Source organism: Dendrobates tinctorius, unplaced genomic scaffold (assembly GCF_039654945.1).
Source record: "Dendrobates tinctorius isolate UK_male_01 unplaced genomic scaffold, ASM3965494v1 ptg000049l, whole genome shotgun sequence".
NCBI lineage: Eukaryota > Metazoa > Chordata > Amphibia > Anura > Dendrobatidae > Dendrobates > Dendrobates tinctorius.
The window spans coordinates 26,903,938-27,192,295 of record NW_027361717.1 but is presented as its reverse complement, the minus strand read 5'-3'; the positions used below and the strand labels follow the sequence as shown (position 1 = coordinate 27,192,295).

General features: G+C 44.5%; 2 protein-coding genes and 1 pseudogene across 3 annotated transcripts in view; all 3 read left to right on the top strand.

Moving 5' to 3' along the window:
- LOC141091173 (galactose-3-O-sulfotransferase 2-like) overlaps positions 1-83,410 on the top strand; it is a 129,954-nt gene extending 46,544 nt beyond the window's left edge. The window contains exons 2-3 of the mRNA XM_073576590.1: positions 49,456-49,963; positions 80,434-83,410. Coding sequence (XP_073432691.1) covers positions 49,456-49,963; positions 80,434-81,195 — 1,270 coding nt within the window. The 3' untranslated portion in view covers positions 81,196-83,410. The remainder of the gene's footprint in view (positions 1-49,455; positions 49,964-80,433) is intronic.
- On the top strand, positions 36,622-43,224 carry LOC141091172 (uncharacterized). 2 transcript variants are annotated; one of them, XM_073576589.1, is made up of 2 exons: positions 36,622-36,929; positions 37,658-43,224. In XM_073576589.1, the coding sequence occupies exon 2, from the start codon at positions 37,670-37,672 to the stop codon at positions 38,741-38,743; it is 1,074 nt and encodes a 357-aa protein (XP_073432690.1). In that variant the 5' UTR covers positions 36,622-36,929; positions 37,658-37,669; the 3' UTR covers positions 38,744-43,224. The 2 variants fall into 2 exon arrangements, with proteins under 2 accessions (XP_073432690.1, XP_073432689.1); XM_073576588.1 differs by having other exon boundaries at positions 36,622-37,164.
- Positions 83,411-131,351: 47,941 nt separating the features above from the next.
- Positions 131,352-264,294, top strand: LOC141091171 (galactose-3-O-sulfotransferase 2-like; annotated as a pseudogene).
- Positions 264,295-288,358: the final 24,064 nt, after the last annotated feature.

The window sequence follows — 288,358 nt, the reverse complement described above, 5'->3', positions numbered from 1 at the left end:
AAAATATATGTCTCAGGAGGCAGGCTCAGACGGTGTTAGGCCCAGTATGGATTTGACGGCCCAGATTACACAGCGGAGGAGCAGGGAGAGGTAAAGATTGCAAATGCTGGGGCCCTGCCCAAGCAAGGGGGGCCCACTCGTGGGCGTCGGTACTGGCACTGGGCCCCTCATAGTACAGCGGTGTGTCTGACGGCGGGTGTGCACCACCACCGTCAGAGACACTTGATTGCACTATGAGGGACCCTGTGCCAGTGCCCGCGCCCAAGAGTCGGCCTACCCACCTGTCCAGGGCAACGGCACTCGCACGGTGTCGTGCGCTAGGTGTTGACCCCGGCCATGGGAGGGGAGGCAGCACAGTTAGGGAGTTTTAGAAAGTGGCATATGTTGACGTTTGACATTCAGCTGATGCAAAAGGCGAAATAAGTGAAGTACCAGGAAGAGGTGGACCAAAGCAAGCCATTTTTCTGTCACCCTATGTGTCATCAGGGGAAGGTGGGACAAAATCCTTGGAAACCCATGCGTGGTTCATTTTAATGAAGGTTAGATCATCCACATTTTGGGTTGACAGACGGGTCCTTTTTTCTGTCAGGATTGATCCAGCTGCACTGAAGACTCTTTCCGATAGCACACTTGCAGCTGGGCAAGCGAGCTCCTGTAAGGCATATTGGGCCAATTCAGGCCAGGTGTCCAGTTTAGCGGCCCAATAGTCAAAGGGGAATGACCTGTGTGGGAGAACATCGATATGGGAGGAAAAATAGTTTGTAACCATAGTTGACAACTGCTGTCTCCTGTCACTTTCCATCGATGCAGTATTACCAGTTGTGTGAGCGGTATTTGAAAAATCAGTCCACAACATTGTCATGAAACCCCTGTCTCCAACGCCACTTCTGCTGTGTGCACCACGAACACCTCTGCCAAGCTGCCCCCGGCCCGTACGGCTCGTGTGAGAACCATCACCGCTGCTGTGTGCTGGGAATGCCTCAAGCAACCGATTTACCAGAGTTGCTTGTTTATTAGCCAATATTAGGTCAAGGTTCTCCTGTGGCATGATGTTTTGTAATTTGCCTTTATAGCGTGGATCCAGGATGCTGGCCAACCAGTAGTCGTCATCGTTCATCATTTTGGCAATGCGGGGGTCCCTTTTTAGGATCTGCAAGGCATAATCTGACATGTGGGCCAATGTTCCCGGTGTCAATGATGCACTGCGAGTGCTGGGTGGAGGAGCACTTTCTGGCAAATCCACATCCCTCCAGTCACGCACAAACCCTGTACCAGACCTTGCCACGCCAACATTTTCACTTGCCCCACGAGATGCATCCTCCTCCCCTAAGTAATCATCCCCATCATCATCCTCCTCCTCCTCTTCTTCCTCCACCTCGTCCAGGAGAGGTCCCTGAGCAGACAATGGCTGAATGTCATCAAGGGTTCCCTCCTCCTCTTCCTCATCAACATTGGCTGCAGACGCCTGCTCCTTAAGGTGCGTCAAAGTTTGCATGAGCAGACGCATAAGTGGGATGCTCATGCTCAGGATGGCGTCGTCTGCGCTTACCAGCCGTGTGCATTCCTCAAAACACTGAAGGACTTTACAAAGGTCTTTCAGCTTCGACCACTGCACACCTGTCAACTCCATGTCTGCTCTCAAAGTGCCTGGCCGTGTATCCTCCCACAAATGCATTATGGCCTGCCTCTGCTCGCACAGCCGCTCCACCATGTGCAGGGTGGAGTTCCACCTTGTTGCAATGTCGATAATGAGGCGGTGGTTGGGAAGGTGGAGCAATCGCTGCAGCTTCTGCATACGAACGGAGTGTACAGGCGACCGGCGGATGTGCGCGCACAGTCTTCGCACCTTCTGGAGCAGGGCTGTTAACTCCGGATAATTTTTGAGGAAGCACTGCACCACCAGGTTCAAGGTGTGAGCCAAGCAAGGTATGTGGCTGAGTTTTGAAAGGGCTATGGCTGCCACAAAATTACGGCCGTTATCACTAACTACCTTGCCTGCCTCAAGATGTACACTGCCCAGCCATGACTCAGTTTGTCGCTTCAAGTACTCGGCCAGCACCTCGGCGGTGTGTCTGTCGCCCAAACACATCATCTGCAACACAGCCTGCTGACGCTTTCCACTAGCTGCTCGATAGGGGGACACATCGTGTGCAACAGTGGCAGCTGCAGATGGAGTGCTCGTACGACTGCGCTCTGTGGACGAGCTTTACTTTCTGGAGGAGGAGGAGGAGGAGGAGGAGGAGGGTCGAACGCCTACAGCCAACTGTTTCCTATACCGTGGGCTAGGCAGCACTGTCCCACCACTGCTGTCCCCTGTGGACCCTGCATCCACCACATTAACCCAGTGCGCAGTGATGGACACGTAACGGCCCTGGCCATGCCGACTGGACCATGCATCAGTTGTGAGGTGCACCTTTCCGCTCACTGACTGCTTGAGTGCATGGACAATGCGGTCTTTCACATGATGGTGGAGGGCTGGGATGGCTTTGCGAGAGAAGAAGTGACGACTGGGTAGGTCATAGCGTGGTACTACATAGGCCATGAGTTCGCGGAAAGCTGTGCTTTCCACCAACCGAACGGGCATCATCTCAAACGAGATTAGTTTGGCAATGTGGGCGTTCAAACCCAGTGTACGCGGATGAGAGACTGAGTACTTTCTTGACCTACTCATAGTGTCTGGGAGGGTGAGCTGGACTTGAGAGCTGCATATGGTGGAAGTAGCGGTGGACAGGGCGGACTGAGAGAGGGTTGATGATGGTGATGGAGTTGGTGTTCTTTCTGATGGCCTAGAATCAGTCTTTCGTTGATATAACAGTGGGATTCCCTGACTGCTGTGGTCTTGCAACGACACCTCAACATTTGCTGCTGTGCTAACCGGTGGGCTTACAGTGGGGGAAACAATGTAGCGTTGCTGACTACCTTCGTTGTGATCAGTTGCACATGTGGCACTTGAGGTTTGGTGTTGTGTCCATGCTTGCAAGTGCATGCTGGTTAAATGTCTAAGCATGCAACTGTTATTCAAATTTTTCAGATTTTTCCCTCGGCTAAAGGTCTTTGCGCACTTCTTACAGATAACCTTGGCCTGATCATGAGGATTTTGGTCAAAAAAGTGCCACACTGCACTCTTCCTACTTTGGCAGACATTTTGCGGCCTAGCACGCTGTGATCTTTTGACCCTCTGGACAAGCTGTCCAGCAACTCTTTTGATGTTTGGAACCTGTCTTTGGAGTGCTCCGGGCCTGCCAGATAACAGCTGTTGCGATGTCGATGTCTGCTGTGGATGCTCCTCATCTGAGCTATTGGAAGCAGCACCCTCTTCCCCCAATGGATGCCAATCTGGGTCAACAACTGGGTCATCCATCACCTCCTCTTCTATGTCATGTGCACCTTCCTCTGTGTCACCGTGTATGGTGGTATAGTGTGCGGGAAGGGGCACCTGAGTCTCATCAGGGTCAGAATCTGGCTCTGTACACTGTGAGGACAATGTAGTGCTCTGAGTGAATGTACCAGCAGAATCATCCATCAGCGGCTGTGCATCAGTGCACTCCATGTCAGATTCATCTTGGCCTGGGTAATTCACCATTTGACTTGATAATCCAGGCATGGTATGTGAAAACAGCTCCATGGAGTAATCAGTAGTATGGCCTGCGTCATCCTTCAATCTTGGTTGGGGTGAAGGACACAAGGAAAGGTGTGGTTCATGAACATGAGCCTCCAATGACGACTCAGTGCTTTTACTTTTTACAACTGAAGAAGAGGAGGCGATAGAGCTAGAGGCTGAGTCAGCAATGTAAGACAAAACTTTTTCCTGATGCTCTGGCTTTAAAAGCGGTTTGCCAACTCCTAGAAAACTAAGCGTTCGAGGCCTTATGTACACAGACGATGACGCAGGGTCAGCACCTCCTGCATTCGGTCCTATTTTGCTCTTGCCACTACCATCAGATCCACCACCAACACCATCATTACCAGCTGCCAACCCCCGCCCAATTCCACGGCCTCTTCCACCAGCCTTCCTCATTTTTGGTAGAAATGTAGACAAAATCCAACAAACTATATAGTAATGTAAAACAAGGTACAAGGAGTCTATAGGACAGGGGAGATTTAGAATTTCCTCACACACTTGTGGACAGTGGACACTTTTGGATTGTGTGAGGCCCACTGATATCTGAGCGCTATGTGACAGGCTCGATGGCACAGCTGTGACCAAAGTGATGAGAGGATAAGGGAGATTTTGAATCTCTGCGCACACTTTTGGACACTGGACACGTGTGGATTGTGTGAGGCCCACTGATATCTGAGCGCTATGTGGCAGGCTCGATGGCACAGCTGCCTGTGACAAAAGTGACGAGAGGATAATGGAGATTTTGAATCTCTGCGCACACTTTTGGACACTGGACACTTGTGGATTGTGTGAGGCCCACTGATATCTGAGCGCTATGTGACAGGCTCGATGGCACAGCTGCCTGTGACAAAAGTGACGAGAGGATAATGGAGATTTTGAATCTCTGCGCACACTTTTGGACACTGGACACTTGTGGATTGTGTGAGGCCCACTGATATCTGAGCGCTATGTGACAGGCTCGATGGCACAGCTGCCTGTGACAAAAGTGACGAGAGGATAATGGAGATTTTGAATCTCTGCGCACACTTTTGGACACTGGACACTTGTGGATTGTGTGAGGCCCACTGATATCTGAGCGCTATGTGGCAGGCTCGATGGCACAGCTGCCTGTGACAAAAGTGACGAGAGGATAATGGAGATTTTGAATCTCTGCGCACACTTTTGGACACTGGACACTTGTGGATTGTGTGAGGCCCACTGATATCTGAGCGCTATGTGACAGGCTCGATGGTACAGCTGCCTGTGACAAAAGTGACGAGAGGATAATGGAGATTTTGAATCTCTGCGCACACTTTTGGACACTGGACACTTGTGGATTGTGTGAGGCCCACTGATATCTGAGCGCTATGTGACAGGCTCGATGGCACAGCTGCCTGTGACAAAAGTGACGAGAGGATAATGGAGATTTTGAATCTCTGCGCACACTTTTGGACACTGGACACTTGTGGATTGTGTGAGGCCCACTGATATCTGAGCGCTATGTGACAGGCTCGATGGCACAGCTGCCTGTGACAAAAGTGACGAGAGGATAATGGAGATTTTGAATCTCTGCGCACACTTTTGGACACTGGACACCTGTGGATTGTGTGAGGCCCACTGATATCTGAGCGCTATGTGACAGGCTCGATGGCACAGCTGCCTGTGACAAAAGTGACAAGAGGATAATGGAGATTTTGAATCTCTGTGCACACTTTTGGACACTGGACACTTGTGGATTGTGTGAGGCCCACTGATATCTGAGCGCTATGTGACAGGCTCGATGGCACAGCTGCCTGTGACAAAAGTGACGAGAGGATAATGGAGATTTTGAATCTCTGCGCACACTTTTGGACACTGGACACTTGTGGATTGTGTGAGGCCCACTGATATCTGAGCGCTATGTGACAGGCTCGATGGCACAGCTGCCTGTGACAAAAGTGACGAGAGGATAATGGAGATTTTGAATCTCTGCGCACACTTTTGGACACTGGACACTTGTGGATTGTGTGAGGCCCACTGATATCTGAGCGCTATGTGACAGGTTCGATGGCACAGCTGCCTGTGACAAAAGTGACGAGAGGATAATGGAGATTTTGAATCTCTGCGCACACTTTTGGACACTGGACACTTGTGGATTGTGTGACCACTGATATCTGAGCGCTATGTGACAGGCTCGATGGCACAGCTGTGACAAAAGTGACTAGAGGATAAGGGAGATTGGATTGCTTTTAAAAAAGCAGTTTGCGGAGCAGTGGGTAAACAGCAATGCCAGCGTGTCAGGAAGCCTTAAAAGGCAGCCCAACAACCAACACCACTGATACACCACTATATAGCCTCCCCTTGCACTGCACACACAGTGACTTGTGTGTTGTGCAGGCCAAATCGCTAGCAGCAGAAGCAGTTTTTTTGTCTTCTTCCCTGCCTAACGCTCTCCCTACAGAATCAGCAGCAACCTCTCCCTATACTAAGATCGGCAGAAGTAAGATGGCGGTCGGCGTGCACGCCCTTTTATACCCCCTGTGACGCCCACCAAAGCAAGCCAATCACTTGCATGCCCTTCTGAAAGATGGTTGTGACCCGTGCCTAGGTCATCACGTTGCCCACAGTGTCTGTGGATCCTGATTGGCTGAAAAAGAGCGCAAAACAAACTTTTGAAACGCGACTTTGGCGCGTAAGTCGCCGACCTCGTGGCCGACCTCATCCTAGGGTCGGGTTTCGTTTCATGAAACCCGACTTTGCCAAAAGTCGGCGACTTTTGAATTTTTTCGACCCGTTTCGCTCAACTCTATTCTTGGATAATGAATCTTGCACACTTACCCTGAAACTCTTTCAAGTTTATCTTGAGACCTTCAGAAATGAACAACTCTCAGCATTCTGGATGTCATACTTGGACATGGTCAAGACCATGCTGACCCTGGTTCGAGCTTCAAGAGAATGCAACTGGATGCTTCACCTAGGAGCAATCCGACAGATGATACCGTGGTGTTTTGCCTATGACAAGGTCAACTATGCCCGATACCTAACCTATTACTATGCTACGATATCTCGGCTGCCCATAGACCACCCAGAGGTCCATGAATACTTCATGAAAGGTGGCTTTTCGGTCCAGATCGGTAGCAAGAATCCTTTTGGACGGATTCCTGTGGACCAGACCATCGAAGAAACAATCAACAAAGACACCCAGACACCAGGGGGCACAAAAGACTTCAGCCTCAAAGTTGGAGCTGTCGCCAGATTCTACCTGACATCGGAGTACCGCAGCATGTACTTGAGGCAGCTGAGGGCCCTAGTAGGCCAACAATATACTGACTTCAGTCATTCAGACCTACAGGTGTCCAGGATTAGAAGAGATGAAGCCGATGTCCGATCTTTTGTTGAACTGCTGGAGACTGGTTGGTTGAACCCCTTCAACAAAGAGCATAATGGTGAACTTATCAGTTTATCAACAGCGACTGCAGCACCACCAGATGTAGCCAAAGACCTTCTAGGGGCATACAGTAAAGGAGAGGATGCATATCACATATTCAAGGATGAGCGTTTGGGTACCGATACGCCAACTACACTGTTTCATGACAAAATGACGAAGAACAATCTTAAAACGTTCTCTAACATCAGAATGAAGACACACAGACAAGGCCTTGGCAAGGAGGTAATTTTGAAGTCTGACAGGAACCTATTTGGCCAGATGACACTTGTAGCTGAGAACAGAAAGCTACAAATGAGTGATGTCTTGACTCATCCCCTGGGGCCATTGCCATGGGCACTTGCCAACGGTGATGGGTCTATCCGCAAGACCAACAAGGCTGTCCTAGCAAGGGAGTTGGAGAGGAATGCTCCTCCTGCAGAGGTGATCCCTGAGCCCTCTGCAACCATCATTGATGGGATGAGCCTGGTTCAGAAACTGAAGGGAAACGATGCAACATTTGCCCAGCTAGCAGGCACAGCAATGAGTCGCGCTATCCATGAGGGTGCTAAGAGCAAGCGCATTGATATTGTCTTTGACGTCTACAAGGAGACATCCATCAAAGATACAGAAAGAGTCAACAGATATGAAGGCACAGGGATCCATTTCAAGAACATTCAACATGGGCACAACATCCAGCAGTGGAGAAAGCTACTAAGTAATTCCTCCAACAAGGCAAGTCTCATAAAGTTTCTGGTAGAAGAATGGAAGGCAAAACACCACAGGGAGAAGCTTGAGGAGAAGGAGATGTATGTCACATGTGAGCAGCTCTGCTTTAAGATCACCAAAGAACAGTGGGAAGAGGCTGCTGACCTTAAGAACAAGTCAAGAAGAAGCAGACACACGCCTCCTTCTCCATGCTCTTCATGCAGCAGAATCTGGTTACAAGTCTGTCATCATCACTTCAGAGGATACTGATGTCATGGTCCTGTGTCTGGGCATGTGCCACAAAATCCCATCCCACCTGTTCCAGAAATGCGGTACACAGAACCGGACAAGATTCCTGGATATCACCACTCTGAGCAGAACATTGGGAGGCAGCGTGTGTGATTCATTGATTGGTATGCATGCATTTACAGGCTGTGACACAGTCAGTGCATTCCCTGGCCGTGGAAAGATGACGACACTCAAGCAGTTGAAGATGAACAAGACATACCAGGATGCCTTTCAGGAAGTTGGTCGTTCATGGGAAGTGTCTCCCGAACTCTTTGAGAAGTTACAGGAAATCACCTGCCACATGTACCTGCCAACTACCCAAACAACTGAGGTAAACAGGTTCCGGTATCAGCTGTTCTGTGCCAGACGTGGAGTGGTAGAGTCAAGTCAACTGCCTCCTTGCCAAGACTGCCTTTTCATGCATGCACTGCGTGCAAACTACCAGGCTGCGATCTGGAGGAGAAGTCTGCAGAGCCAGCCATTTGTTGCAAACCCAACAGACTGCGGTTGGATGATAGATAATGACGGAAAGCTTGTTGTCAAGTGGATGCGAGGGGCACCAGCACCAGAAGCTATTATCCAGCTACTGTCCTGCAAGTGTGTGCGGTCATGCGAACTTCCTCAGTGTACTTGCCTCAGCAATGGCCTGAAGTGCACGGACATGTGCAGGTTACAGACATGCCAGAACAAGGGTATTGAAGACGAGCCAGTAGAACAACAGTCAGATTCAGAGTCTGATGTTGAAGATATTATGGAGTAACGTTATATAATTATACATACACACACAATATATATATATATATATATATATGTATACACACACACACACCTATACACACACACACACATTAGTATGGACAAGCCCATGACATGTTCAGTGTGTATTTACATAACTTGGATTAAATTTTGTTACAAATACTACATGCGTTGTATTGACATTTTGGCATTTCCCCTAAATCGACCTTTAATCATTATTTTTTGGAAATATAGGTAGGATCTATTCAAAAGGTGAAAAATACCATTAACCCCTTCGCGCCGGCCGCCGTAGCGGTACGGCGAATCGTACCCGGATCATATGCCGGGCGATCGCCGCGGGTCGGGAGCCGGTTCCCGGTGCAAAGTGGTTACTGTACCTCCTAAAACATTCCTTAGTGGGGTTTAGTTTCAAAAATGGGGTCACTTTTTTGAGGTTTCCACTGTGCGGGACCTCAGGGTGTCTCCAAATGTGACATGGCCCCATAGATTTCTTACAGTGAATTTTGCCGCAGCTTCGCTTACGAAGCCTGCCGTGCGCCAATACTGTGGTTTTAGACAACACTTGTGGTATTGCCGTGTTCGGGAGACAATGGGGAATAAAAAGTGGGGTGTACTTTTTCCTGGTCCCCCTTTTCAAAATGAAAAATGTGGGCCAAAGCGACATTTTTCGGTAAAAAACGTACTTTTCAATTTCCTCAACCAAGTGCATGAAACTCCAATGGAGCGCTTGTTGGGTCAAATTGGTTACTATACCCCCTAAAACATTCCTTAAGGGGTGTAGTTTCCAAAATGCGGTAACCTTTTGGGGGTTTCCACTCTGGGGGTACCTCAGGGTCTCTCCAATACGACATGGCCCACTGGATTTCTTCCAGTGTAATCTATTATCCCAAAAACCGCCTAGCTCTCCTTCTGTGCTGAGCCCTCTTGCGCACCCATAATTTAGTTTACGTGTACATGTGGGGTGTTTCTATAAACTGCGGAATTGGGGTAACCAATTTTGGGTTTGGGTTTGCTGTTAACCCTTGCTGGGTTGCAGATAAAATTGGATTACAATGGAATATCTGCCAAAAAATTGAAATTTTGATATTTCACTGTCATTTTGCTTGAATTCCTGTGCAACACCTAAGGGGTTAACAAAGTTTTTAAAATCCGTTTTGGACACCTTGAGGGGTGTAGTTTGCAAAATGGGGTAATGTATGGGTGGGTTCTGTTATACAAGACCCATAAAGTGACGTCCGAACTAACTTGGTCCTTGGAAAAATGGGTTTTGGAAATTTAGTCGTAAACTTTAAAAATTGCGTATAAAACTATGAGCCTTATCACATCCGAAAAATATAAAATTTCATTTCCAAAATGATGCCAATGTGAAGTAGACATGTGGAGAATGTAAACTAATAACTGTTATGGGAGGTATCAGCATTTTTGTAAAAAGTAGAGAATTTCAAAGTTCAAAAATAGCGAATTTTTCCCAAATTTTCGTGTATTTTGTAATTTTTTATGCAGAAAGGTAAAATCTATTGACTCACAATTAGCATTACCATGAAGTACAATATGTCGCGAGAAAACAATCTCAGAATGGCGTGGGTAGGTGATAGCATCCCAAGGTTATTACCGCATGAAGTGACAGGTCAGATTTACAAAAAATGGCCTACGCATTTGGGTACAAATAGGCCTGAAGGGGTTAAGCTACTGATGTGCAATGGCTATCATATCAAAACATAAACTACAGACATGCATCTACCTAAAAACACCAAAGAGAATTAGTCACTCCGGGTGGTACCGATATCGTCAAAATTGGCTCTTGGCTCATGGACTACATGATCTACTTTATATCTGGAGAGGGAAACATGTGGCACGGTGCCTCTAAAAAGCAAAACAACAATTTAATTTGTTCTGACAGTTTACAACTGACGGCACAGTTCCCTTTATAATTCCAGTATATGGTGTGCAAAGAACAATCTAGAGCATGGAAATTCTCATATTTTACATCAGGACCCCTGAAATACCTACAATACATGGTGCTGTGTAGTTCTTCTGGTGTGTGAACATCTACATTTGTATACCTTTATCTATTGCTTCCATGATGAAGGACTCAGTAACTGAGGATGGTCCTGCAGTTATTAGATCTAGACTGTAATAATATCTAGATTCCCCATACCCCTGGAGCACCATTGTCTCAGCCATGGATTTCACCTATAGTCCTGCAGCAGTAGGAATTATTCCCAGGCTCAGGGCTTGCATCATATCCCTCCCACACAGTTGATATTATAATTTGTGCAACTGCACTTTTACCTGTGCTGAGGGGCCGGTGTCTCCACAGGCATAGACAATGGTTCTCTGTGTCTTACCACTTGCTCCTTTTACCATTATGCAGGCAGCAGACAGTCCAATAGTCGGTATCTCTTCTGGATGGACTAAGGTTCTAGTGGCTCCTGAATCAACAAGAAAAGTGACCTCATGGCTTCCCACAAGGAGGTTACTTTTGGAAATATAGTGTTATATAAATGTATTTCTACTTTAGCCAAATTAAATATTTCCTCTCATTACACCTTTCTTGTACCAAATTTTCACATTTTATGAAACTAAGTTTATCATAAAATACAACCCATCTGTCAAAAGACACATTCAGAGTCTCCTAGTGGCCCCTTCTTATCTCAAAACCACAAACACATTCCACAACAATCCTCCTGCTCACAGCTTATCTCCCCACCTCAGGACTGTGTGCTCTGGGTGGTGCCTACTCCTAGTTTTTTCAAGACTAAAAAGACAATGTCAGCGATCTACAATTTTTACTTTCCATTTGTTATAATATATAAGAGTTAGGCCTATAAGTTACCAATAAGGACACATTGAAAAAAATGGAGGAACTGAACTTACTTTGTAACATGAGATCTGATATGGCCAATTCAGCTACTCTTTGTTTTACTGAGACCTGGTTGAATGACACCATCCCTGATTGTAGTCTGGATCTACCTGGTTTTGTTACCTACAGAGCTGACCGTGATTGTGTAGCTTCAGGTAAACAAAGGGGGGGTGGGGTATGTCTCTACATCAACACTAGCTGGTGCTGTGATGTTAACATACTGGGAAAAGGTTGCTCTCCAGATCTAGAGTACCTTGCACTCAATTGTAGACCATTTTACGCTCCAAGAGAGTTTTCATCTATGGTTCTGGTTGCAGTATATATTCCCCCTCAAGCATCTGTTAAAGCTGCTATTGGTGAATTAGCTTGCAAAATATCAGAATGGGAGAAAGGATCTCCTGAAGCATTTGTGATCGTAATGGGGGACTTTAACAAAGGAAAACTCAACCTGGATCTCCCCAAATTTACTCAACATATAAACTGCTTCACGAGAGAGAACAATACGCTTGATCACTGCTATACTTTCTTAAAAGGGGCCTACAGGGCAGTGAGGAGAGCAGCAGTGGGCTTTTCAGATCATTGTCTAATTCATTTAATTCCAGCCTACAGGCAAAGGTTGAAAACATCCAAACCTACAGTTTATACAAAGAAGACATGGTCTGAGGAGGCAAAATTGCAACTGCAAGCATGCTTTGAATGCACGGACTGGGAGGTATTCCAGGAAACATGCTCGGGTCTGGATGAATGGGTTGATGCAGTGTCCTCATATATCCGTTTTTGTGAAGACACGTTTATTCCATCCAAATCTGTCCACTTTCGGGGAAACAAAAAGCCGTGGTTTACAAATAAAGTCAGGTTGATCCGTAAGAGAAAAGAGGAGGCTTATAAAGCAGGCGATATTACTGAATTCAAGAAACTTAGGAACTCGCTATCTAAAGAGATCAAGTTAGCCAAACACGAGTATGCAAAGATTCTGGAGGAAAGGTTCTCATCAAAAGATACTAGATCTGCATGGAGAGGATTAAGAGAGGTCACCAATTATAAAAGCCACCCCACTATAGTGAACCCCAGCAGAAGTCTGGCAGCAGAGTTAAATGAATTCTACTGCAGATTTGAGGCAAGCTCTACACACAGTGGCTATTCATCTCTAAGCTCCTCAGTCTGTTCATATAAAGATCATTCATTGTGCAACACCCAAGTAGTGATCTCCGAGGCAGAGGTGATACGCATCCTGAAGGGACTTAAGGTCAAAAAGGCACCTGGCCCTGATGGTGTATCTCCAATGTGTCTGAAAGTATGTGCTACCCAGCTTGCCCCTATACTGACAAATATATACAATGTGTCACTGAAAGAGTGCGTTGTACCTCAGTGTTGGAAAAATTCCACAATTATCCCTGTCCCCAAGAAAGTGGGATCCTCTGAGTTGAACGACTATAGACCAGTAGCACTCACATCTGTAGCTATGAAAGTCTTCGAAAGAATTATGATGTCCCACCTGATAAAATTCACGCAGAAGCTATGGGACCCGCTTCAGTTTGCCTATAAGGAGAATCGTTCAGCAAACGACACTGTCAATCTGGCACTGAAGTACATTTTGGATCATACAGATGAACGGCACTCATATGTCCGGATTCTTTTCATGGACTTTAGCTCAGCGTTCAATACCATTGATCCGAATTTACTTCATAAGAAAATGGTAGCTCTTGGAGTCCCTCTCAACTTATGCTTGTGGATTTATAACTTCCTGACAGCCAGGATACAGAGTGTAAAAGTTGGACCATTCACTTCGGACACCTTGGTCACAAACATCGGGGCACCTCAGGGGTGTGTTTTGTCCCCGTTACTGTTTTCTCTCTATACGAATGATTGCATCTCTTCAGCAGACTCAGTAAAAATCTTGAAATTTGCCGATGATATGACACTGATTGGTCTCATCAGGGGAAATGCTGAAGACTTGTATCGGAGTGAGGTGGAAAGAATATGTGACTGGTGTAAAGCCAATAATCTTGTACTCAACACTAAAAAAACTGCTGAGATGGTTGTGGATTTTAGGAAAGATCAACATGAGATACTTCCAATCTACATCCATGACGAAGTGGTTCTTTGGGTCACAGAGACCAAATTCCTTGGTGTTATCATCTCTCATGATCTTAAATGGGGGAAAAACGTGGATGCTGTTATAAGAAAAGCACAACAGAGGATGTTCTTCCTGCGTCAGCTGAAAAGATATGGTTTGTCTAAGAATCTGCTGATCTTATTCTTTAATGCTGTCATCAGATCTGTGATTTGTTCCTCTCTGATAGTCTGGTATGGGGGAGCCACTGCGCATGACAAACTCCGCTTACAAAGGACTTTCAGAACAGCAGAGAGAATTATAGGCTCCCCCCTGCCTAAAATCCAGGATCTTTATGATAAGAGTATTCGATCCCACGCATTGAAAATTTCATCCGATCCCTCTCACCCGGGACACTCCTCATTCCAACTACTCCCTTCAGGACGTCGCTTCAGAGTCCCCAAATGCAGCACCAACCGCCATATGAACAGCTTCTATCCACTCTCTGTTCAACAATTAAATCGTCATGTGTAGACTATATACTGTATCTGTCTTGTTAGATGTTACTTGTTGTATCTGTTGTTATATATTATGTTGCCTCTTTGCCACAAAGAATTCCTTGTATATATGTAATATGTACTTGGCGATAATAAATTTGATTGATTTGATTGATTGATTGATTGATTGCACATCTGATCTGAAGACTGTTATCTCTGGGTACCTGATGAAAAAGGACCATATCCAGTCTCATTCCAGGGATACCCTCTTGGTACAATCTTAATAACTTTCCAGCCATCAGATGAAATGGTCAATAACAATTCTGCCTTACAATGAGGACAAGATCTTAAAATATATATATCTGTATCTATGGGATAAAGTCCCATAATGATGTTACATAAAATTCTTAAACACAAAAAGACAAACAAGATGAGAACTATACACAATATAAACCCTGGAGCACAATGGATTTCTTCCCACTTGCAAGAAATCTTGACAAATATCAGTGAAATTCATAAGTCAACAAGAAGACACCAATAGCAACAATTCAATTACTGTTACTAATATCCAGGATCTAAATAATCCTCACTGATTACACCATGTCCTAGGTATTTACCAGATTGTATCTCTATATCTTGCCACCTCCGTCCAATGAAGGCCTGTAAGTGGCGAGTGTGACAACACAGTGTAACAATGAATCCAAAGGGAGTTTGTAGCTATATTCCGCGCTGCCGCTTTGTCCAAAGCGGCAGCGCGGAATATAGCTACAAACTCCCTTTGGATTCATCATTTCTTTGGTCACTGAAGACCTGTGGATCTGCAGCAGCCGCTACCTACACGCTCTTATCTCATCCTAACCAGGTGAGCATATTTCATGATATACTGTCTTTTGTAACGTGGATAAGACCCTATTGCGCTTTTTTGTCTCCCCCTTTTTTTGCAATAACACAGTGTAACAGACATGAAAGTCCCCAAGGGCTATGGTCACTGATATGACAGATAAATATACTCACAAGGACTTTTGACAACGTACAACAGCTTCCACAGTTAGGAACTGGACATACACAGAGACAAATAAGACAAGAGATTATTAAAGTTCCCTCGTACTCCTATTCCTGAAGTGCTGAGATAAAGTCCAATGACACCGCCTCTTTATATACAGAGACGTTCCCATTCTTAATATCAGGTATTCAGAGCACCACAGGTGCAGACTCTCCTCAGTGATCATTATAAGATCTTAATCTGACTTTGTGCACTTTTTAAACGAGGAGGGTTCAGTCACTCTGTGTTATCAAAAGAAAAACACATAACAAAACAACATAGAATATTTTCTATGGGGATCAGCTGACGTGTACCTAGGTGATTTATACCACTATAATAACCTATGATTTGTCTCCAGTCCACAGATGACTGTTGACCACGCCTACTGGACTCCCTCATTTACATTCACTCAAGATAACATTCAAGGAGTCTTATGTGTAACATAAAACATATATTTATGGCGTTTTAGTTCTATGTAATTTTAAAAGACAGACAAAACAGCACACTTAACAGAAAACAACATTCAACAAAGTACAGAAGACAAAACAGAATACCGGCAAAAATTCATCTTATACTGGGTTCTATTTTAGGTTAATCCAGCGGATTCCTTAATCCGACGAGAATCTCCCTCGATTCTCCCATCTAGATCAATTTAACGTGCACACGGAGTTTTTTAATCCACAGTAGCCTTCTCACACTGGCTTTGTACCCATTTAAAAATAAAAATAAAATAAATAAAGATTATTGTTATTCAGAGGAATATCTTAAAAGAACAAACAAACCCCAAATCTATGGAGCTTCGCAACTTACAGGAGTTATTATAACTCCAATTGCATGTAAACCTCCAACTTACAGGAGCCTCTCACAAACCCCAATTGGAAAAGTCTACCAGTTCCCTATTCAATTCCTAAAATAACATTCATCCCATTCAAAAATAAAAATAAAAAAATAAAGATTACTATTACTCTTCGGAATATTTTACAAGAACAACAAACCCCATTCCTATGGAGCTTAGCAACTTACAGGAGTTCTTATAACTCCAATTGCATGTAAACTTCCAACTTACAGGAGCCTCTCACAAACTCCAATTGGAAAAGTCTACCATCACAGTTCCCATTCAATTCCAAGAATAATATTCATACTGGATTAACAAGGTTACCGAATATAATGAAAATTATTAAATGTTCTTACCTGTATTCAGATACAGACAATTCCCAGAGATCCTTAAACTATACGAAATCCGTCACTTTCCCTCAGACCGGGATAACTGATAATGCCCCTGGTGACGCCTAATGTCAAGGCAGAGGACTTACTTAAGGAGTTCCAGACTCCCCCGTGCATGGTTTACAGTACTCACCGGTGAGGGAAAGGTGTTGGATTCCCGGCCAGCGCACCAAAATGTCAGGGATTTTTGTCTTCCAATTAGAAATCGTCCAGACCTGAATAAGTAAGATGTTTCTTTATTTGGTCATGCCGGCATGGAGAGAGAATGATGGCCACACCAGGTGTGGGCCGTCCTCTGTCTAACTCAATACATATTCTTAAGAGTTTAAATAGTAGAGCCGAAAGGGTGTTGAAACATATTGCGTTTGCAGAAATGGCACATACAATTTGCTTAGCTGTTAGCTATCCTTATCTACGCTACCATAGAAGTCACGCAAGACAAGGAAAACCAGCTAACGTTCACAAAAAGTAACACCCAAAGGTAACACCCATATGTTACACAATACGTAAGCTAAAAAGAGTTTCAAAGTCTAGGCAAAATAAATGGCATATGCAATCCTGTGTGTATACCATATATATATACTCACACACATACACATATGTATGTAGATATATATATACACATATATATATGCACATAAAAGGAATTTATTACAATTATTATAACAGAGACTCATGCAGAGGACTTACAGACATGTACAGAGTACACCTACAGGCTTTTTGGCAAGGTACTCCCACAGAGACTCATGCAGAGTAGACACAGAGGTTTTTTGGCACAGTACTCCCACAAACATGGGTGCAGAGTACACATGTAGGATAGGGGAAAGTTTAACCAACAGGGATTGGGGGGACCCGCTTCTTGCCGCAGACAGACACGAGACTGAGACAGAGTTTGTATTCAACAGGTCCGTTTTTATTGGCCATCCTTCTGACGACCACAGGAACACACCATAGCAGCTTCATATCTCTCCATATACAGGCCCTGGTACCTTCACTTCCTTTGTTACTATAATCGTGGCATCCTCTGGCTCTTTTCACTGTGGCTGCCCTAGGCCCATCCACCACAGCGCTTCACCAGTCTGTGTACACCGTCTGTTCAATACCCACAGGCCATCTTTGTCTGCGGCTACTGTCCTCTGGGCCACCCCCCCGTGACCGCCTCAACTGACTGTCCTCCTCTCGAGCCTTTCTACTGTCTCTATCTCCGCAGCAGAACTTCTTCTATAGTGTACTTCCCTCGCTGACTGAACCTTCCAGAACCTTCCCTCAGCCTTTAATACTCCCAGTCCTGGTAACTCCGCCCACTATCACCTGACAGTTTCTCTAACCAATGGCAGTTATACAGTCCCACTCTTACACTCCCCACTGCCCTCTAATGGTCAAACTATAATACGGCACCCTTTCTCTTTATCTCAGCGCTTTCACACCTACACTGCGCTACCCCTCGCCTCTCACTACAGGCAGGTCTGTCCGTCAGTCCAACTTCCTTACACACACATAGGCTTTTTGGCACAGTCTTCACACAGAGATGCGTGCAGAACACACACACAGAGGTTTTCTTGCAGAGTGCACACACAGAACCTAACACTGTCCCTCACTCAAACTGCTTTCTGTCCCTATGCTAATCAGAGCAGAATGGTGATGACAACCATGATCCAAAAATTCTTGACATGGCTGTGATGGCTCTGGAAGTGACCACAGCCCAAAAGATTGTTGATTGGCTGTGCTGCAAGCTTTCAACAAACTTTATTCAGCACCAAACCTGGACAGTAAAACGGATTTCCGGTAAAAAGTCTATGTTCGGAGTTCAGTACTGGACACTAGGTGTTCGGTACGAACCCCTAACTTTATAGTTTGGGTTCACTCATCCTTAGTTACTATGCCTATATAAGAAAAGATCTAAGTTATGTGAAAATGATGTAGAAAAAGTATATACTCTCGAAAATTCACTTTTATACTTTGAATCACACCCAAATTTCAAGAAAATTAATTCTATGGTGACCCCCTCTACTTTAAAACTAATGCATGACACAACTATTAGAAAGTCCAAAAAACTATACCATGGTCACATTGAACACCAAAACAATTGTGGTAAATGATCAACCCAAAACAATAACCTTACTGGTAATACAAATGATCTATCAAACTAATTCCATACAAAAAAAAAAAAATAATTATGTTCAGGCCAACAACAGTGAGAAGAGTTTTTTTCTATAGATAAACCTCCCATGGTCCCATGTCCTGGAAATCCCCCTATTACACCTAAATTCACCTCCTTTTTTGGATGTCAAAAAGCACATTGAGGCTATTACAAAATAAATTGATAAGATCAATAAGGAAAGGAGAAAATCCCAGATCTCTATAAACTCCCTTTCGCCACCTCTCGATACAGGCACTATTTTACAGCATCCAATCTCCCATATCTATTGATTTACTTGATCTCCCTGTTCATGATACCTCTCCTTAGGATACATTCCCCTCACAGGAAAACATTATAACCATTAACAATACTGGAAATGACAATACCACTTCAGTTCCTTTTTTACCCTAAGTACTGTCCCCCAAAAAAGGATTAATATCCAACTTTTATTCACCGAAATCAAGAAAAAGAAAAAGTCTTATAGAGGCTCCAGAGCTGTTAAAAAAGCAACAAAAAGGGACAGACTCCAATACCTATCATTCTGAACTAATAAATCATTCCACCATTACCTGCATTTTTAATTTGTCTGACAACCAGCTCACAGAAAATGAAACTTTAATTCGGTCAAAATGATTATGTTCTTGATCCACCTATAAAACCAAAGATTTTGATGTATTTTGGACTTCCAATCCTTTATTTGGAAACTGACACTTAACGCCATTTCCTTATTAATAAGAATAAAAATCTTGCACCTGCTCAATTATTTAACAATTATCTGAATCTCCATGCAGAACTAGACCACAAATCCTCCTTCTGTGTCATTGAAGGTAAAGGTCAATATATCAACACTTTTAGTAATTTAGTACAAAACAAATTCAAATCCTCACTACCTTCACACAATCTTCCTACAAAAAATCTAACTACTTACAATACAAGAGCAATGCCCCAAAATCCCTCCATAACACTGACATTGTAATCAGATCTGCTGACAAGGGGGGGATGTGGGATAGTGAGCCAAAATGTTTCAAGTTACTGCAAGGAAGCTGATAAGATTCTGTATGATTCTGAATATTCTGAATATTATCAGAAAATTTATTCCAATCATTTTCCACATATCATTTGCCAATATAATGCTTTAATTGATAAAGCAGCAGCTAAAAATAATCTAAATAAAAAAGAAAAGAATTGTCTAATTAATAGATTCCCTACAATTCCTTTTGATTATCATTTACCAAAAATCCACAAAAGCCTTACAAATCCCTCCAGGCCGACCCATCATTTTGGGCATAGGGTCCCTCACCAGTAACCTGTCCTTTTACATTGACTAGGTGATGAAGTTTGAAGTCCTACAGCTACCTAGCTATATTAAAATCTCAACACATCTCATTAACATCGTTCATTATATTGAGTGGCATAACTCTTATATATTTATGGCAATGGATGTATCTGCCTTATATTCAAATACTGAACACAACTTTTGATTACTGTGTTTTCAGGAATTTTTATCAAGAGATTCAAGACTTTCAGCCTATCAAAATAGAATTTATTGTGTCAGGGTTGTCCTTCATTCTAAAAAATAATTGCTTCCCTTTTCTGAGAAAATTATTTCATCAAATGTGTGGGACAGCGATGGGCTAAAGGGTAGCACCGACATATGCAAATCACTTTAAGGAATTGTTTGAATAAGCCTTTATTTCTAATAACCCATTAGCCAAAAATATAGTTCTGTATAAACTGTTTATTCACGACATGTTCTTTATATGAGACAATGTTGTGAACTCATTTTCTGGTCTGCCTTTGGTTCCTGGTGAGGGAGCTGGTTGTGCTGACAGAGGAGTTGTGAGTTCTCTTTCTGGGCTCCCTCTGGTGGTGGCAGGAGGTAATGAAGCTGATCTAATTAAGAGAGACCTGCCACCTGATAATGAGTAACTGGAGGAAATAGACTGAGGAAGAGGATTGGACATCTGGAGTCTCAGACTGAATTTAAGACAGCCGACTCCCTATTCCCATGCTGGTGATTTTTTCCTGCCTCCTGAGGTCTTAGTTTCCAGCTCAGTTCCTGCCTTCTCAAGCTAAGTTGTCTTTGCTAATGTTCACATTTGTTTTGGTTTGGTCTATTCAGTTTTTTGCTGGGGCTGGGGCTGTGCTGAATTTCCATTCTTATGTCACTATATGTGCCAGTTTGATTTTTGTCCCTTATTAGATTGGCCTCTTTTTGCTCTGTTCTCAGAATATGCCAGAGTGCTGATATAGTGGGAGAAGTCTAGTGACTTCAGGAGTTTTTTGCTATCAGAAGTGTTGGACATTTTTGCAGGGTTTTTTGGCGTGATTGCAGACAGTATCTTTCCTTTCCTGTCCTTCCTAGTTAGTGTGGGCCCCATCATTTGCTCAGCCTATTTTCCTACCTGTGTTTGTGTTTACATCTTGTCTCACCGTCAATACATGTGTGGGTGGCTGTCTATTCCTTTTGGGTCTGCTCTGGGGCAGTTTAGATTTCCCCTTTTCTTGCTTTAGGCTTATTTAGTCCTCCGGCTGTGACGAGATGTCTAGAATCATCGTAGGTGCGCTCCACGGCTGCTGTTAGTTTTGTAGTTAGGATCAGTGGTCTGTAATCCGCGTAGTTATCAACCTCTCCGGTTTTCTGTGACTTAGCTTGGTCTTGTTTTCCTCCTCGGTGACCCAATCATAACAGGACAACTCCCAGGATAGTATAGAGTCCATCATTGATAGCCTCAATAACAAGAGCTGGGGCACTTCTTTCTCTTCCAGCCATAATACATATTCCATAGATTTTCTGGATATCGCCATTTTTTACTTGAATCAATCTATTTATACTAAAAAACATTTTTAAAAATGTAGATCTTAATATCTATATTCACTATAATGTTAGACATTACCATAAATGTCTAAGAAATATACCTGTGAATCAATTCAAGAGAATCTGAAAAAAATTGTACGTTACATTTGGATTTTTTGGCGCAAGCTGACATTTTACGCAGACGATTCCCTAAACAGAACTATTCTGACTAGCCTTCAAAGATACAAAGAACATTAGTTGATAAATGCTTTTTTGTAAAACAATAATACTCACATTCAATAGGTATAAATTCAATGTAATTGCTATTTTTAGTGCAGCCAACAAAAGGATACGTGATTTTTTTTCTATAGAATTCCTTCTTACCTGCAAAACTAGTGATGTTACTTATGTGATACAACGTCCTTGCACAAAATAGTATGTGTACAACAATGCAAACTAAGCACCCACAGATCAAACATCGTAAAAAGTTTTTTACTGCATGGCTTATGATGTTCCTGGTTCATAAAAAAAATTATAAAATGTTGCATATTATCCCAAATGAGTGTATACTGTACTTATCAGCATTAATAACCACATATAACAATTAAATAGACAATATTTTTTTGTCTTTATTAATAAAATACCCTCAAGCCATTTGGTTTTAACGAAATCACTGACATTTTTAATATGCAAATTGTCTCTTCAGAGAGGAAGAAGGACTTGAAATGTGAATTAGGATAAAAGATTTGACTTTTATCCTAAGTCACATTTCAAAGCCCGTTAAAGGGTCGATAGTGACTTTTAGGATTGCTGCTTCCAACAGGTGGCGCTATACAGTTCAAGTCCTCTTCCTCTCTGAAGAGGCAATTTGCATATTTTCAATTTGCATATTAAATTTCTCCAAGGAGCTTGCACAGTCAATAATCCTCCTTACCTTGGCATGCCAGAGCTGGTATATTACTCTCCGAAAGGAGAAACGTTACCCCTTAGTCCTCTGACATTTTTAATTAGTTCTCCCTCTACCACCATAAACTATTGTGAACCTGTGGGGTTAGGTTTTTATTACACTGCATTTTATATTAATAACAATATTTTTTAATGTAAATATTTGATATGTAATTTGTGGAGACACGGGGGGTTGGCGGGCGTCCAGGTCCGCTAGCCGAAACCGCATGGACCAGGGATCGTCATGCCGAACGCCTGCTCTCCCTTTAACGTGGGCATAATGCTACTCAGACATCACCGGGTGCAGGTAAAACAGTGTGGCAATACTTTATTGAACCACAAAACAGGCAGATAACACATAGAACAGTCCCAGCAAAATACCCCCAAGATGGTGCACATTACAGAGTCTCACCCATCCGCTGACCTGCTGGGATAATGGCAGACGTTATGTCAGAGCTCCCAGGGTCGGCTACCCCACCTGTGGTATGCACACAGAGAGGAGATGACGGCAAGCATAGGAAGATCACAGTCCATTGAGTCTATACAAGGCACAAGGCCATTTGATCAGAGGATCACAACTTGGCTTCTCCAAATGTATCCATGGTTCAGCGATGGTCGATGGAGCAGATCTGTATTCTTCCAACTGGGGCCAAAAATCCCTAGGTTGTGTCCCTTGTGATGGAGCCATGATGTAAAATGGCTGCTGTCTTGTCTCTGGTCCTTTGAATGTATGGATGTCTTGGCAGATTGGCAGAATCTCTCTCTCCGTCTCTGAGTCTCTTTATGCCGAGGCATGTAAACTATTTTTAGATTTAACAAGTGTCCTTCAGTCCAGCATCAAGATAAGTGGAACAATGGTGATGAGATCAAGTAGCATTACTTGATTATTTAATCTATTTGCATAGTTTTTCCAATTTGCTTTCCAAGTCAACAAACTGGCTCCATTATACAATGCATAATTAGCATATCAGCAAACATCACTAGTCAAAGATAATAATAATAATCTTTATTTTTTATATAGCGCTAACATATTCCGCAGTGCTTTACAGTTTGTACACATTATCATCTCTGTCCCCGATGGGACTCACAATCTAAATTCCCTATCACTATGTCTTTAGAGTGTGGGAGGAACAGGAGTGCCCGGAGGAAACCCACGCAAACACGGGGAGAACATACAAACTCCTTGCAGATGTTGTTCTAGGTGGGATTCGAACCCAGGACTCCAAGATAAGTGCACACCATGTTATATCAAATATCAGCTTACAAGTCACTATTACAGACTTAAGGTCCCGTTTCACTTAGCGACGCACCAGCGATCCTGACAAGGATACGACCTGGTAGGGATTGCTGGTGCGTCGCTAAATGATCGCTAGTAAGCTGCCAAACAGGCAGATCTCTTCAGCGACGCAACGATCCAGCGATCAAACACAGCGATGCATGCTGGCCAGCGGGACGCCGACAACGAAAAAACAACCCAGGACATTCCTGCACGACCAGTGATATCCAGCGGGGGGGGGGGGGGGCGGTTGCTTCTGCATATCACATGTAGCGAGATCGCAGGCAAAATCAGTGACGCATTAGCGATCTCGCTAGTGATCTCACTATGTGACATGGGGCCTTTTCACCAGCAAAAGTATAGATAATAGACTATTCTTCTTGGTTTGCCATAAATAGTCATCTGAGTAATTAAGATATAATCCGGTTTTTTCACATAATTATTCTTAATATTGGCATGTTTGTATCTACACCAAGCTTTCAAATCTTATTATTATTAATTAGATACCAATCTTCTCAATTGTTTTAGCACAATTGGGCATAGTAATATTGTCCTCTATTCTTAGTGAGAACCATAAATAAAACACATTAAATGAAGATGTTCTTTTTTATATGTTCTTCCATATGTTTTTAAAGGCAACCTGTCAGCAGGATAGTAACCTGAGTGCTGAGTAACCTACAGTCACTGTCCGGTTCGCACTGTTATACTAATTAAAATGATACCTGAGGTGAAGAAATCCATCTAGTGGTTGTTGTTTAATCTTTATTTGCAGTTTTCAGTTAATGAGATTCTCATGCTTTGGGGCGGGGCTGTGGGCGTGGTTTTATGTGGTGCTGTGCTTACATATTCATCCTCATGGCTATTGACAGGTCACTGATCCCTCAGTGACTTGCCCCCTATGTGACATACTGCATTTCTTATTGTTTGAAAAAAAAAAAAACATTTATCAAGCAGGCGGCAGTGGCGGCACCTGCGCTGTAGCATGATACGATTGATAATATCCATATTTTCACTTGATTTTGTCATATAAATTTCTTAAGGGAAAAAAATAGATATTTAAATCAAGATGGCGGCACCTGCGCGGTAGCATAATTCTGAACTAGATAGATGCTACTGCCCAGGTGCCGCTGCTGCCATTTTGTTAGAGAAGAAAAAAAATTTGGCTCCATCAAAATGGCGCAGTAGCATCTAGCGCATTCTGAATTAAGCTACTGCGCCATTTTGATTAAAATAATTTTTTTTTTCTCAAGAAATTTATATCATAAAATCAACTGACAATATGGATATTATAGATCTACCATGCTACTGCGCTAGCGTCTGCATGATGAAGGTCATTTTTTTAAATAGATATACAGTATGTAAAATAAGGGGTAGGTCACTGAGGGATCAGTGTCCTGTCATAAGCCCAATCAGATGAATATGTAAGCAGAGCAAGCACTACATAAAGAACCCAACAGCCCCGAAGCGCAAGAATCTCTTTAGCTGCAAACTACAAGTAAAGATTAAACAACAACCACAAGACAGATTTCATCACCCAAGGAATTATTGTAATCAGTATAATGGCGCCAACCTGACACTGTCTGTAGTTTACTGAGCACAATCCTGCTGACAGGTTCCCTTTAACTTACCACATTCTTATTTTAAAATCTTGTAAATTGAACAGTAAGTAGTTCTCTGTTTCAATCTTTCTCCCCTATGTTTCAATCTTTCTACTTCCTATATGTTTGGCTATTCCTCATGCTGAGTGCACACAAGTATGCTCTCACTTCCTACACTGCGTTCCGCTCATTAACATAGTAACATAGTTAGTAAGGCCGAAAAAAGACTAATTAGGCCTCTTTCACACTTCAGTTTTTTGTGTCAGTTACAATCCACCAAAAAGGTGGAGAAGCGGATCCGTTCTTAACTGATGTGAATGGATGCCACAGGATCCGCTTTTTGACGGATCTGCAAAATGAGGAAATTTAAAGGAACGCTGGCCGGGAGAGGAGAGAAGAGGAGAGAAGAGAAGAGAAGAGAAGAGGAGAGAAGAGGAAAGAAGAGGAGAGAAGAGAAGAGAAGAGGAGAGAAGAGAAGAGGAGAGAAGAGAAGAGGAGAGAAGAGAAGAGGAGAGAAGAGGAGAGGAGAGAAGAGGAGAGGAGAGAAGAGGAGAGAAGAGGAGAGAAGAGGAGAGGAGAGGGAGAGAATTTTTTTTTGTCCGGCACCCAGACAGAATTTCGGGTTATATCAGTGTCTGGAGGATCCGCCGGCCAAAAAAACGTTGCAAGCTCCGTTTGGAAATCTTTGAGGATGTTAACGGACAGCAACATTATGGCGGATCCTCACAAAAATGGATGCAACGGACGGCAATCTGTCAAAATCCGCCGATAATGGAAGTCAATGGGGAAAAAAACGGATCCGCAAAAAAAAAATTGCGGATCCGTTTTTTTCAAAACCTGGCAGATTTTGACTGATTGTAAAAAACGGAAGTGTGAAAGAGGCCTTAATCCATCCAGTTCAGCCTATAAAATTCTGTCAGAATAAATCCCAAGATCTACGTCCTTCTAAAGAACCTAACAATAACTGTAGGATACAATATTGTTACGCTCCAGGAAGACATCCAGGCCTCTCTTGAACTCTTCGACTGAGTTCGCCATCACCACCTCCTCAGGCAGGGAATTCCAGATTCTCACTGCCCTAACAGTAAAGAATCCTCTTCTATGTTGGTGGAAAAACCTTTTCTCCTCCAGACGCAGAGAATGCCCCCCTTGTGACCGTCACCTTCTTTGGTATAAACAGATCCTCGGTGAGATATTTGTATTGTCCCCTTATATACATGGCTATTAGATCGCCCCTCAGTCGTCTTTTTTCTAGACTAAATACCGTATATACTCGAATATTAGAGACTGTATAAATTTAGTAGTTACAGACTACACCACACGGGGTATAATTGACATGAAAACACATGACTTTTTGATTAAAACTGATCCCATCACTCCAGTATTCTATACTCTTCCCAAGATTCACAAGAGATTAGACTGTCCCCCTGGCCGACCAATAGTAGCCTCAACTGACTCCATCCTATTGCCACTATCCATTCTATTGGAAAAAATTCTGACCCCTCTTACGAGACAAGCACCTTCTTTTTTATTAGATACAGGTGATTTCCTCAAAGTCCTACGTGATTTAGGTCCAGTCCCCGGGGACTCTTTTCTTGTGTCCTTCGATGTTAAAGATCTGTACACATCAATTCCACATGAATTGGGTATTGATTGCGTCAAGAGACGCTTGTCTAAATCCGAGATGGATAGTAATATGATAGAATTTTGCATTGAATTACTAACCCTTGTACTTACTAAAAATTACTTTCTTTTTGGGGACACATTCTATCTACAGACCAAAGGGACCGCGATGGGGTATAATGTCGCGCCCCCCTATGCGAACACGTTTATGGCAACATTCAAAGAAGATATTGTTTACCCAGACCCCTCCTTCAAAACCCACTGTAAATTGTGGAAGAGATTCATTGATGACATTTTTTGCATCTGGATGGGGCCGGCTGACACATTAGACACATTTTTCAAAAAATTGAATATGGCCTGGCCAGGCCTAACTTTTACTATGACCAGAGACGAACACACAGTCAGTTTTTTGGATACGAGGATCACTAAGAGCACGGAGGGATATTTGAGCACTGACTTATATGTTAAAACCACAGACCGTAACAGTCTGTTACACTACAAGAGCCTACATCCCCCTCCACCAAAAGATCCATACCTGTATCACAATTCAAGAGGGTCGAACGGATTGTCTCTGATCCGACAACCAGCAATATCAGACTGAATGAGATGCATAATAAGTTTCGCACAAGGGGCTACCCTTCAGATCTACTTGATCAAGCACGACAACCCCCGATCCGGCACTGTAGTGGGGTCTCAGGACGTCTACCCTTTGTCCACACATATCATCCATACGTGCAGATCTTACATCACTCCATACGTAGACATTGGGGCATTCTAAAGGAAGCTCATCCGGAGGTTACAGAATTCCAACAGAATTTTTTACCGTGCTACAAACGCCCCAAAAACATTAGGGACACCTTAATCAAAGCAGACATAGGCTCAGGAGTAAGATTAACTACACAAAGATTCCTTTCCACAGCCAAAACAGGTACTTACCCGTGTTTACATTGTAATCAATGTAATAATGTACTCAAGGGAGATTATTTCCATCATCCCCACTCTGGGAAACGTTACCAAATTAAGGACTTCTCCACTTGCGACACATCAAATGTGGTCTACCTGATCAAATGCCCTTGCGGTCTACTATACATTGGTGAAACTACCCAGTCCATCAGGGACCGCGTAAGTAAACATAAATCTACCATCAGGTGTGGAAATACACTATTACCGGTACCACATCACTTTATTACGGCAGGCCATACCATTCCTCAATTAAAATTTTGTGTTATAGAACATGTGCCCTCTCCACGGAGAGGTGGCAACCGTATCCAACTCCTTAAGAGAAGAGAGGCCTTTTAGATACATGAATTACATACTTTAGCACCTAAGGGCCTCAATAGGGACTATGATCTACTGTCCTTCATATAAGATATTTGTGAACATATAGTCATATAGTCTTGGGATTTAATAAACACATATATGGCAATGTGTTTTGTAATCAAGTCATGTCATTCTTGCCTCACTCTAACGCATTATTTTGATCTTGCAGAGTCGTCAATACTGAACTACATGCAAATGTCACCGATTGTCTTTGTTACTCCCTAGGACTTCCCCCTCCTGCCTCCTTCAAGCTAAATTTTTTTACACATTATAGTTTTTAAGCTATTTTCTATTTTTCATCCATTAGAATCTCTCTTGTTTTGGAACACCAATTGAGATATTTTGCACTCACTCTTATGTAGGATATTACAGAACAAAAAATTTTTTTCCTGCATTGGTCTAAATAGCTAAAGATAGATTGCCCAATCTACATACTGTTCACATTCACATAATCATTTGCTTTGCCCGTCTTTTTTAGATATAACCGCATTCATATGTAATACCACATGCACATTCAATTAATCTCTACTTTTTACAAACATCCGCCCTGCGCTACAACATAGGAAGCACAATCGCTTGTGTACATTCAGTGGAATGACGAGCATCTCAGCGCCACCTCCCACAACACGCCCCTTCATCTCACTAAGCCTATCAGCGCATTCAAATGGACGCCAACGTCACTTCCGGTGACGCGGTCCAGTCAATCTAATGATGTCCCGCCCACCGTCTATTTAAAATCCACGGTGCACGCTATGGGCACCCTGGCTACAAGCGGTGGATACCACGTTCCTCTTGGCACATCACGCCGCCACCCACCAACGGTAAGCCCACTTCTGACTGGACATCTATATATAGACATTTTTCTGTAGCGGTACTTAACCCCTCATACACTATACATTTCTGTTTAACAGCTACATCACACAGCGTGGTGAGGGTTCTCTATGGAGTAGAAACTTACAGGCGATTCCTAATCTGACACTAAGTGAGTAAATCTATTGGTGGCTTATTGTCAATTTTAACTCTCCAATACATTGAGTGAAAGTTCTTTGTTTTTTGTGATCTACAGACCCCTCATATAGGATTCTTTATGGTATCTTTACAGATTACTCCAGTTACAAATCTTTATCGGTTGGTATCTATAATACTTCATTGGCATTTATCATAAAAACATGGTACATTTACATGTTAGTCTTCCGTTATAGTCACAACCCTCTTTCTTTTAAGATGAACGAGAATCATTCTTAACACGGATCAGACCATTCACACCATTATCATAGTGGTATCTTATTATTGAGTGAGTAGTGACGGATCATTGATTCCTTTTACTAATTTAGTACAATCATTGTATTACATATACTATATACGTACTCTCTTCTCTGTCACTCTAGATACATTGCAGATCTATTCAAGAGAGCAGTCTGGGTAGGTTATATACCTTCCCCCCTTTTTTCCTTCCCTTCATTTTTTCTCCTAAAAAATTTCTTTTCCCCTTTTCCCCTATACCTCAACCCGTCCCATCCATCACTAGTGCACTACTATGAATACATTGTGTTATCCACTGTATGTTATCTTAATTAATTGTACACTATGTAGCCTTTGACTTGTACTGTACATTTGTATCTGGTTTGCAGCTTACTGATGAAGGCTTGTTTGTGAAAGCCGAAACGTCCAATTATTGAGACTGCAAATAAAAATCTTCACTTTGCAACAAGTTGAGTGCCAAAAATTTATCATATTATTTATACTGGTGTGGGAACCTTCTTTTGTGCACCAACGCAGTAGTGCCACGATATATTTGTTGTCATACTTACCCGTCCTGACGCTGTCTCTTGAGCCCCCAGCTTCTCCGCGCTCTCTCTTCCTGCCTTCAGAGGTCACGTGGTACCGCTCATTAAAACTCATGAATATGCGCATATTCATGAGGTTTAATTAGCGGTATCACGTGACCGCTGAAGGCAGGAAGAGAGAGGAACACAATTATGCTCATACCTGCCAAAAAGTGATGTTATTCAAAACATCAAAATTAATGGGTAACTCCCCATAACATGGAAGCCTACATAGAATATCGGAGTCAAATAAACCCAGCAAAAACTACTTTTCAAAGTCAAATCGATAAAAAATTCATTTTTATTACACATTTCTTGCAAAAAATAGATTAAACAAAATGAGTCAATATCAAGGTGGAGACGTATTTAGAGAGACAAATCAGGTGCAAGGTAAAAACACCAATCAATATAAAACCCCTAAAAGAAGGGGAAAAGATTGTCACACCCTAATTAGGACACAGGCGAGGGTGAAATGGGGGTAGATTATCATATATAAACATTTATGTATGGTACACCTTCACTTGTCTGGGAACAACACCTACCAAAGTCGCTAATAGTTCAAAAAGTAAAGGCAAAATTATAACCCTAAGTTGTTCACTCACAAGGAAGGTGAAAAGAGTGATAGTCTTGTACCTATACTCCCATTATGGTAACCACTCACCTACTGACCATAATCAGGGAACCGCTAAAGTGCTATTGATAGTGCAGTATTGTAACGTCACCTTACCCATATAGGGTCCTGAGGAGCCTCTCTGCTGCCCGACGCGTTTCGCCCTACTGGGCTTCCTCGGGGGGCTGTGTGGATGTACTATTAAGCCACCTGTATGCTTTTATAGGGGAGTAGGAAATTTGCAAATGGCGCGCGCCATCTTTGAAAAGCCGCGCATGCGCAGAAGCTCTCCCGAGTCCCGTCACGTCACTACCGGTCCTCCCGGAAACCGGCGTGCGTCATCGCAGTGGCTGTTGCCATGACTGCGTGTACACACAACGGGACCGTATGGAAGACTGCAGCGGCGCGACAGGACACTCATGCGCATGCGTGGAACACCAAACCGGACTCCTCTGCACAATAATAGAACAGGTATAAACATCTATTGACCATTCAAAACAGTTTTTCAAATCAGATAATGTAAAAAAATATATATAAATACATTCCAACATGAATGGTGCATAGCTATCTATTTTGACACATAATGGAGAGCACTATATTCACAATTATTATTAATCATCCATTTAAAGTACAAAAAGTAGATATGCCAAAAAGACAAAAAACTCTCATAAATAATTATTGCAATAAGGATCAGTTATCTCCAGAGTTATGCGCACGTCCTCCTTCACTTTCTTGCAAATCTTCACTCCCTGATGTAAATATTCGTGAAGCAATTTTAAAGCATGTAGAAGGATAAAGACCTCGTAAAAAGACAAATAAAACAAAAAGATTAAAATATGAACATACAAAAAAATACAGGTAAAATAGAATAAAAACGAGAAAAAAAGAGAATCATTTAGAGGAAAGGCGTAAATGACAGCTGCTCATTAAGACCTGCTGGGGACATTGTGCCTAGGGTCACAATCCACCGGCACTCAAGCTGTGCCAATACCTTTTTGTAATTGCCCCCTCTGGCTCCACAATGAATGCGGTCTATGCCGCGAACCGAGAAGCCAGTTGGGTTTGAATTATGGCACAGCCTGAAGTGCCTAGGGATTGTTTTTAAAACAGAAACATCTTGTACTTCCTTTGCTGCCACTATGTCCCTCACATGTTCGCGTGTGCGAACACGGAGTTCGCGAGATGTTAAGCCCACATAGATTAGCTTACACGGGCATAGTGCATAATACACCACATATCTTGTACTGCACGATATATATGATAGGATTTGATATTCATTCAAACCATCTGCTGAAGAAAATGCGGTTGCTCGGCAAATGTTTGCACAGGCTCGACATGAGCCACAAGGAAAACAACCCCATTTTTTCTTTGGTTGCTGTGACCCAAACAAGCCCGATGAAGGGGTTGCCACATAGTGACTCCGTACCAACAGGTCTTTAAGGTTTTTACCCCTTCTAGCTGTCATTAGTGGATTAGAAGGTAAAACCTCATTCAAACACGGATCGGTCTGGAGAACAGACCAGTGCCTCTGCAAAATCTGGCGCATATTATCCCACTGGTTATTAAAAGTGGAAATATATCTTAGGACAAAGTCCTTTTTACCATATATTTTAGTACGGCCAGACCCCACAAGCAATTGGTCACGGGGCGTAGCCCGAGCTCGGCGATACCCTTTTTTAATACACCGATTACTGTATCCACGCTCGCTGAATCTGGAGCTCAGGTCACGAGCCTGGTCCCTGAAAGCCCCATCGGTAGAACATACCCTTTTCATTCTTAAAAATTGCCCAATGGGCACTGCTTGAATGGTGGATGATGTATGGGCAGATGTAGCGTGTAACAATGAATTGACCGATGTCTCCTTACGGAAGACATCGGTCTGTATTCTGCCCTCATCATCCACCATTATTTTAATGTCCAAAAAATCTATTACTTTAGGGTTGATCTTATATGTTAATTTAATATTTAAATTATTTTTATTCAGTTCACCGATGAAGTTCAGGAAACCAGACTCGCTCCCTTGCCAAATAATAAAAATGTCATCAATAAATCGAAACCAGCACTGCGCATGGGTCGCGGCCTGCACCCCGCCCCCAAAAATGCCCCTCTCCCAGTGGCCCAGGAAGAGGTTAGCATAGGACGGGGCACAAGCCGCGCCCATCGCAGTGCTGCGCTGCTGCAAAAAAACCCGGTCTTTAAAAATAAAAAAGTTGTGAGTCAAAATAAATTCAAGGAGCTCCAGAATCAGCGAGCATAATGTGGATTCATAATTACTTGTACTCAGAAAGAAACTGGTTGCTTCCAGATTCAGCGAGTGTGGATACAGTAATCGGTGTATTAAAAAAGGGTATCGCCGAGCTCGGGCTACGCCCCGTGACCAATTGCTTGTGGGGTCTGGCCGTACTAAAATATATGGTAAAAAGGACTTTGTCCTAAGATATATTTCCACTTTTAATAACCAGTGGGATAATATGCGCCAGATTTTGCAGAGGCACTGGTCTGTTCTCCAGACCGATCCGTGTTTGAATGAGGTTTTACCTTCTAATCCACTAATGACAGCTAGAAGGGGTAAAAACCTTAAAGACCTGTTGGTACGGAGTCACTATGTGGCAACCCCTTCATCGGGCTTGTTTGGGTCACAGCAACCAAAGAAAAAATGGGGTTGTTTTCCTTGTGGCTCATGTCGAGCCTGTGCAAACATTTGCCGAGCAACCGCATTTTCTTCAGCAGATGGTTTGAATGAATATCAAATCCTATCATATATATCGTGCAGTACAAGATATGTGGTGTATTATGCACTATGCCCGTGTAAGCTAATCTATGTGGGCTTAACATCTCGCGAACTCCGTGTTCGCACACGCGAACATGTGAGGGACATAGTGGCGGCAAAGGAAGTACAAGATGTTTCTGTTTTAAAAACAATCCCTAGGCACTTCAGGCTGTGCCATAATTCAAACCCAACTGGCTTCTCGGTTCGCGGCATAGACCGCATTCATTGTGGAGCCAGAGGGGGCAATTACAAAAAGGTATTGGCACAGCTTGAGTGCCGGTGGATTGTGACCCTAGGCACAATGTCCCCAGCAGGTCTTAATGAGCAGCTGTCATTTACGCCTTTCCTCTAAATGATTCTCTTTTTTTCTCATTTTTATTCTATTTTACCTGTATTTTTTTGTATGTTCATATTTTAATCTTTTTGTTTTATTTGTCTTTTTACGAGGTCTTTATCCTTCTACATGCTTTAAAATTGCTTCACGAATATTTACATCAGGGAGTGAAGATTTGCAAGAAAGTGAAGGAGGACGTGCGCATAACTCTGGAGATAACTGATCCTTATTGCAATAATTATTTATGAGAGTTTTTTGTCTTTTTGGCATATCTACTTTTTGTACTTTAAATGGATGATTAATAATAATTGTGAATATAGTGCTCTCCATTATGTGTCAAAATAGATAGCTATGCACCATTCATGTTGGAATGTATTTATATATATTTTTTTACATTATGTGATTTGAAAAACTGTTTTGAATGGTCAATAGATGTTTATACCTGTTCTATTATTGTGCAGAGGAGTCCGGTTTGGTGTTCCACGCATGCGCATGAGTGTCCTGTCGCGCCGCTGCAGTCTTCCATACGGTCCCGTTGTGTGTACACGCAGTCATGGCAACAGCCACTGCGATGACGCACGCCGGTTTCCAGGAGGACCGGTAGTGACGTGACGGGACTCGGGAGAGCTTCTGCGCATGCGCGGCTTTTCAAAGATGGCGCGCGCCATTTGCAAATTTCCTACTCCCCTATAAAAGCATACAGGTGGCTTAATAGTACATCCACACAGCCCCCCGAGGAAGCCCAGTAGGGCGAAACGCGCCGGGCAGCAGAGAGGCTCCTCAGGACCCTATATGGGTAAGGTGACGTTACAATACTGCACTATCAATAGCACTTTAGCGGTTCCCTGATTATGGTCAGTAGGTGAGTGGTTACCATAATGGGAGTATAGGTACAAGACTATCACTCTTTTCACCTTCCTTGTGAGTGAACAACTTAGGGTTATAATTTTGCCTTTACTTTTTGAACTATTAGCGACTTTGGTAGGTGTTGTTCCCAGACAAGTGAAGGTGTACCATACATAAATGTTTATATATGATAATCTACCCCCATTTCACCCTCTCCTGTGTCCTAATTAGGGTGTGACAATCTTTTCCCCTTCTTTTAGGGGTTTTATATTGATTGGTGTTTTTACCTTGCACCTGATTTGTCTCTCTAAATACGTCTCCCCCTTGATATTGACTCATTTTGTTTAATCTATTTTTTGCAAGAAATGTGTAATAAAAATGAATTTTTTATCGATTTGACTTTGAAAAGTAGTTTTTGCTGGGTTTGTTTGACTCCGATATTCTATGTAGGCTTCCAGGCAGGAAGAGAGAGCACGGAGAAGCTGGGGGCTCAAGAGACAGCGTCAGGACGGGTAAGTATAGCGATACTCACCTGTCCTGCGTCCATGGCTGCTTGCTGCTGTCTGTCATCGGTCAGTACTTCAGACAGCAGAGGGCGTGGTGACGTGACTAGTGCGCGCCGTGCCCCCTGAAGTCTGAACGTCACTGACCAGTGACGTGCCAGACAGCAGCAAGCAGCCATGGACGTAGGACAGGTGAGTATCTGACACCCAGCGACGGAGAGGTATGTCATTTTTTTTATTTTTACATGCAGCAGCAGCACATGGGGGAATAATCTAAGGAGCTTCTTATGGGGTCAGCATATGGGGGAATAATCTAAGGAGCTTCTTATGGGGTCAACATATGGGGGAATAATCTAAGGAGCTTCTTATGGGGTCAGCATATGGGGGAATAATCTAAGGAGCTTCTTATGGGGTCAGCATATGGGGGAATAATCTATGGAGCTTCTTCTGGGGACACCATATGGGGGAATAATCTATGGAGCATTTCCCACCTTTGGCTTGTACACGAGTCAATAAGTTTTCCCAGTTTTTTGTGGCAAAATTAGAGGGGTCGGCTTATACTCGAGTATATATGGCAATCCTAATTTTGCTAATCTCTCTGGGTATTGTAGTTCCCCCATCCCCCTTATTAATTTTGTTGCCCTCCTTTGTACCCACTCTAGTTCCATTATATCCTTCAAAGAAGCCTATCACATCAACTACTCAGCAAGCTAACTTTGCCCTGTTCCCTCCTTCCAAATATTATTCTGAATCTGCACCCTACTATTCATCTGTCTCCACACCCTTCATGCACATGATAACTGCACTTGATACTTGTCTATTGCACTTAAACACACGGGCTGATGACCGGATCATGCAGCTTTATATGAAAATCCCTATTATAATTGCCAGACCTGAATTAACAAGCATTTCTCACCTACTGTGTCCCCCCATTTCCTTGTAGATTGTAAGCTTGCGAGCAGGGACCTCACTCCTAATGTCATTGTTTGAATTGTCTTAACTTGTATTGAATTTATTGTCTGTACATGTCCCCGCTTAATTGTAAAGTGCTGCGGAATATGTTGGCGCTATATAAATAAAAATTATTATTATTATCCTTCCTGAGCACCAGTGCCCAAAACTGTACACAGTACTCTATGTGCGGTCTAACCAGAGATTTGTACAGAGAAAGTATAATGCTCTCATCATGTGTATCCAGACCTCTTTTAATGCACCGCATGATCCTGTTTGCCTTGGCAGCCGCTGCCTGGCACTGGCTGCTCCAGGTAAGTTTGCTGGGGTTGGCACTGGCTGCTCCAGGTAAGTTTGCTGGGGTTCTAATCTTTTCTTTTCCCATTTTTATTTTGGATCACTATAACTCACATTGTGATGTAGTCATATTATTATTATAGGTTTATGACCTTAATCTTTATATACTGTATATATACATTTTTTTTTTCTTTAAAGGAAACCTGTCACCAGAAAAAAACACTATTAACCTGCACATATAGGGTTATCACTTAAGCCGAGCTCCCCGCGGGTATCATGCAGGCACAGCTCCTGTGTCCCGCACAAACGCCATGACACACCCATATGTCAAAGAACACAAACAGCAAGAAGCAGGAAACCTGAGCTCCCGGACAAATGCACCAAAAGGGGCTCTAATATCATCAGAGCCTTCTTTTTATACCATCCCCGCATTACAACCCAAACCAGGACCCCACTGGATCGCATAGACCCTGGGTGGCAAGTCACGTTCGGGATAAAGAAGGGATTCATATAACTGTGGCCCTGCAGGCGGGAGATTGCCGGAGTGGCGGAAGGATATACTGCTAACAGCACCATCGCCTCGGGTAGAGGACTTCACCCCTGACCTAAGGCTGTCAGATAAGAGAGACCCCGGAGCTAACCCTCCCCTGCAAATAAGGTACCATTGCGAAACCCCCTGACCAGGACACATAAAATCGCTACTATTCTCATAGCTGGGGGACGGCTACAGAGAGTGTGTATCACGCCGCAGCATTGAAAATAGTCCCGTCGGGCTTGCAGAAGACACGCGGCCCGGGACCTAGAATAGACGTGCAGCGGCACGCTTCAGCCTCCTCCCCTCTCTGCAATCAGTGAGAGAGATCTGAGGAATTCAAGCGTCTCCTGGAGCTGAGGTAACATTGAAATAACAGAAGCAAGGTGACGGAGTGTCTTAAGCAGAGGGGTCTGATTCAGGGGACAGAGGACCAGGAGAGCATGGTCATTCTCCCTAACTCCGTAGCAATAAAGGAGATAATCAATTAATCAAGTGGGGGCCTGAGACTGTCTGACCCGAGGGGTGCGAGGAGAGAAGGGAGTAATATAAGGAGCCTTAGATCTGTATTAAGCGCTCCCCCCCCACCAGTGCTGTCCCTACATCTTTCATCCCCCCCTTATTTGCTTTCTAATTAACCCATGTTATACCTAGCTGTACGAATATAAGAGAGGATTTTCTGGAAAACCAGCAGAAAGAGGTTATAGACTGCCATCTAGTGACCAGAGCCAGAACGACATCTCTTTCCATTGTTTATCACTTATAAGATTGGGCATAAAATGGAACATTAGCTAAATTCATAGCCAGCGAGAGGAATTCTAATCTTCAAACTGCTCTATTCTTCTCTGCTTTAGATAACTGCAAAGATGGGGAGATCCAGCGTAAAAACGCAAAAGAGCATGCCCAAACCTACAAGGTCCACTACGCAAACAGACATGGATGACTTTCTTACAAAACAAACGGTTCCGTCAGATTCTCTTAAACCATCCAAGCTTCGTGATTTGACCTCATTAGGAGATTCAGATTCTGAACCGGAGAGTGACTCTGACACGGGCAGCACAGCGAGAGAGGCCTTAGTCACTCGTTCGTTCATCAAACGTATATTGTCTAAAGCTCTTGAGCCAATAGGACAAGAACTTGCAGAGATAAAACACGACCTAAAACTTCAAGGCCACAGACTTGAGACATTGGAAAATTCGCAAGTTGCCATGACGCAAAGTTCGAACGCTGTACTAGACTCTTTAAAAGTCCATGAAATCCAACTACATACAATTCACACGGTGCTAGAAGATCATGAGAACAGAGAACGTCGTAACAACATAAGAGTTAAAGGCCTTTCTGAAACGGTGGCCTTTGAGGCGTTATGGAAAGCAACACAAGAGATATTCAAAGAACTACTTAATGAATCAGATCCGCAGGAAATCGAACTGGTGAGAGTACACAGAGCATTGCGTCCGAGGCCTTCTCAAGGGGAAACTCCACGAGATGTGATCTGTCGCTTCCTCGATTATCGAGCAAAAGACTTAGTTCTTCGCAGAGCGCGGGAGGCGCAGGAGATCTCGTATGAAGGCTCACAAATTAAACTTTTCCAGGATTTATCGGCCAGCACTCTCAGGAAGCGGAGGATCTTGAAACCGTTCACTGAAGCATTGATAAAAAAGGGCGTCCGTTTTAGATGGTTGTTCCCGTTTGGAGTACATATCACAAATGGAGACAAAGGTATCTCAGCAAGAACATCACAAGACATCAAAGAGGCATGTGAGTCCTTGGGGATTGAGCTGGAGGCCTACCCGGACCTGGAGTCCTTCCATTCGGCGACCCTATTGCATCCGCTGCCAGATGACTCGGCGTGGCAGATAGCCCTGACGCCAAAATCACAAAGGCTGAAAAGGAAGCTGACAAAGACCTCGCTTCCTAAGGACTCCAGAGACAATACTTGATCTTTGGGTTAGACCCAGATTTTGCAGTTAAGTTTTCTTAGTGTCTACCCCAGTTGGGGTATTGAATGTGGTTGAAGCAAATCTGATGGGGTTGGCGTGCTTTTCCAAATATGGGTAAGCACTGCTGCCACATCTATCCAATAATTCGTTGTAAGGTTTCAACCTAGATTTAGTTACAGCCCAAACTGGGCATTCTCCTAGAATGGAGCATTTCATATTTCATATTTAGTTTATAAGGTTGATTGGAATTTTCCTCAAGCTGGCATTCTATGAAACAATGTCAGTAGGTAACTATGGTACGTTGGCATATTGGTCAATGATATTGTGCAACTTAATAACATGGATAATGTTAATATTGTGTTCTCCCCCTCTTTACCTTTCTGTTTTCTCTACCCTTTTCTTTCTTTCGTCTGGTCTACTTGTCCTAGACCCCCTCCCCACACCTATAGGCACAAGGATTCGTCTCCGTCGTGAGCTGCAAGGATGCTGCTGTGTACAGAAACATGATGGATTCGGATAAGGTACACACATTCATCTCTTTTAACGCACATGGGCTGAATTCTCCAAACACTAGACGCCACACATTACAACTATTCAAAAAACAGCAGGCAGCAGTATTGCTTATTCAGGAAACGCACTTCAAACCGGATAAATTGCCCTCCTTTGAAAGCTCGATTTATGATAAATGGTTTCATGCGACAACCACCCAGTCCGGTTCCAGAGGAGTGTCAATAGCAGTGGCAAGGGGAGTGCCCTTCCAGCTAAGAGAAACTATGGCGGACCCTCAGGGTCGTTACATCTTTGTCAAAGGTCTACTAAACGGTGCCCTGGTAACATTGTGCAGTTTATACGCACCAAATAAAAAACTATTGAGATGGGTACTCTCAACACTGAAAAAAATTGATGGCTTTAGAGAGGGTGCATTGATAGTGGGTGGGGACTTGAATGTTGCATTAGAGCCTTTGCTAGACACGACTAAACAGAAAAGTTCGCTCTCACCTAAAGATCTTTACAGAATAAAGTCGCAACTGGGATCTCTACAATTGATTGACACATGGAGATATCTAAACCCCTCTGACCGAGACTACACCTTCTACTCCCACCCTCATAAATCTTACCACCGTTTAGACTATATTTTTATATCCAGTAAAATGCTTGCCAATATACAACAGGCGAAAATAATTCCGAATATTTATTCCGATCACTCTTCGGTTTTGTTAAAATTCTCATTATCTAAAGCCTTTCCCCGACATAGAGTATGGCGGCTCAATGAGTCAGTACTTGGAAGTACCGAGGTACAGACACGTATAAACAAAGTGCTCTCCCAATATTTTGAGCAAAATGCTTCACCAGAAATTTCCTCACAGATACTATGGGAAGCACATAAGTCAGTTGTCAGAGGGGAGTTGATATCTATCACTTCCTTTCTAAATAAACTGCAACAAAAAGAAATCCAGGATCTTTATGATAGTATATCACAGCTGGAGCTTACACATAAACATAAAATAGATCAACATAGCTTAGAGAAGCTGCAACAAAAAAGACAGCAACTTAAAGACATATTAAACTCGAGATCTGCTAAGCTATATGCAACATGGAAAAACAGAATGTACGTCCATGGAGACAAAGCATCCAAATTAATGTTATCGCAACTAAGGAAGCGGCAGTCACGTACGCTGATTAACTCAATTAAGAATGAACAAGGGTTCAGCTCGCAAGCTCCTGAGCACATGGAGCGGGCATTCCTTGACTACTATAAGAAATTATATAATCTCCGTCCGGAAGATAACGCCGATTCCGCACTTAAAAGAAGCATGGACACTAGGTCCTTCCTAAGCACTTTAGATCTGCCTGTCTTGTCTGATTCCCAAAAACAATATCTTACTAGACCTTTTTCACTGGGGGAGTTGCAGTCCGCCCTGTCAAAGTGCCCGAAGGGGAAAGCGCCCGGTCCAGATGGATTCTCAGCACTTTACTATAAATCCTTCTCTGGCCTCCTACTCCCACATTTATTGAACGTTTGCAACGCAGTTTTACAAGGCCACCCATTGCCAAACCAAATGCTTACAGCCAGAATATCCCTAATACACAAAGAGGGGAAGGATCCTGAACAATGTAGTAGCTATAGACCAATCTCTCTCCTTAATGTGGACCTAAAAATCCTAGCAGGGCTGATGGCAAAAAGAATGGCCAAGTCATTGCCAAATTTGATTTCCTTAAATCAGACCGGGTTTGTGGGTGGAAGGGAGGGAAGGGATAATGTCCATAAAGTATTGCACCTTCTTCAATACGCAAAAAATCGTAAACTACCATTGATGCTTCTTGGAACAGATGCAGAGAAGGCCTTTGACAGGGTGGACTGGGTATACCTACGGGAAGTGCTGATCAAGTTTGAGATACCCGAAGCGTTTATAGCAGCCGTAATGGCAATGTACGATAAGCCCACAGCACATATTAGGATTAACGATTTTACAACAGATGCATTTACTATAAAGAACGGAACAAGACAGGGCTGTCCCCTATCCCCGTTGTTATTTGTGCTAGCAATGGAACCTCTCTTAAAGGCCATACAAGTACATGAGGGAATAGAGGGTATTCGCATCAATAAGACACACTATAAAATAGCGGCATTTGCTGACGATCTCTTAGTCTTGATGACTAATCCTTTGCTGGGACTCCCAACATTGATGGCTCTTATAGATCAATATAGCAAAATTTCCAATTTTAAAGTAAATATGTCTAAGTCGGAAGCGCTAGACATACATATATCCCCGAATACCTTAGCTAAACTAAAAAGTACATACCCATTCACCTGGCCAAAACAATATATCAAATATTTAGGTGTAAAGATAGGAAGATCGGATAGAGACCTTTTTCAACAGAATATTCCCCCCCTAATTGCCTCAGTAGAAACCATCATGAAATCATGGAGGGACTCGTATGTGTCGTGGATGGGAAGGAAAAATTTACTGAAGAGCCTAATCTTACCCAAGTTCATATATATTTTCCAAATGCTCCCTATAACCATCCCCAAATCGTATCTTTTTAAAATTAATACATTATTCCGCAGATATGTTTGGAAAAAGCAAAAGCCCCGATTAGCATACAGGACATTAACATTAAACAAATCGAGGGGTGGGATGGGTGCACCAGACATAATGAGGTACTACCAAGCGACAATGCTTACCAGAGTGGTAGACCTGTTGCGGTCTCCTAACAATAAGCAGTGGATTGAGGTGGAGGAAGCCCTAGCACCTTATCCCCTGAGATCCATCCTTTTGGCATATCCTTGTAAAAACATAAACAAAAATCTACCTAATATACACACCAAAGCTACCTTAAAATTATGGAAGGGATTGGTGAAAACTCTAGTTCCCCCTTTGTCCCCCTTACTCAAGTTGGCAGATATAATGCCACATGCATCTTATTCCCGAGACAATGATGTAATCAAACCCGGTTCCCTGGCAAATGTAGCGGTTGATGACCTCTTGGCGGACGGGGCACTCCCCTCCTTTCAGGAACTGAAGAAGCAATCAGGGCTTTCCAACTTGACCTTTATACAATTCGGCTCTATAAGAGACTCCTTGGCACGGTATCTTTTAGGAGCGGACGTTACCCGCCCACTGACTGCATTTGAGACTCTCTGTGCAACAAAGGATAAACCCAAAAAGATAATGTCGTCTATTTACCAGATTTTAAATATAACTGACTGTTGTCTCAAAAGAGCTTATATAACACATTGGGAAAAGGATTTGGGATTCAAGTTTACCCCAAATCAAATATCACACATTTATAATTCATCTCATGGCCCATCACAATGTGTTAGAGCACAAGAGAATTCCTTTAAAATAGTCGCCAGATGGTATATTACACCACAGCAGAACACTTATTGGCGGACGGGGTCTTCTGCTAGATGCTGGAGATGCTGTGATTCGGAGGGAACATACTTACATATGTGGTGGTCCTGTCCACCCCTGCTGCAGTTCTGGCGACTAGTAGAGGATTATATCGGGGAAATTGTGGGCAAAAAGCTTACATTGACACCGGAGATAGTGCTTTTAAATTTTCTGTCACCGACTGGACATAAAAATACTGCTCTGTTGACTCAACACATTCTTTCAGCAGCGAAACTTTTGATACCTATGAACTGGAAGTCAACTACCATTCCATCTATATCCCAATTGCAAGAGAAGGTAGATATGCTATATCAAGTAGCCAAACTGGCTGCCTTGGTGAATGGCTCACTTTCAGCTTTTGAAAGAGTATGGCACCCATGGACCCGATTCAGATCCATTAGTAGAAGTTGATAAGGCTATGGTGGCCTCCTTGCTTGGCTTTATCAGAGTGGACGAAATCCTTGTTGCCTAGTGTTCCCCCCCCCCTCCCCTTATCTCCCTTATATTCCGCCCCTATATCCCAACTTCTTCCTCTAATTACTTGACCTCCTGTCCCTTTACTCCCTATACTGTTTTTTTTTTTTTTTTTTTTTTTTTTTTTGTTTTTTTTTTTCTCTTCTCTTTTCTTCTTTTTTGTTCTTCTTCATCTTTGTTTGAAATCATGGCATATGTGATGTAGCAGGGGCGTGTGGATGGGAAGAACCCAGATTTGAACCCAGATAATCCTGCTGCTGGAAGTTCCTTTAAGGCTGTTGGTGTCCTTAAACCTCTATATATCAATAGTTTTTGCCATGAATTGATATTTCAAACTATCTGTTTAACTCCCGAAAAGTGGAATTTGTAGGTTATATAATAATTTTGTAAGCTACCCTGTTGATTGCTTTCTTTCGGATGTAACTTGCAGATTTCAATAAATAAAACATTAAAACAAACAAAACAAAACAAACAAAGAACACAAACAGCTTCCCAACCATGAAATGTGGGTACGTCAAAGATCGTGAAGGGGTTAGATCAAACGGCTTTAATTTTTATCTTTCCTGGTATTTTGCTTTAACAAAACTTTATTGATATACTTAGGTTTTGGATTACATGCGATTTTGATGCATTTCACCAAGTGAGTTTCTTACCTGCAGAAAACCCTGAGTCTCTAGTGACACCCATTAAAGGAAGCTACTACGAGGGGCGATCCAAAAGTAATGATAATCAATAATAAACACAATAAATATAGTCAAACATTTTTTTTATTTTTCTACATAGTCTCCTAACAAGTCTATACATTTAGGCCTCTTTCACACATCAGGTTTTCGCCGTCAGGCGCGATCCGGCGCTTTTGACAGAAACCGGATCCGGCGAAATGCAATGCCGGATCCGGTTTCACCCCCATTGACTTGCATTTGCGCCGGATCGCGCCGGATGGCCATGCGTTTCATCCGGTTTTCGCCGGATCCGGCAATGTGTCGCAATGTGTCGCGATCCGGCGTCTGGAAAAAACGTCTACTGTAACGTTTTTTGTCTCCGGCGAAAAAGCCGGACACGCCGGATCCGGCGTGTCCGGCTTTTTCACACAATGAAAGCCTATGAGCGCCGCAATGCGCCGGATCCGGTTTTTTGGTCTGAGCATGCTCAGTAGCTCTGCCCACAAGACATATATAAAAGCAAGACAGTGGGACCCACAGCCACACCCAACATGCCACCCAAGAAAGCAACCAAGCGAAGCAGGAGAAGGCAGGAGACCACTGCAGCACCATCAGCACCACCACCACCCCAAATGGAGCAGCAAATAGAACATGCTGAGGAGGGGAGGCCAGCAGCAGATGAGAGACGGTAATTATCAAATCCCCCATTCCTCCAAACTAGGGCCATGGAATATCAAGATATTCATTGGCCCTTTGTTTCTCTTTATTCAACAGCCGCCAAAGAGATGCAGCAGCAGCACCATCAGCACCACCCCAAATGGAGCAGCATGCTGAACGGGAGGGGAGTCCAGAAGCAGATGAGAGACGGTAATTATCAAATCCCCCATTCCTCCAAACTAGGGCCATGGAATATCAAGATATTCATTGGCCCTTTGTTTCTCTTTATTCAACAGCCGCCAAAGAGATGCAGCAGCAGCAGCAGCAGAAATGGCATCACTGGCAGCAGCAATACCCACAGCCATGGAGTCTGGCCATCAACAGGACAGCACATCTTCTTCTGGGAGCCCTCCCTCGCATCGTCAGCGTTTGACGGTAAGTTTTTATTTCCAAAATCCATCATCTCTGTAATATATGTCTATTCATTGCCTTTTATTTCAAAACAGGAATCACAAGATGAAGAGGAGCTCCCAGAAGAAGAAGGAAGGGGTGGACAGACGCTTGGAGTGGGCTCACAATTCGTAAGTTTTTTGCATCAAACGCAGAAACACAACATCACACTACACACAACACATAGAAAACAATGTTCTGCAGACCACACACAGCAAACAAATGCCTACATCCAAACTCATAACATTTTTTGTTTTCTTCTCTAGTCTTCCCAATCTGGTGCTCGGCCAAGAGGTCCTCGCAGTGCCTCCCAGGGTCGTCGGCGACAGCAACGCGGCGGTCACCAGCGTGTAAGTATAAATATTTTTGCTTTGTTTTTTTGCACTTTTTATTTCATTTCTTTTGTGGAGGCTAATTATGTTATTTTTGTCTTTTTCTTTAACAGCCTTCACAGCGTGCTCCCGACTCTGACGGTGAGGATGGAGGGATTGATGTGGACCGCCTCATCGATCTCGTCAGAGAAAGGGAGCCGCTCTGGAATATGGCTGACCGCCGCCACGCTGACCTGATCATTACCCGACGACTCTGGGAGGAAATCTGTTCTCTCCTTGTGGGCCGCTGGGAGGACCTCGAAGCTCGGGACCAGATTAAAGAGCGTAAGTATATACAGTACCGGTTGCTTGATGTAAACCAGTGTTTCCCGAACTCCAGTCCTCGTGGTCCCCACGGATCATGTGTTCAGGATTTCTATTTACTATTGAAATCCTGAAAACATGACCCCTGGGGACCATGAGGACTGGAGTTTGTGAAACACTGATGTTGTATACTAACCACTCCTTTCTCGTTTCAGGGAACAGAATTGTGAATCGGTGGCGGTCTGTGAGGGATCGTTTCAAGAAGGAGTTCAATAAAGAGATGCGGGCCCCGAGTGGATCTGGAGGACGCAGGAGCAAGTACAAGTACGCACAAGCCCTGTCGTTCCTCCGGGAAACAATGCTCACCAGAAGGTAAATATTACACACCACATGTGAAAAAAATGTTAGATGTAACTTTTTTTTTTCAGCCAGGGCCATACCATGTCAGTATTTTAATTGTTTTTTTTTCTCTTTATTCCACAGCACGGTGAGCAGCACTCGGGAGCCTGCACGATTGGACCCTTCTGAGGCGATCCCTGAGGAGACCGGCACCGAGGGACACTTCGACTGCCCCGTTACATCTGCACCTTCCCTGCCTTCCCACACATTCGACCCATCTGTCCCATCCACCAGCACAGGAGCATCGTGGCCGCCTACATTACATGAAGCTGCTGGTGAGGAGATCGCTTTCCCTTTACCCCACCCTTCTGCCCCTGCCGCCTCTAGTACACCTGCGGGTACTGGGCGACAGCGGCAGAGGGGTCAGGAAAAGAGTTATGCGCAAGAGTTATTGCATCTGAATGCATCTTTCCAGAACTGTCTCAAAGTCTTGTCAGAGCAAATCTCCGCAGGCTTTCAGCAGATCAACTCCAGCATTCTGGAGGTGAAGACACTTCTGCAAACCATGCATTCAGAAGCAAGATCTTCGCCAAACCACACCTTTTTCAGGTCTGTTGTGGAGCGCATGGAAACGCTCTCTCCTGCCCAGCAGATGCATGTAATGCATTCGTGCCACGGTGCTCTACAGCAGGTTACCTCCCAACCTCCACCTCCCACCACTGTAGTTCCTCCACCTGCACCCCCTCCAGCCACTTTCCATCCTCCCCCTCCTATTACATCTGCACCCCCTCCAGCCACTTTTCATCCTCCCCCTCCTACTACATACCAGCAACCTGCCCAGTACCAGCAACCTCCCCAGTACCAGCAACCTCCCCAGTACCAGTCATCTCCCCACTTCCAGCAACCTGCCCCGTACCAAACTCCTTCCCCGTACCAAACTCCTTCCCCGTACCAAACTCCTTCCCCATACAACTTTCCATCAACATCATCTGCTCCTACAGTCCCTGCCCAACCCTCCACTCCACCACCCACCACCTCTTCTGCTTCCCACATGTCCACCCATTCTGTAGTTTTTTCCACACCTTCACCTCTAACTGTTCCTTCCCCACCAAGATCCCAGTCCTCTCTCCACACACCCAGTGTCGAAGTGTCCCGCAGCCCCTCCAGCAGTATTTCCACCCCACAGTACACAGAATTGTAATGTGTGTTTTTTGTAATAAAAATGCCCATTGGGTTTAAAACCTTTCTAAAAAAGTTTTTTTGCACTTTAAAAACATTTTACAAAAAAAAAAAAAATTTAAATAAAAGTTAAATTATTGTTTCACAATGGTTGTCTGTCATTTCTTTCTGCGGCGAACTATGTTTTAAAAAAAGGTTAAATACAAGGTATTTCAAAGGTAAAGAGGTATTCAAAACCAGGTATAACTGTGGGTAAATTTTAGCTTTTTGCCACAGTTGTGTTCCTGGTTGTGTTTGAAGCAAAGTATTTCACTTAAAAAGTTGTGTTTATTGTTGGTGATTTCCTACCAATGTACACAACTTTTGTTAAAAGGTGAAATACTTTGCATAAAACACAACCAGGTACACACCTGTGGCCTAAAGGTAAAAATAGTAAGACCATGACAAGATAGCCAACTTTGGTTGGCAAAGGTATATACTGTTGGTCCAGAAGGTACACAAGTTTAGGGCAAAAATCTCTCACACTCTGTCATCCCAGTGTACTCTGCCTTGAGGTGACATAAAGTATAGTGGAAAATTGTCCCTGAAACCGTCACAGAACTTCTAGTGGTAATATTTCCAATGACAACATCCATCTTCGCCAGTAACTTGCTCTTCTCTCCAACCTGCACTTTCTTCTCTACAACCTGTCAAAGAAGGGCTGTAGGAACATGCTATATCTAGTTTTCCAGTAGCCAATCCCGTTCGGAAGGCCACAAGGGTCAATTTTAAAAACCGGATCCGGCGTAATCCGTCGAAAAACGGATAGAAAAACGGATGAACCGGATGAGACGGATCCGGTTTTGTCTGTCAAGAAAAAGACGGATCCGGCAGAAAACCGGATCCGTCACATCCGGTTTTACTAAACATTTGCCGGATCCGGCGTTCCGGCACGACGCCGGATCGCGCCTGACGCCGAAAACCTGATGTGTGAAAGTAGCCTTAGTCCATCTCTTTTTTAAACTTAGAATTCCCTTCGAAAAAAATTCTTGATCTTGACCCTCAAAAAACTCCCCAACAGCAGTTATCACGTCGCTATTGTCGTGAAATTTCTTGCCCCGGAGGTGTTCCTTGAGCCGAGGAAAGAGAAAGAAGTCACTGGGGGCTAGATCTGGCGAATAGGGGGGGTGTTCCACCAGTTCAAAGCCCGCTTCTTGAATGGTAGCCATGGCAACTGCAGCTTTGTGAGCCGGTGCGTTATCTTGGTGAAACAGCACTCCAGCCCGCAGTTTGCCGCGCCTTTTCTCCTTGTTAGCCACCCGCAATCTTCTTATTTGTTCTGCGCAGTAGGAGCCCGTAATAGTGGCTCCCTTCTCCAAATAGTCTACCATAATAATTCCTTCAGCGTCCCAAAAAACGGACGCCATAACCTTCCCTGCTGAGCTTGACACTTTGAATTTCTTCGGCGTCGGTTTGTCGGCTCGTTTCCATGTAATCGATTGTTGTTTAGTTTCGGGATCAAAGTGGTGGATCCAGGTCTCATCCATGGTCAAAAAACGTGACAAAAAATTCTCCTTGTCTGCTTGGAACTTTTCGAGATTTGCTATTGAAATGTCAACTCGTTTCTTCTTTTGCTCGTCGGTTAACATTTTTGGCACCCAACGCGCGGAGACCTTTCTCATATGCAATTCTTTTGCAAGGATTCTTTGAATACTGCCATATGAGATCCCTGTGACCTCAGCTACATGCCTGATAGTCACTCTTCGATCTGCCAACACAACTTCTTCAACTTTTTTCACGTTTTCTTCATTGAGGGACGTGGATGGGCGTCCTTCACGATGTTCATCTTCCGTCGATGTTCTTCCCAGCTTAAATTCCTTGGCCCAGCGTGCAACTGTGGAATATGGAGGAGAAGAGTCCCCCAATGTTTCCACCAAGTCGCTGTGTATGTCTTTGGTAGACATTTTTTTCAAGCAGAGGTATTTGATGACAGCTCTGAGCTTGTTTTTTTCCATTTTGATGTTCACTCCTTGACAGTTCATATTCAAATGAATGTAGCTCCCGGGATCGTGGCCTATTTAAGTGATTTTTTTTCTTCCTGGACTAGGGGGTACCTAAGAGAGAAGAAAGCATTTTATTTTAATTTCTGTGTGCAATAGAAATAACCGATTATCATTACTTTTGGATCGCCCCTCGTATATAAGTCAAAGTCCAACCCTTTAACAAATCTTGCCACATAGTTAAGGATAATAGGCCAAGCCAGACTGTTTTCTTGAATGTTAAGAAACCATCAGTATCTGATATTCTAAAGATCTAGAAGCTAAGAAGTGTAGATAAAAATATTGTGTTGTATTCAATGTGTACATTTATCTGACATATTGCTCTAACTTACTGTTATTGTTTTAATAATTAGCCTCAAAAGTTATTTTATTCTCATGCAGGTATACTATACATGAGATTCCTTTCATCTCAAATCTATTACCTTTCAGTAATGGAGATGGAGTTACTTATGGACTCGAAAGGTGTGACAATAATTATGTCAGAGAACAAGATATTGCATCTGAAATTTTGCTCTATTTGCAAAAAGATCAATTGTCTGAGAGATTAAAAGCTCCGAGGTGGAAGGATGTGCTAATGACTTTAAAATCAAGAATAAGAAGCGAAACAGTCTTAACTGAGGAATCAGATGCCAGGAGCGAACAAAACACAAAATCTTGTCAACCCAAGAGCAACGTCTTCTTCCTAAAAACTCACAAGACAGCCAGCAGCTCAATTATGAACATTCTGTTCCGCTATGGAGAATTTCACAACTTAACTTTTGCCTTCCCTGCTCATTCTCAATACTCGTATCCCAGTTTTTTCAGAGCCTCTTATGTGAATGGATTCTCAGAAACAACAAAACAGATTTTTAATATTATGTGTCATCACATGCGCTTCAAGTTTACAGAGGTGAGTAATGAATGATTCAATAGTAATTTAGAGGAATAGAAATTAGTAGACTTCATGTAACAATTAAACTTTGGGCTTTGGTTGATGGTTGACTAACAGAGGAAATTTCATTAAAGGGATTCTGTCACCAGCTTCTTGCTGCCCTATCTGAGTTATGATAACCCCAATGTATTATTTTGATAACATTTCTTTAATGCTGATCCTGTTGTCAGTCAGTGCTTGGGGCGTGGTTAAAGCCTCTGCTCACTATGCACAGAGCGGTGACTGAAACTGTTCCAGCTCCACCCCTATGACTGGATGTCGAATGCTGCAGGGGGAATACAGTTCATTTCCTCCTGGCAGTGGGGCTCTCAATGCTAGCATCACCCATTGTTAGAATGCTTTAACCTGCAGATCAGGGGCAGGCTGGGTGGCAGAGAGGCATTTGCCCCCCGGGCTGGTTAATTAGCGTCAGACAAGGCCGGCCGCGCTGCTCACCCGCCCCACAGCCACAGCGTGTGCATTACATAGAAAACATGGCCGCGGCCACGCAGGCACGGCCCGCAGTAGTAAGTTAAGAGGAGAGTGTGAGCGGTGGCCACACACAGAGGACAGAGCAGACAGACACAGCGCGAGGCCGGTGGGCGGGACTCAGCCACTGGACTGACTGCAGGATGAGACCGCATTTCCCTGGCAGACGGCTGTTCGCTGGGATTGCTGCAGTGGGTAGCTGGGGGGGTGGTGTACGCTACTGTTACATTTTGTGCCCGCCGGCCACTTCGTTCTAATCTCTCCTGTGTGCCGTGCACAGGACCTGTGATGAGGTCACAGGAGGGGAGGAGTCAGGGGGTCACATGATCAGGGCCCTCATAATGTAGGACACTGCTGTGCTGCTTGTCAGCGTTCTGGATGAGGGCAAGTGTATGAGTGAGGTCAGGAGAGGTTTACAGGGTGGATGTAGCAGAGCTCTGTGTGTACAGAGCGGAGCCGTGTGTGTACGAGGTGTACAGAGCGGAGCCATATGTGTACGAGGTGTACAGAGCGGAGCCGCGTGTGTATGAGGTGTACGGAGCGGAGCCGCGTGTGTATGAGGTGTACAGAGCGGAGCCATATGTGTACGAGGTGTACGGAGCGGAGCCGCGTGTGAATGAGGTGTACGGAGCGGAGCCGCGTGTGTATGAGGTGTATGGAGCGGAGCCGCGTGTGTATGAGGTGTACAGAGCGGAGCCATATGTGTACGTACACACGCGGCTCCGCTCTGTACACCTCGTACACATATGGCTCCGCTCTGTACACCTCATACACACGCGGCTCCGCTCCGTACACCTCATACACACGCGGCTCCGCTCCGTACACCTCATTCACACGCGGCTCCGCTCCGTACACCTCGTACACATATGGCTCCGCTCTGTACACCTCATACACACGCGGCTCCGCTCCGTACACCTCATACACACGCGGCTCCGCTCTGTACACCTCGTACACATATGGCTCCGCTCTGTACACCTCGTACACACGCGGCTCCGCTCTGTACACCTCGAAGTGTATTGAGCAGGAGCCGTGTGTGTATAAAGTGTAAGGAGTGGAGCCATATATATATACAAGGTGTACGGAGCTGAGCCACGTGTGTACGAGGTGTACGGGGCTGAGCCGCATGTATACGAGGTGTACAGAGCGAAGCTGCGTGTGGTACGAGGTGTATGGAGCGGAGCTACGTGTGTACAAGGTGTATGGAGCAGAGCCACATGTGTACAAGGTGTACGAAGCGGAGCCGTGTGTATGAGGTGTTTGGAGCAGAGATGAATTGAAGCACCATCAGGGATAGCACCCAGTTGTCAAATAGGGATATATTGGACGTGGGCACCACTTACCGCAGGGCGCAGGCACTGGGCAGCAGGGACTGAAGTAGGAGTGGGACTTAGACTGGCCTGTGGGCTGTGGCACACTGTAACCTAGAGGGTCACATCCACATTATAGAGGGTCACCTATATATGTAAGCAGTTCTTCTTTGTTTGATGGCTTGTGACTATCCATCATCCTCCTGATTACATTCCAGAGGTTTTCAATGGGGTTCAGCTCTGGAGATTGGGCTGCCCATGACAGGGATTTGATGTGGTGGTCTCTTAATTTTTTTTAAAAATATATATATATATATGTATATCACTGCGCTGAAAATATGAGGCTGAGATATCGGCTGGTTGTATAGGCACTACTACAACCACTACCAATAATTTAGTAAAATTACGGTAGTATTGACGGTGGTGGTATAGCGTGCTGAGGGTTCAGAGAGCTGGACCTGCAGCATGGCAGGATTTGTGCTGATATCAATTTATGGTATGCTGTGGACCCCTGGCTGACACGCTGATATGAAGCAAATGAGAGACATAAATTTAATTATGCACTTACTTATGTTTTCGGTGGTGATACACTAACAGAGCCTTTTTTCTATTGATAAGTATTTAGGCTCTGTGCTCACGTTGCTGATTCTGCTGCGGATCCGCAGCGGATTTGGCCCTGCGGATCCGCAGCAGTTTCTGCTGCATTGTACAGTACCATTTTAGTCAATGTAAAAAGAAAAATGCAGTGCACACGTTGCTGATTTTTCTGCTGTTTCAAAACCTCAGCATGTCAATCCTTTGTGCGAATTTCATGACATGTGTCAAACCGCAGGGGAAAACCGCAGGCTAAACCGCACTAAATCCGCAGATAAACCTCAGATCTTTTGACCTGTGAATTTACCTGCGGATTTAGACAAATCTGCGCGGAAAAATCCACAGCAGAATACGCAACGTGTGCACACACCCTTATTGTTCCTCAACCATTTTTATGAAATGGGTTGTTAGAAGGTGTACCTCTGTCGCATATGTGCTATACTCAAGTGCTACTACAGGAGACCCAAGCCTTAATGGGCCACGGCCCGCGTCACAGTGGGCCACTGCATTGTGCTTGCCCCCCAGGCTAAAATTTGCCAGCCAGCCCCTGCTGCAGATCATCCCCATTTTTACAGGTTAATAGCATTATTTTACATGACAGGTTCACTTTAAATGAAAATTTACTTTCTGTGCTGTATAATATGATACTCTCTTAGACCATCTATTATCCGTTTGTATTCTCTTATACTCCCTTGGGAAGAAGAATGACATGCATTTTTTCCAAGCTGCTCTCTAGATATCAGATAAATAGCTTTGATGACTAACACGTGTGTGACATTATGTTGCGAAAGTTGTGTTACCTATGGACATTCTTCATAACTTTAATATTTTATTTAATGTTATAACACAATATTGTGCAGTTTGGCTGATATCTACTACTAAAACTACTGTCACAAGTTAAACCGCAAATTTGGAGGTAGAAGAAGTTACTTGTTCTCCCTTGCTGAAACAAAAGCAGAGGACTCAGCCTGAGCCTTGCTCATTCTGAGGCTTGATCAATAAAGGGGTTTTCCCACTAACAAAATACATTTAATCAATAGATCTTGGAATAATAATAAATTCCACATTTAAATGTTTTAAAATAAAATGTACCTGTGTTGAAAATCTTATGAACGTGCCCACTGCTATGTACTGTGTAGCTGTGTCCGACCATACAGAGCTGCTCCAGTTCATGGTTGACACACCACAGCTTCTTGCCATGGGGAAAAGCAAAAGTCAGTTATGAGTGAGTATGCAGACAAAACAGCAGGGGATCACAGCTGCTGTTTTCTGAGGTGAAACATTTCCCTGGTTGTTTTATCACAGGAGCGAGTATCTGTGTTGCACCAGCAGTCCTGTGAGCTCATCAGAAATTAATTGGATGACATATAGGCTCAGTGGCCACTGAAGCTCCTATGTCACTGACTTGATTTATGTTGAGTTCTGAGGGCTGAAGACTCGGCAGAAACACACACTTTTGTCTTAAAACATGCAGAGAATATGCTATCCCACGTTGTGAAATGTATCTCCTTAGAAATCAGCAGCTGTAAGCCGCTGGTGTTATGTCCACATACTCACTTATCATAAGTGAGTAATTCTTCCTTCCCTGGCCTGGTGCTGTTTTATGTGACAAATATGAACTAGAGTTCATTACATAGCAGTGGAAGGTTTACAAGATTATACACTTTCACCCCTTAGTGCCTTTTATGTGACATTAATGGGTGTTTTTAGCCTTGTTTAGCATAATAAATAAATTTAAAAAACAACATGGGATCCCCCTGTTTATGATAACCAGCCAAGGTAAAGCATACAGCTGCGAGCTGATATCAGGCTGGGAAGGTCCATGGTTATTGGGTCCTTCCCAGCCTAAAAATACAAGGCCACAGCTGCCACAGAAGTGGCGCATCGCAATAGATGTGCCAATTCTGGCACTTTGCCCAGCTCTTCCAGATTGCCCTGGAGTGGTGGCAACCACTGTAATTGTAGTTGGGATTGATGACAGTTGTGATTTGTCAAAAATCACAGCTGCCATCAATCCCTGGGGTTACTAATGGAGAGATATCTATCAGACACAACCATTGCTAACTCACTAATCAAAAATAAAAACACACGCACAGAAAATATAAATTATTTAAATAAAGACTCCCCCCACAATATCCCTCATTCACTAATTTATTTAAAATAAAAAAATTCCCATACTGGTCCGTCGTAATCCACTGAATCTGATGTATTCCATAAATGGATGCCTGAAAAACCTAAAACAAGAGAAATAGAAGCGAGACTGTCCATTGTTTACCATTTTATTTGTAAAAATGTTCCCACGAGGCTCCGATGCTCCACGTTCCCTGAATCTGGCTCCAGCGACTGTGAATAGCAGTAACCTGAACAGGTAGAGACATTGTGGGAACGTGAAAAGGCTATCGTCGTGCTCCTTCTGGCACACCCCCTGCAAAATGAATGAATATTAACCCCTTTGCGCCGGAGCCCATTTTCATTTTTGCGTTTCTGTTTTTTGCTTCCCTTCTTCCCAGAGCCATAACTTTTTTAATCTTCAGTCAATATGGCCATGTGAGGGCTTGTTTTTTGCGGGACGAGTTGTACTTTTGAATGACAAAATTGATTTTACCATATTGTGTACTCAAAAATGAGAAATGGGTGAAATTGCAAAAAAAAAAAGTGCAATCCCACACTTTTTTAAATTTTTTTTCCACCATGTTCACTAAATGCTAAAACTGACCTGCCATTATGATTTTCCCGGTCATTATGAGTTCATAGACACCAAACATGTCTAGGTTCATTTTTATCTAAGTGGTGAAAAAAATTCAAAACTTTCTTAAAAAAAAATTGTGCCTTATTCCGATACCCGTAGCGCCTCCATTTTTCGTAATCTCGGGTTGGGTGAGGGCTTATTTTTTGTGTGACGAGTTGACATTTTTAATAACACCATTTTGGTGCAGATGCGTTCTTTTGATCGCCTGTTATTGCATTGTAACGCAATGTCGAGGCGACTAAAAAAACTTAATTTTGGCGGTTTGAATTTTTTTCTCACTACGCCGTTTAGCGATCAGGTTAATCCTTTTTTTATTGATAGATCGGGCGATTCTGAATGCAGCGATACCAAATATGTGTATGTGTGATTTTTTTAATTGTTTTATTTGGAATGGGGCAAAGGGGTGGTGATTTGAACTTTTTTATTTTTTCATTTTTTTAATATATTTAAACACTTTTTTTTACTTTTGGCATGCTTCAATAGCCTCCATGGGAGGCAAAAAGATGCCATAGCCTGATCAGCTCTGCTACATAGAGGCGATGCTCAGATCACCTCTATTTACCGGAATGACAGCATTGATATGAGCACCGACCACAGGGTGACGCTCATAGCAATCTGGCATCAACAACCATAGAGGTCTCAAGGATTCCTCTGGTTGTTATGCTGAGGCACCGATGACCCCTGATCAAGTGATGGGGATCAGCGGTGCGCGTATTTCCGGCTCGACGGCCGGAAGCGCTTGTTAAATGCTGCTGTCAGAGTTTGAGTCAGAGCAGTAATGATTATAAGGCCAGCGTCACACTAGAGAGGAATACGGACGAGTGAGAGGCGTTAAAAAAACGCATTGAACACAGACCAATGATTCTCTATGGGGTAGCTCCCATCAGCCGTATTTTTATCGCATATTTTCTACGGTCCGTGACAATTGCAGCATGCTGCGATTGTCAGCGTAGTACGACCGTAGTACGCCAATGCAAGTCTATGGGTGCGCAAAAAAAAAAAGCATTACACGCGGACCACCCGTGTGACTTGTGAGAAATACGCAAGACTTCTTCTGGTGAAAGGAAATGGGCCAATCCATCATCAGGAAACTTAGACATGCAAATTAGCACAAAAAGCGCTCCTGACATCCAGGAAGTACACCTCCACAGAGTACAGCATCATGGCACCCTACCAGAATCTGAATGTGGAGCTGCTAATTGTTCTTGTGCAGGATCGCCTGGAATTATGGGACCAACGGGATGCACATTATGCCTACCGGGCAAGAAAGGAGGCTGCATGGAGGCGCATATGTCGCAAAATGTTTCCTGATTTTGGTGATCGGCCACGTGAGGAGCAGCAGCACATAAGTACGTGCACATAAATTATGTATGTCAAATTACCTGCCATCAAAAAATTATTTTACAAGTAGGCCCCCCCACATCCTATGCTTCTGATATTGGGCTCTTGTGGCTTGTAAATTATTTTTGGACCCACTGTTTGACCCTGAGAGAATGTTACCCTGTCCCCAAGCTCCTCATAATGCCTAGAAAAACAGTTTCAAGAGTTGCTAATTGTCATATGAGCTACTGTGACCCTGTGCATCTGGCCTGGTTGCACCAATGCTATATGCCACCCTGGGTAGAACTCACACCCTAGTAGGCCACATGACTTTGATACTAGTTCAAAAAATTGTCTTAGGCAAATTGTAAATTTTCATTCTTTTATGTCACATTGCAGTCGAAGATGTGATGAGACGCTGGCGCAGCATCCGTGACCAGTATCGCCTTGAGCGCCAGCAGCGGGCAAGAAGTGGTTCTACGGCCCACACAATGCGGAAATATGTTTATTTCGACCGCCTCTCGTTCCTCGCTCCAATTATGGATTTCAGACCGTAAGTATACCAAAAACACCACATGACACAAATGCTTTATAGGGCCCGATCAAAAATGTCCTTTTTCTACATTTTATAATTAATCAAAGAACTCAGTCTAACATCACTGAAAGGGAGACAGGGTCTGATTCAGAGGCCATCATCGATCCTGTAGGTGGAGGGGTTGAGGTGTCTGCCCATCTTGTGACCTTCCAAGGAGCCAGGCCCAAGTGACTTCTCCTACTCGACCTGATCCTGCCCTAGAACTTGGCACGCCACCAGAAACACCACCACCAGGAACAGAGCCACTACAAGGACCGTCAGCTGCATCACCACCCGACATCCAGGATGAATATGGCAACAGCAGCAGCCCAACTGTTCGGCTAGAGGGCTCCCCCCAGCCTGCTGTGCCATCCAGGCGACGTAGACGAAGGTGCCATATCCCTGCCACTGATACCAGGACCAATGTGGATACAGGGGACCAAAATTCTGTTACCAGAGTTGCCACTGATGATGGGGAGGAGGAGTACTCACGCAGCCTTGCCCATTATCTTCGTTTCCTTCCCCGTGAGGTGCGGCTACGTGTGCGAGGATCCATTCAGATCCTAATTGACGCAAGCACACCCCCCAATACCCCTTATGAGGTGTTTGAGTTTCTGGAGAGGTGGCAGCTGTCACCCAGGAATCTCATGCGTCTTAACCCACACCCCCAAGTGCTTGCTCAATCAGGTTCTGAGGATCCTCCTACACGTGGGCCTACACCTCACACCCTCCCCCCCTACCCAACATTGGCAACATCATTCTCAAATGTCAGGTTATAACCCAGCACACCAATATGGCCACTTGTTCCCAGCCAATGTTGGAGGCTGGTCCCAATCTGGTTGGGGACGACATGGCCATTTTGGTGGTTTAGACTCACGGCCATACCAGCCCCAACAGGAGAGTCGTCTCCAATATCATAGTGCCCAGTATCCACCTCAAGCCCATGAGCCGGCCCACTACCTCCATCATGGGCAAGAGTATGCCCCCACACAGGCCGAGGGCCAAGTTGGCCAAACTAGTCATCAGGCAACACAGGCTGGGCTGCCGCATTCTCCCCCCCTACATACTACAATTTATAAGTTTGTGTGTTTTTTAGTGGTTAATGCTGTATTGTAACATTATAACAATTTTTTTGGTTCTAAGGCCAATTATGGCCATTTTGCTAAATAACATATGGCTTCACAAGGCCTTTAAAAAAAGGATACATAAAAAGTTTTATCTTTCAATTGTTGTTGTCTTTATCAATGATGCACTTACATCACGACATGCTGCCATATGCTTACACATTGATTTAGAAACAGAGAAAAGACATAAGGGGTTGTAATATATATAGTTTCCCAAAGGCCAAAAAGAAAAATTTACAACATAGACTTATGCCTGCTGCCGCTAATAACAGTGAGAGCAGGCGGCAGCTAATGGGAGTATTCATTAGCTATAGCCTGAACTCTAAATTAATAACTAAAAAAGGAAACCTGCATGGGTTTCCCTGCATTTTTAATAACCAGCCAGGCAAAATTGACAGCTGGGGGCTGCAACCCTAAGCTATCAGTGAAAGCACGGTTGGTTATCAAGAATAGAGGGGTCCACACACTGTTTTCTAAAATTATTTAAATACTTTAAAAAAATGTGTGGGTTTCCCCCATGTTTGACAATCACCAGACAGCTGGGGCTGATATTCTCAGGCTGGTAGGGGGCCATGGAATTGGCCCCGAGCCTAAAAATAGCAGCCCCAAGCCACCCAGAAAAGGCGCATCTATTAGATGCGTCAATTCTGGAACTTTGCCCTGCTCTTCCCACTTGCCATGTAGCGCTGGCAAGTGAGTTTCATATTTGTGGGGTTGACTGCTAGACAGCCTGAATACATGTGTGGATTTCCTAACAAACAGGCAATCCCCACATGTATTCAGGCTGGCTAGCAGCCTCAAATCATGCAGCTACGGCAACAGAAACTAAACCTCTGAGCACATTCAGATACTTGGAGATCACCCGAGCATGCTCGGGAAATCTCGAGTAATGAGTTTACTCGCTCATCACTACTCGTGTCCTGTAATAAAACTAAAATAAAAAACGACCATATTCCTCACCTGTAAGATGTTCTGTCCCATGCCGTAATCCAAGGGATAAACAGTTTTCTTTTCAAATAATATTTTATTAATTCTTAATTCATAAGGGAAAGAAGGGGTAACAAGGGGTAAGGGAAAGGAAATGAAATAAAAAATAGAGAACTCCACATTGATACAGAAATAGATACAATATACAGTCCAGACTTAATGCATAAAATAATACTTTTTCCAGAGTGAGAACAAGTTTACATAAAGATAGAATTCCAGACAGCCCATTTGAGATGATATTTAGACAAGCCATTGTTATTGAGAGCAATTCTTTCCTCCATCTGGCTATGCAATCGTAAATTGTCAACAACGGTGGAAAAAGGTGGTGCATCAGATTTCCTCCACCAAAGAGCTATTATGTTTTTAACCGTAATAAACAAGTGTAACAACACATACTTTATTGAAGCATCCACCTGTTCCATGTCCATTGATAACAGTACCATCTGGGGCGAAACAATAATGTTAACTGGTGATAGCTTTGCCACATGAGCTTTAACCTCTAACCATAACAATTTTAGCTTAGGACAAGTCCAAAAAATATGATAAAGGTTCCCTGGTAAATGGCAATCCCTCCAACATAAAGAAGAAGCATCCTGACTTATATGGGCTAATCTCGCTGGGGTATAGTACCATCTGACTAATACCTTGTAATAAGTTTCCATCAAGGCCATGGATGCAGTAGATCTATATGAGTGATCTATAGCATATTCCCATTGCTCTAGACAAATCATCTTTTCATACGCCTCCCTTTTCTTAATCCTGTTACTGTACTCTGCGCACTTTATCTTCCAAAGACAAGGAAGAGATCGATACAGCTCGATCATCTCCCGAATGAACTCCTCGCTGTTGTAAGACATCTGCAAAGAGGAAAATACGGTTTACAAACCATGAACACCTATGGAACATTAAGGTATTTCACAAAAAAAATAACAAAAAAAATACAGGGTCTTGGGAGTGTTCACTTCATATAGCCTAAAATGGCAACCCAGATATGGCTCTTTGTTCGCACAAGGAAAATAAACAAAAAAAACAACAAAATAAAATAAACCCCCCAAAACATATATATATATAAAAAAAAAGATAATATATATGTGGAATCGCTGTTGAGACCCCCAAAAATACCTACCGTTAACTGTAGAGATAACTGTAGAGAAGCTACGAAGATGGCAAAGCAGATGATCTAAAATGGAGTCGCAGCCGTCGGACAAAAAACAGGATCTCAACTGGGACACACCCGGGTCAGGAACAAAGAAGTGAAGCGCTACTTTGTTTAGCTTCTTTTAAAGGAAGCTCTCCAATCAGGACGCTGTAGTGACCACCAATCGGAGCTGAGGTAGGCGTGGAAATGGGAACGCTAATCCCGTCCCCCTTTTCTTGATTGTGAGTCGCTAACGAGGTCGTTAGGCTGGTGTCAAACGTGACAATACAAGCGACTCAGCGGGATATGAGCAACCAAAGAAATGTCCAGACATTTCGGGCACGATCAGCGATTCCCGGCAGGGGGCCTGGTCGCTGGTCTCTGTCACACACAGCGATCTCCCTGATAAGATCGCTATAACGTCACTGTTCTAGTGACTCAGCAGTGATCTCGCTAGCGATCTCGCTTAGTGTGACGGGGCCTTAAAAGTCATTCTTAAGTCCGCCTCCCACCGTTCCATATAGGTATGTTTGGAGAAAGTAATGTCTCCATTGAGTCGAGAGTAAATGTTTCTAAGAGACCATTTAGTACTAGAGTTAATGTTACCAAGCAAAGAGACTACGACATCTAGATTCAAAGACTTTTTGCGTAATAATTTATGGAGAATATCTTTTAAAATCTGATAAGACATAAACTCGTCAGAGGGTATATGAAACTTTTCCTTTATCTCGGAAAATGAAATGACCTGAGAACCATCCCATATATCCCCTATTTTTGTTACTTTCCGATCAGACCAGACACTGGGCAGAGAGAATTGGCATATATCAGCTAGCAATTTAAAAGGAAAATTTTTGAAGGAGGAAGTTCTATCTTCTTTTCTTTTTAATTTAGAGAATTTCAACCATATTCCTAAGATAGCATCCAGAATCGGGTGCGTATGATTTCTGTTCTTAGTCTCTAAAAGAAAACTAAAGAAAGTATCCTGCAGAGGCTTATAATTATTACCTGCAAGCTCCAGATCTAACCACATAGGAGAAACCCCTTTTGTGAACCAATGCACACTATTTTTAACAAGAGTCGCCTGATAGTAAGCCTCAATGTTTGGCAACGCCAAACCTCCATGCTTCTTACCCCTATACAATATGTTATGAGAAACCCTAGGTTTCTTGTTTTTCCAAACAAACAATTTCACCAAAGTCTGTATTTTATGCAAGAGCTTCGCATTAAATTTCAAAGGAATAGACCTGAATATGTAGAGAATTTTGGGCAATATAATCGATTTTACAACTAGAACTCTGCCCATAAGTGTAAGATCTATGAGATCAAAATGAAGAAAATCCCTAGATAAGGTATTTATAAGATTTTCAAAGTTAGCAGGGACAATGTGACTCAAAGTTTTGGTGATTTCAATGCCAAGATATTTTAAACTTTTTGTTTCCAATTGGAACTTAGTCTGATCTAAAACCAGCTTGATATCACTTTTTGATAAATTGAAAGGGAAAACTTTAGATTTTTGCGTATTTATCTTGAAAAAGGAAATATTTTAGAAATGCCCCAAATCTTCCATTAAATTTACCCCAGAATTGACAGGATTAGTTACTGAAACAAATAAATCATCAGCGAAAAGGCTCAATTTGTGTGAACGATTTTTAGTATGGAAACCCCATATTGAAGGATTTGTTCTTATTTTTTCGGCTAATGGCTCTATAGCCAATGCAAAAAGAAGGGGAGACAGGGGACATCCCTGCCTAGTACCATTAGTAATGTTAAAGGATTTGGATAAATGATTGTTTATATAAATTTTGGCATTGGGATTAGAATATAATGAAAGGGTGGAAGAGACAAATTTGTCGTCAAAGCCAAATTTAAACAGGACATTCTTGAGATACAACCAATTGATTCTATCGAATGCTTTCTCCGCATCTAATGTTAAAAAGAGAGAGGGAACATTAGTGGATTGGGCCAAATGAAGTAGATTAAGAACACGTCTGGTACCGTCAGTCGCTTGCCTCCCAGTAATAAAACCCACCTGATCCTCTCTGATCAGGTGAGGCAAAATATGCTTAAGTCTTTCCGCTAAGATCTTTGAGTATATTTTTATGTCTCCATTGATCAGAGAAATAGGCCTATAATCCTTTACACACTCTGATTCTCCCTTCTCTTTAGGAATTAGTATTATAGTAGCCTCCAACATGTCTGCCGGAAATGAACCTAGATTCGCTACGTGATCGAATAAAATTTTTAACTGAGGAGAGAGAGTATTAGCAAATATTTGATAGTATTCGTTAGCAAACCCGTCGGGACCAGGAGACTTCAACGATTTAAGTTTGTGAATGATATTATTGATTTCTTCTATGGAAATGGGTTTATTTAATTGTTCCAAATCTAATTTATCTATTTGAGGAAGATTTAGGCCCGCTAAAAAGGAGTTGATTGCATTTTGATCTGGAGACTGAATCGTGGGATCTTGTTGTAAGTTGTACAATGTTTCAAAAAATGTAGCAAAGACATTCGCAATGTCGTGTGGATGCGAATGGAGACATCCTGTCGAACTTTTAATCCTATTTATTCTCCTGGTAAGTCTATCTCTTTTTAATTTTTTTCATCATATAATGGGTAGGCTTATTTGCAGACGCATAATAATTAAATTTAGACGCTCGTATGGCAGCATCATAGTCGGACATTAGTTGTGTTTTTAATTGTTGCCGTAATTCTAGAATTTCCATGTGAATATCATGCGATGGGATAGGTAACCTATTTTGCTGATCCTCCTTTGAGTTAATTAGGGATTGTAGATTCCTTATTTTGTCCCTTTTTTCTCGCTTAAACCGAGAGGACAACTGTATAATACAACCCCTAATGACCGCCTTGTGTGCTTTCCACAATATAAATGGGTCTACATTTTCTGTAGCATTTTCTTTAAAATAATTATTCAATGACTCTTCTGTGATGCCCCTATACTTTTGTGTTCTAAGAATCGTTAAATTGGTCTTCCATAAGAAAGTATTGTTGGACGGAGGGCCTAATGCAAACTTTGCCCTGATTGGCGAATGGTCTGAGAACGATTTATTCAAAATTTCAATGGATTTAAATTTAGACAATGAAAAAATATTAGCAAGAAATAGGTCTATTCTTGAAGAAGATTTGTGAACCGTAGAGTAATAAGAGTACTCTCTAGAAGAGGTATTGTGACACCGAAAAACATCATACAGTTCATTGGCAGAAATCCAGTTATCTAGGGATGGACATTTCAAACGAGCCTTGGATGATCAGTCCATACTAGTACTAGGCACTATATTAAAATCCCCCACCAGCAGCAACTCGCCCCGTTTAATCTTCTCAATTTTTTTGATCAATTTATTGAAAAAGGGAAATTGTCGTGTATTCGGGGCATAAATATTAACAATCGTGAAAGGTTTGCCTTTAAGATTACAGATTAATATATGGAATCTTCCTTCTGGGTCTATCTCTTCCTCAATCAATTGAAATGGGATTTTATTGCTAATAATAGTAATTACTCCCGCTTTCTTGTTCAATTTTAGTGACTTAAACATATTAGAGTAATTTTTATGTTGAAAGGGAGGTTGGTTATTTTTGGCCAGCTTCACTTCTTGCAAGCAAATTATGTCTGCATGGTACATCATGATCTCCTTCCATGTAATATACCTCTTATAGGGACTGTTAAGACCTCTAACGTTATATGAAAGGATGTTAATATCCATTAATACTCACTCCAGAAAGCAACTCTCAAAAAAGTCTGGAAATGTAAAGAAAGAACTAAACTAAACAGAAGAAACAAAAGAAAAAAGTAAATGCAACTAAACAGAGATCCCCTGGAGGAAACCACCTGTAGTGGCTATCTCCTGAAGTCGGGGGTAAAAAAAATGGCTAAGGTCCCACATGACCAACCACTGTTGAACCATGAAAATCAATAGCGCAGTAACAATAAGAGATAAAATGTCGAAAGAAGCCTCAATTGAACTGCAAAGAATCAGGTCAACCCTTATTTTTTATGTCTCTTTGTAGAAAGGCGAGAAATTCCCTCCCTTCCTCCACAGATAACAATGGAACATTATTACCCTTGTGCCAGACTATGAGTTTGGTGGGAAACCCCCACCTGTAGACAATTTCCATGTCCCTCAACTTAGAGGTGATTTCCCTGAACGATTTTCTGGTGTCTATTGTGTTTTTTGAAAAATCAGAATAGACTTTGATTCTGTCAAAAGGTGCTGGGAAAGTATGCCTTTCTCTTAAGTATTTTAGAATTTTTTCTTTTGTTTCAAAAAATAACAATCGTAAAATGGTGTCCCTAGGTTTGTCTGGTGAGATACCTTTCGGACGAGGAAGCCTGTGAATTCTATCTATTGTCAGTTGAGTGTCCGATAAAGAGGGGATAGCCTTTTTAAAGAGAGATTTAGCATAATCCGAAAGACCATCTTGTGAAACGTCCTCCGGGACTCCTCTAAGTTTAAGATTGTTTCGACGGCTTCTATCTTCCAGGTCCGTCACTTTAGTTTTCAAATACTTAACTTCATCCCTCAAGTCTAAGTTCTGTTTAGTGAGAATCTCTGATTACAGGGTACAATTCAAAGTACTTGTTCTCACCCACAAAGCTCTCCACAGTGCGGCACCCCCTTACATCTCCTCCCTCATTTCTGTCTATCGGCCTAACCGACCGCTGCGCTCTGCAAATGACTTTCGACTAACCTCTGCCCTAATCCGTACCTCCCACTCCCGACTCCAAGACTTCTCCCGTGCTGCGCCAATCCTCTGGAATGCTCTACCCCAAAATATTAGGACCATCCACAATTTGCATAGTTTTAGGCGCTCGCTCAAAACACATTTGTTCAGAGCGGCCTATCACATTCAGTAATCAAAGTCATGTTTGTGTGTGTGTAGCCCATTCACTATCTCCATCTAACCCCCACCCCCTGAAGATGGCTGGACCGTCATTGTAAATACATCATTGTAAATACAAACCTGTGCTTTGTATCCCCCCCACCTCATTGTAGATTGTAAGCTCCACGAGCAGGGTCGTCTTATTTCGCTTTAATTATTGTATTGTTAACGTTGTTACTTATGACTGTTGTGTTTGAAACTGTTCAACTGTAAAGCGCTGCGGAATATGTTGGCGCTATATAAATAAAGATTATTATTATTATTATTATTGTTTTCCAACTCTGAAATTTTACTTTCATTAACCTCGAACCTGTGAGTGAAATTGTCACTAACCTCCTGCAGAAGGGCTTTTTGTAATTCGAAACCCTGCACTATTGAGTCCTTTAATGCTTTACAAAAGTTAGCAAGAATCCCTTCAGATACCTACTTATCTGATGTAAAAAAAATTTATTCGGTCGTCCATGACAGCACCACCTGAGAGAGGGGATCCGCCCTTCAGGAACAGGAAACCTACAGATACAAAAGGGCGGCACCTCTCCCACGCATCAGTTGGTTTCCTGTTCCTATAGGACGGGACTTCCTACAGATGGTCCATCATGGAGTCGTCGAGGGATTCCCAGGCCGGCTGACCGACCCAGGTAGCGGGGGGGTCTCCTACCTCGGTCAAGCTCGGGTCCCTGGATGCGCCACGGTGGGGCCGGGTAGGTCACCACGACAGTGGTTGGAGCAGGCGGAGCAGAGGGTCCGGTGGACAGCCGTCTCCATAGGGCCGGCACAAGGTACGTATGACCCCTGGAACCCCTCCTGTTGCATCCACCCGGTCTCCGCTTGCTCCTCTCTCTCTCTCTCTCCGGGGGCTGGCGGTCGCGCCTGTGCGGCGGGCGCAGGTCGGCGCATGTGGGGGCGGCAGGCATTCCGGAGCCGGGGGCGCCGTGCCGGCTCCTTTCCGCACGCTCCTGCGGTCTTGATCGCGCGGCGGAAGTGACGCAGCGGAAGGGGCGGGGCCGGGAACGCCGAAACCGGAAGTCGGGTGCCGGCCGGCTTTCCGGGATGCGCCGCCGGTGCTCGGCGGTCTGGGGCGGCGCGCGGTACCCGGGGAGGGGGGGGGACGGAGCATGTGGGGGGGGAGTCGCGGGGGGGGAGGACCCGGGGGGGGAGGTGCCGCGCCAGAGCCCTGCTGACCCGGACACTGTGGGAGGCATTAAAAGACAGGAGGTGACGCTGCTGGGGTGCTTCTGAAGGCCCAGCAATGGATTCGACAGAAGCCCCCACAGAGCAGCAGGACGAGGCGCAGGAGCGCCCAGAGAAACAGGCCACAGTGAATTCACAGGCGAGTGGCCAGCAGAAGAGGAAACGGACGGGCGAACAAAGCCACAGAAGTTCCTCCAGGCTAAAGGACCCTCCTGCCTCCCTCCGTGACCCGGTACCTGCCTCATCTGCATGGGTAAGAGATCTCCGTGAATGTACCCTGATGCAGTGTTTTATTTTTGTTCTTTCGCAGGCAAGGAAAGCTACGGGGAAGCAGAAGCACAGGGAATGTGCCCTCTGTAATTGCCCTTTGCCAGACGGCCACCCTAAAAAGTTGTGTCAGCCATGCGTGCGACAAACGGTAGGGGTTGGATAGGGGTACCCTAGGGGTAGATTGACAGGCCCTTACACTCTTCCCCGTCCATACAGGTGGCGGAAGAAACACCGGACTTCACCACAAGCCTGAGGGAGATAATCAGGACAGAAATGAAGGCCCTATCTAAAAAAGACTCCTTTAAGGGAAGAGAGGTTAACCTCTCTGGTTCAGAGTCCTCGGCCGCACCTGGAATCGATATCTCCTCAGATTCCCCGGCCTCCACTTCATCATCTTCAGAGGAAGACTCGAGCCGTTTCTGCTTTCCCTTAGACCAGATGGATAAGTTAGTTAAAGCAGTAAGGTCCACTATGGGGGTAGCAGACACAAAACCGGAACTTTCGGCACAGGACGTGATGTTCGGAGGCCTAGATCCCAGAAAGCGTAGATCCTTCCCGTTGAATGATAAAGTCCAGAACCTAATAAATAGAGAATGGAAAAAGCCTGAAAAAAGAGGTTCTTTGCCACCTGCCTTCAAACGAAGGTACCCGTTTGATGACCCAGTGGTAACCAAATGGGACAAGGCCCCTAAGCTGGACGCGGCAGTGGCCAAAGCCTCCAAAAAGTCCTCCATACCTTTCGATGACATGGCCTCCTTAAAAGACCCGCTAGATAAAAAAGCGGATTCTTTTCTGAAAGGAACATGGGAGATGTCAGCGGGTGCATTGAGACCAGCGGTAGCGGCCACATGTACGGCCAGATCCTTGATGGTCTGGCTGGATCAGCTGGATTCCCAATTGAAGGATGGAACCTCGAGAGCATACATTCGAAAAGCCTTACCAGTTATCCAAAGTGCTGCTGCTTTTCTGGCTGATGCGTCAGCAGATTCTGCGAGGATGGCGGCTAGGACCGCAGGTTTATCCAACGCAGCTCGAAGGGCTCTCTGGTTAAAATGCTGGCCAGGAGACATCCAGGCCAGATCTCGACTCTGTTCCATTCCTTGTGAGGGCGAATACCTGTTTGGGCCCGTCCTGGATGAACTTTTAGAGAAGGCCGGGGACGATAAAAAGAAGTCCCCAGTCTGCCGAACCCCTCTTTTAGACGCCCCTTTACCAGGAAAGGATATTTCCGTAGGAGGCCGTCCAGGGATCAGGGCAGATGGGACGACAAAAGAACGAGAGGTACTGGATTCATGTTCGGAGGAGGGGGGCGCCAGGAAGGTCCAGCACGGGACACTAAAAAGCCGCCCCAATGACTAGTTGCTCCGGTAGGGGGGAGACTAGCTGCCTTCTACCCGGCCTGGGCATTAATCTCTAATAGCAACTGGATACTGGGGGTGGTAACTGCGGGCCTACGACTAGAATTCTCCCGGGTTGCCCAAGATCGTTTTAAGGTCACTCCTCTTAGGTCATCCTCATCAGAACAGTCTGCCCTGGAAGCTGAAGTTCGGGATCTTTGCCATAAAAAGGTCCTAACTAAAGTTCCAGAGGAAGAAAGGGGGAAAGGTTTCTACTCCCCTTTGTTCCTGGTCCGCAAGCCAGACAGTTCCTTTAGGACCATAATAAATCTTAAATCCCTCAATGAATTCCTGGTCACACGTCCATTTAAGATGGAAACAATTAATTCAACAATAAAATTACTGTTTCAAAACTGCTTCATGGTGGTGTTAGATTTGAAAGATGCCTACTACCATATACCCATTCATGCAGATCATCAGAGTTTTCTCAGAGTGGCAGTGCAGTTAGATGGGTCAGTTCAACATTTCCAGTATGCGGCCCTCCCCTTTGGGGTAGCAGTCGCTCCCCGTGTGTTTACTAAAGTAGTAGCGGAAGTTATGGCCCATCTACGTGAATCAGACATTTTAGTAGTTCCCTACTTAGATGACTTCTTGATTGTAGGGAAAATGGCTAACCATTGTTTGCAACAGCTACAAAGGGCAAGGTCTGCCCTAGAACGGTTAGGATGGCTGCTTAACATTAAAAAATCTCGGTTACAGCCGATGAGAATCCAACAATTCTTGGGCCTCATCCTAGATTCCGTAAAACAGGAATGCCGTCTGCCCCCAGAGAAGCTGGTTCGCCTACACTATCAGGTCCTGAACGCTTCCAATAACCCGACCATGTCCCTCAGGAAAGCCATGTCCCTTCTAGGTTCACTTTCCTCCTGTATCCCGGCGGTCCAGTGGGCCCAGTTTCATTCAAGAACTCTACAGGGCGAGGTCTTAAGGCATCAAAAAATGCTTGGGGGTTACTTAGAGGGCCAGCTAACCTTGTCCCGAAACACAAGGGAGTCCCTAGAATGGTGGCTAGATGAGAATAATTTATCCAGAGGGGTTCCCTGGGAATATGACATATCCCGCATAATCACCACGGATGCTAGCCCTTCCGGTTGGGGGGCTCATATGGGGGAAATTCTGGTCCAGGGCCTATGGGAGCATCATCAGATAGAGATGTCATCCAACTTGAAAGAATTGACAGCAGTAGAGCTGGCGGCTAAAGAACTGCTTGTGTATCTACAGGGCCATCATGTGCGAGTGTTCTCCGACAATCTGGTCACCGTAGCGTATATCAACCACCAAGGTGGGACCCGTTCCAAATCCCTGATGAATGTAGCAGAACGGCTGTTCCAGCTAGCAGAGCAGCATTTCCTATCATTAACAGCTCTACATATAAAGGGGAAAGAAAACACCACGGCAGATTTCCTGAGCCGCAATCTCTTAAGGCAAGGAGAATGGTCCCTAAAAAACTCTATCTTCGACCTGATTGTACAGAAGTGGGGACTGCCAGAGATAGATCTCTTCGCCACCAAAGAAAACAGGAAAGTAAGGCAGTTTTGCTCACTAAATCCCAGAGAAGACCCCCTGGCGGTAGACTCCTTGCTGATAAAGTGGGATTTCGGGCTATCCTATGCCTTCCCTCCCCTATCGCTATTACCTCTAGTGGTGAGGAAAATCAGGAGAAACAGAGCGAAAGTTATAGTGATCGCTCCGTTTTGGCCCAGGAGGGCTTGGTTCTCATGCCTCAGGACCATGTCAGTGTCCGATCCTTGGGTCCTGCCGGAGATCCCGGATCTCCTATCCCAGGGCCCAGTCTTTCATCCTCAGGTGGCTGGCCTACATCTGACGGCGTGGAGTTTGAACGGACACTGCTGAAAGATAAAGGCTTCTCCCCAGACCTGGTTGACACTCTACTTAAAAGTAGAAAGATCACTACTACCAAGATCTATGTCAGAATTTGGAAGAGATTCCTAAAGAACTCTAGAGTAGTCGCTGGGGGTTCAGCTCCTATAAATCAAATCTTAGAATTTCTTCAGAAAGGTCTAGAAATGGGGCTCTCCACTAGTACCCTCAAAGTACAAGTTTCAGCCTTGGGGGCCCTCTTTAGCTGCAACATCGCGGGTAATTACTGGGTCAGTAGATTCATCAAGGCAGCAGGTAGATCCAGGCCAGTGGTGAAGGATAGATTCATGCCATGGGACTTGAACCTAGTCCTCACAGCCATGACAGAAGCTCCATTCGAACCCATCTCATCAGCCTCTATAAAAAACCTGTCCCTCAAGGTAGCCTTCCTGGTAGCTCTAACCTCAGCTCGTAGAGTAAGCGACATCCAGGCATTATCTAGGCGTCCTCCTTATTTACGGTTTAAGGACGATAGGGTAATACTCAGACCTGACCCGGCGTACTTACCGAAGGTAGTTTCTAGCTTTCATAGAACACAGGAAATAGTCTTTCCATCCTTCCTCCCTAATCCAGCTAATGAGAAGGAAGAGAAATTACACACCTTAGATGTTAGAGAATGCCTTAAAGAATATCTGGCGGTTACTGACCCCTGGAAAAAGGAGAATGCCCTATTTATCTCCCATCAAGGTCCCAGGAAAGGCTGTAGAGTGTCAAAAAATACACTAGCTAGGTGGATTAGAGAGGCTATTTCAATTGCATACACCTCAAAGGGCAGACCGGCACCTGCAAAAGTGAGGGCGCATTCCACCAGAGCCATGGCGTCCTCGTGGGCCGAGAGATCAGAAGTCTCCATTGACCAGATATGTAAGGCGGCTACTTGGTCCTCTCCGAGCACCTTTTATAATCATTATAGGCTAGACTTGGGTGCTTCCACAGACCTCTCTTTTGGTTTAAGGGTACTGCAGGCTGTAGTCCCTCCCTAAAATAGTTATTACTCTCTGTAAATCTCTCAGGTGGTGCTGTCATGGACGACCGAATAAAGTCTTAGTTACTCACCGGTTAACGGTATTTTTCGGAGTCCATGACAGCACCCGTATATTCCCTCCCTTTAGTTTATATTTGGGTGTGCACTTCTTCCTCTTGTATGTACACCGGTAAAGAATAGTTGTGTAAAGTACTGTATATAATTTTGCTATTAACCATTGTGGTCCTCTTGTGCTCTGTAATCCAACTGATGCATGGGAGAGGTGCCGCCCTTTTGTATCTGTAGGTTTCCTGTTCCTGAAGGGCGGATCCCCTCTCTCAGGTGGTGCTGTCATGGACTCCGAAAAATACCGTTAACCGGTGAGTAACTAAGACTTTCATAGTTAATCGTGTCTAGTGTAGGGGTCACAGAACGCGATATCACAGAGCAACCTTTTTTTTGGAGAGGCTTATTTGGACTGTCAGTAAAAGAGGAATCTCCTGATGCACTATCTGAGTCTAAGGCAGAGGCATCTCTATTCTTGTCCCCCCTCTCCTGATTTTTACGTTTGTTGGATAGAGACATATCCATTTTGTCTTCATGTATTTGATTTGCCGCCGGTTCAGCACCCCTATCAGTGGACCCATTAGATGTATGCGCAACATCATGAAACTCAGGAGACAAATCCCGCTGAGACACCTGTCCACGTGACATTTTACCATGGCAGGCAGTTGAGGATTTTACTGAAGATTTGTTTTTGTCATCTGTTTTATTCCTAATGGGAGATCTGGATTTAGTCGGACTACTTAAATTGGGTGAGTCATGAAACCGTCTGGATTTGGGAATATCCCAAGCGGTTTGATTTCTACGAGGTTGTCCCTTATATTTTATATTGCTTAACGCCATCTGAACAAAATATAATATGGAACAATCCCAACCCAGATCTCCGAAATCTATACAGAGAAAACCACAGTAGATTGATATCTAATAATCAGCAGCCGTCAGTTGGCTCTTTAGACACCCTGCAGATCACCTCACCCTTCGGCAATGTGATGACTTGAGATTTAAAACTAATGAATGTCCCTCAATCCAGCTGGACTATTATGTAAGAATGAGATAACCTCTCAAGCATTAAGCAGTGAATGTTCACCCATGAATGAGTAAATTACAATATAAGTGTTAGTAGCAAATAGTATATCTTCAGTATTCTAAGGTAGCATACTATACCCTATAGAATTAATAGTATATAAGACAGAAAATATGCTCCTCAAATATAAAAGTAAAACAGATAAATGAAAGTAATCCACTTTACCACGAAGGAACTATCTATAGTTCACTGGTATATCCTTTGATATAGTAAGGATTGTTAACCAAAACTTGAAACCAAGCTCCGTTGCTGTAGCTTGCAAGAGGCAGAGTTGTCCGCACCCCCGTCTGTAGAAGATTCTCTACCTTATAAAGTCAAAAGACAAGTAGGATCATATGAAGCTTGAAAACAGTATCTGGTCCACTAATTAAAAAAAATAAATAAATAAATAAAATAAAAAAAAGTACACCTATAGTACTGCAGCAGCCAAAAAGAATGTGCAGTTATGTGCTGCCTGAAAAAGTAAGTACGTCTCAGAAAAAGAAATCCGCACACACAAATATTTCCTCTGCTAAGTTCCACACACTCGGCCCTGGAATAATGTATATAGCATAAATCAAGGCACCTTAGGATCCACCAAATGCACAGTCACCTTCTCCAAAATATAATAATTGGCAGCAGAACTGAACTATTATAGCAAAGAGATTAAAGCTGCTTTGCTGACCACAGCCCCAGCAGGGCTTTTATATTAGGTTAGAATAGCGTCTTTTGCTTCTCCCACTCACAGGAATGTCTTGTCACCTCTCCGCTGTAAGTCCTCGGTATCCTGCGGCATCGCCTGGTCCTCACCTCATCCAGCCGCTCTCTCTTCTCTGTCGGCTCTTCCTGCAGGATTAATGGACGCCCTGTAGTCTTCAGCAGCTTACCGATAACACCGCTCTGTTCTCCAGCCGTCTCTTCTGCGCCTCTTATCTTTGTCTGTGCTCCAGCTATGATGTCGGCGCCTTCTTCCTGCCTTTTCTCCTCAGCCTGTCAGCCCTGCCTTCACCGCACAGCAATAGCGCCGCCTCACAGCTGTTTCCTGCGCTTGAATTACCTCAGCGCTGAGACTCAGCTTCACTACAGTGACAGGCCTCACGGTCTTTACAGCTCCTCCAAGCGACGTTACACAGTGATTCTTCCGTCCCTCCGACTTCAATAGAGAGCAGTCCCGGAGCAATATCGGCGATGTAACAGTTAAGTGAAGGGACTCCCGGACTCTTTAGCAATTATAAATCAGCAGTTCACGCCATTATGGCGGCCGCAGCCGTCGCTTGTCATAGACTAGTCGGACAGGGAAACTGAGGCACCAAATCTTGTGAAATGAGTAGAAATGAAGTCTTGGGAAGCCAATAATAGATTTTAGTAAGAAATATTAATAAAATAGCTGCTGTTAATTTGCGTTGTAGTCGCTTTTGTGGTTATTCATGCGGGAGCTCACAGCTCAGACTTCCATCATCGTCCTGAGCTCAGGCCACGCCCCGGGATAAACAGTTTTCAACCTGGACAGTGCCTAGATGCACCGTGAGGCTTTTTCTCACTGTGCAAGCTGTGATCTCACCGATGTCACTGCAGTTCATTGACCCAGCTGGGAGCATAGCCTCAGTGACTGGCAGTAACCTCGATGATGTCAACACTAGGCACTGATGCTGCGCTTTGTTTCATTACAGGAGATGAGAAATTCAGTGGAATTAGGCATTACATGAGTATAACTGTGCTTATTATTTTTGAATAAAAAAAGTAAAACTGTGTTTTGCTTTATTTCAATTAAAAGACTTTATTCTAGCTGTGTGTTTATTTACCATATAACTATAGGATTACTAATGGATAGGTGTCTTATAAACACCTCTCCATTACTAAGCCAAAAAGGTGACATCACCTTTTGACTTTACTAAGTTACAAAGGTGACATCAACCCCACAAATATGAACCTCACTTGCCACCGCTTCAGGGCAAGTGGGAAAAGCCCATCAAAGCGCTGGAATTGGCGCATCTAATAGATGCTCCATTTCTGGGCTGCTGTAAGCTGCTAATTTTAGGCTGCAGGGGTCAATATCCGTGGCCACTTACCAGCCTGAGAATACCAGTCCACAGCTGTCTGCTATAGCCTGATTGGTTGTCAAAAATGGGGAGAACCCCATGCCGCTTTTTAAAATTATTTATTTAAATAATTTAAAAAATCGGCGTGTGACCCTTCTGATCTTGATAACCAGCCTTGCTGAAGCTGACAGCTGAAGGTTGCAGCCCCCAGCTGTGGTACGACACATGTGGCATATGACAGTGCTACAAACACCTGGTGTTCATGGGGCCGAACCTAAACAGTAACACGGACTTCCTAGTGAAGGTATTTGGTACAGATGCTGAACTTTACTGTTCAGGTTCGCCCATCTCTACTCTCTGGGAATTTATCTACAGGTATAATGACAATTTTGGCCTAATGGTGTTTTACAGAAACAAGCAGCAATAAATGTTAATGAGTGAAAATAGCAAATCTGCCATTGTGGTGCCAGTAAATTGTGTCCAGCTCATGCTTCTCAAGACATGCACCCTGTAAAGTAAGCAGGCTCTCACTACTATAGCAATGCCAAACATGTGAACGCTAAATGTTGTTTAGACACATTGTAAGGCTCAGGAGCAAGAGAGATATTTGGATTTGGGCGCACAGAATGCGCTGGGTTTATTTTGGGGGGCAAGGAGCCATATCAATTTTCCAGAGCCTTTGTGCTACCAGTAGAGTGAAATGCTTATATTTCAATTGACAAATGACTGACCTGAAAGAGGAGTGTTTTTTTGCGGATTGAGTTGAAGCTTTAATTGGAAACATTTTACGTAAAATGTTGGATAATGTTTATCCAGTGCTCTGTGTGGAGCACTTGCATTGGGGTCAGGGTCGTACTGGGGTGTCTGGGGCCCACCAGGGGAATGGTCTCTAGGGACCCACAATACATCTATATGCAAATATCTGTCAGTCGTTTATCCTGATTATGGTGGAGCATCGGCTGTAAAACACAGACGGCTCCTGCATATCTACTGTGCACCCCCATAACTGGATGTATAATTAAGGTAGTTTACATTAATGGGATTCTTTGGTTAAAACAAGTTATCACCGATGCATGGGCTCCACAGGATAAGTGATCGCTTAGGTCCAACCATTAGAAACTGCATTGATTGAAAGAATGAAGAAGTTTTAACGTTGATAGGACACTTATCCTCATTTTAAAATGGAACGGCAGGTGGGATGTCTGACCGCAGCTCCATTCATTCTCTTTGGGGCTTCTAGAAAAAAACAAGTGCAGCCACTGAGGGACTGAATGGATCAGTGGTCAAGTCGGACATGCCACTCCAGTCTAATGGGGATGAAAAGTTCCACATTTTGCTGAATGGGTCCAAGTAGTCAGACTCCCCCCAATCAATACGTTAACACTTATCCTGTATAGAGGTGATGACTTTTTTTCACAGGAGAACCCCTGTATCTATATATCTGATGCTGTGATCCAAGTATTTAATCTCTAATGGAAATAAAGAATCTTCGCCTAAGTAATATCAGAGAGATCAAATGACTGCCATACATAGCACAAGCCATCCCTATACCAAGACCAATACTACCACATACAGGGAAGAAATACCACCACAACATGACCAGACTACAGTGAACGAATAGCACTACATACAAGGAACAAATCCTGCCAGACCATGAACAGACCAAGTAGTGACCAACCAATACCACAATCAAGGGACAAATACAGCCACACCATGACCATACCACATATTACCACCACATAGTGATTGAATAATATGACATATTACCAGCATATAGGGACCAAATAATACCACATACAAGGAGAAATACTGCCACACCGTAACCAGACCACAAATTACCACCACATAGTGACCGAATACTGCAATACTGATCATGAATACAAACCACAATACTGACAACACTGTTATTGCCACCAGTAACATTATACACAGTACCTCTGTATATAGTGCCAGTGTACAGGTAACACAGGGATCACCAGTGATATTATACACAGGAGCTCTGTATATACTGTCAGTGTACAGGTAATACAGTGATCAACAGTGACATTACGCGCAAGAGCTCTGTACGTAGTGTGAGTGTACAGATAATACAATGATCACTGGTGACATTATACACAGGAGCTCTGTATATAGTGTCAGTGTACAGGTAATACAGTGATCACCAGTGACATTATACACAAGAGCTATGTACACAATGTACAGTATATAGTGTAAGTGTACAAGTAACACACTGACTCAACTGTGACGTCTGTAGATGGAAGTCTTTCATCTTCATCCAGTGCAGACAATCATCACTTGTTACAGCAAGGACTCGTCTCTGCAGAAAGTAACACAGTTATCTATAGTGATCACTTCCAGAGCACATTCCCCACTATTTTCCTCAACTTCTACACTGTCAGATGAAGAAATAAATGACATAGTGCCACCCAGCACAGTAGCAGGACCCCCTTTTGTTCTCCCCTGTGGAAGACAGTAACCTCAAAAGTAAATTAAATTGCAGCAGTAACAATGTCCCCTGATTGGCCTCTACAGTAATTATGTCCCCACTTGCCACAACAAACCAATAATGTATGTTCCTCATCCTGACCTCCATACAGTAATTGTCACCCATTTATTTAATAAGGTGCCAGATCCTGGGCCCCTTTATTTAATGTCCCCATCCTGGACCCCAGTGTCCAGTTATAATGTCTTCATCCTGGGCCACTATGTCCACTTTAATAATGTCACCTCCCTGGGCCCCTATGTCCGACCCTATGGCCACAACCTTGCCCAATCACAGAGGGGGGATTTTTCTTACCTTATTGCGTTCCCCAGTGTCCTCTTGTGGCTTCATATTTGGCGTGGTCATTAAAATGGCTGCCGACTGCCGCTGTGACAGGGCGCTCTGCTCTGTGACAGGCCGCTCGCTGACATCACATAGCAGTAACATTGAAAGGCCACCGGACTGGCCTATCAAAGGCTGCAGGAGTAGTTTAACAAAACTGCTATGTGACATCAACGCACGGCCTGTCACAGAGCAGAGCGCCCTGTCACAGCTGCAGCCAGCATTCAACTTGATGTGCGTTGCCATCAGGGTCTGCTCCAGGTTTTCATGGACCTCGGGCGAAAGAGTATCAGTGGGTTCCTTTAACACATGCCATGATTCCTGATGCATAGATAAAAAAATACAGGTATAGTACAATATATGGGCACCACATAGTCCTTCACACAGTATTATGGGCACCTCATAGTCCTCCATACAGTATTATGGGCACCACATAGTCCTTCATACAGTATTATGTGCACCACATAGTCCGCCATACAGTATTATGGGCAACACATAGTCCGCTATACAGTATTATGGGCACCACATAGCCATCCACACAGTTTTATGGGCATCACATAGCCATCCATACAGTTTAATGGACACCACATAGTCCGCCATACAGTATTATGGGCACCACATAATCCACCATACAGTACTATGGGCACCACATAGTCTGCCATACAGTATTATGGGCACCACATAGTCCGCCATACAGTATTATGGGCACCTCATAGTCCGTCATACAGTTTTATGGGTACCACATAGTCCACCATACAGTATTATGGGCACCTCATAGTCCGCCATACAGTATTATGGGCACCACATAGTTCGCCATACAGTATTATGAGCACCACATAGTCCGCTATACAGTATTATAGGCACCACATAGTCCACCATACAGTATTATGGGCACACATAGTCCGCCATATAGTATTACGGGCCCCATATAATGCTCATTCATACAGTATATCACGGGCCCCATGCAATGCTCCTCCACACAGTATTATGGGCCCTCTGCTCCTCCATACAGTATATTATGGGCCCCCATGCTCCATACAGTATATTATGGGCCCCCATGCTCCTCCATACAGTATATTATGGGCCCCCATGCTCCTCCATACAGTAAATTATGGGCCCCCATGCTCCTCCATACAGTATATTATGGGCCCCCATGCTCCTCCATACAGTATATTATGGGCCCCATGCACCTCCATACAGCATATTATGGGCCCCCATGCTCCTCCATACAGTATATTATGGGCCCCATGCACCTCCATACAGTATATTATGGGCCCCCTGCTCCTCCATACAGTATATTATGGGCCCCATGCTCCATACAGTATATTATGGGCCTCCTGCTCCTCCACACAGTATATTATGGGCCCCATGCTCCATACAGTATATTATGGGCCCCCTGCTCCTCCATACATTATATTATGGGCCCCCTGCCCCTCCATACAGCACATCATGGGACCCATGTAATACTCCTTTATGCAGTACATCATGGGCCCCATGTAATGCTGCATACATAAAGAAAAAAAATCAAATCTTCACCTCTCCCGTTCCCACCGCAGGTCCTGTGCACTCAGTGTCTCTCCCGGCTCTGCAATGCTCAGGACAGAGGGGGCGTGCAGTGATGATGTCACACTCTGCCCTGAGATGCCGCAGAATCAGAGGGCGCTGAAGACCCTGCAGCTGCCGGAACGAGGATAGGTGAGAATTAGAGGGGGCCCCGATGCCAGCGCTGGTGCCGGGGGGCCCCAACTCACAGACCCCATGCTGTGTGTCCCACCCCCTGTTCACCCAGGGCCCCCAGTGCTTACCTGGGTTTGCCGGGTGGTGCCGCCAGCCCTGGTCGTGGCGGTGGGCCGGGACCACGTGCACGCGCGCTCCTTGATCGCTTTCAGTTTTAAAGGGCCCGCGTCCCTAAATTTTTTTTCTTCCTTCTCTCTGGGGCCCACTGTGCATTTCACCGGTGTCCCGGTGGGCCAGACCAACCCTGATTGGGGTTTTCATATAATTCACTGATGCCATTTAGTTGAAACCCTGGAGGGATCCATGCACTATAATGAGACAGCAGACTAATTCTAGACTACATCAGGCCTTTGTTCAGCATTGTCCTTCTTTTCAGAAGTACACAAAACTGTGGCCGACTATGCTTTTATGCATGCTTAAAAAGACAGACACTGCCAGGTCATAGGCCAGAGAGAGTATAAAGTGTCTCCATCAGCCTCATTACAAGGAATCTTTGGCTCGGGATTCTGACTAAATCACTTTTTTTTAAAGATTTACATGGAAACTCTGATGTAAGTGCTCAGCGTAGAGCGCAGGATAAATATGAACTGAACATTACTGTGATCTTTGTAAGGCAGAATAAATAAATCAATAGGTGAAGAATGGATTTTATTTTTACAGTGTTGCTCATGCAGTGTTACACTGACAGTACTGAAAGCTGTTTCATGTCCATTGCCTGCAAAAGGCAAGAGGGCATTCCCTCCAACAGGAGAAAAGTTCAAACTTAAGAGGAGACAAGGCTTCTTTACCATAACAATTATTATTTTGTAGAACTCTGACCTAAAGAGCTGGTCACACCAGTAACCATTGTTTATTAAAAAAAAAAAAAGACTCCAATGCTTTTTTAGAAGAAAATATCATAAACACTTATGTAAATGTGTATAGTTCTTTTTTAGAATGTTTGTTCAAATGAACAATCTGGATCATGAGGGGAAGATTTTATTCGTTTGGGTGGACTTGATCTTGCATTGTGGTCATGCATGTTCCCTTTGCCTTTCTTCTTTCCCATCCTAGAGTTGAACTTGAACATTTCTCTTTTTTCAAGTGTAGTAATTATGTAACAACAACATTCATGATTTGTGTTAGTTTTCTTGATTTCACAGTTGCAGAATCCAGAGCAAATTGTGCAAATTTTGTTCTGGAAATGCAGTTGAATTAGCTTAAATTTTCATCCTTTGCAACGCAAAAAATCAAAATAAACTTTCAGTGATAATACAGCAGCATAAATTGACCTGTTCTGTGGATTAATCTACAGTATGTCGATTTGAACTGAACATTTTCTCAAAGGTTGTGGATGAGATTTTATAAGATCTATAAATTCTATGATTCTATGACTGGGATGATTTAGCGAATCCTGCTTTGAGCAGGGGGTTGGACCAGATGGCCCAGGAGGTCCCTTCCAACTCTACGATTCTATGATTCTATGATTCTATGAAGATCTCATCCACAGTGCTGCAATGTAAAATTCAGTGGGTTTTCTAGTCTTATACTCTCTAGCTCCAGATATATTTATTTTACTTGTTTATATAGCACCATTAATTTCAACACTCACAATCTAAATTCCCTATCAGTATGTCTTTAAAGTGTAGGACAAAACCTACCCAAACACAGGGAGAATGTACAAACCCCTTGCAGATGTTGTCCCTGGTGAGATTTCAACCCAGGACCTCAGTGCTGGAAAGCTACAGTGATAATCACTAAGTCACCGAGCTGCCCCAAATGTAGCCTAATTATAATTAGATTTTATTGAAATGTTATTTCTATAATGGATTAATTATCTAATTAAATAATTTTATACAGGTTAAAAAAGTGATGCCAGACAACACATTCTACTTCACCATCCTGCGAAACCCAGTCTCTCGGATGGAATCATCTTTTGCCTATTACAGGAATGATGGACCCTTCAAAATGGCTACAAATCTGGAAGATTTTTTAAACAATTCAAAAATATATTACAAAGGTACAGATGGATTTGGCTATCTTGGTAAGGATTGGATGACTTTTGATTTAGGTTTTGAGCCTAATGATTCCTCTGAGCAATCAGTATTAGCATGGCACGCAATGGACAACATATTTGATCTGGTCCTGATCACAGAATATTATGATGAGTCTCTTATTCTCCTGAAGGACGCTCTCTGCTGGTCTTTTTATGATGTCCTGTCTTTTCGTCTGAATAGTAGAAGTAACAGTACTAAGAAAACACTAACTCTGGAAACTCAAGAAAAGATAAAATCATGGAATAATTTGGATTGGGATATGTATGTCTACTTCAATAATACTTTCTGGAAACGTGTACAGACATTTGGAGTGGATCGAATGGAACATGAGGTTAAAGAGCTACAGAAAATGAGGACTGTGATGTCTGAGAAATGTCTGGAGGATGAGGTTGATCCCAAGGAAATGAGGGACAAGTCATTGCAGCCATATCAATCTGGGATGGCCAGGATTCTTGGTTACGACCTAAAGGTTGGACTATCAGAGGACGATGAGCTGCTGTGCAAAAGACTCATCACTCCAGAACTTCAGTACAGTAGAATTCTAAAAGATAAGCAGAGGAATTAACTCATACCAAGAACAACAACTGCACAAATTTTAGGAGATTAGGAGAACCAATGAAGAATGTTACTAAATCAACACTATCTGAAGCCATGAGCCATGTGACTTTATTATAAAAATTGTGATGTCTGCAGTATCCACCCAACATTCCTTATTCCACAAGCTTGAACAAATATCCACTTACTATACTAGTAAAGCTTTGCTTAGAAACACTGTCAAGCCAAAAATTCAGGTTTTGCTATTTTGTCCTGTAAATTGACACCATGGTGGAAACCAGACACATCTGATAATAGAAATGGTCCATCTGGTATCCTATAATAAAACAGAAATAAGAATGCAGATGTTAACAGAGTATTAAATAGGTAACTTGAAAAATATCATCTTTACTGACACTTTCTATGATTCCAGAGATGTACATAGTACACACAGACTACCCCAAATATAAATTTGGAACTGGGAAGCATAATATTGTCTCCTCACATATTTATCCACTCCCCATATATTATCGGCTCCTCACACATTTATGCACTCCCCCTCCCCTGATACTGTCATCTCCTCACTCCCCCCAAAAGAACTCCTGTGTCTTCAGCTCCATTTTAGCACTAACCTTGTTGCCTTCCACCCCCTATGCTGTGCTGTCAGCTCCCTGATCCGCTGACCTGATCATGCTAGTGACTAGTGATGTCATCCTGATCTGAAAGTGTCAGCAACAAGCCCTTCAATTGTGCTTGTGCTTGAAAGACACGAATGCTATTGAAAGCTGGGAGCCTGTGCTTTATATTTTCTCAGCTTGATAGCTGGCTGAATCCTGACAATGGTTATATTACAAGCTGTTTGACCTGGGCATGCTTAATTTTATGATTAATGGGGTTGTTCAAGTTTTTGATGAACGTCTGAAGTCACTTTATGTGACTGCAGAATTCTGAAACCTCACAGCGCACCACACAATGTCAGGATTCTGCTATGTCAGCGTCATGTAACTGCAATTATGCGATTTCCATACTTCCGGCTTGATTCGTGTCTAGCCTCTCTGAATGCAGGTGAATGCTGCATATCACTGTATGTATGCACCCCACTCGGAGAAGTGGCAAACTGCAGCTGCCTGGGAGCCCCTCTGCAGGCTGCACCTAGGGCAAATACCACACCTGCTCCCCCCTAGATACAACCCTGCAAATCAGAGCCTCACGTTTTTTCCTTCTGCAGACCAAGCCTTGCCATTATTTCTTCTACTTGCAGTTCTTTACTCTCTGGCAGATTTCCATAGACAATAGAACAGGATAATCAAGATGCAAAGTATAAGATACCTAGTTGCCTGAGAATTTTAGTTTAGGACAGCATATTGTAGCTATAGTTTAATAGTTGCTACAACTACATGAAATTTCAATCCTCATTCAATTTCCAGGTGTTCAGGAATTTAGTATGTATATATGGTCAGGCTCGGACTGACCCCTGTGCAGATCTGGGCCACCAACACCATTTTATGGGCAGTACTTGGTATAATTCACTTGATTCACCCTGTACAGAAAAAGCAGCATCTCATCATTCGTTAACCAAACTACCCAGTTTATTATTATATAGAGACATAGGTAAATTTTAACAAGGGTAGTGTAATATTTGTATGCAGGTGAAAAGTGGGCCCTCCAAGGTCAATGTTACTGGTGGGCCCTTGGCACCCCAGTCCGACACTGCATATGGAATGTGTAAAGTCATGGCCGAAGGTGTTGGCACTTTTGAAATTGTTCCAGAAAAAGAAGTATTTCTCACAGAAAATAATTGCAATTACACGTTTTCTTATACACATGAGAAAAAACGGCAAATTGGACATCATTTCGCACAAAACTCCCAAAATGTTGGCACCTTTCCAAAATTGTGGGTAAACAACTTTGTTTCAAGAATGTGATGCTCAATGAATCTCACCTGTGGCAAGTAAGAGGTGTGGGTAATATGAAAATCACACTACAAACTAGATAAATAGGGGAGAAATTGACTCAATCTTTGCATTGTGTGTCTTCTTGAATAATAGAGAATGATAGATGCTGTAATACGACGCTATCTTGTCCATTCCATGCATATAAGACTTGATAGTGTCCTTAAAAAACATTGAGGTCACTCAAAATGCAAGATGTAGTAGTTTTTGATGTGGGGTGTACTCATTTTTGTTATCAATAAATTTGAGTAAAACTGAAGATTTTTTTAATGAAAGTTATATTAGTATTATTAATCTTACCTTCATGCTATGGGTTAAAGAAATGTTCTATGAAATACAGACTGATCAAAATTTTGGCAATTGTTCTTGTATTCAGTGAAAAATTCATTAAATCCTTATTGATCAAAAGGGGTGTACTCATTTATGCTGAGAATTGTATACAATTTATATAAAATCTGTAGCTTTGTTGCCTTTAAAGAAGCTTAACTCCTTTACCTCGAAGGTGGTTTGCACGTTAATGCCCGGGCCAATTTTTGCAATTCTGACCACTGTCCCTTTATGAGGAAATAACTCAGGAATGCTTCAACAGATCTTGGTGATTCTGAGAATGTTTTCTCATGACATATTGTACTTCACTTAAGTGGTAAAATTTATTCGATATAACTTGCGTTTGTTTGTGTAAAAAACAGAAATTCAGCTAAAATATGTAAAATTTTGCAATTTTCAAACTTTGCATTTTTATGCCCTTAAAACAGAGAAATATGTCACACAAAATAGTTAATAAATAACATTTCCCACAAGTCTACTTTACATCAGCACAATTTTGGAAAAAACATTTTTTTTGTTAGGAAGTTATAAGGGTTAAAAGTTGACCAGTGATTTCTCATTTTTACAACAAAATTTACAAAACCATTTCTTTAGGGACCACCTCAAATTTGAAGTCACTTTTAGGGGTCTATGTGGACCAAAATACCCAAAAGTGACAACATTCTAAAAACTGCACCTCTCAAGCTGATAAGAACCACATTCAAGAAGATTAATTACCCTTCAGGTGTTTCACAGGAGCAGAAGCAACGTGGAAGGAAAAAATGAACATTTAACTTTTTAGTCACAAAAATTATCTTTTAGCAACATTTTTTTATTTTCCCAAGGGTAATAGGAGAAAGTGGACCAGAAAAGTTGTCCAATTTGTCCTGAGTACGCTGATACCTTATACATGGGGGGAATCACTGTTTGGGCAGGGCTCGGAAGGGAAGGAGCGCTGTTTGACTTTTTCAACCTAAAATTGGCTGAAATTGAGATCGGAGACCATGTCGCATTTGACGAGCCCCTGATGCGCCTAAACAGTGGAAACGCCCAACAAGTGACCCCATTCTGGAAACTAGACTTTCTAAGGAACTTATCTAGATGTGTGGTGAGCACTTTGAACCCCCAAGGGCTTCACAGAAGTTAAATACGCCCGGCGTGAAAATAAAAAAATCATATTTTTTCCACAAATATGATCGTTTAGTCCCCAATTTTTTATTTTCTCAAGGGTAATAGGAGAAATTGGACCCCAAAAGTTGTTGTCCAATTTGTCCTGAGTACGCTGATACCCCATATGTGGGGGACCACTGTTTGAGCGCATGTCAGGGCTCAGAAGGGAAGGAGCACCGTTTGACTTGTCAAACTAAAATTGGCTGGAATTGAGATTGGACGCCATGTCGCTTTTGGCAAGCCCCTGATTTGCCTAAACAGTAGAAACCCCCCACAAGGGACCCCATTTTGGAAACTAGACCCCCTAAGAAACTTATCTAGATGTGTGGTGAGCACTTTGAACCCCAAGTGTTTTATTAAAGTTTATAATGCCTGGTCATGAAAAAAAATATATTTTTTTTCCACAAAAATAATATTTTAGTCCCCAATTTTTAATTTTCCCAAGGGTAGCAAGAGAAATTGGACTCCAAAAGTTGTTGTCCAGTTTGTCCTGAGTACGCTGGTACCCCATATGTGGGCAAAAACTACTGTTTGGGCACACATTGGGGCTTGGAGGGAAGTAGTGATGTTTTGGAATGCAGACTTTGATGGAATGAACTGCGGGCGTCATGTTCCGTTTGCAGAGACCCTGATGTGCCTAACAGTAGAAACCCCCCACAAGTGACCCCATTTTGGAAACTAGACCCCCTAAGGAACTTATCTAGATGTGTGGTGAGAACTTTGAACCCCCAAGTGTTTCACTAAAGTTTATAATGCCCGGGCGTGAAAATACAAAATCTTATTTTTTGCCCACAAATATCTTTTAGTCCTCAATTTTTAATTTTCCCCAGGATAACAGGAGAAAGTTGACCCCAAAAGTTGTTGTCTAATTTGTCCTGAGTACACTGGTACCCCATATGTGGGAAAAAACTGTTTGGGCACACTTCGGGGCCGGGAAGGAATTGACGTTTTGGAATGCAGACCTTGATGGAATGGTCTGTGGGAGTCATGTTCCGTTTGCAGAGCCCCTGATGTGCCTAAAAAGTAAAAAAAAACTCACAATTGACATCATTTTGGAAATTAGACCCCAAGGAACTTGTCTAGATGTGCCCCCTTTCTGGAACTAATCAACGGTTTCCTGCAAAATAAATTAGTAGTGCATTGAGGTGTGGTACAATTTGAAGCAATCCTTCATACACAGGCCAGGTTTTTCGGGGCAGGTGTCACATTGATAAATGGTGTCCTTGCATATTCCCCTTTTGTAACACACTCGGCCCCTTTTTTGCAACTTACCTTTTTTTCCAGTTTGCGGGACCTCCCCCCGAGAAATGCTGACCTGGTACGATACGAGCACCTTCAGTTCCGGAAGTACTGGGTCCTGCTTCTTCCGGAGCGCCAAACATCAGGGTCTTAACCACTGCCTCCTGGAACTGAAGGTGTATTGGTGTGGCGTGCACATCGTGACAGCAGGAAAGCGTTGATCATTGCCATTTGTACGATGTGCACGATCAGCTTTTTATACCACACCTTGGCCTTTCTTATAGCACTATACAGTTGGAGGAGTTGATCGGAGAGATAACACCCCCCATGTTTTTGTTGTACCCCAGTACACAGTCCGGTTTGCTGACCTGTGTAGGGGTACCCCGTACAATGCTGAGGGCACTGCCATCACCGTGTATGGTGTTCAAGAGAAGGACATCCCTCTTGTCCTTGTACTTGACCACCAACAGGTGGTCGCTACATTGGGCTCTGCTGTCACCTTTTCTGAGCATCTGCCCAAGTAGTATCTTCAGGAGGCATCTCTGATTTTTGCAGACAGTTCCAGGGCAAGTTCCTGCTTTCCAATAGAAAAGAAAATAAACAGTTTAATGGGGATAAACACAGTTCAACCGTGGCCCATACTGCCCACAGGGACGTGGAACAGTCCCGAAAATCAGCATAGTGCAACGAGCACAATGTCCTTTAAGCAGTATTCACAACAGTTCAATGGCACGTGACCCGTGCCACTCCACTTCACATTGGGCTCCATGCCCATGCTCCCTTTAAATGACCCTGCAGCCAAAGTTGTCGTGTCCTCCTGCCGCTACAATGACAGGACAGGGGCAAAACCCGGCTGTTCATGGACTGGGGGACAGGGGGCCAACTGTGCCTCCTGAATCTCGTGAGCTAGGGACTGGCCGTGCAGCACGGGACTGCTATGCTAGGGCTCACTACCTGGGATGGGAGACTGGATGACAGGTCGGGCATCTGGGTTATTGGTTGAGGGGCCGTACGACAGCTTCTGAAGCGAGGGACCCAGGGAGGGAACATCCCTCCGGGGTAGAGAGCTGAAGTGCACACACCCTTTCCTGCTCCAGAACGCTGGCCGAGCCTGTCCAGAACCATGGGATCCTTCCACGGGTGTGCCTGCGTACTCTGCTGCTGGCAAATAGAGCTCTGGCTCATACTCGGCTTCCGGCGCTGGTTCCTCCAGGGCGGTCATTGTTTCCGGTCCCCGCTAAGTTAACAACTTTGGTTCCGGACGACGAGGTTCCTCCTCCTGGCACCGCAACGTTGGCTCTGCATGATACTCCGTCTCCCGGTGATGCTCCAGCTCCTGCAGCAGGAAGGCAGCGCTCTTCCACAGGTACAGGGAAGCGATCAGTCTGGACTTCATCTGCGACTCCTCTCAGTCACCAACTCCATTCAAGGCGGCCTAGGCCGCCACAGCTGCACACAATATTTTCTTCTGGGTCCCACCTGTTCCAGGGTGGGGTCGCTTCTAGCCGCTCCACCCATTTCTCTGCATTTGGTGTAATAGGGCGAGGTCTCTTTCTTTTCATCTGGGGTGTAACGAGGGGCATTGTTGGTCAGATTTTCACGCCATCTCTGCGCTGTCACGCCCACGAAGAGTGTCATCTTGGTTGTTGTTCTCCTTTTTGGCGCCAAACTCCCCCATCGTCACGGCCGCCAACTTAGCCATCACAATATAAGTCTCTTTTACCGTATAAGACAAGTCCAGTGTATCAATCATTTCAGCTTTTTCTTGTTTGAAAACATCAGTCACATTTAAGAATTTAAGATACTTGCTATTTCCAGGGCATCTATTTCTCCTGGATTCAAAACTTTGGTCATGTTCATCTTGTCTGGCACTTGCAGAGCATTACTGTTTCTTTCCTCTGCAGGTTCAATCACATTAACTTCACTTGCTGCTTTCATCACATCATTCTCTTTGGCCACAGCAATTCATCATCAACTTCTCTCTTTGCGGTTCCTCCGCATTGCGAGGTAGTCGCATCCTGCCGACTATGCCAAATGTAAGGTTTCGGGCAGGACCGCAGTCATGGCTGAGGACATGGCTGAGGACACCTGGGCTTCTATGTCCTGGCCTCCCCTCACAGGAAAACAATGTTCACTAGTCAGCATACCTGTGTCTTCAGGTCCGGCTCCGGATCTTCCCAATGCCGCAGGGGACCCTCTCCAGGTGGATTTGCATTAACTGAGACACAGTCCATTTCAATTTTAACAAGACCATCTTTACTGGGTTCTCTACACAGCAAATCCATAGTCTTCACTGCATTAACAACAGGTTTCACACTACGTTGTTCCTTCTCTTTCCCTGCACTTCTATCACGGTTACACACCACATACCCGAGTCGGACTGTCCTAGACGAGTCCTCAGCGTCCTCCCTGTTCAGCTCTGCTACGAATAGACATTCACCTGTCTGTTTCACCCCAGACATAAGATCATCAACTCACAAAGTCAGTTGCCACATGACGAGCGACCTGCCCGTCCTTGCTGCTGTGTCCACATTTAGAGCACTGGCTTCTCCTTGCACTGACACTGCTGTCACTGCTGTAGTCTTCTTCCCACTGGCCCAGGATGGCTGGGCCTAAGCTTCAAACGTTACGGGGCCACTGTGTTGTCCCTAGGGCATTAGCCCTCTGGACAATGAGGGGCTCCCTGGCCCCAACTGAGCTCCTTCAGCTCCCTAGCTCAACTACTGGAAAACAGGAAATGTTCCTCCCTTACCTCACAGCAAGCCCCTCCTAAATGAACTATTTCCTATACTATATTGCTAAATCTCTACCTTACACTACACATCTAACTGGGAACTACATATCCTATAATGCACCCATCTAGTGGTCAATAATAGTAACTACACTTACCCTTTCATATGAATGTAACAGCACACCAATATACATTATATACAGTTAGTAATATGGTAATAAACTTGACTGTGTAGCAGTACCAATAAACCAACTAACGGTAATACACTTAATGGTGTAGCAATACCAATACATATTTTACAAAAATATGTTCCATCCACTTACACAGGCCTCATCCACACTCAAACAATTCTTTCTTCTGTGACTAGCGCAATACAGCAAGCCATATTTCACCTTGGAGTTTACTGCCACTGAGATTCAGTTTTGGAGAGGTGGTGCAGAGTTTAAAATCTATTTTTTTATGGCTGATACTGTGCTCCTACCACACTATTTGAGCAATATGCCTGGAAAAAAGCGAGGCCGTGGTGGAAGGGGAATTAGGCTTGATGTGCAAGTTGTACATGGTTCTAGGGGCCCTACACCTGGTTCCATACCTTGCGGTCACTGTCTTGCATGCACAAATGTACTGCACTGCACCACCTTCAGTACCCCGGATGGAAGGAGACAGTTCGATATACGCCATCGAATATCCTGTGGCGGTATGAACATGATCTATTACGCTACATGTGATTGTCCAAAAATTTATATTGGACTTACGTCAAGGGAACTTAGGATGAGGGTGCGTGAACACGTGCGGGACATTTGTGCATCCAAGACAGTGACCGATATGTCCCTCCTTAAAACTTTGCCCCGCCATTTTCGACAACATCATAATGGCGAATCAACTTCCCTTAAAATTAGAGGGATTGATCAAGTACATTTAGGGGTGAGGGGAGGGGAATTACAAACGTAGGTTGGCTCAAATTGAGGCCAAATGGATTATTACACTCGACACAATGGCCCCTAAAGGGCTTAATGAATCATTGTCGTTTGCCTCTTTTTTGTAGGGTATCCTGAACGTTGAATATTTTCCTATTGGGCTTTTCTGGTCCTTTCATATATTTTTTTTTTCTTGTGCCCCTTCCCCTCCGCTGTTTCCCCATATCCCAGGTTTTTGGGTTGGTTTTATTTATTATTTTTTATGTGTGTTTTTTTAATATATATTGTTTCACTTATTTCTTCTTTTAGTTTATGCTGGACCTCTTTTCCATCCATCAGTTGGACCCATATTTTACACTTATACTTGGCTCTTCCACTGGCCCTAATTTTTATGTCTATACTGGATGCTCACTATCTCGGACATTGGTGTCCATGGACGACTATGGGATGCTGCAATTTGAAGAGATTAAATGTGCTTTGATGTTATATCTGAATTTTTCAGTATCCTCTGATATATGTATAAGCCTCTACTTGCATTTGTCTGCTTTATTTAATTATATATTTCTGTCCATTTTTGACCTGTGCCCGATATTCTGTGCACTACCTTGATGTATATTTACATTCATTGGTGTCAGTAGTTGTGCGCATGCCCGCTGTCCCTGTTTGTGGCCGACATGCGGAGGAGTGTCTTTTGCCTTCCTCCAGGCTCCCGGGGACTCCTCCTCCCCTGCTGCCCGGGGTAACGTATGACGCTTTCTCCTGCATTGTCCGGCCCTTCGGGTGTACAGCGCGCATGCGCCGCGTTAAACCGCTTTGATTGGTTGATCGGGGACCATGTGATCGGTCACATGGGCTTAAGAAGGTCCTGTGCGCACTCCCCGGTATACTTCCCTTGAGAAAGCGTGCTTCTAGTCACGCGAAACGCGCGTCGGGCGTTCTCCTCACCTGGCCCCGGGTCCACTCAGCCTCTATTTGCACATCTGGTAAGATATCTTTTTCAAACTGGCCATATGAGATTTATCTGTGCACACTAGGTCACTACAACGGTTCTATAATCTGGCATAGGAATCTCCCAATTGGGAGATGGGGAATTAGCAGATACTGGTTACTTACCTAAATGTGGCTATATCTTATATACACTGTTTTGTTATTTGATATCTTGTGGCTGGGTGTTCTTCCCAGGTCATTCTGTTTTCTACCCTGTGGTGTCGTTTTACTCTTTGTGTCTTTGTATAAAGTGATACATATGCTAACTAATAAAGACGTATTTTTATTATACTCACCTAGTTACTCATATTTTCTCCTTGCATGTATATCTATTGGAGTGGGTGTTTCAGGTGCTTTCCTGCTTAGGGTGGCTACTTATAGCCCTAAACCCTATCTCTGACATAGTGATAATGTCACTGAGGTTTTTGCATTTATTATAAGTTGTACATGGAGTAGGTGGTAAGGTTAGTGAAAGCACTAGTGAACCAACAATGTCACATCCTATTCAAAGACATCTGAAAACTTCTGTAACTGGACGGCTACTCCACTACCTTTCTTTGGCAGATGTACAGCGGTTCACCTTGTTGATGAGGCCCAGAAAGAGAATGTACTTGAGTGGATGGCAAGAGCAGCTACAAGTGACCTCTCCTCCTCTTCCTCCACCTAAACATCACACCAGCACAGTCCATAGAGGTGGCACCCAAATTCCTCTTGCTTTCCCCCACGTCCCCATCCAACATACTATAATGCGTCCCACCCCACAAAGTCGTACAGCATTAGTGTGGAAGTACTATGTCCCGGAAGTAGTTTGCTGTGTTCCGGGACATAGTTCACCGGCTCACTAATGCTTTTTGGCTTTGCCCGCAGTTGGGCAAAGCATACTGCGCATGCGCTGGAGGCAATTTGAATGCGCACGTGCGGGACCTGTACGCGAACGCTAGTCACATAACAGAATGCGTACAGCACGTCTAGGAGTTGTGGAGAGAGGGACCAGAACCAACGCCCATCAGACGAGACTGAGGATATTTACATACAGCGCAGCAGCGATATAAAAGGCTTTATGGGGGATTCATGGGGAGTCAGGGTAGTAGTTGGGGAATGTGTAGCTCACACTCTATTAGATGATATTTTTAGTTGATAGGCCAAAAAACTGGTGAGAGATTCCGTTTAAGGCACCTGGGTCACCCTCCCAGGGCTGTGGGGTACTCGGTACCAGGCCGGTATTAGTGGGATGTGTCACAGCAGCAGCGACCCGGACCATGGCCCTGGGCGCCCAAGTAATGGGGAAAATGGGAATGGTGGAATATAGTTAGATGAATAGTTCGTGATGCCACCCGTGGTGTTCGGCAAAGGAGGTGTTAAGCCGACGCTGCATGCAGATCCGCTGGGACTGATGGTATGGTGCAGCAGAGATGTAAAAGCTCCCCACAGGTGAAGCTGTAGTCCCAGGGCAGTGTAGATGTGGTTGGCACGGGGATGTAGCGGTGCCGGAAAGGTAGGAAGCAGACAAGACACAGCGGGGTGCAATTTCTGCACCTTTACTTGATAAACGCAGTCCAGGGTCCTGATTACAGATGGTAACGGAGCAGGCTAGCCTGGAAGCAACTCAGGGATTCTCTCTCAGCAGATGGGCTGTGCAGTCTCCTTCCTAGCGCTTACTTAAGGGATCTCCAGTACTGAGTTACACTGAAGTTCCTCCTGTCAGATGTTCCTAAGAACTCTACTTGTACGGCAGACAACTGTAGCCTGTTCCAGGGACTCCTCACTCCTAAGTCCCGGCTCACTATTCGTGTTGCTGTTGTGCCCTCAAGTCTTAGTTGGGAGTATTGCATTTACAGCCTTCTACTCCTCTGGTGTCTGCTGTAGGACCATTAGTGTCCATACAGCCGTGGAGACCAGGCTCCAGTTCATGCGCTCCTACGGGAGATGAGCTCTTCCTCTCAGCTCTATCTCAGCGCTCCTTCCACACGTCTGCACACTTCACCCTCCGCAGAATAACTAACCACTCCTTCCTCTTGGCCCTCAGAGAGCACTTCTCCCCTTAATTCCGGTTCAGAACTCCCTCTGCTGGCCTGGAGTGGAGCTGTGTTGCATGCATAGATTGACTGCGAGAGAGACCCGTCATTGCTTCCAAGCCTGGCATTACCCTCCCTGGAGGAAGGCAAAGCCACTGTGGCGGCCATGCTCCTAGGGGCGCTACATTCCCCCTAGTGCAAGTCAGCACTCCTGGGCTGAACAAAACATGAAAACATATAAACAGTTAAGCAATAATAATTGTACAAGATTTAAAAAAAAAATGAAAAAGTTACAAAAACCAAGGGCTTCAAAAATGGTCCTATGATGATAAGTCCAAGCATCAATGTCCATGGTCCATTCCTGGGCAATTGGTGAACTATGTACAAGGGTACTGACCACACAAGTCCTGTGGTCCAATGTCCATCAAAACATGAAACAAGAACTTCAAAAAGGCTTCTTACAGATCTGTAGGCACAAAACTTGAGAACAGTTACATTTATACACAATTTCAACATTCACATAAACTTATCTATACACGATATCTGATGGGCGGTATACCTTGTGTAGTACAGGTAGACCTGCTTAATTCTGGTGTGGGTAAACTAGGTAGTATTCTCATACGGACTCTTAGTCTCACCATGGGTATGGCAGATTCACCACTGCCAGGGCGAGGGTTCTCTGGCTCCACTGCTGGTATGGCATCTGCTACCTGAATTTCCTGATTTTCAGAGTTCTCATGAGCCACTTCTTCTTGTACTACCAGTTGGGGAAATGTCAACACTGGCATTACTATAGCATCATTTACTTTAGTCCAATTCACAGGGAATTCTCCAAGTATTGTGCTGACCTTCTCTTCTTCCTCTATGGGTTGGATGTTATCTGGTTCTTCCACTCTTTCCTTCAACAGGTCAGGACATAGTTTCAGGTGATCTCTCGATATTGCTGCTGAGGTTTCTCCTCCATCTTTGCTAATAAGGCATACCTTAGTATTATCAAAGTTTGAGGGCAGAATGGTATAAGGTTTAGCTTCCCATTGATCATCCAATTTGTGCAATCTTCTCTTCCTCTTGAGAACTTGTTTTCCCGGCGACAAAGGAATGGCAGGTGCATTTTGATTGTAGAGCTTCTCCTGCTTTTGTCTTGCCTGAGCTAGACTCTATTCCACACATTCTTGAACTCTTCTGTACTGTTGTTGTCTTTCTGTATCCCAGTCAGCATCTGGTGATGTTACTTCCGGCGTAAGGACTCCCATGTCCATATCGATAGGCAGTTTACATATCGATAGGCAGTTTACCAGGTCTTGCTCTCATTAAGTAGGCTGGGGTACAGTTAGTGGAATTCACAGGAATATGGTTGTAGAGGTCCACCAGATCTGGCAACTTCTCTGGCCACAGATTTCTCTCCTCCAAGGGCAAAGTATTCAGGAGGTCAATCACTACCTGGTTCATCTCAGATACTGGGTTGGAGCCTTCAGCCATGGCGCCAGGGAGATTCAGCATAACCTCCCTGCGCTCCGCAGGCCTCCTCCCGTCTTCTTCCAAAATGGCGTTCTGGCGTTCTTCTTCCTGCCTCAGCCCCTTTCCCGACCTCTGGCTTCTGCCCTTCCTTCTTGGGGCGGTGTCTTCTTCCTGCGCCTCCATACCAAGCCAGTATACGAACCCCTCGGGGGTGGGCCATGTTGCTGTCACATAGTAATTCAGGCAGGGGAGACCCAAGACTGTTCGCGGTCTTTTCCTAGGACCTCCCATATCGTCATGGCCTTCTTCTCCGCGCCAGCGGCCATTTTTAATGTTCATTTTACAGTCTATTAAATTGGGTCTTCTGTACATTCTCAAAAGTTTTAAGTCCAACATATCTTAGGCACACAGAACCCGATGGCATCGGGTCTCGTCATCCTGTTCGTGACGCCAAGTTGGGTCGCCCTCCCAAGGCTGTGGGGTACTCGGTACCGGGCTGGTATCAGTGGGATGTGTCACAGCAACAGTGACCCGGACCGTGGCCCTGGGCGCCCAAGTAATGGGGAAAATGGGAATGGTGTAATATAGCTAGATGAATAGTTTGTGACGCCACCCATGGTGTTTGGCAAGGGAGGTGTTAAGCCGACGCTGCATGCAGATCTGCTGGGACTGATGGTATGGTGCAGCAGAGATGTAAAAGCTCCCCACAGGTGAAGCTCTAGTCCCAGGGCAGTGTAGATGTGGTTGGCACAGGGATGCAGCGGTGCCGGAAAGGTAGGAAGCAGACAAGACACAGCGGGGTGCAATTTCTGTACCTTTACTTGATAAACGCAGTCCAGGGTCCTGATTAGGCTGGTTTCACATTAGCGCTTTTTAAGCGCACGCACGGCCGGGGGTAGCTCCGCCCCTGAGCCGGCTCTCTGCCCGGCGTGCCCGCCCCTTGCTTGTAGCGCCGCCTCCTAGCGCACAGCGGCGCCTGCGATCGGCGCACCCTATCTTTAGCATAGGGTGCGCAGATCGTGCGCAGGCCGTGCGCTAGTTGCGCTTTGACCTGCGCTGCGCACTTTTGACGGTGCGCCGTGCGCGCCAAAATCCGAAAAGTTTGATTTTGGCGCGCACGGCGCACCGTCAAAAGTGCGCAGCGCAGGTCAAAGCGCAACTAGCGCACGGCCTGCGCACGATCTGCGCACCCTATGCTAAAGATAGGGTGCGCCGATCGCAGGCGCCGCTGTGCGCTAGGAGGCGGCGCTACAAGCAAGGGGCGGGCACGCCGGGCAGAGAGCCGGCTCGGGGGCGGAGCTACCCCCGGCCGTGCGTGCGCTTAAAAAGCGCTAATGTGAAACCACCCTTACAGATGGTAACGGAGCAGGCTAGCCTGGAAGCAACTCAGGGATTCTCTCGCAGCAGAAGGGCTGTGCAGTCTCCTTCCTAGCGCTTACTTAAGGGATCTCCAGTACTGAGTTACACTGAAGTTCTACTTGTACGGTAGACAACTGTAGCCTGTTCCAGGGACTCCTCACTCCTAAGTCCCGGCTCACTATCCGTGTTGCTGTTGTGCCCTCAAGTCTTAGATGGGAGTATTGCATTTACAGCCTTCTACTCCTCTGGTGTCTGCTGTAGGACCATCAGTGTCCATACAGCCGTGGAGACCAGGCTTCAGTTCATGCGATCCTACGGCAAATGAGCTCTTCCTCTCAGCTCTATCTCAGCGCTCCTTCCACACGTCTGCACACTTCACCCTCCGCAGACTAACTAACCACTCCTTCCTCTTGGCCCTCAGAGAGCACTCCTCCCCTTAATTCTGGTTCAGAGCTCCCCCTGCTGGCCTGGAGTGGAACTGTGTTGCATGCATAGATTGACTGCGAGAGAGACCCGTCATTGCCTCCAAGCCTGGCATTACCCTCCCTGGAGGAAGGCAAAGCCACTGTGGCGGCCATGCTCCTGGGGGCGCCACACACCTCCTCCAACATGGAGAATCCATTTTGATGTACCCGAGTTGTACCTTATGCCAAGAAGAGGAGAAATGTCACGCCATTTTGTCTGTACCTGGTTGTTGGCGTGACAATGCATGTTTTTGCTTTTAACTCTTTGCTCCTTTCCCCCTAATTGAGCTGGGATACTGTTGGCTGTTACCTGTATGGAGCCTGCTCAGTTCCCTGCTCTGCTGCGTAGCCATACATGTGTTGCTAGGTCTTTGCTCTGCTGCTTGACCATCCGCATGTGCGGTCCCTGGTTGCCGCTGTGGAAGCTGTTCGCCGGTTGCAAGGTCATTTGCAGTTGGTGCATGACTTTCGACGTGTGTCTAGGAGCAGAGAGCACATGACAGAAATGAATCCCCCCTCCCTGCCCATATCCCCATCACACATCCTCCATCCTGTAGGCACATCTTCCCTCTTAAAGGGATCATTGGTTTGGAAGTCAGAGCAAATCCATCCAGGGCTTTGGTTTTGACCCCAGGCCTCTCTTAAAGGGATCCCTGGTATGGAAGTTAGGACCGTTCCACTCAGCTCTGTGGTTCTGACCCCAGGGTCTCTTAAAGGGATCTTTGGTATGGAAGATAGGGCAAATCCACTCTGTGCTTTGGTACTGACCCCAGGCCTTTCTTAAAGGGATCTCCAGTATGGAAGTGAGGGCAAATCCATCCAGCACTTTAGTTTTGACCCCAGGCCTCTCTTAAAGGGATCCCTGGTATGGAAGTTAGGACCGTTCCACTCAGCTCTGTGGTTCTGACCCCAGGGTCTCTTTAAGGGTTCATTGGTATGGAAGTTATTGCAAATCCACTCTGCGCTTTGGTACTGACCCCATGTCTTTCTTAAAGGGATCTCCGGTATGGAAGTCAGGGCTAATCCATCCAGCGCTTTGGTTCTGACCCCAGGCTCTCTTAAAGGGATCTCCTGTATGGAAGTTAGGGCAAATCCCTCAGCGCTCTGGTTCTGACCCCAGGGTTCTAATAAAGGGATCATGGGTATGCACGTCACGGCAAATCCACTCAGCGCTCTGATTCTGATCCCAGTCTCTTTTAAAGGGATCTCCAGTATGGAAGTTAGGGTAAATCCCTCAGCACTCTGATTCTCACCCCAGGCTTCTATTAAAGGGATCATTGGTATGGAAGTCAGGTCAAATCCACTCAGCGCTCTGGTTCTGACCCCAGGCCTCTCTTAAAGGGATCCCCGGTATGGAAGTTAGTACCGTTCCACTCAGCACTCTGGTTCTGACCCCAGGCTGACGGGATGATGTCAGTATTAGGGGTAGTAGTCCGGTGGCTCTGGCTGATAGGATGATGTGGGAGTAGGGGAAGTGGACCGACCTATGGACCTGTCTGTAGTGGGAGGGTTAATGTGCAGTGTGCTGGACATGGACTGCTGGATGTGCAGGTGCGAGACAGCTAGGTAGAGGTGAAGTACTTAGTTTTTCCACTAGGGGGAGACCAAGGACAGCAGAAAGCAGAAGATGCAGTACTGCAGTTTGGCCACAAGATGGGAGCAGGGAGAAGCGAGAGCAGGGCTTAACATCAGCTTATGGCTACGAAACCGCAAAGTCATGGGGGCGGGGTTACAGGAGCTCTAGGGGGAATTCCCAGGGAGGGGATATATATAGTTGGAGAGAATTCCAGAAGTCTGTCAGTCCAGGGAGAGGAACTCAGGAGTGAAGAAGACTGGAGGGAGAGTCAGGACAAGAAGAAGCTCCAGGAAGGACTGGTGAGAGAGACGGTCAGGGGGTGGCCCTGACAGGAGAGCCGCAGGACAGAGAGAGCCCGGGAGGTACCAGAGACGGACGGACTCAGACGGGTGAAGCGCTGTGGTGGTAGGCCTTGGGCAGCCACAGTGAAAGAGCCGCGAGGGACATCATTCAGGAAGACCGAAGAAAGGGAAAGGTACCCGGGCCTGTGTGAGGAGCTCGTTGTGTGGCAGATGTGTGGTGCTGCGGTCGTCGAGAGGACAGCCAATAAAGAGGACCTGTTGGACGCACTTGAGTCTCTGTCTCAGTCTGTTCGCGGCGGTAAGAGGACCACCCCCTAGTCGGCACACCTACCTACATGGGATATTGGGGGTAGAAGTCCGGTGGCTCTGGCTAACAGAATGATGTGGGATATTAGTGGTAGTAGTCCAGTAGCTTTGGCTGACGGGATGATGTGGGACATTAGGGGGAGTAGTCTGGTGGCTCTGGCTGACGGGATGATGTGGGATATTAGTGGTAGTAGTCCGGTGGCTCTGGCTGATGGGATGATGTGGGATATTAGTGGTAGTAGTCCGGTGACTCTGGCTGACGGGATGATGTGGGATATTAGGTGGAGTACTCCAACAAAGAGGTGGCAACAAATCAATGTGTAATCGACAAAGAAGCGAACCAATTTAATACATTTAAAATATTCTTTTTTATAGAAAATCATGTATTTTTAAAAATGACCACAATATACATAAATCCATGGAAAAATTACCCCACAAGAGGGCAGCAGCAAGCCAATCAGAAATACAATCATTTTATCTTATGGGCAAAAAAGCATCATATATCATCACTATAAACCGCACACCAAAAGGAAAAATTTTTTTATATGTATACTCATGCCTATATATTTAGAAAAAAGCAAAAATGCTTATATAAAATTATACTGGCAATAAAAGTTTTTTCTCTTATTTAAACTGCGACAGTTTTCATATAAATGTATCAGAACAAAATTATATAGATGGAAGAAAATATTGCTCCTAATAACACCACAGCATTATTATAGGCAAAAAGGAAAGAGGATATAAAATTGTTATTTTAATAAGGTACTGAAAATCAGAACTCCACTAATAAACTAATATCTTCTCATTTCACAGATTGCTCACAATAGGATGCTTTGTGTACAATTATACTGGCTGAAATAATCCTGCTCCAAATCACAACAAAACACTCTACTAGTTAATTATGAAAAGGTCTATGCCAACATGAGTGGACAAAAATAATGCTGTTCCTATTAGAGCCGCGGCGTTATTGTAAACCAACCGTCACAGACGAAAAAAGAAAGGCATAAAGATGTTTACCTAAAAAGGTGCCGATAAACAGTGCTCCGCTGCTGGACCCTGCGACCTGCCCCGACACGCGTTTCGCCTTACTGCTTCTTCCGGGGGCGTGGCTACAGAGGGTTAGAGGCGGTTCTTTATGTATCAAACGGACCAATCGCTATCCAGATCAAAGACCATGTGACTATGCGTCATGAATAGACTATCACCATGGATATACAGTTGTGGCCAAAAGTATTGACACCCCTGCAATTCTGTCAGATAATACTCAGTTTCTTCCTGAAAATGATTGCAAACACAAATTCTTTGATATTATTATCTTCACTTAATTTGTCTTAAATGAAAAAATACAAAAAGAATTGTCCTAATGCCAAATTGGATATAATTCCACACCAAACATAAAAAAGAGGGTGGACAAAAGTATTGGCACTGTTCGAAAAATCATGTGATGCTTCTCTAATTTGTGTAATTAACAGCACCTGTAACTTACCTGTGGCAATAACTAAATCACACTTGCAGCCAGTTGACATGGATTAAAGTTGACTCAGCCTCTGTCCTGTGTCCTTGTGTGTACCACATTGAGCATGGAGAAAAGAAAGAAGACCAAAGAACTGTCTGAGGACTTGAGAAACCAAATTGTGAGGAAGCATAAGCAATCTCAAGGCTACAAGTCCATCTCCAAAGACCTGAATGTTCCTGTGTCTACCGTGCGCAGTGTCATCAAGAAGTTTAAAGCCCATGGCACTGTGGCTAACCTCCCTAGATGTGGACGGAAAAGAAAAAATGACAAGAGATATCAACGCAAGATTGTGCGGATGTTGGATAAAGAACCTCGACTAACATCCAAACAAGTTCAAGCTGCCCTGCTGTTATGAATGAGTCACCGTAGGAGGCAAAAGCAGAAATACAAGCTAAGTCCAGAAAACCAGAGAAGTTGGCAACTATCAGATTGCAGACCCCTGAACCTATCAACACAACTAGCAGTAGCCGTGGGGGGCTCCCACGAAACCCTAGACCCCTCGATCACAGCCGGAGAATTACATAGGCCTAAAGAAAGAAAGGGGAAATCTAAACTGCCCCAGAGCAGACCCCAAAGCAATAGGCAGCCCCCAACATATAATGACGGTGAAGCAAGATGAAAACACTAACACAGACAGAAAGAAAGACTGAGCAAAGACGGGGCCCGCAACTATCTAGATAGGAAAGGACAGGAAGGCTGCTGTCTGCAATCTGCCAAAACCCTATCAAAGACATAAGCTAACAAGCTGATATGAAAAAGGCCCTGAAGCAGCTAGGCTTCAAAAACTAAATCAGCACTCAGGTATTTTCAGAAGACAGAGCTAAATGAATTCAGCACACCCCAGCAGGGAATGGCAGAAATCCAGAAAAACAAAGCAAAACAAAGTCAAAGCACAAAAGCAAAAGGCCGAGCAGCAAACTTAGCTTTAGAGGAGCAGGAATTCAGACTGGTCTCCAAGGATCCCACAGAGAAATCACCCGCAGGGCAGAAGGGCGTCGGCAGCCTTATATCCAGTCCATAACTCCACTCAGCCAGTCATCATCATCAGCCTCAGGTGTTTGATAATCAGGCTCACTACCTTTCTTTACCAGAAGAGGGAGTTCCTCGGGCCTCAGTAATGAAGGGGAAAATGAACTCACAACAGTACCTCCCCCTGAGGAGGGGTCACCGAACCCTCAACTACGCCACCAGGGCGATCAGGGTGAGCCCGATGAAAGGCATGCACCAATCTTTTGGCATGAATATCAGAGGCAGAGACCCAGGAATTATCCTCCTGACCATAACCCTTCCACTTAACCAAATACTGGAGTCTCCGTCTAGCCAGATGGGAATCCAGTACTTTCTCTACCTCATATTCCATGTTACCTTCAACCAATACAGGGTCTGGAGGTGCCACCCCCGGAACAACAGGTTCAACAAACCTCTTCAACAAAGATTTATGGAACACATTATGGATTTTAAACGTGACAGGAAGAGCCAAACGAAAAGAGACCGGATTAATAATGTCCACAATCTTGTAAGGTCCAATAAATCTAGGCTTAAACTTAGGAGAAGCCACCTTCATAGCAATATTGTTTGATGATAACCACACCATATCACCAACCTTAAACTGGGGACCAATGGTCCTATGTCGGTTGGAAAACCGCTGGGCCTTTTCCTGGGAGAGAGATAACTTATCCACCACTTAGTCCCAGATCTGGTGCATTCTCTCCACCACAGTGTCAACACCTGGGCAGGCAGAGGGCTCCACCTGCCCTGAAGAAAATCGAGGATGAAACCCAAAGTTACAAAAAAAAGGTGACATCAAAGTGGCAGAACTAGCTCTATTATTTAAAGCAAATTCGGCCAAGGGCAAAAATGAAACCCAATCATCCTGATCAGCAGAAATAAAACATCTCAAATATGACTCCAAGGTCTGGTTTGTTCTCTCTGTCTGCCCATTGGTCTGAGGGTGAAAAGCAGAGGAGAAGGACAACTGAATTCCCAGCCTGGAACAGAAAGTTCTCCAAAATCTAGACACAAACTGGACTCCTCTGTCAGATACAATGTTCTCAGGAATCCCGTGCAAACGAACCACCTGTTATAAAAACAGGGGCACCAACTCAGAGGAAGATGGCAACTTAGGGAGTGGTACAAGATGAACCATCTTAGAGAACCTATCACAAATCACCCAAATAACAGTCATCCTCTAAGAGACAGGCATATCAGAGATGAAATCCATTGAAATATGGGTCCATGGCCTCTTGGAGACAGGCAAAGGCATCAACAACCCACTAGAGCGAGAACACGATTTAGACCGGGAGCACGTCCCACAGGACTGCACAAAATTCCTGACATCACGAGACAAGGAGGGCCACCAAAAAAACCGACTCACCAGATCTCTAGTACCAAAAATACCTGGATGACCAGCCAAAGCAGAGCAATGAACTTCAGACATAACTCTCTTCTTCCACTGGCCAGGAACATACAACTTTCCACTGGGACAACGCTCAGGTTTGTCCTCCTGGAACTCTTCCAGAGCACGTCTCAAATCAGGCGAGATGGCAGAAAGAACTACCCCTTCGCCTAAGATGGTAGCAGGCTTGGTCACCACAGGAGAATCAGCAAAGAAGCTCCTAGAGAGGGCGTCTGCCTTGACATTCTTTGTTCCAGGAAGAAAAGAAACCACAAAATCAAAACGTGTAAAAAACAAGGCCCACCTAGCCTGTCTAGGGTTCAAGCGCTTAGCCGACTCTAGGTAAATCAAATTCTTGTGGTCAGTGAGGACCATGACTTGATGCTTAGCTCCCTCCAACCAATGTCTCCACTCCTCAAATGCCCATTTCATGGCCAACAGTTCCCTATTCCCCACATCATAGTTACGTTCAGATGGAGAGAACTTTCGGGAAAAGAAAGCACAGGGATTCATTTTAGATGTTACAGGATCCTTTTGGGACAAAACAGCTCCTGCACCAATCTCAGAAGCATCCACCTCTACCTGGAATGGAAGTGAGACATCAGGTTGCCGCAAAACCGGGGCGGAGGTGAATCTTCGCTTCAGCTCCTGAAAGGAAGAAACAGCCTCCGGAGACCAATTTAACACATCAGCACCCTTTTTAGTCAAATCAGTCAATGGCTTGGCAATACTAGAAAATTTTGCTATACATTTCCGATAAAAATTAGCAAAACCCAAAAACTTCTGGAGGGCCTTCAAAGAAGTGGGCTGAACCCAATCGTGAATGGCCTGTACCTTGGCCGGGTCCATTTCAATAGTTGACGGGGACAAAATAAATCTCAAAAAAGAAATCCTCTGTACTCCAAAAAGGCATTTAGATCCTTTGACATACAGGGAATTCTCCCTCAAGATCCGGAACACAGTCCGAATATGTTCCACATGAGAATCCCAATCCTTGGAGAAGATCAAAATATCATCCAGATAGATAATCAAAAATTTATCGACAAAATCTCGGAAAATATCGTTCATGAAGCACTGGAAGACAGAAGGGGCATTAGTGAGCCCAAAAGGCATCACCAGATACTCAAAATGTCCCTCCGGAGTATTAAACGCCGTCTTCCATTCATCCCCATGCTTAATGCGAATAAGATTATACGCCCCCCTGAGGTCAAGCTTGGTAAACCAGCAAGCACCTTTAACTCTGGAGAATAGATCAGAAATCAGGGGTAACGGATACTGATATTTAACAGTAATTTTGTTGAGGGCACGATAATCAATACAAGGTCTTAATGATCCATCCTTTTTGGCTACAAAAAAAAAACGGCACCTAAGGGTGACGAGGATGGTCTAATATGACCCTTCTCCAACGCCTCCTTAATATAGGATCGCATAGCCTCGTGCTCGGGTACAGATAAATTGAAGAGCCGACCCTTGGGAAATTTACACCCCGGGCTCAGTTCAATTGCACAGTCATAACTACTATGAGGAGGCAGAGACGCAGACTCATTCTCACTAAATACATCATAAAAGTCCGCCAAATAATCAGGAACATCATGCAACTGAGGAGAGGTGGAAAACACCGGAGCCTCACTAAAGGCACACCGACAACCCCAACTCACCACAGACACAGATTTCCAATCCAAAACTGGATTATGAATCTGTAACCAGGGAAACCCCAGAACAATAGTATCATGCAGATTATGCAACACCAAAAATCTGCAATTTTCTTGATGGTCTGGGGCGACCCGCATTACCACCTGGGTCCAAAACTGGGGTTTATTTTTAGCCAAAGGAGTTGCATCAATCCCCCTCAAAGGGATAGGCGTCTGCAGAGGTGTCATCGGAAATCCACAACGTTTAGCAAAATCCAAGTCCATTAGGTTTAGGGCTGCTCCCGAATCCACAAAAGCCTTGGCGGAAAATGTGGACAGGGAGCAGATCAGAGTAATAGCCAGAAGAAACTTAGGTTGAACACCCCCAACAGAAAACGTGTGTGCAAAGCGTTTCTCTCGTTTAGGACAGACAGAAATAATATGCGAGGCATCTCCACAGAAAAAACACAACTTATTACGCCTTCTGAACTCCTGACGCTGCTCTCTGGAAAAAACTCTATCACATTGCATAGGTTCAGACATTTGTTCAACAGGTGGCAACACCTTTCATGCAGCTTTGCGTTCGCGCAAACGCTGATCAACCTGAATGGCTAGTGACATAGAATCGTCAAGACCAGAGGGAACAGGAAATCCCACCATAGTATCTTTTACGGCTTCTGACAACCCCTTCCGAAAGAGAGCAGCCAAGGCATTATCATTCCAGGTAGTAAGTACTGCCCACTTTCGGAATTTTTGACAGTACAATTCTGCAGAATCACGACCCTGGCTCAATGCCAGCAGGGTCTTTTCAGCCTGATCAATGGCATTAGGTTCGTCATACAACAACCCCAAAGCTTGAAAGAATGCGTTCACATTAGTCAGAATAGGATCATCTGGTTTCAAAGAAAACGCCCAATCCTGGGGATCGCCACGCAGCAAAGAGATGACAATTTTAACCGGCTGCGCGGAGCTCCCTGACGAGTTAGGCTTCAAGGCAAAAAATAATTTACAATTATTTTTGAAATTTAAAAATTTAGACCGATCCCCAAAAAATACATCAGGTGTAGGAATCTTTGGTTCAGCAGCATGTGAATGAGCAAGGTAGGCGGAAACTCCCCGCACTTCCGCAGAGAGCTGCTCCACACGATCAGACAATTGCTTTATCTCCATTGAGAGAAAAAAAATTCCCCCTACGGCCTCAGAGATATAGAGGAAAAAATATACACTTTTTTTTTACAATTCTTTCCTGCTATTGAGTACTCTAGAATCTGAGGTATGGCGGGTGATTCTGTTATGAATGAGTCACCGTAGGAGGCAAAAGCAGAAATACAAGCTAAGTCCAGAAAACCAGAGAAGTTGGTAACTATCAGATTGTAGACCCCTGAACCTATCAACACAACCAGCAGTAGCCGTGGGGGGCTCCCACGAAGCTCTAGACCCCTCGATCACAGCCGGAGAATTACATAGGCCTAAAGAAAGAAAGGGGAAATCTAAACTGCCCCAGAGCAGACCCTAAAGCAAAAGGCAGCCCCCAACATATAATGACGGTGAAGCAAGATGAAAACACTAACACAGACAGAAAGAAAGACTGAGCAAAGACGGGGCCCGCAACTATCTAGATAGGAAAGGACAGGAAGGCTGCTGTCTGCAATCTGCCAAAACCCTATCAAAGACATAAGCCAACAAGCTGATACGAAAAAGGCCCTGAAGCAGCTAGGCTTCAAAAACTAAATCAGCACTCAGGTATTTTCAGAAGACAGAGCTAAATGAATTCAGCACACCCCAGCAGGGAATGGCAGAAATCCAGAAAAACAAAGCAAAACAAAGTCAAAGCACAAAAGCAAAAGGCCGAGCAGCAAACTTAGCTTTAGAGGAGCAGGAATTCAGACTGGTCTCCAAGGATCCCACAGAGAAATCACCCGCAGGGCAGAAGGGCGTCGGCAGCCTTATATCCAGTCCGTAACTCTACTCAGCCAGTCATCATCATCAGCCTCAGGTGTTTGATAATCAGGCTCACTACCTTTCTTTACCAGAAGAGGGAGTTCCTCAGGCCTCAGTAGTGAAGGGGAAAATGAACTCACAACACCCTGCAGTCTGAGGGTACAACAGTGTCAACCCGTACTATCCGTCGGCGTCTGAATGAAAAGGGACTGTATGGTAGGAGACCCAGGAAGACCCCACTTCTTACCCCGAGACATAAAAAAGCCAGGCTGGAGTTTGCCAAAACCTACCTGAAATAGCCTAAAATGTTTTGGAAGAATGTTCTCTGGTCAGATGAGACAAAAGTAGAGCTTTTTGGGCAAAGGCATCAACATAGAGTTTACAGGAGGAAAAAAGAGGCATTCAAAGAAAAGAACATGGTCCCTACAGTCAAACATGGCGGAGGTTCCCTGATGTTTTGGGGTTGCTTTGCTGCCTCTGGCACTGGACTGCTTGACCGTGTGCATGACATTATGAAGTCTGAAGGCTACCAACAAATTTTGCAACATAATGTAGGGCCCAGTGTGAGAAAGCTGGGTCTCCCTCAGAGGTCATGGGTCTTCCAGCAGGACAATAACCCAAAACACACTTCAAAAAGCACTAGAAAATGGTTTGAGAGAAAGCACTGGAGACTTCTAAGGTGGCCAGCAATGAGTCCAGAACTGAATCCCATAGAACACCTGTGGAGAGATCTAAAAATGGCAGTTTGGAGAAGGCACCCTTCAAATATCTGGGACCTGGAGCAGTTTGCCAAAGAAGAATGGTCTAAAATTCCAGCAGAGCATTGTAAGAAACTCATTGATGGTTACCGGAAGCGGTTGGTCGCAGTTATTTTGGCTAAAGGTTGTGCAACCAAGTATTAGGCTGAGGGTGCCAATACTTTTGTCTGGCCCATTTTTGGAGTTTTGTGTGAAAATATCAATTTTTGCTTTTTGCTTCATTCTCTTTTGTGTTTTTTCATTTAAGACAAATTAAATGAAGATAATAATACCAAAGAATTTGTGTTTGCAATCATTTTCAGGAAGAAACTGAGTATTATCTGACAGAATTGCAGGGGTGTCAATACTTTTGGCCACAAATATATATATATATATATATATAGTGCCTTGGCAAAGTATTCGGCCCCCTGGAACTTTTCAACCTTTTCCCACATAACATGCTTCAAACAAAAAGATGCCAAATGTAAATTTTTGGTGAAGAATCAACAACAAGTGGGACACAATTGTGAAGTTGAATTAAATTTATTGGTTATTTTAACTTTTTATGGAAATTCAAAAACTGAAAAGTGGGGTGTGTAATATTATTCGGCCCCTTTACTTTCAGTGCAGCAAACTCACTCCAGAAGTTCATTGTGGATCTCAGACTGATCCAATGTTGTCCTAAATGACTAATGATGATAAATATAATCCACCTGTGTGTAATCAAGTCTCCTGCTCTGTGATAGTCTCAGGGTTCTGTTTGATGCACAGAGAGCATCATGAAGGCCAAGGAACACAACAGGCAGGTCCATGATACTGTTGTGGAGAAGTTTAAAGCCGGATTTGGATACAAAATGATATCCAAAACTTTAAACATCCCAAGGAGCACTGTGCAAGCGATCATTTTGAAATGGAAGGAGTATCTTACCACTGCAAATCTACTAAGACCCGGCCTCCCTCTAAACTTTCATCTCAAACAAGGAGATCAGAGATGCAGCCAAGAGCTCCATGATCACTCTGGATGAATTGCAGAGATCTAGAGCTGAGGTGGGACAGTCTGTCCATCGGACAACAATCAGTTGTACACTGCAAAAATCTAGCCTTTATGGAAGAGTGGCAAGAAGAAAGCCATTTCTCAAAGATATCCATAAAAAGTGTTGTTTAAAGTTTGCATCAAGCCACATGGGAGACACACCAAACATGTGGAAGAAGTTGCTCTGGTCAGATGAAACCAAAATCGAACTTTTTGGCAACAATGCCAAACGATATGTTTGGCGTAAAGGCAACACAGCTCATCACCCTGAACACACCATCCCCACTGTCAAACATGGTGGTGGCAGCATCATGGTTTGGGCCTGCTTTTCTTCAGCAGGGACAGGGAAGATGGTTAAAATTGATGGGAAGATGGATGGAGCCAAATACAGGACCATTCTTGAAGAAAACCTGTTGGAGTCTGCAAAAGACCCGAGACTGGGACAGAGATTTGTCTTTGAACAAGACAATGATCCTAAACATAAAGCAAAATCTACAATGGAATTGTTTACAAATAAACGTATCCAGGTGTTAGAATGGCCAAGTCAAAGTCCTGACCTGAATCTAATCGAGAATCTGTGGAAAGAGCTGAAAATTGCTGTTCACAAACGATCTCCATCAAACCTCACTGAGCTCGAGCTGTTTGCCAAGGAAGAATGGGCAAGAATTTCAGTCTGTTGATGTACAAAACTGATAGAGACATTCCCCAAGCGACTTGCAGCTGTAATCGCAGCAAAAGGTGGTGCAACAAAGTATTAAGTTAAAGGGGCCGAATAATATGGCACGCCCCACTTTTCAGTTTTTGAATTTCCACAAAAATTTAAAATAACCAATAAATTTAATTCAAGGTCACAATTGTGTTCCACTTGTTGTTGATTTTTCACCAAAAATTTACATTTGGCATCTTTTTGTTTGAAGCATGTTATGTGGGAAAAGGTTGAAAAGTTCCAGGGGGCCGAATACTTTCGCAAGGCACTGTATATGTATGTTGACCTAAGCGTTCTGGCATCCCCAGACAGCTATTACTCTCTGGTAGCAGCACGCACAGGAGAGAAGCAAAACCTCTAACATTCTGTAGGGAAAAGGGAGATAAGCCTGACCCCCATAATACCAAGTCAAGAAAGAGGCACAGTCACTGCGGCAGCCCCCCACACAGAATACTGCTCCTGGTGTAGCCCACTAATGTGGGACAGTCCCGCAGAGTCTGGGACCATATAACGCCACCATAGTAACACTGCATGTGGTGCCCAAATAATAGTGTTCCGAGACGTATATATTATAGGGACAAAGAAAGTGCCAGTACCGGCATTTAATATTTCAGTTATTACTGTGGATACTATTGAAGAGAAATAGCGCAATAGTGCATTATCCAGTGCAGGTATATCAATTTAAAAATAATACACTCACCAGATGGAGCTTGTAACAAGCATGGAGGATTCGCAGCTGCAGAAACCACAGATCCACGAGGGACCGATGTAGAAGATGCAGGATAGGAAAAAAGTGGTCAGACAATCCGCGCTGCGAGTCACTATGAACAATTATTATTACAGTGGTCTTTATTCAACGTGTTTCGAAGTTTCACAGAACTCTTTCCTCAGGAAAAAACCACCATAGAAGGAGTTCTGTGAAACTTAGAAACGCGTCGAATAAAGACCACTGTAATAATAATTGTTCATAGTGATTCGCAGCGCGGATTGTCTGACCACTTTTTTCCTATCCTGCATCTTCAGTTATTACTGTGTCATACAACCCAAGTCATGGCGCCACCAAATCTCCAATTATAACCATGCCAGACAGTGCTGAGTGATAAGTCAGAGAATGGGCAGCGCAGTACTGGGGTCCCACCAAGGACTACATCTGCCCAGAGTTTTTGGGGGTTTCCTCTGGGTGCTTCGGTTTCCTTCCACATATGAGCAGGTTACTTGGATGTAACAGCGCTGACAGTGAGGAGATGGTGGACGTTAGCCAGCACCATCTAACTAGGACAAAAAGGAAAATCTATGTATAAGTGTATATAAGTAAGCACTATATGGCGGGTTACACTAACAGGGTCTCTACAGTATATTATTGCACAGCCATATAACATCTATGACACGTTCTATGAGGCTCGGACTGGGCCATAGGGTAACAGGGGCCCCTGTGCAAATCAGGGCCCCCAACCTTACTGTATGGGCAGGACTTGTGATATTTCACTTTATTCACTCCATTCAGAAAAAAGCAGCATCTCATCATTCATTAACCAAACTGCCCAATTTATTATTATATAGAGATATAGGTAAATTTGTTAATCAGGGTCGTGTAATATTTGTATGCAGGTGAAAAGTGGGCCCCCAAAGTCAATGTTACTGGTGGGCCCTTGGCACCCCAGTCCGACACTGTGTTCTATTATATACACTGTTTTGAATGGTCTTATTTTCTAGCAGTTAAATGGCTGTTTATGCCTTTACGTGTTGACGGGTGTCACTTTCAGTACTAGGCCTGTCCCCATCAGTCTCCATAAGCTCCTGTGATCGTTACACTGGCCTTAGTGGGGGTCACCGGTATTTCCCGCTAGGCCCTAAGTCCTAGATATGCGAGTCACAGGATATACACTGGCCATCGCCGTACCGTGAAGCACAGCCCCAGCCCATACTATGTACAGTACACCTGCAGTGGAAGCAATGGCCCACAGGAACGGTTCTCTGCTACAGCCGAACTGTCTACCAAGCCTGGAGCTGCTTACAGTCTTCTACTGGCACAGAGAACAAATCTTCCTCACAGCCCAGGACTTCTCCGGCATCTGATCTGACCGATATCAGAACCTTCCGTGGCAATGTGTGTGTGTATATATATATATGTATATATATATATATATCTTTGACGCCATAAAAGGAAGGTGGCCCAGACACATTTCTTCCACAGGGGCCCCAAGCTGTCAGTGTCCGCCCCTGCTTTGCTCAGTATTGAGTAGAAGCATCCATTTGAGCTAGTACAGCCATGAGTCTTCTTGGGAATTATGCTAAAAGTTTTTCACACCTGGATTTGGGGATCCTCTGCCATTCTTCCTTGCAGATCCTCTCCAGTTCCATCAGGTTGGATGGTGAACGTTGGTGGACAGCCAATTTCAGGCCTCTCCAGAGATGCTCAATTGGGTTTACATCAGGGCTCTGGCTGGGCCAGTCAAGAATGGTCACAGAGTTTTTCTGAAGCCACTCCTTTACTATTTTAACTGTGTCATTGTCTTGGTGGAAGGTGAACGTTTGGCCATATCTGAGGTCCATAGCACTCCGGAAGAGGTTTTCATCCAGGATATCTCTGTACTTGGCCGCATTCATGTTTCATTCAATTGCAACCAGTCGTCCTGTTTCTGCTGCTGAAAAATACCCCCATAGCATGATGCTGCCACCATCATGTCTCACTGTTGGGATTGTATTAGGCAGGTGATAAGCTGTGCCTGCTTTTCTCCACACATACCGCTTAAAATTATCACCAAAAAGTTCTATCTTTGTCTCATCTGACCAGAGAATCTTATTTCTCATAGTCCAGGAGTCCATCATGTGTTTTTTAGCAAACTCTATGCAGGCTTTCATATGTCTGGCACTGAGGAGAGGCTTCCGTCGGGTCACTCTGCCATAAAGATCTAACTTATGGAGGGATGCAGTGATAGTTGACTTTGTGGAACTTTCTTCCATCTCCCTACTGCATCTGTGGTGCTCGGCCACAGTGCTCTTGGGGTTCTTCTTTACCTCTCTCACCAAGTCTCTTCTCCCACGATTACTCAGGTTGGCTGGACAGCCAGGTCTAGGAAGACTTCTGGTGCTCCCATATGTCTTCTATTTAAGGATTATGGAGGCCACTGAGCTCATAGAAACCTAGAATACTGCAGAAATTCTTTTGTAACCTTGGCCAGATGTGTGCCTTGCCACAATTCTGTCTCTAAGCTCCTTGGCCAGTTCCTTTGACCTCATGATTCTCATTTGGTCTGACATGCACTGTGAGCTGTGAGGTCTTATATAGACAGGTGTGTCCTTTACAAATCAAGTCCTATCAGTTTAATTAAACACAGCTGGACTCCAATGAAGGAGTAGAATCATCTCAAGGAGGATCACAAGGAAATGGACAGCATGTGACTTAAATATGAGTGTCTGAGCAGAGGGTCTGAATACTTATGACCATGTGATATTTCAGTTTTTCTTTTTTTAATAAATTTCAACATTTCTGGGTTTTTTTCAGTCAAGATGGGGTACAGAGTATACAATAATGAGAAAAAAATGAACTTTTTTGAATTTACCAAATGGCTGCAATAAAACAAAGAGTGAAAAATTTAAAGGGGTGTGAATACTTTCCGTACCCACTGTATGAGCGGCTGCTTGCATAGTGAAGATGCAGAGAATGTGGTGAGCATGTCCCTACACTAAGGAAAGTGACAAATCCTAAGATAAAAATAAAATGAGCATATACCCTGCAGTAAGTAAATAAATAGCGATAGTGCATAAAAATAACACAGGTTACTTAGTCAATATTGTTTTGATAAAAAAAAGGAAAAAAAAGGAAAAGTCATCCTATCACGTCAAGGTGACCCTATTTTGTAAAGTCCTAACTTCTAGTATTAAAACCTTACCATATGCCAAATGACGTAAATGTGAATAAAGGCCGAGCAGGACAGAGGCCCTGACTATTAGACTTGGGCCTGTTCGGCACTAATTCACAATTACGTTATTTGACATATGATAAGGTTTTAATACTAGAGGTTAGGACCATCCTGACTAGGGTTACCTTGACCTTGACATGGTGGGAAGGCTTTTATTTATTTTTTTTTAAAATCAAAACAATATTAACTAATTATGATGTGTTACTTTCATGCACTATTGCAATTTATTTGCTTACTGCAAATTGCTTATTAACTCCTGTTATTTTTATCTTAGGTATGTTTAGTGAACAGTGTGAATATGCGCCTACAAGTTGCATGAATACCAACTTATATTTCAGTTGATTTCTTTCATTTTTTTACTAAGCAAAGCGATCAGTGATTCTAGAGCAGCTGCTAACATCGCTTGTAATGTGTGACAAGCACCAGCTATATCCAGTCAGGTGCTTTCCCTTAGGCTATGTGCCCACGTTGCGTGTTAAAACGGACACTGAAAACCGGACTCCTTCCCAGAAATTGCGCTGTTTTTTCCGCGCGATTTCACCGCGATTATGTTTGCGATTTTGCCGCGATTTTCTCAAGCACTTTCCAAGCGATTTGAAGCATCGCTTGGAAAGTGATTGACAGGTTGGTCACACTCGTCAAACATAGTGTTTGACAAGTGTTAGCAGCTTTTTACTATGCGGCATCAATAGTCAAAGATAAAATGTTAAAAATGATAAAAAAATAAAAAATCGGGGTATATTTACCTTCTGGCGTCCCGCGCTGCCATCCCGGGCCACAGTGTTCCCAGTAATGCTTTGCGAGACCTGTGATGACGTTGGTCTCGCATTACTATAGCGATCTCACGAGACCGCTAGAGTCACGTGAGACTACGTCATCACAGGACCTTGCCGCAAAGCATTACTGGGAACGCTTAGGCCGGGAATGCAGTGCGGGACGTCGGAAGGTAAATATACCCCGATTTTTTATTTTTTATTCTTTTTTTACAGGGGTATGGTACCCAGGGCCTGGAGGACAGTCTCCTCTCCTCCACACCGTGAGTACCAACCGCACATGAGACGCTTAACTTCCCGCATGGTGGGCATAGCCACATGCAGGAAGTAAGCGATTCTCATGCATTCTTATGGGTGCGGAATCGCGGCAATTCTTTGCGATTCCGCACAAAAGAATGATCATGCTGCGATTTTTTCCACGATGCGATTCTGCCGCGGAAAAAAGCGCAGCATTAGCACAGCATGTGCGGAATGCCATAGGAATGCATGGGGGGCATTCTGTACACGATTTTTAAACGTTTTTGCAGCGTTTTCGCACCGAAAATCACAGCAAAAACGCTTAAATATCGCATCGTGGACACACAGCCTTACTGTAAGGTAGTAATGAGCAATTCAACTTTTTATCATCTGGAACACTTGGCTCTACTTATCCAAAACAGCCATCTCTTTTGGATCCGAAATAGAGCCTTATTAAAGAGGTACTCACCAAAAATGTTATTCCCTACGCTTTTCCAAAATTGTATGTCATATAGTGCAGTCATATTAAAATAATTACTAATGACTGTCTTCCCAATTTCAGCACAGCTATGGCGCTCTTATTGGTCAGGTGAGTGGTCCTTTCCTTTGCTGGTTCATACATGAATCTGTGTGTGGGACATTGCTATTGTCAAAAAATGTATGTTTGAAAATCAGAACGAGCCTCCATAATCATACATTGTAAAAGCAATTTCTAGCTCATACAAAAATCCCTGTATGATCTGGAGAGTCTGATTTGAATTCATGTGACCCAGAAGAGGACTGTAGTGGCACTGCAATCTGTTATTAGTAGCGTTGCCTGGCTACTTTTTGCACCATTCTGCACAGTTTCCACCCACAAAGGGACGCCTTTCTCTTTGTAAATGTCCCTCACTATGCCATCTTTGAGCAGATTTTGTTAAGTGTTATTTCTACTGCGCTACTTGTCATTTCCATTCTCTACAGGGCTTTATAACTCTGCCAACTGACTTTTTACTGTACGTCCGGATTCCTGTTTGGATTTGCCAATCTAATAAAGCTTTTTGAAAGGCTGCAGAACAGGCAATCAACAAGATTTTAGACTATGGGCACTTCCGGAGCCATAACAGCCATTCCAAGTGTTGGCATGTGGACTGTACTGTGATATCAAGACAAAAAAAGGAGCAGGGTGACTCACAGGATGAGGAGTGGAAGAACAGAGAGGATAACAATGAGGTTGTATATCCTACTTATTGTGAACCCAGAAGCATTCAGCTGAGTAGTTCAGCAGTGGAGGTGGACGAGGAGGAAGACAAGGAAGTTACGTTGAATGTGGCTGAGCAGAAAAGCAGTTTGAGCTATTGCATGAGGTATCAGGGCTCTCAGCAAAGAAGCATTATACCATCCATCAACCACCTCATCTTAAATTAAACATAAATTCAAAACTGTAATTGCTGGCCCAGACCCTGATATCTTATGCATGGCACATGGCTAACTGCTGCTGTGCCATTTTCAAATTTCTACTGTGGGTTAATTGAAGACACTTTTCCTAATTTTTGGAAATTATTAGACTCGGAGTTGTGTCTCCTTCATGCGTGTTGCCTGAATTTGACAGTGCTCTCAGAGCAACAGGCTTACACCTGTCACTCATCCACCTGTTACTGATCAATGTTTCAGCTATAAATGCTGGTCCAAGCCCGGTACCATGCATCCATGCTGGGCAATTATACTATTTGTGCTGTGGGTCATTTGATACCACTTTTCCTGGTGTCTGCTCCTAATTTGAGCTGTTTGGGCAGCTTTTTTGACCCCCCGTAAAGTGTTGCCTATGCATTTGATTTTGCATCCCATTGAATTCAATGGGATTTGGCTATGTTCGGCGAACATCGAGATGTTCGCTGAACCAAACCTTTAAAGGTTCGCTCATCTCTAGTCATAAGAACATTTGTTTAAAATCTATTAGAACAGTTACAATACCTTAGATAGTAAAAGAAATTGGAACTCTCAAACCTCTTGGAATCCATTGAACCTTCAGATATTCGGTCAGAGTAGCAAAGTGTAATTTTATATTGATGAGAAGACAGGATTCCCACTCAAGGTCATGGCTGTGGTTTTCTTTAGGTGGAATATATACCAAAATTCCCTGGCGTAATTAGATTGAGAGATGATATCAGAAGCTTCATCTGTGCCATAAGAAAAAGTAGTGTTGGACATGGTCTTGCAGGGTACTCATATAAAGGTCCACATACAGTGTAGAATATTTAGAATATGTCACTCCCGTTGCTTGGTACACAAGTAAAATCCTATACAATACAAATTTGTAACGAGAACTTGGCACTCATATGCACAATTGTGATTTTATTTAATGTAAGCATTCCAAATGTAAATGTTTTAGTCTTACACTCAAACCTTCTTCTGTAAAGTAAATTGCAGGGGGATTAAAAAAACATAGAGTGATCAGTAGAGGTTTTGTAGTCTCTGTACTGTAACATGCTGCGTAATTGTCCTGCATTTTATACACTAGCTTGAATTGGCAATACTCAGTGTCCCTTATAAATTAAGACCTTCCTTAATTCAGATCCTCTGTGGTGTTGTTCCAACATTATTATTATTATTTATTTATATAGCACCATTGATTCCATGGTGCTGTACATGAGAAGGGGTTACATACAAATTACAGATATCACTTACAGTAAACAAACTAACAATGACAGACTGATACAGAGGGGAGAGAGGACCCTTCCCTTTCGGGCTTACATGCTACAGGATGGTGGGGAAGGAGACAGTAGGTTGGTGGGTTGCAGCAGTTCCGGTGTTGGTTGAGGTGATATCACCGGTAGTGGTGAGAGAGAAGGAGGTAGCGGGGTCATTGCAGGCTGTAGGCTTTCTTGAAGAGGTGGGTTTTCAGGTTCCGTCTGAAGGATCCAAATGTGGTTGATAGTCGGAATTGTTGGGCAAAGAATTCCAGAGAATAGGGGCAGTTCGGGAGAAGTCTTGGAGGCGGTTGGGTGAGGAGCGAATAAGTCTGGAGGAGAGAAGGAGGTCTTGGGAGGACCGGAGATTACGTGAGGGAAGGTATCGGGAGATTAGTTCAGAGACATATGGGGAAACAGGTTATAGATGGCCTTGTAGGTCAGTATTAGTAATTTGAACTGGATACGCTGAGGGAATGGGAGCCAGTGAAGAGATTTGCAGAGGGGAGAAGTGGAGGAGTAGCGAGGAGAGAGATGAATTAGTCGGGCAGCAGAGTTAAGCATAGACTGGAGAGGTGCGAGGGTGTTAGCAGGGAGAACACAGAAAAGGATGTTGCAGTAGTCGAGGCGGGAGATGATGAAGGCATGCAAAAGCATTTTAGTAGATTGAGGGTTGAGGAAAGGACGGATTCTGGAAATATTTTTGAGCTGGAGGCGACAGGAGGTAGAAAGAGCTTGGATGTGCAGTTTGAAGGACAGGGCAGAGTCAAAGGTTACTCCGAGGCAGCGGACTTCCGGTACTGGGGAAAGTGTGATGTCATTAATTGTTATAGCTAGGTCGGATAAGCAAGATCTGTGAGATGGAGGAAAGATGATGAGTTCCGATTTGTCCACATTGAGCTTGAGGAAGCGAGAGGAGAAGAATGAGGATATGGCTGATAGACACTCTGGGATTCTGGACAGCAGAGAGGTGATGTCTGGGCCAGAGAGGCAGATCTGAGTGTCATCAGCATAAAAGTGGTACTGGAATCCGCGGGACTTTATGAGCTGCCCCAGACCAAGTGTATAGATTGAGAAGAGTAGGGGTCCTAAAACAGAGAGAGGGTGGGATGAGGAGGTGGTGTAGGAGTGAGAGATGCTGAATGTGCGGTTGGAAAGGTATGAGGAGATCTAGGATAGGGCAAGGCCTTTGATGCCGAAGGAGGAGAGGATCTGCAGTAGGAGGCAGTGGTCAACTGTGTCGAATGCGGAGGACAGGTCAAGAAGCAGGAGTATAGAGTATTGTCCATTTGATTTGGCTGTAAGTAGGTCGTTAGTAATTTTGGTCAGGGCTGTCTCAGTGGAGTGATGGGGGCGGAAACCATGAAAGTGATTCTGGATTTCAAGAATGTTAGTTCGTCATTGGATATGGTAGATGCCAATTGGGTTTCGATGTATGCGGTAAGAACCTACTTGTGCACCAAGGAACAGTAGTGTCGTGTTCTATTTATTCTATATGCAGTCACATAGTTATTGCAGATGTTTGTGCCAAACCTGGACAACTCCCTTTAACCAGAACTTTGAAATGCTAACCTAGTCTATTCTTTTTTTTTTTTATTTCTTACCTTTTCAGAATCGCTAATTGCCCTAGTCAAGACTTCTCTCAAGGTAGGGTGAGGACCTGCTTCCCTTTCTTCCCTTCGTCTCCGCCTGCTTCTGTTCTGTCTGATCCTACACAATTTTATTCTTCATTCACCCTTTCCTTTCTGCCTACATCTCTTCTACTAACTTGTTTTCCTATTGATAACTTACAAAGACGCAGATTTCTGTGTGCGGCACTCATACTCAACACTTAATAAAATATTGTTTCAATTTTTTCATCATTTACATGTCATTAACAAGTCTAATAGACTATCCATTCCATAATTGTATCACTATTCCTTCTAGGTCTTGCAATTTCAATATTCATGAGTATAAATAGCTCATCCCTGAAGACAAATTTCCTTCTCTGTTTCATAATGTTACATTAATTATTGAGGAACTGGTTATATAATTATGTGTCTTGCTTCTGAGCCACATCGCTCTATATTAAGTGTGAATAATTTTGCCAATTCCTTTGATATTGCTTTTGGGTGACTAGAATTAATTAAAAGGTTGTTCCATGATTGCCATCACTTATGAATATGTTGATCTGTATATATGTATATTATGTTATACTCTCTCCTGGTATGTCTTAATGTTGTTATTTTTACCACTGACACATTATTGAGAAAGACCTGGGAGGGTCGAAACTCATGGGCGGATACTGATAGCTTTAGGCCCCTATGCAAGAAACAATGAAAGAAAAACGTAGCACTCACCAGCGGGAATACAATCCAATAGTCCTTTATTCACATGAGTGCCATGGACAACAAGTGGACAAGCAGGACATGTGAGACGTGCGGGGAAGAGGGGAGGACGACGGCCGTTTCGCGATTACTCGGTGCAAGAAAGGTGTCTGGGCCACCTTCGCTTTATGGCGACAAAGCTACACAGGACTGGCTCCGGGTTTTCATGGGCCCCTTTAACACATACCACAATTCATGATGCACAGATACGGCAGAGAAATATAGGTATAGTACAATGCCAAAGATTTCACTTCTTACATTACATAAGTGATATCTATTGTAAATTCTACAATAGGTCAGAAACCAGTATAGTCCTCCATACAGTATCATGGGCACCATATATTGCTTCATACAGAGTAATGAGACCCATATATTGCTCCATACAGTATTATGGGCACCACATAGTGCTCCATACAGAATAATGAGCGTCAAATATTGCTCGATACAGAATAATGGACCCTATATAATACTCCATACAGTATAATGAACCCATATAATGCTCCATACAGAATAATGAGTCACATATATTGCTTCACACAGATAGAGCCCCATATATTGCTCCATACAGTATATAATAGGCCTCATATATTGCTCCATCCAATATAATGGGTCCCATATAATGTTCTATACAGTATATAATGGGCCCCATATAATGTTCCATATATAATGGGCCCATATAATGCTCCATACAATATAGGATGGGCCCCAAATTGTGTAATGAGCCCCATATATTGCTCCATACAGTATAATGAGTCCCATATAATGCTTCATACAATATATGATGGGCCCCATATGTTGCTTCATAGAGAATGGGCTCCATATAATGCTCCATACAGATTAGTCCCCATATAATTCTCCATATAAAATGAGCCCCATATAATGCTCCATATATACAGATGTGCTTAAAAGTTTATATACCCCAGCTGAATTTTTTGCTTTCTTGGCCTTTATCAGAGAATATGAATGATAACACCTAAACTTTTTCTCCACTCATGGTTAGTGGTTGGGTAAAGCCATTTATTGTCAAACTACTGTGTTTTCTCTTTTTAAATCATAATGACAACCCAAAACATCCAAATGACCCTGATCAAAAATTCACATGTCCTAGTGATTTTGGCCTGATAACATGCACAGAAGTTGACACAAATGGGTTTGAATGGCTACTAAAGGTAACTTCCTCACCTGTGACCTGTTGCTTGTAATCAATGTGTGTGCATAAAATCTGAGTGAGTTTCTGGGATCCAAACAGACTCTTGCATCTTTCATCTAGCAACTGATGCTTTTGGATTGTGAGTCATGGGGAAAGCAAAAGAATTGTCAACGGATCTATGGGAAAAAGTAGTTGAACTGTTTAAAACAGGAAAGGGATACAAAAAGATATCCAAGGAATTGATAATGCCAGTCATCAGCGTTCAAACTGTGATTAACAAATGGAAAATCAGGGGCTCTGTGAAAACAAAACCACGGTCAGGTAGACCAACAAAAATGTTATCCACAACTGCCAGGAAAAACCCACATATAACATCAGCTGAAATATAGGACTCTCTGAAAACTAGCAGTGAGGCTGTTTCAAGATGCACAATAAGGAGGCACTTGAAGAAAAATGGGCTGCATGGTCGAGTCACCAGAAGAAAGCCATTACTGCATAAATGCCACAAAGTATCTCACCTACAATACACAAAACAGCACAGAGACAAGCCTCAAAACTTCTAGAACAAGGTAATTTGGAGTGATGAGACTAAAATTGAACTTTTTGGCCACAACTATAAACGTTACATTTGGAGAGAGGTCAACAAGGCCTAAGATGAAAGGAACACCATTCCGACTGTAAAGCACGGAGGGGATCGCTGATATTTTTGGGATATGTGAGCTAGAAAGGCACAGGAAATGGGTCAAAGTTGAAGTAAAGATGAATGCAGCACATTATCAGCAAATGCTGGAGGCAAATTTGCACTCATCAGTCCAGAAGCTACACATAGGACATACTTGGATGTTCCAATATGACAACGATCCAAAACACAAGACCAAGTCGATCTATCATTGGCTACAGCAGAACAAAGTCAAGGTTCTGGAATGGCCATCTCAGTCTCCTGACCTCAATATCATTGAGCCACTCTGGGGAGATCTCAAGCACACAGTTCATGCTAGACAGCCCAGGAATTTATCTGAGAAAATAAAGAACCTCGTCCACAGCTACCACAAAAGACTTCAAGCTGTCATTGATGTTAGAGGGGGCAATACATGGTATTAAAAAATGGGATATTTGAACTTTTGATCAGGGTAATTTGGATGTTTTGGGTTGTCTTTATGATTTAAAAAGAGTAAACACAGTAGTTTGACAATTAATGGCTTCACCCAACCACTAACCATGAGTGGAGAAAAAATTTTGGTGTTATCATTCATATACTCTGAAAAAAGTTCAAGAAAGCAAAAACTCTACCTGGGTATGTAAACTTTTGAGCACAACTGTAGCAATGAAATGTACCCAAGAAGACATAATATTCTATGGTTGAGCAGTATAATACTGATACATTTTTGACAATTTTTTTGAGTTTTAGATACCCTGAAATGCAATCAAGAAGATGTATTACTCTATTGATGAGCAATATATTACCAATACATTTATGAAGAATTTTTTTGAGGCTTATAGATCACCAAAATGTACTCAAGACACGTAATACTACATGGGTGAGCAATATAATACTCATAAAGTTTTTTGACAACAAAATGTACTCCAGAAGATGGGATAGTGTATGAGTAAGAAATTTACCAAAGCAAAATATTTTATTGCATTTTTTGAGTATGATATATCATAAAAAATGTATGCCAGAACACAGTAAAAAATGTTAACACTTTTTGGGAGTGTTATACATCACAGAATTTAACCAAGACCACATAATACTCTATGGCTGTGAAATAAAACCCAGCAAACTTTGGTAATGCCTTTTTGAATGTTATATATGACAAAAATGTACCACAGACCACAAATAGTTTACGGGTAAGAAATGTAACCCAGAAAAATTTTTAAATGCTTTTTGGAGTGTTATATATGCAAGAAATGTACCCCAGACCACAGAACAGTGTATGGGTAAGAAATGTAACCAAGCAAAATTTTTAAACCCTTTTTTGTACTGTTGTATACCACCAAAATGTGACAGAAAGCACATAATACTCTATGGATGAGTAATCTATTCCAGAAATATTTTTCAACACTTTTTGTGAGTTTTACATACCACCATAATGCAACAATAACCATGTTAAACTGTGTGGATGAGTCATTGAATCCACAAAAAAGTTTAGAACGTAAATATTTTGAAAGTGTAGTTGATGTCCTTATACAGTCATAAAGGTTTTGCAGAAAGTGCAAAGCCAGTAAAAAATTAGAAGGAGGGTCATCCATAAACCCCTGAAAGGCAATAACTGGGGGACCTCATTCAAATATTGACTATTAAAAACACTTTATGTGTTGCTATCATCTGGTGGTGTGGAAAAGTGTGGGCTAATCCGGATTTTGTTCATTTTTATGAGAGTGAGCCTGTCATCATTCTCAGTTGAAAGGCGAGAGTGCCTGTCTGTTATGACCCCCCGGCAGCACTAAAAACCCGCTCAGACAAGATTCTAGCTGCAGGGCAGCACAACACCTCCAAGACAGAGAGACAGTTCATGCCAGGTGTCCAACTTTGACACCCAATAATACCCCTGCCTCTGCTCTGTGTATCCCTGGTCTCTCCTCCTTGGTTGGGCCACGAAGCTTGCCCCTTTCAGCTAGTGTTGTCTGTAACTCCAGACCCACACTCAAATGCTGTAGTAAGCTGGGTATTTAACATTCTGGACTCCTCCCACTCTACACCTATTCAATCATCCTAGCACTAAATATGGCTGATTAACCCCTCTCATCACTTAATGTGATGGATGATTTTTGAGATGGCACACCGGAGATGTATGATGAGGAGGAGAAGGAGGGGGTACAGGAACTGCTGTACAAGGTGAAGGAAATGCTGATTGAAGTAGGGTCAGCAATCCTTGGTGTTAGGAGCACATGTGCCATGCCAGGGCTTGACTTGGCCCCAGCTTCCACAGTGTTCATCCACTGTGCCATTAGGGAAATGTAGCACCCCTGGCCATAAGCACTTGTCCATGTGTTGGTCGTTAAGTTGACAATCTCAGTAAGTGCTTTGGTATAGGCATGGGTGATGTTCCTGGATACATGCTGGTACCAGGCACGTGTACAATGTACAATCTTCACCAGACCACAGAATGGTGTATTGGCTAGAAATGCAATCCAGTTACTTTTTTAATGCTGTTTTGAAGTGTTAGATATCACAGAAATGTATCACAGAACATGTGAAACTGTATTGCTGAGAAATTTAAGCCTGCAAGATTTTTTTACTCTTTTTTTCAGTTTTATGGATAACAGAAATGTACCCCAGACCATGGAATAGTGTATGGGTGATAACTGTAATGCAGCCAATTTTTTAAAGATTTTTTGCAGTGTTGCATAATATCACAGAAATGTACCCCAAACCATAGAATAGGGTACATGTGAGAAAAGTTTTCCACCTAATTTTTTAAAAACTTTTTTGGTGTGTTATTGATCACAGAAATGTACCACAGGCCATGTTAAACTGTATGGCTGAGAAATATAAGCCTGCTATATTTTTAAATGCTTTTTTTAGATCACAGAAATGTACCACAGACCATGTAATACTGCATGGGTGACAAATTTAACCCTGCAAAATTTTTAAACGATTTAATACTCAATGGATCAAAATATATTAATTTTTTGTTACCCCCTCCCAAACAGCCAAACTGCTATTTATTTGGCAATAGACTGCACAGCAAAGCAAACTATTAGCCCTTAGAAGGGCTGTTAGCATGATGGTTCAGCTTCAGCACCAGTATCAATACTACAGGCCTCTGATTCATTATACTGTGCACACATAGGCCTAGACAAGCACTCTCTCCCTCCAAACTGTTACAGAGCTGTGCAATGGCATCAGTGTGCCAAGCCAGGCTGTGTCTGTTATTTTATAACCCCTGATGATAGCTCACGGCCAGCCAATCACAGTAATGTAAAGATGGAGACGGCATTACAGTGATGCGCAGGCAATTCCCTCATGCCTACTGGCTGTATAACAGATGCCAAAAATGCGGGCGGGGATTCGAGTTTTACATAAAGAACCACCCAATACTCGCCAAGTAATGAGTACATCCGAGCACTGTAATACTCGAGTGATAACAGAGTATCACTGAGTATGTTCTCTCATCCCTACTGGATAATTGTAAGAGATGATCCGATGCAGGAGTACAAGAAACCAGAAAAGACTTGTCACTGAATGAGGACAAAATTTTGTGGTGCAATTTCTGTAACTGTTAATAATTCGCAATAGTGCTTAAACATGTTTTCGTTATTGATTTTGTTCTAGGTTTCCTCTAAATAAATATCAGAAAATTGGCACAACAAAATATTCTTAATCTTTATATTCACAACAATAGCAGTGTTTTAAAGTACTAAAACTTTTATGCATTAATTATAGGTAATTCTTAGGAGAAGAAACACAAGAGCACGCAATAAATTCCATATAGAAAAATGTACATTTTTATTAAATAATTAACAACAATATAAAATGGATAGCAAAAGATGTGCTCATGAACAATTAGGACAATAGATCCCATGTACCGACCCAATCCCCTCCAGATGGAAAACCAGGTGAGTATGTATTAAGAGCCTCAAATCATATCTTAGATCAAAATACCACCCCAGCTGAAATACATAATCAAGGTAGCGGTGACTGGTATTACCAGTGTCAATACACGCTAACAGCGGAAATCAAAATGCTGGTGGAAGTAAGAGATGAAGAACCACGTGGATATGTATCATGACCTTCGGATCATGTCATAGATCAGAATACCACCCCAGCAGATGTAGAGTGAATAATCATAGAAGCGGTGACTGATGATACCAGTGCCAACACACACTGCCAGTGGTGATCAAGGTACTGGTAAGAATAAAGGATCAAATACCTGTTTCTTCTCCTAAGAACTGTATGTTTTGAGCTTGCGTTGGGGTGTTGGAGCTGGGTTGTCCCTTGTCTCCCTCATACCCTTTATCTATGGGACTTTTGTTGCCATTAATTATAGGTAGCAGTAAAAGGAAAACTCTTTGACATCACAGAAACAAGAGGCAACTAAACATTTTCTATTATCAGATTTAAATTTTGGAAGTCAAAATAATGAAGACATGGCTCATTTCATAACTGAATCTGACAACTTTTGAAAACATGTAGAACAGTATCTACCGTATATACATAAAAATGAGTGTATGTATGTGTGTGAGTGTGTTGCAGTCACACCCACTCCACACAGCAACCAATCACTAAGCATCTTTTATTTCACCGGAGCTGTTTAAAAGAAGCTGAGCTGTGATTGGTTACTATTAGCAACAGTTTTCCTTGTAGTTGTGGTAACTGAGGCCTATTATTCTTATTATTTCTATGGTGTTATCATCCTCCTGTAAAGCTGGAAATAACACAATTTATTACCGTGCCAACACAGACCATCCTCTGACACAGACTGCAGGGGGAGCCCAGTATCACACAGGATAGGATTAGATACATGGCTCAGCGGACAGTATCACACAGGCAGGGCCGGACTGGGACTAAAATTCAGCCATGGCATTTGAAGTTACACAGGCCCACTAGTCACATGGTGACTATATAATATCTTTGTACACTTGTAGGTTACAAGAAGTGAGAGGAAATTAACACCAACAACAAGGCCGGGGCGCACAATCTGTGCAATATACTATACAATATATAGAGGGTAGGTGCCGTTACAGTGGAATAACCACTGAAACAATTTGAAGAAAGAAAAAGCACCACTGTATAATAACGCACACTATCCCCATATAATATTTAGAAATTTATTGATGCAAAAGGGTTATGCATAAAAACATTAAAAAACACACACAGAGACATCCCACAATGTGCAATAATGATGAATAAGACACAAAATCATGTATAATATAATTACGTATCACAACTAATCCCACAACGGAATGTATCTATATCCTGCTATTGGGCTCATAGGGACCATAAGATCCTGACATAATTCAGCAAGAAAGGTATAAATCCCTCAGCAACCTAGTATGGATATATGGGCCATAATAAGCCACCTAAATGATCCCCAGGGAGCTAAGGAGACCCTATAAAAGGGTAATGTCCAAGATTAACCAATTAAACACATATGCATCCCTATAATGGGATAATACCCCAGGATAAACAAGCTGAAAATGAAACAAGGCCTCAGCAGGCTAAAAACCGTGGAAGGATCAGATGAGTGGGCGCCCTGCCCAGAACCATGGGTATGGTTCTGGGCAGGGCGCCCACTCATCTGATCCTTCCACGGTTTTTAGCCTGCTGAGGCCTTGTTTCATTTTCAGCTTGTTTATCCTGGGGTATTATCCCATTATAGGGATGCATATGTGTTTAATTGGTTAATCTTGGACATTACCCTTTTATAGGGTCTCCTTAGCTCCCTGGGGATCATTTAGGTGGCTTATTATGGCCCATATATCCATACTAGGTTGCTGAGGGATTTATACCTTTCTTGCTGAATTATGTCAGGATCTTATGGTCCCTATGAGCCCAATAGCAGGATATAGATACATTCCGTTGTGGGATTAGTTGTGATACGTAATTATATTATACATGATTTTGTGTCTTATTCATCATTATTGCACATTGTGGGATGTCTCTGTGTGTGTTTTTTAATGTTTTTATGCATAACCCTTTTGCATCAATAAATTTCTAAATATTATATGGGGATAGTGTGCGTTATTATACAGTGGTGCTTTTTCTTTCTTCAAATTGTTTCAGGAAATTAACACGACTATATAACATGTAGTCACAGCTGTGCCCAGTATTTCAGCTCAGTCCTATTTATTGCTTTTAGTTGCAGTACTCCTCCCAAAGCTCTGTCCTCTTTTGTACACACGGTGACAGAATTCCTGGCAGAACTGCTATCCATTGGGCAACCAGACACCCTGGTCATAGTCACCCCTATCATACCTCCCAACTTTTGAAGAAGGGAAAGAGGGACAAAGACTGTGGCACGCGCAGCTCGCCGCTGCAAAGCTTAGGCCACGCCCCGGCCACACCTATTTCACAACTAGTCACACCCATTACCACACCCGACCACACCCATTTAGCACTGCTGATCACACTGACTGGTACTGAGGGCACAGTGGCTGGCATTATGGGTACATTTGCTGGTACTGTGGGCACACTGCTGGTACTAAGGAAGAGAGAAAACAGAGAGAGAGAAAAAAGAAAACAGAGAGAGCGAAAGAATGGAGAGCGAGAGAGAAAGAAGAAAGAACAGAGAGAGAAAGACGGGAAAGAAAGAAAGAACAGAGAGAGTCAGAGAAAGAACAGAGAGAGAGAAAGAAAGAAAAAAAGAAAGAACAGAGAGAAAGAGAGGAAAGAAAAAGAAAAAGAAAGAAAGAGGGGAAAGAAAGAACAGAGAGAGAAAGAAGAAAAGAAAGATTACAGAGAGAAAGAACAGAGAGAGAGAAAGAAAATGAGGGAAAGACAGAACAGAGAATGAGAAAAAAAAGAACAGAGAAAGAAAGAACCAGAGAGATAGCAATAAAGAAAGATTCTATAAAGATACTATGGAACCCCACTCCCATTGTGGTGCGCACCTGAGCCTCACGGTGGAGGACATATCATGATCCGCTCACATGGCCGGCATCCCTGATTCCAAGGCAATCCTGCTGTCTGCGCTGTCGGAGGACATGGTGATGGATCTGAAGCATTCCTAGTACCGTCACAATCTCCTCATGAAATTATCTCAATTCCGGTCTGCTTCCAGCACATCACTTCCGGTGGAACGTCATGTGTGAGTTTTAAAATGCTCCTCGGGGCTCCGCCGTGTACTCCTGTGTCCGTGGGAAAAGCCTGCTTTGTATGCCTCGTACACACTTGGCTCCTCTCCGTACATCCCGTACACATATGGCTCCACTCCGTACACACACGGCTCTGCTCCGCATACCCCATACACACGCGGCTCTGCTCCGTACACTGAGTACACACACGACTCCGCTCCGTACACCTCGTACACGCGTGGCTCCGCACGCCCCTTACTCACGTGGCTCCGCTCTGTAAACCTTGTACACGCGCGGCTCCGCTCCGTAAACCTCGTACACGTGCGGCTCCGCTCCGTACACCTCGTACACATGCCGCTCCGTACACCTCGTACACGTGTGGCTCTGTACACTTCGTACACGCGCGGCTCTGCTCCGTACACCAAGTACACACACGACTCCGCTCCGTACACATTGTACACGAGCGGCTCCGCAAGCCTCGTACTCACGTGGCTCCGCTCCGTACACCTCGTACTCACGTGGCTCTGCTCCGTACACCTCGTACATGTGCGGCTCCGCTCCGCACATCTCGTACATGCGTGGCTCCGCTCCGTACTCCTCGCACACACACGGCTCCACTCTGTACACCTCGTACACGCACGGCTCCGCTCCGTACACCTCATACACATGCGACTCCACTCCATACACCTCGTACACACGCGGCTCCGCTCACATTCACCTCATACACACGTGGTTCCGCTCCATACACTTCGTAAACAAGGCTCTGCTACATCCACCCTGTAAACCCCTCCTGACCCCACACAGAAACTTACCCGCATCCAGCAGTGCACCATGACAACCAGCATGGCAGAGTCCTGCAGACACACGGAGGCTCCTGATCATGTGACCCCTGACTCCTCCCCTCCTGTGACCTCATCATAAGTCCTGTGCGCACATAGTAGCCAATTGCAGCCTGAGAACGGAGCTGCCTGCTGGGGGGGGGTCAGAAGTGCCGTGCAGTGTCTCATCCCGTCATTGAGGAGGGGGACCCCGCATTTGCGTGCAGTACCCTGGAAGCAGGAACGGATCGAGTGGCCCACAACAGGCCCGATGGTCAGTCCGGCCCTGCACACAGGATAGGATTAGATTCACAGCCCAGTATCACACAGGATAGGATTAGATACACAGCTCAGCAGACAGTATCACACAGGACAGAATTAGGTACACAGCTCAGCAGCAGGATGTGCCAAAGGAGAGGACATTTTCATTCCAAGAATTCCACTCATTCCATCTGATTTTCCTTTTGATTTTAAACGCCTCCAGTTTCCACTTCGACTTGCATTTACAATGTCCATTAACAAGGCTCAGGGACAGTCCTTGAAAGTAGTAGTAGCTTTTCTTATGGTCAACTTTGCGTGGCCTGTTCAAGAGTTGGAACTGCCAAAAATCTGTTCATCTTTGAACCGAAAGGAAAAGCCAAAAATGTTGTTTATCAAAAGGCTCTTGAATGAGTTGAAAATAAAATACTATCAATACTTGGGTAATCGTTTAGTAAATTTGTGTTGCAAATCTGTAGTGTTGAATATATGATGTGAAATGTTTTTATGTGCAATATAATCAATATAATTTGTTATAACTTACCACAGTTAGTTACTATGCCCGGGCAACACCGGGCTCTTCAAGTAGTAATTAGATATTTAAGCGTCACCATTAGTAGCAAATCATAGACAGTGATATATTTAGCTCCGGTGTAGGTTTGTTCTCAATTGTTGATTCTTATAGGACAGTTATTAATTTAATATTGATACTGAAGTTCTTGCTTACGCATTAAGACAATGAGTAATCTAATTGGAAAAAGGGTGGAGTGATCGTTTGGAAGCTATGCAGAGATACAGGAGTAAAGTTTGCAAAAAAATGTAAAGGTAACTAGAATTTTCTGAAAGACAACAGCAGAGTGAGAGGAAGTGAAGTTTTCTAAGAATACTATTATGGAGCACGGCTGGAAAACAAGATCCAGGTAAATGTGTCTAAATTTCATTTTCAGAAATCCACATACTTCCTTCAGAAACAACACAATTAAGATTTATGGAAGAAGATTTTCAATAGTTATAAAGATACATACCTGCATCTGTAGCATTGGCTTCTGGGTAAACTTCTGGGGTTTGTGTGGTTTTATGATTTGTTGTTTTTGGAACAGAACAGTGAATAGCCTCGTAATGTCGTATCTAGATATCAATATGCCATACTGTACAAAAGTATTAGGTGAGGGAAAAATGTTGCAAAGTAAAAATGCTTTAAAAATATGACAAAAATGTTTGAATGGTGCAGAAAATAAAATTAATAAAGTTCCTTGACTTAGGAAAGTCTGACTGACGGCTTCACTGCAGGGCCGCCATCAGGGCATGACAGGCATTACACCTGTATGGGGCCCGGTGATTAGAGGGGCCCGTCCGGGCCCGGCGGCCGCGGCGGCGCCTGAGCAAGCTGGGGGCTGCAGCCTGGTCCGCGCTCGCCGCTCGGGTTCCGGCCGGGCCCCTCCTACAATTTTTTCAGCGGTTCGGGGCCCCCGTCCTCCCCCTCAGCCTGCTCTGCCTGTGGTGTTACATTCACTCACTGTGACAGACAGCAGGGAAGGTCCGGCCAGCGCTTGGCTCCTCCTCTTCTCTCCCCCACCCCCAGTGCACCATGGTCCACTCCAGCACCGCCCCCAGCTCACGTCACACGCTGCTCTTCACTTCCTCATTCCTGAGCAAGCAGAAGAGCAGTGTGCACATGGCGTCGGCGTGGGACTGGGAGGCGAGCGGCTGCAGCAAAGCAGAAGACGTCGGTCCCTGGGCGACGGTCTGATGGTGCGGTGGACGGTGAGGGAGCAGGTAAGTCAGTGAATATTCTTTTTATGTCTGTCTGTGTCGGGGGCCCTGGCTGTGCTGATCATGGGGAGTCTGGGGGCCCAGGGCCGGTTGTTGTGATCATGGGGGGGAGTCTGGGGGCCCTGGCAAGGCCAGGCAGTTGCTGTCTGATCATGAGGGACATTGGGGTCCTGTGGGGGACCCAGGGGCCCGGGTGGCTGATGGTGGGGGACCCAGGGGCCCGAGCGGCTGATGGTGGGGGACCCAGGGGCCCGAGCGGCTGATGGTGGGGGACCCAGGAGCCCGAGCGGCTGATGGTGGGGGACCCAGGAGCCCGGGTGGCTGATGGTAGGGGACCCGGGGGCCCGCCTGGCTGTTCGTGGGGGACGGGGGGCCCACCCGGCTGTTCATGGGGGACCCAGGGGCCTGCCCAGCTGTTCGTGGGGGACCCGGGGGCCCACCTGGCTGTTCGTGGGGGACCCTAGGGCCCGCCTGGCTGTTCGTGGGGGACCCGGGGGCCCGTCCAGCTGTTTGTGGGGTCCTGGGGAGCCAGGGGGTCCTGTGGGGATCTTATGGAGCCCTGGGGAGCCAGGGGGTCCTATGGGGATCCTGTGGAGTCCTAGGGAGCCAGGGGGTCCTGTGGGGACCCAGGGGCCCGGCTGTTCATGGGGGGGTATCCAGGAGGTCCGGCTGATGATGGAGTGAGCCAGGGGGCTGATGGGGTGAGCCAGGGCCCAGGGGGACAAATCTCCAGCATCCATGATTAGTAGGCACATTGTTAACTGTCTCCACCTGCAGCTCAGCCCATAGTCCTGTCCTTTTCGTCAGCAGAGACTGTGCTGCACATGCACAGTACCAGCATGTTGACTGTCTCCACCTGCAGCTCAGCCCGTAGTCCTATCCTTTTCGTCAGCACATACTGTGTGGCACATGCACAGTACCAGCATGTTGACTGTCTCCACCTGCAGCTCAGCCTGTAGTCCTATGCTTTTAGTCAGCACACACTGTGCTGAGACCAGTACCAACATCATGTTAACTGTCTCCACCTGCAGCTCAGTCTGTAGTCCTATCCTTTCAGTCAGCATAGACTGTGCTGATAAGTACCAGCATGTTGACTGTCTCCACCTGTAGCTCAGCCCATAGTCCTATCCTTTTAGTTATCACAGACTGTGCTGACCAGTACCAGCATGTTGACTGTCTCCACCTACAGTACAGCTCATCCCGTAGTCCTATATGGGGTTTATCAGCCTACTCAGGACAAATTGAACAACTACTGTTAGGGTCCAATTTCTCATGTTACACTTGGGAAAAACAAACTTTGGGTGTGAAAAGATCATTTTTGTGAAAATATAATTAGATTTTTGATTTTTATGGCTCTACATTATAAACTGTCAAGCACTTGGGGGTTCAAAGTGCTCACCACACATCTAGATAAGTTCCCTAAGGGGTCTACTTTACCGTAGCGTTTACTGATTGTGGGAACATACCCTAAAGAGTTTTTGAATTATGACTGTATAAAAGTTAGTAAACTAAATGGGGTGATCAGCTCTTTACTCTTGACTCCTATTTTATTTTTTTTTTTTTACATAATCACTTACAGTTACGTTTTGAGGTGTATTTACGTACTATAATTTATCGTTTTTTATTAATGACCTATAAAGATATTTTTTTGTAGTGTATAATCAGTGATGATATATGCAATAATATACACTTTCCATTCATTTGGTGGGCAGGCTGAGGCGGCAGCGGTGAGCAGGCTGAGACGACCATTAGATTCTTCTTGAATGGGTGGTGGGCTCGGCAGCAACACTGGCTGTGTGAGTAAGTAACAAGTCCATGTAATCGTTTGTCCACCATTTCAGTATGTGATTGTACTTACCGTATATATACATTGCTATTGGGGAGTCAAAGGGGGAGGGGGAAGGAATCATTGTATAATGATTCCTTCCCCCTCCCCCTTCGACTCCCCAGTAGCAATGTATATATAAGCTATTGGATGATCCTGACCTGCTGGAAAACCAAATGCGCAATGATAACATAAGGCAGCAGTGCTCAGGATAATCCAGTAGCTTAGAAGTGAAAGGTCGGAGGGATTTTGGAAGGTTTGCGTGGTGGAGGAGGAGCTAGGGTGGAGGCGGAACTGGGGGTGGAGCCTGGGCGGAGTCTCAAGGGGGGCCCCATATATTTTTCCAGTATGGGGCCCCGAAATTCCTAGTGGCAGCCCTGCTTCACTGTAATGACCCCTCCCAGAACCCACACTTACCCCTTCTTAACTTAAATAAGACACGACTGCGTGACATTGGATGTAAAAGGCCACAGCAGCCCCGTTTATTAACACCAAACAAGCAATAACATTTTATCCATAAACGTAGAAATATTCCATAAACATAACCACCAGCAAAAGGAGGGGGGGTAAATGAAGAGTCCATTGTACATGATTGCAACACCAGCTCCACCACGTGCCCTCAGCCGCACCACACCGGCTCGAGGACACCCAGCCGAGTGTTGCAAAACCCATTGTACATGATTGCAACACCAGCTCCACCACGTGCCCTCAGCCGCACCACACCGGCTCGAGGACACCCAGCCGAGTGTTGCCCAACCAATGTCCTGCTGGGACCCAGCCCAGCAGGGACCCACGTTAACATGCCCCGCTGTGACCGAGCACAGCAGGGTCCCACGTTAACATGTCCCGCTGTGACCCAGCACAGCTGGGACCCACCTTAACCAAGTATACCATTGCACCACCAGGGGTAACCCGCTCCTGCACTGGGTTCACCCCCCCGCTCTTTGTGCAATCCACCAACTTCAAATACCCCCCTCCTTTCCGCCGACTGCTGCGACAACGTCAAACCTCTTCTTCTCTTCACCATGTCGATCTCCAGAAGATCCTAAAATTAGGGCGGGAGGGCGGGACGATTCCGGACGTCTGCAAGGTAAGGAATGACCATCCCCCCACAGTTCTGCCCTATATATCCATCCCACTACTGACCACTCCCTGCCAACTCACATTGCACAATAAGCCCCATAGCTCCAACCCACACCTTCCCCACAAGTACAAAGCACTACTGACCACTCCCTGCCAACTCACATTGCACCATAAGCCCCATAGCTCCAACCCACACCTTCCCCACAAACACAAAAGCACTACACCTTACCCTTCACTAACCCTCAGGCCTAGCATCCCTCCTTAGTCATGTGCGCCCTCCCTGTAGCCCCTTTGGGGCAGGCGTCCGGGCTTGCCTTGACTTAGGAAAGTCTGACTGACGGCTTCACTGTAATGACCCCTCCCAGAACCCACACTTACCCCTTCTTAACTTAAATAAGACACGACTGCGTGACATTGGATGTAAAAGGCCACAGCAGCCCCGTTTATTAACACCAAACAAGCAATAACATTTTATCCATAAACGTAGAAATATTCCATAAACATAACCACCAGCAAAAGGAGGGGGGGTAAATGAAGAGTCCATTGTACATGATTGCAACACCAGCTCCACCACGTGCCCTCAGCCGCACCACACCGGCTCGAGGACACCCAGCCGAGTGTTGCAAAACCCATTGTACATGATTGCAACACCAGCTCCACCACGTGCCCTCAGCCGCACCACACCGGCTCGAGGACACCCAGCCGAGTGTTGCCCAACCAATGTCCTGCTGGGACCCAGCCCAGCAGGGACCCACGTTAACATGCCCCGCTGTGACCGAGCACAGCAGGGTCCCACGTTAACATGTCCCGCTGTGACCCAGCACAGCTGGGACCCACCTTAACCAAGTATACCATTGCACCACCAGGGGTAACCCGCTCCTGCACTGGGTTCACCCCCCCGCTCTTTGTGCAATCCACCGACTTCAAATACCCCCCTCCTTTCCGCCACCGCGAGCACGTATGACACCTTGTACGTGCGAGTACCACCACCAAAAACCCAACCCGAGCCGACTCTGCGGCTCGAGTAACCAATGTTTCTGTACCAAGACCAATCGATCAAAACTGATCCCCATTAGACCTCACAATGCCAACCTACACCAAAATACCAGTACAACAAGGTCAGCCACACCCAAGACCTGCAACTAGCCAACCGCATCATCCAATCCTATGCACCACCTGCGCGACCAGTCCCCAACCTGAGCCGCCGCCTCTGCCTCGTTGAGACCGCAACATTGCAGGCGCCTCCGAAAATTATACTTCACCTAATAATTAATCAAAGCCAACCATTATTGCCGTGAACAAAAGAACCTACATTGGTTCCCCAAACCTCCGATAGATTCTTGAAAATGTGCCCAGTAAAACCCACTATGTAGTCATTCCAAACAGGAGCCCCTATGGACACCAACATGAGCACGGCTCCCAGGCAGAAAATTGCACTCCACCTGATAATAATCGAAGCCAACCATTATAGACGTAACAACAGAACCTACACTGGTTCCCCAACCTCCGACAGATTCTTGAAAAACGTGCCCCACTATATAGTCATGAACAACAACACGAGCATGGCTCCCAGGCAGGAGCATTCAGGCCCGATGTCTCAGATCAAACTCCTTGACGCCCCAGCGACCAAGTCTCCACCACACACGTGCAGTACCAAAACGCTGTTGGTCCCGTCAACCCTGCGTGATAGCATCTATCTTAAAATATCCACCCAACTAGAAAACATAAACCAATCCACCCCGTAATCACCACGACCCGGAATGAATTAATTGTGTGCATCACCCGTGCACTTCGAACCCAGAATCACAACACTATTGTTGCCACCCTCTTACCAAAAGTGAGATGTACTCCGCACCCATTCCCCGCTGAACTGCGGATTCGACACTACTCACAAAAGAAAGAAAAGCGACTCCACACCACCTGAAGTCCAGGAAAACTCAGACACACATCACGTCTCCCGAAAACCCCAGACACCATAAACCCGGGCCATCCGTCAAAACATTGCACTCACCGGTGCCCGATGCTTGTCCACCACTCAGCCTTAAAGCACCGCAAAAAGCACCCCCAAACGGAGCACAGCCCCAGATGATTACCAGGTCCTTAGAATCATTAAAAGTCAATGCACATCGCACTAGCTTCCCCTGCCACAGCGTACGACCAGCCTGACATTAATGAAAGTAATGTTATAGCTGCAATCTGCTCACCCACTACCTAAAGTACACCTCCCCCGCAGCAGCGCTGCACCACAACCGTGTCCCCATAATACCAGCCGGTCCTGACAAGTGCGCATAACGGAATAAATGACATAGCCATGTATTGCCGGACGGGCTACACCCACGCGGGAGACCATTCACACGGCCATCGAAACAACATGTCCTGCCTCATGCTCTATACAGAATTCCTGACAAATGGAACAACACCCGCTGGATAAACAAACCGTTCACCAACCAGGACCCCCGAGACCAGTAAAGCACACGCTGGGTTACCCAACTCAAATGTTGCATCATCCTTGCGCAACACTTCACCCTGGCCCCCCCGCCCGGGGGCACCCAAAAAGAAAAGACTCTAAGGAGAGCTGTATACCCAGAAGGCAAAGCAGGACCAGCTGCACCCACAATAAACCTCCTAGCCCATTGTAACGAAAAACTATCCACTCTGTATAATAAACTCCTACGTAGCTACAATCAACGGCTGTAACAAATACCACCCGATACAGTCTGCCAAAAGCTCAATCGGCAACCCTAAAGAACCGCAGTGAGAACCCACCAGTCCTTACGTACAAAAGTTGTTAAAACTGCCCCAGGGCAGCCACGACCAGCAAATTACCGTAAGAACGCCATATGACTGCAGATCATACAAAAACCCCCAGTGGATCGTAGCCCCACGTATTCAATAACCAAAATCAACCCCCCAAAACAGCAGCGCGATATACACGGGAACCTAATAACGACCCCCGACCTGACACAATGTACTCATTAACCTAACCTGACTTAGACATAGGGCCCCAGGTGAATCAAACACTTTGACTTATCCAAACACATGATAACCGCAACAACGCCCTGAGCATGAAGAAACCCAAAGTAGTCAAGGGTTGGACCATGAACAGAAATAAGCACACCACCTTCCCTAATACCAGATAGTAGTCCCAGGTTGGCCATGAACAGAAAATAAGCACTGCACCATCCCTAATACCAGATAATCCCCGACTACCACACAGAAACCAAACCACGGACCTCAACAACCGGACATTGACCAACCATAACCCCAGCTCCACGCCATATCTACGTACCCCCAGAAATTAACCAGGAAAACAAATCCGGTAAAAGGTCAACTCCAAGCCCCCCAGGGGAAATGTCATCCATTGCTGCCAGAAAGGCAGGTTCCCGAAAGATCTGCCGTCCCAAGCATCTCGACCTCACCAGAACGTCTGCCGCAACAAACCAAAATGCCCCTAGTGAACATGAAAACCCTTAGTACACTCAAAGCCCCTATTGGAGAACCGAACCCGGCATATAAATAAAACACACCCTAATGAAAACTCGACCACCTACCCCCTCACCTCTGACCAGCAATAGGACACACCCCACTGTAACGTGAAAGATTAAGCTGCCCGATGCACTACCCAAACAGATCACCACGTCAGTGAACTGCCATCCAACCCTTATCAAATACTAGGCGCGGCGATAAAACTGCTCACCACATCAGTGAACTACCATCAAGCCCTTATCAAATACTAGGCGCGGCGATAAAACTGCTCACCACATCAGTGAACTACCATCAAACCCTTATCAAATACTAGGCACGGCGATAAAACTGCTCACCACATCAATGAACTAACATCAACCCTTATCAAATACTAGGCGCAGCGATAAAACTGCTCACCACATCAGTGAACTAACATCAACCCTTATCAAATACTAGGCGCGGCGATAAAACAGCTCACCACATCAGTGAACTACCATCAAACCCCTATCAAATACTTGGCGCAGCGATAATCCTCCAGCCCAAAGACCCCATGCCTATAACAATAAACCATAAAACTGGCATGGATATGGCTATCCACCACCGCTCTGCCAATATCCGTATCACCATCTGAATTACTCACAAACCGCCATGAAATCACCACCAGTCATACACAAACACCCAGAGAATGCAAGCACAATGATACTAACCAAAATAAAATGATGTCGTCACCTATAGATATACCCACTATCATAAAAGCAAACTAGCATGAAATTAAAAAATACCTCCCCACACTCATGAAGTGCACAAAACAGCCTCCTGGACCACAAAGCAACCATTCCCTCACAGATTCGAACGCTGTCCACATGGACCAGCCGCGCATCTTTCCGAACCCCCAGACAAACACCCGAAACCATACGTAGCAACACCCTTCCCAACCAATATAATCTAGACATTAATAAAGGTTTAAGTGAGCCTTACTTACTAGGCTGACTCCGCGGAACCCCACGGAACAGCCGTCACGTGTCCTCCGCGTCGAGCACCGCAACTGCGATCTTCTCCATGGATCTACGCCGACTGCAGCCCTCCTGGGCCGCAGCGCCAGCGCCCAGACCGGCTGTCCGTCCGGGAACGAATGGCAAAAAGTCACCGGCTCGGAGCCTCAAACGGGGGGGGGAGGTTGGCGCTCCAGCCGCAGGCAACACCTCCTGAATCTGGCACCCAACGCCGGGGGAACGCGATGCCAGACCACATGACCTGTGGCCCCTGGCAGCTGAAGGGTGGCCACATGACCGAGCCACCGCCCGCTTCCCCCCAGCGCCGCGAGAAAGGAAATGAGGCCGGTGAAGTCACACACCACCTCGCCACCGGGCTCCTTGCCGCGTCACGTCACCGCCGTCCACCGATGCCGATGACCGCGCCGGGTCAGGTGACCACGCCGGGTATCGTGGCCGCGACGTGCGCGTCACCACTGTGTGCCGCGATCCAAAATGGAGGGGAGGCCGGCCACGTCACTCACCACCCCGTTACCTTGCAGCCTGCTTCTCGACTTCTGGTTCCGGCCCCGCGATGTCTTCTGTAACAGGTCTGCTAATGGGGCTCATCCTCCGCTGCAAACTTAACTCCGGGCTGAGGTGCTCAGGAGGCCGTGATCGTCGCTGCCGCTTCGGAGGCAGAGGGGTCCCATCTTCTCCGCCGTCGCCATCACCAGACCATCGCTGCAGCTGTTCCTTCATCCACTGCTGGCCGCGCTGCTCCATCATCCTCTTCATCTGTGCCACGAGGTATTCCATCTTCTGGATCCAAAGATTCAAGCTGAAGTCCCAGATGTGAGGAGCTGACGATTCCGGACGTCTGCAAGGTAAGGAATGACCATCCCCCCACAGTTCTGCCCTATATATCCATCCCACTACTGACCACTCCCTGCCAACTCACATTGCACAATAAGCCCCATAGCTCCAACCCACACCTTCCCCACAAGCACAAAGCACTACTGACCACTCCCTGCCAACTCACATTGCACCATAAGCCCCATAGCTCCAACCCACACCTTCCCCACAAACACAAAAGCACTACACCTTACCCTTCACTAACCCTCAGGCCTAGCATCCCTCCTTAGTCATGTGCGCCCTCCCTGTAGCCCCTTTGGGGCAGGCGTCCGGGCTTGCCTTTAAAAGCTTTGGGATAGTGTGCCTAGAAGGACTAAGGCTTTAATGCAATTTTGAAGGCAAAGCGCGGTCACACCAAATATTGATTTGATTTAGATCTGTTTAATTCATTCACTTTGCAGTTTATTAATTGATTTAAATAAACTATTAACGCTTCTATTTTTTAAAGCATTTTTATTTACTTTCAGTGAAGGGCGAGCAGTAAAATGTTCGGGTGCTCGTTGCTCGAGCCCAATGTCAGTCTATGGAAAACTCGAGCATTTTTCCGGCGCCCCCCCCGGCGGTCTGCAGAGGGACTAGAAATTGCAGAAATCGATGGGAACAGTGCTCACATGACAAGGGAACAGCATGGGGTAGACCCCTGGAAGCATTTCTGACTCCCAGGTCACTGCTGTGGACAACTTTGTCAGAGTCTTACTCCACTTTTACAGACTCAGATTAAAACATACAAAAACAAAACCAAAATGGATTTTCCTGGGAAATATGTTTAGGAACATCTTTTCCAGGGTAGTAACTTGTATATAAGGCAAAATAAATACCCTAAAACAAAAATGCTCCTTTACACCTTAGGCTATGTTCACACGTAGTGTTTTTGATGCGTTTTTGAACTTTAGCTTTGCTTTCAACCAAGACAAATGCATTCACTGGGAAATGTCATTTTAAAATTTTACATCCTTATCTGGCCATGTGTTGTGTAACACATCAGATACATCTTGTTTAATTTATGAAGAAGGGACTCTGAAAGTCACAAAGCCTATTTTTATAGGGCCATCAGGCGACCTTTACTATTCTTAAAGGGCCAGCAGTCGGGCCTCACTATTCATAGAGAGCCATCAGCTGGCTATGCTTTGTTGTTCCCATTATTAAACAGTGGGTCTTGTATACTGTTAATGCATATGCAGTGAGTGGCAGGGCTGCCCAAAATTTGAACGCACCCCAATACCCCTTCGAAGAGACGTACATAAGGGCCTCCTGTAAACAATGTTCCCATTATTAGGAAGTGGGCCTCCCATAGCATTTGTCTATGCAGTGAATGCAAGGGCTGCCAAAAATTTGGAGGCACTCCAATGCCCCTTGGAAGAGATGTAGAGGAAGGCCTCAGAAAAAAAATGTTCCCATTAGAAAGGAGCAGGTCTCCTATACTTGCAATGCCCATGCGCTGTATGGGCTGACAAACATTTACCCCTGGGGGTATACATGAACATACTGTATAACCATTTTTTTTATGGGCATCATAAACACCCTATAAAAAAATGATGTGGGTGTTGCATCATGGACCACGGTCACCCTGGTGATACAGTGGTGGAGGATGAGGAAAAGGAGGAGGACAAGATCAAATAGCCAAAATCAGGAAGGGTATACTCATGTGTAGGTGTGAAGAGGTGCATAGGAGTAAATCCCCAAAAAAGACTCTGGATTTGAGTTTATGTTACGCTACTATCATTTGGTGGTGTTGAGAAGTCTGGCCCAATCTAGCCCTTGTTCATTTTTATAAGAGACTGCCTGTCAGCATTTTCAGTTGACAGGTGATTGTGCTTATCAGTTATAATTCCACCGGTGGCACTAAAAACACGCTCTGACAAACGCTAGCGGCAGGGCAGGCCAGGACTGCCAAGGTGTAGAGAGCCAGTTCATACCACATGTCCAGCTTGGATACCCAATAATTATAAGGCACAGAGGAATCAAAGAGGACATTGGTACGGTCAGCAAGGTACTCCCTCAGCATTTTCTCAAACTTTGCACTCCTTGTGAGACTACCCCTCACCTCAGGGCCAGTGTGATGGTAGGGTCTGTGAAAACTCTCCCAGAACTTTGCCAGAGTTCCCCTCTGCTGGATTGGAGTTGTGTCTCTCTCGCCTGTACTCCTTGGTTGTCCAACGAACTGTGACCTATGCCACCAGCATTTTCAGATGGGAGTTTTTTAAATAATTCCGCAACAAGGGCCTTCTGGTACTGCCCCATTTTAGTAGGCCTGTCCACCTCAGGAATAAGAGATAGAAAGTTCTCCTTGTAGCGTGGGTCTAGAAGTGTCACCAACCAGTAATGACTGTCACCCAAAATTTGGAGAACGCGAGGGTCATGGGAAAGGCAGGGTAACATAAACTCAGCCATGCGTGCCAGACTGCTAACAGGCAAGACTTCCTTGTCCTCATCAAGAGAACGACTGACCATGCTCTCCTCCCCCATCTCCTCCTCCCTGTCCTCAGGCCATCCACGCTGAACAGACGGTATAACAGTTGTGCAGGTAGTACCGTCTATAGCGCATGAAACTAGCTCCTGTTCTTCCTCCTCCTCCTCATTGTCACTCAATCCATGTTGGGATGAGAGGAGGCTGGGCTGTGTGTAATCACCCTGTATGGTTCCTTCCTCCATCTCATCGTTCTCCGCCTGCAATGCATTCTCTTTGATTCAGACAAAGAGTGTTTCAGAGCACAGAGAAGCGGGATGGTGACGCTAATTATGATATCATCGCTGCTCACCATCATGGTGGCGTCATCAGAATTTTGGAGGATGGAACATATATCTGACATCCATGTCCACTCTTGAGGTCTTATGTGTGGAGTCTGAACTGAATACCGATGGCCTTGTTGATTCAGGTATTCAATAACTGCCCTCTTCTGGTCACAAATTATTTCCAACATCTGCAATGTAGAGTTCCAATGCATGGGGACATCACACACCAGTCAGTGAGCCAGAAGCTGCAAATGCTGCTGAAGTATGGAAAGGGTGCGGAATCTGTAGCTGACATTCTAAAATAGGCACACAGGTGGCATACTTTGACAAGCAGATCCGACAGCTCCAGGTAGATTTTGAGAAAAAGATGAGCCAGGCATGGTACACGTGTGAGCTCGCCTCGCTTCAGAGCCGCCACTAGGACCCGGCCATTGTAACACACGATCATGCCTGGCTGTAGGTTCAGCGGTGTTAGCCAAAGAACTGCCTGCTCTTTCAGAGCTGTCCACAACTCTTCAGCATTGTGCAATTTGTCAGCTAAGCATCTTAGCTTCAGCACAGCCTGTTGCCGCTTGGCTGGAGCAGTGCTGCAGTGATTCCATCTTTTGACTGATGTGTTCATTTCAGAGATGGAGGCTGAAGAGGAGGAGGATGAGGTGAATGAGCTGTAGACTGTGGGGGCAACCCTGACTGACCTAGGGCCCACAGTCCTCGGCAATGGGAAAATGTGTTCATCCCAAGGTCTGACAGGTTCCCGACTTCCACTATGTTAAACCAGTATGCCGTTATTGAGATGTACCATCCCTGCCCACAAGCACTTGCCCCCATGTCTGTGGTTAGGTGGACTTTCCCAGTAACTGCATTGTTGAGGGCACGGCTAATGCTGAGGGACACGTGCTTGTGTAATACGGGGACGGCACACCGGGAGAAATAGTGGGGGCTGGGGACCGAGTACCTTGGGACGGCCGCCACCATCAGGTTGTGGAAAGCTTCAGTCTCCATAAGCCTAAAAGGCAACATTTCGAGCGCAAGCAGTCACGAAATGTGTGAATTTAGTAGTGTGGCCTGTGGGGCGTTGGCTGCATATTTGTGCTTGTGTTCCAAGTACTGGGGTATGGACAACTGAATTCTGTGCTGGAACAAGGGCATGGACGTGCTTGCAGATGGTGCTAGTTGAGTGTGTGCAATGACAGGTTCAGGGCAGGAGGCATCTTCACATGCACCATGAACAGGTGATTGGCTTGCACACACAATAGCAGAAGCAGTGGTGTCACCTGCAGACACTGTTCCTGAACCTTGGGGTTCGGCCCACAAAATTGGGTGCTTTGTTGCCATGTGCCTGATCATGCTGGTGGTGGTCAGGCTGGTAGTTTTGCTACCCCTGCTGATGCTGTCCTGGCAGATGGTACAAATGGCCTTTTTGGGGTTATCGGCAGAGTCTTTAAAAAACAACCAGACTCAGGAAGACCTAACAGTTGGACTGGAAACTTCCATTGTATTGGTGTTGCCCGCCTTCTGTCTGTGGAAACCACACTGCTTCTTCCTGCCTGTTGGGGTGCTTCACCTCCCTCCCCCTGTGTGCTGCTGTCCTCGCTCTGCATGTCCTTCTACCAGGTTTGGTCAGTTACTATATCATCCACCACCTCGTCTTCCACTTCCGCATCCTGGTCGCACTCCTGACTTTCTGGCAATTGTGTCTCATCATCGTCCACCTCATGTGACACTTTCCCATCGTCGCCTTCATGTGACCGTGGCTGCTCAAATATTTGGGTATCGCTATATGCAATCTCCTCCTGCCCTGTTTCAAGTGGACAGGGCAAGAGGCCCGAATCTGTAAATGTAAAAGTGAACAGCTCTTCGGAATGTCCAAGTGTGGGATCAGTTGTCTCCGGGCACTCGGCATGGTGGGAGGAAGGAGGATCAGGGTGAGGAATATGAGGTCCAGACTCATGGCTACTGAGACTTAACTGTGTGGAAGACAGGGTGGTGGTGGTGGCAATGTGACTGGAAGCATTATACGCTATCCAACCAACAACCATTTGACACTGCTCCCTGCCGATGCTTCCCTTTAACCCCCGGTACACCGCGATCGTGTTTGATTGCGATGTACAAGGGGTTAACATGTCGGGGGCGGTCCGTGACCGCCCCTGACACATTGTGCCGGGTGTCAGCTGTGATAATCAGCTGACACCCGGCCGCGATCAGCGGCGCTCACCACGTGGGCGCCGCTGATCGCTATGACGTACTATCCCGTCCCTGGGAATTAAGTCCCAGGGCACATGGACGGGATAGTACGTCTCATGGCAGAAAGGGGAACTTTGAGGATAGTGTAATGTAGGGTGAGGCCTACTGATTTCAACTATGCTTCACTTGTTTAGTTGCAGTCTGATTCTCTGTTCAGCTTCAAAGTAGAAGTCCTGCCTTTGAGATACAGTGGTCTGCCATGTTCATAAGCAGAGTGGTAACCTTGTCCACCAACCATGATTTGCAGGTATCCAGCCATTGTCAATCACAGCCAGAGGACAAGGTTGTTGCATCAAACCCGCATCACTACATGTCAATTTTAGTGTAGAATTTTCTGCTATAAATTAGCTGCAGATTGTCTGCTGCAACTCCTTAGTGCATGTGAATGGACCTTAAGGATTCATTAACATGTCTCCTAACCTCTGCCCTGCCTCTTTAGCCATGCCCCCTGCCAACAGCCTGAAATGAAGTTCCAATGCTGAATTAGTGCTGGGAAGAGGGTACACCATGCCCCGGTAGGTGCCGGTCAATTACCGGAACATGGCAGGTTAATTAATATTCACCACCTGCTGCCAGACGCTGCTTTGATACAGGACCTGGAATGATGTATGCAATCATGTGATCGCTCACGTCTCAGGATCTGTATCGAAGCAGAGTGAGGAAACCAGCGCAGCAGCAGGCAGTATTAGTTTATCCTTGCCATGCTCCAGGAGGAGATAGGCACATACCAGAGCATGATAGATCCAGGGGGCCCGCTGTTCATGGGCGCATTACACCCCTTGGCGGCAGGCCCCTGACGGCCTGAGGGCAGTGGCGTCCCCTGCCTACATGGTAGGTACGCCACTGCTGCACTGCATGTCATTTTTTTTAACTGTGCATTTTTTCATGAGCATGTGGATGGGATTTAGACATTTACGCTGCATATGACCCCGACCTAATGAACCGTTGAGTTAGTATGCTTTTTTTCACAAATACTTCTTACATGTTTGCTTGTTTTTCCTGATGTAAACCTTTTATTATCATGGAATTCTGCATTTTGCTAGTTTCTGCCGCCGATATTCCTTTCACGACTTTGAAAATGTGACACTTTTGAATCTTGGAGGCATTTTTAAACAGGAATATATCATTTTCCACTGTGACAATACATGTAGTAGAAAAAACTATTGTTTAGCTCCTTCACACCAGATTTTGCTTCAATTTAATGTTTTTGTTATAAAATCAGAAAATCTGAAACTAAATGTGAGTTTTTAATGTGAGATATGAACAACGGATGCTTCTGATTAGGAAAATTTATTGTGAATTCATCCCAAAATTCTCCGTCGTGCATCCGCCCTTTTTGCGCTGCGCCCACGTGCGCCAAACGCACTGTGTTGCATTTTTGTGCGCTCGGTGCACAAAAATGCAACACAGTGCGTTTGGCGCACGTGGGCGCAGCGCAAAAAGGGCGGATGCACGGGCAAAAGTGTACCAGCGCACAACCAGCGTACCCAACGCTAAGTATAGGGTATGCTGATCGCATGCAGCTGACAGGAGGGGGCGCAGCTTAGCGGCAGCCCTGCACTGTGCCCAGTATTGCTAGTGTGAAACTAGCCTAAGTGTCGAAGAAAAAATATGCAACTCCAGGTAGAGAAAAGTTAATCCATGTGGCAGAAATGACCAGAGTACATATTAGAGATTTGAAAGCTAAGGTATAAGGAAGATATATAAAAAAAAAGTGTTGCTACATTACCTTAAGTAGTGGCGGTACCCCATCGCGCGTTTTGCATTTGCTTTTTCAAGGGGAGTGTGTTTTTTAATATAATCAGGTAAAATTACCTTTGGATATCTCTTATACAGGGTGCCGCTACCTCCTGGACTAGCGCGTCTGCCCCAACACGCGTTTCAGCTCCTTTCTCCATTATTTATATCTCCCAGCCACAGCGTGGTATACCACGCGACCGGAAGTGACACTCACCACCCGGATGTGACGTGTCACATCTGGGTGGTAAGCGTTACTTCCAGTCACGCGGACCAGAAGTGACCATGGTTATCTGATTATATTTGCGGAGTATTATTGTAATTATGGGTATGAGGGTTATTGCCAAGCAAGCGGCATTGTTTTATGGTGGACATCTAGATCATAATCTGTGATGTGGCCTATACACCTTGCGATATAATTATGGCTATATTAATATTTGTAGTAGTTTATTATTAGGGCTTTTTCAGTTCTGCCCCTTGTAGCTGCAATATATTCCTGGCAGTCCCTGTGTCTATCCGTTTTCGTGGTAGCTGTCTCTTCCTGGATTTGCGCATTAATTATGAATTAATTAATGAGTGACTGATGAGTGTATCTGTAGTCTCCTACTTCCCCAGTTTTGGCAGTATGGTTTTAATGAATTTGCTTCAATAAAAATTATATTTTTATACACACAAATAATTGCCTTGTGATCATCCTTTTTCCTATGGTTCTATGAGGTACCGACAGACGCGGAGGGTCCTCTTCAGTCCTCTTCCATGCACTTCCACATTGTGTGAATATGTCATCGTTCCCGAGGGAATCCCTTTCATTATTCCTAGCTAGGGATTCCCTTGATCAAGAAGACTCTCCACACAGGTAGGGACCTCGGCAAAGGGGAGAGAAGCGATTTTTTTTTTTTGATGAGCAAACTCCAAACATTGCCTGTTTTGGGTCGGTGTGGTTGAACCCGAGCAGTCAATATTCGATACGAAACCTGAACTTTCCAGATCGGGTTTGCTCATCACTAGGTATAGTATGATATGTAATGGATGACAAAAAGAAGCCATTAAGTGTAACACCACTAGTACATGACAGTAAAATGATGGACACTTGTCTTAGATCAGGGGTGTCAAACTCATATTCACTAAGGGCCACACCAATTTAATGGTTGTCCCCAAAGGGCCATTTGTTACTGAAAGACCAGATGCACACAATCGAGTCCCATCCAGAACATGCATTTCTCTGCACAGAGCAGTGCATGCCCCTGTATAAGGCATGTCACGGTGGATCAGCTCTTTACCAAGCGCTGTCATATCTTTCCTGGATCTCACTGAAATCATGGAGAGCTATGGCTGCAGCTTCCAGTCACTTGTCCTTGTCGTTGGTGCTGAAAGCTGCTGATAAACAGCTGGTTCAATGCAGAATACAACTGGACAATATTCTTGGCCTAATCTGAGGAATGGGCATCAATAGAAAAAGGGATCCTGAAGTGAGACTACCACTTTTGTCTGCTGCTCCATTCTTTGGTATACTGGCAGAGTGTTCTGTGAGGGCTAATCCCAAAACCCCCCTTCTGAAGACCTGATAAAGAGGTTCTGTAGAAGCTGGTTAACCACCACTTTAGTTCAGCAAAGCCAATATCTCAGTTCTGCAGAGATGGTTGGTGGGATTAACCCTGTAGTCAGTCAACAGTCCCGCTGCTTCCATACATAGCCTGCATTAAGGGGGTATTCTCATGCCGAACCGCAAAATAAGGCAGCATGCTTTCAGCAATCATGTTGTGGTAAGCATGCTGCCGATCTTCCCCTCCTGGTACTTACCTAGAGGTCTTCTGCTCATCTTTGTCTGATCTTCTCCTGGCTGTGTGGGCTGGCGATCGCCATGCTGGAACCAGAGGCCACCATGAGTCCTCTCCTTCTTCCCAGCGTCCTCTTCTTCTGCCTGATCTCATCGCGGCATTGCGCATGCGCAGCAGTGTTTTGGTGACAGGAGAGGCATCCTGCCCCCTGGATTGACTGATGAATGGGGCAGGAGTGACGTCATGTCAGTGAGCGGCCAGGAGATATTTGGCCTCACTGCCGCGGCATTCTTCATGCTTCATGGATCAATGATACAGGCAAGATGAAAAGACAGCCAGAAGCAGGAGAAGACATCACGGGGAACCGCTACACTGCAGTCCGAGACCCAAGGAGCTGCAGCTGCGACAGGTAAGTATGTCAGTTTTTTTGTGTTCTAGGGTGATAATACTCCTTTAAGGCCAGCCAATAGAGCTGCTGAAAAGGCAGCCACAAGAATCTCCAGCAATTGGGGTCCTGTATATTTTACCCCCAGGTATGTTCAGCCCTAGATGTTTTGTTCCCTGCATGTTGACCCCAAAAGCTGAGGGTGAAACATCTGGGGTCAAAATGCTAGGGGCAAAACATCAGATGGTGACACATCCAGGGGCAAAATGCTGTAGGTGAAACATCCGGGGGCAAACTGCTGGGGGCAAATAATCCAGGCACGAAACATCTGGGGGCGAAACATCGGGGGGCAAACTGCTGGGGGCGAAACATCCAGGGGCATACTGCTGGAGGCGAAATATCCGGGGGTGAACCGCTGGGGGCGAAACATCCGGGGGCGAACTGCTGGGGGCGAAACATCCGGGGGTGAACTGCTGGGGGCGAAACATCCGGGGGCGAACTGCTGGGGGCGAAACATCCGGGGGCGAACTGCTGGGGGCGAAACATCCGGGGGCGAACTGCTGGGGGCGAAGCATCTGGGGGCGAAACATCCGGGGGTGAACTGCTGGGGGCGAAACATCCGGGGAAGAAACATCCGGGGGCGAACTGCTGGGGGCGAAACATCCGGGGGTGAAACATCCGGGGGCGAACTGCTGGGGGCGAAACATCTGGGGGCAAACTGCTGGGGGCGAGTCATCCGGGGGCATACTGCTGGGGGGCGAAACAACCAGGGGCGAACCGCTGGGGGCGAAACATCCGGGGGCGAACTGCTGGGGGCGAAACATCCGGGGGCATACTGCTGGGGACGAAACATCCGGGGGCGAACCGCTGAGGGCGAAACATCCGGTGGCGAACTGCTGGGGGCGAAACATCCGGGGGCGAACTGCTGGGGGCGAAACATCCAGGGGCGAACTACTGGGGACTGCTGGGGGCGAAATGTGCGGGGGTGAAATGTGCGGGGGCGAAACTTCCTGGGGGCCAAATGCTGGGGACGAAATGTGCGGGGGCGTAATGTACCCGGGGGCGAACTGCTGGGGGCGAACTGCTGGGGGCGAAACATCCAAATCCCAAGAGTACAGCTCCTCTATACACACTATGATAGGCCAGAAGCTCCCTATACATAGTATAATGGGCTCACAGCTTCCCTATGCACAGTATAATGCCCTCACACTTACCCTATCCACAGTATTGTGGGACACACAACTCCCCTATACACAGGATGACGGACCCACAGCTCCCCTATACAGAGTATAATTGTCCAAGATTTCCCCTATTCTCAGTATATTGCCCTCACAGCTCACTTATACACTGTTTGATAGGCACACAGTTCCCCTATAAAGAGTACACTACCCCCAAAGCTCCCCTATACATAATATGATGTCACCACGGTGCACCCCAAAATACAGTATAATGACTCTCACAGTAACCCTCCCTCTGTATAATGGCCCCCACAGTAGAACACACTGTATAAAGGCTCATACACTGAACAACGGCCTCCACAGTAGTCCTCACTCTTTATGATGGCCCCAATGTAGCCCTGAAACTGTATAATGGTTCCTGCATTAGGTCCCGTATGGTAAAATGGCATCCACATTAGTTCTTCTTGCAGTATAATGGCCCCCGCACTTTATGAGGACAGATGTACCTATAAATTACAGTGATATGTAAAAGTTTGGGCACCTATGGTCAAAATTGCAGTTATTGTAAACAGTTCAGTAAACTGAAGATGAAATGATCTATAAAAGTCATAAAGTTGAGTTAAGTTTGGGCACCCTTGGAGATTTCTGTGCTCAGATAACTGTGATCAATATTTCAGACCTAAATTAGCCTGTTAGGGTTATGGCCTATTCACTATCATCATTAGGAACGGTCAGGTGATGCAAATTTCCCAGCTTGTGCCAGAAAACAGCAGCCATGAGTTTTTCTAAGCAACTGCCTAGCACTATGAAAATGAAAACGGTGGAGGCCTGCAAAGCAGGAGAAGGCTAAAAGAAGATAGCAAAGTGTTTTCAAGTTGCCCTTTCCTCACTTTAAAATGTAATTAAGAAATGGCAGCTACCAGGAACAGGACTGCTATATAACACAGAAATGTTTCACAAAGCAACTAATACTCCATGGATGGAAATATAGTAATTTTTTTCACGCAAAAATTAAAAATGTGGTCAACTGCCACAGCTACGCCCCCTGGGAAAAATTATGTAATCACCGGCCTTGGAGGATGTTCATTCAGTTGTTTAATTTTGTAGAAAAAAAAGCAGATCACAGACATGGCACAAAACTAAAGTCATTTCAAATGGCAACTTTCTGGCTTTAAGAAACACTAAAAGAAATCAAGAACAAAAAATGTGGTAGTCAGTAATGGTTACTTTTTTTAAACAAAGCATAGGGGAAAAATTATGGAGTCACTCAATTCTGAGGAAAAAAATTATGGAATCACCCTGTCAATTTTCATTCCCAAAACTAACACCTGCATCAAATTAGATCTGCTCATTAGTCTGCATCTAAAAAGGAGTGATCACACCTTGGAGAGCTGTTGCACCAAGTGGACTGACATGAATCATGGCTCCAACATGAGAGATGTCAATTGAAACAAAGGAGAGGATTATCAAACTCTTAAAAGAGTCAGCTGTGTATAAAATCTGGACCAAATACAAACAACATGGGAAGGTTGTTAAGGGCAAACATACTGGTAGACCAAGGAAGACATTAAAGTGTCAAGACTGGAAACTTAAAGCAATATGTCTCCAAAACAGGAAATGCACAACAAAACAAATGAGGAACGAATGGGAGGAAACTGGAGTGAACGTCTGTGACCGAACTGTAAGAAACCGCCTAAAGGAAATGGGATTTACATACAGAAAAGCTAAACGAAAGCCATCATTAACACCTAAACAGAAAAAAACAAGGTTACAATGGGCTAAGGAAAAGCAATCATGGACTGTGGATGACTGGATGAAAGTCATATTCAGTGATGAATCGCGAATCTGCATTGAGCAAGGTGATGATGCTGAAACTTTTGTTTGGTGCCGTTCCAATGAGATTTATAAAGATGACTGCCTGAAGAGAACATGCAAATTTCCACAGTCATTGATGATATGGGACTGCATGTCAGGTAAAGGCACTGGGGAGATGGCTGTCATTACATCTTCAATAAATGCACAAGTTTATGTTGATATTTTGGACACTTTTCTTATCCCATCAATTGAAAGGATGTTTGGGGATGATGAAATCATTTTTCAGGATGATAATGCATCCGGCCATAGAGCAAAAAATGCGAAAACATTCCTTGAAAAAAGACACATAAGGTCAATGTCATGGCCTGCAAATAGTCCGCATCTCAATCCAATTGAAAATCTTTGGTGGAAGTTGAAGAAAATGGTCCATGACAAGGCTCCAACCTGCAAAGCTGATCTGGAAAAACAGCAATCAGAGAAAGTTGGAGTCAGATTGATGAAGAGTACTGTTTGACACTCATTAAGTCCATGCCTCAGAGACTGCAAGCTGTTATAAAAGCCAGAGGTGGGGCAACAAAATTCTAGTGATGTGTTGGAGTGGTTTTTTGTTTGTTTGCTTTTCATGATTCCATAATTTTTTCCTCAGAATTGAGTGACTCCATAATTTTTCCCCTATGCTTGGTGTAAAAAAAGTAACCATTACTGACTACCACATTTTTTGTTCTTGATTTCTTTTAGTGTTTCTTAAAGCCAGAAAGTTGCCATTTGAAATGACTTTAGTTTTGTGCCATGTCTGTGATCTGCTTTTTTTCCTAAAAAATTAAACAACTGAATGAACATCCTCCAAGGACAGTGATTCCATAATTTTTGCCAGGGGTTGTATATACAGCTCTGGCAAAAATTAAGAGACCACTACAACATTTTCAGTTTATCTGATTTTTCTCTTTATAGGTATATTTTTGAGTAAAATATAATTTGCTCTTTTATTCTATAAACTACTGACAACATGTCTACGAATTTCCAAGCACTAAATTTTGTATTTATTTTCAGAAAATGAGAAATGGCATGCTTTTCACCAGTCTTTCACACTGCTTTTGGGTGACCTTATGCCACTCCTAGTTCAAAAATTTAATCAGTTCTTTGCTTGATGGCTTGTGACTATACATCTTCCTCTTGATTAGAGTTGAGCGAAACGGGTCGAAAAAATTCAAAAGTCGCCGACTTTTGGCAAAGTCGGGTTTCATGAAACGAAACCCGACCCTAGGATGAGGTCGGCCACGAGGTCGGCGACTTACGCGCCAAAGTCGCTTTTCAAAAGTTTGTTTTGCGCTCTTTTTCAGCCAATCAGGATCCACGGACACTGTGGGCAACGTGATGACCTAGGCACGGGTCACCACCATCTTTCAGAAGGGCATGCAAGTGATTGGCTTGCTTTGGTGGGCGTCACAGGGGGTATAAAAGGGCGTGCACGCCGACCGCCATCTTACTTCTGCCGATCTTAGTATAGGGAGAGGTTGCTGCTGATTCTGTAGGGAGAGCGTTAGGCAGGGAAGAAGACAAAAAAACTGCTTCTGCTGCTAGCGATTTGGCCTGCACAACACACAAGTCACTGTGTGTGCAGTGCAAGGGGAGGCTATATAGTGGTGTATCAGTGGTGTTGGTTGTTGGGCTGCCTTTTAAGGCTTCCTGACACGCTGGCATTGCTGTTTACCCACTGCTCCGCAAACTGCTTTTTTAAAAGCAATCCAATCTCCCTTATCCTCTAGTCACTTTTGTCACAGCTGTGCCATCGAGCGTGTCACATAGCGCTCAGATATCAGTGGGCCTCACACAATCCACAAGTGTCCAGTGTCCAAAAGTGTGCGCAGAGATTCAAAATCTCCATTATCCTCTCGTCACTTTGGTCACAGGCAGCTGTGCCATCGAGCGTGTCACATAGCGCTCAGATATCAGTGGGCCTCACACAATCCACAAGTGTCCAGTGTCCAAAAGTGTGCGCAGAGATTCAAAATCTCCATTATCCTCTCGTCACTTTGGTCACAGGCAGCTGTGCCATCGAGCCTGTCACATAGCGCTCAGATATCAGTGGGCCTCACACAATCCACAAGTGTCCAGTGTCCAAAAGTGTGCGCAGAGATTCAAAATCTCCATTATCCTCTCGTCAATTTGGTCACAGGCAGCTGTGCCATCGAGCGTGTCACATAGCGCTCAGATATCAGTGGGCCTCACACAATCCACAAGTGTCCAGTGTCCAAAAGTGTGCGCAGAGATTCAAAATCTCCATTATCCTCTCGTCAATTTGGTCACAGGCAGCTGTGCCATCGAGCGTGTCACATAGCGCTCAGATATCAGTGGGCCTCACACAATCCACAAGTGTCCAGTGTCCAAAAGTGTGCGCAGAGATTCAAAATCTCCATTATCCTCCCGTCACTTTGGTCACAGGCAGCTGTGCCATCGAGCGTGTCACATAGCGCTCAGATATCAGTGGGCCTCACACAATCCACAAGTGTCCAGTGTCCAAAATGTGCGCAGAGATTCAAAATCTCCATTATCCTCTCGTCACTTTGGTCACAGGCAGCTGTGCCATCGAGCCTGTCACATAGCGCTCAGATATCAGTGGGCCTCACGCAATCCACAAGTGTCCAGTGTCCAAAAGTGTGCGCAGAGATTCAAAATCTCCATTATCCTCTCGTCACTTTGGTCACAGGCAGCTGTGCCATCGAGCGTGTCACATAGCGCTCAGATATCAGTGGGCCTCACACAATCCACAAGTGTCCAGTGTCCAAAAGTTTGCGCAGAGATTCAAAATCTCCATTATCCTCTCGTCACTTTGGTCACAGGCAGCTGTGCCATCGAGCGTGTCACATAGCGCTCAGATATCAGTGGGCCTCACACAATCCACAAGTGTCCAGTGTCCAAAAGTGTGCGCAGAGATTCAAAATCTCCATTATCCTCTCGTCACTTTGGTCACAGGCAGCTGTGCCATCGAGCGTGTCACATAGAGCTCAGATATCAGTGGGCCTCACACAATCCACAAGTGTCCAGTGTCCAAAAGTGTGCGCAGAGATTCAAAATCTCCATTATCCTCTCGTCACTTTGGTCACAGGCAGCTGTGCCATCGAGCGTGTCACATAGCGCTCAGATATCAGTGGGCCTCACACAATCCACAAGTGTCCAGTGTCCAAAAGTGTGCGCAGAGATTCAAAATCTCCATTATCCTCTCGTCACTTTGGTCACAGGCAGCTGTGCCATCGAGCGTGTCACATAGCGCTCAGATATCAGTGGGCCTCACACAATCCACAAGTGTCCAGTGTCCAAAAGTTTGCGCAGAGATTCAAAATCTCGATTATCCTCTCGTCACTTTGGTCACAGGCAGCTGTGCCATCGAGCGTGTCACATAGCGCTCAGATATCAGTGGGCCTCACACAATCCACAAGTGTCCAGTGTCCAAAAGTGTGCGCAGAGATTCAAAATCTCCATTATCCTCTCGTCACTTTGGTCACAGGCAGCTGTGCCATCGAGCGTGTCACATAGCGCTCAGATATCAGTGGGCCTCACACAATCCACAAGTGTCCAGTGTCCAAAAGTGTGCGCAGAGATTCAAAATCTCCATTATCCTCTCGTCACTTTGGTCACAGGCAGCTGTGCCATCGAGCGTGTCACATAGCGCTCAGATATCAGTGGGCCTCACACAATCCACAAGTGTCCAGTGTCCAAAAGTGTGCGCAGAGATTCAAAATCTCCATTATCCTCCCGTCACTTTGGTCACAGGCAGCTGTGCCATCGAGCGTGTCACATAGCGCTCAGATATCAGTGGGCCTCACACAATCCACAAGTGTCCAGTGTCCAAAAGTTTGCGCAGAGATTCAAAATCTCCATTATCCTCTCGTCACTTTGGTCACAGGCAGCTGTGCCATCGAGCGTGTCACATAGCACTCAGATATCAGTGGGCCTCACACAATCCACAAGTGTCCAGTGTCCAAAAGTTTGCGCAGAGATTCAAAATCTCCATTATCCTCTCGTCACTTTGGTCACAGGCAGCTGTGCCATCGAGCGTGTCACATAGCGCTCAGATATCAGTGGGCCTCACACAATCCAAAAGTGTCCACTGTCCACAAGTGTGTGCAGAAATTCTAAATCTCCCCTGTCCTATAGACACCTTGTACCTTGTTTTACATTACTATATAGTTTGTTGGATTTTGTCTACATTTCTACCAAAAATGAGGAAGGCTGGTGGAAGAGGCCGTGGAATTGGGCGGGGGTTGGCAGCTGGTAATGATGGTGTTGGTGGTGGATCTGATGGTAGTGGCAAGAGCAAAATAGGACCGAATGCAGGAGGTGCTGACCCTGCGTCATCGTCTGTCTACATAAGGCCTCGAACGCTTAGTTTTCTAGGAGTTGGCAAACCGCTTTTAAAGGCAGAGCATCAGGAAAAAGTTTTGTCTTACATTGCTGACTCAGCCTCCAGCTCTATCGCCTCCTCTTCTTCAGTTGTAAAAAGTAAAAGCACGGAGTCGTCATTGGAGGCTCATGTTCATGAACCACACCTTTCCTTGTGTCCTTCACCCCAACCAAGATTGAAGGATGACGCAGGCCATACTACTGATTACTCCATGGAGCTGTTTTCACATACCATGCCTGGATTATCAAGTCAAATGGTGAATTACCCAGGCCAAGATGAATCTGACATGGAGTGCACTGATGCACAGCCGCTGATGGATGATTCTGCTGGTACATTCACTCAGAGCACTACATTGTCCTCGCAGTGTACAGAGCCAGATTTTGACCCTGATGAGACTCAGGTGCCCCTTCCCACACACTATACCACCATACACGGTGACACAGAGAAAGGTGCACATGACATAGAAGAGGAGGTGATGGATGACCCAGTTGTTGACCCAGATTGGCATCCATTGGGGGAAGAGGGTGCTGCTTCCAATAGCTCAGATGAGGAGCATCCACAGCAGACATCGACATCGCAACAGCTGTTATCTGGCAGGCCCGGAGCACTCCAAAGACAGGTTCCAAACATCAAAAGAGTTGCTGGACAGCTTGTCCAGAGGGTAAAAAGATCACAGCGTGCTAGGCCGCAAAATGTCTGCCAAAGTAGGAAGAGTGCAGTGTGGCACTTTTTTGAACAAAATCCTCATGATCAGGCCAAGGTTATCTGTAAGAAGTGCGCAAAGACCTTTAGCCGAGGGAAAAATCTGAAAAATTTGAATACCAGTTGAATGCTTAGACATTTAACCAGCATGCACTTGCAAGCGTGGACACAACACCAAACCTCAAGTGCCACATGTGCAACTGATCACAACGAAGGTAGTCAGCAACGCTACATTGTTTCCCCCACTGTAAGCCCACCGGTTAGCACAGCAGCAAATGTTGAGGTGTCGTTGCAAGGCCACAGCAGTCAGGGAATCCCACTGTTATATCAACGAAAGACTGATTCTAGGCCATCAGAAAGAACACCAATTCCATCACCATCATCAACCCTCTCTCAGTCCGCCCTGTCCACCGCTACTTCCACCATATGCAGCTCTCAAGTCCAGCTCACCCTCCCAGACACTATGAGTAGGTCAAGAAAGTACTCAGTCTCTCATCCGCGTACACTGGGTTTGAACGCCCACATTGCCAAACTAATCTCGTTTGAGATGATGCCCTTTCGGTTGGTGGAAAGCACAGCTTTCCACGAACTCATGGCCTATGCAGTACCACGCTATGACCTACCCAGTCGCCACTTCTTCTCTCGCAAAGCCATCCCAGCCCTCCACCATCATGTGAAAGACCGCATTGTCCATGCACTCAAGCAGTCAGTGAGCGGAAAGGTGCACCTCACAACTGATGCATGGTCCAGTCGGCATGGCCAGGGCCGTTACGTGTCCATCACTGCGCACTGGGTTAATGTGGTGGATGCAGGGTCCACAGGGGACAGCGGTGGTGGGACAGTGCTGCCTAGCCCACGGTATAGGAAACAGTTGGCTGTAGGCGTTCCACCCTCCTCCTCCTCCTCCTCCTCCTCCAGAAGCGAAAGCTCGTCCACAGAGCGCAGTCGTACGAGCACTCCATCTGCAGCTGCCACTGTTGCACACGATGTGTCCCCCTATCGAGCAGCTAGTGGAAAGCGTCAGCAGGCTGTGTTGCAGATGATGTGTTTGGGCGACAGACACACCGCCGAGGTGCTGGCCGAGTACTTGAAGTGACAAACTGAGTCATGGCTGGGCAGTGTACATCTTGAGGCAGGCAAGGTAGTTAGTGATAACGGGCGTAATTTTGTGGCAGCCATAGCCCTTTCAAAACTCAGCCACATACCTTGCTTGGCTCACACCTTGAACCTGGTGGTGCAGTGCTTCCTCAAAAATTATCCGGAGTTAACAGCCCTGCTCCAGAAGGTGCGAAGACTGTGCGCGCACATCCGCCGGTCGCCTGTACACTCCGTTCGTATGCAGAAGCTGCAGCGATTGCTCCACCTTCCCAACCACCGCCTCATTATCGACATTGCAACAAGGTGGAACTCCACCCTGCACATGGTGGAGCGGCTGTGCGAGCAGAGGCAGGCCATAATGCATTTGTGGGAGGATACACGGCCAGGCACTTTGAGAGCAGACATGGAGTTGACAGGCGTGCAGTGGTCGAAGCTGAAAGACCTTTGTAAAGTCCTTCAGTGTTTTGAGGAATGCACACGGCTGGTAAGCGCAGACGACGCCATCCTAAGCATGAGCATTCCACTTATGCGTCTGCTCATGCAAACTTTGACGCACCTTAAGGAGCAGGCGTCTGCAGCCAATGTTGATGAGGAGGAAGAGGAGGAGGGAATCCTTGATGACATTCAGCCATTGTCTGCTCAGGGACCTCTCCTGGACGAGGTGGAGGAAGAAGAGGAGGAGGATGATGGGGATGATTACTTAGGGGAGGAGGATGCATCTCGTGGGGCAAGTGAAAATGTTGGCGTGGCAAGGTCTGGTACAGGGTTTGTGCGTGACTGGAGGGATGTGGATTTGCCAGAAAGTGCTCCTCCACCCAGCACTCGCAGTGCATCATTGACACCGGGAACATTGGCCCACATGTCAGATTATGCCTTGCAGATCCTAAAAAGGGACCCCCGCATTGCCAAAATGATGAACGATGACGACTACTGGTTGGCCAGCATCCTGGATCCACGCTATAAAGGCAAATTACAAAACATCATGCCACAGGAGAACCTTGACCTAATATTGGCTAATAAACAAGCAACTCTGGTAAATCGGTTGCTTGAGGCATTCCCAGCACACAGCAGCGGTGATGGTTCTCACACGAGCCGTACGGGCCGGGGGGCAGCTTGGCAGAGGTGTTTGTGGTGCACACAGCAGAAGTGGCGTTGGAGACAGGGGTTTCATGACAATGTTGTGGACTGATTTTTCAAATACCGCTCACACAACTGGTAATACTGCATCGATGGAAAGTGACAGGAGACAGCAGTTTTCAACTATGGTTACAAACTACTTTTCCTCCCATATCGATGTTCTCCCACACAGGTCATTCCCCTTTGACTATTGGGCCGCTAAACTGGACACCTGGCCTGAATTGGCCCAATATGCCTTACAGGAGCTCGCTTGCCCAGCTGCAAGTGTGCTATCGGAAAGAGTCTTCAGTGCAGCTGGATCAATCCTGACAGAAAAAAGGACCCGTCTGTCAACCCAAAATCTGGATGATCTAACCTTCATTAAAATGAACCACGCATGGGTTTCCAATGATTTTGTCCCACCTTCCCCTGATGACACATAGGGTGACAGAAAAATGGCTTGCTTTGGTCCACCTCTTCCTGGTACTTCACCTATTTCGCCTTTTGCATCAGCTGAATGTCCAACATCAACATATGCCACTTTCTAAAACTCCCTAACTGTGCTGCCTCCCCCCCCATGGCCGGGGTCACCACCTAGCGCACGACACCGTGCGAGTGCCGTTGCCCTGGACAGGTGGGTAGGCCGACTCTTGGGCGCGGGCACTGGCACAGGGTCCCTCATAGTGCAATCAAGTGTCTCTGACGGTGGTGGTGCACACCCGCCGTCAGACACACCGCTGTACTATGAGGGGCCCAGTGCCAGTACCGACGCCCACGAGTTGGCCCCCCTTGCTTGGGCAGGGCCCCAGCATTTGCAATCTTTACCTCTCCCTGCTCCTCCGCTGTGTAATCTGGGCCGTCAAATCCATACTGTGCCTGACACCGTCTGAGCCTGCCTCCTGAGACATATATTTTGAATGTGTACGCTATCCATACATGTTATCCGGGGATACGGTACCCTTTCTAACCTTTGTGCAATCACGTGCAATCCATACTGGGCCTAACACCGTCTGAGCCTGCCTCCTGAGACATATATTTTGAATGTGTACGCTATCCATACATGTTATCTAGGGATACGGTACCCTTTCTAACCTTTGTGCAATCACGTGCAATCCATACTGTGCCTGACACCGTCTGAGCCTGCCTCCTGAGACATATATTTTGAATGTGTACGCTATCCATACATGTTATCTGGGGATACGGTACCCTTTCTAACCTTTGTGCAATCACGTGCAATCCATACTGGGCCTAACACCATCTGAGCCTGCCTCCTGAGACATATATTTTGAATATGTACGCTATCCATACATGTTATCTGGGGATACGGTACCCTTTCTAACCTTTGTGCAATCACGTGCAATCCATACTGTGCCTGACACCGTCTGAGCCTGCCTCCTGAGACATATATTTTGAATGTGTACGCTATCCATACATGTTATCCGGGGATACGGTACCCTTTCTAACCTTTGTGCAATCACGTGCAATCCATACTGGGCCTAACACCGTCTGAGCCTGCCTCCTGAGACATATATTTTGAATGTGTACGCTATCCATACATGTTATCCGAGGATACGGTACCCTTTCTAACCTTTGTGCAATCACGTGCAATCCATACTGTGCCTGACACCGTCTGAGCCTGCCTCCTGAGTCATATATTTTGAATGTGTACGCTATCCATACATGTTATCCGGGGATACGGTACCCTTTCTAACCTTTGTGCAATCACGTGCAATCCATACTGGGCCTAACACCGTCTGAGCCTGCCTCCTGAGACATATATTTTGAATGTGTACGCTATCCATACATGTTATCCGGGGATACGGTACCCTTTCTAACCTTTGTGCAATCACGTGCAATCCATACTGTGCCTGACACCGTCTGAGCCTGCCTCCTGAGACATATATTTTGAATGTGTACGCTATCCATACATGTTATCCGGGGATATGGCACCCTTTCTAACCTTTGTGCAATCACGTGCAATCCATACTGGGCCTAACACCGTCTGAGCCTGCCTCCTGAGACATATTTTGAATGTGTACGCTATCCATACATGTTATCCGGGGATACGGTACCCTTTCTAACCTTTGTGCAATCACGTGCAATCCATACTGGGCGTGAGAACGGCTGACGAGCTGTTAAGCAAGCTATAGCACCTGTCCAGACAAGTACAGGGATTCCCTAGCGAGGAGACTTATTTGATTGTTTTCAATGTTGGGACAGCAATTTTTGGGGAGCACTATACTCTGGAGAATGATAGATGGGGCCCACCATACACTGGAACATTCCAAAGGTGGACATCAGACACTGGAGCTGCATTTACAGGGCCCATTATACACTAGAGCATTAGAAATGGGGCCCATTATGTTTGGAGCATTATTTGGGCCCATAAGACAGTGGAGCTTCATCCATGGGGACCAACATATACTGTAGCATTATGTGGAGCTCATCATATACTGTTTCAAACATTATATGGGACCAATGATTCTGTATGGAGAAATAGATGGGCCTCGTCATGAGATGTAAAAAGTGAGGTATTTTTCATTGGACTATACCGCTATTTATCTGCCGTATCGGAGCATGATGAGTTGTGGTATGTGTTAAAGGGGCGCTCTTTCGCCCAGGGCACATGAAAACCTGCAGCCAGCCCTCCCCCCCACAACTTTAGCCAAATAACCCCCATTTTTCAGTGCGTAACTTATATTATGAAGTTAATTAAGGTTGACAAGCTTAAGTAAGAAGAATTGATGCTTTTGGCATTCAAATGGGCACTGTAGGTGTGTTTCCTGTCCTCTTCTCACTGCCGACTTTTATTCCCCATTGACTTACATTGGGTTTCGTGTTTCGGGACGACCCCGACTTTTCCCTATAATCGGACGATCTTGCTCGACCCGACTTTTGGAAAAGTCGGGTTTCACGAAACGAAACGCGACCCTAAAAACCCAAAAGTCGCTGAACTCTACTCTTGATTATATTCCAGAGGTTTTCAATGGGGTTCAGATTTGGAGATTGGTCTGTCCTTGACAGGGATTTGATGTGGTGGTCCTTCATCCACACATTGATTGACCTAGCTGTGTGGCATGGCGCATTGTCCTGCTGGAAAAAACAGTCCTCAGAGTTGGGGAACATTGCCTGAGCAGAAGGAATCAACTGTTTTTCCAGGATAACCTTGTATGCGGCTTGATTCATACGTCCTTCGCAAAGATTAACCTGCCCAATTCCAGCTTTGCTGAAGCAGCCCCAGATCATCACTGATCCTCCACCAATTTTCACAGTGGGTGCAAGACACTGTGGCTTGTACGCCTCTCCATGTCTTTGTCTAACCATTAGGTGACCAGGTATTGGGCAAAGCTGAATATTAGACTCATCAGGGAAGATTACCTTACTCCAGTCCTCTATGGTCCAATTCTTATGGTCTTTAGCAAACTTTAGCCTGGCTCTCCTTTGCTTCTCATCAATGAAAGGCATTTTTTCTAGCTCTACATGACTTGAGCCCTGCCTCTAGGAGCCTGTTACGAACTGTTCTTGCCATGCACTTCACGCCAACTGGCATTTGCCATTCCTTTAGTAGGTCACTTGATGTCATCATTCGGTTGCTGAGTGAATTTCGAATAAGATGATGTTCATGCCAGTCAGTGGAGAGTCATTTTCGCCCTCTGCCGGTCTGTAGCTTTGTTGTCCCCAATGTCTGCTGCTTGACTTTATTGTAATGGACTGTTGTCTTAGAAATTTTAAGGATGGAGGCAACATGATGCTCATTGTATCCCTCTGCTAGTAAAGCCAGAATAAGCCCTTCTTTTCCTCACTCAAGACTTTTCTTTTCAACTCCTTTGGCATGGTTAAAAGTTATTTTTCCATTCCTAATACTTTTGGGATATTACTAGCACTTGTTTTGCCATCCAGCTTGTCCTATTGCAAGAGGATTGTGAACACCACAGCAGGGTTTTTTTTATACTTTCCTTTGTTAAATAAGATTTGGTTCTGATCACCTAATCAGAAGCACATTAAGTAGAATGAGGTGTACTCTGGTTGGAATTCAACTGACACTGGAATGGAATGGCTGTTAGACATGTAGAGAAGCTGATTTTTATAAAACTGTGCAACAGTCTCTTAATTTTTGCCAAAGCTATATATAGTATTGGACTGCAAAGTCCTAATCCCTGACTAAAGACTGTATTCAGCCACTCTACCTGCTCCTGAAACTCTCTTTCTCCTTACCTGGGCTAAAAGCAGATTGTATCTGATAAAAACAGCAAAGCACAAGATTAGCCCTTAGAAGGGCTGTTAGTATGATGGTTCAGTGTCACGTGGACCCGTCCTGTGTGACACAACCCGTAGGCCGGTAACTCAGACAACAAGACACGGCATGTATAACTGTCCTGTGTGACACGGCCCACAGGCCGGTACTAAAACAACAAGACACGGGGAAAGGGGCAACAGTTACAACGGTGGGCCCTGCGATAGGGAACGGGGACGTGGAGACCTGCCACACTCCCCTGAGTCAGTGTCCCTCCACTCCTAACGATCCCTAGGCCGCTTCTGCAGCGGGCGCCGATCAGGATACCTGTCATCCTAGCACACCCTACACCTATCCCTTGCTAGGGAGCTGGGTGGTGCAGGCACTGGCCCCACCGCTGTACTAATACACACCAGGGAAAAATACAAACAGGGGAAACACAGAAAGACTTATCTCACTCTGCTGCGGACACCGGGCAGCCAGAGTTCAACACCAGTTTCAGCAGTGGCTCCAACCTTCAAGCCAGCTGCTAACTTCACCAGGTTTCTGCAGTGGCTTCACATCTCAGCCAGCTGCTCCCTTCACTGTGGTTGGAATCCCAAAAAGACGCTATCACCAACAGTGATTTCAACACCTGACACTCTTTTATAGCAGAGCAGGAGCAATCACACCTGCTTTATAATCACATGCACTAAACTAAAGAAACCAGAGCGCAATGATCCTAACGGCCACCAGGGGCAAAAGGCAAAGCAAAGAAAACATCAAATGCAATGACCCTAACGGCCACCGGGGGGCAAAAACTATCTTTAAGCACCACAGCTTAAGGGAAAAAAAAGGTTACTAGTGCATTTTATCTGTCATGATCCAGCATGGATCATGACATTCAGCTTCAGCACCAGTATCCAGACAACAGAACTCTGATTCGTTAAGCTGTGCACACACATGCCTCGACAAGTACTTTCTCCCTGCAATAACAACTGTCACAGAGCTGTGCAATGGCATCAGTATGCCAAGCTTGGCATCACCTGTCCTTTTTGTAACCCCTGATGATTCCACACGGCCAGCCAATCACAGTAATTCCACTACCAAGATGGCTATGACTTTAAAATGATATGCAGGCAATCCCTGCATGCTTATTGGCTGTGTAACAGGTGCCAAACATGCGGGCCGAGGATTCGAGTTTAAAATCGAGCACTGGTTAATGCTCGCCAAGTAATATCCGAGCACCAAGATACTCGAGTGACATCTGATTATCAACAAACACATTCACTCATCCCTAATAATGATCCTAAACACACATCAAATTCCACAATAGACTACGTCAAAGGGCACAAGCTGAAGGTTTTACAATGGCCCTCATAGTCCGCTGATCTGAACATCATTGAAAATCAGTGGCTAGACCTCAAAATAGCAGTGCATGCAAGACGATCCAGGAATCTCACAGAACTGGAAGAATTTTCCAAGGAAGAATGGATGAAAAATCCCTCAAATAAGAGTGAAAAGACTCTAGGCTGGTTACAAACAGCATTTACAAGCTGTGATAATAACAAAAAGGATGCTACTAGGTACTAACCATACATGGTGCCCATACTTTGCATCAACCCATTTTCCTTTCTGTTATTTTTAAAATGTAAAAGATGAAAAATATTTTTTTGCCTAAAATACAAAGGAAATTTGTCATCTTTAACTTTAGGTCTTTTACAGATCATTTCAGCTTCAACTTGTTTAACTATTCACAATAACAGTAATATTTACCAAGGGCACCCAAACTTTTACATGCCACTGTACATATCTCATAAATCTATATAATAGCTTGCACAAAACACATTGCTTCTACATCCTCTGATGTATAGAAACTGATAGTCTAACTAAGAATAATTTATTGCAATAGCTTATATGGAAGATAAATAAATAGACTACGACAGGGCCGCCATCAGGGCATTACTGCCCTGACTGGCGTATGGGCCCGGTGGGCAGAGGGGGCCCGCATTGGGCCCTGTCTCATCTGCTCACCTGGGTCCCTACCGGCACGGTAAACCTCCGGGCCCTTAGCGGCGCTGCGCTGCGGCAGCTGAACGCTATTGACATGCGGGCCCCTCGGCCCGCATGTCAATAGTTAACAGCCGCCAGTCAATCGGAGGCTGGCAGCTGACGTCAGCCGCAGTGAGCCCGTCGCCGGCATCTGACGTCACTGTCAGTCGCCTGCGAGTGCGCGCTTCAGCAGCGTGGACTGGAGGGAGCCTCGCCCGCTGCTAGAGCGCGGCCAGGTAAGGAAGAACTTTTTTTTTTTAATTGAAAGCGGCGATTGCAGACATAATGGGGGCAGAATGCTGGACATGATGGAGCAGATTGCTGGACATGATGGGGCAGAATGCTGGACATGATGGGGCAGAATGCTGGACATGATGGGGGCAGATTGCTTGACATGATGGGGCAGAATGCTGGACATGATGGGGCAGAATGCTGGACATGATGGGGCAGAATGCTGGACATGATGGGGGCAGATTGCTGGACATGATGGGGCAGAATGCTGGACATGATGGGGCAGAATGCTGGACATGATGGGGCACAATGCTGGACACAATGGGGCAGAATGCTGGACATGAGGAGGCAGAATGCTGGACATAATGGGGGCAGAATGCTGGACATGATGGGGCAGATTGCTGGACATGATGGTAGAATGCTGGACATGATGGGGCAGATTGCTGGACATGATGGGGCAGATTGCTGGACATGATTGGGCAGAATGCTGGACATGATGGGGGCAGATTGCTGGACATGATGAGGCAGAATGCTGGACATAATGGGGGCAGAATGCTGGACATGATGGGGCAGATTGCTGGACATGATGGCAGAATGCTGGACATGATGGGGGCAGAATGCTGGACATGATGGGGCAGATTGCTGGACATGATGGCAGAATGCTGGACATGATGGGGGCAGAATGCTGGACATGATGGGGCAGATTGCTGGACATGATGGGGCAGATTGCTGGACATGATGGCAGAATGCTGGACATGATGGGGGCAGAATGCTGGACATGATGGGGCAGATTGCTGGACATGATGGCAGAATGCTGGACATGATGGGGGCAGATTGCTGGACATGATGGGGGCAGATTGCTGGACATGATGGGGCAGAATGCTGGACATAATGGGGGCAGAATGCTGGACATAATGGGGGCAGATTTCTGGACATGATGGGGCAGATTGCTGGACATGAGGGGGGCAGAATGCTGGACATGATGGGGCAGATTGCTGGACATGATGGAGGCAGAATGCTGGACATGATGGGGCAGAATGCAGACATGGGGGCAGAAAGCAAGACATGATGGGGGCAGAATGTGACAGTGAGACACAGGAGGTGGCAGAATGTGAGACACTGGGGCAGAATGTGACAGTAAGACACAGGAGGGGGCAGAATGTGGCAGTAAGACACAGGAAGGGGCAGAATGTGAGACACAGGAGGGTGCAGGATCATGGGGCAGGATGGATACGATGGAGACAGATGGGGAGATCATATGGGGCATAATGGATACTCATGAGGGCGGGATGGGAAAACATATGACTGAAGCCAGGAATGAGACACACGGGAGCCAGGATGGGGAATATTATTACCATAGGGGCTAATTAAGGGATATTATTACTGCAGTGATGTCTTTATTTTATTTTTTGAGTATACTGTTTTAAATGGGGGGATGGTCCTGTTACTGTGTAGAGTGACACTATGTCAACTTTTTTTCTTTTTGTGATGTAATGTAGAAGTTGGGAAAAAAATAAGTAATGTGTTCTGCTCTAGATAACTGTGTTATTTCCTGCAGAGATGAGTCCTGGCTGGAAGGCATGATGGCGGTCTGTGCTGGATGAAAGATGAAAAGCAAAGATGAAGGACTTCACCTAGATACATGACTGGTGAGTTAGTGTGTTACCTATACACTGACACTATATACTGTATACTATATACAGAGGTCCTGTGTATAAAGTCACCAGTGATCACTGTATTACCTGTACATTATATACAGAGTTCCTGTGTATAATGTCATTGATCACTGTATTACCTGTACACAGACACTGCATACTAAGTACAGATCTCCTGTGTATAATGGTACTTATGGTGATGGTATTGTTTTTTTTATTACTGATCAGCATTGTAGTATTCAGACTATGTGGTGGTAATATGTGGTCTGGACAAGGTGTTGTGGTATTTGTCCCTTGTATGTGCTATTATTTGATCACTGTGGTGGTAATATGTGGTCTGGTCATGGTGCGGTGGTATTTGTTCCTTGTATGTGATATTATTCGGTCACTATGGTAGTAATATGTGGTCTGGTCATGGTGTGGCGGTATTTGTTCCTTGTATGTGGTATTATAGGTCGCTATGTGGTGGTAATATGTGGTCTGGACATGGTTCGATGGTATTTGTCCCTTGTATGTGATATTATTGGTCATTTTAAAAATTGAAAAATAAATAAAAATATACTGTACCTAAACTGTATTGCATATTTTAACAAATATTTAATAGGTTACAGTAGAGTAGGGCTCGGCCAAAAGTGTCTACAGTGTTGTGATGGCGGCTTAAAAAATCTTTTGGCCAAAACAAAAGCTGCCGGCTATATGTGTGATCTGGTGATGGGAACTGTTAGGCTGTATGCCCACGTAGTGATTTTTAAGCGTTTTTGCCGCGATTTTCGGCGCGAAAACGCAGCGAAAACGTTTAAAAATCGTGCACAGAACGCCCCCCATGCATTCCTATGGCATTCCGCACATGCTGTGCTAATGCTGCGCTTTTTTCCGCGGCGGAATCGCATCGCGGAAAAAATCGCAGCATGCTCATTCTTTTGTGCGGAATCGCAAAGAATTGCCGCGATTCCGCACCCATAGGAATGCATGAGAATCGCTTACTTCCCGCATGTGGCTATGCCCACCATGCGGGAAGTTAAGCGTCTCATGTGCGGTTGGTACCCACGGTGTGGAGGAGAGGAGACTGTCCTCCAGGCCCTGGGTACCATACCCCTGTAAAAAAAAGAATAAAAAATAAAAAATCGGGGTATATTTACCTTCCGGCGTCCCGCGCTGCATTCCCGGCCTAAGAGTTCCCAGTAATGCCTTGCGGCACAGTCCAGTGATGACGAAGTCTCGCGTGACTCTAGCGGTCTCGCGAGATCGCTATAGCAACGCGAGACTACGTCATCACAGGTCTTGCAAGGCATTACTGGGAACGCTGTGGCCCGGGAATGCAGCGCGGGACGCCGGAAGGTAAATATACTCCGAATTTTATATTTTTTTAGCATTTTAACATTCTATCTTTTACTATTGAAGCCGCATAGGCGGCCTCAATAGTAAAAACCTGGTCACACTTGTCAAACACTATGTTTGACGAGTGTGACCAACCTGTCAATCACTTTCCAAGCGATGTTTCAAATCGCTTGGAAAGTGCTTGAATATCGCGCACGAAAATCGCGGCAAAATCGCGATCATAATCGCGGTAAAATCGCGCGGGGAAAAAAAGCGCGATTTCTGTGAAGGAGTCCGGTTTTTGGTGTGCGTTTTAACACGCACCGTGGGCACATAGCCTTAATGTGTGATTGGTGAGAATTGGAGTTTTTCCAAGAGACCGGTGGGACTGTGGACAGTTTGAGGAGTGGAGGCGGGGCTGGGGTGGAGCCTGGGCGGAGTCTAAAGGGGGCCCCGAAAATTTTGCCAGTATGGGGTCCTGAAATTCCTAGTGGCAGCCCTGGACTAACATCCTTGGTGAGACCTACAGCCCTACAGTCATCAGCATGAAGTGCAGCCATGGGTTCTTCTAAGCAGCTGATGTCCCACAGTCCCTCCCCCACAAAGAAGGATGTCCCTCACCTCATCCGCAGGATATGATGTCCCACAGTCCATCCACACACTATTATGGACCTAACCCCTAACCTGACGGTCTGAAATGTGTCTGTCCAGCACCTTCCCCAACAGGGGCTGTGACTACTATGCGGTGCACCATTCTTTTTAATATTATTTGAATAAAGTTTCAAAATTTTATATTGGAATGCCAAAGATTGATTCACTCACTCTTTCTGCTATCAATTTACCCCTATCACAGTATGATACCACTCAGAATTATGTCCCCACAGCCCACCACATAGTATGATGCCCGCTAGACTCACCACTCAATACAATGTAAAATCATCATACTGTCTGATGGCCTTCACAGGCCTATACACAAAGTGAAGCCCCCCACATAGTATAATTTCCCTAAAGTCACTCTACACAGTGTAATATCTCCAACGCTCTTCTATGCAGTATGATGCCATCACACAACATGATGTCTACATAGCTCCCCCACATATTATGATGAACCCAAAACCTCAAATACAGTATAATGTTACCACAGTCTCTCAAACAGTCTTATACATCCGCAGCCCTCTCACACAGTATGAGGCACCCCACCCCCATAAAATAATAAGATCCCCTATAACCTTGGACAGACAATATGAGGTTTCCCCCCTCAAATACTGTATTACAATAAAAAAATACATATTTATCCTTGTATGAATGGCAGGCTGCTCTGGTTTGTGAAGTGTGTGTATTGAGGCTTCATGCAGCAGGCTTAATCAATTGATGCGATTGTGCCTGCTGGGTTAACCCCTTAATGTCCAATGACGGACACAGTCCGTCATCAGACATTTCCCCTGCTTTGATGAGGGCTCCGGCGCTGAGCCCGCATCAAAGCTGGGACATGTCAGCTGTTATGAACAGCTGACATGTGCCCGCAATAGGTGCGAGCGGAATCGCCGTCCGCCCGCGCCTATTAACTAGTTAAATGCCGCTGTCAAAGCTGACAGTGTGCATTTAAATAGCATTTCCGGCCGCCGGGCCGGAAATGACGTCACTGCCGACCCCCGTCACGTGATCGGGGGTCGGCGTCATGTTGCCTGGACAACCATGTTGCCTGGTTGTTCCAGGCATATGGCTTTCAGCGCCACCCGGTGGTCGGCGCTGAAAACACAGCAGTAAAATCTGCCACATATGGGCGATCTGCTCATCGCCCATATGTAGCAGAGCCGATCGGGTTGCGCAAGCTTCTAGCCTCCTATGGAGGCTATTGAAGCATGCCAAAAGTAAAAAAAAAAAAATGTTTAAAAATAAAAAAAATTAAAAAAACCTAAAAGTTCAAATCACCCCCCTTTCGCCCCAATCAAAATAAAACCGTAAAAAAAAATCCCACATACACATATTAGGTATCGCCGCGTTCAGAATCGCCCGATCTATCAATAAAAAAAAAGCATTAACCCGATCGCTAAACGGCGTAGCGAGAAAAAAATTAAAAACGCCAGAATTACGTTTTTTTGGTCACGAAGACATTGCATTAAAATGCAATAACGGGCGATCAAAAGAATGTATCTGCACAAAATTGGTATCATTAAAAACGTCAGTCCGGCACGGAAAAAATAAGCCCTCACCCGACCCCAGATCATGAAAAATGGAGACGCTACGGGTCTCGGAAAATTGCGCAAAATTTTTTTTTTTTTGTTTAGCAAACTTTAGAATTTTCTTTCATCACTTAGATAAAAGAGGACATAGACATGTTTGGTGTCTATGAACTCGTAATGACCTGGAGAATCATAGTGGCAGGTGATTTTTAGCATCTAGTGAACCTAACAAAAAAGCCAAGCAAAAAACAAGTGTGGGATTGCACTTTTTTTGCAATTTCACCGCACTTGGAATTTTTTTCCCGTTTTCGAGTACACGATATGGTAAAACAAATGATGTCATTTAAAAGTACAACTCGTCCTGCAAAAAATAAGCCCTCACATGGCCATATAAACGGAAAAATAAAAAAGTTATGACTCTGGAAAGAAGGGGAGGGAAAAATGAAAATGTAAAACCAAAAATACCCCTGGTCATTAAGGGGTTAAGATTCAGATGTGCAGGCTGAATTGTGGAGAAGACAGCGAATGGCCCTATTCTACAATGGTGCTCAAAGGCTTCTGCATAAAGGCGCTGGGTTGGGGAATAGCAGTACCGTTTAGCACCGAACTCCTTGGCAGTATGTCACTGTTTCCAGACTTTTGGCTGTTCTCACCCTGGTGACAGGAACAGCTAGAGGCCTGAATGTGGCAGTGTGCTGCATTGAAGCTTAGTCTAAAGAATACAGAGTAAGATACTCAGAGAAAACTTGTTATAAATGTGTGATAAAATGGGCTTAATACATTTTGGATTGTCTTTCAGATATGTCTGCAGCAACATTCAGTGCTTGAAAATTTCCGGAGTCCTTTTACTAATTACACTAATGTTGTTTTTGGCCTTACAAGTACTGAAAACCAGTGAATTTGAAAGGTGAGAGACAAGTGTATAATATTAACATATACAAATTGCCTCTTCAGAGAGGAAGAGGACTTGAACTCTATAGCGCCACCTGTTGGTAGTAGCGATCCTACAAGTCACAATCAACCCTTTAACGAGTCTTGCAATATGACTTAGGATAAAAACCAAATCAGAATCTCAATTTGCAGACACGGTGTTTGGGGCTGTTGGCCCTCGTCAGTGCAAAGTATGAGAACTGATTTGGCTAGGTGAGAGGCTCTGGACTGAGGTCTAAGGGGTAAGGTTTCTCCTTGTGGAGAGTGACATACCAGTTCTGGATTGTCAAGGTAAGGAGGCTTATTCGCCATGCAATGCTCCTCTGGGAAAATAATATGCAAATTACCTCTTCAGAGAGGAAGAGGACTTGAATATTAGCATAAATATCTATCACTAACAGAAAAGAATGATTGATACACATTTGTTCTTATTAGTAGAAAAGCTTTAGGGTGTGATTGCTAGTAGAGTTGAGCGAATTTGTTTTGGTTCCCTCTTATTCGGCAAGCTACAACGCTTTCAATAAGCTTCAGAGTGAACTCAGCTTCCTGGATCATGCTGGCTGATCAGTTGATCGGCGCCACAGCTGCATGTATTGTGGCTGTGTCCCAGTAACAGTACATGTATGGAGAACCTGTTTGTTGGTTTCTCCATGCATGTGCTGTGACAATAATCTCTGGAGGCAGATTCTTCTGCAGATCAGTGTCCGGCCCATAGCCTGGAACATCTAATTTCCATATAACAAAAATGTAGTTTTCTATGGAATAAAACATCAGATCACAGACATCAAGGTACCATTTTATTCAGCTTTCTATGACCTACATGTCCGTATAGATGGATACTGAAATACACAAAAAAATACTCCAAACCTTTGACTCAGACAACTGTGGTAATTCTAGAACTAATACGTGCAAATGAGCGCTGATGCGCAGGGATGCATGCATTTATCAGACCAAAACCAATCCGGGATCCCGGGCGCGTCATCTGGACGGTCCTCCGCGGCCTCCCTCTGCCGCGGTCTCCCCATAAGGATTTTTCCCCGTAAGTGTGTCATAGTGCTGGACACAATATGTTAGCATAATTTTTTATTTATTTGGAATAAAAGTTATTTTTTAGCAACCTTCGCCCATTGCTGGATTTTTCCCTTTTTTGAATACTTGCTTACTGGTGGGTCAATCATCACAAAACTAACAATTATTTATAATAAATGTCTTGCAGCAAAGTAAATGCACAATTTTACAGTATTTTCACTTTTTTAATGAAACACGCTTTATTTGGTTCAGGATAGTCATGGCAATGCTTCTCCACACATTGCGGAATAAACTGTTTCTGGTCCTCTTGAGTGCTCATTGATGAATTGAATGTATTCATGAGTGCAATGGAGCATTTGATGGCATCATTCAGGATTTTTAATCAGGCAACTTTTGAAGAAGGATCCATGTAATTTGCATTAGTGTAATACAGATAAGGATCTTAATGAAGAAAATGTTGGTCAATTTCCAGTGCAACAAACATTTTTTTCTTGTTGGACAACATAAAGTGATGAAGCCTCTTGTGTGACACAATGTCTTTGGCAAGCTCCACAGTGGGGTTGGAACCTCACTGTCAAAAAAAGCTAGACCCACCATAATCTCACTGAGGTACCACAGGTGTTGGAAGTTTTTATTGATGCCTCCCTCAGCAAGAGGTGTGTTGATTCCTTTGTATGCTATGAGTTCTTGCAGTAAAGACAAGTCTTTTTGCAGCAATGTGGCCAGGATCTGTCAGAGGTACAAAGCCTTCAAGTGTAAGCGGACAGTAAAAGTGCAAAATTGGAGGGAGAGTTTTTAACTGTCAAATTTAAACAAAAAAAATGATGAAACATGTAGATGACTTTGGCCATCCATCAGGCCTGATGATAGGCCCTTGGAGTATTGATGTGTATGTCTGGGTTTTCTGGCGAGCCAAGGGACAGGAGTGCCAGTGTTATCAATTCCTTGTAATAATTTCTTGGATGGCATTGTTGGTGCAAAATTCAACTAGACACTCCTTAATTGGGCCTAGCTCAGTTGAAACTATGTTATCTTCCATTCCAGCCAAAAACTTGGCTTTATCAAGTTGATTCCAGACAGCCAAACAACTCTCAAACAACTTTATATTTGGACCTGTTGATGCCGGCCACAATTTATCAAACAAGTTTGCAATAATGAGCTCATGAACATGTGACCTACACCGCAAACTCAGTAGCTCTTTCTGCAGTTTCTGTTGCAAGAAGACGCATGCACCAACCTTTGTACAAGTGTTACTACTTGTCGTGTTGAATTCCATAAACTTTACCGAAGAGCTGCCAATCCTGGAGAACCTCAAATACAACCTTAACTTGTTCTGCTTCTGTGCTGTTAGGCATCTCTGAGACCATCAAATCTTCTCAGTTCCTTCTCCTGACAGTAGTACTGTCAGTAACTCAGCAGTTGTGGGTCTGGCATGCAAACCTTTTCCCGGCCCAGTGTACAGCCAGTAGACCACTGCTATCGAAGGAAGCTTTGATCGCATTTGCTGCAATCTTTCGATGCCAGTGATGAACCTGTCTGATAGATTCCCTATTCAATGTGAGACTGTCTAAATCATGGCCAAGAGACTGAGAAGCAGTAGCAAGCAGGTAGGTCACTTTTCTTTTACTGGTATTAGTTTTGTCTAGAACTTTCAGAGTCACAATGTTGACAGATCTTTCCAACTTACATTTCATGGGACTAACATGCCCTTCGCCCTCATCACTATCATTATCCGAAGCGCCGTTGTCGCTGCAACTGCTACTACTACTGCAAAGTTCAGTTGATGCTGTCTACTGCTGAACCCGCTCAGTTTCCTTTTTTCTTGCAATTCTCTCATAAATTTTCTTTCCTTGTCCTTGGCCAGCATTTTGTCTAATGGTCCCATGCTTCCACGAAGATCTTTTTCTCTTTTAGTAAGCAAGAAGTCACTGTCTTCCTGAAGTTTTATAAGTTTTACGGCATCAGCATGAGCAACATCAAAACATATCAAGTTTATTAACAAATTCCTTCTCACTGGATTCTTGTGTTTTGGTTCACCATTTAGCATTCTTCTTGATACTACTGTATTCCATTGACCAAACAGACTCTTCACCTTACTGATCAGGGGATATTGGTGCCTTGTTGGGTTTCACGATTTTTCCCAGAACAGAAGTACTTTGTTGACTGCAATGGTAGCCCTGGTACATGTTGGCTGCAATTCTGTACAGTGTAGGAAAGAAAATCTGTCCAACATTTGCTGTTTCTTTGGCAGTTCAGAAGCGGTAATACTTCCTGTTGTCCCTCCAATTAACCACATTTCTCTAACACTGCAATTTGAAGACGTAATTTTTTCTGACAACAGTGAGTAAACCTGTGGGAGGCCCAAATAGTGAACATAAAATCACATTTCATTATTTAATGTTGCTGCTAGGGATGAGCAAATCCCTGTGTATTCGGCTGCACACCTTCTCCTTCGCCATTAGCAACCTATGCTAATGACTGATAGAGACGCTATAGCGGCAAAGTTTGTTGATTGGTTGCCCTGCACTCAGCCTTTCAACAAACTTTATTGTCCAATACAAAAGCCGGGACAGTGAATGGAGTGCTAGTGCGCGCTACTGTGCATGCTCACCCTCCCTTCCATTCACTTCCAGTGCGATCTGGACAGCAGCCAAATGCGGCTGAAGCCAAATACAAAGGTCCCGTTACATTTAGCGATGCACCAGCGATCCCGACAACGATGCGACCCGGTCAGGATCGCTGGTGCATCGCTAAATGGTCGCTAGTGAGCTGCCAAACAGGCAGATCTCACCAGCGACGCAGCAGCGGTCGTTACTTACCTGTCAGACACGGCGATGAAGACGTCCTCCCGCCTGCGTCCATGCGTCAGCGCCAGCAGGAAGCCCAGCAGGAAGCCGCCGGCGAGAAATGGCCAAGGACATTCTCACGCGATCAGCTTTTGTGCAATTTTGGACGCCGGTGCTCAAGAAAGACATTGCTGAACTTGAAAAGGTTCAAAGGAGGGCTACTAAAATGATAAATGGAGTTGGTTCACTACAATACCCAGAAAGGTTATCAAAATTAGGTCTATTTACTCTAGGAAAGAGAAGACTTAGGGGAGACCTAATATATATGTACAAGTATATCAGAGGGCAATACAGAGATCTCTCCAGTGAACTGTTTGTACCAAGGACTGTGACAAGAACAAGGGGGCATTCTCTTCGCAATTTCTGCACCAGCATAGAAGAGGGTTCTTCACGGTAAGAGCAGTGAGGCTCTGGAATTCTCTTCCTGAGGAAGTGGTGATGGCCAACTCACTGAATGAATTTAAGAAAGGAATGGATGCTTTTCTCGTGAGTAACAGTATAGAAGGTTATGAATAGCATAATATTATATGTAGATGGTTGACCCAGCTTAGGGGAAGGAATTTTTTCCCTATGGAGAAAATTGGCTTCTACTCTGTGGGTTTTTTGCCTTCCCCAGGATCAAGAATGCAGAACGGCTGCACTAAAAATAGGCTGAACTAGATGGACATAAGGTCTTCCTTCAGCCTTCAAAACTATGTTACTATGTTACTATGTAAGTGTCACATATAACGATATTGCTATAACGTCACAAAATCGATGACGCTTTAGCGATATTGCTAGCGATATCGCTATGTGTGAAGCCCCCTTGATACTGAATGTTGTCTGTAATCTGGCCAAAGTTTGCTTTGAAACAGGAACTATAAACTCTTAATAATATTAAATATTCTTTACAAATTACAAATAAGTACATTGGAGAGAATTTGGCCCTTATTGCTACTCTATATTAAAACTACCCAAATACTATTTTAACAGTTATTAAGTGTTCAAGAGCTGACATTGAGCCACCTTTTAAACACAACCAAAAGAAACAATTTTTTAACGGATATTACAGATAATTATGTGTAGGTGGAGAGAGTTTGATTTTTTTTTTGCTCTATAGAAAGCCTTGTCACCCTACTGTGGGTGTACCCTGAGGTACTTTTGCACAGGTTGTAGAATTTAATTCTGTACCTGACCCTCTTACTGGGCAGCTATTGCCGGAATTTGAGCCTTCTCTTGAAATTATTAGGGTTTCCCCACACAAATCTCCCTTTGGGGAATGTACACCTCAGCAAACATGTTGATGAAGTGATCAATGAACAGCCAAACTTTCAAGAGTCAGTCAAGGTTGGGATCATCTCGGGGAGGACATTGTGTATTATCATTGTAATGCAAAAAGTTTGTGGATTGTCACAAAACGTTTAAGGGTCAAAGCCATGCGGAAAACACTGGAGTGTTGTATAAGAAAAATCAGCACTTCATTGTTGTTGAAGTTCTGGCTTCTTTAATAAACCCATGTGAAGGACAAAACCCCAAAACATCATAATTTCTACTGCATCTAAAGGGGTCACTTTAGAAAATGGTGGAGTGTGGTTTTGTGTCAAAAATTGCTGCGCGTACAAATTTGTCTCAGACACCATGAGATTTACAAAACCCTCAGAGACAAAGACTTTGAAAAAGTCTATTTCTGTAAGGCCAGTAGTGTCAAATTTGATTCCTGATTGCGCCACAAAATCAGGAATCAGTAGCTCATAAACTTAAAGTGGGGGGGGGGGTGAGATCCATAAGGGGTTAGGAACAGTGGGTGCTGGTTCATTTGTTGTCCTGGGGAATCTGTGTAGCAGATAAGTATCACTTGAGGAAGATAAAAAATAAAGGAAGTGGCATCCTCTCCATCACAATCACTGTCGGAGGCAAGGAAGGCGCATGCCTCCTCCACTGAATACCATGATTGTGATGAGAGGGACATTTTTTCACGCACGCGGTGTTTGTGTGTGTACCAAATTTTTTTCTGGTTTGTGTGTGCATTTGGTGTAAACTTTTTTTATTTAGAATGCTGAAGTGCAGGGCGGTCACAGTATGGTCAGTACAAGTGTCTGTACACTCTGATTGGTGCAATTGACGTAAAGCAACTTATCTGCCTTTTAGGCAGTTTGCGCCAGAGTTGCCATCTCCTGGTCTGTGATTAGGTCTATCTACACCCACAGGTACTACTAAGGACTGCGGAGTCAGGATATCTAGTCTGTACAGGGACCAGCAGGGTGAGTTGCAGTTTTTAGTGTGTATCCTATTTTCCCAAATGATTTGCTGCACAGACATAGCTATACTAGGAGCTGTTAGGAGCATTCAAGGAGCATCATTGCAGAATCTTAGGGTGCCAACCTCTGTGGTCAGGTAGGGACAAACAAGGTCAAAGTAAGGTCTTTACCAGTCTGAACAGGGATCTGTCAGGTTTAGGTATTTGGCCCCCTGGTTTGTACACTACTCCTGTGCATGTGCTTGTGCAGTCATAACAATGTCCATAACAATATTAAGGAGATACTGGGAGTGGTTATTACCAGCCATCATCAGACTGCAAACCATACAGGATCCACACCACTGATGAGACGCAGGCAGTATCACAAATAAACATTTATATCCAGGTACCTTCTAGGTGACATTTTCTCTGGTTCAAGTCATTCTTATGTTTTTTGTCTCCATGTAGTACAGACGGCATGATGTGATTTCACACGCAGATCTCATATCTGCAGACCTCCGTCTTCATCTGCACTTCCTGACATGGTGCCCTTAAAAATTAAAGTATCATTTGTAGTGCAGTGGTAGCACACTTATGCAGTGAGGAGGCAGTGACCCACAAAGTTCCAACACAAAGTCTCTTTAATGTGTTACTTCACAACATTAAATGTCCATTTCACACAGGTGCATAGCATTCATGTTTAGTTCACACAAGTGCATAGCCTTAATGTCCAGTTCACATAAACACAGCACTAAATAGTACACGGCATGTTTCCTTTTGCACAGTCACTAAACACGCTATTCCTCCCTTTGTCCCATTACTGTGGGCGACTGCAGCGCCGTGTCAATGTCTCTTACTCACAGTTTTTCACAAGACATGTCCTCTTTCAATTTACACAGCACACAATATACTTTAGATCGCAGTCACTAAACATGCCAGTCTTCCTCTGACCATTTACCGTGGGCGACTACACCACCGTGTTACTGTCTCTTTACTCACAGCTCACAGTTCTTGATATCCTCCGGATTACAGCCGGGTACCATATCCACCTGTTTGCAGCCGTTAAACAAGCTAGTAATCCATCGGACATTCATCTCCGGTTCACCTCCGGGCACAGGACATCCACCTCTGAGACCAGTTACATGGATGGTAGCACTGCTGTGTACTTTGTGGGTGCCAGGCTATTCAGCTGCCCTGGCTGCTGGCTCCGCTGGTCTGTGTTGCTGCCTCACACAGGTATAGCTCTGCAAAGCCGACTGCTCTGCACAATAGCACACACCAGACTGACACTGATGTTACACCTGACACACCCAAACCCTTTCCTGCAGGGCTTTTAACAAAAGGAACATGTCCCCTTCAGCTACATGGAAACCCCCGCCTGAAATGAAACGGACTGCATGACTACCATTCTGCAGTCTGTTTTACAACACAACATCCCAGTGCAGGTTTTCCCTACATCTGCCTTGGACACAAGCATGTCCAAGGCTAGCACTTATTTTATTTTTAGTCTGCATTGCAGTCACAGCTATGCCTGCGACTGCAATGCCCCCTCGTGACCGCAATACGCCTCCGTGCTTATCCTGGGGAGAACACACAGTGACCCCTACATGTGACACGGGTCACTGCCTCACACATTATACTGCCCCATATCTCCCATGCTGCACCACAAAATACATATTTTCCCCCTCTGTGCTTCTTGCACAAAATATCCCCCTCACTCTGCCCCTCTCCATACTATCCCCATACTACCCCTCTCCAAAATGTTCCCAAACTCACTGCTCCTCTCCATAATGCCCCTACACTAACCCTCTCAATAATGTCCCTCTCACACTGCCCCTCTCCACAATATCTCCCCCACCCAGCCGCTCTTCATAATATCCCCTCCACACAGCCTCTTTCCATAACATCACACATACACAGACCATCTCCTTAATGTTCCCTCGCACTTCCCCTCTCCATAATGTCCTCCTAAAACTGCACCTTTCCATAATGTCTCCCCCACACTGCTTCTCTGATCTGATCTGATTTGGCTTGGCTTGGTGAGAGGCTTAAGACTGGGATCTAAGGGATATCATTTCTCATCACAGTCTTCAGACTCTCACCTAGCCAAGTCAGATCTCATACTTTGCACTGACGAAGGGCAATACACTGGAACACTGTGTTTGCACATTGAGATTCTGTCTTGGCTTTTATCCCAAGTCATATGACAAGGTTCTTTTAATGTTCGATATTTACTTTTAGGATTGCTACTTACTATAGGTGGCACTAGATTTCAAGTCATCTTCCATTCTGAAAAGGCAATTTTCATATTTAATATCCTAGAGGAGCATGCATGACATATATGTCTTCTCACTTTGACATGCCAAGTCTGGCTTGTCACTCATGACAAGCAATGTTACCCCTAAGAGAAGTGTGGAATGTTACATTGTATCACAATGTAACTACCATTTTTAACTGCTTCAGGATAAATCCTGTTAAAGTTTAATTTTCAAATTAATGTCTTGCAAAATAATAGATATTTTACTAGGAGAAAAAAAGTGGACTAGTAGGCAGTTCAAACAATTAGATTGGTGCCTTTTTGTGCATAAGGCCGTGATCACACACGCGAGAAACACGGCAGGGACTCGCATGTTAATACCCGGCACTGCCACCGGAACTCGGGAGTGGAGCCTGCGGCTGCATCTATTGCTGTGCGGCCGCACGCTCTGATCCGAGTGCCGGCGGCAGTGCCGGGTATTAGCATGCATTACTCGGCCGTGTTTCTCGCATGTGTGATCCCGGCCTAAATTAGAGATCCACCATGTCTATAGTCTGTACATAGTCTTATCATTTTAAAAAGGAGCAAATAGCTGATCAAGATGTATATGATGTATGTGTGTGGTTGTCTTCCCTTTCTTCACTGAAAGATTTATTGTGTGTTAAGCATAGGACATTACTGTTTATGTCCCAGGAAACCATTTTTACTTCCCTGTTGCTCTAAGAGTAATAATAATAATAATAATAATAATAATAATTTTTATTTATTTAGCACCAACATATTCTGCAGCACTTTACAATTAAATTGGTTTCACATGGCTAATAATCATAATAGATCTGTCTCTGTATAAATGGCCAATCTTAAAAAATAAACAATTCTGAAAAATAATAGTAAAACCTCAAACTGAAGCACAATATCACATTTCAGGGGACATTGTTTCTCTTTGTGGAGAACAATGCAAATTATGTCTCACTTAACACCTTTACCCCCAAGGGTGGTTTGCACGTTCATGACCGGGCCAATTTTTACAATTCTGACTACTGTCCCTTTATGAGGTAATAACTCTGGAACGCTTCCATGGATCCTGGTGATTCTGACATTGTTTTCTCATGACTAGTGTTGAGCATTCCGATACCGCAAGTATCGGGTATCGGCCGATACTTGCTGTATCGGAATTCCGATACCGACATCCGATATTTTTTCAATATCGGGCATCGGAATCGGAAGTTCAAAGTTGATTGACAGCCGAAATGACGTCATCATGATGCGCGGTGTGTGCGCATCATGATGCGCCGTAATTTCGGGCCTTCCGGGGGTCTCTGCCGGCCTGCTGGGGGGCTGTGCCGGCCTGCCAGGGGGCTGTGTGGACTGCCCGGGGTCTGTACCGGCCTGCCGGGGGGCTGTGCCGGCCTGCCGGTGGTCTGTGCACCCTGTGGGGGTCTGTACCGGCCTGCCGGGGGGCTGTGCTGATGTCCGGGGGTCTGTGCAGGCATCGTCCGATGGGACTACAAGTCCCATCAGGCGATGCCTGCTACCATGACAGTGATTGACACATTAGCCAATGATGGGACAGTAGTAGTCCCATCATCCGGCTAATGTGTTAAATGTTTAAAAAAAAAAAAAAAAAACTACATACATACTACATGCATGCTACATACATACTACATGCTACATACATACCACATATATACTACATGCATGCTACATACATACTACATGCTACATACATACTACATATATACTACATGCATGCTACATACATACTACATACATACTACATGCATGCTACATACATACTACATGCTACATACATGCTACATACATACTACATACATACTACATGCATGCTACATACATACTACATGCTACATACATACTACATATATACTACATGCATGCTACATACATACTACATACATACTACATGCATGCTACATACATACTACATGCTACATACATGCTACATACATACTACATGCATGCTACATACATACTACATGCTACATACATACTACATGCTACATACATACTACATACATACTACATGCATGCTACATACATACTACATGCTACATACATACCACATATATACTACATACATACTACATGCATGCTACATACTACATGCTACATACATACCACATATATACTACATACATACTACATGCATGCTACATACATACTACATGCTACATACATACTACATGCTACATACATATTACATACATACTACATGCATGCTACATACATACTACATGCTACATATATACTACATGCATGCTACATACATGCTACATGCTACATACATACTACATACATACTACATGCATGCTACATACATGCTACATGCTACATACATACTACATACATACTACATGCTACATACATACTACATACATACTACATATATGCATCATACATACTACATGCTACATACATACTACATACTACATATATGCATCATACATACTACATGCTACATACATACTACATACATACTACATATATACTACATGCATGCTACATACATACTGCATGCATGCTACATACATACTACATGCATGCTACATACATACTACATGCATGCTACATACATACTACATGCTACATACATACTACATACATAGTACATGCATGCTACATACATACTACATGCTACATATATACTACATACATACTACATATATACTACATGCATGCTACATACATACTACATGCTACATACATACTACATACATACTACATGCATGCTACATACATACTACATGCTACATATATACTACATACATACTACATATATACTACATGCATGCTACATACATACTACATGCTACATACATACTACATACATACTACATGCATGCTACATACATACTACATACATACTACATGCATGCTACATACATACTACATGCTACATACATACTACATATATACTACATGCATGCTACATACATACTACATGCTACATGCATGCTACATACATACTACATGCATGCTACATACATACTACATGCTACATACATACTACATACATACTACATGCATGCTACATACAATACATTCATACAATACATACATAGACATACAGTACATATAACATAGAGTAACATACTTACCAATACTTGTCACATTGTTCCCCGAAGACATTGTCGTCTACGGAATAAATATTAACATAACAAACCACAAAAATACTCACCCATGATCCGAAGCAGTCCACGAGTGTGTCCCACGACGATCTTGGATAGAGAACTGCAGCATCAGCTGATGCTGCCGCTCTCTACGGGCTGCAGGAATCCAATGACGGAAGGTAGGTATCCTTCCGCACTGTATTCCTCCGCCACTTAAAAAAAAAAGTCCCTAGTCTCACTTTATGGTAAAAGCTGTGTGGGAATTTTTGTGGTTTGTTATGTTAATATTTATTCCGTAGACGACAATGGCTTCGGGGAACAATGTGACAAGTATTGGTAAGTATGTTACTCTATGTTATATGTACTGTATGTCTATGTATGTATTGTATGAATGTATTGTATGTAGCATGCATGTAGTATGTATGTAGTATGTATGTAGCATGTAGTATGTATGTAGCATGCATGTAGTATGTATGTAGCATGCATGTAGCATGTAGTATGTATGTAGCATGCATGTAGTATATATGTAGTATGTATGTAGTATGTATGTAGTATATATGTAGCATGTAGTATGTATGTAGCATGCATGTAGTATGTATGTAGTATGTATGCAGCATGCATGTAGTATGTATGTAGTATGTATGTAGCATGTAGTATGTATGTAGCATGCATGTAGTATATATGTAGTATGTATGTAGTATATATGTAGCATGTAGTATGTATGTAGCATGCATGTAGTATGTATGTAGTATGTATGTAGCATGCATGTAGTATGTATGTAGTATGTATGTAGCATGTAGTATGTATGTAGCATGCATGTAGTATATATGTAGTATGTATGTAGTATATATGTAGCATGTAGTATGTATGTAGCATGCATGTAGTATGTATGTAGTATGTATGTAGCATGCATGTAGTATGTATGTAGTATGTATGTAGCATGTAGTATGTATGTAGCATGCTCGTGGACTGCTTCGGATCATGGGTGAGTATTTTTGTGGTTTGTTATGTTAATATTTATTCCGTAGACGACAATGGCTTCGGGGAACAATGTGACAAGTATTGGTAAGTATATTACTCTATGTTATATGTACTGTATGTCTATGTATGTATTGTATGAATGTATTGTATGTAGCATGCATGTAGTATGTATGTAGTATGTATGTAGCATGTAGTATGTATGTAGCATGCATGTAGTATGTATGTAGTATGCATGTAGTATGTATGTAGCATGTATGTAGTATGTATGTAGCATGTAGTATGTATGTAGCATGTATGTAGTATGTATGTAGCATGCATGTAGTATGTATGTAGCATGCATGCAGTATGTATGTAGCATGCATGTAGTATATATGTAGTATGTATGTAGCATGTAGTATGTATGATGCATATATGTAGTATGTAGTATGTATGTAGCATGTAGTATGTATGATGCATATATGTAGTATGTATGTAGTATGTATGTAGCATGTAGTATGTATGTAGTATGTATGTAGCATGTAGTATGTATGTAGTATGTATGTAGTATGTATGTAGCATGTAGTATGTATGTAGCATGCATGTAGTATGTATGTATGTAGTATTTTTTTTTTTTTACATTTAACACATTAGCCGGATGATGGGACTACTACTGTCCCATTATTGGCTAATGTGTCAATCACTGTCATGGTAGCAGGCATCGCCCGATGGGACTTGTAGTCCCATCGCACGATGCCTGCACAGACCCCCGGACATCAGCACAGCCCCCCGGCAGGCCGGCACAGCCCCCCGGCAGGCCAGTACAGACCCCCACAGGGTGCACAGACCCCGGGCAGTCCGCACAGCCCACCGGCAGGCCGGCACAGACCCCCGGCAGGCCGGCAGAGACCCCCGGAAGGCCCGTACAGACCCCCGAGAGGCTGTACAAGGGCAGGAAAGGGTTTTTCCAATTCCGATACCGGAAGTCTCATAGACTTGAATGGGACTTCCGGTATCGGCATCGGTGATACCGATACTTTTTTTAAAGATCGGCAGATCCATTCCGTTCCGATATTTTGAAGTATCGGACGGTATCGCTCAACTCTACTCATGACATATTGTACTTCATGTTAGTGGTAAAATTTAATTCAAATAACTTGCGTTTATTTGTGAAAAAAATGGAAATTTGGCAAAAATTTCGCAATTTTCCAACTTTGAATTTTCATGCCCTTAAATCACAGAGATATGGCACACAAAAAACTTAATAAGTAAAATTTCCAACATGTTTACTTTACATCAGCACAATTTTGGAACTAAAATTTTTTTTTTAGGAAGTTGTAAGGGTTAAAAAGTCATTTTTACAACACCATTTTTTTTAGGGACCACATCACATTTGAAGTCACTTTGAGGGGTCTATATGATAGAAAATACCCAATAGTGACACCATTCTAAAAACTGCACCCCTCAAGGTGCTAAAAACCACACTTATGAAGTTTATTAATCCATCAAGTGCTTCACAGGAATTTTTTGAATGTTTAAAAAAAAAGAACATTTAACTTTTTTTCACAAAAAAATTACTTCAGGTCCAATTCTTTTTATTTTACCAAGGGTAACAGGAGAAATTGGACTGCAAAAGTTGTTGTGCAATTTTTCCTGAGTATGCTGATACCTGATATGTGGGGGGAACCACTGTTTCGGCGCAAGGCAGAGCTCAGAAAAGAAGTTGCGCCGTTTGACTTTTTCAACGCAAAATTGTCTGGAATTCAGATCGGACGCCATGTCACATTTGGAGAGCCCCTGATGTGCCTAAACAGCTGAAACCCCCCACAAGTGACCCCATTTTGGAAACTAAACCCCCCAAGGAACTTATCTAGATATGTGGTGAGTAGAGTTGAGCGAAACGGGTCGAAAAAATTCAAAAGTCGCCGACTTTTGGCAAAGTCGGGTTTCATGAAACGAAACCCGACCCTAGGATGAGGTCGGCCACGAGGTCGGCGACTTACGCGCCAAAGTCGTGTTTCAAAAGTTTGTTTTGCGCTCTTTTTCAGCCAATCAGGATCCACGGACACTGTGGGCAACGTGATGACATAGGCACGGGTCACCACCATCTTTCAGAAGGGCATGCAAGTGATTGGCTTGCTTTGGTGGGCGTCACAGGGGGTATAAAAGGGCGTGCACGCCGACCGCCATCTTACTTCTGCCGATCTTAGTATAGGGAGAGGTTGCTGCTGATTCTGTAGGGAGAGCGTTAGGCAGGGAAGAAGACAAAAAAACTGCTTCTGCTGCTAGCGATTTGGCATGCACAACACACCAGTCACTGTGTGTGCAGTGCAAGGGGAGGCTATATAGTGGTGTATCAGTGGTGTTGGTTGATGGGCTGCCTTTTAAGGCTTCCTGACAGGCTGGCATTGCTGTTTACCCACTGCTCCGCAAACTGCTTTTTTAAAAGCAATCCCAATTTTTTTTTTTTGTCCTGCTGAGAAGAAAAAAAAACTGCTTCTGCTGCTAGCAATTTGGCCTGCACAACACACCAGTCACTGTGTGTGCAGTGCAAGGGGAGGCTATATAGTGGTGTATCAGTGGTGTTGGTTGTTGGGCTGCCTTCTAAGGCTTCCTGACAGGCTGGCATTGCTGTTTACCCACTGCTCCGCAAACTGCTTTTTTAAAAGCAATCCAATCTCCCTTATCCTCTAGTCACTTTTGTCACAGCTGTGCCATCGAGCCTGTCACATAGCGCTCAGATATTCATTGGGCCTCACACAATCCAAAAGTGTCCAGTGTCCAAAAGTGTGTGCAGAGATTCAAAATCTCCCTTATCCTCTAGTCACTTTTGTCACAGCTGTGCCATCGAGCCTGTCACATAGCGCTCAGATATCAGTGGGCCTCACACAATCCAAAAGTGTCCACTGTCCACAAGTGTGTGCAGAAATTCAAAATCTCCCTTATCCTCTAGTCACTTTTGTCACAGCTGTGCCATCGAGCCTGTCACATAGCGCTCAGATATCAGTGGGCCTCATACAATCCAAAAGTGTCCACTGTCCACAAGTGTGTGCAGAAATTCAAAATCTCCCTTATCCTCTAGTCACTTTTGTCACAGCAGTGCCATCGAGCCTGTCACATAGCGCTGAGATATCAGTGGGCCTCACACAATCCAAAAGTGTCCAGTGTCCAAAAGTGTGTGCAGATATTCAAAATCTCCCTTATCCTCTAGTCACTTTTGTCACAGCAGTGCCATCGAGCCTGTCACATAGCGCTCAGATATCAGTGGGCCTCACACAATCCAAAAGTGTCCAGTGTCCAAAAGTGTGTGCAAATATTCAAAATCTCCCTTATCCTCTAGTCACTTTTGTCACAGCAGTGCCATCGAGCCTGTCACATAGCGCTCAGATATTCATTGGGCCTCACACAATCCAAAAGTGTCCAGTGTCCAAAAGTGTGTGCAGATATTCAAAATCTCCCTTATCCTCTAGTCACTTTTGTCACAGCTGTGCCATCGAGCCTGTCACATAGCGCTCAGATATCAGTGGGCCTCACACAATCCAAAAGTGTCCACTGTCCACAAGTGTGTGCAGAAATTCAAAATCTCCCTTATCCTCTAGTCACTTTTGTCACAGCTGTGCCATCGAGCCTGTCACATAGCGCTCAGATATCAGTGGGCCTCACACAATCCAAAAGTGTCCACTGTCCACAAGTGTGTGCAGAAATTCAAAATCTCCCTTATCCTCTAGTTACTTTTGTCACAGCAGTGCCATCGAGCCTGTCACATAGCGCTGAGATATCAGTGGGCCTCACACAATCCAAAAGTGTCCAGTGTCCAAAAGTGTGTGCAGATATTCAAAATCTCCCTTATCCTCTAGTCACTTTTGTCACAGCAGTGCCATCGAGCCTGTCACATAGCGCTCAGATATCAGTGGGCCTCACACAATCCAAAAGTGTCCAGTGTCCAAAAGTGTGTGCAGATATTCAAAATCTCCCTTATCCTCTAGTCACTTTTGTCACAGCTGTGCCATCGAGCCTGTCACATAGCGCTCAGATATCAGTGGGCCTCATACAATCCAAAAGTGTCCACTGTCCACAAGTGTGTGCAGAAATTCAAAATCTCCCTTATCCTCTAGTCACTTTTGTCACAGCAGTGCCATCGAGCCTGTCACATAGCGCTGAGATATCAGTGGGCCTCACACAATCCAAAAGTGTCCAGTGTCCAAAAGTGTGTGCAGATATTCAAAATCTCCCTTATCCTCTAGTCACTTTTGTCACAGCAGTGCCATCGAGCCTGTCACATAGCGCTCAGATATCAGTGGGCCTCACACAATCCAAAAGTGTCCAGTGTCCAAAAGTGTGTGCAGATATTCAAAATCTCCCTTATCCTCTAGTAAATTTTGTCACAGCAGTGCCATCGAGCCTGTCACATAGCGCTCAGATATTCATTGGGCCTCACACAATCCAAAAGTGTCCAGTGTCCAAAAGTGTGTGCAGAGATTCAAAATCTCCCTTATCCTCTAGTCACTTTTGTCACAGCTGTGCCATCGAGCCTGTCACATAGCGCTCAGATATCAGTGGGCCTCACACAATCCAAAAGTGTCCACTGTCCACAAGTGTGTGCAGAAATTCAAAATCTCCCTTATCCTCTAGTCACTTTTGTCACAGCTGTGCCATCGAGCCTGTCACATAGCGCTCAGATATCAGTGGGCCTCACACAATCCAAAAGTGTCCACTGTCCACAAGTGTGTGCAGAAATTCAAAATCTCCCTTATCCTCTAGTCACTTTTGTCACAGCAGTGCCATCGAGCCTGTCACATAGCGCTGAGATATCAGTGGGCCTCACACAATCCAAAAGTGTCCAGTGTCCAAAAGTGTGTGCAGATATTCAAAATCTCCCTTATCCTCTAGTCACTTTTGTCACAGCAGTGCCATCGAGCCTGTCACATAGCGCTCAGATATCAGTGGGCCTCACACAATCCAAAAGTGTCCAGTGTCCAAAAGTGTGTGCAGATATTCAAAATCTACCTTATCCTCTAGTCACTTTTGTCACAGCAGTGCCATCGAGCCTGTCACATAGCGCTCAGATATCAGTGGGCCTCACACAATCCAAAAGTGTCTACTGTCCACAAGTGTGTGCAGAGATTCAAAATCTCCCTTATCCTCTAGTCACTTTTGTCACAGCTGTGCCATCGAGCCTGTCACATAGCGCTCAGATATCAGTGGGCCTCACACAATCCAAAAGTGTCCACTGTCCACAAGTGTGTGCAGAAATTCAAAATCTCCCTTATCCTCTAGTCACTTTTGTCACAGCTGTGCCATCGAGCCTGTCACATAGCGCTCAGATATCAGTGGGCCTCACACAATCCAAAAGTGTCCACTGTCCACAAGTGTGTGCAGAAATTCAAAATCTCCATTATCCTCTAGTCACTTTGGTCACAGCAGTGCCATCGAGCCTGTCACATAGCGCTGAGATATCAGTGGGCCTCACACAATCCAAAAGTGTCCAGTGTCCAAAAGTGTGTGCAGATATTCAAAATCTCCCTTATCCTCTAGTCACTTTTGTCACAGCAGTGCCATCGAGCCTGTCACATAGCGCTCAGATATCAGTGGGCCTCACACAATCCAAAAGTGTCCACTGTCCACAAGTGTGCGCAGAAATTCAAAATCTCCCTTATCCTCTAGTCACTTTTGTCACAGCTGTGCCATCGAGCCTGTCACATAGCGCTCAGATATCAGTGGGCCTCACACAATCCAAAAGTGTCCAGTGTCCAAAAGTGTGTGCAGATATTCAAAATCTCCCTTATCCTCTAGTCACTTTTGTCACAGCAGTGCCATCGAGCCTGTCACATAGCGCTCAGATATCAGTGGGCCTCACACAATCCAAAAGTGTCCACTGTCCACAAGTGTGTGCAGAAATTCAAAATCTCCATTATCCTCTAGTCACTTTGGTCACAGCAGTGCCATCGAGCCTGTCACATAGCGCTGAGATATCAGTGGGCCTCACACAATCCAAAAGTGTCCAGTGTCCAAAAGTGTGTGCAGATATTCAAAATCTCCCTTATCCTCTAGTCACTTTTGTCACAGCAGTGCCATCGAGCCTGTCACATAGCGCTCAGATATCAGTGGGCCTCACACAATCCAAAAGTGTCCACTGTCCACAAGTGTGCGCAGAAATTCAAAATCTCCCTTATCCTCTAGTCACTTTTGTCACAGCTGTGCCATCGAGCCTGTCACATAGCGCTCAGATATCAGTGGGCCTCACACAATCCAAAAGTGTCCAGTGTCCAAAAGTGTGTGCAGATATTCAAAATCTCCCTTATCCTCTAGTCACTTTTGTCACAGCAGTGCCATCGAGCCTGTCACATAGCGCTCAGATATCAGTGGGCCTCACACAATCCAAAAGTGTCCACTGTCCACAAGTGTGTGCAGAAATTCAAAATCTCCCTTATCCTCTAGTCACTTTTGTCACAGCTGTGCCATCGAGCCTGTCACATAGCGCTCAGATATCAGTGGGCCTCACACAATCCAAAAGTGTCCACTGTCCACAAGTGTGTGCAGAAATTCAAAATCTCCCTTATCCTCTAGTCACTTTTGTCACAGCAGTGCCATCGAGCCTGTCACATAGCGCTGAGATATCAGTGGGCCTCACACAATCCAAAAGTGTCCAGTGTCCAAAAGTGTGTGCAGATATTCAAAATCTCCCTTATCCTCTAGTCACTTTTGTCACAGCAGTGCCATCGAGCCTGTCACATAGCGCTCAGATATCAGTGGGCCTCACACAATCCAAAAGTGTCCAGTGTCCAAAAGTGTGTGCAGATATTCAAAATCTCCCTTATCCTCTAGTCACTTTTGTCACAGCAGTGCCATCGAGCCTGTCACATAGCGCTCAGATATCAGTGGGCCTCACACAATCCAAAAGTGTCCACTGTCCACAAGTGTGTGCAGAAATTCAAAATCTCCCTTATCCTCTAGTCACTTTGGTCACAGCTGTGCCATCGAGCCTGTCACATAGCGCTCAGATATCAGTGGGCCTCACACAATCCAAAAGTGTCCAGTGTCCAAAAGTGTGTGCAGAAATTCAAAATCTCCCCTGTCCTATAGACACCTTGTACCTTGTTTTACATTACTATATAGTTTGTTGGATTTTGTCTACATTTCTAAAAAAAATGAGGAAGGCTGGTGGAAGAGGCCGTGGAATTGGGCGGGGGTTGGCAGCTGGTAATGATGGTGTTGGTGGTGGATCTGATGGTAGTGGCAAGAGCAAAATAGGACCGAATGCAGGAGGTGCTGACCCTGCGTCATCGTCTGGCTACATAAGGCCTCGAACGCTTAGTTTTCTAGGAGTTGGCAAACCGCTTTTAAAGCCAGAGCATCAGGAAAAAGTTTTGTCTTACATTGCTGACTCAGCCTCCAGCTCTATCGCCTCCTCTTCTTCAGTTGTAAAAAGTAAAAGCACTGAGTCGTCATTGGAGGCTCATGTTCATGAACCACACCTTTCCTTGTGTCCTTCACCCCAACCAAGATTGAAGGATGACACAGGCCATACTACTGATTACTCCATGGAGCTGTTTTCACATACCATGCCTGGATTATCAAGTCAAATGGTGAATTACCCAGGCCAAGATGAATCTGACATGGAGTGCACAGATGCACAGCCGCTGATGGATGATTCTGCTGGTACATTCACTCAGAGCACTACATTGTCCTCGCAGTGTACAGAGCCAGATTCTGACCCTGATGAGACTCAGGTGCCCCTTCCCGCACACTATACCACCATACACGGTGACACAGAGGAAGGTGCACATGACATAGAAGAGGAGGTGATGGATGACCCAGTTGTTGACCCAGATTGGCATCCATTGGGGGAAGAGGGTGCTGCTTCCAATAGCTCATATGAGGAGCATCCACAGCAGACATCGACATCGCAACAGCTGTTATCTGGCAGGCCCGGAGCACTCCAAAGACAGGTTCCAAACATCAAAAGAGTTGCTGGACAGCTTGTCCAGAGGGTCAAAAGATCACAGCGTGCTAGGCCGCAAAATGTCTGCCAATGTAGGAAGAGTGCAGTGTGGCACTTTTTTGAACAAAATCCTCATGATCAGGCCAAGGTTATCTGTAAGAAGTGCGCAAAGACCTTTAGCCGAGGGAAAAATCTGAAAAATTTGAATACCAGTTGCATGCTTAGACATTTAACCAGCATGCACTTGCAAGCGTGGACACAACACCAAACCTCAAGTGCCACATGTGCAACTGATCACAACGAAGGTACTCAGCAACGCTACATTGTTTCCCCCACTGTAAGCCCACCGGTTAGCACAGCAGCAAATGTTGAGGTGTCGTTGCAAGACCACAGCAGTCAGGGAATCCCACTGTTATATCAACGAAAGCCTGATTCTAGGCCATCAGAAAGAACACCAACTCCATCACCATCATCAACCCTCTCTCAGTCCACCCTGTCCACCGCTACTTCCACCATATGCAGCTCTCAAGTCCAGCTCACCCTCCCAGACACTATGAGTAGGTCAAGAAAGTACTCAGTCTCTCATCCGCGTACACTGGGTTTGAACGCCCACATTGCCAAACTAATCTCGTTTGAGATGATGCCCTTTCGGTTGGTGGAAAGCATAGCTTTCCGCGAACTCATGGCCTATGCAGTACCACGCTATGACCTACCCAGTCAGCAGGCTGTGTTGCAGATGATGTGTTTGGGCGACAGACACACCGCCGAGGTGCTGGCCGAGTACTTGAAGCGACAAACTGAGTCATGGCTGGGCAGTGTACATCTTGAGGCAGGCAAGGTAGTTAGTGATAACGGCCGTAATTTTGTGGCAGCCATAGCCCTTTAAAAACTCAGCCACATACCTTGCTTGGCTCACACCTTGAACCTGGTGGTGCAGTGCTTCCTCAAAAATTATCCAGAGTTAACAGCCCTGCTCCAGAAGGTGCGAAGACTGTGCGCGCACATCCGCCGGTCGCCTGTACACTCCGTTCGTATGCAGAAGCTGCAGCGATTGCTCCACCTTCCCAACCACCGCCTCATTATCGACATTGCAACAAGGTGGAACTCGACCCTGCACATGGTGGAGCGGCTGTGCGAGCAGAGGCAGGCCATAATGCATTTGTGGAAGGATACACGGCCAGGCACTTTGAGAGCAGACATGGAGTTGACAGGTGTGCAGTGGTCGAAGCTGAAAGACCTTTGTAAAGTCCTTCAGTGTTTTGAGGAATGCACACGGCTGGTAAGCGCAGACGACGCCATCCTAAGCATGAGCATCCCACTTATGCGTCTGCTCATGCAAACTTTGACGCACCTTAAGGAGCAGGCGTCTGCAGCCAATGTTGATGAGGAGGAAGAGGAGGAGGGAATCCTTGATGACATTCAGCCATTGTCTGCTCAGGGACCTCTCCTGGACGAGGTGGAGGAAGAGGATGATGATGGGGATGATTACTTAGGGGAGGAGGATGCATCTCGTGGGGAAAGTGAAAATGTTGGCGTGGCAAGGTCTGGTACAGTGTTTGTGCGTGACTGGAGGGATGTGGATTTGCCAGAAAGTGCTCCTCCACCCAGCACTCGCAGTGCATCATTGACACCGGGAACATTGGCCCACGTGTCAGATTATGCCTTGCGGATCCTAAAAAGGGACCCCCGCATTGCCAAAATGATGAACGATGACGACTACTGGTTGGCCAGCGTCCTGGATCCACGCTATAAAGGCAAATTACAAAACATCATGCCACAGGAGAACCTTGACCTAATATTGGCTAATAAACAAGCAACTCTGGTAAATCGGTTGCTTGAGGCATTCCCAGCACACAGCAGCGGTGATGGTTCTCACACGAGCCGTACGGGCCGGGGGCAGCTTGGCAGAGGTGTTCGTGGTGCACACAGCAGAAGTGGCGTTGGAGACAGGGATTTCATGACAATGTTGTGGACTGATTTTTCAAATACCGCTCACACAACTGGTAATACTGCATCGATGGAAAGTGACAGGAGACAGCAGTTGTCAACTATGGTTACAAACTACTTTTCCTCCCATATCGATGTTCTCCCACACAGGTCATTCCCCTTTGACTATTGGGCCGCTAAACTGGACACCTGGCCTGAATTGGCCCAATATGCCTTACAGGAGCTTGCTTGCCCAGCTGCAAGTGTGCTATCGGAAAGAGTCTTCAGTGCAGCTGGATCAATCCTGACAGAAAAAAGGACCCGTCTGTCAACCCAAAATGTGGATGATCTAACCTTCATTAAAATGAACCACGCATGGGTTTCCAAGGATTTTGTCCCACCTTCCCCTGATGACACATAGGGTGACAGAAAAATGGCTTGCTTTGGTCCACCTCTTCCTGGTACTTCACCTATTTCGCCTTTTGCATCAGCTGAATGTCCAACATCAACATATGCCACTTTCTAAAACTCCCTAACTGTGCTGCCTCCCCCCCCATGGCCGGGGTCACCACCTACCGCACGACACCGTGCGAGTGCCGTTGCCCTGGACAGGTGGGTAGGCCGACTCTTGGGAGTGGGCACTGGCACAGGGTCCCTCATAGTGCAATCAAGTGTCTCTGACGGTGGTGGTGCACACCCGCCGTCAGACACACCGCTGTACTATGAGGGGCCCAGTGCCAGTACCGATGCCCACGAGTGGGCCCCCCTTGCTTGGGCAGGGCCCCAGCATTTGCAATCTTTACCTCTCCCTGCTCCTCCGCTGTGTAATCTGGGCCGTCAAATCCATACTGTGCCTGACACCGTCTGAGCCTGCCTCCTGAGACATATATTTTGAATGTGTACGCTATCCATACATGTTATCCAGGGATACGGTACCCTTTCTAACCTTTGTGCAATCACGTGCAATCCATACTGGGCCTAACACCGTCTGAGCCTGCCTCCTGAGACATATATTTTGAATGTGTACGCTATCCATACATGTTATCCAGGGATACGGTACCCTTTCTAACCTTTGTGCAATCACGTGCAATCCATACTGGGCCTAACACCGTCTGAGCCTGCCTCCTGAGACATATATTTTGAATGTGTACGCTATCCATACATGTTATCCAGGGATACGGTACCCTTTCTAACCTTTGTGCAATCACGTGCAATCCATACTGGGCCTAACACCGTCTGAGCCTGCCTCATGCTGTATAGACATATATTTTGAATGTGTACGCTATCCATACATGTTATCCAGGGATACGGTACCCTTTCTAACCTTTGTGCAATCACGTGCAATCCATACTGGGCCTAACACCGTCTGAGCCTGCCTCATGCTGTATAGACATATATTTTGAATGTGTACGCTATCCATACATGTTATCCAGGGATACGGTACCCTTTCTAACCTTTGTGCAATCACGTGCAATCCATACTGGGCCTAACACCGTCTGAGCCTGGCTCATGCTGTATAGACATATATTTTGAATGTGTACGCTATCCATACATGTTATCCAGGGATACGGTACCCTTTCTAACCTTTGTGCAATCACGTGCAATCCATACTGGGCCTAACACCGTCTGAGCCTGCCTCCTGAGACATATATTTTGAATGTGTACGCTATCCATACATGTTATCCAGGGATACGGTACCCTTTCTAACCTTTGTGCAATCACGTGCAATCCATACTGGGCCTAACACCGTCTGAGCCTGCCTCATGCTGTATAGACATATATTTTGAATGTGTACGCTATCCATACATGTTATCCAGGGATACGGTACCCTTTCTAACCTTTGTGCAATCACGTGCAATCCATACTGGGCCTAACACCGTCTGAGCCTGCCTCATGCTGTATAGACATATATTTTGAATGTGTACGCTATCCATACATGTTATCCAGGGATACGGTACCCTTTCTAACCTTTGTGCAATCACGTGCAATCCATACTGGGCCTAACACCGTCTGAGCCTGCCTCATGCTGTATAGACATATATTTTGAATGTGTACGCTATCCATACATGTTATCCGGGGATACGGTACCCTTTCTAACCTTTGTGCAATCACGTGCAATCCATACTGGGCCTAACACCGTCTGAGACTGCCTCATGCTGTATAGACATATATTTTGAATGTGTACGCTATCCATACATGTTATCCAGGGATACGGTACCCTTTCTAACCTTTGTGCGATCACGTGCAATCCATACTGGGCCTAACACCGTCTGAGCCTGCCTCATGCTGTATAGACATATATTTTGAATGTGTACGCTATCCATACATGTTATCCAGGGATACGGTACCCTTTCTAACCTTTGTGCAATCACGTGCAATCCATACTGGGCCTAACACCGTCTGAGCCTGCCTCATGCTGTATAGACATACATTTTGAATGTGTACGCTATCCATACATGTTATCCGGGGATACGGTACCCTTTCTAACCTTTGTGCAATCACGTGTAATCCATACTGGGCCTAACACCGTCTGAGCCTGCCTCATGCTGTATAGACATATATTTTGAATGTGTACGCTATCCATACATGTTATCCAGGGATACGGTACCCTTTCTAACCTTTGTGCAATCACGTGCAATCCATACTGGGCCTAACACCGTCGGAGCCTGCCTCCTGAGACATATATTTTGAATGTGTACGCTATCCATACATGTTATCCAGGGATACGGTACCCTTTCTAACCTTTGTGCAATCACGTGCAATCCATACTGGGCCTAACACGTCTGAGCCTGCCTCATGCTGTATAGACATATATTTTGAATGTGTACGCTATCCATACATGTTATCCGGGGATACGGTACCTTTTCTAACCTTTGTGCAATCACGTGCAATCCATACTGGGCCTAACACCGTCTGAGCCTGCCTCATGCTGTATAGACATATATTTTGAATGTGTACGCTATCCATACATGTTATCCAGGGATACGGTACCCTTTCTAACCTTTGTGCAATCACGTGAAATCCATACTGGGCCTAACACCGTCTGAGCCTGCCTCATGCTGTATAGACATATATTTTGAATGTGTACGCTATCCATACATGTTATCCAGGGATACGGTACCCTTTCTAACCTTTGTGCAATCACGTGCAATCCATACTGGGCCTAACACCGTCTGAGCCTGCCTCCTGAGACATATATTTTGAATGTGTACGCTATCCATACATGTTATCCAGGGATACGGTACCCTTTCTAACCTTTGTGCAATCACGTGCAATCCATACTGGGCCTAACACCGTCTGAGCCTGCCTCATGCTGTATAGACATATATTTTGAATGTGTACGCTATCCATACATGTTATCCAGGGATACGGTACCCTTTCTAACCTTTGTGCAATCACGTGCAATCCATACTGGGCCTAACACCGTCTGAGCCTGCCTCATGCTGTATAGACATATATTTTGAATGTGTACGCTATCCATACATGTTATCCGGGGATACGGTACCCTTTCTAACCTTTGTGCAATCATGTGCAATCCATACTGGGCCTAACACCGTCTGAGCCTGCCTCATGCTGTATAGACATATATTTTGAATGTGTACGCTATCCATACATGTTATCCAGGGATACGGTACCCTTTCTAACCTTTGTGCAATCACGTGCAATCCATACTGGGCCTAACACCGTCTGAGCCTGCCTCATGCTGTATAGACATATATTTTGAATGTGTACGCTATCCATACATGTTATCCAGGGATACGGTACCCTTTCTAACCTTTGTGCAATCACGTGCAATCCATACTGGGCCTAACACCGTCTGAGCCTGCCTCATGCTGTATAGACATATATTTTGAATGTGTACGCTATCCATACATGTTATCCAGGGATACGGTACCCTTTCTAACCTTTGTGCAATCACGTGCAATCCATACTGGGCCTAACACCGTCTGAGCCTGGCTCATGCTGTATAGACATATATTTTGAATGTGTACGCTATCCATACATGTTATCCAGGGATACGGTACCCTTTCTAACCTTTGTGCAATCACGTGCAATCCATACTGGGCCTAACACCGTCTGAGCCTACCCCTGAGACATATATTTTGAATGTGTACGCTATCCATACATGTTATCCAGGGATACGGTACCCTTTCTAACCTTTGTGCAATCACGTGCAATCCATACTGGGCCTAACACCGTCTGAGCCTGCCTCATGCTGTATAGACATATATTTTGAATGTGTACGCTATCCATACATGTTATCCAGGGATACGGTACCCTTTCTAACCTTTGTGCAATCACGTGCAATCCATACTGGGCCTAACACCGTCTGAGCCTGCCTCATTCTGTATAGACATATATTTTGAATGTGTACGCTATCCATACATGTTATCCAGGGATACGGTACCCTTTCTAACCTTTGTGCAATCACGTGCAATCCATACTGGGCCTAACACCGTCTGAGCCTGCCTACTGAGACATATATTTTGAATGTGTACGCTATCCATACATGTTATCCAGGGATACGGTACCCTTTCTAACCTTTGTGCAATCACGTGCAATCCATACTGGGCCTAACACCGTCTGAGCCTGCCTCATGCTGTATAGACATATATTTTGAATGTGTACGCTATCCATACATGTTATCCAGGGATACGGTACCCTTTCTAACCTTTGTGCAATCACGTGCAATCCATACTGGGCCTAACACCGTCTGAGCCTGCCTCATGCTGTATAGACATATATTTTGAATGTGTACGCTATCCATACATGTTATCCGGGGATACGGTACCCTTTCTAACCTTTGTGCAATCACGTGCAATCCATACTGGGCCTAACACCGTCTGAGCCTGCCTCATGCTGTATAGACATATATTTTGAATGTGTACGCTATCCATACATGTTATCCAGGGATACGGTACCCTTTCTAACCTTTGTACAATCACGTGCAATCCATACTGGGCCTAACACCATCTGAGCCTGCCTCATGCTGTATAGACATATATTTTGAATGTGTACGCTATCCATACATGTTATCCAGGGATACGGTACCCTTTCTAACCTTTGTGCAATCACTTGCAATCCATACTGGGCCTAACACCGTCTGAGCCTGCCTCCTGAGACATATATTTTGAATGTGTACGCTATCCATACATGTTATCCGGGGATACGGTACCCTTTCTAACCTTTGTGCAATCACGTGTAATCCATACTGGGCGTGAGAACGGCTGGCGAGCTGTTAAGCAAGCTACAGCACCTGTCCAGACAAGTACAGGGATTCCCTAGCGAGGAGACTTATTTGATTGTTTTCAATGTTGGGACAGCAATTTTTGGGGAGCACTATACTCTGGAGAATGATAGATGGGGCCCACCATACACTGGAACATTCCAAAGGTGGACATCAGACACTGGAGCAGCATTTACAGGGCCCATTATACACTAGAGCATTAGAAATGGGGCCCATTATGTTTGGAGCATTATTTGGGCCCATAAGACAGTGGAGCTTCATCCATGGGGACCAACATATACTGTAGCATTATGTGGAGCTCATCATATACTGTTTCAAACATTATATGGGACCAATGATTCTGTATGGAGAAATAGATGGGCCTCGTCATGAGATGTAAAAAGTGAGGTATTTTTCATTGGACTATACCGCTATTTCTCTGCCGTATCGGAGCATGATGAGTTGTGGTATGTGTTAAAGGGGCGCTCTTTCGCCCAGGGCACATGAAAACCTGGAGCCAGCCCTCCCCCCACAGTTTGTAGCCAAATAACCCCCATTTTTCAGTGCGTAACTTGCATTATGAAGTTAATTAAGGTTGACAAGCTTAAGAAAGAAGAATTGATGCTTTTGGCATTCAAATGGGCACTGTAGGTGTGTTTCCTGTCCTCCTCTCACTGCCGACTTTTATTCCCCATTGACTTACATTGGGTTTCGGGTTTCGGGACGACCCCGACTTTTCCCTATAATCGGACGATCTTGCTCGACCCGACTTTTGGAAAAGTCGGGTTTCACGAAACGAAACGCGACCCTAAAAAACCAAAAGTCGCTCAACTCTAGTGGTGAGTACTTTGAACCCCCAAGGGCTTTACAGAAGTTTATAACTTACAGCCATACAATTAAAAAATCATATTTTTTCTACAAAAATGATCTTTTCACCCCCAATTTTTTTATCTTCCCAAGGGTAACTGGAGAAATTGGACCCCAAAAAGTTATTATACAATTATATACAATTTGTCCTGAGTATGCTGATATCCCATATGTGCGAGAAAACTACTGTATGGGCACATGTTGGGGCTCAGAAGTGAAGTAGTGACATTTTGGAATGCAGACTTTGATGGAATGGTCTGCGGGTGTCATGTTGCCTTTGGAGAGCCCCTGATGTGCCTAAACTGTGGAAACCCCCCACAAGTGACTCCATTTTGGAAACTAGACCACTCAAGGAACTTATCTAGATGTGTGGTGAGCACTTTGAACCCCCAAGTACCACACAGAAGATTATAACGTAGAGCCATAAAAATAAAAATTTAAAACTTTTTCCACAAAAGTAATATTTTTGCCCCCAATTTTTTTTATTTTCCCAAGGGTAACAGAAGAAATTGGACCCCAAATGTTGTTGAGAAATTTGTCCTGAGTAGGCTGATACCCCATATGTGGGGGTAAACCACTGTTTGTGCGCATGACAGAGCTTTGAAGGGAAGGAGCACCGTTTGACTTGAGATCAGATGCCATGTTGCATTTGGAGAGGCCCTGATGTACCAAAACAGTGTAAGTCCCCCAATTCTAACTCCAACCCTAACCCCAACACACCCCTAACACTAATCTCAGCCCTAACCCTTGCCCTAACCCTAGCCCTAACCCTAACCCTAACCCTAGCCCTAACCCTAACCCTAACCCTAATGGGAAAATGGAAATAAATACATTATTTTTATTTTATTATTTTTTCCTAACTAAGGGGGTGATAAAGGGGGGTTTGATTTACTATTTATTGCGGGTTTTTATGTTTGGCAGCTGTCATATGCTAAAAGACTATTTTTATTGAAAAAATAGTTTTTGCATCACCACATTTTGAGAGCTATAATTTTTCCATATTTTGGCCCACAGACTCATGTGAGGTCGTGTTTTTTGGGGGACGAGTTGACATTTTTATTGGTACCATTTTCGGGCACATGACATTTTTTGATCGCTTTTTATTGCGAATTTTGGGAGGCAGAATGAACAATAACCAGCAATTCATTAATTTCTTTTGGGTGGGACGTTTCCACGTGTGGTAAAATTGATAAAGCAATTTTATCACCCCCTTAGTTAGTGAAAAATAATAAAATAAAAAGTATTTATTTCCATTTTCCCATTAGGGTTAGGGCTAAAGTTACGGTTAGGCTTGGTGCTAAAGTTAGGCTTAGGGTTGGGGCTAAAGTTAGGTTTAGGGTGGGGATTAAGGTTCGGGTTGGGATTAGGATTAGAGTTAGGGGTGTGTTGGGGTTAGGGTTGGAGTTAGAATTGGGAGGTTTCCACTGTTTAGGCACAGCAGGGGCTCTACAAACGTGACATGGAGTCCAATCTCAATTACAGCCAATTCTGCGTTGAAAAAGTCAAACGATGCTCCTTCCCTTCCGAGCTCTGCTGTGCGCACAAACAGTGATTTACTCCCACAAATAAAGTATAAGCGTACTCAGGACAAATTGGACAACAACTTTTGGGGTCCAATTTCTTCTGTTACCCTTGTGAAAATAAAAAATTGGGGCAAAAAGATCATTTTTGTGAAAAAAATATGATTTTTTTATTTTTATGGCTCTACATTATAAACTTCTGTGAAGCACTTGAGGGTTTAAAGTGCTAACCACACATCTAGATAAATTCCTTAGGGGGGCCTAGTTTCCAAAATAGTGTCACTTGTGGAGAGTTTCCACTGTTTAAGCACATTAGGGGCTCACCAAACGCAACATGGCATCCAATCTCAATTCCAGCCAATTTTAGTTTGAAAAAGCCAAACGGCACTCCTTCCCTTCCGAGCTCTGCCATGTACCCAAACAGTGGTTTACCTGCATATATGGGGTATCAACGTACTCAGGACAAATTGTACAACAACTTTTGTGGTCCAATTTCTTCTGTTACCCTTGGTAAAATAAAAAAAATGGATCTGAAATACATTTTTTGTGAAAAAAAGTTAAATGTTAATTTTTTTCTTAAACATTCCAAAAATTCCTGTGAAGCACCTGAAGGGTTAATAAACTTCTTGAATGTGGTTTTGAGCACCTTGTGGGGTGCAGTTTTTAGATTAGTGTCACTTTTGGGTATTTTTTTTATCATATAGACCCCTCAAAGTGACTTCAAATGTGATGTTGTCCCTAAAAAAATGGTTTTGTAAATTTTGTTGTAAAAATGAGAAATCACTGGTGAACTTTTAACCCTTATAACTTCCTAACAAAAAAAGTTTGGTTCCAAAATTGTGCTGATGTAAACATGTGGGAAATGTTACTTATTTAGTATTTTGTGTGACATATCTCTGTGATTTAAGGGCATGAAAATTCAAAGTTGGAAAATTGCGAACATTTCAAAATTTTTGCCATAATTTTCATTTTTTTCACAAATAAACGCAAGTCATATCAAAGAAATTTTACCATTACCGTGAAGTAAAATATGTCATGAGGAAACAATGTCAGAATCACAGAGATCCATGGAAGCATTCCAGAGTTCATAGAATCATAGAATCGCAGAGTTGGAAGGGACCTCCTGGGCCATCTGGTCCAACCCCCTGCTCAAAGCAGGATTCGCTAAATCATCCCAGTCAGATGTCTGTCCAGCCTCTGTTTGAAGACATCCTTTGAAGGAGAGCTCACCACTTCTCGTGGCAGCTTGTTCCACTCATTGATCACTCTAACTGTCAAAAAGTTTTTTCTAATATCTAATCTGTGTCTCCTCCCATTCAGTTTCATCCCATTGCTTCTAGTCTTTCCATGTGCAAATGAGAATAAAGTTGATCCTTCTACAATGTGACAGCCCTTTAGATATTTGTAGACAGCTACAGTTATCACCTCATAAATGGACAGTGGTCAGAATTGTAAAAATTGGCCCAGTCAATAACATATAGCACAAATCCCATGAAAAATAACATGGAACAAAGAAGAGATCCCAATAATATTAAAAAATCCTTTTATTCAAAATAGTTATAAAATGACAAAAGCATAATGCCATATAGGGGACGCTATACACACTCACAAAATCATCATGAGGAGAAAATACATAAACCCAGACTAGAACATGTGTAAGCCAATCACATAACAATACATGTCAATGATCCAGATTACATTCTATAAAAGACCATGAGTAATGTCCAAAAATAGACAAACAATATCACTCCCCAAAAGTGGAAACAATCTCTCTGTAAACTAGAGGCACAAATACTCAGAGACCGTGTGTAAATAACACAGTCACCATGTAAGGCAACCTAATCAAGAAAATGCCATAGTGCACAGAGAAAATGATATATCATTACCTATATGAGAGAGTGTGGTCCAGCGTCCCCTCAACCCGACGCGCGTTTCGCCGCCTGCTTCTTCCGGGGGCGTGTCCAGGGTGAGGGGCGGCAGAGTTTAAATGAGAGTAGAAATTAGGACGTAACCAATGAGAATCAACGGCGCATAATGTTATAAAACACGCCTCCATCACCAATCAGATGAAGCGGCGCATGACGCCGCCAGACACGCCCCTATGATGTACTTCCCCTAGCGCTCAATGAACCGCAAGCTTAAGCTATGCGTGTCAATATCAGAGTGTCGCCAGGAAGCACCAGAGGCCGTGACTAGCAGCGCATGCGCACAATCTGAAGGCCAAATTACATACCGGGAAAAACAAAAAGAAGAATATAATATTAATGACCAGCCATATAATTTAAAGAGACTAGTGCACAAGAACCCTAATAAGAGTGTATAGAATACATTATTATTTATAATATAAATAGATCGTGACATTACATTCAACAATTCCATTTATGTTAAACGTCATGATATTCACCTGACCATAATAAAGTGCATTAGTGCTATATAAACCACCCAATTGGGGCACAATCATCAATATCCCCACAATGACAAGAAACACGTTATATATAGACAAGTATGATACAAATACATGGTGCCATCACATTAAACATAAAATGCACATATCTCAGAAACACATTTCGTGAACAAATAAGGAATACATATATTCAAATTGTGCTGTTGTGAAAAATTTGATGCAATAATACATAGATCTTAAATCTTGATTGTAGAACCATCCACAACAGAATCTCAGATCCCGGATGTATACAGCAACAGATTGAAGACTACTCTTATACTGCAATCAAGAAAAAACTGTTAAAATGATATAAAACAAATAATGACCCCAAACCCATAAAAAAGAGGAGATGGACCACACTCTCTCATATAGGTAATGATATATCATTTTCTCTGTGCACTATGGCATTTTCTTGATTAGGTTGCCTTACATGGTGACTGTGTTATTTACACACGGTCTCTGAGTATTTGTGCCTCTAGTTTACAGAGAGATTGTTTCCACTTTTGGGGAGTGATATTGTTTGTCTATTTTTGGACATTACTCATGGTCTTTTATAGAATGTAATCTGGATCTTTGACATGTATTGTTATGTGATTGGCTTACACATGTTCTAGTCTGGGTTTATGTATTTTCTCCTCATGATGATTTTGTGAGTGTGTATAGCGTCCCCTATATGGCATTATGCTTTTGTCATTTTATAACTATTTTGAATAAAAGGATTTTTTAATATTATTGGGATCTCTTCTTTGTTCCATGTTATTTTTCATGGGATTTGTGCTATATGATTGTGTGAAGTGCCCTCCTTATTAGGTTTTGGACATTGTGGTTATTCCAGTCAATAACATGCAAACCACCCTTGGGGTAAAGGGGTTAAAGGGAACCTGTCAGCAGGATTGTTATGAGTAACCTACAGACAGTGTCAGGTCGGCACTGTTATACTGATTACACTGATACCTTGGTTGATGAAATCCATCTTGTGGTTATTATTTAATCTTTATTTTCAGTTATGAGTTAATGATATGCTCATGCTTCGGGGGCGGCTTGTGGGGGACCTTCATGTGGTGCTCTGATTAGGTATTCACCTGTATGACTTCTGACAGGTCACTGATCCCTCAGTGACCTGACCCCAGTTTACATAATGAATATTATATATATTGAAAAAAACACCTTCATCAGGCTAACGCCGGCAATTTTGCTTGTATAAATAAATTCAGTAACACATTAACCCCCAGGGTTTTTTCGGTTTTGTGCTTTCATTTTTCGCTCCCCTCCTTCCCAGAGCCATAACTTAAGTTTTTCCGTCAATATGGCAATGTGAGGGCTTGTTTTTTGTGGGACGAGTTGCACTTTTGAATTACATCATTGGTTTTACCATGTCGTGTACTAGAAAATGGGAAAAAATTCCAAGTTCGGTGAAATTGCAAGAAAGTGCAATCCCACAGTTGTTTTTTGTTTGGCTTTTTTACTAGGCTAACTAAATGCTAAAAGTGACCTGCCATTATGATTCTCCAGGTCATTACGAGTTCATAGACATCTAACATGTCTAAGTTCTTTTTTATCTAAGTGGTGAAGAAAAATTCCAAACTTTGTTAAAAAAAAATTGTGCCATTTTTCAATACCCGTAGCATCTTTATTTTTCGTGATCTCGGTTTTGTTGAGAGCTTATTTTTTTCATGCCGAGCTGAAGTTTTTAATGACACTATTTTGGAGCATATATGATCTTTTGATCGCCCGTTATTGCATTTTAATGCAATGTTGCAGTGACCAAAAAACTGTAATTCTGGCGTTTTTACTTTTTTCTCGCTACGCCGTTTAGCGATCAGGTTAATCCTTTTTTTATTGATAGATCGGGTGATTATGAACACGGTGATACCAAATATGTGTATGTTTGATTTTATTTTTATTGTTTTATTTTGAATGGGGAGAAAGCGGGATCATTTGAACTTTTCTACTTTTTTCTATTTTTTTACATTTTTAAAAACATTTTCTTTCTTACTGTTGGCATGCTTCAATAGTCTCCATGGGAGACTAGAAGCTGCTACAACCCGATCGGCTCTGCTACATAGAGGCAATGGTCAGAAGAACTGCTGACTTGCTATGAGCGCTGGCCACTAGGTGGCACTCACAGCAATCTGGCACTGACAACAAGACCTCTCCAGGAGACCTCCGGGTGTCATGCCAACACACCGATGACCCGCGATCACGTGACGCGGGTAACCGGTGTGCGTATTTCTGGCACGATTGCCAGAAAAGCTTATCAAATGCTGCTGTCAGAGTTTGACAGCGACATTTAACTAGTTAATAGTCGCGGATGGATCGCAATTCCACCCGTGGCTATTGCGGGCACATGTCAGCTGTTCAAAACAGCTGACATGTCCCGGGAATGATGTGGGCTTACCCCCGGAGCCCACATCAAAGGGAGGTTGTCCGACATCGGTGTACTATTACGACCGACGTCGGAAAGGGGTTAAAAAAAAATCTGTCTCAAAATGGTGGTGGCTGCACCTGCGCAGTAACAGTTTGGAAGAGGCAGTGACCTGTCAGAAGCCATACACATGCATGAATACCTAATCAGAGCACCACATGAAGACCCCCACAGGCCGCTCCGGAGCACGAGCATATCATTAACTCAAAGCTGAAAATAAAGAGATTAAAGATTAAACAACAACCACAAGATGGATTTCATCACCAAGGTATCATTGTAATCAGTATAATGGCGCCGACCTGACACTGTCTGTAGGTGACTGTGCACAATCCTGCTGACAGGTTCCCTTTAACAAATCTTGCCACATAGTTAAGGACATTAGGCCAAACCAGATTCTTTTCTAGAAGTAAAAGGCACCATCAGCAAATCAAACTCAGTATCTGATATTCTTCAGATCTAGCAACTAAGAAGTTTGTGAATTTATCAGACATATTACTGTAACTTATATGGCTATTACTGTATTTATAATGTGCCTCAAATCTTGACTCTCATACAGGTATAAAACAAACGAGATTCCTTTAACACAAAGTATGTTATCCTTCAATAATGGAGATGGAGTTACTTATGGCCTTGAAAGAGATGACAACAATTACGTCAGAGAACAAGATATTGTATCTGAACTTTTGCGTTATTTGCACAAAGGTCAATTGTCTGAAAGATTTAAAGTGCCGAGGTGGAAGGAAGTGTTAATGATTTTAAAATCAAGAACACAAAGTGAAACAGCTTTAATTCAGGAATCTGCTCTCAGGAGAGAACAAGATACAAAATTTTGTCAACCCAAGAACAACATCTTCTTCCTAAAAACTCACAAGACGGCTAGCAGCTCAATTATGAATATTCTGTTCCGCTATGGAGAATTTCACAACTTAACCTTTGCCTTCCCTGCTCGCAATTTTCTTTACTCATATCCCAATTTTTTCAAACCCTCTTATGTAAAAGGATTTTCTGAAAATCCCATAAAGATTTTTAATATTATGTGTCATCATATGCGCTTCCGGATTACAGAGGTAAGCTATGAATAAATCAATAATAATATAAAGGAACAGAAATAAGTAGACATAACCACTTCTTAAATACTATATTCCCCCTAGCAAGACAAAAACGGAGATTAGACCTACCGGTAATGTTATTTCCAGGAGTCCATCCTGACAGCACGATGGGGGTTGTCCTTTCATCCTTACCGGGACAGGAAGTGCACGAGAGGTTAAAGGTCCCCTCCCATGCCCACACTCCAGTGATTTTCACAAGTACTACACCAGTATGGATGCAATTATTATTTATTTAGATTTAGTACAAGCATATTACCACCAATACAAATCATCGGGTGGGAACTACCAGTGCTGTCAGGATGGACTCCTGGAAATAACATTACCGGTAGGTCTAATCTCCGTTTTCCAGGACGTCCTATCCTGACAGCACGATGGAGAATACCAAAGTAGGAATTCGTTTAGGGTGAGACTAATGCTTGTAGCACCTTATGACCGAAGGTCGTCTGGCTGTCCGTTAGCGTGTCCAATTTATAGTGTCTACAGAAAGTGTTTAGTGTAGACCAGGTGGCGGCCCTGCATATTTGCTCTACTGAGGCTCCTGCCCTCTCTGCCCATGACGTCGCTATTGCCCTAGTGGAATGGGCCCTAAGCCCCTCTGGTATAGGTAATCCTCGTACGCTGAGGCGATAATTGATATTATCCATCTTGCTAGGGTGTGTGTAGATGCACCTCTACCCCTATTTTTACCACCGTACTGGATAAACAATTTTGTGTCCGGTCGCCGCTCTCACGTGACCTCTAAGTAGCGTGTGACCGCTCGTCTGACGTCCAATGAGTGAAAAAGTTTTTCTTTATCATTTTTTGGGAATGGGCAAAATGAGGATAGGACTATCTCCTGGTTTAGATTCTGGGGAGGAATTCTGGGTTTAATTTTAGTATTATGCAGTCCTCTAAGATTAGGATGTAGGGGTTTTGGACTGACAGGGCCCGGATCTCGCCCAGCCGCTTGGCTGAGGTGATGGCTAAGCCTGTGTAAGCCTTGTGACGTCTATTTTGGATATTGGCTCATAAGGGGGTCTGCATAGAGCGTTAAGTACCAGATTTAGGTCCCATGGGGGGACTGTTTTCCTTAACATGGGTCTCAATCTCTGGATGGCCTTTGTAAACCGTGCTATCCATGGATGAGAAGCCGAGGAAAAAATCAAAGAAAGTACTTAAAGCTGCTATCTGGACTTTCAATGTGCTTGAACTTAGACCCTTTTTAAATCCTGCCTGCAGGAAGTCAAGGATCTGAGGGATATTTGGGCGAGACAGGTCTATGGGGGTATTACCACCTTCTGAGCAGAACTTCTTCCAAATTTTATGATATATTGTGCTCGTAACTGGCTTACGGCTAGCCTGCAGCGTGGAGATCACTTGGTCGCAAAGGTGTCTGGATTTTAGGACCTCCCTCTCAGGATCCATGCTGCCAGCTGTAGGTTTTCCGGATTTCGGTGCCGAACTGGGCCCAGGGAAAGCAAATCCGCTGCCGTCGGCAGATGGAGGGCCCATCCTGAGCCATCTTCTTGATGAGGGGAACCAACTTCGCCTGGGCCAAAAGGGAACGACTAGCATCACCCAGGCTCCTTCTTCTTGGATCTTTCTGAGGACTCTCGGTATTATGGTGATAGGGGGAAAGCCATATAGCAGTCCCACTCCCCAACTCTGGTTCAGGGCGTTGACCCCCTCCGGATGGTCCGCTGGATTGAGGGAGTAGAATCTCTTTAGCTTGGTGTTCTTTTTTGTCATGAAGAGGTCCAGCTGGGGGGGTTCCCCACCAATGGCACAAGTCTATGAAGATTTCTTCTTTTAGTTCCGACTCGGTGGCTCGGACTTCCTGTCTGCTCAGATAATCGGCTATGTTGTTATTGGAGCCTTCTAGGTGTACCGCTGACAAGGAATGAACGTTGTTCTCTGCCCAAGTGAGGATGTGGGCTGCTAAATCCTGAAGCTTCCCGTGCTTTGGGCCCCTCTGATGGCATAGGAAGGCTAATGTGGTCACGTTGTCTGACATGACCTTTATATTTTGGTCCCGTAGACTCAACCTGCTTCGTTTTAGCGTCTCCCAAACTGCTCGTAGCTCACGGTAGTTTGAGGACTGTGAGCTGATGTTTCCAGGCCATGTTCCCTGCAGGTACCTTCCTTCCATATGGGCCCCCCATCCGTCTCTGCTGGTGTCCGTGATGATAGTTACGCATGGTGACAGGATCCAAGGCACCCCCTGGCTAATATTTCTGTGACTGATCCACCACTTTAGAGATGATCTCAAGGCTGGGGATGGCCGAATCTCCCTGTCCAGAGAGGACTGCCGTCTGTCCCATTTTGTCAGGATCTCCCTTTGTAGGCTTCTTGTCTGAGCCTGGCTCCACATTATGCAGGGTATGCATGCTGTCAGGGTAACCAGGATCTTCATTGTGGTTCTTATGGATATTCGATCTCGCCTTAGCTGGTGAACTTTGCACATGATGGATTTCTTTTTTTCCTCCGGTAAAAATGAGATTCTTCTTCTGGAATCTAACATGACTCCCAGGAATTTCTTCTGGGTACCGGGCTGCAGGTCTGACTTTTCTTTGTTCAAGATCCAGCCTAGGTTTTCGAGCGTGGCAATTACCGAGTCTAGCTGTTCCTTGAACTCCGATGCTGAATGAGATATCACGAAGAAGTCATCCAAGTATGGCACGATGATTATTCCGTCTTGTCTCAAGTGTGCCATGATCTCGGCGACTAGCTTCGTAAAAACCTGAGGTGCTGAAGCCAAGCCGAAAGGAAGAGCCTGAAACTGAAAGTGGTAGTACCTGCTTCCTAATTTTAGTGCAAAGTGTAGGAACTTCTGACAGTGAGGGTAGATGGGAACGTGATAGTATGCACTTTTTTAGATCTATTGTGTACATTGCGGCGTTCCGGTCTATCAATGGGATGGTGGTTTTTAGGGACTCCATTCGGAATCTTTTGTACTGGATCCATTGATTTAATGGCTTTAAATTTATAATGGTCCGACTCTCCCCCGACAGTTTGTTTTACTGTGAGGAGGGTTGAATAGTGGCCCTGACCTCTCTCTATTTCTGGAACCAGAACCACTACCCCTGACCTTAGCAGGTCTTTATGTCTGCCCATATAGGATCTATCAGGGTTTTGGACCGGGGATTTGTAACCACAAATCATGCTGGGGGGGTTCTGTGAATTCGATGGTATAGCCCTTGGAGATAGTATTGAGAATCCATTGGTTTTGGGAGATGAGTTCTCATGCCTTCGCGAAGTGTCTGAGGCGACCCCCTACAGGTATGGCGTCATTGTCTCCTGCTTCTGGAACTTTGTCCGGAGCGAGACGGGGGAGCCCTACTTTCCCCCCCCCCTTCGTGTACTCCCAGCGCAATGATTTCCCCTTCTCCCTATATTCCTGTCTTTGGTAAGGACGGAATCTTTGAAGGGGAAAATGTCTTTTTGGTTTTTCCTCGGGAAAACCTTTTTTGTCGTCCGAGGCATTCTCCAGAATCTTATCTAAGGCCGGCCCAAAAACTCTCCCACCTGAGAAGGATATGACACATAATTTATTTTTCGACTGGTAGTCCCCTGACCAGGTCTTCATCCATATGGCCTGATGAGCCGCATTGGATAAAGAATTATTCCTGGCCTCAAGTCGCACGGATTCAGCTGAAGTGTCCGCCAGGAAACCAGTTGCAATCCTTAACAGGGGAAGGCCTTCTAAGATATCGCCTCTAGGGGTTTTCTCTTTTAATTGCTGCTCTAAGTGGTCGATTCACAGATGCATGGACCTGGCGTCCGATGTGGCGGCTATGTTTGCTTTCATAACTGCCGCAGAGGCCTCCCAAGCCCTCTTTAGTAGCACGTCGGCCTTTTTATCCATGGGTTCCTTGAGGCTTGAGGAATCTTCCAAGGGAATTGAAGTCTTCCTTGACACACTGGCCACCAGGGAGTCGATCTTAGGAGCCTCATCCCAAGTGTTAATATCCTCCTGGTTAAATGGTAGTCAAAGCTTAAAGTCTCGAGGCACAATCAGTCATTTCTCGGCGTCCTCCCATTCTTCCAGAATCACTGAACGGATATGGTCGTTAACTGGGAAGATCTGACGGATCCTAGCTCTTAGGCCCCCAAACATCTCATGCAGGATGGATTGAGTATTTGGGGCTTCCTCAATCTGCATGCTTCTCACAGCGCCGAGAAGCTTGTCCGTGTTTTCTGAGGAGAAGAGGTATCTTTTCCCTATTTCAGGGGTTCTGAGGTGATTTCGCCCTCTTCCTCCGAATTCGTACATTGGATTTCTTCATCTGATGACTGATCGGACTCCCATCTTGGTCTCTTAGCCTCAGCCTGGCTGAAAACTGAGCCGGTAGCAGTCCGGAGACGGAGGTCTAGACCTCCTCTCTGACCATTGTGCGCATCTCTGCAAGGAAAGAGGCCTGCTCGCCTCTGATGATCCTAAGGGTGCACTCTTCACATAGGGGTTTTTACCACAACCCCGGTAGTTTGCTGGAACAGATGAGGTATTTGGGTCAGCCCGATGTCCTGGAGGTTGATGCTGCGAAAGCTGGTGCCGTTTTTTCCTTAATATAAAGCACAGGAGTTCTTTTATTAAAGCTCCTTTCTTTTAAGTATATACTGCCCACTGTGCCCCCTACTTACGGACGCTGGCTTAGGCTGATCACTGGTTTTCACGGTGTTTTCCATGGTGGTGATGCGGTTGCAGCAGACCTGTATGGCCGACCCTCCCCGACTTTTTATCCTACCTTCCACCGGTCGCCTCCGCTCTCCGTCGCGTCCGCCCGTCTCTGATGCGCCCATGCCCGTGACACAACCGGAAGTCGTCATCGGGCACCTGGAAGTGACGCGGCCACCGACGTTCCAGTGCCTCCTCCGGATGATGCGGCGTTGCGGCGGCGGGAGCCGAGAGCCCCGCTGAGGGGAAGTGGCTCCAAGTCCCGGAGCCATGCTCCACGGGACACCTGGCAGAGAACCCCCCCTTAGAGGGGTGCTGCCCCGGACCGTCTCATGGGGGGAGCTGCCGTGTGGATCCCGATCCCCCTGGGCCCGTCGACCTCATCTTGGGTAAGCTCCTTGCTGGATGCCACGGCTAACTTCCTCCGCGTCGTCTCTCGTGCCTGTCCTTACAGGGACAGGAAAAACACTGGAGTGTGGGCGTGGGAGGGGACCTTTAACCTCTCATGCATTTCCTGTCCCGGTAAGGATGAAAGGACAAACCCCATCATGCTGTCAGGATAGGACGTCCTGGAAAACACGTTTTACTCACCTCCTGTACTGGCAATGTTCCAACAATGTCGGTGCTCGGTGTGCCAAAACTTTTGTGAGGTGGTTATGCCATTTGAGTCCTACAGCCAATTACCAGTCATTATTCAGCTGCTGTTCTCTCACTTCTTTCAGACCAACCAGACATGGGGTGAGCAATGTGTCCCATTAGTGGCCACTCTTCAGGGTTGCCAACTTGACTTGTTATTTTTCATGGATAGATTATCCAAAAATCACGTACATACAATGTTTTTTGTATGGACACATTAGAAAACCATAATAAATGATTATTGTAAGCAATACTAACGACGACTACTGCAGATTAGTGATGAGCGAGCACTAAAATTCTCGAGTGCTCGTTGCTCGGGTCAAGCAAATTGTAATGCTCCGGTGCTCGGCTGGAGCGACGAGCCCAATGTAAGTCTATGGGAAACCCGACCTTTTTTGCTGCAACCCCCCGGGGGGTCTTTTTAGGGTCTGATAACATCTGAAATCGATGGGAACAGTGCTGAAATTTCATGGGAACATCATGGGGAAGACCCCTGGAAGCATTTCTGACTCCTAGGTCACTGCTGTGAATAGTGTAGTCAGAGTGTAAAGCCACTTTTACAGGCCCGCAATAAAACATACAAAAACAAAAACAAAATGGATTTTCCTGGGAAAGTGTAGTGTAAAGCCACTTTTACAGGCCCGCAATAAAACATACAAAAACAAAACCAAAATGGATTTTCCTGGGAAATATGTTAAGGAACATCCTTTCCAGGGTAATGATTTCTACGTAAGGAAAAATGAATAACCCAAAACAAAAATGTTCCTCCACATGTTCCTTCCAGACAATATGGAAAGGAGTCTTCTGCTCACTGAGCAGACGCTCAATGGGATAGATGAGGAGGGGGATGCTAGGTTGGAGCTGCAGGACAATGAAGCAGCTAGCTGGGTGACAGTTAGAAGGCGGAGTAGAGGGAAGAGCACCAGGGAGGCTAGTCCTGATCTGGCACACCCCAATAGGTTTGCTAAGTTGGCAGATGAGGGGAGTGTTAGTGCAGGAGTAGCACTGCTGCAGCAAGGCATGTCCTCTGAAAGCCGGAGGAGTGTCTGCTCCAGTAAAGGGGGAAATAGGAGAGCAGGGCAGGCCAGACAGGTTCTGGTAGTGGGAGACTCAATTATTAGGGGAACAGATAGGACAATCTGTCACAAAGACAGGGATCGTCGAACGGTGTGCTGCCTACCTGGCGCTCGAATCCGACACATCACTGATCGGGTTGACAGATTACTGGGATTACTGGGAGGGGCTGGTGAGGATCCAGCGGTCATGGTGTACATTGGCACAAATGACAAAGTTAGAGGTAGGTGGAAGGTCCTTAAAGATGATTTCAGGGAATTAGGCTGTAAGCTTAAAGCAAGGACCTCCAAGGTGGTATTTTCGGAAATACTTCCTGTACCACGTGCCACGCCAGAGAGGCAACGGGAGATTAGGGAGGTTAATAAGTGGCTCAGGAATTGGTGTAGGAAGGAGGGGTTTGGGTTCCTGCAGAACTGGGCCGACTTCTCAGTTGGCAACAGGTTCTACGCTAGGGACGGGCTGCACCTCAATGGGGAGGGTGCAGCTGTGCTGGGGGAGAAAATGGCTAGAAGGTTGGAGGAGTGTTTAAACTAGGGACGGGGGGAGGGTATTCCTTTTATAGGAGGGGAAAACAGTGCAGATAGAGACCTGGGCACAAATAATGACATTGGGGGTGGGGGTGGAACAGTTAATTTAAGAAAGAATAGAGGTACAGAGAGATACATAAAGTGCATGTATACTAATGCCAGAAGCCTCGCCAACAGATGGAGGAATTGGAGTTAATGTTGTTGGAACATAATTATGACATGGTGGGGATATCTGAGACATGGCTGGATGAGAGCCACGACTGGGTGGTTAATTTACAGGGCTATAGTCTGTTCAGAAATGACCGTACTAATAAACGAGGGGGAGGTGTGTGTTTATATGTAAAATCATCCTAATGAAAATGTAGAGTCCCTGTGGGTAGAGCTAAGGGGAGGGGGGAAAAATAATAAATTACTGATAGGGGTTTGTTATAAGTCTCCAAAAATAATGGAAGCAACAGAGAATATCCTCATAAAGCAAATAGATGAAGCTGCGACTCAAGGAGAAGTCATTATTATGGGGGACTTCAACTACCCTGAAATACATTGGGGAACCGAAACCTGCAATTCCAGCAAAGGTAATAGGTTTTTGACTACTATGAGAAACAATTACCTTTCACAACTGGTTCAGGACCCAACAAGAGGGGGGGCACTGCTAGACCTAATATTAACCAACAGGCCAGACCGCATATCAAATGTAAGGGTTGGGGGTCACTTGGGTAATAGTGATCACAAATTAATAAGTTTTCATGTATCCTTTAATAAGATGTGTAGTAGAGGGGTTACAAGGACACTAAACTTCGGGAAAACAAATTTCCAACGGATGAGAGATGATCTTGGTGCAATTAACTGGGACGATATCCTGAGACATAAAAATACACAAAGAAAATGGGAGACATTTATTAGCATCTTGAATAGGACCTGTGCACAATATATACCATATGGGAATAAACATGCTAGAAATAGGAGGAAACCACTATGGCTAAATAGAGCTGTAAGGGGCGCAATAAGAAATAAAAATAAAGCATTTAGAGAATTAAAGCAAGTAGGTAGTGATGAGGCATTAACTAAATACAGAAGATTAAATAAATTCTGTAAAAAGCAAATCAAGACAGCAAACATTGAGACAGAGAGACTCATTGCTAGAGAAAGTAAAAATAATCCCAAAATATTCTTTAACTACATAAATAGTAAGAAACTAAAAAATGATATTGTTGGCCCCCTTAAAAATAGTCTGGGTGAAATGGTGGATGAGGATGAGGAAAAAGCCAATATGCTAAATGACTTTTTTTCAACAGTATTTACACAAGAAAATCCCATGACGGATAACATGATCAGGGATAAAATTCTCAGTTAAATGTCACCTGCTTAACCCAGCAGGAAGTACGGCGTCGTCTAAAAATCACTAAAATTGACAAATCCCCGGGCCCGGATGGGATACACCCCCGAGTACTGCAGGAATTAAGCACAGTCATAGATAGACCATTATTTTTAATCTTTAAAGATTCCATTATAACAGGGTCTGTACCACAGGACTGGCGTATAGCAAATGTGGTGCCAATATTCAAAAAGGGGACAAAAACTGAACTTGGAAATTATAGGCCAGTAAGTTTAACCTCAACTGTGGGTAAAATCCTGGAGGGTTTTCTAAGAGATACTATACTGGAGTATCTGGAGAAGAATAACCTCATGACCCAATATCAACATGGGTTTACAAGGGACCTTTCCTGTCAGACTAATCTGATAAGCTTTTATGAAGAGGTAAGTTCCGGACTGGACCAAGGGAATGCAGTGGACGTGGTGTACATGGACTTTTCAAAAGCTTTTGATACGGTGCCACACAAAAGGTTGATACATAAAATGAGAACAATGGGGATAGGGGAAAATATGTGTAGGTGGGTTAAGAGCTGGCTCAGGATAGGAAACAAAGGGTGGTTATTAATGGAGCACACTCGGACTGGGTCACGGTTAGCAGTGGGGTACCACAGGGGTTAGTTTTGGGACCGCTTCTTTTTAACATATTTATTAATGACCTTGTAGGGGGCATAGAGAGTAGAATTTCAATATTTGCAGATGACACTAAACTCTGCATGGTAATCAATACAGAGGAGGACAATTTTATATTACAGGAGGATGTATGTAAACTAGAAGCTTGGGCTGATAAATGGCAAATGAGCTTTAATGGGGATAAATATAAGGTCATGCACTTGGGTAGAACGAACAAGATGTATAATTATGTGCTTAATTGTAAAACACTGGGCAAAACAGTCACTGAAAAAGACCTGGGTGTATGGGTGGACGACAAACTCACATTTAGCAGCCAGTGTCAGGCAGCTGCTGCAAAGGCAAATAAAATAATGGGATGCATTAAAAGAGGCATAGATGCTCATGAGGAGAACATAATTTTACCTCTATATAAGTCACTAGTGCGACCACACTTAGAATACTGTGTACAGTTCTGGTCTTCGGTGTATAAGAAAGACATAGCTGAACTGGAGCGGGTGCAGAGAAGAGCGACCAAGGTTATTAGGGAACTAGGGGGTCTGCAATACCAAGACAGGTTATTACACTTGGGGTTATTTAGTTTGGAGAATCGAAGGCTTAGGGGTGATCTTATTACAATGTATAAATATATGCGGGGACAATACCAAGAGCTTTCTAATGATCTTTTTACTCTTAGACCTGTGATGGGGATAAGGGGGCATCCTCTACGTCTGGAGGAAAGAAGGTTTAAGCATACTCACAGACGCGGATTCTTTACTGTAAGAGCAGTGAGACTATGGAACTCTCTGCCATATGATGTTGTAATGAGTGATTCCCTACTAAAATTTAAGAAGGACTGGATGCCTTTCTTGAAAAGTATAATATTACAGGGTATATACACTAGTTTCCTTAATATTGCGTTGATCCAGGGAGCTAGTCTGATTGCCGTATGAGGAGTCGGAAAGGAATTTTTTTCCCCAATGTGAAGCTTACTGTTTGCCACATGGGTTTTTTTTGCCTTCCTCTGGATCAACATGTTAGGGCAAGTTAGGATAGGATATGGGTTGAACTAGATGGACTTAAAGTCTCCCTTCAACCTTAATAACTATGTTACTATGTTACTATGTTACCACTTGGGCTATGTTCACACATAGTGCTTTTGATGCATTTTTCAACTTTAACACTGCTTTCAACCAGTACAAATATATTCACAGGGAAATGTCATTTATCACTTAACAACCTTAGCTGGCCAAGTTGTGTGTGACACATTATCAAACACATCCTGTTTCCTTTATGAAGGAGGGACTTTGAAAGTCACAAAGCCTATTTTTATAGGGGCATCAGGCAGTATTAATACTCTTAAAGGACCATCAGCCGGCTATGCTTTGTTGCTTTTAAACAGTGGGTCTCCTATCCTGCTATTGCCTATGCAGTGAGTGGCAGGGCTGCCAAAAATTAGGATGCACCCCAATACCCCTTTGACGAGATGTACAGGAGGGCCTCATGAAAAAATGTTCCCATTATAAGAAAGTGGGTCTCCCATAATGTTTGCCTATGCCTGCCTTGCCCCAAAGTTACACGCACCCCAATAACCCTTTGAACCGATGTTCTCGATGGCCACATGAAACCAAAGTTCCCATTATTAGAAATTGTGTACTGCCACACTGTTTGCCTATGCATTGAATGCAAGGCCCACCTTGCCACAAAGTTCCACGCACCCCAATAACCCTTTGAACTGACGTACTGGATGGCCACATGAAACCAAAGTTCCCATGTTTTCCATTTGGTACTGCCATACTGTTAGCCTATTCACTGAATGCAAGGCCTGCCCTGCACCAAATTTAGATACACCCAATACTCCTTTGAAGAGAAGTACAGGAGGGTCTCATGAAAAAAAGGTTGCCATTAGGAGAAAGTGGGTCTCCCATAGTATTTGCCAATGTATTGAATGCAAGGCCCGCCTTGCCACAAAGTTGCACGCACCCGAATAACTCTTTGAACCAACGTACTGGATGGCCACATGAAACCAAAGTTCCCATTATTAGAAATTGTGTACTGCCACACTGTTTGCCTATGCATTGAATGCAAGGCCCACCTTGCCACAAAGTTCCACGCACCCCAATAACCCTTTGAACTGACGTACTGGATGGCCACATGAAACCAAAGTTCCCATGTTTTTCATTTGGTACTGCCATACTGTTAGCCTATTCACTGAATGCAAGGCCTGCCCTGCACCAAATTTAGATACACCCAATACTCCTTTGAAGAGAAGTACAGGAGGGTCTCATGAAAAAAAGGTTGCCATTAGGAGAAAGTGGGTCTCCCATAGTATTTGCCAATGTATTGAATGCAAGGCTCGCCTTGCCACAAAGTTGCACGCACCCCAATAACCCTTTGAACCAACGTACTGGATGGCCACATGAAACCAAAGCTCCCATTATTAGAAATTTTGTACTGCCACACTGTTTGCCTATGCATTGCAAGGCCCGCCTTGCTACAAAGTTACACGCTTCCCAATAACCCTATGAACCAATGTACTGAATGAACACATAAAACCAAAGTTCCCATTCTTCATTTGGTACTCCCATAATATTGAAGTGATTGCAAGTCCTACTCCAAATTTGGACGCACCCCAATAACCGTTTGAAGAGACGTCCTGGATGGCCACATGAAACCAAAGTTCCTATTATTCATTTGGTACTCCAATAATGTTTACTCATCAAGTGAGTGCAAGTGTTGTGGCTAAAGAACCTGCATTGAAGCATTGCTATGTTGAGACTGAAGAAACTACATTGGAGAATTGAAGTGTTGAGGCTGAAAAAACTGCAGTGGATCATTGCAGTATTGGGGCTGAAGGCCCAACAGTAGAACATTTAAGTGTTGAGGCTGAAGAGACGGCATTGGAGCATTGCATAGTTGAGGCTGATGACCTGGCAGTGGAGCATTTACGTGTGGAGGCTGAACACTCGGCATTGGAGCATTGCATAGTTGAGGCTGATGACCCGGCAGTGGAACATTTAAGTGTTGAGGCTGAACACAAAGCAGTGGAGCATTTAAGTGTTGAGGCTGACGACTCGGCATTGGAGCACTGCATAGTTGAGGCTGAAGACCCGGCAGTGGAGCATTGCAGTGTTGAGCCTGAAGAACCAGCAGTGGAAAATATCAGTGTTGTGGCTGAAGAACTGGCAGTGGAGAATTGCATTGTTGAAGCTGACGAAAGAACAATGTTCACATTATTAGGAAGTGGCTGTCTCATACTGTTTGCCTATGCAGTGAATGCAAGGTCTGCCACAAATTTTGATGCACCCCAATACCCCTTGGAAGAAACGTGGAGGATTGCCTACTAAAAATCTTTTCCCAATTTAAAGAAGCGGGTCTCCTATGGTTGTAATGCCCTTACACTAAGTGCACGGGATGACAAACTTTTCCCCCTGGGGGGTACACATCAACATACCATGTAAAGTTTTTTTTTACGGACATCATAAACACTCTTTAACACAATAACGTGGCTGTTGCATCACGGACCACGGCCACCATGGTGATCTAGTGGTGGTGGCTGATGAGAATGAGGAGAAGGAGGAGGATAACAGCAAATAGCCAAAATCAGAAAGCATATACCCATGTGTGGGTGTGAAGAGATGCATGGGAATATACCTCCCAAAAAATGACACTGGATTTGAGGTTATGTTTCGCTGTTATCATTCAGTGGTGTAGAGTAGTCTGGCCAAATCCAGCCCTTGATACTTTTTATAAGAGTCAGCCTGTCTGCATTTTCAGTTGACAGGCGGATGCACTTATCAGTTATAATTTCACCGGTGGCACTAAAACACGCTCTGACAAAACGCTAGCAGCAGGGCAGGCCAGGACCTCCAAGGCGTAGAGAGCCAGTTCATGCCACGTGTCCAGCTTGGATACCCAATAATCATAAGGCACAGAGGAATCACGGAGGACGTTGGTACGGTCAGCAAGGTACTCCCTCAGCATCTTCCAAAACTTTGCACTCCTTGTGATAGTACCCCGCGCCTCAGGGCCACTGCGATGGGAGGGTCTGAGAAAACTCTCCCAGAATTTTGCCAGTGTTCCCCTGGCTCTGCTGGATTGGAGTTGTGTCTCTCTCTCCTGTACTCCTTGGTTGACCAACGAACTGTGACCTCAGGCGCCAGCATTTTCAGATGGGAATTTTTTTAATAAATCCGCAACAATGACCTTCTGGTACTGTACCATTTTGGTACACCTGTCTGCCTCTGGAAGAAGAGATTGAAAGTTCTCCTTGTAGCGTAGTTCTAGAAGTGTCACCAACCAGTAATGACTGTCACCCAAAATTTGGAGAATACGAGGGTCACGGGAAAGGCAACATAAAGTCAGCCATGTGTGCCAGATTTCTAACAGGCAAGACTTCCACGTCCTCACCAAGAGGACAACTGACCATACTCTCCTCCTCCCCGTCCTCAGGCCATCCACGTTGAACAGACGGTATGACAGTTGTGCTTGTAGTTCCGTCTATAGTGCATGAAAATAGCTCCTGTTCTTCCTCCTCCTCCTCTTCCTCATTGTCAGCCAATCCACGTTGAAATGACATGAGGCTGGGCTGTGTGTAATCACCCTGTATGGTTCCTTGATTCATCTCATCGTGCTCTGCCTGCAATGCATCCTCCTTGATTGTGAGCAGAGAGTGTTTCAGAACACAGAGAAGCGGGATGATGACGCTGATCATGATGTCATCGCCGCTCACCATCTTAGAGGAGCCCTCAGATGACACAATTTTTAGCACACAGATAGGTGAGGTGTGTAGCGGAGATACTACACTTTAAAATATCTGGACTGTACTTTGTTTAAAAACAGCAAAATAGTGTCTATAACTAGACTAAAATCCAGCAAAAACAGTTCAATGGAGCTACAAAAATGCCACAATTTTTAGCCCACAGATAGGTGAGTCATGTGATGGAGATACCAGACTTTAAATTACACTACCGTTCAAAATTTTGGGATCACCCAGATAATTTTGTGTTTTCCATGAAAACTTATACTTTTATTAATCAAATGAGTTGCCAAATGAATTTAAAATCTAGTCCAGACATTGACAAGGTTCAAAAAAAAAGATTTTTATTTGAAATAATAATTTTCTCAAACTTTGCTTTTGTCAAAGAATGCTCCCTTTGCAGCAAATACAGCATTGCAGGCCTTTGGCATTCTAGCAGTTAATTTGCTGAGGTAATCTGGAGAAATTTCACCCCATGCTTCCAGAAGCCCCTCCCACAAGTTGGTTTGGCTTGATGGCCACTTTTTGCGTACCATACGGTCAAGTTGCTCCCACAACAGCTCAATGGGGTTGAGATCTGGTGACTGTGCTGGCCACTCCATTACAGATAGAATACCAGCTGCCTGCTTCTTCCCTAAATAGTTCTTGCATAATTTGGAGGTGTCCTGTTGTAGGATGAAATTGGCTCCAATCAAGCACTATCCACAGGCTGTGGAAAGGCGTTGCAAAATTTAGTGACAACCTTCCTTATTCAAAATCCCTTTTACCTTGTACAAATCTCCCACTTTACCAGCACCAAAGCAATCCCAGGCTGTCATGATCCATGCTGGATCAGGACTGATAAAAAGCACAGGTAACCTTTTTTTTCATAAGCTGTGCTTAAGTTTGGTTTTTACCCCCGGTGGCCATTAGGATTATTGCACTGTGGTGTCGTTTGTTCTAAGTTTGCCCCCGGTGGTGGTGAGCGCCATTGCACTCTAGTTTCTTTAGTTAAGTGCACATAATTATAATGCAGGTGTGATTGCTGGCTCTGCTATAAAAGAGTCACAGGTGTTGCAATCAGTGTTGGTGATAGTGTTCATTTCAACCATCCTTGGTGGAGGAAGGAGCTGGAGAGCGTTCCTTGCAGCACTGTCTTAGCCCAGGTGTGGAAGGAGTCATAGGGGATTTCCTTGTAGCTCTGACAGAGCTTAGTGGCAGCGATTCAGGAGGAGAGCTGCATTCTGGTGGTGGACTCTGTTGCCAGGAGCAAGTGCAACAGAGTAAAGCTAATTGGTGTTTCCCCGTTTGTGGTTTTCCTTAGTGTGTATTAGTGGAGCGGTGGGGCCAGTGCCTGCGCCACCCAGCTCCCTAGCAAGGGATAGGTGTAGGGTGTGCTAGGGCGACAGATTCCTGATCGGCGCCCGGTGCGGAACCGGCATAGGGAACATTAGGAGCGTTAGGGACACTGACTCAGGGGAGTGCAGGAGGTCTCCACGTCCCCTGTCCCTATCGCAGGGCCCACCATTGTAACTGTTGTTCCCTTCCCCTTCTCTTGTTGTTTTAGTTACTGGCCTGCAAGCCGTTTCACACAGGACAGTGTCACGTGCCGCGTCTTGTTGTTTTAGTTACCGGCCTGCTGGTTGCATCACACAGGACGGGTCCACGTGACATTATCACCAACCAACAACTTTTTTTTCTGCTGAGTCATGGACCCAGTTCAGACCTTTGCCCAAATGCTGCAGACCCTTACTGATGAGATTAGGGGGCTGCGCGGTGAGTTGGTGCAGCAACTGCAGCAGTTGGTGGGCTTTGGGGGCTTGGTTCAGAGACAGGCTCAGCCAGAACCCAAGATATCCCTCCCTGACAGATTTTCTGGAGGGAGAGATCAATTCTTGGTGTTTCAACAAGCCTGTAAATTGTATTTCAGGCTTCGCCCTCGTTCATCAGGGAGTGAAGAGCCATGGGTGGGATCATTATGTCCCTTCTTAAAGGGGATCCCCAATCCTGGGCCTTCTCCCTACCGGACGATTCTCCATCTTTAGAGTCCGTGGATGAGTTCTTTGCGGCTTTGGTGCTTGTGTATGGGGATCCTGATGGCATCGCCCTGGCGGAATCCCGAATCTGTAGGCGTAAACAGGGAGCCCGGGTCGCTGAGGAGTACTGCTCAGAGTTTAGGAGATGGGCCACTAATACTCAGTGGAATGACCCTGCACTTAGGAGTCAATTTGTGCAGGGTTTGTATCCAAAGTTGCAGGATACTCTGGTGCAGTACGCCGCCCCCAGGTCGCTGGAGGCCGCCATGTCCCTTACCATCCGGGTGGATAGACGCCTTAGGGAAAGACATTTACAAAATGTGCTCCCAGATGTCCTCGCTAGAGAGGAGGTCCCACCACTGCGGACGGAGGAACCCAGACAGGCCGGTGTTGTTGATACAAAAAAGGGGGTGTCTGAGGCTCGTCGTGGTGGGGGGGTATGCTTTTCCTGAGGGAACAAACAAGAAAAAAGGTCCTCCAATTAGGATAAAAGATCATATTTTTATTAGGACACATAACATGGAATAAAACAGAGTCGGCAGACCATACATGAAATGACAGTGAAACACACAGCCTCTGGGTGAAAAAACATTTGTTCATAAATGAAGTAAAATACGGTTTACATATAAATGTATAATCTGGCAACAAACAGTAATAAGTATCTCTCACAGAGCACATGAAAATTGCATGTACACAAATATGTTGTTGGAAAAAATTTTTTATATAGCATAATTAATCTTCGGACATTGCTGGTTTCTCACCATGCAGCACCCCTTCTGAGGAAGATATCTCCTCGAAATGCACGTCAGGGGGACCCTGGGTGATCCTTTTTCTGGTAGCAATTTTCATTAATGTGCCTTTATTGGAGCCATGAGGTATATATATATATTTTCACATTTACCCCTCTCGTAATGCATTTATATATATATTTTGATTTGCATTTTGCACTATGGGATATTTCCCTTTGGGAGAGGGATTTAATGTGAGAAACTAATGTCATCTAGAGTACTTACCGTATTTTTCGCATTATAAGACGCACCTGATTATAAGACGCAGCTAGGTTTTAGAGGCGGAAAATAGGAAAAAAAATATTTTGAGTCAAATAATGTGCAAAAACCTTTAATTAAATAACAAAATATTATTTTAACATAGTAGACTCAACAGCAGTCAACAGCAGCATTGTGGGTAACATGTAAGAACAGTCCCATGTACTGTAAGTAACAGCAAAAACCATGTTCTGGCTAACAATTGGGGAGAAACGTTAATCGTCAGACAGCACAATCTTCTAGTCAGAGAATCCCAGGAACTCCTCATCACTGCTGTCAGAGTCTACGAAGCTCAGGTCCTCACAATCATTGGTTTCACTTTCTTCACTGTCCTCATATAGCGCACCATCTTTGGTGCCATCTAAGGCATTGCTAATCCCACATTTTTTGAGTGAACGTATAACTGTTTCATCCTTCACTGATTGCCATGATGTTTTCACCCACTCACAAACTTGAGTGATAGTGGGCCTCTTCATGCGTCCAGTCGGTGTCAGGTCATGATTGCCAGCAGCCATCCATTTATTCCACTCTTCTCGCATGTAGACTTTAAACGGCTTATTTATAGAAACATCGAGAGGTTGCAGCTGGCTGGTAAGCCCCCCTGGAATTACCGCGAGATGGGTCTTCACTTCTTTAAACACTTTTTTTGTGTTTTCACTAATATGTGCTCTGAACTGGTCTAGCACTAACAGGGATGTTTTTTTCAGAAGCCCTCCAGGACGTTTGGACCACACTTTGTCAACCCACAATCTCATTCTGTTCTCGTCCATCCTTTCTCGTGAATGTGCACAACAACTCCTCGTGGGATAGCTTCTTTGGGCATGTTCTTTCTTTTAAAGATTAACATTGGTGGCAGTTTCGTGCCATCGGCACAACAGGACAACACAACTGTGTAGTGGTTTTTTTCGTGTCCTGCAGTTTCTACCGTTACGGTTTTGGCACCCTTTGCATCAACAGTCCTGTTGGATGGCACGTCAAAGGTTAGAGGGACTTCATCCATATTCCCAATCTTGCCTAATTCATAACCATTTTTCTTTCTGCTGTCAATTACAAACTTGTGGAATGACAGAATCTTGGCTTCATATTCTTGTGGCATTTTTTGGGCAATTCTAGTTTTGGTGCGCATAGCAAGGCCACATCTCTTCATGAATCTGAAACACCATGATGATGATCCAGTGAAGTCATTGATGCCTTTCTCAGCAGCAATCCGCTTGGCTTCGAATAGGATCATTTTTGTTGAGACCGAAAGGCCATTATTTCTGAGGCGTATGATCCACTCTTTTACGTCCACGTCTAACTCTGGCCACTTTGCACCACGCCTACGAAGACCAGATCTGCTTTTTCCTGCTTTTTGCAGCTCATCCTCCTGTTTCCTCCACTCTCTTATCATTTTTTCAGTTGGAGGCGGTCCAAAATGTCGCTCCGCTGCTCTGTTCCCATGCTCTTTAGCGTATTTTACAACCTCCAGTTTAAAGGGAATTTTGTATGCAAGCCTTTTCTGCTTTGACATGCTTGAAACATGCACAATATGCAGCAGCCAACTGTACGGTATTTTTCTGCAACAAAATACAGTATTAAAACAACTGTCAACTCTGTCATTCATAGTTATGGGGCAACTGAGAGCATGAATGAATATGGTACTATTGCTGTAGGAAAGACATGGGCCGCACATCCAAAAATACGGTAACAAGTTGATCTAGTGGGGTTAAGCAAAAATGTACTGTATTCATCTGAACAAGAAGTTTTTAGTTTACGGTAACATTATGATCAGACATATAAAGCCTACTGCCAAGTGACGGTGAATGTGTCCATAACTTTAAATACTGTAACCATAAAGCTGTGGAGTAATGTGCCGACCACCACAACGAAAATGAGCAGGTGGGTATCTGGTGCCCTACAGTACCCATGCTGCAAGGCAAGGGGTTCCACCTATTTTTGCTCACTAAGGCCGGGATCACACAGAGTTAAACGGCTGAGTCTCGCAAGGTAATACCCGGTGCTGGCGCCGGGACTCAGGAGCGGGGCGTGCAGCCGCATAGCAATACATGGAGCTGCACGCCCCGCTCCTGAGTCCCGGCTGCAGCACTGGGTATTACCATGCGAGACTCGGCCGTTTAACTCGCATGTGTGATCCCAGCCTAAGAGGTTCGCCGTCATGTGCTAGCGACTTCATACAGTCTAATTAGAATGTTAAACTAAGAACCTCATGTTTAGTTTCATTTTGCCTAGTGGCATTAGCTCAACTTATGATTTTAGATGTGTGGCCCATGTCTTTTTCTACACCTATGATGAATGAAAAACATTGTTATGGGAGATGTGTTGTGACGCACTGTTATGAGAGATCTGTAGTGATGCACTGTTTGAGAGATCTGTGATGATGCACTCCTATGAGGGATCTGTGACGCACTGTTATGGGAGATCTGTGGAGACACACTGTTATGGGAGTTCTGTGGTGACACACTGTTATGGGGATCTGTGGTGACGCACTGTTAAGGGGATCTGTGGATGACGCACTGTTATGGGGGATCTGTGGTGACACACTGTTATGGGGATCTGTGGATGACGCACTGTTATGGGGATCTGTGGTGACGCACTGTTTTGGGGATCTGTGGATGACGCACTGTTATGGGAGATCTGTGGTGACGCACTGTTATGGGAGATGTGTGGAGACACACTGTTATGGGGATTTGTGGTGACGCACTGTTATGGGGATATGTGGATAACGCACTGTTATGGGAGATGTGTGGAGACACACTGTTATGGGGGTATCTGTGGATGACGCACTGTTATGGGGGATCAGTGGATGATGCACTGTTATGGGAGATCTGTGGAGACACACTGTTATGGGAGATCTGTGGTGATGCACTGTTATGGGGATCTGTGGTGACGCACTGTTATGGGGATCTTTGGATGACGCACTGTTATTGGGATCTGTGGTGATGCACTGTTATGGGGATCTGTGGTGACGCACTGTTATGGGGATCTGTGACGCACTGTTATGGGAGATCTGTGGAGACACACTGTTATGGGGATCCTTGGTGACGCACTGTTATGGGAGATCTGTGGATGACGCACTGTTATGGGGATCTGTGGATGACGCACTGTTATGGGGATCTGTGGTGACGCACTGTTATGAGGATCTGTGGTGACGCACTGTTATGGGAGATCTGTGGTGATGCACTGTTATGGGGATCTGTGGTGACGCACTGTTATGGGGATCTGTGGATGACGCACTGTTATGGGGGATCTGTGGTGACACACTGTTATGATGATCTGTGGTGACGCACTGTTATGGGAGATCTGTGGTGATGCACTGTTATGGGGATCTGTGGTGACGCACTGTTATGGTGATCTGTGGATGATGCACTGTTATGGGAGATCTGTGGAGACACACTGTTATGATGATCTGTGGTGACGCACTGTTATGGGAGATGTGTGGAGACACACTGTTATGGGGGATCTGTGGTGATGCACTGTTATGGAGATCTGTGGATGATGCACTGTTATGGGGGATCTGTGGTGACGCACTGTTATGGAGATCTGTGGATGATGCACTGTTATGGGGGATCTGTGGTGACGCACTGTTATGGGGATCTGTGGATGACGCACTGTTATGGGAGATCTGTGGTGACGCACTGTTATGGGAGATGTGTGGAGACACACTGTTATGGGGATCTCTGGTGACGCACTGTTATGGGGATCTGTGGATAACGCACTGTTATGGGAGATGTGTGGAGACACACTGTTATTGGGGTATCTGTGGATGACGCACTGTTATGGGGGATCAGTGGAGACACACTGTTATAGGAGATCTGTGGTGATGCACTGTTATGGGGATCTGTGGTGACGCACTGTTATGGGGATCTGTGGATGACGCACTGTTATGGGGATCTGTGGTGATGCACTGTTATGGGGATCTGTGGTGACGCACTGTTATGGGGATCTGTGACGCACTGTTATGGGAGATCTGTGGAGACACACTGTTATGGGGATCCTTGGTGATGCACTGTTATGGGAGATCTGTGGATGACGCACTGTTATGGGGATCTGTGGATGAAGCACTGTTATGCGAGATCTGTGGTGATGCACTGTTATGGGGATCTGTGGTGACGCACTGTTATGGGGATCTGTGAATGACGCACTGTTATGGGGATCTGTGACGCACTGTTATGGGAGATCTGTGGAGACACACTGTTATGGGGATCCTTGGTGACGCACTGTTATGGGGATCCTTGGTGATGCATTGTTATGGGGATCCTTGGTGACGCACTGTTATGGGGATCCTTGGTGACGCACTGTTATGGGGATCTGTGGTGATGCACTGTTATGGGGATCTGTGGATGACGTATTGTTATGGGGATCTGTGGTGATGCACTGTTATGGGGATCTGTGGTGACGCACTGTTATGGGGATCTGTGAATGACGCACTGTTATGGGGATCTGTGGATGACGTACTGTTATGGGGATCTATGGTGATGCACTGTTATGGGAGATCTGTGGAGACACACTGTTATGGGGATCCTTGGTGACGCACTGTTATGGGGATCCTTGGTGACGCACTATTATGGGGGATCTGTGGTGACGCACTGTTATGGGGATCTGTGGATGACGCACTGTTATGGGAGATCTGTGGTGACGCACTGTTATGGGAGATGTGTGGAGACACACTGTTATGGGGATCTCTGGTGACGCACTGTTATGGGGATCTGTGGATAACGCACTGTTATGGGAGATGTGTGGAGACACACTGTTATTGGGGTATCTGTGGATGACGCACTGTTATGGGGGATCAGTGGAGACACACTGTTATAGGAGATCTGTGGTGATGCACTGTTATGGGGATCTGTGGTGACGCACTGTTATGGGGATCTGTGGATGACGCACTGTTATGGGGATCTGTGGTGATGCACTGTTATGGGGATCTGTGGTGACGCACTGTTATGGGGATCTGTGACGCACTGTTATGGGAGATCTGTGGAGACACACTGTTATGGGGATCCTTGGTGATGCACTGTTATGGGAGATCTGTGGATGACGCACTGTTATGGGGATCTGTGGATGACGCACTGTTATGCGAGATCTGTGGTGATGCACTGTTATGGGGATCTGTGGTGACGCACTGTTATGGGGATCTGTGAATGACGCACTGTTATGGGGATCTGTGACGCACTGTTATGGGAGATCTGTGGAGACACACTGTTATGGGGATCCTTGGTGACGCACTGTTATGGGGATCCTTGGTGATGCATTGTTATGGGGATCCTTGGTGACGCACTGTTATGGGGATCCTTGGTGACGCACTGTTATGGGGATCCTTGGTGACGCACTGTTATGGGGATCTGTGGTGATGCACTGTTATGGGGATCTGTGGATGACGTATTGTTATGGGGATCTGTGGTGATGCACTGTTATGGGGATCTGTGGTGACGCACTGTTATTGGGATCTGTGAATGACGCACTGTTATGGGGATCTGTGGATGACGTACTGTTATGGGGATCTATGGTGATGCACTGTTATGGGAGATCTGTGGAGACACACTGTTATGGGGATCCTTGGTGACGCACTGTTATGGGGATCCTTGGTGACGCACTATTATGGGGATCCTTGGTGACGCACTGTTATGGGGATCCTTGGTGACGCACTGTTATGGGGATCCTTGGTGACGCAATGATATGGGGATCTGTGGTGATGCACTGTTATGGTGATCTGTGGATGACATACTGTTATGGGGATCTGTGGATGACGTACTGTTATGGGGATCTGTGGATGACGTACTGTTATGGGGATCTGTGGATGACGCACTGTTATGGGGATCTGTGAATCACAGTGCAGTGTGTGTAGTAGTGACTACCACCCCCCTCATCATTAGGAATACACCCATGTACTGTATACATGGGTGTATTCTGAAAGATGAGGAAGGTGGTAGTCACAGTTGCAATAAACACTTTGGGCACTATCCCTAATATGGCTACAACCCCATTATCCATCAGAATACACCCATTGTGCTACACTATACATTTTGCAGGGATAGATACCTGATTGATGGAGGCAGCCCAGCAACAGATCCCGCCACCAATCAATACCCATCCCTGCAAACGAGGAGGAGGAGAAACATGCCTCTCTCCCTCCTCTGCCTTAGGGCTCCGTGTGCAGCGGAGGCTCCTGATCCTTCTGCCAGCTTTTAGCCGCAGCGCATGCGCAGATCGAATTCAGTGACCGAGCTCCATCTGCGCATGTGCCGGGTCGGCGGCCATTTTCTTGTAGTCCTGCAGACACAGGCTGTTATACCGGTATTCCATCGGAAACCGGAAACTCACAGCCTGTTCCCGGAACTGTCATGGCGCCGACCTGCACTATCCCGCCCGCGTAACCGCCGGTTAACCCGCAGCGATACCCCCAGCTCCAGGCCTGCTGCATTGCCACACCGGAGACCCTGAGATGTACCAGGCTGCTCAGCAGCCGCCGCGGCCATCGCTAACGCCGCAATCGCTACCGCAGTCGCCACTGCAACCGCAAAAGTAAGTTTTTCCCCCCGATTTTATCACTATACGATTGTAATACGCACCCCCATTTCCCCCACAATTTGGGGGAAACAAAAGTGTGTCTTACAATCCGAAAAATATGGTATGTATGTAGCTTTTTGATGCATGAGATGTATTTCTCACATTTGTCTTCGTCTTATAAAATCAATTAATATTTTTTATAACTCTCTATTATGGATTAGTTTCCTCATAAAAGGAGAATTAAATGTGAGAAACCAGCAATGTCCGAAGATTAATATATGCTATATAAAAAATTTTTTTCCAACAACATATTTGTGTACATGTAATTTTCATGTGCTCTGTGAGAGATACTTATTACTGTTTGTTGCCAGATTATACATTTATATGTAAAACCGTATTTTACTTCATTTATGAACAAATGTTTTTTCACCCAGAGGCTGTGTGTTTCACTATCATTTCATGTATGGTCTGCCGACTCTGTTTTATTCCATGTTATGTGTCCTAATAAAAATATGATCTTTTATCCTAATTGGAGGACCTTTTTTCTTGTTTGTTGCTATGTAATTTCACGGTCCTCCGTGTTATAATTTTTCATTTGTGAGTGGCTATTTTCCTGAGGGAAGCCTGGCCATTTTATGAGAGCCTGCCCAGTTCATGCCAAGTCTCCTGTCGAACTTATGGAAGTAGGAGGAGCTAGTTTGTTTTAGGAGCTGCCTACGGTTCGGGGAGTGGTGTCAGCATGTTTGTACTGTGGGCAGACTGGTCATGTCCTGAAGGCTTGCCCATTGCACGCCAAATTATCTGTGCCATCTGAGAAGCCGCATTCCCCTGGTCGCTTGGAGGGAGGCGACCAGGGAGTATACATTTCCTCCATTTTGCCCTCCCAAAGTAGCATGTCAGCAGAGGTCTTGGCTGGCGGGGTACCGGAGGTGATACCGGTGTTTGTGGACAGCGGAGAAGGAGTCAGTCTGGTGGATGCTCGCTTTGTCCAGACTCATGGTCTGAGGTGTAGGACGCTAGCCCAGCCTATAAGCGTCCAGGCCATAAACTCTGTTCCACTGAGCCAGGGGAGCTTGACCAAGGTCGTAGAGAATATCCATCTGCGTATAGGACATCATGAGGAGTCCTTGTCATGCTGCGTCTTGGAGGGAATGCCAGTACCTATTGTTTTAGGCCTCCCTTGGCTGAAGAGACACAACCCGGTGATAGATTAGCAGGCGAGGGAAGTGGTCAGCTGGGGGCACTCGTGTGAGGGCTGCTGCCTAGGAACTACTGTCTCTGCCGTCTCTCTTCAACGGTCCCCTTCCTCTCTGGTGAGGGCAGCAGTTGTGCTGCAGTAGAGTAGGGGCAAGTCTCAACCCTCGCCATTGGCCAGCCCTGGGAGGCGCAGGCCTCGTGGTGGAAGGGGTTGGAGGGTGATGTACCCCTTGATGAGGGACGGGGGTGTGAGTGTGGGGACACAAGGGGATGTCTCTGTTGTCAATCCCAGAAAGAGTTCTCCAAGTGGTGACAAACGAACGATTGGCAATAAACGTTCAGGTCCGGACCTGTGTGTGAACAAGTGTGTATGGGTGGCCACCAAAAAACATCCAGTGGAAGTGTGTTGTGGAGTGTTACCAACTCATACCAAACATACGCATACACAACCCGTTCCCCAGGTCAGCGCTTTGGAGATGTGTGTTGCCTCCAGGACATACGTTGCCAATACCAGCGGGCTCGTTTCTCATCAACCTGAAATGTAGGTAGTTGCTGGGGTGAACTCTGGGTCTGGGCGTCCCCGCTGTAGGTGGTTCCCTGATGGGGAGTGGTCTTGAGGGTCCAGAGGCCCCTCATTAAGGGGAGGGTACTGTCATGATCCATGCTGGATTAGGACTGATAAAAAGCACAGGTAACCTTTTTTTCTTAAGCTGTGCTTAAGTTTGGTTTTTGCCCCCCGGTGGCCATTAGGATTATTGCACTGTGGTGTCGTTTGTTCTAAGTTTGCCCCTGGTGGTGGCGAGCGCCATTGCACGCTAGTTTCTTTAGTTAAGTGCACATGATTATAATGCAGGTGTGATTGCTGGCTCTGCTATAAAAGAGTCACAGGTGTTGCAATCAGTGTTGGTGATAGTGTTCATTTCAACCATCCTTGGTGGAGGAAGGAGCTGGAGAGCGTTCCTTGCAGCACTGTCTTAGCCCTGATGTGGAAGGAGTCATAGGGGATTTCCTTGTAGCTCTGACAGAGTTTGGTGGCAGCGATTCAGGAGGATTCACCAAATATAACAGAAACCACTGAAAATGTATTATTGAAACAAATAGACAAAGCAGCAAATCACAATGAGGTGATTATTATTATGGGGGACTTCAACTACCCCGGCATAGACTGGGAAACTGAAACCTGCGTATCTCAGAAAGGAAACCAATTTCTGTCAGTAACCAAGGATAATTATCTGTCACAACTTGTGCAGGGCCCAACTAGAGGGACAGCCCTTCTGGACTTAATTTTAAGCAACAGGCCAGATAGAAAAACAGAAGAACGAGTCGATGGGCACCAAGGGAGCAGTGACCACAATATAATACAATTCCACTTGTCCTTCAGTAAGGTGCTCTGGAAGGGGATTACGAAAATGCTGAGTTTCAGGAAAGCAAAGTTTGATCAACTTAGAGAGGTCCTTCGCCGAATTGATTGGGACAATGTCCTCAAAAATAGGAGCACAGGAAATAAATGTTAAATATTTAAATCAGTTTTACACACCCACTGCGAGCTAGCCATACCGTACAGAAATAAAAGGGCTAGGAACAGGAGAACACCAATGTGGCTAAATAAGGATGTATAAAGGGCAATAAATAACTAGAACAAGGCATTTAGGAAACTAAAACAAGAAGGCAATGAAGAAGCATTAAAAAGTTATAGAGAAAAAAATAAAATGTGTACCACTGTCCCTTTATGAGGTAATAACTCTGAAACGCCTACATGGATCCCGGTGATTCTGACATTGTTTTCTCGTGACATATTGTACTTCATGTTAGTGGTAAAATTTAATTCAAATAACTTGCGTTTATTTGTGAAAAAAATGGAAATTTGGCAAAAATTTTGAAAATTTCGCAATTTTCCAAATTTGAATGTTTATGCCCTTAAATCACAGAGATACGGCGCACAAAAAACTTGATAAGTAACATTTTCCACATGTTTACTTTACATCAGCAAAATTTTGGAACCAAAATTTTTTTTTGTTAGGAAGTTATAAGGGTTAAAAATTGACCAGCGATTTCTCATTTTTGCAACACCATTTTATTTTTACGGACCACATCACATTTGAAGCCACTTTTAGGGGTCTATATGATAGAAAATACCCAAAAGTGACACCATTCTAAAAACTGCACCCCTTAAGGTGCTTAAAACCACATTCAAGAAGTTTATTAACCCTTTAGGTGCATCACAGGAATTTTTTGAATATTTAAAAAAAAATGAACATTTAACTTTTTTTCACAAAAAAAATACTTCAGGTTCAATTTTTTTTATTTTACCAAAGGTAACAGGAGAAATTGGACTGCAAAATTTATTGTGCAATTTGTCCTGAGTACGCTGATACCTGATATGTGGGGGGGAACCGCTGTTTCGGCACATGGCTAAGCTCAGAAGGGAAGGAGCGCCGTTTGACTTTTTCAATGCAAAATTGGCTGGAATTCAGATCGGACGCCATGTCACGTTTGGAGAGCCCCTGATGTACCTAAACAGTGGAAACTCCCACAAGTGACCCCATTTTGGAAACTGGACCCCCCAAGGAACTTATCTAGATATGTGGTGAGAACTTTGCACCCACAAGGGCTTCACAGAAGTTTATAACGTACAGCGGTACAATTAAAAAATCATATTTTTTCCACAAAAATGATCTTTTCACCCCCAATTTTTATTTTCCCAAGGGTGACAGGACCCTAAAAGTTATTGTGCAATTTGTCCTGAGTATGCTGATACCCCACATGTGGGGCTAAACCCCTATTTGGGCGCATGGCAGAGCTCGGAAGGGAAGCAGCGCCATTTGACGTTTTTGGCTGGAATTGAGATCGGACACCATGTCGCGATTGGAAAACCCCTGATGTACCAAAACAGTGGAAACCCCCCACAAATGACACCATTTTGGAAACTAGACCCCCCAAGGAACTTATCTAGATGTGTGGTGAGAACTTTGAACCCCCAAGGGCTTCACAGAAATTTATAACGTACAGCGGTACAATTAAAAAATCATAGTTTTTCCAAAAAATGATCTTTTCACCCCCAATTTTTATTTTCCCAAGGGTAACAGGACCCTAAAAGTTATTGTGCAATTTGTCCTGAGTACGCTGATACCCCCATATGTGGGGGTAGACCACTATTTGGGCGCATGGCAGAGCTCGGAAGGGAAGCAGCGCCATTTGACGTTTTTGGCTGGAATTGAGATCGGACACCATGTCGCGTTTGGAGAGCCCCTGATGTACAAAAACAGTGGAAACCCCCCGCAAATGACAACATTTTGGAAACTAGACCCCCCAATGAACTTATCTAGATGTGTGGTGAGCACTTTGACCCCTCCAGTGCTTCACAGAAGTTTATAACGCCCGGGCGTGAAAATAAAAAAATTGTATTTTTTCCACAAACATGATCTCTTAGTCACCAATTTTTTTATTTTCCCAAGGATACCAGGAGAAATTGGACCCCAAAAATTGTTGTCGAATTTGTCCTGAGTACACTGATACCCCATATGTGGGAGAAAACTACTGTATGGGCACACGCCGGGTCTCGGAAGGGAAGTAGTGATGTTTTGGAATGCAGACTTTGATGGAATGGTCTGCGGGTGTCATATGCGTTTGGAGAGCCCCTGATGTACCTAAACTATTGAAACTCCCCACAAGTGACCCCATTTTGGAAACTAGACCCCCCCACGGAACTTATCTAGATGTGTGGTGAGCACTTTGAACCCCCAAGTGCTTCACAGAAGTTTATAACGCCCGGGCGTGAAATAAAAAATTCATTTTTTTCCACAAAAATGATATTTTTGCCCCCAATTTTCTATTTTTCTTAGGGTAACAGGAGAAATTGCACCCCAAAAGTTGTTTTGTAATTTGTCCTGAGTAGGCTGATACCCCATATGTGGGGGTAAAACACTGTTTGGGCGCATGGCAGAGCTTGGAAGGGAAGGAGCACCATTTGACTTTTTCAACTCAGAATTGGCTGGAATTGAGATCAGACGCCATGTTGCATTTGGTGAGCACCTGATGTGCCCAAACAGTGGAAACCCCCAATTCTAACTCCAACCCTAACCCCAACACACCCCTAACCCTAATCTCAGCCCTAATCTTAGCCCTAACCCTAGCCCTGGCCCTAACCCTAACCCTAATGGGAAAATGGAAATAAATACATTTTCTTTTAATTTTATTATTTTTCCCTAACTAAGGGGGTGACAACGGGGGGGTTTGATTTACTATTTATGGCGGTTTTTATATTTGGCAGCTGTCACACGCTAAAAGACGGTTTTTATTGTAAAAATAGTTTTTGCATTACTACATATTGAGAGCTATAATTTTTGACCCACCGAGTCATGTCAGGTCTTATTTTTTGCGGGACGAGTTGACGTTTTTATTGGTACCATTTTCGGGCACGTGACATTTTTTAATCGCTTTTTATTCCGATTTTTGGGACGCAGAATGAACAAAAAACAGCGTTTCATGAATTTCTTTTGGGGGGGTGCGTGTACACCATTCCGCGTGCGATAAAATTGATAAAGCGGTTTTATTCTTCGGGTCGGTATGGTTACAGCGATACCTCATTTAGGTCTTTTTTTATGCTTTGTCGGTTTTATGCAATGAAAACTATTTTATATAAAAAATATTTATTTTTGCATCGCTTTATTCTGCAAGCTATAACTTTTTTATTTTTTCGCTGATGATGTTGTATGGTGGCTTGTTTTTTGCGGGACAAGATGACGTTTTCATTGGTACCATGGATATTTGTATGCGTCTTTTTGATCGTGCGTTATTGCACTTTTTGCTCAGCGGTATGATAATAAATCATTTTTTTTGCTTAGTTTTTTATTTTTATTTTTTAAGGGGTTCGCTAAAGGGGTTAACTAATGGTACAGTTTTATAGGGCAGGTCGTTACGAACGTGGCGATACCAAATATGTGTACTTTTATTGTTTTGGGTTTTTTTATTTCCAAAAAATGAATTTATTGGGGGAATATTTTTTTTTTTCTAATTTATTTGGCGATTTTTTAAAAATTATTTTAACACTTTTTTTTTTTTTTAACTTTATTACATTGTCCCAGGTGGGACATCACTGTCCTGTGACAGATCGCTGATCTATCACATCACAGATCACTGTAACAGATCAACGATCTGTCACAGTCAGTGCAGCAGGCTTCCTCGTGCCTGCGCTTTGCAGGCACTGAGGAAGCCAGCTCCCTGCAGGCCCCCGAAGGCCCCCGTCGCCATCTTGGATTCGGGGGCCTGCAGGGAAGGAGCCCTCTACTGCAGCGCTGCACATTGCGCTGCCATGGGGGGCTCAGGGAACCACGGAGGGAGCCCCCTCCCTGCCGATGCTTCCCTTTAACCCCCGGTACACCGCGATCGTGTTTGATCGCGGTGTGCAAGGGTTTAACGTGTCGGGGGTGGTCCATGACCGCCCCTGACACATTGTGCCGGGTGTCAGCTGTGATAATCAGCTGACACCCGGCCGCAATCAGCGGCGCTCACCACGTGGGCGCCGCTGATCGCTATGATGTACTATCCCGTCCCTGGGAATTAAGTCCCAGGGCGCATGGACGGGATAGTACGTCATATGGGATCAAGGGGTTAAAGAACAATGAGGGTGAAATCATAGAGAGCGATGTGGGAAAAGCAAATGTTTTAAATACTTTTTTCTCAACAGTGTTCACACAGGAAAAGGATTTGCCAGGGGAAATGCAGAGTGATAATGTAAACTCCCCATTAAGTATTACCTGCCTAACCCAGGAAGAAGTGCAGAACCGCCTTAGTAAGATTAAAATTGACAAATCACCAGGCCCTGATGGCATTCACCCTCGGGTATTAAGGGAGTTAAGTAATGTGATAGACAGGCCTCTATTCCTTATATTTAAAGACTCTATAGAAACAGGGTCTGTTCCTTTTGATTGGCGGCAAGCAAATGTGGTACCAATATTCAAAAAGGGGTGTAAAAGGGAACCTGGAAACTATAGGCCAGTAAGCTTAACATCTGTTGTGGGTAAAATTTTTGAAGGGTTTCTAAGGTATACCATTATGGAATATCTCAATGTTAATAAATGTTTAACTCCATATCAACATGGATTTATGAAGGATCGCTCCTGTCAAACTAACCTGATCAGCTTCTATGAGGATGCAAGCTCTCTAATGGACCAAGGAGAATCATTGGATGTCATTTATCTCGACTTCTCTAAAGCATTTGACACTGTCCCACATAAAAGATTGGTAAGTAAGATGAGAAAGCTTGGGCTAGGGGAAAATGTGTGTAGATGGGTAGGTAGCTGGCTTAGTGATAGGAAACAAAGAGTGGTTATTAGTGTTGAGCATTCCGATACCGCAAGTATCGGGTATCGGCCGATACTTGCTGTATCGGAATTCCGATACCGACTTCCGATATTTTTTCAATATCGGAATTCGGCATCGGAATCGGAAGTTCAAAGTTGATTGACAGACTGACGTCATCATGATGCGCGGTGTGTGCGCATCATGATGCGCCGTCATTTCGGGCCTTCCGGGGGTCTCTGCCGGCCTGCCGGGGGGCTGTGCCGGCCTGCCGGGGGGCTGTGTGGACTGCCCGGGGTCTGTACCGGCCTGCCGGGGGGCTGTGCCGGCCTGCCGGTGGTCTGTGCACCCTGTGGGGGTCTGTACCGGCCTGCCGGGGGGCTGTGCCGGCCTGCCGGTGGTCTGTGCACCCTGTGGGGGTCTGTACCGGCCTGCCGGGGGGCTGTGCCGGCCTGCCGGTGGTCTGTGCACCCTGTGGGGGTCTGTACCGGCCTGCCGGGGGGCTGTGCCGGCCTGCCGGGGGGCTGTGCTGATGTCCGGGGGTCTGTGCAAGCATCGTCCGATGGGACTACAAGTCCCATCGGGCAATGCCTGCTACCATGACAGTGATTGAAACATTAGCCAATGATGGGACAGTAGTAGTCCCATCATCCGGCTAATGTGTTAAATGTTAAAAAAAAAAAAAAAAAAATACTACATACATACTACATGCATGCTACATACATACTACATGCTACATACATACTACATATATACTACATACAGACTACATACATGCTACATACATACTACATGCATGCTACATACATACTACATGCTACATACATACTACATGCATGCTACATACATACTACATGCTACATACATACTACATATATACTACATACATACTACATGCATGCTACATACATACTACATGCTACATACATACTACATACATACTACATGCATGCTACATACATACTACATGCATGCTACATACATACTACATGCATGCTACATACATACTACATGCTACATACATACCACATACATACTACATACATACTACATACTACATACATACTACATGCATGCTACATACATACTACATGCTACATACATACCACATACATACTACATACATACTACATACATACTACATGCTACATACATACTACATATATACTACATGCATGCTACATACATACTACATGCTACATACATACCACATACATACTACATACATGCTACATATATACTACATGCATGCTACATACATACTACATGCTACATGCATGCTACATACATACTACATACATACTACATGCTACATACATACCACATATATACTACATACATACAATACATTCATACAATACATACATAGACATACAGTACATATAACATAGAGTAACATACTTACCAATACTTGTCACATTGTTCCCCGAAGCCATTGTCTTTTCCGGAATAAATATTAACATAACAAACCACAAAAATACTCACCCACGATCCGAAGCAGTCCACGAGTGTGTCCCACGACGATCTTGGGTAGAGAACTGCAGCATCAGATGATGCTGCCGTTCTCTACGGGCTGCAGGAATCCAATGACGGAAGGTAGGTATCCTTCCGCACTGTATTCCTCCGCCACTTAAAAAAAAAAAAGTCCCTAGTCTCACTTTATGCCATTGCTGCGTGGGAATTTCCCACACAGCAATGGCATAAAGTGAGACTAGGGACTTTTTTTTTTTTTAAGTGGCGGAGGAATACAGTGCGGAAGGATACCTACCTTCCGTCATTGGATTCCTGCAGCCCGTAGAGAACGGCAGCATCATTTGATGCTGCAGTTCTCTACCCAAGATCGTCGTGGGACACACTCGTGGACTGCTTCGGATCGTGGGTGAGTATTTTTGTGGTTTGTTATGTTAATATTTATTCCGGAAAAGACAATGGCTTCGGGGAACAATGTGACAAGTATTGGTAAGTATGTTACTCTATGTTATATGTACTGTATGTCTATGTATGTATTGTATGAATGTATTGTATGTATGTAGTATATATGTGGTATGTATGTAGCATGTAGTATGTATGTAGTATGTATGTAGCATGCATGTAGCATGTAGTATGTATGTAGCATGCATGTAGTATATATGTAGCATGTATGTAGTATGTATGTGGTATGTATGTAGCATGTAGTATGTATGTAGCATGCATGTAGTATATATGTAGTATGTATGTAGCATGTAGTATGTATGTAGTATGTATGTAGTATGTATGTGGTATGTATGTAGCATGTAGTATGTATGTAGCATGCATGTAGTATATATGTAGTATGTAGTATGTATGTAGTATGTATGTGGTATGTATGTAGCATGTAGTATGTATGTAGCATGCATGTAGCATGCATGTAGTATGTATGTAGCATGCATGTAGTATATATGTGTTATATATGTAGCATGCATGTAGTATGTATGTAGTATATATGTGGTATGTATGTAGCATGCAGTATGTATGTAGCATGCATGTAGTATATATGTAGTATGTATGTTGCATGTAGTATTTATGTAGTATGAATGTAGCATGTATGTAGTATGTAGTATGAATGTAGCATGTATGTAGTATGCATGTTGTATGTATGTAGCATGTAATTTTTTTTTTTTTTTTACATTTAACACATTAGCCGGATGATGGGACTACTACTGTCCCATCATTGGCTAATGTGTCAATCACTGTCATGGTAGCAGGCATCGCCCGATGGGACTTGTAGTCCCATCGGACGATGCCTGCACAGACCCCCGGAGCCAGCACAGACCACCGGCAGGCCGGCACAGCCCCCCGGCAGGCCAGCACAGCCCCCCGGAGCCTGCACAGACCACCGGCAGGCCGGCACAGACCACCGGAGCCTGCACAGACCCCCTGGCAGGCCGGCACAGCCCCCCGAAAGGCCCGTACAGACCCCAGAGAGGCTGTACAAGGGCAGGAAAGGGTTTTTCTTATTCCGATACCGGAAGTCCCATAGACTTGAATGGGACTTCCGGTATCGGAATCGGCGATACCGATACTTTTTTTAAAGATCGGCCGATACCATCCGATACGATACTTTGAAGTATCGGACGGTATCGCTCAACTCTAGTGGTTATTAATGTTGCATACTCAGATTGGGCCAGGGTTACTAGTGGGGTACCACAGAGTTCTGTATTGGCCCCCCTACTATTTAATATATTTATTAATGATCTAGTGGATGGCTTACACATTAAAATATCAGTATTTGCAGATGATACAAAACTATGTAAGGTAGTTAACACAAAGGAGGACAGTTTGCAACTACAGACAGATTTGAATAAATTGGAGAATTGGGCTGAAAAATGGCAAATGAGGTTTAACACAGATAAGAGTAAGGTTAAGCACACGGGAAGGAGAAACAGATGCTATAATTACTTACTAAATGGGAAACTGCTGGGGAAATCAGACATGGAAAAAGACTTAGGCATCTTAGTCAATAAGAAGCTAAATTGGAGTGCCCAGTGTCAGGCAGCTGCCACCAAAGCAATTAGGGTCATGGGATGCATTAGAAGAGGTCTGGGGACACGAGATGAAAACGTAATTCTCCCTCTGTACAAATCACTCGTCAGACCACACTTGGAGTATTGTGTGCAATTTTGGACGCCGGTGTTCAAGAAAGACATTACTGAACTTGAAAGGGTTCAAAGGCGGGCTACTAGAATGATAAATGGAGTTGGTTCACTACAATACCCAGAAAGGTTATCAAAATTAGGTCTATTTACTCTAGAAAAGAGAAGACTTAGGAGAGACTTAATATATATGTACAAGTATATCAGAGGGGAATACAGAGATCTCTCCAATGAACTGTTTGGACCAAGGACTGTGACAAGAACAAGGGGGCATTCTCTTCATTTGGAGGAAAGACAATTTCTGCACCAGCATAGAAGAGGGTTCTTCACGGTAAGAGCAGTGAGGCTCTGGAATTCTCTTCCTGAGGAAGTGGTGATGGCCAACTCACTGAATGAATTTAAGAAAGGAATGGATGCTTTTCTTGTGAGTAACAGTATAGAAGGTTACGAATAACAGAATATTATATGTAGATGGTTGACCCAGCTTAGGGGAAGGATTTTTTTTCTCTATGGAGAAAATTGGCTTCTTCTCTGTGGGTTTTTTGCCTTCCCCAGGATCAACAATGCAGAACAGCTGCACTAAAAATAGACTGAACTAGATGGACATAAGGTCTTCCTTCAGCCTTCAAAACTATGTTACTATGTATGAGAGCTGCATTCTGGTGGTGGACTCTGTTGCCAGGAGCAAGTGCAACAGAGTAAAGCTAAGTGGTGTTTCCCCGTTTGTGTTTTTCCTTAGTGTGTATTAGTTCAGCGGTGGGGCCAGTGCCTGCGCCACCCAGCTCCCTAGCAAGGAATAGGTGTAGGGTGTGCTAGGGCAACAGGTTCCTGATCGGCAACCGGTGTGGAACCAGCATAGGGAACGTTAGGAGCGTTAGGGACACTGACTCAGGGGAGTGCAGGAGGTCTCCACACGTCCCCTTGTTTTAGTTACCGGCCTGCTGGTCGTGTCACACAGAACGGGTCCACGTGACACAGACCATCACATTACCTCCACTATGCTTGGCAGATGGCGTCATGCACTCTTCCAGCATCTTTTCAGTTGTTCTGCATCTCACAAGTGTTCTTCTGTGTGATCCAAACTTGGATTTGGCTGTCCATAACACTTTTTTCCAATCTTCCTCTGGCCAATGTCTGTGTTCTTTTGCCCATATGAATCTTTTTCTTTTATTTTCCAGTCTCAGATATGGCCTTTCTTTGCCACTCTGCCCTGAAGGCTAGCATCCCGGAGTCGACTCTTCACTGTAGATGTTGACACTGGTATTTTGCTTGTACTATTTAATGAATCTGCCAGTTGAAGACCTGTGAGGCGTCGATTTCTCAAACTACAGACTCCAATGTACTTGTCTTGTTGCTCAGTTGTGCAGCGGGGCCTCCCACTTCTCTTTCTACTCTGGTTAGAGCCTGTTTGAGCTCTTCTCTGAAGGGAGTTGTTCACACCGTTATAGGAAATCTTCAGTTTCTTGCAATTTCTCGCATGGATTTCTAAGAACAAGAATAGACTGTCGAGTTTCACATGAAAGTTATTTTTTTCTGTCCATTTTGAGAGTTTAATGGAACCAACAAATGTAATGCTCCAGATTCTCAACTAGCTCAAAGAAGGGTCAGGTTTATAGTTTCTCTAATCAGCCAAACTGTTTTCAGCTCTGCTAACATACTTGCACAAGGGTTTTTAAGGATATTCTAACCATCCATTAGCCTTCTTACACAGTTAGCAAACACAAAGTACCATAAGAACACTGAAGTGATGGTTGTTGGAAATGGGCCTCTATATACATATGAAGATATTGCATTGCAAACCAGTTGTTTGCAGCTATAATAGTCATTTACCACATTAACAGTGTATAGAGTGTATTTCTGAATCATTTAATTCTAGCTTCATTGGAAAAAAACTGTGCTTTTCTTTCAAAAATAAGGAAATTTCTAAGTGACCCTAAACTTTTGAACGGTAGTGTATCTGTCCTCAATTTTTTTTTGTATTACAGCAAAATTGTCTCAATAAGTAGGCTAAGACACAGCAAACAAAATTCAATGGAGCCCTCAAATGGCACAATTTGTAGCCCACAGATAGATGAGTCGTGTGAAGAAGATACCCCACTTTCAAATATCTGGCTCACGTGCTGAACCTGGTGGTGCAAAAATTTATAAAACATACCCTGACTTGCCGTACCTACTTGAGAAGGTGCGTTGTATTTGCGCTCATCTCCGCCACTCCTCAACCGCTGTGGCCGATCTTGCAGTGCTTCAAAAGCAATTTAATTTGCCAAACCACAGACTCATTTCCGACCTGCCAACACGGTGGACCTCAACATATCATATTTTGGCAAGGGTAAGTGAGCAGCAGAGGGCACTTTTTAAATACCAGCTTAAACATGCCCGTCACACTGAGACTCAGCCAAGACACATAACAACTGTCGAGTGGGTGTGGATCGCTGATATTTGTGAGGTGCTTGATAACTTTGAGTACTGCACCAAACTTGTGAGCGATGATCAGGCTATTATCAGCGTAACCATCCCTATGCTATGTCTGCTTCAGAAATCGCTGCAGAATCAAAAAATGGTATCTTTGCGTACCCAGCAGCTGGGTATGGAGCAAGATTTCACAATGGGTGATCCTGCCCAACCCAGCCAATATCATCAGGTAACATTGGGGGATGAAGAGGATGATGAAAATGAGGGAGAGGACTTCTTTTTCAGTGGTACCGAGGAGACACGTCATGCTACAGAGGGGAATCCAAACCCCAGCTTCATGTCTGTCCAGCATGGGAGGGCTTAAGAGGAGGAGGGGGAGGAGGAGAGTCAGTGTGAAGAGAGGATGGGTATTGTTCCTCCTTCATGGGTCACAGAAAATTTGCCTCTATGGCACACTTCATATCTGACTGTCTGTGGCAAGACCCTTGCGTAATCCACATTTTCAATAGCAACCTATACTGGTTGGCCACCTTTCTAGACCCACGGTACAAGGACAAATTTCCTTTGCTACTGTTGCAGTCACCAAGGGGTTAAACAATGGAATCCTTCAAGAAGGCCGTTGTCGATAATTTGATGGCAACAGCACCCTCAGACACCACTGCTAGCAGAGATACCAGCTCTGTACAACAGCATGCATTAATGGGGAGAGATATGCCAAGCAGATCCAAAAGAGGTGGTGGTAAAATGTCCACAAACTGGGCCATCTTCAATAAACCGGCTCATCACCAAGGACTAGCTGGAACAGTAGCAATGTCAAGGAGGGAGAAGTTGAACAAGATGGTCAACGACTAAGTGACTATACCTGCGTCCTTCCTGACGCTTCTGTACCGTTTAATTACTGGGTATCTAAGCTGCATAGTTGTCCCGACCTCTCCTTCTATGCCTTGGAGGTGCTGGCCTGCCCTGCTGTTAGTGTGATGTCAGAGTGTGTTTTCAGTGCCGCTGGGGCAATCATCACAGATACACGCACACAGTTGACAACAGAGAATGCAGACAGGCTGACTCTGATAAAATTGAACAAGGACTGGATTTCGCAACAATATTTAAGCCCTCCAGATGACAGTATCCAAACCTTAAGTCACACAAAACTTTTTTTTTTTTAAACTGGTGATCACATCCATCCCTTCCCATACAAGCCCCTTTTCTTCTTCTTACACAAGTTTTCAAAACCTGGTTGTGACACATGTACCTCATGGTCAACAAGCTAAAAACAATGTTACGTTAATTAATATTTCCCATTGAAGGCACTTGTGATGAGAGTGAGACCCTTCTTCCTTCATCAACCATGATATCATGCCCCCTGGGCTAATTTTTGGAGACACTATTGCTATGCCTGGACACTGGGCACGGCCACCTCTATGCTAGTAGTCCTGGCTTTATCATAATGGTTTGGCCCTTCAGACCTGCCTTGCTTCCTTCATCAACCATGATACAGCCCCTTGGGCTAATTTTTGGAGACACTATAGCTATGCCTGGACACTGGGCACGGCCACCTCTATGCTAGTAGTCCTAGCTTTATCATAATGGTTTGGCCCTTCAGACCTGCCTTGCTTCCTTCATCAGCCATGATACAGCCCCTAGGGATAATGTTTTGAAGACACTAAATCTATGCCTACACATTGGGCAGTGGCACAACAAGGACAGTAGTCCAAGCTTTATAATTGTGAATCCCTTGTGATGATGATGATGATGATGATGATGATGATGATGATTGGTGGCTTTTTCCTGCATTAACCATAACACAGCCCCTACCCCTAGGGCAGATTTCTCTCCTTACACCTCTTGCACACTTAGCTGTCAGTAGATTGCCTCCATCATCACTCGCTCTTACGGTACTTCTGATATATCACTGGCACTGCGTAAGTGGCGTACGAGTCCCGCTCTTCCGGCAAAAATCCAAAGGACTTAAAATAGTGTTTGTACATTCTAGTGAAGCAGTGGTGTAAAAACAATCGTGCAGCCCCTGACCAGGTGCCCCCATGTTATATACATTTGTTTACAGCATACATTTTTTAACATTAAGGCTATGTGCCCACGTTAGCGTTTTTAAACGCTCAGGAAACGGGTCTCCTTCCCAGAAAACGTGCGTTTTTGCCGCGATTTTTTGCGCAAAAAACACGCGTTTTGATTAAAAACACATGAGACATGCACAAATGTGAACAAGTCGGTCGGACAGTGTTCACACCACCCACTGACTGAAACACAGAAAGAAAGCACAGAATAACAAATGTGCAAAAATACCCTGCAGTAAAAAATAGGACTATAGGAAATAGCCAAAAATGCGGAAATTAATGAACATGCTGCGTTTTTTACCGTTAAGCGTTTCCTTAGCGGTAAAAAACGCATCCATTGGCACAAAAAGGCCAAAATGCATTAAAATGAATGGGATGCTTCTTTTAAGCATTTTTGATGTGGTTTGACCCCGAAAAACGCATCAAAAACGCTTAAAAAAATGCAACGTGGGCACACATCCTTACACTTTTTTGGCATTTTCCTCAGCCCCCAGACTGCTTTGAAGGGTTCAGCAGACAATTACTCGCATTTTCCATTGTCTTTCATTGACTTTCATTGGACTCGCTATTCGTACTGAATACCCAAGTATTAGGGTATACTCGGTACGAGTATAGCGAGTCCGAATACTTCAGTACTCGCTCATCCCTAGCATATACAGTTGTGGCCAAAAGTATTGACACCCCTGCAATTCTGTTAGATAATACTCCGTTTCTTCCTGAAAATGATTGCAAACACAAATTCTTTGGTATTATTATCTTCATTTAATTTGTCTTAAATGAAAAAACACAAAAGAGAATGAAGCAAAAAGCAAAACATTGATCATTTCACACAAAACTCCAAAAATGGGCCAGACAAAAGTATTGGCACCCTCAGCCTAATACTTGGTTGCACAACCTTTAGCCAAAATAACTGCGACCAACCGCTTCCGGTAACCATCAATTAGTTTCTTACAATGCTCTGCTGGAATTTTAGACCATTCTTAATAGCTGTCTACAAATATCTAAAGGGCTGTCACATTGTAGAAGGATCAACTTTATTCTCATTTGCACAAGGAAAGACTAGAAGCAATGGGATGAAACTGAATGGGAGGAGACACAGATTAGATATTAGAAAAAACTTTTTGACAGTTAGAGTGATCAATGAGTGGAACAGGCTGCCACGAGAAGTGGTGAGTTCTTCTTCAATGAAAGTCTTCAAACAGAGGCTGGACAGACATCTGACTGGGATGATTTAGCGAATCCTGCTTTGAGCAGGGGGTTGGACCAGATGGCCCAGGAGGTCCCTTCCAACTCTACGATTCTATGATTCTATGATTCTTTGGCAAACTGCTCCAGGTCTCTGATATTTGAAGGGTGCCTTCTCCAAACTGCCATTTTTAGACCTCGCAACAGGTGTTCTATGGGATTCAGGTCTGGACTCATTGCTGGCCACCTTAGAAGTCTCCAGTACTTTCTCTCAAACCATTTTCTAGTGCTTTTTGAAGTGTGTTTTGTCATTGTCCTGCTGGAAGACCCATGACCTCTGAGGGAGACCCAGCTTTCTCACACTGGGCCCTACATTATGCTGCAAAATTTGTTGGTAGTCTTCAGACTTTATAATGCCATGTACACGGTCAAGCAGTCCAGTGCCAGAGGCAGCAAAGCAACCCCAAAACATCAGGGAACCTCCGCCATGTTTGACTGTAGGGACCGTGTTCTTTTCTTTGAATGCCTCTTTTTTTCTCCTGTAAACTCTATGTTGATGCCTTTGCCCAAAAAGCTCTACTTTTGACTCATCTGACCAGAGAACATTCTTCCAAAACATTTTAGGCTTTTTCAGGTAAGTTTTGGCAAACTCCAGCCTGGCTTTTTTATGTCTCGGGGTAAGAAGTGGGGTCTTCCTGGGTCTCCTACCATACAGTCCCTTTTCATTCAGACGCCGACGGATAGTACGGGTTGACACTGTTGTACCCTCGGAATGCAGGGCAGCTTGAACTTGTTTGGATGTAAGTGGAGGTTCTTTATCCAACATCCGCACAATCTTGCGTTGAAATCTCCTGTCAATTTTTCTTTTCCGTCCACATCTAGGGAGGTTAGCCACAGTGCCATGGGCTTTACACTTCTTGATGACACTGCGCACGGTAGACACAGGAACATTCAGGTCTTTGGAGATGGACTTGTAGCCTTGAGATTGCTCATGCTTCCTCACAATTTGGTTTTTCAAGTCCTCAGACAGTTCTTTGGTCTTCTTTCTTTCCTCCATGATCAATGTGGTACACACAAGGACACAGGACAGAGGTTGAGTCAACTTTAATCCATGTCAACTGGCTGCAAGTGTGATTTAGTTATTGCCAACACCTGTTAGGTGCCACAGGTAAGTTACAGGTGCTGTTAATTGCACAAATTAGAGAAGCATCACATGATTTTTCAAACAGTGCCAATACTTTTGTCCACCCTCTTTTTTTATGTTTGGTGTGGAATTATATCCAATTTGGCTTTAGGACAATTCTTTTTGTGTTTTTTCATTTAAGACAAATTAAATGAAGATAATAATAACAAAGAATTTGTGTTTGCAATCATTTTCAGGAAGAAACTGAGTACTATCTGACAGAATTGCAGGGGTGTCAATACATTTGGCCACAACTGTATATACACCATATATAAAAAATGTAAAGAAGTTTATATAGTATGTTGCTGTGTATATAGTATATAGTGCTGAATCCACACTATATACACTGGCACATCTCTATACTAAATATACACAGCTCCACTCTACATTCCTTACCACAGTATATATTGTGGAGCTATGTACAGTATGCTGTGCATACTTCTCCTGTATACATGGTGTAATTCTCAGTATCTGGTTTTAGTGTGTGTGTGCGTGTGTGTGTATAATCACTCCGATAAGTTGTGAAAAAAAGTGGTGGACTCTTTATTAGGCCGGGGTCACACTAACCTGCGCAAAATACGGTCCATAGTTTACAGGCGTAAAACAGATGAATGACCCCTAAATAGTGCTCCGTAGGTCATCCGTAAGCAAGGTGCGGTCGCGTATTTTGCGCATGTGAGCATCCGTATGTAATCCGTATGGCATCCGTATGCAATCCGTATGGCGAGATTTTCTCGCAGCCTTGCAAAATGGACATTTAACGGTTTTGAGGCCTACTAACTATTTAAATCATTAGCCTGCACTGTATTTATTGGCTCAGGAACAGGTGGCAGCCTCCATTCTGTCCATTTGTCACCTTGCCTTCACTAGGTGTGTTGCTGTGGTATGTGCAACATGGCAGACAGTCTTACTTTCAACACAACTGAGCAGGTTCTCTTCAACTGGCTTTTGTCATGGTGCTTTGGCCAACCATACCCTGTGATAGTGGATCCGCGGAGGAGGAGACGCATGTGGGTACATCCACTTTTGAGGCAACGACTCACAAGAGGTCATTTTCACCGCCTCTATTCTTCTCTGTGGGAGCATCCTGTCAAATTCTACCAATACTGTCGCATGAGCCTTTCAACATTTGCTACACTCTTGGAGACAGTGCGCCCTTGGATAACCTTTCAGGATACAAGGATGCGCAAAGCTATATCTGCAGAGGAGCGACTTCTACTCACATTACGGTATGTACTACACAACCACATTCTCTATGTTCATAATGTGTTGGGCAAAGTTTGAATTTTTGCCTTCTTGGAGTAAGTTTAAGGCCCTCATCTTAGTCCACATATGTTTCAACTTACAGACACGAATGTTGTGTGGAATATGTACTGAATATCACTTACTCATTGTGCAAACCAAGATGTGTGTGTTATTTGCTCTGAAATCTTACCAAGCTTGGTATGTATGGACCTGTTTGTTTTGTAAATATGTGCATTCGACAATCATCCTTTTCTGTTGTTCTTCAGCTTCCTGGCCACTGGCCTGTCTTATGCTGCCCTCCACCATGAGTTTCTGATTGGAAGATCAATCATATCTGGCATAGTCAGGACAACATGTATTGAAATATGGACAAGACTATATCAGGTCGTCATGCCCGAGGCCAGGATGGAAGACTGGTTGAGGATATCAAGGGACTTTGAGGAAGAATGCCAGTTTCCAAATGTATTGGGGCCCTTGATGGCAAACATATCCGGGGACGTAAGCCGCCGAACTCTGGCTCCCAATTCTTCAATTATAAACAATACTTTTCTGTTGTATTGTTGGCTCTGGCCGACCCTCAATACAAGTTTATAATTGTTGACATTGGGGCCTATGGAAGGACGGGAGACTCTAAAGTCTTCAATACTTCCATTATGGCTCGGCAGCTACGCACCAACCAGTTGGATCTACCACCACCATGCCAGCTACCAGGCTCCACTCAAGAATCTGTCCCTTATGTTCTTGTGGCAGATGAGGCCTTTCAGTTAACGCGCAATGTCATGAGGCCATATCCCCGGCGCAACCTTCACCACAGGCTCAGGATATTTAACTTGCGCCTATCACGTGCTCGGCGACTGGTGGAGTGTTCCTTTGGCATTCTTTGTGCCAAATGGCGGGTACTCCAGTCTGCCATTCAGCTGAGTGAACAAAATGTTAATGAAGTAGTGAAAGCCTGTGTGGTACTTCATAACTTCACCAGGATACATGATTGTTCCTCCTGTGCTGGTGTTGTGCGTAGGCTGGACAATGTGCGTAGGGTGAGACCACCTATCAACCATCAACGTAGACCCATCTCTGGCCTCAAAGTGCGTGATCTTTTCACTAATTACTTTATGGCACCTCAGAGGGAACCTTGGCAAGAGCATGCTGGATCTATGTTGGCAATGTTGGTTTGATGTGTGTCAAAATATATATATTTCTACCCCTTCTGAATCTATGACTGTTGATTTGATTTGGTAAGCGTATTTTGATATGGGTTTGGACAATTAAGACAGAGACGTAAAGTGTAGTTGGCCAATTTTTACTTTTGGCTTTTTTGTGGGTTTTTTTTTAGTTTGTAAGGCAAACATATTCTTGCCCTATGAAAAACTTGGGCAATGGCCCAAATTGGGCTTTTGGCATATTTCAACATTGTTGTTCAAACAAAATTACAAACATATCCTACAACAAACATAGTGCAATAACAACATTGCAACTGTACACATTTGGAATCCAAAGTAAAAAAGAGGAGTTATCCATCATCAAAATGAGCTACACAAGATAATACTAACATTTATTCTGAAGGTTTTCAAATCATATTAATAAGCCACCATGACAGGCAAGGCTACCTTACGCGTTTCTGACACATATTACATGTCTGTAATAAACACAATATTTCACCGCACTATACTGGGAAAGTCAAAGGATCAAATTAGAAGACTGACTTGATAATACATAGAGAGAGCGTGATGGTCTTGAGGCTGTTTGCCTTGATTTTGGAATATAGTTAGCTGGCCTAAATTGGACTAAGAGAATATGGACAGCACGCCTTTTCTATGCATTATCAAGTGAGTACTCTATTTTGATCCTTTGACTTTGCCAGTATAGCCCCGTGAAATATTGTATTTTTTACAGACATGTAATATGTCTCAGAAACGCATAATGTAGCCTTGCCTGTCATGGTGTCTTAATCATATGATTTGAAAACCGGCATAAGAAATGTTAGTATTATCTGTTTTAGCTCATTTTGCTGCTGGAGAAAACCTCTTTTTTACTTTGCCTTGGGATTTTAACCACCAGTTCAAACACACTGGACATCTCCTCCCATCAGACCGATTAAGAACACTCATGTACAGTATGGGTTTACTAATTCCATGTTTTAAGCCACTTATAAATTGTGGAATGTTGGGGAAGGAGAAGGCGGAGGAGCAGCCTGTGGTTGCTGCTGACTACATTGAGCAACATCGCCCTGTGTGGGTGCATACTGTTGCCCATGCTGTTGGTACTGACCTTCCTCCTGTGATTGTTGGGGGTAGTGGCCATAGTAATACTGCTGAGGGGCATCTTGTTGGGGCGGGTAGGCCCGTGTCTCATACCCACCAATATAGCCATGTCGTCCCCAACCAGGTTGGGACCAGCCTCCAACACTGGGTGGGAATAAGTGGCCATATTGGTGGGGTTGGCTAGAGCCAGAAATCTGTTGCTGCTGTTGGGAAGGTTGGGTAGGGGGAGGAAGGGGGTGAGGTGTAGGCCCACGTATTAGAGGATGTTCAGACCCTGCTTGAGCAAGCATCTGTGTGGGTGGTCTCATGTGCATTAGATTTCATGGGGAAAGCTGCCACCTCTCCAGATATTCGAAAAGCTCATATGGGGTATTGGGGGGGGGTGCTAAGCAGGATCTGAAAACATCATCTAATATGGAGCCTGACCTCACGGGAAAGGGTACGGAGATAAAGGGTCAGGCTATGTGAGTAGGCCTCCTCCCCATCATCTGTAGTGACTCTAGATAAATAAATTAGCACCCCTGTGTCCACATTGGTCCTGCTCTCTTGAACAGCGACCTGGCGCCTTCTTCGGCCTCGCCGGGATGTAACAGCAGCCTGTGGGGATCCCCTGATCTGGTCAGTTGGGCTGCTGCTCAAGTTGCCCGGCTCTTCCAGGATGGGTGATGGGGCAGCAGCAGACCGTCCTGGTGGTGTGGTTTGTTGGGCAGCCAATGGGTTCTCCTGTGATGACTCATCTTCACCCATGCTTCTTGTAGGGGGAGAAGATGGGCCAGCCACCTCATCCCCTACAGGATCAATTATGGGCTCTGTCTCTGAGCCCGTTCCTTGATCCGTAAGGTTGGATTGAGTTCTGTTATGAAATAGAACAGAGGCAAAAATACATCAATATTTTTGGCCCTGTAAAGTATCTGTGTAATGTGGTGTAAGGTATCTACTTACGGTCTCAGATCCAGAATTGGGGCGAGGAAGGAGAGGCGGTCGTAATAGATATATTTTCGTTTTACGTATCCCGCATCCCCATTCCTGGACCGCTGCTGGCGTTCCAGGCGGTATTGGTCCTGGATGCTTCGCCAGTGTCTCATCACATCTTCCACTGCAATGTGACAGGAAATATTGTCAAATTCACATATTTGATAGGTCACATTTGCTACCAGTAGTCTAGGCATGTGGCCTTCTGGGGTGTGCTTTCTACCCATGGTGGCATATCTAATTGGCAGATACACAGGGTCTCTTTAGCTACACTTAATAATTGGTTTGTCTAGGAGGATGAGGAGCTTGTGGCCTAAACCCAAATTATGGCTGTGTGAATCCACGTGTCACATCCAAATCTAACGGCCTCATGAGGAAAAAAGTACATGCACAGGAAGGGGGGTGCTGATTCTATATTCCTTTTTTGTTGTGCGCTAAGGTTACTCATGTTTTGGCTTGTACTTACGAATTTTATGCTGCTCCTCACGAGGTCGATCACCAGAGTCATGGTACATCTCGCGACAGATGCGCCTCCATGACGCCTCCTTTCTTGCCCTGTTGGAATAATTGGCATCGCGTTGGTCCCAGATTTCGGGACGCTCCTGCACCAGGACTATTATCATCTCCACATTTATGTAAGTGGACGCCATGATGCTGCTGTATTCCGTGGAGGCGTACTTCCTGGATGTCTGGAGCGCTTTTTGAGCTCATTTGCATGTCTAGACTTCCTGATGATGGATTGGCCCATTTCCTGTCACCAGCCAAAAGACCTGCATATTGCTCGCAGGTCACACGTGTGGTCCATGTGTAATCCGTATTTTTTGTGCACCCATAGACTTGCATTGGCGTACTACGGCCGTAGTACGCTGACAATCGCAGCATGCTGCGATTGGCACGGAGCGTAGAATACAGATGAGAAATATCCGGCTGGTGCGAGGGACTCCATAGAGAATCATTGGTCCGTGTCTAATGTGTGCTTTTAGCGCCTCTCACTCGGCCATATTCCTCGCCAGTGTGACCCCGGCCTTAGCCAATGTGGCAACATTTCACATCCATAACATAACCTTTCTCTGCTGTGCAACTGAAATGTTGCCACATGGGCTAATAAAGAGTCCACCCCTCCCTCACTTGCTCAGGTCCTGGGCACTTGCAATAGTTACCTCTTCCCGCTCCTCCGCTGCGACGTCTTCTAACTGTGACATTTCAGATCAGAGGGTGCAGTGACGTCACGTCTGTGCGCCCTCTGCCTGAACAGTCACAGTGCAGAGACCCAGAAGACACCAACACAGAGGAGTCCAGAGCAGAGCAGTGGCCAGCGAGGAGGGGTGAGGATTTCAGTTTTTTTTTTTCTTTTTAAATGCTTTGAGCAATATATGGGGCCCATCATATACTGGAGCATCATATGGGGCCCATTATACTGAAGCATAATATGGAGCTCATTATATACTGGAGCATCATATAGGGCCCATTATATATGGAGCACATAAGGGGCCCAACATACACTGGAGCATTATATGGGGCCCATTATACTGAAGCATAATATGGGGCCCATTATAGACTGGAGCATCATATGGGGCCCATTATATGTGGAGCATCATATGGGGCCCATTATATATGGAGCATCATAAGGGGCCCATCATACACTGGAGCATTATATGGGGCCCATTATACTGAAGCATAATATGGGGCCCATTATAGACTGGAGCATTATATGGGGCCCATTATATGTGGAGCATCATATGGAGCCCATTATACAACCCCTGGCAAAGATTATGGAATCACCTGCCTTGGAGGATGTTCATTCAGTTGTTTAATTTTGTAGAAAAAAGCAGATCACAGACGCATTTTTCAATATGATAATGCGTCCTGCCATAAAGCAAAAACTGTGACAACATTCCTTGATAAAAGACACATAAGGTCAATGTCATGGCCTGTAAATAGTCCACATCTCAATCCAATTAAAAATCTTTGGTGGAAGTTGAAGAAAATGGCCCATGACAAGGCTCCAGCCTGAAAAGCTGATCTGGCATCAGCAATCAGAGAAAGTTGGAGCCAGATTGATGAAGAGTACTGTTTGACACTCATTAAGTAAGTCCATGCCTCAGAGACTGCAAGCTGTTATAAAAGCCAGAGGTGGTCAACAAAATACTAGTGATGTGTTGGAGTGTTTTTTTGTTGGTTTGTTTTTCATGATTCCATAATTTTTTCCTCAGAATTGAGTGATTCCATAATTTTTTCCCTATGCTTGGTTTAAAAAAGTAACCATTACTGACTACCACATTTTTTGTTCTTGATTTCTTTTAGTGTTTCTTAAAGCCAGAATGTTGCCATTTGAATTGACTTTAGTTTTGTGACATGTCTGCGATCTGCTTTTTTTCTACAAAATTAAACAACTGAATGAACATCCTCCAAGGCCGATGATTCCATAATTTTTGCCAGGGGTTGTATATGGAGCCTAATATGGGGCCCATTATATATGGAGCATTATATGGGGCCCATCATATTCTGTATGGAGCATTATATGGGACTCATTCTGTATGGAGCAATACATGAGGCTCATAATACTGTATAGAGCACTATGTGGTACCCATTACACTGTTTGGAGCATTATATGGGGCTCATTATTCTGTCTGGAGCAATATATAGGGCTCATTAAACTGTATGGAACACTATGTGGTGCCCATAATACTGTATGGAGCAATATATGGTGCTCATTATACTGCATGGAGCAATATATGGGGCATGTTATTCACAGAGCAGGTGCATTTATCCGGAGACTTGAGTACACACAGGTGGATTATATTTATCATCATTAGTCATTTAGGACAACATTAGATCATTCAGCGATCCACAATGAACTTCTGGAGTGAGTTTGCTGCACTGAAAGTAAAGGGGACGAATAATATTGCACGCATCACTTTTCAGCTTTTGAATTTCCACAAAAATTTAAAATAACCCAAAAATTTTATTCAACTTCACAATTGTGTCCCACTTGTTGTTGATTCTTCACCAAAAATTTACATTTGTATCTTTATGTTTGAAGCATGATATGTGGGAAAAGGTTGAAAAGTTCCAGGGGACCGAATACTTTCGCAAGGCACTGTAAAGTGTAAGCTCTTATTGTCAGCGGGCTCCTCTCTCTCTTTGTAAAGTATAAGCTCTTATGGTCCGCTGAGTTCTCTCTCTTCCTTTGTGTATTTTCTGAGCAATTATAAGCTTTGCAGTAGTGAAATTAATGCAAATTTATTCGCCAAGAATCAAATTTTTAGGGAAAATTTGGCAAATTCAAAATATCCTCTCATATCTAGTAACGATGCAATGATGTCATCTGATAAATGGCAACACTAGTGACTACTGTTCTCCCTAGTCCCTAACAACTAGGAGGGAGGCTGTGATGTTGTCACATCTCCTGTTGTTTGTGGGCTGTTGCCCTTGTTTGCATTCTTTGCCTAGTAACAGTGATGTAGGGGAGAGGAGGAGTCGGGGGAGGGACGTAGAGAGGAAGGAGGAAGTAAGGAATAAAGAAAAGCATGGCCTGGCAGCCAAGCACCAGCACATCAGCGTACGTCTCTGAATTCTTTATCGCCGACATCACGACACTACAACTGGCGACGAGGAAGCGTTCATTCATCAGCCACAGGTATTTCAGTCCCACGAACAGTCTACAAGGCTATCAGCACTCACTATGGCTTGTCTACCCGCATTTCCTGCTTTTGATGTGCATCAGTCCCAAGCAAACCTGGCAGTATCTTGGGATAAATGGCTAAAGCGATTCGAGATATTTCTGCAAGCCATGAATGTCTCTGATGATACCCGGAAAAAAGCCATGCTGTTACACTACGCAGGGGAGCAGGTTTACGATATATTCACTACTCTGCCGAATACAGGGGAGGACAAGGACTATGAGCTCAGCAAAGCTGCGTTAAGCAAGCACTTCTCCCCTCACAGAAATCCGGCATTTGATATTTTTAAGTTCAGGCAGTCAAAGCAGTCGCCAACAGAAAGCATGGCTGAGTATCATGTCCGGCTACGACACCTTGCAGCGCACTGTGCATTTGCGGAAGTAGACAAAGAAATCCAAATGCAGATCGTACAAGGATGTATTTCCTCCAAGTTAAGGAGACAAGCACTCAGAGACCCCACCATGACGTTAGCGAAGTTGCTAGATACAGCGCGTATAAATGATGCTGCAGACAAACAAGCTAAACTGATAGAGAACATCGAGCATGAGCCAGACGCGACATCTTCTATAGCAAAGCTTACACAGAAACCAAATGTGCCTCGCACGCAGGCAGCCACATGTTACAACTGCGGTGGATCGTATCCTCACCAGAATGTCTGCCCAGCAAAGGGAGGAACTTGTCATAATTGCGGAAAGCAAAATCATTTTGCAAAGTTGTGTAGATCCAAGCCACAATCTCCTCATACCACCGCACAACCTAGGCCACCAAAGATCCAAACACTGCAGATTAATGACGAGTCCCACAGCACCTATTTATTCTCCGTGACGGAAGAGGGATCTAATACTGTGCACGCAGTTACTAATCCAAAACGAGTAATCCTAGTGAATGGCAATCCAATAGAAGCCCTGGTAGACACGGGGGCATCAGTCAACGTCATCAGTCATACTGTCTACAACCAGCTCCTAAACAAACCTACTCTACAAAGTACTAATATAAAGATTTTTCCTTATGGCTCAGCAGCTGCACTGCCCCTGTGCGGAAAATTTCAGTCAGAAGTTGCAGCTGAAGGAAAGTCCATCACTGACACCTTTTATGTGGTAGAATGCTCTGCGGACACACTTCTCAGCTGTACCAGTGCAATATCTCTGGGCCTTGTGAACCTTGTCAACAGCATTACAGGTCCTTCGGCCCACCTCATTATGCAGAAGTACCCAAATCTCTTTAAAGGCCTAGGTAAGCTAAAGGATGTTCAAATAAAATTGCATATAGATCCGTCAGTACAGCCCTCTATTCAGCCCCACAGGCGCATTCCATTCCATGTCCGCAAGCTTGTGGAGCAAGAACTGCAAAACCTGGAGGCGTCCGATGTCGTCGAACGCGTTGAAGGCCCGACCCCCTGGGTTTCACCAATCGTTGTTGCACCTAAACCGAAGCAGCCAGGTAAAATCCGACTATGTGTGGATATGCGCCACGCCAATCAGGCGATCCAAAGAGAAAGGCACATCACGCCCACTATTGATGACATTCTCGCAGACCTGAATGGTGCGAAGGTATTTTCGAAAATTGACCTAAACTCGGGCTATCATCAACTTGAATTGCATCCAGACTCCAGGTACATTACAACTTTTAGCACGCATATGGGCCTGCGCAGATTTAAGAGATTGAACTTTGGCATCTCATCGGCCGCAGAAATTTTTCAGAATATCGTCAGCCAGGTTCTGTCTGGCATTGCAGGAGTCCTCAACGTCAGTGATGATATTCTCATTTATGGCACAACCCAAGAGGAACATGACAATCGCCTAGAACAAGTGTTTCAAAGACTCCAAGCCTGCAATCTCACTGTCAATCCGTCAAAATGTGAATTTAACCAAAAATCATTAACTTTTTTTGGATACATCTTTTCTGAACAAGGAGTTTCAGCTGACCCACAGAAAGTGGCTGCCATAAAATCGGCTAGCCCACCGCAAAATGTGTCAGATGTTCGCAGCTTCCTAGGACTGGTCACATACTGTGGGCGATTTATACCTGACCTAGCCACTGCTTCTGAACCTCTGCGAAAGCTCACAAAGAAAGACTCTCCGTGGACATGGGGTACTGAGCAGCAAGCAGCTTTTGACGCATTGAAAACCAACCTAACCAGCGACACTGTCATGGCCTATTTTGACACGTCAAAACCCACACAGCTACTGGTGGATGCTAGTCCAGTAGGCCTAGGGGCAATTCTCACACAAGTGTCTAGCGCAGGCGACATATCCACAATCTCATATGCCAGCAAGACACTAACGGATACAGAGCAGCGATATTCACAAACTGAGAGAGTAGCCCTGGCAGTTGTGTGGGGGTGCCTTCATTTCCATTTATACCTTTTTGGACATCAATTCACAGTGATAACTGACCACAAGCCACTCGTTCCAATTTTCAATAAGCCCTCGTCAAAGCCTCCCCCGCGTCTTGAACGCTGGTTGCTCCGCTTACAGAACTATCATCTCCAGTTGAGATACGAGGCGGGAGCTGGAAATCCCGCAGACTATTTCTCGAGACACCCAGCACCACAGCCCACCACAGACGACATCCCCGCGACGATTCTGGCGGAGGAGCATGTCAACTTTGTCGTCGCCCATTCGGTACCGAAAGCTATGACCATACAGGAAATTAAGCAAGCGCTGGATGCCGATCACCAACTTCAATTTGTGATAGAGACGGTTCGGTCCAAGAACTGGAGCAGTTTTCTCGCTGAGGCCCGCCTTCACCCTCCTGATCAGGCTGGGTACCTGGAGGTTTTCTTTAACGCGAGACATTCACTATCAGTATCAGACTCAAATATGCTCTTAAGAGATAATCGCCTGGTGATACCTCAGAAACTTCAGAGCAGGGTACTGGATCTGGCGCATGAAGCTCATCAAGGGGTCGTGAAAACGAAGCAGCTACTTCGGGAGAAAGTGTGGTTTCCCGGACTTGACAAAAAGGTAGAGGCACTCGTTAAAACATGCATACCGTGCCAAGCCACTACAGTTGCCCATAGACGTGCACCATTACAAATGACACCCCTGCCAGCCGGCCCATGGATAGCTGTTAGCATCGATTTCTGCAGTCTACCAGATAGCTCCTATCTGCTGGTGATCATGGATGACTTTTCAAGGTGTCCAGTCACCGAACATGTTTCTACAACCTCGGCCAAGGCTGTTTTACCAAAATTAGACAAGATCTTCTCGGCATATGGCATACCTGAGATCGTGAAATCTGACAATGGACCGCCTTTTAATAGCACAGACTTTCAGTCCTTCGCAACCTACCTGGGTTTCACACACCGGAAAATAACTCCTTGCTGGCCTCAGGCCAACGGAGAAGTCGATCGATTCATGCAATCGCTCAACAAGACCCTAAGGATTGCTACCATGGAGCACAAGGACTTACAGCAAGAGTTGAACGCATTCCTCAGACAGTACAGGGCTACACCCCACTCTACAACGGGAATACCACCTGCAACGGCACTGTTCAACAGGCCCTTACGGGTCAAACTTCCAAGCATTCCAGCAATCTCCGTCCAGACCCCGATTTCTATTAATGACTCCATATCAAAGGAAAAGATGAAACGGTACGCAGATAAGCGCAACCATCGAGGCAGACAGCCGGCAATACAGGTGGGCGATTGGGTCCTGGCACAAAGGTTAAAAGCGACTAGCAAGTTTGCGTCACCGTACTATCCGGAACCCTTTCAAGTTATAGACGTTAAGGGCACCATGGTTACTGCCCGGAATCAAAGTCGTCAGGTCACACGAAATGTGTCCCACTTTAAAAAACTCCGGGGCCAAGTCCCAAAAACCACCCTATTGAGGAAGCGGAGAGCGACGACTTCCTGCCAGAGACTGGAGATGCCGTAAGCCTAACAGGGGATGTCTCCGGGGATACTCAGGGCTCATCTGGTGATGGGCTGTCTCACCGCTATCCGACTAGGACCTATCAAAGACCACCTGCCCACCTTACAGACTATGTTCTGCAGTGAGACTTAATGTTTGAACGACAATATTCTTCAAATGTTTCAGTTTTTTTTTTTGTTGTGAGAAAAGAAGAGGTGTGATGTTGTCACATCTCCTGTTGTTTGTGGGCTGTTGCCCTTGTTTGCATTCTTTGCCTAGTAACAGTGATGTAGGGGAGAGGAGGAGTCGGGGGAGGGACGTAGAGAGGAAGGAGGAAGTAAGGAATAAAGAAAAGCACGGCCTGGCAGCCAAGCACCAGCACATCAGCGTACGTCTCTGAATTCTTTATCGCCGACATCACGACACTACAGAGGCTAGTAGCAGGAGGGAGAGTAAGGTAGGTAGGATAAATACCGTATATACTCGAGTATAAGCCGACCTGAGTATAAGTCGCGGTACCTAATTTTGCAACGTAAAACTGGGTAAGCTTATTGACTCGAGTATAAGCCGGGTATGCATTGTCCCCTCATCCCTGTTCGGGTATGCGTGGCTCCCCCCAACCTGTCCTGGTATGCATGGCTCCCACTGTCGCTGTCCTGTAATGCATGGCTCCCCGTCCTGTCCTGGTATTCATGGCTCCCCCGTAGCTGGCCTGGTATGTGTGACTCCCCCCCTCCTGTCCTTGTATACATGCTAACTATTACAAAAAGAAAAGACCATCCTACTCATCCCTCCAGTGTGTCCTCACAGCACCTCGTTCCAGCGCCAGCAGCTCTTCCTGTGCTGAGCAATCAAGTGGCCCCACTCATTAAGGTAATGAATATTCCCTCCACGCCAATGGGAGTGGAGGCGCGTGCATATTCATTACCTTAATGAGCCGGGCCACGTGATTGCTCAGCACCGGAAGAGCTGCTGGAAGCCGAAACCAACAAGATGCTGTGAGAGCGGCGGGAACGAGATGCTACGAGGGCACGCTGGAGGTTGAGGAGGATGTCTTCTGGAAGCTGGCGACTGCGGCTGCAGCTGTCACTGTGCACGCTATAAGAGAAATTAATATTCATTTCTCTTTAGCAGCGGCACAGACTTTAGCCATAGCTGCCGGCTCCTGCCTCTGTGACCCAGTTCTCCGCCGCTCCCCTGCCTGCTTTCTGGGACAATTGACTCGTGTATAAGACGAGGGGGGCGTTTTCAGCACAAAAAATGTGCTGAAAAAATTGGCTTATATACGAGTATATACGGTAGTAGCTCGTTATAGTGATTTATAAAGTTAGGAAAACGGATAAAATAATTAGACATCAAGACTGACTCCACTGATTGGCATGCTGTCTCCCTCATGCCAGAGGGTTTGGAATGTGGTGGAACGAGTTGATAAATTGCTGTGGGGTATTTGTGATGATTTAGCTGTCATGGTCCATGTGGCAACCAATTACAAATAAATGGAAGGATGAGGATATTTAAGAAAAATATTAACGCATTAGGCTGCAAGCAGAAGGGGAGGACTTCCAAGGTAGCGTTCCCTGGAAAACTGCCTGTGCAATATGGATCAAATGAAAGACAGTGGGAGCTTAAGGAGTTAAATGCTTGGCTTAAAGGGAATCTGTCACCCATTTTTTGTGATATCAGGTAAAGATATCACTCAATTGTGCGTCGCATAAGTATTCTAGCAGTACCTTTCATAGCCCCTGACCCCTCTCCTTTAATGCAAAAATACCTTTTTAATCTGTCTTTCGATGTATGCAAATCACCGAGGTCTGGTCCGATGGGCGAGGCTTATTCTCCTCCCCCTCTCCTGTCTTGCCCTACACACTTGCTCCTCTCACTGGCACCGCGGCCTCAGCACTGAATGATGATGTCATCCAGCCGCACCTCTGACTGCCGCTGCCATTTTCTCATGCAGGCAGCTTAGCTGCAGAGATCGCTCCCTGCCGGCCGCACATGAGGGCAATCTGGCCAGGGCCCCCCTAGAGCCTCGAGGCTGGATAAACAGGCCAGATTGCCCTCATTATTAGCCATCCTACAAGGGCCCCCCTCCACCTCCGGGCCCCGGTGCAGGTGCACCGGTTGCACATGCGGTATGTCCGCCCCTCGTGTGCATTTTTTGTCATTGTGTATGTATTTAATCCATTGTGCTGTATTCCATTGTATGTAAGTGCAGGCACTCTCCTGTTGGTAGTTCCACCATTTCCCCACTCTGTCCTAATAAAAGTATTTTATTTTTTCCCATTTCAGCCTTTGAATAACGCTTTTCAACCACATATTCGGCTTCTTCTCCTTTGGTTCCACTGTAAAAGACAGCGGATTTTCTATCCTTATATTCTCTAGCTCCAGAGTTAGCCTAATTATAATAAAATATTGCTAAAAATTATTTGAATAAAAAATTAATTAGTGAATTAATGTATTCTGAACAGGTAGAAAAAGTGATGCCAGAGGACACATTCTACTTCACCATCCTGCGAAATCCAGTCTCTCAGATGGAATCATCTTTTTCCTATAACAATCACTATGGATTTTTCAAAAAGGCTCAAAATCTGGAAGATTTTTTAAACAATTCAAATATATTTTACAAAGATACAGATGGATTAATCAGCATTGCTAAGAATTATATGACTTTTGATCTTGGTTTTGAGCTTAATGGTTCCCCTGAGCAATCAATATTAGCATGGCATGCAATGGACAACATATTTGATCTGGTGCTGATCACAGAATATTATGATGAGTCTCTTATTCTCCTGAAGGACGCTCTCTGCTGGTCTTTTTATGATGTGTTGTCTTTCCGTCTCAATAGCAGAAGCAACAGTACTAAGAAAACACTAACTGTAGAAACTCAAGAAAAGGTAAAATCGTGGAATAATTTGGACTGGGATATGTATGTCTACTTCAATAATACTTTCTGGAAACGTGTACAGACATTTGGAGTGGAACGAATGGAACATGAGGTTAAAGAGCTCCAGAGAATGAGGACTTTGATGTCTGAGAATTGTCTGGAGGATGAGGTTGACCCTCAAAAAATAAAGGACAAGTCAATTATGCCACATCAATCTGGGATTGCCAGGATCCTTGGTTACAATCTAAAGGATGGACTTTCAGAGGACGATGAGCTGCTGTGCAAAAGACTTGTCACTCCAGGATTTCAATATGATACCATTCTGCAAAATAAGCAAAGGAATAAACTCATACCACAGACAACAGCTCTATAACTTTCAGGAATTACAATGAGAATGTAACTAAGTCAACAATGAAGACATAAATTGTTGAAGACTAAATTGTTAAAAACTATAAAAAGTCTGCAGTGTCCACCCAAAATTCCCCATTCCACAAGCGCTAATTAATATCCACTTCTTACAACACTAAATCTTTGCTTGGAAACATTGTCCAGCAGGGCCGGACTGGGACAAAAAAGCAGCCCCGTTTCACAAACCCCAACAGCCCACATACACTCCCCACCCCTGATTAGTAAGTTTTGCTATACTTTGTCGTTCCCCTCAACAATCCTCTTAGAGGCGTTATTTGAAGAGCCACATGTGAATGGCGCCGCAGTGCGCATGATTGACCACAGCTCCATTTACATGATGCTCTTTAGAGCGTCAGTCCTCGGGATCATGGGGGTCCCAGCGGTTAGACCCCAGCGATTGGAAAGTTCTTGGGATAAGGAATTACTTGGGATAATCCTTTTAAATGTGTTTTCCAATATTTTTTTTTTATTTTCCCATATTAATACTGAAAATAATAAAGTACTGACCTTTCCAAAGTTCCAAAGTCCAATGTCACCTCTCCAACAACAGGACAGGACAGGAGAAGTGGCACTGTGCAGTGTATATACAGGACAGCAGAAGTGGTACTGTGCAGTTTGTATACATATATATATATATACCGTATATGACAGGTGAAGTGGCACTGTGCAGTGCATATATACACAGGACAGAAGAAGTGGTACTGTGCAGTGTATATACAGGACAGGAGAAGTGGTACTGTGCACTATATATATATATATACAGGACAGGTGAAGTGGTACTGTGCAGTGTAAATATACACAGGACAGGAGAAGTGGTACTGTGCAGTGTATATATACAGGACAGGAGGAGTGGTACTGTGCAGTGTATATATGTATATACAGGACAGGAGAAGTGGTACTGTGCAGTGTATATATACAGGACAGGAGGAGTGGTACTGTGCAGTGTATATATGTATATACAGGACAGGAGAAGTAGTAATGTGCAGTGTATATACAGGATAGGAGAAGTGGTACTGTGCAGTGTATATATGTATAAACAAAACAGGGGAAGTAGTACTGTGCAGTGTATATATATATATATATATATATATATATATAAAGAAAACCTTAGAAAAAATGTGTAGGGACCAAAATATTCAAAAACGGACCAAGAAAGCACAAAATTGGTAAACCCCTAAAAATAAACCTTTAATTCAATTCTTTTTAAAAATTTTTTAGAAAATTCTAAAAGACTGGGTGATATCGGGCTTACAACAGTGCCCAAAAATTGACACATAGAAAAAATGTTTAATTATCAAAGGAGGGGGGGGTAAACTCACCCTAATAAGCCCTAATGTGTCCCTTCCTGACTGTGAAGGTTGGCACCCTAGCTGTTGATGATGTGGCGCCCCTGCTCAACGTCAGTAGCCTTAGGCTACTTTCACACATCAGGTTTTCGGCGTCAGGCGCGATCCGGCGTCGTGCCGGAATGCCGGATCCGGCAAATGTTTTGTAAAACCTGAAGTGCCGGATCCGGTTTTCTGCCGGATCCGTCTTGTTCTTGACAGACAAAACCGGATCCGTCTCATCCGGTTCATCCGTTTTTTTATCCGTTTTTCGACGGATTACGCCGGATCTGGTTTTTAAAATTGACCCTTGTGGCCTTCCGAAAGGGATTGGCTACTGGAAAACTATATATAGCATGTTCCTACAGCCCTTCTTTGACAGGTTGTAGAGGAGAAAGTGCAGGTTGGAGAGAAGAGCAAGTTACTGGCGAAGATGGATGTTGTCATTGGAAATATTACCACTAGAAGTTCTGTGACGGTTTCAGTAATGAGGGACAATTTTGCACTATACTTTATGTCACCTCAAGGCAGAGTACACTGGCAGGATGACAGAGTGTGAAAGATTTGTGCCCTAACCAAACTTGTGTACCTTCTGGACCAACAGTATATACCTTTGCCAACCAAAGTTGGCTATCTTGTCATGGTCTTACTATTTTTAGCTTTAGGCCACAGGTGTGTACCTGGTTGTGTTTTATGCAAAGTATTTCACCTTTTAACAAAAGTTGTGTACATTGTTAGGAAATCACCAACAATAAACACAACTTTTCAGGTGAAATACTTTGCTTCAAACACAACCAGGAACACAACTGTGGCAAAAAGCTAAAATTTACCCACAGTTATATACCTGGTTTTGAATACCTTTTTACCTTTTAAATACCCTGTATTTAACCTTTTTTTTAAACATATTTCGCCGCAGAAAGAAATGACAGACAACCAGTGTAAACAATAATTTAACTTTTATTTAAAATATTTTTTTTTGTGTAAACTGTTTTTAAAGTTAAAAAAAACTTTTTTAATAAAGGTTTGAAACCAACCAAATGGGCATTTTTATTACAAAAAAAACATTATAACTCGGTGTAGTGTGGGGTGGAAATACTGCTGGAGGGGCTGCGGGACACTTCGACAATGGGAGTGTGGAGAGAGGACTGGGATCGTGGTGGGGAAGGAACAGTTAGAGGTGATGGTGTGGAAAAAGCTACAGAATGGGTGGACATGTGGGAGGCAGAAGAGGTGGTGGGCGGTGGAGTGGAGGGTTGGGCAGGGACTGTAGGAGAAGATGATGTTGATGGAAAAATGTATGGGGAAGGAGTTTGGTACGGGGAAGGAGTTTAGTACGGGGAAGGAGTTTGGTACGGGGCAGGTTGCTGGAAGTGGGGAGATGTCTGGTACTGGGGAGGTTGCTGGTACTGGGAAGGTTGCTGGTACTGGTGAGGTTGCTGGTATGTAATAGGAGGGGGAGGATGGAAAGTGGCTGGAGGGGGTGCAGATGTAATAGGAGGGGGAGGATGGAAAGTGGCTGGAGGGGGTGCAGATGTAATAGGAGGGGGAGGATGGAAAGTGGCTGGAGGGGGTGCAGATGTAATAGGAGGGGGAGGATGGAAAGTGGCTGGAGGGGGTGCAGGTGGAGGAACTACAGTGGTGGGAGGTGGAGGTTGGGAGGTAACCTGCTGTAGAGCACCGTGGCACGAATGCATTACATGCATCTGCTGGGTAGGAGATAGTGTTGCCATGCGCTCCACAACAGACCTGAAAAAGGTGTGGTTTGGCGATGATCTTGCTTCTGAATGCATGGTTTGCAGAAGTGTCTTCACCTCCAGAATGCTGGAGTTGATCTGCTGAAAGCCTGCGGAGATTTGCTCTGACAAGACTTTTAGACAGTTCTGGAAAGATGCATTCAGATGCAAGAACTCTGGCGCATAACTCTTTTCCTGACCCCTCTGCCGCTGCCGCCCAGTACCCACAGGTGTACTAGAGGTGGCAGGGGCAGAAGGGTGGGGTAAAGGGAAAGCGATCTCCTCACCAGCAGATTCATGTAATGTAGGCGGCCACGATGCTCCTGTGCTGGTGGATGGGACAGATGGGTCGAATGTGTGGGAAGGCTGGGAAGGTGCAGATGTACCGGGGCGGTCGAAGTGTCCCTCGGTGCCGGTCTCCTCAGGGATCGCCTCAGAAGGGTCCAATCGTGCAGGCTCCCGAGTGCTGCTCACCGTGCTGTGGAATAAAGAGAAAAAAAAACAATTAAAATACTGACATGGTATGGCCCTGACTGAAAAAAAAAAGTTACATCTAACATTTTTTTTCACATGTGGTGTCTAATATTTACCTTCTAGTGACCATTGTTTCCCGGAGGAACGACAGGGCTTGTGCGTACTTGTACTTGCTCCTGCGTTCTCCAGATCCACTCGGGGCCCGCATCTCTTTATTGAACTCCTTCTTGAAACGATCCCTCACAGACTGCCACCGATTCACAATTCTGTTCCCTGAAACGAGAAAGGAGTGGTTAGTATACAACATCAGTGTTTCACAAACTCCAGTCCTCATGGTCCCCAGGGGTCATGTTTTCAGGATTTCCATAGTAAATAGAAATCCTGAACACATGATCCGTGGGGACCACGAGGACTGGAGTTCGGGAAACACTGGTTTACATCAAGCAACCGGTACTGTATATACTTACGCTCTCTAATCTGGGCCCGAACATCGAGGTCCTCCCAGCGGCCCACAAGGAGCGAACAGATTTCCTCCCAGAGTCGTCGGGTAACGATAAGGTCAGCGTGGCGGTGGTCAGCCATATTCCAGAGCGGCTCCCTTTCTCTGATGAGATCGATGAGGTGTTCCACATCGAGTCCTCCATCCTCACCGTCAGAGTCGGGAGCACGCTGTGAAGGCTGTTAAAGAAAAAGACAAAAATAACATAATTAGCCTCCACAAAAGAAATGAAATAAAAAGTGCAAAAAAACAAAGCAAAAATATTTATACTTACACGCTGGTGACCGCCGCGTTGCTGTCGCCGACGACCCTGGGAGGCACTGCGAGGACCTCTTGGCCGAGCACCAGATTGGGAAGACTAGAGAAGAAAACAAAAAATGTTATGTCTTTGGATGTAGGCATTTGTTTGCTGTGTGTGTGGTCTGCAGAACATTGTTTTCTATGTGTTGTGTGTAGTGTGATGTTGTGTTTCTGCGTTTGATGCAAAAAACTTACCAATTGTGAGCCCACTCCAGGTGTCTGTCCACCCCTTCCTTCTTCTTCTGGGAGCTCCTCTTCATCTTGTGAATCCTGTTTTGAAATAAAAGGCAATGAATAGACATATATTACAGAGATGATGGATTTTGGAAATAAAAACTTACCGTCAAACGCTGACGATGCGAGGGAGGGCTCCCAGAAGATGATGTGCTGTCTTCCTGGTGGCCACACTCCATGCCTGTGGGTGGTGTTCCAGCTGCTGCCATTGCTGCTGCTGCTGCTGCATCTATTGGGCGGCTGTTGAATAAAGAGAAACAAAGGGCCAATGAATATCTTGATATTCAATAGCCCTAGTTTGGAGGAATGGGGGATTTGATAATTACCGTCTCTCATCTGCTGCTGGCCTCCCCTCCTCAGCATGTTCCATTTGCTGCTCCATTTGGGGTGGTGGTGGTGCTGATGGTGCTGCAGTGGTCTCCTGCCTTCTCCTGCTGCGCTTGGTTGCTTTCTTGGGTGGCATGTTGGGTGTGGCTGTGGGTCCCACTGTCTTGCTTTTATATATGTCTTGTGGGCAGAGCTACTGAGCATGCTCAGACCAAAAAAACCGGATCCGGCCACCGGCGCTCATAGGCTTTCATTGTGTGAAAAAGACGGACGCGCCGGATCCGGCGTGTCCGGCTTTTTCGCCGGAAACAAAAAACGTTACAGTAGCCGTTTTTTCCAGACGCCGGATCACGACACATTGCCGGATCCGGCGAAAACCGGATGAAACGCATGGCCATCCGGCGCGATCCGGCGCAAATGCAAGTCAATGGGGGGAAACCGGATCCGGCATTGCATTTCGCCGGATCCGGTTTCTGTCAAAAGCGCCGGATCGCGCCTGACGGCGAAAACCTGATGTGTGAAAGAGGCCTTAAAGACCCTTTATCAGATTAACAAAACAAAAAAAAGGGATACACGGAAAAAAACACACACATACAAATATATCTGAAAAAAATACCACTAGTGGGTAGACATAAATATGTCTCATAGGAGAAAAAGTGCTGAAGTGCTGTAAACTTATCTCGTAGTCAAAGCAACTCTCAAAGAAAATTATCTCGGAGAAGAAAAAATGCAGCTCATATAACTTATCTCGTAGTAAACAGAATGCAGCTCGTAGTAAACAATGCGTATGCTGCAAAAAAGACAGACCATATGCACAATATTAATGCCTAAAAAACATGTACGATAAAGCATTAACCAGCCTCATACTCAAAAGATAGGCTTAATGTACTACAGCAATAACAGCAGCATCACTCCAAGTAATTGCAAACCAACTAGTGCAAAGAGACAAATCTGTAAAAGTCAGGACCTAATCAGGACTATTAGGTCCTGACTAGAGTTGAGCGATACCGTCCGATACTTCAAAGTATCGGATCGGATTGTATCGGCCGATCTTAAAAAAAAGTATCGGTATCGCCGATTCCGATACCGGAAGTCCCATTCAAGTCTATGGGACTTCCGGTATCGGAATAAGAAAAATCCTGTTTTTCCCTTGTACAGCCTCTCTGGGGTCTGTACGGGCCTTTCGGGGGGCTGTGCCGGCCTGCCAGGGGGTCTGTGCAGGCTCCGGTGGTCTGTGCCGGCCTGCCGGGGGGCTGTGCAGGCTCCGGGGGGCTGTGCCGGCCTGCCGGGGGGCTGTGCCGGCCTGCCGGGGGGCTGTGCAGGCTCCGGTGGTCTGTGCCGGCCTGCCGGGGGGCTGTGCCGGCCTGCCGGGGGGCTGTGCAGGCTCCGGTAGTCTGTGCAGGCATCGTCCGATGGGACTACAAGTCCCATCGGGCGATGCCTGCTACCATGACAGTGATTGACACATTAGCCAATGATGGGACAGTAGTAGTCCCATCATCCGGCTAATGTGTTGAATGTAAAAAAAAAAAAAAAAAAAATTACATGCTACATACATGCTACATACATACAACATGCATACTACATACATGCTACATTCATACTACATACTACATACATGCTACATTCATACTACATATATACTACATGCAACATACATACTACATATATACTACATGCATGCAACATGCATACTACATATATACTACATACATGCTACATTCATACTACATACTACATACATGCTACATTCATACTACATATATACTACATGCAACATACATACTACATATATACTACATGCATGCAACATGCATACTACATATATACTACATGCAACATACATACTACATATATACTACATGCTACATACATACTACATATATACTACATGCATGCAACATGCATACTACATATATACTACATGCTACATACATACAACATGCATACTACATACATGCTACATTCATACTACATACTACATACATGCTACATTCATACTACATATATACTACATGCAACATACATACTACATATATACTACATGCATGCAACATGCATACTACATATATACTACATACATGCTACATTCATACTACATACTACATACATGCTACATTCATACTACATATATACTACATGCAACATACATACTACATATATACTACATGCATGCAACATGCATACTACATATATACTACATGCAACATACATACTACATATATACTACATGCTACATACATACTACATGCATGCAACATGCATACTACATATATACTACATGCTACATACATACTACATATATACTACATACATACTGCATGCTACATACATACTACATGCTACATACATACCACATACATACTACATACATACTACATGCTACATATATACTACATATATACTACATGCTACATACATACTACATATATGCTACATACATACTACATACATACTACATGCTACATACATACTACATATATACTACATACATACTACATGCATGCTACATACATACTACATGCTACATACATACCACATACATACTACATACATACTACATGCTACATATATACTACATGCTACATGCATACTACATATATGCTACATACATACTACATACATACTACATGCTACATACATACTACATATATTCTACATACATAATACATGCATGCTACATACATACTACATGCTACATACATACCACATACATACTACATACATACTACATGCTACATATATACTACATATATACTACATGCTACATACATACTACATATATGCTACATACATACTACATACATACTACATGCTACATACATACTACATATATACTACATGCATGCTACATACATACTACATGCTACATACATACCACATACATACTACATACATACTACATGCTACATATATACTACATATATACTACATGCATGCTACATACATACTGCATGCTACATGCATGCTACATACATACTACATACATACTACATGCTACATACATACCACATATATACTACATACATACTACATACAATACATTCATACAATACATACATAGACATACAGTACATATAACATAGAGTAACATACTTACCAATACTTGTCACATTGTTCCCCGAAGCCATTGTCTTTTACGGAATAAATATTAACATAACAAACCACAAAAATACTCACCCACGATCCGAAGCAGTCCACGAGTGTGTCCCACGACAATCTTGGGTAGAGAACTGCAGCATCAGATGTTGCTGCCGTTCTCTACGGGCTGCAGGAATCCAATGACGGAAGGTAGGTTCATCCGAATTTCCCACACAGCAATGGCATAAAGTGAGACTAGGGACTTTTTTTTTTTTAAGTGGCGGAGGAATACAGTGCGGAAGGATACCTACCTTCCGTCATTGGATTCCTGCAGCCCGTAGAGAACGGCAGCAACAGCTGATGCTGCAGTTCTCTACCCAAGATCGTCGTGGGACACACTCGTGGACTGCTTCGGATCGTGGGTGAGTATTTTTGTGGTTTGTTATGTTAATATTTATTCCGTAAAAGACAATGGCTTCGGGGAACAATGTGACAAGTATTGGTAAGTATGTTACTCTATGTTATATGTACTGTATGTCTATGTATGTATTGTATGAATGTATTGTATGTAGTATGTATGTAGTATATATGTGGTATGTATGTAGCGGTATGTATGTAGCATGTAGTATGTATGTAGTATGTATGTAGCATGCATGTGGCATGCAGTATGTATGTAGCATGCATGTAGTATATATGTAGTATGTATGTAGCATGTAGTATGTATGTAGTATGTATGTGGTATGTATGTAGCATGTAGTATGTATGTAGCATGCATGTAGTATGTATGTAGTATGTATGTAGCATGTAGTATGTATGTAGCATGCATGTAGTATATATGTAGTATGTATGTATGTAGTATGTATGTAGTATATATGTAGCATGTAGTATGTATGTAGCATGTAGTATATATGTGTTATGTATGTGGTATATATGTGGTATGTATGTGGTATGTATGTAGTATGTATGTAGTATGTATGTAGTATGTATGTAGCATGTAGTATGTATGTAGCATGCATGTAGTATGTATGTAGCATGCATGTAGTATATATGTAGTATGTATGTATGTAGTATGTATGTAGTATATATGTAGCATGTAGTATGTATGTAGCATGCATGTAGTATATATGTGTTATGTATGTAGTATGTATGTAGTATGTATGTAGTATGTATGTGGTATGTATGTAGTATGTATGTGGTATGTATGTAGTATGTATGTAGCATGTAGTATGTATGTAGCATGCATGTAGTATGTATGTAGTATTTTTTTTTTTTTTTTTTAACATTTAACACATTAGCCGGATGATGGGACTACTACTGTCCCATCATTGGCTAATGTGTCAATCACTGTCATGGTAGCAGGCATCGCCAGATGGGACTTGTAGTCCCATCGGACGATGCTTGCACAGACCCCCGGACATCAGCACAGCCCCCCGGCAGGCCGGCACACCCCCCCGGCAGGCCGGTACAGACCCCCACAGGGTGCACAGACCACCGGCAGGCCGGCACAGCCCCCCGGCAGGCCGGTACAGACCCCCACAGGGTGCACAGACCACCGGCAGGCCAGCACAGCCCCCCGGCAGGCCGGTACAGACCCCGGGCAGTCCACACAGCCCCCCGGCAGGCCGGCAGAGACCCCCGGAAGGCCCGAAATGACGGCGCATCATGATGCGCACACACCGCGCATCATGATGACGTCAGGCTGTCAATCAACTTTGAACTTCCGATTCCGATGCCGACTTCCGATATTGAAAAAATATCGGAAGTCGGTATCGGAATTCCGATACAGCAAGTATCGGCCGATACCCGATACTTGCGGTATCGGAATGCTCAACACTAGTCCTGACTTATACAGATAAGTTATACGAGCTGTCTTTTTTGCAGCATATGCATTGTTTACTACGAGACAAGTTATACGAGCTGCATTCTGTTTACTACGATATTAGTTATATGAGCTGCATTTATACATACAGGACAGGAGGAGTGGTACTGTGCAGTGTATATACAGGACAGAAGAAGTGGTACTGTGCAGTGTATATACAGGACAGGAGGAGTGGTACTGTGCAGTGTATATACAGGACAGGAGGAGTGGTACTGTGCAGTGTATATATACAGGACAGGAGGAGTGGTACTGTGCAGTGTATATATACAGGACAGGAGAAGTGGTACTGTGCAGTGTATATATACAGGACAGGAGGAGTGGTACTGTGCAGTGTATACAGGACAGGAGGAGTGGTACTGTGCAGTGTATATATACAGGAGGAGTGGTACTGTGCAGTGTATATATACAGGACAGGAGGAGTGGTACTGTGCAGTGTATATACAGGACAGAAGAGGTGGTACTGTGCAGTGTATATACAGGACAGGAGGAGTGGCACTGTGCAGTGTATATACAGGACAGGAGGAGTGGTACTGTGCAGTGTATATATACAGGACAGGAGGAGTGGTACTGTGCAGTGTATATACAGGACAGGAGGAGTGGTACTGTGCAGTGTATATACAGGACAGAAGAGGTGGTACTGTGCAGTGTATATACAGGACAGGAGGAGTGGCACTGTGCAGTGTATATACAGGACAGGAGGAGTGGTACTGTGCAGTGTATATATACAGGACAGGAGGAGTGGTACTGTGCAGTGTATATACAGGACAGGAGGAGTGGTACTGTGCAGTGTATATACAGGACAGGAGGAGTGGCACTGTGCAGTGTATATACAGGACAGGAGGAGTGGTACTGTGCAGTGTATATATACAGGACAGGAGGAGTGGTACTGTGCAGTGTATATACAGGACAGGAGGAGTGGTACTGTGCAGTGTATATACAGGACAGGAGGAGTGGTACTGTGCAGTGTATATATACAGGACAGAAGAGGTGGTACTGTGCAGTGTATATATACAGGACAGGAGGAGTGGCACTGTGCAGTGTATATACAGGACAGGAGGAGTGGCACTGTGCAGTGTATATACAGGACAGAAGAGGTGATACTGTGCAGTGTATATATACAGAATAAGGTGTAAAATCCAGAATTTTCTTTCTTTATTTCATTAAAATACAAGCATGGCTGCTATAGTCATCATTGCGGTTTTTTCCCTGACATGGGATAGCCGCACAGAGAATGCCCAGGAGGTTCTGTATGCGTTTCGAGTGGTATACGCTCTCAGAGTCTAAGAGCGTATACTGCTCAAAACGCGTACAGAACCTCCTGGGTATTCTCTGTGCGGCTATCCCATGTCAGGGAAAAAACCGCAATGATGACTATAGCAGCCATGCTTGTATTTTAATGAAATAAAGAAAGAAAATTCTGGATTTTACTCCTTGAGCTGGACTTTCCTTTTTCTGTGAAGTATTCCAAGACGCCCAAGTGGAGACGTGTCCTTGCTCGGACCTTGCTGCAGCATCAATGAGGGGTGAGCTGAACTAAATCCTTTTTTCTCCAATCTTAATACAGGTACGCAGAATTCTGGTGGAATCACACTAGCATATGGCATTGGATGTGATATGCTAATGATACTCGGCTCTTGGTCTGCTGCGAGCGTGAGCCGACTCTCAGTGCTCTTTGCTCCGATGCTCTCGCAACAGAGAATTGCAGCACAGGTGTGGAGGAGACGAAGAAATTAATTTCTCCATCTCCTCAATGGTCTGACTCGCCGTGTATCTGCCTGCAACAACTGCTCAGAAAAAAAACGACTGCACTTGTATAGCACGTGAGAAGAAAATCGTACCACTTTTCTGAATGAAAATGGAACTGAGTTTTTCATACTCTTCATTAGCCCATGAGGCAACATTTCAATTCCATATCAGAGAAATGTTATGCGATGGATCCGAAACGTTACCACATGGGCTAATGAAGAGTCCGCATGTTTTTCATACACATACATAATAAGAATAGATACTGAGAATTACGCCAGGACAGAAGTATACACAGCTCCACAATATACTACAATCTATTATATACACAGCTCCATATTATACACCGTGGTAAGGAATATAGAGGGGTGTATATACTATATAGTGTAGCAATGTGGCAGTGTACTTATAGTGTGAATTCCACATTATATACTCAGCGCAATACTATATAAACATCTCTACACTATATAGTATATACAGACCACTCTACAATATACTGTATATACTCGTGTTTAAGCCGAGATTTTCAGCATATTTTTTTGTGCTGAAAATGCCCCCCTCGGCTTATACACAAGTCATTGTACAGAAAGCCAGCGGGGGATGGGGAGCGGCGGCAGGAGCCGGTGGCTGGGACAACATACTCATTCTCCTCGTGCAATCACTGAATGTCCCTGCATCCTCCGTTGTCCTGGACCTGGCAGCTCTTCCTGTGTTGGGCGGTCACATGGTACCGCTCATTAAGGTAATGAATATGAATGTGACTCCACTCCCATAGGCGTGGAGGCATATTCATTACCTTAATGAGCAGTACCATGTGACCGCGCAACACAGGAAGCTGCCGGCCCCAGGACAACGGAGGATGGACAGGGGGAGCATGGAGGAGGACTGGGGGAAGCACTGAGGAGCACTGAGGAGGACGGGGGGAGCACTGAGGAGGACGGGGGGAGCACTGAGAAGGACGGGGGAAGCACTAAGTAGGACCGGAAAGCACTAAGGAGGATGGGGGAACCACTGAGAAGGATGGGGGGAACACTGAGGAGGACGGGGGGGGAGCACTGAGGATGGGTGAAGCACTGAGGAGGACAGGGGAGCACTGTGGAGCATGGAGGAGTACGAGGAAGCACTGAGGAGGTCGTGAAAGCACTGAGGACAGGGGAAGCACTGAGGAGGACGGGGGAGCACTGAGGAGCATGGAGGACGGGGAGCACGGAAGAGGACAGGGAGCTGAACCATACATAGAAGGATGGGATGGGGGAGCCGAGCCATGCATACTAGGAGGGGGGAGAGCCACACAGAGCAGGACAGGGATGAGGGGACAATGCATAGCCAGCTTAAATAAGCTTACAAAGTTTTCCATGGCAAAATTAGGTGCCTCGGCTTATACTCGGGTCGACTTATACTCGAGTATATACATTAATTAAGACAGGATTATACTATATTATGATGCATACATCATATAGGAGACACACATACTGTATATTATTAAAAAAGAAAAACAGAAATATCACATGGTCATAAGTATGCTCAGTATTGAGTAGAAGCACCCTTTTGAGCTAGTACAGCCAAGAGTCTTCTTGGGAATGATGCAACAAGTTTTTCTCATCTGGATTTGGGGATCCTCTGCCATCCCTCCATACAGATCTCCTGTTTTGGGCTTGTCGCTGGGCAACATGGACTTTCAAATCCCTCCAAAGGTTTTCTCTGGGGTTGAGATCTGGAGACTGGGTAGGCCACTCCAGGACCTTCATATGCTTCTTATGAAGCCACTCCTATGTTTCCCTGGCGGTGTGCTTGGGATCATTATCATACTGAAAGACCCATCCACGTTTCATATTCAATGCCCTTGCTGATGGAAGGAGGTTTGCACTCAAAATCTCACGATACATGGGCCTATTTATTCTTTCATGTACATGGATCAGTCGTCCTGGTCCCTTTTCAGAGAAACAGCCCCATAGCCCATAGCATGATGTTGCCACCCCCATGCTTCACCGTAGATATGGTGTTCTTTGGATGCAACTCAGCTATCACGTTGCTGCAATGCAGGCAGGTGCGGACTCCACTAGATGACAGTAGAGTGGAAGCAGGACTGCACCTAAACAGAGCTGGCCTGCAGTGCAGCCGTGATGCTACCACAGGTAGCAGCAGAAAAGTCAAACAAGCCGGGTCAAATTCTAGACTGTAATGCAGTACCAAAGGAATAAGCAAACTCACGGTTAGACACAAGCCATGGGATCAATAATGGTCAGGAGTGAATCAGCCAAAAGACAAAAGAAAGAAGCAGGTCAGGATACAAGTCAAGTCAAAACCAGGGAGTCAACACACTAAAGGGAAACACTGAGTCAAGACGGGAATAGGGGAAAACAGAGACACAGGTTCAGGCAGTAAATGCAGACAGGATAAATCAGAGCAATCAGAGTCAGCTACAGCAGCCCTAGGCAAAAATGATAACTGAAAAGCGGCCAGGAAGCAGTGGCGATAAATAGCCAACCTGAACCCAGACTGAGGCTTGAAAAGGTTAACCCCTACATGACCAGACCGGGAAAAAGGGAAAGCAGGACTCAAAACCCGGTCTGGATCATGACATCAGCATTCTGTCTCCTCCAAACACGAAGAGTTTTGTTTCTACCAAACAGTTCTACTTTTGTTTCATCAGACCAAGTGACTTCTCCCAGTACTCTTCTGGATAATCCAAATGCTTGCTACCAAACTTCAGACGGGCCCGGACTTGTACTGATGGTATCTGATGAAGGGGTTGGTGCATCGCCATCTTGCCTGGTTCTGGGGGCAGTCCAGATTAGGTCATCAGGCTGTGAGCCTGTGAGGGATAGCCGTATCCTTCAAATACTTTGGAGCCTGTCCTGCAGGCCGCCAGATATAGTCTTGGTTTCCCCAGTGTGCTAGTGTTTAAATTGCTATTTTAACCCTGACCTCAGCCTGGATTTCTGACCCTTCTACAGCCTGCCCATTTTGTACCTCTGCTGCTCTCCTGGTTTTAGACTCTGCTTCAGCCTGCCGATTTTGTACCTCTGCTGCCCGCCCGGTTTTGACTTGGACTCCTGACTACGCTTTCGGTCCCGTTTATTAATCCCTTCCTGGCAACCGTCCTGCTCCGGTCCGCTACTCTCATAGGCAGCTACCCCTTGGGTTCCGCTGTAATTCCAGATCCATGTATAGGGTAAATGGTCTCGGGGTTTCTGAGGGTGCTGTCTTACTTGCAGCTCAGACTCGCACCAGACGGACGTCACAGAAGGGCAACTTGTGACACCTACTGGTGATAGCTGGAACAGCACTTAAAATATCTTGCTGCACAGAATGGGCAGAACAATATCATCTCATTCCTGTTTTACTGTATTGGTTTTAGGGTTAATCAAATCATGGCTGTTGCTGTTAATGTTTCACTATAGTTATGTCTATAGACCCTTTACAAAATATGGAATGAAGCTATGCAGCTTCATTTTCAAAATCTTGACTCTGATCATAGATTACACAAAAATTAATCAGCAGGTATGGAGTGTAAAATGTTAGAGAAGTGCAGAAGATGCATGGAAATAAGAAAATAAGAATTGTTCATATCCTCGTGGAGTATAGCAGCGTGAATGACACCCTCTAGAATCTGTACATATTATTAGATCCAAGAAATCAATTGATTTTTGATCAATTCGATGAGAAAGTTTACTGACAAGATGATTGTCATTAACATTTTCCACAAAGATTTCCAAAGCAGATCTTGAGATCTGTCAAATAAACAAAATGATGTCAATAAAACGCATCCACGATATAACTGAGCCCCATTGATGAATCCATTTGTAAAACTTGGTCCTTTTCCCACAGACCAAGAAATTTTTGAGTGCAGAAAATTTTAGTGCATATCTCTGGTACATTTACCTAATTATAGGAAGTGTATATTGCCACTAGACAGTATAAAAAAAGCCAGCTTTATCAGAACATGAACAACTTTGATAAATTTGGCACATTTTTAGACTAGTTTGATTTACCAAAATTTCACAGTACAAATTGCATAGATTAGTAAACAAGTGTCTTGTACCTGATGAGGCTGGTATACTTACCTTGAAGATTTTTTTTCCTCTTATCAAAAATAGCATTTTATGAGCTGCAAAAATGCTCACTTTAAAATTGGGAGCATTTAAAACAATAAATACATTTGCAGCCATTTTGACATGGATTTTCAAAGTAAATACATCAGCCTCATTGGTTCTAAGGGCTCCCCTTAATAATGCTTCCAGCTTGTATTGTGAAATTTTGCAACAGATTCACGTTATCTGGAGTAGACTATTATTTCTCACTCACTATCTTACATATTACCACTGGAGAACTAGATTTATGAGTGAGAACAACGTACTTTGTCCAAAAATAAACGATTAGTAATCAATGTGATGACTAGTTATGAGGTTTTGTGGGAAAATGTAACACTTCATTGCGAAAACGCTATAATTATAGTTTGAAGATGTGGTGGCACAGAGCGGTTCTGCTATTAGATGGCGTAGGTAAACATGTGACACTCTAACTTCACTCTGAAGGCTGAGATGGGACATTTCAGGGAATATTCACACTGGGATTTGTTACAGATATCTCTACAGCATGGGGCAAGCATTTATGTAAACTGATGAATGACATGAGGTCCTTCAATAGACCACCTGCATGTAGACATACCCATTGTACCAATAAACATGGAATAGTACCTTTTTAATTAATTTGTTTGTTTTTTCCTTCCCTTTTTAGCTTTTTTTTTTTACTTATCTTAAAAAAAGAAGTTTGATGCATCTGTTCTTGATGGAGGATTTAACATTTTCTGCATTCCTCTGGATAGAGAGAACTACTGAGAAATTTCTACCCCTTAACAGGTAAAATGCACGACTAGTGAAGTATCTTACTCCACACCACATGAGTGTCTATCTGCCCCCATATACCACCGAGTATCTGAAGGTGATTCACAGATGGGGTTCAGGTAATGCAGAAGAACAGAACCCAGGCAAGGAGATTTTCAGACCAATTGATGCCGTTCACCAATTTCCAAAAAATTGTGCAATCCTTTATCCTCGTCACTCCGCAGCCGATTTTCGTTTTTCCTTATTTTTCCATCAATATGGCCATTTGAGGGCTTGTTTTTCTTTTGTGGGATGAGTTGTACTTTTGAATGACACAATTGGTTTTACCATATCATTGCTGGAAAATGGGAAAAAAATTCCAAGTGCAATGAAATTACAATAAAAAGTTAAATTTCACAACTGTTTTTTGAGGTTTTTTTTACCATGTTCACCAAATGCTAAAAGTGACCTGCCATTATGATTGTTCATGTCATCATGAGGTTCATAGAAATATTGATAGGTTCTTTTTTATTAAAGTGGTGAAAAAAAATTCCAAAGTTTGAAAAAAAATTGCGCCATTTTCCGAGACCCGTAGCATCTCCAATCTTCATGAACTTGGTACTGGGTGAGGGCTTTTTTTTGCGTGCCGAGTTGATGTTTTTATTGATACCATATTGGTGTGGATACAGTCTTTTGATCACCCGTTATTGCATTTTAATGCAATGTTGCTGCGACCAAAACAACGTAATTCTGGCATTTTTACTTTTTTTTCCACTACGCCGTTTACCGATCATATGAATTCTTTTTATATTTTTATAGATCAGCCAATTCTGAATGCGGCGATACCAAATATGTGTATTTTTAATTTTTTTTTTGTTTTATTTTAAATGGGGCAAATGGGGGAGATTTAAACTTTTATATTTTTTATTTTTAAACATTTTTTTTTTTTTAAACTTTACACTTGCTTCAATAGTCTCCATGGGAGACTAGAAGCTGCGACCATCCGATCGCTTAGATTACACAGAAATGCTCACTAGTAACAGAAATGCTCACTTGCTATGAGCGCCAACTACTGGGCGGCGCTCATAGCAATCCAGCAATGTCAACCACATTGGTCTGCTATAGTACACCAACAGTACTTGCTATGAATTCCTGTAACTGCTTTACTGTTATGTTACAGGGATAGCGTGATATAAAAATGTCACACCAGACCTGGGAGAGCCATTGGAGGCACTGGGATTCAGAAACAGTAGTCCGAGTAATGGGCTTCTCCTTTAAAGTCTAGATTTTGACTTAGGACAACTACTTCCAATTGGTGGCAATACAGTTCAAGTTCTCGTCCCCTCTGATGAGGCAATTTGCCTATTGAATTTCCCAGAGAAGCATTACATGGGGTATAAGTCTCCTAACATTGGCATGTCACTCTCCACAAGGAGAGATGTTACTCCTTATACAGAATGGTCACATTTTTGGGAAAATAGTGTAGTTGAGAAATAAATAAAATTAGTAGGCGAATATTACTTTTTTGGTCCAATAAAAATAGCACAGCTAAAAAAAGCTTTTTTCCCATAAGAAAGAGGAACTGTCAAAGTTACATGAAATAACAGTCACTCACAGATGTGATAAAAAAAATTGTATTCATTCCTAAATAAGGATGCATCCAGGTTTGGCCTCAAGCATGCAGTGTTTTTCCTCTTTTTCACATTCCAATTTTTAATTCAGCATACTAATGCATGAGAGCTTGATTATTGTGGGATAAATTGAACTTTTAATGGAACCATTTTAAGCACTTGTAATTTGAAAATATGGAATTTATACGTTCTCACATGGTGTTAATTCCATGAATGCAGCATAGGCCATTCCTGTGGTCAGCTCTCAACGGTAAACCATGACATCACTGCTTTTCTGTCACAGGACTGCTGTGCACTGTAATTAGCTAGAGTGGTCAGCTGACTCGGACAGCACGCCATTGGATATAACAACATGCTATTGGATATTTCTCTGGTGATGTGCTGCTCAAGTCACATGACTGCTGCAACCAGTGATTGGCCATAGCAGTCCTTGGACATCATTGATTCCAGTCTGTCGCAGACCACTGACGTGACCTCCACTGCATCTGCTGACCCAGCAGGTGAGTACGCATCAATTTTTTATTCTCACTCCTATATAGTTTGTACTATGGTTGCACAACTCCTTTAACTTTACACTACATGGTATATAAATAATTCATTTATATAACTGTCCAAAAACATAAGATAAATGATTTTAGATCTATAATAAATGATTTTAGATCTATAATTGTCATTATTATTACCATTATTATTTTTTATATAGCAACATTAATTCCCTGGTGCTGTAAATGAGACAGAGTTACATAAAAATACAGATATCACTTACAATAAACAAACTAGCAATGACAGACTGGTACAGAGGAAGAGGACCCTGCCCTTGTGGACTTACATTCTACAGGATTATGGGGAAGGAGACAGTAGATCGGGGGTTGCCGTAGCTCGGATTGTGTTGAGGTGGCCGTATGGTCATTGTTCTGCCCTCTTAATAGGGCAAAAAATGTTTTATTATTGCTGGGTTAATTATAGCACCATCTAGTGGTGACTGAATTTATAGCAGTGTCTTCAATAGCATTATAAAGGCTGTGACTTTAACAGAAGCAATGCACTTGGGATTAAAGCAGTGCTTTGTAGGAAGGAAGCAATGTATTCTGAGATGAAGAAAGGCCATTTTGTTTCTGTGGATCTCATAGGATGCACATGTTATTTTGTCCTCCTGTGTAACCTTTGTTTTTCCTGCAACTTCTCTACTTGAGTCACTACCCGGCTAAACCATATCTGGTAAGCTTAATCTTTCTTGCAATGCAGTGATTCAGAGAGGTGTTATTTACTGTCTAGCAGCCAAGAAATGTCATTAACCCTTTAGTTGCCAGTTCTCAGTAAATGTAATCATAAACTAATGTATTCCTATGTAATGTTTGCATCTCAATGTACACTTCTGTGATTGTGTTAGCTATGATCATCTGCCCAATACTTATGCATGTTATTTGTATTCCTTGTAGTTTTACCGCGCATGTTCTATACTGTTCACAAATAAACAAGTTAGACTACAGAGAACAGTCTGCTTATTTTGGAAGACAGAGCTGTGGCTTATAATGTATGCTGGATTGCACATTGTGTCAGTGTGCCTGAAGGCAGAATAGTCATTACAGGTTGTAAGCATTTTTGAAGAGATGGGTTTTCAGGTTCCGTTTGAAGGCTCCAAATGTGGTGGATAACCAGAGATGTTGGGGCACAGAATTCCAGAGGATGGGGGATATTTGGAAGAAATCTTGTACATGATCGGGTGAGGAGCAAATAAGCGTGGAGAAGAGAAGGAGGTCTTGGGAGGACCAGAGATTACGTGAGGGAAGATATTGAGAGATTAGTTTGGATATATACGGAGGAGAAAGGTAATAGATGGCTTTGTAGGTCAGTATTAGCAGTTTAAACTTGAAACGTTGGGAAATTGGATTTGCAAATAGGAGTGTAGCGAGGAGAGAGATGAATTAGTTGGGCAGCAGAGTTAAGGACAGACTGGAGGGGTGGGAGAGTGTTAAAAGGTAGGCCACAGAGGAGGATGTTGCAGAAGTCGAGGCAGGAGATGATTAGGGCATGCACAAGCATTTTGGTAGAGTGAGGGTTAAGGAAAGGACGGATTCTGGAAATATTTTTGAGCAGGAGGCGACAGGAGCTTGGATGTTCAGTTTGAAGGACAGGGCAGAGTCAACGGTTACTCTGAGGCAGTGGATTACCGGGACAGGGGAAAGTGTGAATTAATTTATTGTGATAGATAGATCAGGTAGGGAAGGTATGCAAGATGGAGGAAAGATAATTAGTTCAGATTTGTTCACATTGAGTTTGAGGAAGCGAGAGGAGAAGAAGGAGGATATTGCTGATAGACACTCTGGAATTCTTGAGATTAGAGAGGTGACATCTGGGCCAGAGAGGTAGATCTGAGTGTCATCAGCATATAGATAGTACTGGAAGACATAGGACTTTATGAGTTGTCCCAGGCCAAGGGTATAGATTGAGAAGAGAAGGCATCTTAGGACAGAACCTTGAGGGACACCAACAGAAAGGGGGCGAGATGAAGAGGTAGTATGGGAGTAGGAAGCGCTAAATGTGCAGTTGGTAAGGTATGAGGAGATCAAGGATAGGGCAAGGTCTTTGACACCAAAGGAAGAGAGGATCTGTAGTAGGATGCAGTGGTCAACTGTATTGGAGGCAGAGGACAAGTCTAGAAGGAGGAGTATAGAGAATGTCTGTTAGCTTTGGTTGTAAGTAACTCATTAGTAAGTTTGGTCAGGGCAATCTCAGTGGAATGGTGGGAACAAAAGCCAGATTGTAGGTTGTCAAAGAGAGAGTTAGATGCAAAGTGAGAGGAAAGTTCAGCGTGGACGTGCTGCTCAAGGAGTTTGGAAGCAAACGGGAGCAAAGATATGGGGCGATAGCTGGACATATCGATTGGATCAAGGGATGGCTTTTTGAGGATAGGTGTGATTGTGGAGTGTCTGAAAGCAGAAGGGAAAGTACCAGAAGTTAGTTATAGGTTGAAGAGATGGGTTAGGGATGGGATTAGTGTAGTGGTGAGGTTGGGGAGGAGGTGGGATGGAATGGGGTCAAGTGCACAAGTGGTGAGGTGTGATTTGAAGAGAAGATGAGCAATCTCTCCTTCAGTGATTTTGGAGAGGGAAGTTATGGGGTTAGGGCATTGTTCTGGCATACAAAGGAATTAAGGTTGTCGGACAACAAGACTTGCCTTGTTTGGTCTATCTTATTTTTGAAGTGCATGGCAAAGTCCTCAGCAGAGATTATGGAAATCAGAGGGGGCAGTGGTGGGAGGAGGAGGGAGTTAAAAGTGTTGAACAACTGTTTGGGGTTGTGGGACAAGGAAGATACAAGGGATGTAAAGTAGGCCTGTTTAGCAGAGGTGAGAGCTAATTTGATTGCAAGTTTTGCTTGTTTGAGTTCAGTGAAATCATCTAATGTGGTTGGTGTTTCCTAACTGTACTTTAATTGCAGATGCTGAGGAAAAGTATACATTGTCTGACAGCTGTCATTATTGAATAGCTAGCTTAAAAGGAGCCTTAATGTCCAATGATGGTCACAGTCCGTTATTAGACACCTCCCCCTGTTCTTTTCCAGCACATGACAGCTGATCTGTACAGCTGACATGTGCCCGGAACAGCCGCAGGTGAGATCGTGATTCATCCACGGCTGTCAACATGCTAAATGCCGCTGTCAAACTCTGACAGTGGAATTTAACATGCACGCGCAGGAAGCGTGTCATTACCTCCTCCCATCAGCTCCCGTGTCACATGACCACGGGTATCCGATGGGTTGGCATGACAACCCGAGGTTAGCAGAAGTCCCCTGTGGTTGTCATTGCTGGATCGCTATGAACGCCGCCTGGTGGTCGACTCTCATAGCAAGTGAGCATACTATGAGCGCCCTCTGGTAGTTGGCTCTCAGAGCAAGTGAGCATATCTGCTACATAGAGCAGGGCTGCAGCCCTGCTCTATGTAGCAGAGGCAATCGGACAACTACAGCTTCAAGTCTCCCATGGAGACTATTGAAGCAAGTAAAAAGTAAAAGAAAAGTTTTTAAAAATATTAAAAAAATAAAAGTCAAATCGCCCCATTCAAGATAAAGCAATAAAGGAAAATCAAATATCCACATATTTATATTGCCGCGTTCGGAATCGCCTGATCTATCAATATATAAAAAGAATTAATCCAATCGGTAAACGGCGTAGTGAGAAAAATTGAAACGCCAAAGTTACTTTTTTTAGTCGCTGCAACATTGCAATAAAATGCAATAAAGGGCAATCAAAAGAATATATCTGCACCAAAATGGTATCAATAAAAAACATCAGATCGGCGCACAAAAAATAAACCCTCACCCAGCCCGAGATCACGAAAAATGGCAACTTTTTTTTTTACAAACTTTGGATATTTTTTCACCACTTAGATAAAAAAGAACCTAGACAAGTTTGGTGCCTATGAACTTGTAATGACCTGGAAAATCATAATGGCAGGTCAGTTTTAGCATTTAGTGAACCTAGAAAAAAATCCAAACAAAAAACAAGTGTGGGATTTCACCGCACTTAGAATTTTTTTCCCTTTTTCTGTTACACGCCATGGTAAAACCAATGTTGTCGCTCAAAAGAACAACTCTTTCCGCAAAAACAAGCCCTCACATGGCTATTTGACCAAAAAATAAAAAAGTTATGGCTCTTGGACGAAGGGGAGCCAAAAATAAAAATGCAAAACCAAAAATACCACTGGTGGCTAAGGGGTTAAAGATTATTCATAATTTTTGATACGCTCCAATGTCCATTTTCTTTCTTTATATTATGATTATGGATGATCGAATTATTTTACCAGATTTTCCTTTTAGATCCTTAAAAAGAACCTTCGGAAGGATTTTAGTTAGTGGTAGGATTGTGTAGTGGTGTAGCAGAAAATGTGTGTGATATCCTCTGGCGACAAAACAAACGGAGAGAAGATGCCAATCAGGAAAAGAAGGATGGCACCAGGATGTACTGAAGAGGTGAGGCTTTGCAAATGCATCCACTGTCTCCAATGTACGTAGAGTCTATTAAGCATTTGGAATCAAAACATAATTTCTCCTTAATAAGCATCAGATCTCTACAGAAGAGGTGTCATTTTAGTTGCTGGGAATGGTGGGCATGTGACCGTGAGTATGCAATTTGCATACTCCCGGACAGAATCCGCCTAGTCTGTTTCCGGTCTCGCTCAATACACTGACATTGAGTACGTGAGTGGGAGTAAGAACAGGTAAGAAGAGATTGTTTTTTTATGTGTTGGAAAAGCACCCTAGGATGGTGAACAACATTAAAGAAAGGGATCAGGATGGGGGGGCGTTATTAAAGGAAGTTTCTAGGATGGGGGATATTATTACAGGAAATGAGCTAGGCTGGGATACATTATTACAGGATTCTGGACATTATTACAGGATACGAGTCATTACTACAGAATAGGTAACCTATTTACTATATGGGGTCAGAATAAAGAACATGCATTATTTGTGTATGGTAGCAAATGGGAAATATGATTGCTGTAGGAGGTCAATTGAGAGGCATTATTATTGTACGGGGCCAATTGAGGGACCATATTACTGTATAGGGGCCAGAATGGTGAACACTATTATTCCACAATAGAGCTCATTATTATTATTCACAATTGGGGCCCACACATTATTAATTATATTAATCTAAGGAACCACAATATCAGAAGTTCCAACTGTATCGAGGCAAAAAAGGTGGATGCTATTACTGTATGGGGACAAAATGGTGCATGTTACTACTGTATTTTTTGCCAGTGAGGAGGGGGAATTACAGTTGTACTTGGGCACAGACAGATATCACTACTGTAATATAAAGGCATAAAGAGGAAATTAACTATTGCACAGAGGCCACAAAAATGGACCTATTAATTAATTAATATTGTATGGAGACCAGAAAGAGAGGAATTCCAACTGTGAGGGGACCACAAAATACATTTTTGCAGATATTGTTACCATGGGAAGAACAAAATAGAGGTACTGTTACTGTGCAGGGCACCAGGGCGGTACTATTGTAGTTTTCTTCTTTACCTAGGACAATGTAGAAATGGGAGGAAAAGTGTGGATAGTGCTGTAGAAGTGATCAGTCCTAGATTTATGTGTGTTTCTTCCTGCATAAACTAGTCTTAGCTGGAAGAAGTCATAAAGGTCTGTGCTGGATGAAATGGAGGCATTACCGGTAAGTCACCGGATTTACCATATACATTATACAATCTATAGAGCTTCTGTGTATAACTGACACTGGTGATAATATTAACAAATTTTACCAACAAGCCTATCTGCCAACTTCCTTTGTATCCTTTACTATGTCGTGATAAACATATTGTCATTTTCTGATGTTATCTATTCCCTATATGTGGATTATTATTTGAATATTTTTTTTTAGCATTGTAGACTTTATTATTAACAATATGGTGATATTTGTTATTTGGTAACTGCATTACTACTATTGAAAAGTATTATTTGGTAAATTATCTTATTGCTGTGTTTACTATGAGATTTAGAATTTTTTTTAATGGAGGGGAGTGACATGTGTTTTCATGTTTTCATATAATCTAGAACGCTACAGTGGGCCATACATCTGATCAACATTCTGGTGGGGACTCGGCTCCAAATTTTGCATGGGGGCCCATAGGACTTTTGTTACGCCACTGGTGCTTGAAAGTTTGTGAATATTTCAGAATTTTCAATATTTCTTTGTAATTCGGGTTAAAATTATATCAGGTTTTCACACAAGTCCTAAAAGTAGATACAGATACTCATCAGGCTGGAAAAGGTTGCTAAACCAATACAAAGTCAAACAGATTGGGCACAAATGGAGGCAAGTCAAAAAACATTATTACTGCTTTATGCATTTAATAGCCCTCTGTGTCTGTATTGTTACATACTTAGGCTGATAACCGGTTCATGCAGTGTTACATGAACACCCAATTCTTAGGGCCCCGTCACACATAGCGATCTTGCTAGCGAGATCGCTGCTGAGTCACAAGTTTTGTGACACAACAGCGATCTCACCAGCGAGATCGCTGTGTGTGACAGCAATCAGCGACCAGCCCCCCTGCCGGTATCTCTGATCGCTGCAAGAAACCTCTGGACATTTTTTTCGTCGCTGATCTCCCGCTGGCCGCATGCATCGCTGCATGTGACAGGCGGGAGACCAGCGATCAGCTGGTAACTAACGTACACATTGGGTATCCAAGGGACGTGCGTCCCTTGGATACCCGATGTGTACGTTAGTTACGAGCGAGTTACAGGTGCCGCCGCCTCACGCTGGGGACCAGGAGCCCGCGGAGTGTGTACCTTAATTGCCGCCGACGCTGCACGCTGGGGACCAGGAGACAGCAGGACGCCGCCAGGAGAGGCCAGGGATGCAGGCGCGCCCTCTGCTGGTGGAGGACTGGAACAGCAGGCACACTTGTCCGCTGCTCCCGGGCTCGCTCCTCACCTCGGCGTCGGCGTGCTGATCACTGGTGAAGCTGTCTGTGTGACAGCTCACCAGCGATCACATAGCGACTTACCAGCGATCCTGACACGTTGATATCGCTGTCGGGATCGCTGGTAAGTCGCTATGTGTGACTCCAGCTTAACACTATGGCAATGAAAGCAATTGTTACCACTCATCTTTCGTGTCTCCCCTTTTTCCTCATAGACTGTAAGCTTGCGAGCAGGGCCCTCATTCCTCTTGGTATCTGTTTTGATCTGTTTATTGTTATGCTGTAATGTCTATCTTCTGTACAAGTCCCCTCTATAATGTAAAGTGCTGCAGAATATGTTGGTGCTATAGAAATAAAATTATTATTAACTTTATTATTAACTTATTGGTGGCTCACTCCAAGAGCAAGGCGTTTTATGGTCTACAAGATCACAAAAGAAACTCAAGATAACCTGTAAGCAACTAAAGGCCTCTCTCACATTAGCTAATATTAATCTTCATGAGTCCACCATCAGGAAGACATGGAACAACAATGGTATGTATGGCAGACTTATAAGGAGAAAGCCACTGCTCTCCAAAAAAGAACATTGCTTCTTTAACCATTCAATAAAAGAATGGTTGAAGAAGAATAAATTTAGAGTTTTGTATTAATTAAGTCAAAGTGCTGACCCTAAATCTACAGAAATGTTGTGGAAGGACCTGAAGCAAGCAGTTAATGGGAGAAAATTCACCATCATAACAGAGTTGGGGCTATTTTATAGGGAGGAATGAGCTAAAGTTCTTCTATGCCAATGTGCAAGACTAATCAAGAATTACTGGAAATGTAAGGAGGAAGTCACACCAAATAATAAAAGCAAAGTTCACATACTTTT

Coding starts and splice junctions, on each gene's coding strand:
- LOC141091172 (XM_073576589.1), top strand. CDS start 37,670: ATGGGGAGATCCAGCGTAAAAACGCAAAAGAGCATGCCCAAACCTACA.